General features: G+C 37.0%; 39 protein-coding genes and 7 pseudogenes across 50 annotated transcripts; 19 read left to right on the top strand and 27 right to left on the bottom strand.

The window, feature by feature from the left end:
- Positions 1-11217: 11217 nt before the first annotated feature.
- LOC110759281 (actin-depolymerizing factor 10) lies at positions 11218-13056 on the top strand. Its single transcript, XM_021961335.2, has 3 exons — positions 11218-11387; positions 12056-12321; positions 12747-13056. Exons 1-3 carry the CDS (start codon positions 11385-11387, stop codon positions 12895-12897), a joined length of 420 nt encoding a protein of 139 aa, XP_021817027.1. The 5' UTR covers positions 11218-11384; the 3' UTR covers positions 12898-13056.
- Positions 13057-13151: 95 nt separating this feature from the next.
- On the bottom strand, positions 13152-16197 carry LOC110759278 (uncharacterized). The gene is made up of 6 exons (XM_088248010.1): positions 15924-16197; positions 14826-15382; positions 14299-14491; positions 14146-14210; positions 13819-14029; positions 13152-13685 (listed from the first exon to the last, which is right to left on the bottom strand). The coding sequence occupies exons 1-6, from the start codon at positions 16104-16106 to the stop codon at positions 13323-13325; spliced, it is 1572 nt and encodes a 523-aa protein (XP_088104136.1). The 5' UTR covers positions 16107-16197; the 3' UTR covers positions 13152-13322.
- A 5969-nt stretch (positions 16198-22166) lies between these two features.
- Positions 22167-24221, bottom strand: LOC110759273 (uncharacterized). Its single transcript, XM_021961324.2, has 5 exons — positions 23666-24221; positions 23131-23323; positions 22978-23042; positions 22663-22873; positions 22167-22554 (listed from the first exon to the last, which is right to left on the bottom strand). The coding sequence occupies exons 1-5, from the start codon at positions 24217-24219 to the stop codon at positions 22192-22194; spliced, it is 1386 nt and encodes a 461-aa protein (XP_021817016.2). The 5' UTR covers positions 24220-24221; the 3' UTR covers positions 22167-22191.
- Positions 24222-25612: 1391 nt separating this feature from the next.
- Positions 25613-28125, bottom strand: LOC110759282 (tRNA-specific adenosine deaminase TAD1-like; annotated as a pseudogene).
- Positions 28126-28941: 816 nt separating this feature from the next.
- LOC148296913 (uncharacterized) lies at positions 28942-29464 on the bottom strand. Its single transcript, XM_088249331.1, has 2 exons — positions 29446-29464; positions 28942-29304 (listed from the first exon to the last, which is right to left on the bottom strand). Exon 2 carries the CDS (start codon positions 29251-29253, stop codon positions 28942-28944), a length of 312 nt encoding a protein of 103 aa, XP_088105457.1. The 5' UTR covers positions 29254-29304; positions 29446-29464.
- Positions 29465-30646: 1182 nt separating this feature from the next.
- Positions 30647-35618, bottom strand: LOC110759279 (uncharacterized; annotated as a pseudogene).
- Positions 35222-38697, bottom strand: LOC110759275 (tRNA-specific adenosine deaminase TAD1-like; annotated as a pseudogene). Its single transcript, XR_015833395.1, has 10 exons — positions 38451-38697; positions 38237-38357; positions 37801-37991; positions 37545-37667; positions 37240-37353; positions 36832-37001; positions 36680-36756; positions 36471-36590; positions 36298-36385; positions 35222-35851 (listed from the first exon to the last, which is right to left on the bottom strand). The product of XR_015833395.1 is annotated as a tRNA-specific adenosine deaminase TAD1-like (transcript).
- Positions 38698-46208: 7511 nt separating this feature from the next.
- On the bottom strand, positions 46209-51508 carry LOC110759274 (uncharacterized). The gene is made up of 6 exons (XM_021961325.2): positions 51266-51508; positions 50391-50947; positions 47354-47528; positions 47201-47265; positions 46886-47096; positions 46209-46777 (listed from the first exon to the last, which is right to left on the bottom strand). The coding sequence occupies exons 1-6, from the start codon at positions 51410-51412 to the stop codon at positions 46415-46417; spliced, it is 1518 nt and encodes a 505-aa protein (XP_021817017.1). The 5' UTR covers positions 51413-51508; the 3' UTR covers positions 46209-46414.
- A 1425-nt stretch (positions 51509-52933) lies between these two features.
- Positions 52934-54037, bottom strand: LOC110759309 (tRNA-specific adenosine deaminase TAD1-like; the record flags this gene model as incomplete). The annotated part of the gene is given in 5 exon segments (XM_088248669.1): positions 52934-53031; positions 53270-53354; positions 53356-53387; positions 53579-53701; positions 53797-54037. Coding segments are annotated over 5 exon segments (579 nt in total), but the record flags the coding sequence as incomplete, so codon positions are not given.
- An 819-nt stretch (positions 54038-54856) lies between these two features.
- Positions 54857-57626, bottom strand: LOC110759280 (uncharacterized). The gene is made up of 6 exons (XM_021961334.2): positions 57450-57626; positions 56353-56909; positions 55830-56022; positions 55677-55741; positions 55361-55571; positions 54857-55219 (listed from the first exon to the last, which is right to left on the bottom strand). The coding sequence occupies exons 1-6, from the start codon at positions 57624-57626 to the stop codon at positions 54857-54859; spliced, it is 1566 nt and encodes a 521-aa protein (XP_021817026.2).
- A 2687-nt stretch (positions 57627-60313) lies between these two features.
- LOC110759277 (tRNA-specific adenosine deaminase TAD1-like) lies at positions 60314-63756 on the bottom strand. 3 transcript variants are annotated; one of them, XM_021961327.2, is made up of 11 exons: positions 63486-63752; positions 63272-63392; positions 62887-63077; positions 62633-62755; positions 62328-62441; positions 61920-62089; positions 61768-61844; positions 61559-61678; positions 61389-61476; positions 60813-60956; positions 60314-60730 (listed from the first exon to the last, which is right to left on the bottom strand). In XM_021961327.2, the coding sequence occupies exons 1-10, from the start codon at positions 63667-63669 to the stop codon at positions 60846-60848; spliced, it is 1299 nt and encodes a 432-aa protein (XP_021817019.1). In that variant the 5' UTR covers positions 63670-63752; the 3' UTR covers positions 60314-60730; positions 60813-60845. The 3 variants fall into 3 exon arrangements, 2 of the variants coding, with proteins under 2 accessions (XP_021817019.1, XP_021817023.1); XR_002527082.2 differs by lacking the exon at positions 60314-60730 and having other exon boundaries at positions 60817-60956; positions 61389-61460; positions 63486-63756; XM_021961331.2 differs by lacking the exons at positions 60314-60730; positions 60813-60956 and having other exon boundaries at positions 61389-61460; positions 61547-61678; positions 63486-63756.
- A 2894-nt stretch (positions 63757-66650) lies between these two features.
- On the top strand, positions 66651-68207 carry LOC110759303 (remorin). Its single transcript, XM_021961358.2, has 5 exons — positions 66651-66885; positions 66994-67044; positions 67192-67279; positions 67473-67554; positions 67711-68207. Exons 1-5 carry the CDS (start codon positions 66708-66710, stop codon positions 67903-67905), a joined length of 594 nt encoding a protein of 197 aa, XP_021817050.1. The 5' UTR covers positions 66651-66707; the 3' UTR covers positions 67906-68207.
- A 390-nt stretch (positions 68208-68597) lies between these two features.
- MYB17 (myb domain protein 17) lies at positions 68598-71797 on the bottom strand. Its single transcript, XM_021961357.2, has 3 exons — positions 71170-71797; positions 70176-70305; positions 68598-69886 (listed from the first exon to the last, which is right to left on the bottom strand). The coding sequence occupies exons 1-3, from the start codon at positions 71303-71305 to the stop codon at positions 69025-69027; spliced, it is 1128 nt and encodes a 375-aa protein (XP_021817049.1). The 5' UTR covers positions 71306-71797; the 3' UTR covers positions 68598-69024.
- Positions 71798-74420: 2623 nt separating this feature from the next.
- On the bottom strand, positions 74421-76680 carry PLIM2B (GATA type zinc finger transcription factor family protein). Its single transcript, XM_021961343.2, has 5 exons — positions 76004-76680; positions 75577-75673; positions 75432-75463; positions 75089-75178; positions 74421-74974 (listed from the first exon to the last, which is right to left on the bottom strand). Exons 1-5 carry the CDS (start codon positions 76136-76138, stop codon positions 74675-74677), a joined length of 654 nt encoding a protein of 217 aa, XP_021817035.1. The 5' UTR covers positions 76139-76680; the 3' UTR covers positions 74421-74674.
- Positions 76681-76825: 145 nt separating this feature from the next.
- Positions 76826-82821, bottom strand: LOC110759332 (propionyl-CoA carboxylase). 2 transcript variants are annotated; one of them, XM_021961385.2, is made up of 14 exons: positions 82672-82821; positions 82076-82139; positions 81761-81962; positions 81478-81552; positions 81263-81364; positions 81040-81080; positions 80627-80740; positions 79618-79732; positions 79310-79500; positions 79107-79223; positions 78648-78728; positions 78253-78488; positions 77963-78002; positions 76826-77638 (listed from the first exon to the last, which is right to left on the bottom strand). In XM_021961385.2, the coding sequence occupies exons 2-14, from the start codon at positions 82127-82129 to the stop codon at positions 77054-77056; spliced, it is 1953 nt and encodes a 650-aa protein (XP_021817077.1). In that variant the 5' UTR covers positions 82130-82139; positions 82672-82821; the 3' UTR covers positions 76826-77053. The 2 variants fall into 2 exon arrangements, with proteins under 2 accessions (XP_021817077.1, XP_088104575.1); XM_088248449.1 differs by having other exon boundaries at positions 82677-82744.
- Positions 82822-83857: 1036 nt separating this feature from the next.
- LOC110759327 (acetyl-coenzyme A carboxylase carboxyl transferase subunit alpha, chloroplastic) lies at positions 83858-89349 on the top strand. Of its 2 annotated transcripts, XM_021961376.2 has the most exons (12): positions 83858-84073; positions 84215-84283; positions 84861-85306; positions 85608-85682; positions 86069-86176; positions 86285-86445; positions 86592-86706; positions 86838-86992; positions 87186-87237; positions 87317-87385; positions 87688-87765; positions 88251-89349. In XM_021961376.2, exons 3-12 carry the CDS (start codon positions 84926-84928, stop codon positions 89268-89270), a joined length of 2214 nt encoding a protein of 737 aa, XP_021817068.1. In that variant the 5' UTR covers positions 83858-84073; positions 84215-84283; positions 84861-84925; the 3' UTR covers positions 89271-89349. The 2 variants fall into 2 exon arrangements, with proteins under 2 accessions (XP_021817068.1, XP_021817069.1); XM_021961377.2 differs by lacking the exon at positions 84861-85306.
- A 2006-nt stretch (positions 89350-91355) lies between these two features.
- Positions 91356-97323, top strand: LOC110759294 (DEAD-box ATP-dependent RNA helicase 8). The gene is made up of 10 exons (XM_021961348.2): positions 91356-92086; positions 93400-93460; positions 93678-93912; positions 94187-94425; positions 94937-95188; positions 95284-95464; positions 95999-96087; positions 96193-96266; positions 96348-96461; positions 96943-97323. The coding sequence occupies exons 1-9, from the start codon at positions 91794-91796 to the stop codon at positions 96424-96426; spliced, it is 1503 nt and encodes a 500-aa protein (XP_021817040.1). The 5' UTR covers positions 91356-91793; the 3' UTR covers positions 96427-96461; positions 96943-97323.
- A 135-nt stretch (positions 97324-97458) lies between these two features.
- Positions 97459-101040, top strand: LOC110759360 (uncharacterized). The gene is made up of 4 exons (XM_021961408.2): positions 97459-98895; positions 99777-99938; positions 100195-100262; positions 100567-101040. The coding sequence occupies exons 1-4, from the start codon at positions 98541-98543 to the stop codon at positions 100807-100809; spliced, it is 828 nt and encodes a 275-aa protein (XP_021817100.1). The 5' UTR covers positions 97459-98540; the 3' UTR covers positions 100810-101040.
- A 2194-nt stretch (positions 101041-103234) lies between these two features.
- Positions 103235-105549, top strand: LOC110759354 (uncharacterized). Its single transcript, XM_088247783.1, has 4 exons — positions 103235-103648; positions 104680-104838; positions 105090-105157; positions 105275-105549. Exons 1-4 carry the CDS (start codon positions 103303-103305, stop codon positions 105467-105469), a joined length of 768 nt encoding a protein of 255 aa, XP_088103909.1. The 5' UTR covers positions 103235-103302; the 3' UTR covers positions 105470-105549.
- Positions 105550-108370: 2821 nt separating this feature from the next.
- LOC110759289 (DNA sliding clamp PCNA-like) lies at positions 108371-110406 on the top strand. Its single transcript, XM_021961342.2, has 4 exons — positions 108371-108716; positions 109089-109247; positions 109846-109916; positions 110209-110406. Exons 1-4 carry the CDS (start codon positions 108371-108373, stop codon positions 110404-110406), a joined length of 774 nt encoding a protein of 257 aa, XP_021817034.2.
- A 9971-nt stretch (positions 110407-120377) lies between these two features.
- On the top strand, positions 120378-122122 carry LOC110759285 (uncharacterized). The gene is made up of 4 exons (XM_088248668.1): positions 120378-120699; positions 121010-121168; positions 121601-121686; positions 121919-122122. Exons 1-4 carry the CDS (start codon positions 120378-120380, stop codon positions 122120-122122), a joined length of 771 nt encoding a protein of 256 aa, XP_088104794.1.
- Positions 122123-122943: 821 nt separating this feature from the next.
- Positions 122944-124925, top strand: LOC110759258 (DNA sliding clamp PCNA-like). The gene is made up of 4 exons (XM_021961307.2): positions 122944-123291; positions 123807-123965; positions 124310-124389; positions 124679-124925. Exons 1-4 carry the CDS (start codon positions 122970-122972, stop codon positions 124886-124888), a joined length of 771 nt encoding a protein of 256 aa, XP_021816999.1. The 5' UTR covers positions 122944-122969; the 3' UTR covers positions 124889-124925.
- Positions 124926-125764: 839 nt separating this feature from the next.
- On the top strand, positions 125765-127663 carry LOC110759356 (DNA sliding clamp PCNA-like). Its single transcript, XM_021961405.2, has 4 exons — positions 125765-126110; positions 126695-126859; positions 127112-127182; positions 127451-127663. Exons 1-4 carry the CDS (start codon positions 125765-125767, stop codon positions 127661-127663), a joined length of 795 nt encoding a protein of 264 aa, XP_021817097.1.
- A 780-nt stretch (positions 127664-128443) lies between these two features.
- LOC110759255 (DNA sliding clamp PCNA-like) lies at positions 128444-130809 on the top strand. Its single transcript, XM_021961306.2, has 4 exons — positions 128444-128774; positions 129209-129370; positions 130121-130191; positions 130508-130809. The coding sequence occupies exons 1-4, from the start codon at positions 128444-128446 to the stop codon at positions 130727-130729; spliced, it is 786 nt and encodes a 261-aa protein (XP_021816998.1). The 3' UTR covers positions 130730-130809.
- A 2440-nt stretch (positions 130810-133249) lies between these two features.
- LOC148296912 (secreted RxLR effector protein 161 pseudogene) lies at positions 133250-133972 on the bottom strand (annotated as a pseudogene).
- Positions 133973-134325: 353 nt separating this feature from the next.
- On the bottom strand, positions 134326-137402 carry LOC148296911 (uncharacterized; annotated as a pseudogene).
- A 1285-nt stretch (positions 137403-138687) lies between these two features.
- On the bottom strand, positions 138688-141099 carry LOC110759353 (uncharacterized). The gene is made up of 4 exons (XM_021961403.2): positions 140670-141099; positions 139613-139771; positions 139294-139361; positions 138688-139133 (listed from the first exon to the last, which is right to left on the bottom strand). The coding sequence occupies exons 1-4, from the start codon at positions 141013-141015 to the stop codon at positions 138939-138941; spliced, it is 768 nt and encodes a 255-aa protein (XP_021817095.1). The 5' UTR covers positions 141016-141099; the 3' UTR covers positions 138688-138938.
- A 4935-nt stretch (positions 141100-146034) lies between these two features.
- LOC110759363 (uncharacterized) lies at positions 146035-148569 on the bottom strand. Its single transcript, XM_021961414.2, has 4 exons — positions 148076-148569; positions 147020-147181; positions 146684-146751; positions 146035-146413 (listed from the first exon to the last, which is right to left on the bottom strand). Exons 1-4 carry the CDS (start codon positions 148428-148430, stop codon positions 146135-146137), a joined length of 864 nt encoding a protein of 287 aa, XP_021817106.1. The 5' UTR covers positions 148431-148569; the 3' UTR covers positions 146035-146134.
- A 5206-nt stretch (positions 148570-153775) lies between these two features.
- Positions 153776-164607, top strand: LOC110759286 (K(+) efflux antiporter 2, chloroplastic). Its single transcript, XM_021961339.2, has 21 exons — positions 153776-154030; positions 154400-156157; positions 156759-156930; positions 157007-157097; positions 157618-157754; positions 157888-157947; positions 158058-158177; positions 158911-158979; positions 159432-159497; positions 159772-159861; positions 160440-160544; positions 160614-160742; positions 161325-161534; positions 162074-162223; positions 162528-162581; positions 162692-162750; positions 163036-163102; positions 163180-163356; positions 163544-163600; positions 163845-163919; positions 164031-164607. The coding sequence occupies exons 2-21, from the start codon at positions 154497-154499 to the stop codon at positions 164151-164153; spliced, it is 3672 nt and encodes a 1223-aa protein (XP_021817031.1). The 5' UTR covers positions 153776-154030; positions 154400-154496; the 3' UTR covers positions 164154-164607.
- A 513-nt stretch (positions 164608-165120) lies between these two features.
- EMB3127 (Amino acid dehydrogenase family protein) lies at positions 165121-167943 on the top strand. Its single transcript, XM_021961406.2, has 5 exons — positions 165121-165466; positions 165828-166153; positions 166634-166870; positions 166946-167113; positions 167322-167943. Exons 1-5 carry the CDS (start codon positions 165286-165288, stop codon positions 167490-167492), a joined length of 1083 nt encoding a protein of 360 aa, XP_021817098.1. The 5' UTR covers positions 165121-165285; the 3' UTR covers positions 167493-167943.
- A 119-nt stretch (positions 167944-168062) lies between these two features.
- On the bottom strand, positions 168063-172128 carry LOC110759272 (N-terminal nucleophile aminohydrolases (Ntn hydrolases) superfamily protein). The gene is made up of 11 exons (XM_021961322.2): positions 171895-172128; positions 171604-171654; positions 170902-171022; positions 170723-170807; positions 170436-170517; positions 170145-170274; positions 169408-169547; positions 169135-169298; positions 168714-168837; positions 168496-168600; positions 168063-168363 (listed from the first exon to the last, which is right to left on the bottom strand). Exons 1-11 carry the CDS (start codon positions 172048-172050, stop codon positions 168271-168273), a joined length of 1251 nt encoding a protein of 416 aa, XP_021817014.1. The 5' UTR covers positions 172051-172128; the 3' UTR covers positions 168063-168270.
- A 623-nt stretch (positions 172129-172751) lies between these two features.
- On the bottom strand, positions 172752-176091 carry PMM (phosphomannomutase). The gene is made up of 12 exons (XM_021961407.2): positions 175938-176091; positions 175332-175422; positions 175099-175143; positions 174922-174988; positions 174418-174494; positions 174185-174220; positions 173978-174033; positions 173800-173899; positions 173593-173688; positions 173353-173442; positions 173145-173196; positions 172752-173036 (listed from the first exon to the last, which is right to left on the bottom strand). Exons 2-12 carry the CDS (start codon positions 175398-175400, stop codon positions 172981-172983), a joined length of 744 nt encoding a protein of 247 aa, XP_021817099.1. The 5' UTR covers positions 175401-175422; positions 175938-176091; the 3' UTR covers positions 172752-172980.
- Positions 176092-176817: 726 nt separating this feature from the next.
- On the bottom strand, positions 176818-179074 carry LOC110759265 ((+)-neomenthol dehydrogenase-like). 2 transcript variants are annotated; one of them, XM_021961315.2, is made up of 5 exons: positions 178897-179074; positions 178538-178784; positions 178367-178435; positions 177793-177972; positions 176818-177353 (listed from the first exon to the last, which is right to left on the bottom strand). In XM_021961315.2, the coding sequence occupies exons 1-5, from the start codon at positions 178914-178916 to the stop codon at positions 176976-176978; spliced, it is 894 nt and encodes a 297-aa protein (XP_021817007.1). In that variant the 5' UTR covers positions 178917-179074; the 3' UTR covers positions 176818-176975. The 2 variants fall into 2 exon arrangements, with proteins under 2 accessions (XP_021817007.1, XP_021817008.1); XM_021961316.2 differs by having other exon boundaries at positions 177793-177969.
- Positions 179075-181933: 2859 nt separating this feature from the next.
- Positions 181934-184130, bottom strand: LOC110759267 ((+)-neomenthol dehydrogenase-like). Its single transcript, XM_021961319.2, has 5 exons — positions 183964-184130; positions 183620-183866; positions 183363-183431; positions 182880-183059; positions 181934-182565 (listed from the first exon to the last, which is right to left on the bottom strand). Exons 1-5 carry the CDS (start codon positions 183981-183983, stop codon positions 182188-182190), a joined length of 894 nt encoding a protein of 297 aa, XP_021817011.1. The 5' UTR covers positions 183984-184130; the 3' UTR covers positions 181934-182187.
- Positions 184131-184501: 371 nt separating this feature from the next.
- Positions 184502-186552, bottom strand: LOC110759266 ((+)-neomenthol dehydrogenase-like). Its single transcript, XM_021961317.2, has 5 exons — positions 186491-186552; positions 186156-186402; positions 185913-185981; positions 185455-185634; positions 184502-185101 (listed from the first exon to the last, which is right to left on the bottom strand). Exons 1-5 carry the CDS (start codon positions 186508-186510, stop codon positions 184724-184726), a joined length of 894 nt encoding a protein of 297 aa, XP_021817009.1. The 5' UTR covers positions 186511-186552; the 3' UTR covers positions 184502-184723.
- Positions 186553-188293: 1741 nt separating this feature from the next.
- Positions 188294-196901, bottom strand: LOC148296910 (uncharacterized). The gene is made up of 2 exons (XM_088247906.1): positions 196297-196901; positions 188294-188553 (listed from the first exon to the last, which is right to left on the bottom strand). Exons 1-2 carry the CDS (start codon positions 196853-196855, stop codon positions 188294-188296), a joined length of 819 nt encoding a protein of 272 aa, XP_088104032.1. The 5' UTR covers positions 196856-196901.
- A 3094-nt stretch (positions 196902-199995) lies between these two features.
- LOC148296909 (B3 domain-containing protein At5g24050-like) lies at positions 199996-200794 on the top strand (annotated as a pseudogene).
- A 5162-nt stretch (positions 200795-205956) lies between these two features.
- Positions 205957-207593, bottom strand: LOC110759310 ((+)-neomenthol dehydrogenase-like). Its single transcript, XM_088249112.1, has 5 exons — positions 207517-207593; positions 207147-207393; positions 206949-207029; positions 206633-206809; positions 205957-206465 (listed from the first exon to the last, which is right to left on the bottom strand). The coding sequence occupies exons 1-5, from the start codon at positions 207534-207536 to the stop codon at positions 206088-206090; spliced, it is 903 nt and encodes a 300-aa protein (XP_088105238.1). The 5' UTR covers positions 207537-207593; the 3' UTR covers positions 205957-206087.
- Positions 207594-208650: 1057 nt separating this feature from the next.
- Positions 208651-210271, bottom strand: LOC148296908 ((+)-neomenthol dehydrogenase-like). Of its 4 annotated transcripts, none has more exons than XM_088249246.1 (4): positions 210083-210271; positions 209866-209947; positions 209150-209322; positions 208651-209028 (listed from the first exon to the last, which is right to left on the bottom strand). In XM_088249246.1, the coding sequence occupies exons 1-4, from the start codon at positions 210254-210256 to the stop codon at positions 208651-208653; spliced, it is 807 nt and encodes a 268-aa protein (XP_088105372.1). In that variant the 5' UTR covers positions 210257-210271. The 4 variants fall into 4 exon arrangements, with proteins under 4 accessions (XP_088105372.1, XP_088105374.1, XP_088105373.1 ...); XM_088249248.1 differs by having other exon boundaries at positions 209150-209314; positions 209870-209947; XM_088249247.1 differs by having other exon boundaries at positions 209875-209947.
- Positions 210272-211093: 822 nt separating this feature from the next.
- On the bottom strand, positions 211094-212678 carry LOC148296907 (uncharacterized; annotated as a pseudogene).
- Positions 212679-213072: 394 nt separating this feature from the next.
- Positions 213073-215361, bottom strand: LOC148296906 ((+)-neomenthol dehydrogenase-like). Of its 2 annotated transcripts, XM_088247903.1 has the most exons (5): positions 215204-215361; positions 214876-215122; positions 214383-214457; positions 213671-213758; positions 213073-213586 (listed from the first exon to the last, which is right to left on the bottom strand). In XM_088247903.1, the coding sequence occupies exons 1-5, from the start codon at positions 215221-215223 to the stop codon at positions 213201-213203; spliced, it is 816 nt and encodes a 271-aa protein (XP_088104029.1). In that variant the 5' UTR covers positions 215224-215361; the 3' UTR covers positions 213073-213200. The 2 variants fall into 2 exon arrangements, with proteins under 2 accessions (XP_088104029.1, XP_021817054.2); XM_021961362.2 differs by having other exon boundaries at positions 213073-213758.
- A 435-nt stretch (positions 215362-215796) lies between these two features.
- LOC110759311 ((+)-neomenthol dehydrogenase-like) lies at positions 215797-217771 on the top strand. Its single transcript, XM_021961363.2, has 4 exons — positions 215797-215950; positions 216022-216268; positions 216716-216790; positions 217003-217771. Exons 1-4 carry the CDS (start codon positions 215931-215933, stop codon positions 217555-217557), a joined length of 897 nt encoding a protein of 298 aa, XP_021817055.2. The 5' UTR covers positions 215797-215930; the 3' UTR covers positions 217558-217771.
- Positions 217772-218509: 738 nt separating this feature from the next.
- On the top strand, positions 218510-220347 carry LOC148296905 ((+)-neomenthol dehydrogenase-like). The gene is made up of 4 exons (XM_088247905.1): positions 218510-218580; positions 218706-218952; positions 219279-219353; positions 219576-220347. Exons 1-4 carry the CDS (start codon positions 218561-218563, stop codon positions 220128-220130), a joined length of 897 nt encoding a protein of 298 aa, XP_088104031.1. The 5' UTR covers positions 218510-218560; the 3' UTR covers positions 220131-220347.
- Positions 220348-220854: 507 nt separating this feature from the next.
- Positions 220855-223102, top strand: LOC148296904 ((+)-neomenthol dehydrogenase-like). Its single transcript, XM_088247904.1, has 4 exons — positions 220855-220999; positions 221094-221340; positions 221741-221815; positions 222428-223102. Exons 1-4 carry the CDS (start codon positions 220980-220982, stop codon positions 222980-222982), a joined length of 897 nt encoding a protein of 298 aa, XP_088104030.1. The 5' UTR covers positions 220855-220979; the 3' UTR covers positions 222983-223102.
- Positions 223103-225334: 2232 nt separating this feature from the next.
- On the top strand, positions 225335-227605 carry LOC110759263 ((+)-neomenthol dehydrogenase). Of its 2 annotated transcripts, XM_021961313.2 has the most exons (5): positions 225335-225456; positions 225538-225784; positions 226203-226277; positions 226899-226986; positions 227071-227605. In XM_021961313.2, the coding sequence occupies exons 1-5, from the start codon at positions 225437-225439 to the stop codon at positions 227451-227453; spliced, it is 813 nt and encodes a 270-aa protein (XP_021817005.1). In that variant the 5' UTR covers positions 225335-225436; the 3' UTR covers positions 227454-227605. The 2 variants fall into 2 exon arrangements, with proteins under 2 accessions (XP_021817005.1, XP_021817004.1); XM_021961312.2 differs by having other exon boundaries at positions 226899-227605.
- An 18344-nt stretch (positions 227606-245949) lies between these two features.
- LOC110759262 ((+)-neomenthol dehydrogenase-like) lies at positions 245950-247798 on the top strand. The gene is made up of 4 exons (XM_021961311.2): positions 245950-246053; positions 246150-246396; positions 246839-246913; positions 247126-247798. Exons 1-4 carry the CDS (start codon positions 246034-246036, stop codon positions 247678-247680), a joined length of 897 nt encoding a protein of 298 aa, XP_021817003.2. The 5' UTR covers positions 245950-246033; the 3' UTR covers positions 247681-247798.
- Positions 247799-248060: the final 262 nt, after the last annotated feature.

Below are 248060 nucleotides of genomic sequence, written 5' to 3'. Positions count from 1 at the left end.
TTGTTTATTTAATTTTGTTTTTAAGTTTAAATAAATCTTTGTCTCTTAATGATGCTATCTAGCTTGTTGGCTAAGTAGGCTTAAAGGTTTAATTAGGGATTTGGTTTGTTATTAACAAAGTTTAAGAGTTGGGTTTGGATATTTTATTTTATGATACCAACTAGTAGATATTCTTCAATCCTCTCTCTTTCTCTCTTGCTTCCTCAATTTTAATTGATTGAGAAAACATAAAATTATGCAAGAGCTTGTAGCTTAAGGCCTTGATGTCATTTCTAGTAGCATATTCAATGTTGAGAGCAATTGTATATACATTAAAATGAGGCCAAATTTGTATGAAATATTCATTATTAATAAAATTAAAGTATTTTTCAATTAACTCTTAATTTAGTAATTTATCTTTTTAACGTTGAAAGAAGTCCAATTTCAAATTCTACTCCATAATTTATTTAAAACAAAAACATGTTTCAATTGTTTTTAAAAAGACCGACTTAAACTTAGTATATATCTCTACAGTTAACCAATGAAAGTGCAGAATAACTTACGTTAAATAGGGATATCACTATTTCGTTATCTCTAACCAATCACAGCTTGCCATGTACAATATTTATCACACATGACATACTATGAGTAACCAATAATAACAAAATAGTGATATTCCCGTTTCACACAAATGCTCGCATGAAAGTGGACCAAAAAGAAACTGGCGTAGTTACCAACTAACGACAGACATTTGGGTCAATGACATGTACTGCACCAATGACACATGGACAAGTGGCTAATGCACAAAGATTTACATAAAGGCATGTTTGTAGAACTATTTAAATCATAATTTACATTACATTTATCAAGATATATAATCTTGTTCTTATTTTTCTCTAAATCACGGATATAAGAAAGGAGAACCCCAAAAGCTCTATTTTGCAAGAAAAATAAAATATCCACGATTAGACTTTTCAATTGTGTGCAAAAGAAGACAAATATGACCAAAATACCATCCTTAAATTGGTCGGTGAAATTATCCTTAAAATATTCACGTCAAGTCTACATGCAAGTCCAAAAAAAAAGGTCCACTGATAATCATTATCAGGAAAAACTTGAAAATCAATCAACAAACAATTGTTTTTGCTGCAAAATAAAGGATACAATTTTTGTCCCTAAATCAACTCCGATAAACAGATTAAAATTTACCTCATAGTGTGGTATTGAAAGACCGTAACATAATATAATTTGTTATCATGTTATAATATAAGTAGATATTTATTAATACTATATTTTAGAAGTGAGAAATATGAACCATATTATTTACTCGTGTTATAACAGGTGAACGAATTATACAACATAACCATGTTTCAGTACAATTTGAGCTCCCAAGTATACTTCTTCCTACATTATTATTTTTAAATATATCCATTGAATTTGGTGAGGGGAAAAAGAAAAGGCAATTCTTGTACATATTTTGCATATAATAGATGTGGCCATAACATGGGTAGGTAGGTAGAGCCTTCTCAAAGAAATGTAGGAGAAATTGCAACAGCTTGTTTCAAAGGACCATGAGGAGGTAATTTATAATCAAATTGTCCATCATTTTGAATTAAAAAAGAAACTAAAATTATTGAAGTATATGGAGCAAACAGCAAAATTTCGGATTTTACAATTAGATCCCCAATTGGACGTGCCAACAACACAAGATTTGTTATGTTGTCAAGTCATCCCTTGGCGTAATTCAACTACAATATTATAAGAGAACAACGAATTTTTTATGTGAAACATGTTCAAGAAAATTAAAACTTTGAAAAGTAAACGAAACAAAATTGGAAAAATATGTTGTCCGGAAAAAAGCGTTTGAGTAAATGAAACAATACCTCCTTAATTAACACAATACAACCCTCTTTCTATGTTTTCTACAAAATTTAAGCGTTACGTTTAAGAGTTCGAGTGCCTATCATCCTCCCTATGAACTTAAAATATTTAAGAAAGAGAATAGGTCTTTAGAAATGGATCTCTAATTACCATACATTAACAATTTTTCGATGACACGATTCAAACTTTTGGCAGTTGGTGTATGGATAATTGCTTTGTCACTCACTGGAGTTATAAACTCTTAAGTTAGGTGAAATAATTAATTAATGATGAGGACTTTCGGGGAACATTCCTTGGTAGCTGTATTCCTCCGAGGCATATCCAAATTACAAGCAGCTGATGCATAATTTGTAAAGGCTTGTTTGGTTCTCATGTTGTTGACTTGTAGCAGAAAATTTAGATTCTTCATAACAAAAACTAATTGGCCCTTAACTCTCTTTATCTGACATAAATGGGATGTTTAGGGTTCGACCAAAATTCATAAAATATCATAATCCCACTCTAATTTTTTGTTAAACATATCATAATCCCATCCTAATACAAAAATGCCATAGTCCCACTGTATTTCTCTATTACTGGAGAAAGGAAAAAAAAAAAAAAAAAAAAACTCCATTGGATTAGAAAACCTGTCTATCTTGGACAATGCATGTGGTTGAGAGGAAAGTGTCTTTTGCTTTCAAATATTCATCATGCTTCTTCTGCAGGTGGGGCATCCTTGTCAAGCTTTTGAAAGATTCCAACACAACAAGTACCAGGACCTACTATGGGATTTGCTCAAAGCTCACCGTTTCATCTTTTACAAATATTATTTCTAACTTATTTAAGTAATGTGGTTCAAAACTTCAGATACTGAAGTTTTATTTTAAGAGATTTCGGTGCAATTTATGTATCACCTGATATTTGATGTGAGACACACAAGTCCCACCAAGTATTTTCGTAATTTTAACGTAACAATTTGACAATAGTTCACCCAATTAATAGTCTTCAAGCCTGAATTCTGAATATAACCTATCGTCTTTTTCTCAAAAATAAAATAAAAAACAACAATAAAATTTATTAGAATGTGTGCATCTAACTCAAAATTATTAGCATAAAAAACTAATCAGCAATGAGTGAAGATGCCAAAAATCTTTTAAATTACGAATATACAAGACTTCCATTTCCAATGTGGAATAATAATCTCAAAACTAAACGAGGTTTTAAGCTGTCTTATATCCACTAAGGTATACATGAAACGTGCACGCAATAATTGTGAAGGCATATTTGGTTTCAGTCAATCAAGGTGGGTCTGCAGAAATATCACAGAAATCTTTCAAATGGTTCATCGTGCTTCTTGTTTTGATCAGAAAAGCATTGCAAATTCACCAGTACTCGTCTAGAAAATTATAATTCTTGAAATCAAATGAGCACATTATCCACAAGCAAAAGATGATAATATTTTATTATCATCTGCAGCAGTATTTGCAGGTTTTAGAATGATATTTCTGACTCAGATGACAGCATTAAGTATCATAAAATAAAATAGTTTAAAAGCCTAACAACTATATAATATGGATTATGCATAAATGGATTTAATAATTAAGAAGATAGGCATGCATCTTGTATTTATGTGTACAGAAAAGGTGGGTTCGCTATTATATTAATTACATGAAAAGTGACTTTAATTTTAAAAATGATCCCTGCCTGATAGCAACAAAGTGATAATCTTGCCTACCACAAGCTTCACGTTCTAAATTTGGTCATTTGCTAATGACACGGTAACGCTCATGTGGGCTTTCCTATTCGGATTCGGATTCTCTATTTAAATTTTCTCGGTTATGATCTGCTTGACTTTTCTTCTCCACACACCATGTCAGTAAAATTTAATCTAAGGGACTCTAACGTTGACACATCACACATAATAGAACACAAATGCCTCACAATTTTGTTTTGAAAAAAAAAAAAAAAAAAAACAATTTCCTAAGACACCATTATCTTCTCCACGTCTCTATCTTGGTCCTCTTCTACTACCATTCCGCTCATAGAACAACACAAAATTTTATTTAATATTTGGACAGTAAGACGAACATGATGATAATTTTCCAGTGAGAGACTAAAGCCTTTGAATATACAGAATGTCTGAAGTAGTTATTGGTGATGAAAGCTAAATCCAACCAAAGTTTTTTGTTATCGCATGACTTTAGTAATGGGTGGAGATTGGAGACAATAAGAGTAACATAAGGCTCATATTATATATATTCAGGTGGTTGTTTCCTTGCTTTGCTACAACTGTGGTGACAAAAGATTGATGAGCGATAACATTTTGGGGGTGAAAAAAAAAAAAACTCAACGAGAGGACAGAGGCGGATTCAGGATTCTTGGGTCATAGGGTCACAGTGTAAAAAGTGTCGAAGTTTTTTTAGGCTAAACTGTTGAGGTATTTTTAGGACAAATGAGTCATTTTCTATCCAATTATTTTAAAAAAAAAAAATTATTTATTTCACATTAAAAAAAAGAGTAATGCTATTTGGACACACAACATAGACACACTTAGTTGAGACCCGCTGATGTGTCAATGTATCATTCGCTGAACAGAAAACGAGGAGAAAAGAAAAGCAAATGATACATTGACACATCAGCGGGTGTCACTAAGTGTGTCAATGTTGTGTGTCCAAATAGCATTACTCTTAAAAAAAAAGAAAAAAAAGAAAACATGGGACTAAATTAATTTTAAATTTTTTTTAAAAAATAACAATTTTAAAGCTTAAAAGATTAATTTTCATAATGTTTTTGTAGATTAATTTCCTCTTGATAATTTCCATGAATTTTTCAGTAGAGGGACAATTTTAAAAGGCTAAAGACTTGAAAAAAAAATTTAGACAACTAAATATCCTTGAAATTTAAATAATATTAATGTCATTCATAATTAAAACAAATAAAAGTACATGTGATTTGGAGGTCACGAGATAAAAGATTAATTTTCCTAATGTTTTTTGTAGATTAATTTCATGTTCATAATTTCCATGAATTTTTCAGTAGAGGGACAATTTTAAAAGGCTAAAGACTTGAAAAATAAATATAGACAACTAAATACCCTTAAAATTTAAATAATATTAATATCATTCATAATTAAAATAAATAAAAGTACATGTGATTTGGAGGTCACTAGATAAAAATACACATGATTACAAGTTTGGGGTAGTTTTTGCTGAATTTTTCATAGCACATATGACTTTTTAATGAATTTATGAAGTTAGGCCAATTAAAAATAGACACGTGGCGACTTGCTAATGGATCATTTCAAAAAGGAATTAAAATGAGAAGTGCTGGATTATAACCCCAAACACGCTGAGTCTTTCTTCTTCGTCGAACATGCTCTGCAACTTCAATTCTAAAAGTTGTTAAAAACTTCTAAAATTCATAACTTTGGTTGTGGGGCTCCGATTGACGAACTGTTTTCTTCGTGAGATCGAGCCCAACAATCTAAAGTAATATTCAGGGTCTCACACAGCAGCAAACAAAACAACCTTTGTGGCCTTTCGTCGAGCACCTTGCTTGTATCTCTTGGGATCGTCGTTCTGCTCGCCATGGAGTCTGCTCAGGCCTCCACAGGCTGTCCATAGCCATTTTTAGGGCCAGTTCGTGGGGTCAAGCGACCCCTATTGTCCCTTAATCCGTCCGCCCCCTGGAGGCTAGAGTATCTTTCAAGTGTTGATGCTTGCAAAGATGTAAGATTTTTCAATCTGAAAACTGATAGTATGGGACGACAAGACTCTGCTTCAATTTGGGACATTTAAATAGCTATGAATTCTTTTCTTTTGCTTTAGATTCGAAAAATCGGCCTAGGCGGCGCCTAGGCGGGTCTAGGCGGTGGCTAGGCGGGTCTAGGCGGGTCAAGGCGGGTCTGGGCGCCTGGGGGCCAGGGTGGGTCCTTTTTGGTTTTTCTGACTTTAAAAACCTCACGATGTTGCTTCCTTCCCTCTCACGAGTCGATCACCACCACCAAGCCGAGACGACCCATTGCCCACACCCGCGACCCGCGATCCTCTCCGTAATGGAACTATGAACATCTACTAGAGAGAAGCGGCTTCAGGATTCTGTATCCACTTCCTGAATCCATGCTTTTTGATAGGATCATCAAGCACCCTTTAGGATTGAATTTAAAGAGACTGTCCATGGCCATGAATTCACTTTTGCCAAACTTGGTTGTTGGTGAAAACCATATCATGTAGAACTGAGCACTGCATCCATGGTTGAGGAACTCAAGTACTCGACCATGAAACTGCTCTGTTAAATTGTTTGAGTTGAGTATCTGCAATTCCGGGAGCTTCCCATTTTGTGACATTTTCTGGAGGAACCAGAGGATCAGGAACTTCCTCTGCAACTTCATCTATCTTTTCCTGCATGGAAAGCTGTGGCATGCTCTCAGCAGTCAAGGTTAATTCAGTTTTCTGTCGAGGTAATCGAGTGTTGTGATCTTGAAAAAGTTCATGGATTCTCAGGTCAACAGGATGCATGGGAAGGTTAAAGACAGTGTAGTCTGCATAGATGATGAAGAATATGATAGCAAATGGGATGGTGGAGAAGATAGTATATTTGGGGTGCGCCTAAGTAGCTAGCCTGTAATCAAACACTTTCTGAGACAATCGTTTCACCTTCAAAAGAGTAGGATAGGGTGATTATTTTTTTGGAGAAAGCATTGTTCTTGGTGAGGACCACTGCATGTCCTTAATTTGGCAAATTTTTTGGCATCTAGTGTATTCTAAATTTGGTATAAAAATGTTTGTTTCAATGATGAATCAATCTTTAAATGTCTGGACATAAATACCAATTACATCCTTGTATCGATTTAGAGGTTAATATAAGAATAGGCCACATTTCTAGCTACTTATTTCAACTTGTTTATATTAAAGAGGGGCATTCTCATCATCTCAGGAAATGAACTCCTATAATAATATTTATGAGTGAGAAATTCCATCTTTTCTCTCACCAATCTAATAGCTTTGTTTTTTGTTTTAATGACGAGAAATGAGGCATTCGAACTTGAAACATCTTTCAACATTGGTTTAACATTGTAATGTAGGAGAGAATCACTTACACGTATATGTATGAGAGAATATTTTAAGGATTTGTAAATGCACTTAAGGTTTTGATTAGCACACCCACCACATTTTGAAAACATTCCCAAAATTTCTCATTGTACCTATAAAATCTCTGGATACATATGATTCTAATTTATTGGTTGGAACTTAATTGGAAGGCGAAACCAATTTTCTTTCTGTTAATTGAAGACCCAACCTAAGCTCTATGCGTCTGCTCTGTTTTTTTTTTTTTTTTGTAAATAGTCTAGCTGTGCGGCTATACCTGATTTTTATTTTTTATTTTATTAAATAGTATAGCCGCCGGGCTATACCTTCTAAAATATAATGTGTTTTAAGTGTATAGCCGCTCGGCTTTATGGGGCTCTCTATTTTAAAATTTTTTAAAAAATAAATAACCGTTTCAGACATATAAAATGTAAATTCGTACCCCCGTGTCTTGCTCTCTCTTGTTCTTTAAATGAAGGTAACATGGGGATTCAATTTTTGCACTTCAACAGTTTTAAGTTTCTGGGATTGAGCTTGAAGTTTGATGCTTTTATGGTGATGGGTTATGCTCAAATCATCGTTTTTTTATTTATCAGGGACCATTCAGGCAAGCTATGTGCAGGTAAAGCTTGGACCTTTGTTACTGGTCTAGTTAGGGAGGCTCAATGGCAGATCCAGGATTCTTGGGTCATAGGGTCACGGTATAAAATGTGTCGAAGTTTTTTTAGGCAAACTGATGAGGTATTTTTAGGACAAATGAGTCATTTTCTATACAATTATTTAAAAATAATAATAATTATTATTTATTTCACATTAAAAAAAAAAAAACAAAGGAAACATGGAACTACATTAATTTTTAAAAATTTAAAAAAAAAATAACAATTTTAAAGCTTAAAAGATTAATTTTCATAATGTTTTTGTAGATTAATTTCCTCTTGATAATTTCCATGAATTTTTCAATGGAGGGACAATTTTAAAAGGCTAAAGACTTGAAAAAAAAAATTCAGACAACTAAATACCCTTCAGATTTAAATAATATTAATGTCATTCATAATTAAAACAAATAAAAGTACATGTGATTTGGAGGTCACGAGATAAAAGATTAATTTTCCTAATGTTTTTGTAGATTAATTTCATGTTCATAATTTCCATGAATTTTTCAGTAGAGGGACAATTTTAAAAGGCTAAAGACTTGAAAAATAAATATAGACAACTAAATACCCTTAAATTTTAAATAATATTAATGTCATTCATAATTAAAACAAATAAAAGTACATGTGATTTGGAGGTCATGAGATAAAAATACATGTGATTACAAGTTTTGGGTAATTTTCGATGAATTTTTCATAGCACATATGACTTTTTAATGAATTTATGAAGTTAGTCCAATTAAAAATAGACATGTTGCGCCTTGCTAATGAATCATTTCAAAAAGGAATTAAAATGTGAAGTGCTGGATTATAACCCCAAACACGCTGAGTCTTTCTTCTTCGTCGAACATGCTCTGCAACTTCAATTCTAAAAGTTGTTAAAAACTTCTAAAATTCATAACTTTGGTTGTGGGCAGTGGCGGACCCACAGAGGCGCAAGGAGGTGCAGTTGCACCTCACCTCGCCGGAAAACACTGTGGTGGTGGCGCACTTTGCCCCTCTGGTTTGCCCACCAACTGTTTGTGTTTTTGCCTGAGTGAAACTCCATTCTATTTGATGAGCTGCTGTGCCTTTGTTTTTGTTGCGCTGCTGTGTTGTGCGCACAGCGCGTGCTCTGTTTTTTTTTTTTTAAGTCCTAGCCCAAAACGACGTTGTTTTGGACTAGGCAAAAAAAAAAAGAAAAAAAAAAAAGAAACGTGCCCAAGGCCTTACCCAATACGGAATCAGTATAGCATATTATATAGAAACCCTATTAATAAAGAGCGGAGAGGAGCAATTCAATGCAAAACTATAAGCTCTGTTTGTTGAAGTCTCTCTTGCGGCAATCAGATTCAGACCCAATCCTTTTGCAAGGTTTGGGATTTTTTTGCTAATGTTGTTGTTCTCTTCTATTTTTTCTTTCCTATGTTTTTTTTCCTCTCTTTTTCTTTTTTATAATATGTTTTTTTTTTTTCATATATATATATTTTCTGATTTGGCTGTCTTTGTATTTGTATAATCATTAGCAAACTCGAGACAGAAGAAGAGGTTGCATAGTGCACAGCTTGAGGTATGATCAATTACAATTTGATTATCCAATTAATAAAGTAATATGCATTTTGTAATGTTATTTTTTTTCCATGAATTATTAATGACGTTAGTACTCTTTAAATTTGAAGGATATTTGATTCGCTAAATTTTGTTGTTGTTGAACTTTTAGCCTTTTAAAATTGCCCCTTCCTTGTAAAATTCCTGGATCTGCCACTGGTTGTGGGGCTCCGATTGACGAACTGTTTTCTTCGTGAGATCGAGCCCAACAATCTAAAGTAATATTCAGGGTCTCACACAGCAGCAAACAAAACAACCTCTGTGGCCTTTGGTCGAGCACCTTGCTTTGTATCTCTTGGGGTCGTCATTCTGCTTGCCATGGGGTCTGCTCAGGCCTCCACAGGCTGTCCATAGCCATTTTTCCGGCCAGTTCGTGGGGTCAAGCGACCCCTCTTGTCCCTTAATCCGACCGCCCCTGCGAGAGGAGCAGCCAACAATACTTAGGAGCAAAAAGGCATGCTGCTTGATTTGTATCTTCCAGACTGCTTGGTATTGTAAGTTTGGGCATTTTTTTCATTTTTATTTAGGAGTAAATTAGGTTTTAATTTTAAGGATGATTTGTCAAGGTTAAATCTCTTAGATTAAATTTTAATGATGTGGCGAGTGGAGCACAAAAATCAAGGAGATCATGACAGCAAATTAGAGCAGATGATCTGGATCCTTGGGGATATGTATATTGAATTTTGTAAATGACAGAAATTACAATGAAAAACGAATTCATGCTCAATAAAAATTTCAAAATGACGCCTCTTTTGGTGGAAATTAAACTTAGGAATCTTGATTCCCAATTTTCACAATTTTTTTCGACCGTCATTTAATAAGTTTCATGCTTAAGTTGTCAAACAATGAAAATATTTCTCCTCTTCACTTCCCGAGTTATTTTCCACCATCCAAACAAGGGGTCAAGTTTTCACTAAATTCTAAAAGTTGGTGGTATTTTTGTCAAATTCTACTTCACTCTTTATAATTTATGAGTAAAGCTTGGTATTTTAATACTTGTCAAATTCCAAAAAAAGAAAGTTAACAGAATTTCAGAAAAAGAAAAAGTTAAATGACCCTAGTTGCTTGGTATTCGGTCATTCTTTCCCTTTCGTCCTATAGATTTGGCAATTTGAGTCCATCGATTTGGAAACTTTTTAATTGTGAGAAGAAAATTTGCCGTGATCTACAAGAAAATGAGCACGTTGCCACATTAAATTTCTGTCAATAAAATTGGCGAGATTCGTAATCTGGATTAAAGTTAAGAAACAACATGTTTATAGTTTAATCCAGATTCGTAATCTGGATTAAATTAGCACTAGGGTCATTTAACTTTTTCTTTTTCTGAAATTCTTTTAACTTTATTTGTTTTTGAATTTGACAAGTACTAAAATACCAAGCTTTACTCATAAATTATAAAGAGTGAAGTAGAATTTGACGAAAATACCTCCAACCTTTAGAATTTAGTGAAAACTTGACCCTCAATTTGGATGGTGGAAAATAACTTGGGAATTAGCTAAAAGTCGAAAATTAAAGAGGAGAAATTGATATTTTTATTGTTTGGCAACTTAAACATGGACTTATTAAATGACGTGAGGGAAAAATTTGTGGAACTTGGGGATCAAGATTCCAGAGTTTAATTTCCGACAAAAGAGGCATCATTTTGCAATTTTTATTAAGCAGTTCCTTTGAGTTTATGATGCCATGAGAAATTTTTAATTATTATCAAAATTGTCAATTTAGATTGATAATTAAGTGAAAATATGTTTGTTTGGTTTTCACCTAGAAAATGACTATCATCAAGTCAACAAGTCATAGGTGCAGCTTCAAATCCAAGTTTGAACCCCAAATTGGCCTTCTCTAAACAGCATAACGGAATTGCGAAGTACATGGAAGACCAAGGTTTGAGAGATCTTAATATGGGAGATGAAATTAATCACATTAAATTTATTGGCCAAAAAGGCCTCCAAATACACCTCTAAACGTGGCAACATGATGAAAGTTGGTTGACGTGATCAGAGCCAAGCTAAATAAATTTAAAAAATCCCAAGAGAAAAATCCCAACCCCCATTTTCTCCCACAAAAATCTCTCCTCCCCTACCTTTCTTTTTCTCCCAAACTCAACTTTCTCTCATGCAGTTATCAAAATCAGAGATTTTTGCAGATCTGTCACACATCTCTCTCTTTTTTTCTGCATTTTCTTTTCTCAGAGCACAAGGTTCATCGTGTATAGAAGAACAAAATGGTAAGCTAATTCAACATGAAAATGCTTACGTGTGAAGAACTTTGACAGCTATCAATTAGAGTTACTAGAAGATCTGTGTTTGTCATTTTGTTTTCTTAATTTAATGATGATATCTCATGTTTGACATGGCTTGATGTATATATCTGATCGATTTATATTTACATTGTTGCTATGGAATTATATTAATGTGCAAAAAATTTAGGCCATGAAGACTTTCGTACGATTCAACATTTTTTTCTTTTGTCATCCGGCAATTACATGGGACATAGTTGCTTGAATAGTACTTATGGTCTAATACTTTTTCCCAAGGTTGATCTATATACAGTTATAATGACAATCTTTTGATCCTTAGACATGTTATGTTATTAGATTGTTCTTGGATCGCACGTTTAGAAATGGTTCTACTTTATCTATATTCATGATTAACAAGAATTAGTGTACAAAGTAGTTCACTTGCTTCTCCATTGTAATTTTATATGCATAGACTGGTGAAATTGATCGTGGTAGGCAAAGTTATTCTAGGCTGTCAGACATGTTATGCTATTAAATTGTTCGACTTTTGAATATAATTAACAAGGAGAAAAATGTAGAAAGTTGTCTTACTTTATTCTAAAGTTCTAATTTTATAAGCACGCTATACTTTCGGTGTGAAATTGATGATATGGTAGGCAAACTCGGCATCTGGAATGGCTGTGCATGATGATTGTAAGCTCAAGTTCTTGGAACTAAAAGCAAAGAGGAACCACCGATTTATTGTGTTCAAGATCGAGGAGAAGATACAGCAGGTGGTTGTGGAGAAGGTTGGAGGTCCTGATGAAAGCTACGACGATTTTGCTGCCTCCTTGCCTGCCGATGAGTGCCGCTATGCCGTCTATGATTATGATTTTACAACCAATGAGAACTGCCAGAAAAGCAAAATTTTCTTCATTGCATGGTTAGTATAATCACATACACTTACATACATCAAGGTAGCTTCAATTTACCTTCTGAACTACCATGATGCTTTAGGGGCCAAAATGACAGTTTACCCCTAATTACATGCCATGTGATGTTTGCATCATTCATCATGTGCATGTAGTGCATAATATGATGTGTGATGATATAAGAGACAACATGCATATACATGCCTATGTTTTGCTAAGAAGACTGACTTGACTGGTAAGTAAACATATGTAGTTAGAAATTAGGCATGCTATGTTTTCCAGTCTAAAGCCGGATCATTGCTAAAGTAGACTCTTGTTAGATTGTACCGTTCTGACTGACAGTATTTTTGTCTCGCGTAACGTGTCAGGTATATATCTGATAAGATAACATTATCCCGTATGTATTCAATTGTTCAATGGCTTCTGTTCTTTATAGGGCACCTGATACTTCAAGGGTGAGAAGTAAGATGCTTTATGCAAGCTCCAAGGACAGATTCAAGAGGGAGTTGGATGGGATTCAAGTGGAGTTGCAGGCAACAGACCCTAGTGAGATGAGCTTGGATATCATAAAAGGGCGGGCACTCTAAATATTCTTGTAGAGCATTATTGATCCATCACCTTGTCACATGATCTATCTTCAATTTTATTTTTTGTTAGTTGTGTGAGCTATTTTATGTTAATTACTTTATTTTCCAGATCAGATGTGGATTCAATTTTAAAACATTAATTGGTACATTTCTTTGCTATATATTGGTGTATTTCAGATTTTATTGTGTTATTTTTTTATCACTTATCTTTGAAAAATTCTTGATGTAAAACTTATGAAATACATTGATACAAACCATCAGAGTTGATATACATTGAAACAAACCATCAGAGTTGATATTTACCAGTAGAGAGCCATTGATTTTGTAGCAAGCTTTGAATGCTTGTGTTCAGATCTCTTCTTTCCAGTCTAGGACATATAAAATTATAAGTCATGGCCTATGAAACCCATGGTAAAAAAAAGTTCCTATTGCTTTTTTTCAAAACTTTGCCAATATTCATTTTCCCAAGCTTCCACTTGCCTAGTTGAGTTAGCCTTTCTCTCAAGAAAATCACGGAGAGCCAGAGGATCATATGGAGGAGGCAGAGTGCATGGGAGTTCATCACTTGGAGACTTCACCATAGACTCCACCATGAACTTCTTCCATGTACCAGTTGCAGGGCATGCCATTTTTTCTGAGCACAGTTCCACTGCATTGGGAGGTATAGTTGGTTTGAATTTCAAGAGCTTTGCATATTCATTTAGCACATGAAACATGTAATCATACACATAGTCCATCTTTAGATCTTCTTGTATGAAGTTGCTCGCAGCCTCCCCAATCGCCTTCGCCTATCATATTCACGAGATACCAAATGTAAATCATTTGAATGTGCAGTTGAAATTCACAGTTTAATAACAAAACATGTCACACTATTTAACACAAAATAAAAATAAAAAATCGTCATACGGCTAAAGTTCTAACCTTGTCTTTGTGATTATTGCCCCATTCCACAGCAAACTTGAGAGAAGTGCACTTGCTGTTGTCCCTAATAGGCCAAAAGTGCTGCAATGGCTCCATTCCTCTCATGAAGAAATCGTAATAACGAGGCCTTACATACAAGGTCATAGAATCACATGCCATGATGTATTTTTCACTTACAGACCATGCCCATCCTTCAATATAAATTTTGTACCTGTAAAAACCAAATCTCTATACATAAACAAAGAAAACAAAGGAAATTTTAAGTTTGTAAAAAAATTTGTAAAATGTAATTTCAAAAACAAAAACAAAAAAAATTGCAAAAACTACCTGTGCTTGCACTGGTTTTCTAGGTTTGAATCCTTGTACCCTTGTTTAGATTCTTGCTCCCAATTCTGGAAATAGAAGATCAAAACATCGGACAAATGAATACTTAAAAAGATTGCATTTTATACATAATAATACTTAGAGAAGTTAATGCACCTGAAGATATAGGCGTGTGTTCCAGTCATTTTTGTCCGAGACATTGCATTTGAGAAGGTCCTTTCTGGTTGGAGCCACAGTTGGGTTACCTTTCCAGTAAGCATAGGGCACCCTGTCTTCCCACTTTGTTCTTTTATTGCCTTCTTTTATGCTTGGCAATAGGCTTCTCCATGGTTTTATATTGGTCTCAGCCCTACCAAAATTAAAATTAGTCCATCTACAAATTTCATTAATAAAAATAATTTATCCTCTAAAATCTCTTCTTTCTTTTTATTGGGTCACCCAATTCAAATGTTTGGGCCAAAGTTGGTGGAGATGAAAAGGGTTTTGGGCCACACATCTTGTACAAACAATTTATGGGCCAGAGTTTTTAATTCTCTTCTTTTCAAATGGGCTAGAAATTGGGAATTGATAGAACCGTAATTAATATGTAACACATAGTTTCTAAAGTAAACAAGGAAACAAAAACAAAGGGCATTTCACATGCAAACATAACATGTATGAGTAAGACAGAAGCAAATATTTACCAGCCCCAAAAAGACCAATCTGGGAACACAATATCCAAGCTCCCCTCGTCCGCGCAGTATCGAAACAACGGTGGCGGGCCAGCATTTGGGCCCCGAAAGTCCTTTGATCGGACGACGGGCCGATCATCACAGTCAAACATGAGCTCCAAGTCAAGCAATCTACCAGGGTACACCCTTAGAAGCTGCAAAATGCCCCATAACGTAAACATATCCCTAGTTTGTATGGATTGTCTATACTTCTCTATGTAAGCCTTGCCGTCCACGATCAAGAGCCTAAAATGTGCAGTCCTGCAGGCCCGCTCTATCATGTCCCTCGTGATTCCAGTCTCTTTCCACGGCCGTAGATCTTCATGGATCCATCGGAAGTATGATGGGCATGTGAGATTGGATGGACGGCTAGGATTTGTGGGGTAGTGTGTGGTAGGGTAGGTTCTTGGACAACCTTGTGTCACATTAACTCCTTCGGTACACTGCAGTGGGAATTCAGGTCTCTTGGGTGTGCTTGTGTTTGTGGTTGTTGTGATTGATTTCTTAGAAAAAGCACCTAAAAATATAAACTAAGAGAGAAAAACATGAATTGTATATGTTAGTATCAAAGGAGAGATTTTGATACAAAGAACTTTTCTATGCAATGAAAAGCTATATATGACTTGTATTTCAATAAATTTTCTTTGTATTCCTTTTCTGATAACTAATATTTCGTTTCTTTGTAATATCAGTTTAGTATACACATTCTTAGGCAATTCTCACTTAATTAGTTGCTCACATACCCCATACTTGTTATGAAAATTTGACTCTCGCTCTCCCTCATATCTAATGCAGGCACGCTCTCCTTCAACCTAAAAGAAAACAATCTGACCAGCGATCTAATAGAGGTGGAACTAAGAGACATAAGTTTCACCCTAGTTGGAGAGATCGTGAACAAGGTGACTGGTAAACCCCATTCAAATATTTCTAGTTTTTGAAATCTTGGTCCTATTAGTTTTACTCTAAAAAAAACAAAACAAAACACACACACAAAAACACTATGACAGAAGATAGAATGCCTATGTTATATCTTTATATATAGCTAGCTCGATTGGAGTTCATGGAACTTACAGCATCGATCCAGCCTGAAGATACCAACGCAGCAACAAAGAAGATCAACAACAATAACAAGAAGATTAGAGTAGTTGTTGCAGTTCTCTTCTTCAATGGCCTCCAACTTGTTCCTGCAATATGCCTATGCAATCCTGTCCAATCCAAGAAATCACACAAATGCTTCGCATTGTTCCTTTTCATGTTTATGCTTCAAAGCTCTCTTCCAAGAGACCTTGAGATGAGATAGCCCTGCTGTCCTGTCCTGTAATGCTTTCTATGCTGTATACTCAGTCTATGTGGACTTCAACCAAACGTCCTTGGCTTGCTAGCTTCTTCTATATATAAATCCAAAAGGTAATCTTCTCTCATCTGATATCTGGATTTTATGTTGTCAAACTGTTAATTTAGATAATACATTTTCAATCACCTACAACCCTTTCCTTTAGTTTTCTATTTAAAATACCCAATTTTTTCAAATAATACCCGATGAATAGGATCCAACTAAGCAAGTTACCTAATATAACTTAAAATCTGATTTATTGTATTTTTTGGATTCCAAAACTACCCCTATTTATAAGTTAATGTGTTATGAGGGGGTGTAACTAATGACACACGTTGAATTTGGAAAGATATCCAAATAGTTGTAATGGATGTAGGAATTAATTTAGAAACTTATTTGAAATTAAATATTAAATTTCATATTAAAGTATTAGTAATCTATTTTACGACTAGTAATCTATTTTTGAATTAATATTGTTTTCCTTTTATGAATTACTACTAGCAATCTATTTAACTTATTAGTAATTTAAATTCAATATTAAATTTAGGAATTAATGTTGTTTTCCTTTTATGAATTATACGACTAGTATTCTATTTTATTATAGTTTTATGAATAATAGTGTCCATTCTAATATGTTGAAAAATAATTTGATAATCTATTTATTGTTTGTTTTTTGAAAAACATTTTTTTTAATGAACCTATTTTTTCTCTAAATAATGTACCTATTTTTTTTCTCTCTAAATAAAGTACCTATTACTTGTTTTATGAAAAATAATTTGATCATCTTTTTATTGTTTGGTTTATGAAAACAATTTTTTTTAAAACGAACCTATTTTTTCTCTCCAAATAATGTACCCTTTTTTTTTTCTCTAATAATGTACCTAGTAAAACAATTTACCTAGTATAATGAACCTACTTTTCTCTAATAATGTACCTTTTTTTTTTCTCTAATAATGTACCTAGTAAAACAATTTACCTAGTATAATGAACCTACTTTTTTGCTAAATTTTGTATCTATTTTTTTCTCTAAATAATGTACCTTTTTCTTTTTCTCTAATAATGTATACCTAGTAAAACAATTTACCTAGTATAATGAACTTATTTTTTTCTTCCAAATAATGTACCTATTTTTAATTTATAAAAAATGTGCATAAATTTCAATTATACAACATACCTATTTTCTATAAATTATTGTGTACCTATTTTTAATTTATGAAAAATGTACGGAAATTTCAATTACAAAGTAACTGACCTATTTTTGTTAATTTTTTTGGTAAATAATATACCTATAATTTTATACATATATATTTATATTTATATTTTTCATATGTACATTATAGGATATGTAATTTACATATATTTTTTTTTTGGTTTGCAATTTTAGGGGGCGATATGTTAGAGGGAATGGCAACCAAAAGAAATGGGTGATTGCTATGCTATTAATAGGGAGTTTTAATTACAATTATGGCAGTTAATGAAATGCTTAGAATAAATTATAAATAAAATATGAAGTCTGATGGCAAGGATGTAAAAATATAGGAATACTATGACCTATTATATCCTACTGGTCATTTATGTTTGAAATTGGGTTTTACACATAGATTTATAGAATGATGAGTATATGTCTAGGAAATAGAAATTGTAGGGACCTATATATCTGACAAGCCCTACATTCAAATACAAGTTGGCATCATTAAATGGTTCTCGTTAATGGTTTTATACCATAAAATGCAAGGGCGGTCCTACGCCTAGGGCAAGATAGGCTGCTGCCTACCCCAAAATTTTTAAAAATAAAAAATACCCATATATAATAGGCCAACTCATGTGAAACATACAAACCTATGCCCACCCAAAAAGCAACCCACATGTATTCATAACCTAAAATTTCCCTCTTCTTTAATTATCTCCTCTTTAATTATCTTCTCTTTAATTACCTAACCCCAAATTTTAAGATGTTGTATATGACAACATTGAATCTAATATATTTTAAATAGGTTAGAAGTTATGTGTTCTAATCTGTTCTAGTGTTTACTTAAGAATGAATTATAATTTGCTGACTTTGTTGAAATTAATAAGGTCTTTGATTTTTGAAATTTTGTTGAGATGTTTGATTTGATATTGCTATTGTTGAGATGTTTGATTTGTTGTTGATATGTTAATGTTTGATTAAAGCCATTGATGTTATTATGAGAATTTATTTGATTTTTTTGTTGGGATGTTGGATTAAATAGGTTATATTTTGTTATGTCGGATCACAATCCGAACCCCAAGAAAACAAATAATTTGTTGGAATTTTTTTTTTTTAGGAAAAAGAATAGTTTTATTTTTTGTTGCTAAAATTTTATTTATGTATAGAGATGCATTTGAGGGTAAGGCTCATTATGTCCTACTAGGAGTATATTTTTATATTTATTAATGAGATACACTCATAACGTTGAGTTTTTAATGTAAGTTTCGCCTAGCCGGATTTCAAATCCTGGATCCGCCACTGATAAAATGTTAGATTATTTAGCAAGAGAAAGATTTGTGCGTATATGTTGTGGGTGTGATATAATTAATCAAGCGGGTCTTTGAAGTTAGGCATTCGTGGAATGTGTGGTTTCTTACTTTGACAGGCTTTAGTTCACGTTTTTATGCCACCATATGCTCCATAATCGCATGAATGATTCCATAATGCAAGAAGAGAAAAAGTGTCCAAGTCTAGGTCTTGACCTAACAAGGAGCCAAATTGGCCAAGTGTTGCGTTTTTTGGACGAAACTGGTATAACATTCAATCAAAGCACTCAAGGCATTGCCAAATTACAACAGAGCAAGAGTCCAGTGAACCGGGGACTATACAAGCAGAAACTGATAAAAGTAAAAACATCAAACAGAAGAGGACTACAAAGTGGAATGTGAAAAAAACAAAAAAAAAAAGTTGCTTCAGAAAACCCATAGAGCGTCCAAAACATTCCAGCACTGCTCAAATGGAAGCTTGAGGTGGGACATGGAAGTCCATCTTTATCTAGGATGCCAACAATAGAGGATGGGGTTATGTCGACAAGGAGAAATGATAGAATGCTACGGTAATATGGTCACGTGTTATATCTTATACATGTGATATTATAATACGTGTACAAGATGTGCACATGACCATACTACCGTAATATTCTATAATTACTCGTCGACAAAGGTTGCGTGTTGCATCAAATATTGGAAATGACCCAAATGGGTACCTTTGTATATTGTAGACAAGTACAACAACTGAATGAAGGTAAATTTATCACAGTAGAGGGCATGTTTGTCTTTTTATTTATGTTATTAGAAAGAGTAATGTGCCCAAAAGTTATCTACCAATAAATATGGTAGGACCATATTCTTATATAAAAATATGTCCTACCTGTATTAAACTTAAAACAAATATAATTTTTCTAGCATTACTCAATGTCGCGTAATATTGACGAAATCGATCAATTTTTCTCCTCTAGATTTCCGATAGTCTTTTTAAACCAAGTGGAAGGATTAGGCACTAAGTAAGGCTGCTTTAGTTGACCTGCTTGGGCAGTTTGCACTAGTTTTGAGAGAGAGAGAGAGAGAGAGAGAGAGAGAGAGAGTTACAAGTATGATCAATTGAACATTGTAAAAAAAAAAAAAGGGTGACGGTTAAAGTGAATGTAACAGAGAAATGAGATTGAGTTGTAACGTGCATGCTTAAAGGGGAAGGGAAAACGATGTTATGAGCTGATGAGTTGCATGCATTCTTTGCTTCCTCAACTATTTATTTATTTTGGTAGGACAATACTGTAACGGTTGCTTGCTTCCATTCAAATAGTCAATCACTATGTTTATGCAATATGCTTGCTCTCTAACGTGAAATGAAGAAGATGAAGGAAGAACGTGAATTGGGTTTTACCCTTTTTAATGCGACTGTTTTACAGTTAGGCTTTCATGGTTCGTACAATCCCACTAAGGGCTCGTTTTGGAGTGATTAAAGTGATTATATGGAAAAGCACATGCGAGGTGCTCCCATAAACAGACTCGCCGGCATGTGGGACGCACAACTAGTAGTGGACCCCACATCACTTTTGTGAGTTATTGCTTTTTTTTTTTTTTTTTTTGGTCAATGTGAGTTATTGCTAATGGGTGAAACTTCTGTACAGTGTACAGTCTAGATAGGTTGTGGACGAAATTAGGCTCACGGCCACAACAATTGCCGTGTGGGACGGATTATCTGCTTAATAGTAAGTCAACGGATTATCAAAGTTAAACGACTTATGAAGTTCAGAGTAAATCGTACGTAACCTGCAAAATAATCCATTGAATTCAAAGCGAGTAAAGCATGTGGCCTGCTTGCCACAGATATTACGTTAATGCAGTGTGCAAAATTCCTTGCTTCCTCTGCTTGCCCCCATAGGAACTCATAATTGGAGACAAAGAACCAATCTTCTGGGTGCGAATTATTAGTCCCAGAATTCAGAATAATATATCATTAATCAATGTTAACAACCCAATGCAGGCAAAGAAAAATATATTTACTGATTCAAGCACTCCATAATATTCGTATCGTTCGTCTAACTTTTCTTGTATGTTCAAATAACCATTCTAGTAACACTTCCACTTGAAGTTTTCCTATCAACAACATGAGTTAAAACCAGAGGACCAAATCTTCATCCAGGGTGGCACTAAAAGTTTGCTCACGAAAAAAGCCGTGCAGCTGCTGCTAGTTAGCAAACTGAACCGAAACATTAACTGTGAATCTCCTACCAGCTTGTTTCATGAAGAGATGATATGCTGAAAGGTGCATTTTAAAGCATTGACAGCCGCGACAGGTGAAGCAATGCACGTTCCCCTGTTAGACCAACACAGACCATTTCCTTGAAGCTGGCAGAACTGTCCTTGTCGAACCACATTGATATGATATACTGAAAAGCTCTAAATAATTAGTGCAAAGTATTACTCGATTACCATATTAATTTCACAATGAAGATCATAACATGCACAGACCAGAGTATTCACTCTGACATTGCCAGCTCTCATGTAGTTGTATGATGAGGATCAAAGAACTTTCTGGTCTTGATCTCTGTATGCGGTAAAACTCATCATATCACACAATCCATTCTTAACATAAATTGCTATAAATTGCTTGTAAATAAATTGCTAGTATGGACGATAAACCCGCTCCACCCTTTAAATAAAAGTAAATGTGCGGTAAAATAAATTCATAAAGTAAATTGCTTGTTGTATGAACATTAATTCCACACCATACTTTAAATAAAAATAAATATGCGATAACATAAATGTACTTGTATGGGTATTAATTCTACAACATACTTTAAATAAAAGTAAATATGTGAAAAAATAAATGTGGGGATAAAACCACCACCTTTTATATATATATATATATATATATATCTGTGTGTGTGTTATAATATATGGTGTTATATATATCTGTGTGTATATAAGTACCCTAAACTATACATATAAATTTATAGCAATAAATATGTTTATGTTATATTGAATGATATATATAAGATGAAGATCCTGCATAAAAAGGTTAGGGAGATGTGATCTAATCAAACACTAAAAACAAAAATTTCTTTTATAGCATCCATATGTATTTTTACCTTCAACTTTGGAGAATCCTTGTGCAAATAAAGCATTAGCCATAAACTTCATAAAATAGCATATATGGATGTTAGTGAAACAAATGAATTGAAATTCAATAAGAATTATAAGGAAGAGATATACAAAGATTCGAACTCTCCAAGAACCTCAGTTGATGAGAAATTTGTGCTGATAATGTGTTGTAAAACTAAGGGAATTGAGAGAGGATTTAGGAGAGTATAAATATGGAGAAAGAGCCATAGCAATGTTCTTACGGTTTCTCCTTCATCTTCTTATTAATTCATATGCCTATTTATAGGCATAATAGTTCCTTACAATATTACAATGGTAAGTTGATACATATATCATTGATGAGTTATATATAACTATGGTGGGCATCCATTATTTGTATATTTATAACACCTATTGCTTTTTTTCAATACTTTGCCAATATTCGTTTTCCCAAGCTTCCACTTGCCTAGTTGAGTTAGCCTTTCTCTCAAGAAAATCGCGGAGAGCCAGAGGATCATACGGAGGAGGCAGAGTGCATGGGAGCTCATCACTTGGAGACTCCACCATAGACTCCACCATGAACTTCTTCCATGTACCTGTTGCAGGGCATGCCATTTTTTCTGAGCACAGTTCCACTACATTGGGAGGTATAGTTGGTTTGAATTTCAAGAGCTTTGCATATTCATTTAGCACATGAAACATGTAATCATACACATAGTCCATCTTTAGATCTTCTTGTATGAAGTTGCTCGCAGCCTCCCCAATCGCCTTCGCCTGTCATATTCACAAGATACCAAATGTTAATCATTTGAATGTGCAGTTGAAATTTACAGTCTAACACAAAATAAAAATAAAAAATCAGCACACGGCTAAAGTTCTAACCTTGTCTTTGTGATTATTGCCCCATTCCACAGCAAACTTGAGAGAAGTGCACTTGTTGTTGTCCCTAATAGGCCAAAAGTGCCGCAATGGCTCCATGCCTCTCGTGAAGAAATCGTAATAACGAGACCTTACATACAAGGTCATAGAATCACATGCCAGGATGTATTTTTCACTTACAGACCATGCCCGTCCTTCTATATAAATTTTGTACCTGTAAAAACCAAATCTCTATACATAAACAAAGAAAACAAAGGAAATTTTAAATTTGGAAAATGTAATTTAAAAAACAAAAACAAAAAAAATTGCAAAAACTACCTCTGCTTGCACTGGTTTTCTAGGTTTGAATCCTTGAACCCTTTTTTAGATTCTTTCTTCCAATTCTGGAAATAGAAGATCAAAACATTGCACAAATGAATACATAAAAAGATTGCATTTTATACATAATAATAGTTAGAGAAGTTGAGGCACCTGAACATATAGGCGTGTGTTCCAGTCATTTTTGTCCGAGACATTGCATTTGAGAAGGTCCTTTCTGGTTGGAGCCACATTTGGGTTACCTTTCCAGTAAGCATAGGGCACCCTGTCTTCCCACTTTGTTCTTTTATTGCCTTCTTTTATGCCTTGCAATAGACTTCTCCATGGTTTTATATTGATCTCAGCCCTACCAAAATTAAAATTAGCCCATCTACAAATTTCATTAATAAAATTAATTTATCCTCTCAAATCTCTTTTTTTTTCTTTTTTCTTTTTTTTTTGGGTTCACCCAATTCAAATGTTTGGGCCAAAGTTGGTGGAGATGAAAAGGGTTTTGGGTCACACATCTCATACAAACAATTTATGGGCCAGAGTTTTTACTTCTTTGCTTTTCAAATGGGCTAGAAATTAGAAATTAATAGAACCCAAATTCATATATAACACATGGTTCCTAAAGTAAACAAAAAACAAAAACAGAGGGCATTTCACATGCAAACATAACATGTATAAGACATAAGTAAATATTTACCAGCCCCAAAAAGACCAATCTGGGAACACAATATCCAAGCTCCCCTCATCCGCGCAATAATGAAACGATGGCGGCGGGCTAGCATTTGGGCCCCGAAAGTCCTTTGATGGGATGACAGGCATATCACCACAATTAAACATGAGCTCCAAGTCAGGCAATCTACCGGGGTACACCCTTAGAAGCTGCAAAATGCCCCATAATGTAAACATATCCCTAGTTTGAAAGGATTGTCTATACTTCTCTATGTAAGCCTTGCCGTCCACGATCAAGAGCCTAAAATCCGCAGTCATGCGGGCCCGCTCTGTCATGTCCCTCGTGATTCCCGTCTCTTTCCATGGCCGTAGATCTTCGTGGATCCATCGGAAGTATGATGGGCATGTGAGATTGGATGGACGGCTAGGATTTGCGGGGTCGTGTGTGGTAGGGTAGGTTCTTGGACAACCTTGTGTCACATTAATTCCTTCGGTACACTGCAGTGGGAATTCAGGTCTCTTGGGTGTGCTTGTGTTTGTGGTTGTTGTGATTGATTTCTTAGAATAAGCACCTGAAAACATAAACTAAGAGAGAAAAACATGAATTGTATGTTAGAACTTTATATATAGAGGTGGAACTAAGAGACCTAAGAGAAAATAATCTGACCACCAATCTAATAGAGGTGGAACTAATTAAGAGACCTAAGTTTCACCTTAGTTAGAGAGATCGTGTGAACCAGGTGACTGGTAAACCCCATTCAAATATTTCTAGTTGTTGAAATCTTGGTCCTATTAGTTTTACTCTAAAAAAACAAAAAAACACACACACAAAAACACTATGACAGAAGATAGAATGCCTATGTTAGAACTTTATATATAGCTAGCACGATTGGAGTTCATGGAACTTACAACATCGATCCAGCCTGCAGATACCAACGCAGCAACAAAGAAGATCAACAACAATAACAAGAAGATTAGAGTAGTTGTTACAGTTCTCTTCTTCAAAGGCCTCCAACTTGTTCCTGCAATATGCCTATGCAATCCTGTCACATCCAAGAAATCACACAAATGCTTCATGTTTATGCTTCAAAGCTCTCTTCCAAAGTTCCAAGAGACCTTGAGATGAGATAGCCCTGCTCTATACTCAGTCCTTGACTTGAATGTATTTAAAATAAAATATTTTTAAAAGAGGTCAAAATAAGGTTACTTTGATGACTTAGTGAGTCTCTGGCATGTGGAATCCACATCAGTTTTGGGAGTTATTGCTAACGGAATTTTTGTCTCGATAGGCGGATGACGGATTATGACTTACGAATTCAATGTGAGTAAAGCAAGTGGCAAGCAGCCCACAGATATTACGTTAATGCAGTGTGCAAAATTCGTTGCTTCCTTTGCTTGTCCCCAAAGGAACTCATAATAATATATCATTAATCTTCTGGGTGCGCATTATTAGTCCCAGAATTCAGAATAATATATCATTAATCAATGTTAACAACCCAATGCAGGCAAAGAAAAATATATTTACTGATTCAAGCTTTCCATAATATTCGTATCGTTCGTCTAACTTTTCTTGTATGTTCAAATAACCATCCCAGTAACACTTCCACTTGAAGTTTTCCTATCAACAACATGAGTTAAAACCTAGGGGACCAAACCTTCATCCAGGGTGGCACTAAAAGTTTGCTCAAGAAAAAAACCGTGCAGCTGCTGCTAGTTAGCAAACTGAATCTCCTACCAGCTTGTTTCATGAAGAGATGATATGCTGAAAGGTGCATTTAAAGCATTGACAGCCGACAGGTGAAGCAATGCACGTTCCCTTGTTAGACCAACACAGACCCTTCCCTTTATATTATATCCTTGAAGCTGGCGGAACTGTCCTTGTCGAACCACATTGATATACCGAAAAGCTCTAAATAATTAGTGCAAAGTATTACTCGATTACCATATAAATTTCACAATGAAGATCATAATATGCACAGACCAGAGTATTCACTCTGAGTATCCACTGGCCTCACTATATCATGGCAGATAATGCCTCAAAATGTGGGAGTTTCATAGGCCAATTACTAAAGCGAGGTCTTCTTTTTAGAATTTTTGAGGTTAAATTGAATTCCTGCGCCATTTCCTGCATAAGGGGTTGACACTAACTGTGAGTGAAAAATAAACAACAACTGGCAAGAAATAAAAAAGAACAAAAAACAACACCAACAAGAACACCAAGATTTATACTGGTTCGGCAATGCCTACATCCAGTTTGGAAACAACGGAGTATTCCACTATAATCAAGGAGAATATACAATAGTGTTTATCACTCAATTTCCCAAAGACCCAAATAACTCAAGCTCACACACTCACAATAGAAAGAGAAAACCAAAAATACAAAGCAAAGAAAAATTTGAGAATTTTCTTCTTTCTGCCAAATGGCTTCTTGCTATTTTCTCTCTTCCTCACTTTTGGTGCAGCTTCTTCTCCACTCTCTTGCTGCTGCCATGCTTCTCTATTTATAGAGAAGCCAACGGGTGAAGGCCAACTACTTCAGTTATGATGCCAGCTACTGAAGTCAAACCACTTAATTAGCCAACGTCCAACAATTAATGTTCCCATGCAATTTGTCTGCCAATCAACCAAGACAAATAGCCGAAAGCAACCAATCAACCAAATACCAAGGCAAACAGCCAACTATAACAATAACTAGCAGAAAGTTTCACCTTTTTGACTTCTTTGAGCCAATAATCAACATAAGGTAACCAGGTGAAATTAGCTAATAGATGAAAAGTCATATCCAGTTGACACCTTGCTACTAGTTAATTAAGAACCAGTAGTTACATAACTAATCCATAAATTTTGTACCAGCAGATATCGAGCAGAAGCTAAATCTACAGATATCTGATACTACACAAGACACTGATTGTACTAAAAAAAGCTTTCATTTACACATAAACCACAATCCCTACACATAGTTTTGAAGTACTTTTTGTCAATCAAAGCACAAAGACCTCTTATACTTCCCAAATACAAACCACTTGCACAACTTATTAGCTAGATAAATAGAATTTGACCAAAAGTTGTCCGCAAAATCAGTATCTATAATATTGACTACCTTGGTTTCTCGATACGAAATCTGATTGACTGGGATTTTGGCAGGGCATTCATGTCTTAGGGACAAGAAAATCTGCAACAGCCGCTTTCTGTCAAACAATAAAAACAATTTGACAAAATTGTAATAAAATGCATTTCTAAATAAAAGTTGTTGCATACTTATCAACCTTCTCTAATGCAATATCACAGAGTACACATTTCACAGACCTGGTTCACTTGAAAGGGACTCATTAGCTCATTTGACAATGGTAGAATGCGATCATGCAGCGCTTGTTTCAAGCGATCAACCACAAGAACCATTTCAGAGCCGTGAGGCGATTGTCCAACAGTAATGGAAGAAAGGTAAACAGGTTGCAGAAAGAATGAAAGCAGAGCTCCTGAAATAAGAATATGTACGACCTCACCAACTAACTTATAACTAGTAATGCCCACGTAACCAAGTACGGCCAATATAATCATGAAGATTAGTCAAACTGGCTCAGCCTAGGTACACCATCAAACATTCAAGGATGCCAGACCAAAAGAAGCCCTATCTTGGGTACATGATAGATCAGAGTTTCCATATCCAGGATTGACTGAATGAAGCCCTATCTTGGGTACATGATAGATCAAATGACAAACCTTGAACTCCAACTACATTCCAACAAGCCATCTTGTCAGAGTTGTATCACCATGACCAGGCTTTCTTTTAACCGAGCCAATTAGTTGTGAAGCATCACCTGAAAATAAGGTAACATACAGATACTACATGACTCAAATCTCATGTCAAGGGTAATGATTCTTTTCTCAAAAAGAAGCTGCCAACATTCACTAGAAAAATATTCAACCCACCACATTATGATGAAAAATGGAAACATAAATTTTTAGCAAAGATAGAACAAAGAAGAGGACAAGTACAAAATCCCATTACCATTAGTACTTGGCAGAGCCTCTTCATTTATTGAAACATTAAGCTCGTCCAATGATGAACCCCATTCTGTTGGTGAGATGTTTTTTGGGGGAGACAACAATGAACTTGGAGATGCAACCCCACCTGCAAGAAAGGAGACTAAGTATAATCGCAGTATTGGTTTGTCCTGATATAGATATAAAGATCTCTAAGTAGGGCAAAAACCGAAGAAAAAAGGACTCTCTTTTCTTGGATATGAACAAGAACTGACATGGTAGTTGTGATATGTACAAGTGTAATTGCAAACCCTCCCTCAGTTTGTATTTTCCTTGGCCATCACCATTAGGGTCCAATTCAAAAAGCAAGTTTTTGGCATCACCATTTTGGAATTGTGTGCTTCCATTGCTATCACTTTGCTTACTATAAACTTGAGTAAGACACTGAATCTGTGCGTAGAAGAACCTAGTGCCAGAGAAGCCAAGTATACCAATAAGCACCATACACTAAAAATATAAGGTAAAGATATAGTTAACAAATGCAAATTCCCCCCAAAAAAATTGGTACTTTTCAACTAAGCACACATAATTTGGATGCATTTCATGCCACGTGAAGCATAGCACTCGTAAATTAGCAACTTTTTATTTATTAAAATCTTGTATATATTTTCTAATGAAATGAATATATAACAACAAATATGACAGCTAGCCCTATTAAATTTAATTTTGATTATTAAATTACTTTGATGCCTAAGTGTTTTGGGTTTTTTTTATGAGGTTTTGGGGTTAGGCTTGTTTTAAGAAATTAATGGTAATTTTGTAATTTATAGGAAGTTCAAAGCCTCTTTGTTATGTTGTAAGCGGATTTTGGGTGTATTTCTAAAGTTCATTTTATGTATGATTTTTTTTTTAATTTGAGCCCTTATATTGAGTATAATAGTAAATTTTCCAACAAAAAAAAGGAAGAAAATGTAATTTATTAAAAATATATGCAAGCTCCAAGGACAGATTCAAGTGGAGTTGCAGGCAACAGACCCTAGTGAGATGAGCTTGGATGTCATAAAAGGGCGGGCACTCTAATTGATCCATCACTTTGTCACATGATCTATCTTCAATTTTATTTTTTGTTAGTTGTGTGAGCTATTTTATGTTAATTACTTTATTTTTCAGATCAGATGTGTATTCAAATTTAAAACATTGATTGGTACATTCCTTTGCTATATATTGGTGTGTGTCAGATTTTATTGTGTTATTTTTTATCACTTATCTAGGACATATTAAATTACAAGTCACGGCCTATGGAATACATGGAAAAAGCTTCTATTGCTTTTTATCAATACTTTGCCAATACTCATTTTCCCAAGCTTCCACTTGCCTAGTTGAGTTAGCCTTTCTCTCAAGTAAATCGCGGAGAGCCAGAGGATCATATGTTGGAGGCAGAGTGCATGGGAGCTCATCACTTGGAGACTCCACCATAGACTCCACCATGAACTTCTTCCATGTACCAGTTGCAGGGCATGCCATTGTTTCTGAGCATAGTTCCACTGCATTGGGAGGTATAGTTGGTTTGAATTTCAAGAGCTTTGCATATTCATTTAGCACATGAAACATGTAATCATACACATAGTCCATCTTTAGATCTTCTTGTATGAAGTTGCTCGCAGCCTCCCCAATCGCCTTCGCCTGCCATAGTTACAAAATACCAAATGTTAATCATTTGAATGTGCAGTTGAAATTCACAGTCTAACAACATAACATGTCACACAGTTACACTGTTCAACACAAAATAATAATAAAAAATCGGCATACAGCTAAAGTTCTAACCTTGTCTTTGTGATTATTGTCAAACAAAGTAGGGCAAATATTCAGTTATGCTATGATACGCTCATATTTTTATTCTTCTCCAATATGGAGGTATTTATACAAGTACAAAGATGTATTAACCCCAAATAAAATAGGAAATATATCTAAATTACAATAGGAAGTAAATCTCTATTACAATAGGACTAAATAATAATTGGTAAGCAACCAAAATTCTAATGAAATAATGAACCAAAATCCTAACTAAGTAAGGACTCGCCAACACTCCCCCTCAAGTTGGGCAAAGATATTTTGCACGCCCAACTTGACAAGCGAGTCACAGAACTCCATACTTGAGAAGCACCAATTGTAGAGAAGGTCTTTTCATCAACCACGAGTGAAACAAGTGACAAACTAAAGCAAAGTTCGCAGCGAAAACACAAGAGCAAACCCTAAAAAATAGGGCACATAGCAGAACACAGAAACCCTGTGAGCACGGCAACAGATAAGGCAGAACACAGAAACCCTGTGAGCAAGACAATAGATAAGGCAGAACACAGAAGCCCTGTGAGCACGGCAGAAGATAAGGCAAAAACCAAAACCTAAAAAATAGGGTAAGGCAAGGCAAACACACCAGCAAAGGCATGAGCAACAATACTGGCACCATAACAGGCAGGAGCAACAAGGCAGAGACATAACAAGCATCATCAAGAGCGACAATAGCGGCAACAGTAACATCAATTGTGGTAGTAGAGGCAACGGCAACGGCAACGGCAACAGCAACAATTCTTCCATATCAACTTTAGCTAATTCACGTAGACACAACTTCTCTTCACTCCTCCTCTCCCCCTGAAGAGAAGAGGTCGTCGGAGTCAAGAAATAAGCAACATCTTCATGGGAATATGTCAAGCTAATGGGGATACGTCAATAAACATATCGTTTTCACTCCCCCTCCCCCAGGGGGGGAGAGGAGAGCACTTAAATTGTAAGGAGAACGCAAACACAGGTCACAAGAAAACCTAGGCTCTTATACCATGTCAAACAAAGTAGGGCAAATATTCAGTTATGCTATGATACGCTCATATTTTTATTCTTCTCCAATATGGAGGTATTTATACAAGTACAAAGATGTATTAACCCCAAATAAAATAGGAAATATATCTAAATTACAATAGGAAGTAAATCTCTATTACAATAGGACTAAATAATAATTGGTAAGCAACCAAAATTCTAATGAAATAATGAACCAAAATCCTAACTAAGTAAGGACTCGCCAACAATTATTGCCCCATTCCACAGCAAACTTGAGAGAAGTGCACTTGCTGTTGTCCCTAATAGGCCAAAAGTGCTGCAATGGCTCCATGCCCCTTATGAAGAAATCGTAATAGCGAGCCCTTACATACAAGGTCATAGAATCACATGCCAGGATGTATTTTTCACTTACAGACCATGCATTTCCTTCTATATAAATTGTGTACCTGCAAAAAACCAAATCTCTATACATAAAAAAAACAAAGGAAATTTTAAATTTGTAAAATGTAATTTCAAAAACAAAACAATAAAAAAAAAATTGCAAAAATTACCTGTGCTTGCACTGGTTTTCTAGGTTTGAATCCTTGAACCCATGTTTAGATTCTTGCTTCCAATTCTGGAAATAGAAGATCAAAACATTGCACAAATGAATACATAAAAAGATTGCATTTTACACATAATAATAGTTAGAGAAGTTGATGCACCTAAATATATAGGTGTGTGTTCCAGTCATTTTTGTCCGAGACATTGCATTTGAGAAGGTCCCTTCTGGATGGAGCCACAGTCGGGTTACCTTTCCAGTAAGCATAGGGCACCCTGTCTTCCCACTTTGTTCTTTTATTGCCTTCTTTTATGCTTTGCAATAGACTTCTCCATGGTTTTATATTGATCTCAGCCCTACCAAAATTAAAATTAGCCCATCTATAAATTTCACTAATAAAATTAATTTATCCTCTCAAATCTCCTTTTTTTGGGGGGGGGGGGGGGTCACCCAATTCAAAAGTTTGGGCCAAAGTTGGTGGAGATGAAAAGGGTTTGGGGCCACACATCTCATACAAACAATTTATGGGCCAAAGTTTTTAATAGAACTTAGGAATTGATAGAACCCGAATTCACATCTAACACATGGTTCCTAAAGTAAACAAAAAAACAAAAACAAAGGGCATTTCACATGCAAACATAACATGTATAAGATAGAAGCAAATATTTACCAGCCCCAAAAAGACCAATCTGGGAATACAATAGCCAAGCTCCCCTCCTCTGCGCAGTATTGAAACAACGGTGGCGGGTCAGCATTCGGGCCCTGAAAGTCCTTTGATAGGATGACGGGCAGATCACCACAATTAAACATGAGCTCCAAGTCAGGCAATCTACCGGGGTACACCCTTAGAAGCTGCAAAATGCCCCATAACGTAAACATATCCCTAGTTTGATAGGATTTTCTATACTTCTCTATGTAAGCCTTGCCGTCCACGATCAAGAGCCTAAAATCCGCAGTCATGCGGGCCCGCTCTATCATGTCCCTCGTGATTCCAGTCTCTTTCCACGGCTGTAGATCTTCGTGGATCCATCGGAAGTATGATGGGCATGTGAGATTGGATGGATTGCTAGGATTTGTGGGGTCGTGTGTGGTAGGGTAGGTTCTTGGACAACCTTGTGTCACATTAATTCCTTCGGTACACTGCAGTGGGAATTCAGGTCTCTTGGGTGTGCTTGTGTTTGTGGTTGTTATGATTGATTTCTTAGAATAAGCACCTGAAAATATAAACTAAGAGAGAAAAATATGAATTGTATACGTTAGTATCAAAGGAGAGATTTTGATACAAAGAACTTTTCTATGCAATGCAAAGCTATATATGACTTGTACTTCAATAAATTTTCTTTGTATTTCTTTTCTGATAACTAATATTTCGTTTCTTAGTAATATCAGTTTAGTATACACATTCTTAGGCAATTCTCACTTAATTAGTTGCTCACATACCCCATACTTATCACGAAAATTTGACTCTCGCTCTCCCTCATATCTAATGCAGGCACGCTCTCCTTCAACCTAATAAAGAAAACAATCTCACAATCTAATAGAGGTGGAACTAAGAGACATAAGTTTCACCTTAGTTAGAGAGATCGTGAACAAGGTGACTGGTAAACCCCATTCAAATATTTCTAGTTTTTGAAATCTTGGTCCTATTAGTTTTACTCTAAAAAAAACAAAACAAAACAAAACACACACACAAAAACACTATGACAGAAGATAGAATGCCTATGTTATATCTTTATATATAGCTAGCTCGATTGGAGTTCATGGAACTTACAGCATCGATCCAGCCTGCAGATACCAACGCAGCAACAAAGAAGATCAACAACAATAACAAGAAGATTAGAGTAGTTGTTGCAGTTCTCTTCTTCAATGGCCTCCAACTTGTTCCTGCAATATGCCTATGCAATCTTGTCCCATCCAAGAAATCACACAAACGCTTCGCATTGTTCCTTTTCGTGTTTATGCTTCAAAGCTCTCTTCCAAGAGACCTTGAGATGAGATAGCCCTGCTGTCCTATCCTGTAATGCTTTCTATGCTGTATGTGGACTTCAACCAAACGTCCTTGGCTTGCTAGCTTCTTCTATATATAAATCCGAAAGGTAATCTTCTCTCATCCGATATTTGGATTTTATGTTGTCAAGCTGTTAATTTAGATAATACATTCAAATACAAGTTGGCATCATTAAATGGTTCTCGTTAATGGTTTTATACCATAAAATGTTAGATTATTTAGCAAGAGAAAGATTTGTGCGTATATGTTGATAAGGAGAAATGATAGAATGCTACGGTAATATGGCCACGTGTTATATCTTATACATGTGATATTATAATACGTGTACAAAATGTGCACATGACCATACTACCGTAATAATCTATAATTACTCGTCGACAAGGGTTGCGTGTTGCATCAAATATTGGAAATGGCCCAAATGGGATACCTTTGTATATTGTAGACAAGTACAACAACTGAATGAAGGTAAATTTATCACAGTAGAGGGCATGTTTGTCTTTTTATTTATGTTATTAGAGAGAGTAATGTGCCCAAAAGTTATCTACCAATAAATATGGTAGGACCATATTCTTATATAAAAATATGTCCTACCTGTATTAAACTTACAACAAAATAATTTTTCTAGCATTACTCAATGTCGCGTAATATTGACGAAAGCGATCAATTTTTCTCCTCTAGATTTCCAATAGTCTTTTTAAACCAAGTGGAAGGATTAGGCACTAAGTAAGGCTGCTTTAGTTGACCTGCTTGGATAATTTGCACTAGTTTTGAGTTTGGGGAGAAAGAAAGTCATTGATCATTTAAATACAAAATTGCCACGTCAATGGAAAATTTAATTCTTTTGACAAACTTAATCGTGTTCATATACTAGAATGTATTTAAAATAAAATATTTATAAATAAAAAAAGGGTCAAAATATGGTTACCATGACAAATTACTCGATTTACTCAAACATGTTGCAATGACTACAATTTGAAGTTTAAGTAGAAAACTAATTAATCACATCGTTTACTTTGACTTAGTGACTCTCTGGCTTTTACTTATTATACTTTCACTTTGTTGAAGAGCTCACAAGTCATACGGATGTTGAGAGAGAGAGAGAGAGAGAGAGAGAGAGAGAGAGTTACAAGTATGATCAATTGAACATTGTAAAAAAAAAATAGATTATTATAAATAAACCCAATCCTAGACATGTATTTATAAAAAAACCCACACACTATTTAAACATAGAAACACACCCAAAATCAACAATTGTATATTTTTTGGGTGTGTTTATAAATGGGTTTTGAGTGTGTGTAATGATGAGTTTTGGGTGTGTTTATAAAGTGTTTTAGGTGTTGGGTTTTTTTATAATTTCAGCCCCTATTTTGGGTGTTTTAGTGAAACTCCCAAAAAAAAAAGGGTGACGGTTAAAGTGAATGTTGCAGAGAAATGAGATTGAGTTGTAACGTGCATGCTTAAAGGGGAAGGGAAAACGATGTGATGAGCTGATGAGTTGCATGCTTTCTTTGCTTCCTAAACTATTTATTTATTTTGGTAGGACAATACTGTAACAGTTGCTTGCTTCCATTTAAATAATCGATCACTATGTTTATGCAATATGCTTGCTCTCTAACGTGAAATGAAGAAGATGAAGGAAGAATGTGAATTGGGTTTTACACTTTTTAATGCGACTTTTTTACAATTAGGCTTTCATGGTTCGTACAATCCGACTAATGGCTCGTTTTGGAGTGATTAAAGTGATTATATGAAAAAGCACATGCGAGGTGCTCCCATAAACAGACTCGCCGGCATGTGGGACGCAAAACTAGTAGTGGGCCCCACATCACTTTTGTGAGTTATTGCTAATGGGTGAAACTTCTGTACAGTGTACAGTCTAGATAGGTTGTGGACGAAATTAGGCTCACGGCCACAACAATTGCCGTGTGGGACGGATTATCTGCTTAATAGTAAGTCAACGGATTATCAAAGTTAAACGACTTATGAAGTTCAGAGTAAATCGTACGTAACCTGCAAAATAATCCATTGAATTCAAAGCGAGTAAAGCATGTGGCCTGCTTGCCACAGATATTACGTTAATGCAGTGTGCAAAATTCCTTGCTTCCTCTGCTTGCCCCCATAGGAACTCATAATTGGAGACAAAGAACCAATCTTCTGGGTGCGAATTATTAGTCCCAGAATTCAGAATAATATATCATTAATCAATGTTAACAACCCAATGCAGGCAAAGAAAAATATATTTACTGATTCAAGCACTCCATAATATTCGTATCGTTCGTCTAACTTTTCTTGTATGTTCAAATAACCATTCTAGTAACACTTCCACTTGAAGTTTTCCTATCAACAACATGAGTTAAAACCAGAGGACCAAATCTTCATCCAGGGTGGCACTAAAAGTTTGCTCACGAAAAAAGCCGTGCAGCTGCTGCTAGTTAGCAAACTGAACCGAAACATTAACTGTGAATCTCCTACCAGCTTGTTTCATGAAGAGATGATATGCAGAAAGGTGCATTTTAAAGCATTGACAGCCGACAGGTGAAGCAATGCACGTTCCCCTGTTAGACCAACACAGACCATTTCCTTGAAGCTGGCAAAACTGTCCTTGTCGAACCACATTGATATACTGAAAAGCTCTAAATAATTAGTGCAAAGTATTACTCGATTACCATATTAATTTCACAATGAAGATCATAACATGCACAGACCAGAGTATTCACTCTGAGTATCCACTGGCCTCACTATATCATGGCAGAGAATGCCTCAAAATGTGGGAGTTTCAGAGGCCAGTTACTAAAGGGAGGTCTTCTTTTTAGAATTTTTGAGGTTAAATTGAATTCCTGCGCCATTTCCTGCATAAGGTAACCAGTTGAAATTAGCTAATAGATGAAAAGTCATATCCAGTTGACACCTTGCCACTAGTTAATTAAGAAACAGTGGTTACATAACTAATCCATAAATTTTGTACCAGCAGATATTGAGCAGAAGCTAAATCTACAGATATCTGATACTACACAAGACACTGATTGTACTAAAAAAATGCAACGAAAAAGCTTTCATTTACACATAAACCACAATCCCTACACATACTTATGAAGTACTTTTTGTCAATCAAAGCACAAAGACCTCTTATACTTCCAAAATATAAACCACTTGCACAACTTAGCAGGTGCATAATTTACTGTCATGAACTCTAGTCATCACATTGTAAACTAAATCCCAAAATTACCTTATTAGCTAGATAAATAGAATTTGACAAAAAGTTGTCCGCAAAATCAGTATCTATAATATTGACTACCTTGATTTCTCGATATGAAATCTGATTCACTGGGATTTTGGCAGGGCATTCATGTCTTAGGGACAAGAAAATCTGCAACAGCCGCTTTCTGTCAAACAATAAAAACAATATGACAAAATTGTAATAAAATGCATTTCTAAATAAAAGTTGGAGCATACTTATTATCACCCTACTTGCATAAAGATGACTCAGTAGACGGATAATGTGCTCCTTTGGCAGCGGTGCCTTGCTTTCTTCCAGTGGTTCCAAGAATGACTTCATGCAAACCAGCCTTATTCCAACATATTGAATACCTGTGAATCAAAGCATTGAGGAATCAGTAGTAACCAAACAATACACGGTCACTTTATATGTAGAACTGTCAAAATTAAATAACAAGTACCCGCATGTTAAAGTGGTCAAAGCAGTCTCGGAATGCTGAAATTCCTTTGGTGGCATTGGAGCTGCCCATATTAGTGGCTGCCAGTGGCATTAGTATATGCATTTATAATAACCATCTCTAATGCAATATCACAGAGTACACACTTCACAGACCTGGTTCACTTGAAAGGGACTCATTAGCTCATTTGACAATGGTAGAATGCGATCATGCAGCGCTTGTTTCAAGCGATCAACCACAAGAACCATTTCAGAGCCATGAGGCGATTGTCCAACAGTAATGGAAGAAAGGTAAACAGGTTGCAGAAAGAATGAAAGCAGAGCTCCTGAAATAAGAATATGTATGACCTCACCAACTAACTTATAACTAGTAATGCCCATGTAACCAAGTACGGTCAATATAATCATGAAGATTAGTCAAACTGGCTCAGTCTAGGTACACCATCAAACATTCAAGGATGCCCAACCAAAAGAAGCCAGGTGTGTATTTAGACCAGAGTTTCAATATCCAAGATTGACTGAATGAAGCCCTATCTTGGGTACATGATAGATCAAATGACAAACCTTGAACTCCAACTACATTCCAACTAGCCATCTTGTCAGAGCAACTAACTGATAAAGTTGTATCACCACGACCAGGCTTTCTTTGAACCGAGCCAATTAGTTGTGAAGCATCACCTGAAAATAAGGTAACATACAGATGCTACATGACTCAAATCTCATGTCAAGAGTAATGATTCTTTTCTCAAAAAGAAGCTGCCAACATTCACTAGAAAAATATTCAACCCACCACATTATGGTGAAAAATGGAAACATAAATTTTTAGCAAATATAGAACAAAGATGAGGACAAGTACAAAATCCCATTACCATTAGCATTTGGCAGAGCCTCTTCATTTATTGAAACATTAATCTCGTCCAAAGATGAACTCCGTTCTGTTGGTGAGATGTTTTTTGGGGGAGACAACAGTGAACTCAGAGATGCAACCCCACCTGCAAGAAAGGAGAATAAGCATAATCGCAGTGTTGGTTTGTCTTTGTCCTGATATAGATATAAAGATCTCTAAGTAGGGCAAAAACCAAAGAAAAAAGGACTCTCTTTTCTTGGATATGAACAAGAACTGACATGGTAGTTGTGATATGTACAAGTGTAATTGCAAACCCTTCCTCAGTTTGTATTTCCTTGGCCATCACCATTAGGGTCCAATTCAAAAAGCAAGTTTTTGGCATCACCATTTTGCAATTGTGTGCTTCCATTGCTATCACTTTTGCTTACTATAAACTTCAGTAAGACACTGAATCTGTGCATAGAAGAACCTAGTGCCAGAGAAGCCAAATATACCAATAAGCACCATATACTGAAAATATAAGGTAGAGATATAGTTAACATATAAATTCCCCCCAAAAAATTGGTACTTTTCAACTAAGCACACATAATTTGGATGCATTTCATGCCACATGAAGCATAGCACTCGTAAATTAGCAACTTTTTATTTATTAAAATCTTGTATATAACAAATTAAATTTCCTAATGAAATGAATATATAACAACAAATTAAAACCTCAGTAAAGATCTTCGAGCTATAATCTCGGTGTGGGAATCATTGACGACATCACCGTTGGAGCTCAAGAGTGAACGCCCAAGACATTTGATCCCAGTTCCCAACGCGACAACTTCCAATTCTGAACAATTGAAAGTGTTAAGAACACTGTTTGCTTTCCAGGAAAGTGCAGGAGAATCAAATTTAGAGAAGAAAAAACGAAGGAAAGTAGGACCTTGAGAAGGAGAGGAAACGAGGAAAGCGGCCAAGACGGTGACTTCGCGACCCTGAGGCTTGCCTTTCTTGGGAAGAGAGTTGTAGAGTGAGAACACCTTGTCCGAGACCTTCTCGCCCCACTCTAGTTTTGAAGAAGAAGAAGGAGCAGACGACGGCGTTTCGAAGCAGGACGGCGACGCCATGCTGCAGAAAGTGATGGTAGGGGTGAGTGAGAGAAGAGAAGCTCCCGCCTCCGATTTCGGGTCATTCGGACCACTACGTGGTTGGATTTGGATTGGGTGGACTTCCAATTCATTTTTTGGGTCTAGAATTGGGCCAATCTTATGCACCCAAGAAGAAAAGAAAGAAGCCCAATTTCACCATTTTCCATAACAAGACTGACCCAAGCATAAAGATACCAACTACAAAATGATTGAAGGGAGATTTCAACTTAAGAGCTATTTTAATATTAAGAAATTCACTAGATTAGGAGAGTTGGTATTGAATATAGGCTCACTTGTAAGTGCTTATGCGAGAGCACCTCCACCCCAAAGGGCAAGGGCAAGGCAAAAAAAAGGCAAGGTTTGTCACTATTTATGTGAGCCCTTGCCTTTTTTGTTTCCACCCCAAAGGGCAATTACTATTCATTTTAATTTATTTTCTATTTTTTCTACTTAAATCCTTAATTTTTGTGTAGGAAGTGAAGAATATGATTAGGTATTTATTTAAACAAAAAATTCTGAAATTTTTGGTTTTTTTTCTTCTTTTTTTTCGTTGCTGACGTCATTAATAACATTTGCAAGCCCAGACAAGATTTGCATTTGGGCCTACCCAGGCTTGTGGAGCCCACCAGCTGCCCGGTCTTGCTGTTGCGCGCTGGAGCCAATTGTTGGGCCTAAGCCCCCTCCTGCCCGGGCAAAATAGGAGCGCTGGAGGTGCTCTGAGAAGCACTTTTACTCGTTAAGGGTTTTTTAGTTAGCTAAAAGAGCTTTTAGCCATTCTAAAAGCACTTCCAATTCTTATTAAGTGAAATATCATTTATCCTCCTACTTGAGCACTTCTCGATCCCCTCTTTAGTATGAATAATGCTATTTAAAGATCAATAATGCTATTTGTGTCACTTTTACTGACTTATATGGGACCCACATGTGTTAGAGAGGCGGTCAGCTAAGTAACCAGTAAAGATGGTACAAATAGCAGCACCCTTATGTAGGAACTCTTAGTCCAAATTCATAGAGGTTTTGTTCTTGTTTGTAGTGACATAAATAAACTCTACACTATTTAATTTCTATAAACAAACCCCAAAAAATGACAGCTGACCCTATTAAATTTAATTTTGATTGTTAAATTACTTTGATGCCTGAGTGTTTTATGTTTTTTTTATATGAGGTTTTGGAGTTAGGCTTGTTTTAATAAATTAATGGAAATTTTGTAATTTATAAGAAGTTCGAAGCCTCTTTGTTATGTTGTAAATGGGTTTTGGGTTTGTTTCTAAAGTCCATTTTATGTATGATTTTTTTTTTTTAATATGAGCCCTTATATTGAGTATAATAGTGAATTTCCAAAAAAAAAAAAAAGATGGAAGAAAATGTAATTTATTAAAAATATATGCAAGCTCCAAAGACAGATTCAAGAGGGAGTTGGATGGGATTCAAGTGGAGTTGCAAGCAACAGACCCTAGTGAGATGAGCTTGGATATCATAAAAGGGCGGGCACTCTAAATATTCTTGTAGAGCTTTGAAAAATTCTTGATGTAAAACTTAGAAATACATTGAAACAAACCATCAGAGTTTATATTTACCAGTAGAGAGCCATTGATTTTGTAGCAAGCTTTGAATGCTTGTGTTCAGATCTCTTCTTTCCAGTCTAGGACATATAAAATTATAGGTCATGGCCTATGGAACCCATGGTAAAAAAAAGCTTATATTGTTGTAAAACTAAGGGAATTGAGAGAGGATTTAGGAGAGTATGAATATGGAGAAAGAGCCATAGCAATGTTCTTACGGTTTCTCCTTCATCTTCTTATTAATTCATATGCCTATTTATAGGCATACTAGTTCCTTATAATATTACAATGGTAAGTTGATACATACATCATTGATGAGTTATATAGCACCAATAGTTAGGTATGGTGGGCATCCATTATTTGTATATTTATAACACTCCCCCTTGGATGTCCACCATGCATGGAATATGCCTCATTAAAAACCTTGCCAGTAAAACCCAGTGGAACAAAAACTGGTCAAAGGGAAAAAGAGTACATAACCATGTGTAGCATAAAACTTTGTCATGTGTATAATGAACACTCACTAGCGTGCGACACAGCCTCGTTAAAACCTTGCCAAGAAAAGCCCAGTGGGATAAAACTTGGACGAAGGAAAAAGAATACAGTGTGTGAAAATATTTATTGATAACACGCTACCCCTGATGCTCGACAAAATATCTTTAAACCTTAAGATAATCCATCTTTCTGAATGTTGTGGTTGCCACAACTTTGATACACCTTTAGTGAATAAATCTAACTTTCAATTTGATGGATGCTTCCCTTGAAGAATTACTTTCCTTTGATAACTTCATACTATGATGACCTATCACAAATGATATTGATATCACATTTGGACTTCAAGAAATGATCTTTGATAATGACTACATAAAACTTGTTGTTGCAGCATCATTGGAGGATCCATTTGTGTCGTCAATCATCTAATCCTTATTGAGGTCAGAGTAATACAAAAAAATATCTATGCTACTTTTGTAAGCCTTCACTTCATACAATGGCTTGATTTTCATATGCTACATATAAAAATAATAATAATAATGACCTCATATTTATAATGATAATAGCATTAAATATTTATCTGGTATAATCAGTCATTCATACATATCCTTGTATGTTTTGAGAATATTGCGTATGTTATTCCATAGGCTCTTCAGGAGTCTAAATATTTCTCATAACTTTAAACATTTGAATACGTTGCAACGTCTTTAAATTCGAATTCAATCAAAGTACTCTATGAGGCAATTTATACATATTGATATTGAGTACAAAATATGTGCTTCAGGCACATGTCCTTCAGAGATTTGCTTCATGCAATTTTAATCCTTCAAGGATTTTATTTAAAGGATTACACTTCATGACATATTATATAGCTTTATATCTAGCTATTTGTTCTGCTTGTACATTTTTTTAGGGAATTGTTTCTGGCGATATGTTCCATGTATTTAATAACCCTTAAAGATAACATGTTGATCTCCGTAAATGTGTAATAAAAAGGCATGATTGCATTTGTAAATATGGAGAACCTCAACATTCCTTGTTTCTACCAGAAACATTGTGTCATATAAAGTGAGTATATTCCTCTTTATTCTGAACACCTATATATAACCTGCAGGGTTAACATCTTTTTGGGGTTCGTACTATGGGTTTGTTCTTTCACATTTATTCTCTTCTGTAATGGAATTGCCTCTTTCCATTTTGGCCAATGATTTTGTCGACATTTAATAATAGAACGTGGCTTCAATCAACACAGCCCATTGATGATTTGAGTAGCTACTCCAAAACCAAAAATTGTCATTCATCAATTCGTGATCCCATCATTCTCATGTACATGCGCATTCATCAATTATAAGTATTTCTTTGCCTTCGGGTACCCAAGTCATTTCAGGGGCTTTTATTGTCTCTATCCAGACAGACACCTCTTATAAGATGAATTATGTGAGAATGTGGATCATAATCTCTAATGGAGAGTTATTTTATAATAGGGAGTGAATAATCTCAATTCAGGGAGTTGGAATATTTAGAACCCATATATCTGTCATGCTGCAAGCATGCCATAGATTAATACATACATGTCAATGAATTGTCCTTCTTGAACTTTAAACTATATAATTTGCTACGCATTAGGCGTGCACCATATTAATATTGACATGTTAATGAATTGTCTTTTTGGGACCTCAATCCATATCATTTGCTACACAATAAGTGTGCATCTCATTGATCACTGCTATGCTCATGTTTTGCTCTTCCGAGGCTTTAATTTATGCAGTGTATTATCAATGTATTCAACTTGCAATTTGTAAAATTTGCATTAATAATTCATGAAAACATATCAAGATCACATAAGCCATTCTTCTGGAATGGTCATAATACAAGTCATTCTTCTGGAACGATCCTTTGCATGGCATTCTTCTGGAACGGTCTTATCTTCCCATCTGGTTACCATTGAAGATGTTGTACAAAATATCAAAATAAGAGTACAAGCATGAAATAACACAAGTATTGCTTACATCCTTAGTGGGAGAAACTTTGCTCAAATATCATTCAAGCTCGTATCGGCTCAGCAAATATAATGGAACGCTTGATTATCTAGTTATATCCTGCAAGGCAAGAGCAAAAATCACAATTCTTTTCTTTGTCAAAACAAAATAACCCTCAGTGTTAGGTTCACTACATGGATTTGTTCTTCAAATAATGGTTCTAAAGAAACAAAAACCCTTACGAACAAAAAGTTATAAAAAGATAGAAAAGATACAAAGAATTGTGATATTGATTGCAAGGTAGGTAAGTAATCAGGGAAGGAAACTAGTGAGGTAACATACAACAAACTCTCATTTCTCCTAGCCTAGAAGAACTTCAAGAGATTAGAGCATGTGGTCGTCCTTACAATTCCCTGATCTAGCATAAACGTGATCAGGGATAGTCTCGCTTCCTGAATGGATGATCAGAGATAGTCTCGCTTCTCAAGCACGTCGAGTGCTCACTAATAGGAAAAACAAGTGGATATTGCATCACTAGATATGGAGAAAACTGGAGAAAACTGGATGTATTCTGCAAAAAAAATTTCTTTAGTAATATATTTATACACAAATTAGAGGAACAGTTTGATCCCGTGAATTTCAAATTAACTACAAAAATTTGTGAGGTGCTTGAGATGTTTTTGAAAAAAGTGACTCTATGAAATCTGTGAAAGCAAGATCGGCTTTGACAAAAATAGTCCTTGAACTCCCTAAAGTGCAAACAGACATCAATAGAGGCCACGTGAAGTTTTGAAATCTGGAAAAGAAAAAGAGAACATCGGGATCCTGGAAACATTGCCACATTTTCTTCTATAGATATTGCCTTTTTAAAGGCCTGATTGGAGTAACTGTGTTTCGACTTAAATTCCTTCCATTTTCTGAAAGTTCAGTTTTTCTAAGAACTTTCCTCGAAACTTTTTAAATGGCTTCTTCTTCTTCTCGCTCAAAACGTTTCGATTTAAATGTTGTTCCCAAAACAAGTCGTGATGCCAAAGTCTGGCGTCCATCCTTTGTATCCCAAAATCGTCATCTCACGGTCAATAACTCTGTGATGATGAATGATACAACTGCTATCATAGTAGCTAGTAATTTCCTTACTCCTATGAATGAAATACTATTAACAAGAAGGTCTGAGGAAGAAGCTATTGATGACTCAATGGCTTTTAGCATTCAGAGTGCTGCTTCTGTTTCTAACATGGCTGATCGTTTACGTGCCAGAGCAAACGAGATTCAGGAGGTGGACATTGAAAATTCATCTCTTCAGAGAATGCTTCATGAGGCTCATGGCTAAGCTTACGAGGCGCCGTCCTCTTTCTCTAGAGGCTTTCAAAACATAATGGAATTTTATAGATTTTAATAGAGCCTACTCTTTCCTTGCAGGTGAAAAAAATCTATTTGTTGTATGTTCTTTTCCTGTTATAATAATTGGGCAAATTCTTAAACTTGCATCTGTGGTTTGCATGTCTTTTCAAAATGACGGTTTGGAACCTTGTGCCATATAGGTTCAAATAACCACATAAAATCACTCAAATTATATATTTCAATACATGTGTGCCTGGAACTTCTGGCCCAGGTTAAACGCAACCTCATAATTTAACTGCCTTTTTCAAATTTGCATGAAATATGAATTGAGAAAAAGTCATAATATTGTAATATAGTAGTGAAGAGCATTAACTACCATATACCCAGAACTGCAAGTTCAAGATTTTTGATATATTGAGATCCATGGGGTTCCAACTCAGATCATATAAATAACAAAATATGTGGGGAACCTCAATTCATTATTTGAGGTTTTTCCTGATATTATTCATTTCACGGTGTATTCTTAACAACCGGAATTCACAAAATATATTTCTTACTTGAGGTGTCGATTGTGATAAAATCGAGCTTCATTTTTTTCTTATTACAAAGAAATATGTGGTATGCCCCAACTTGTAATAATACCTCAAGGGTTGTCCATTTAATTGTTGGAACTTCAGGTTCTCAACACTGTTAGATTTTTTACTTCAAACCGAAATCACATATTCTCATGGTATGAACATTCTTATAATTTCTTGTACATATTTCGGGACTTTAGGCCTTTACATAATTGTCCATGTTTTGAGGAACTTCTGGTATCTCATTTAATTGTTCATTCATGAGTTTAAGGTACTGCATGTTCCTTTTTGTATATAGTGACGGTTTACCCAAAATGGTTACTATTCATGCATACGTCACTTTTTGTAAGGTACTGCAGGTTCCTTTTTGTATATAGTGACGGTTTACCCAAAATGGTTACTATTTAGGCATACATCACTATTCATGTATACGGTACTATTCATCAATTCATGAATGTGATTTTTGTTCATACATACAGTACGTTTGCTAGTACAGATATCATTCATGTGTATGGCACCATTCACGTATACAGTACTATTCATAATACATTTGCCAATACATCTAATATTCATGTGTACGGCATTTTTCACGTATACAATACTGTTATATTATCAAGGAACTTCAGGTCCTTATTTACATATCAAGGATCAAGGATCTTTCAAGTCAATCACTTATTTCCAAATATAGTATCAAAGAGATTTCCAACTCTCATATCATTATCATCATCAAGGATCTTCAAGTCCTGATGTAGTTGTATGATGAGGATCAAAGAACTTTCTGGTCTTGATCTCTGTATGCTGTAAAACTCATCATATCACACAATCCTTTCATAACATAAATTGCTATAAATTGCTTGTAAATAAATTGCTAGTATGGACGATAAACCCGCTCCACCCTTTAAATAACAGTAAATGTGCGGTAAAATAAATTCATAAAGTAAATTGCTTGTTGTATGGACGTTAATTCCGCACCATACTTTAAATAAAAATAAATATGCGATAAAATAAATGTACTTGTATGGGTATTAATTCTACACCATACTTTAAATAGTAAAATAAATGTATGATAAAATAAATGTGCTTGTATGGGTATTAATTCTACACCATACTTTAAATAAAAGTAAATATGTGAAAAAATAAATGTGGGGGATAAAACCACCACCTAATATATATATATAGGTATATTATGTTACCATATACTATAACACACACATATGTGTGTGTGTGTATATAAGTACCCTAAACTATACATATAAATTTATAGCAATAGATATGTTTATGTTATATTGAATGATATATATAAGATGAAGATTCTGCATAAAAAGGTTAGGGATATGTGATCTAATCAAACACTAAAAACAAAAATTTCTTTTATAGCATCCATATGTATTTTTGCCTTCAACTTTGGAGAATCCTTGTGCAAAGAAGGCATTAGCCATAAACTTCATAAAATAGCATATATGGATGTTAGTGAAACAAATGAATTGAAATTCAATAAGAATTATAAGGAAGAGATATACAAAGATTGGAACTCTCCAAGAACCTCGGTTGATGAGAAATTCGTGCTGATAACGTGTTGTAAAACTAAGGGAATTGAGAGAGGATTTAGGAGAGTATGAATATGGAGAAAGAGCCATAGCAATGTTCTTATGGTTTCTCCTTCATCTTCTTATTAATTCATATGCCTATTTATAGGCATAATAGTTCCTGACAATATTACAATGGTAAGTTGATACATATATCATTGATGAGTTATATAGCACCAATAGTTAGGTATAGTGGGCATCCATTATTTGTATATTTATAACACCTATTGCTTTTTTCCAATACTTTGCCAATATTCATTTTCCCAAGCTTCCACTTGCCTAGTTGAGTTAGCCTTTCTCTCAAGAAAATCGCGGAGAGCCAGAGGATCATATGGAGGAGGCAGAGTGCATGGGAGTTCATCACTTGGAGACTTCACCATAGACTCCACCATGAACTTCTTCCATGTACCAGTTGCAGGGCATGCCATTTTTTCTGAGCACAGTTCCACTGCATTGAGAGGTATAGTTGGTTTGAATTTCAAGAGCTTTGCATATTCATTTAGCACATGAAACATGTAATCATACACATAGTCCATCTTTAGATCTTCTTGTATGAAGTTGCTCGCAGCCTCCCCAATCGCCTTCGCCTATCATATTCACGAGATACCAAATGTAAATCATTTGAATGTACAGTTGAAATTCACAGTCTAACACAAAATAAAAATAAAAAATCGGCACACGGCTAAAGTTCTAACCTTGTCTTTGTGATTATTGCCCCATTCCACAGCAAACTTGAGAGAAGTGCACTTGCTGTTGTCCCTAATAGGCCAAAAGTGCCGCAATGGCTCCATGCCTCTCGTGAAGAATTCGTAATAACGAGACCTTACATACAAGGTCATAGAATCACATGCCATGATGTATTTTTCACTTACAGACCATGCCCGTCCTTCTATATAAATTTTGTACCTGTAAAAACCAAATCTCTATGCATAAACAAAGAAAACAAAGGAAATTTTAAATTTGGAAAATGTAATTTCAAAAACAAAAACAAAAAAAAGTGCAAAAACTACCTGTGCTTGCACTGGTTTTCTAGGTTTGAATCCTTGAACCCTTGTTTAGATTCTTGCATCCAATTCTGGAAATAGAAGATCAAAACATTGCACAAATGAATACATAAAAAGATTGCATTTTATACATAATAATAGTTAGAGAAGTTGAGGCACCTGAACATATAGGCGTGTGCTCACATTGCATTTGAGAAGGTCCTGTCTGGTTGAAGCCACATTTGGGTTACCTTTCCAGTAAGCATAGGGCACCCTGTCTTCCCACTTTGTTCTTTTATTGCCTTCTTTTATGCCTTGCAATAGACTTCTCCATGGTTTTATATTGATCTCAGCCCTACCAAAATTAAAATTAGCCCATCTACAAATTTCATTAATAAAATTAGTTAAATACCCATTTCTAGACATAAAACTATAAAAATACCCTATACTATTTAATGTATATAAACACACCCAAAATAAACCCAAAAATCAACAGCTGTATATTCTTTAATTTAATTATGAAGATGAAATACCTTTATTACCCTTTTAACATAAAATTGGAATTCCTAATAAACACCAAATCAAAACCCACGTCCTCCAGTCTCTCATCTTCATCTTCAACCCCAATTTTCAGTTTTTGTTCTTCCACCTCAGTTTTGACGATGAAATCCTAAGCTCTGTTCTCATGAATATTCCCCTTCGAGAGAGAGAGAGAGAGAGAGAGAGAGAGAGAGAGAGAGAGAGAGGTGACGAGAAAGCAAGAGATCGACAGTTGGAGAGAGATTGAGCAACGAAAATGGCGACAGTTCAAATGCAGAGAGTTGCAGTATCGCCACAGGAGCAAGCCAATATTGACGCAACGAAGAAGAACAGAATTCAGGTTTCCAATACCAAGAAACCACTCTTCTTTTACATCAATCTTGCAAAGGTATGTTTCTGTAGGAAAATAATTTATTTATTTATTTATTTGACAAATGAAGGAAAGAAAAGGAAAAGGAAAAGGAAAATTAAATTTAGTATGCTGTGAGTATGCTGGATCTGTGAAAAATTTGGAGGATTTGCAACATGAGCAAATGGACAATGACTTGGCGGATTCATGGGATGAAATGGCTCAGTATAAAATTCTATTCGATTTGCGATCTTCAAGTTTGAGGTATTTGATTTTTTTAATGTGAATTCATATTCGATTTTATTGTAGTCTGATTTGGGTGATTTCATGTTCGATTAATTAAGTTGCTGGTTAAGTTTTCATAATTTTTGCAGTTTTGGAGTTTAAATTTGAAATGTAGATTCAATTCTTCTTTATTTTATATGTTTATTTTTGTTATTGCCGATTTGGAGATAAGCTATTGGATTTTCCGATTTCATTCTAATTTGTATTTAGATATTCGTTTGAGTTTTAAATTGTGATTTTAATTTCTTTTTGTTTATAATTTGGATTGATTTCAGATTCGGTTTGGTTGTGGATTTGCTTTTGTGTTTTGGTTTGAGCTGTGGTTACAAATTTGTGATATTTGATTCAGTTATCATATTAATTGAGGTATATTTTTTGAATTGAATCTGAGTATATTCGTGTTTTTTCTGTTTATGCACTATTGGTTTTTGAGTCGACTATAATTTGCTGTTAGGTAGCAGTGTTATTACCTTATATTGGAACTTTACAGACATGCATTAGAAATAGGATTTCATAGGAAACAAGCAATGTTATTACCTTATATTGGAACTTTACAGACATGCATTAGAAATAGGATTTTATATGAAACTAGCAGTGTTATTACCTTATACTGGAACTTTACAAGGGGTAGACATGCATTAGAAATAAGATTTTAGAGGAATCTAGCAGTGTTATTACCCTATACTGGAACTTTACAAGGATTAGACATCCATTAGAAATAGGATTTCAAAGGAATCTAGCAGTGTTATTACCCTATACTGGAACTTTACAAGGGGTAGACATGTATTAGAAATAGGATTTCAGAAGAATCTAGTAGTGTTATTACCCTATACTGGAACTTTACAATGGTAGACATGCATTAGAAATAGGATTTCATAGGAAACAAGCAGTGTTATTACCCTGTACTGAAACTTTATAGTGGTAGACATGCATTCAAAATAGGATTTCATTGGAAACAAGCAGTGTTATTACCCTATACTGGAACTTTACGGTGGTAGACATGCATTCAAAATAGGATTTCAGAGGAAACAAGCAGTGTTATTACCCCATACTGGAACTTTACAGTCATTAATCAACATGAAAGTAAACTAGCAGTGTTAAGAATGAGTATATGACTAAATATCTCTTTCTTTTTTGAGTTGCTGGAAATCGACTATTTTATAGTCCTATGCAATCAGTTCAATAATGAAAATCCAATATAGTTTCAAGATTTTGTCCTAGATTCGAATCTAAAATACTGTTATTACCCTATACTAGAACTTTACAGCAATTAATCAACATTATAGTAAAGGTTTGGTTTTTAAATGTCTTACTTTTGAAGCCTTTTCTTGTTGAAATTGTTCTCTGAAATTTAGTCTTTGTTTTGTAGGTGGAGGTCAGTATGTGGTGTTGGTTTTTGAAAGTAGATCAAGCTTCGTGCTCGGTTTGCATAAATGATGAAGATGATGAAATGAACAGACGTTTTGCAGAGATTGTTTAATGAAGATGCATGCTTGTAGTTACGGTTTTCAAGACACTTTTGTGTTGTAATAAAATATTTCGGCTTTTTTATAAAATTGGGTTTGGGCTTGTTTTGGGTGTTTTTTGAGTTTTTTTTTTCTATTAGGCATCAGTGGTAGTCTTGTAATTTATAGGAACTTTAACACTAATTTCTTATATAGTAAATGGATTTTGAGTGTGTTTCTAAAGTGCATTCTATGTGGGGTTTTTTTATAATTTCAGCCTCTATTTTGGGTATATTAGTGAAGCTCCCAATTAATTTATCCTCTCAAATCTCTCTTCTTCTTTTTTTGTTTTTTTGTGTTTTTGTTTGTTCACCTAATTCAAATGTTTGGGCCAAAGTTGGTGGAGATGAAAAGGGTTTTGGGCCACACATCTCATACAAACAATCTATGGGCCAGAGTTTTTAATTCTTTACTTTTCAAATGGGCTAGAAATTAGGAATTGATAGAACCCGAATTCATATGTAACACATGGTTCCTAAAGTAAACAAAGTATTTCACATGCAAACATAACATGTATAAGACATAAGCAAATATTTACCAGCCCCAAAAAGACCAATCTGGGAACACAATATCCAAGCTCCCCTCGTCCGCGCAATAATGAAACGATGGCGGTGGGCTAGCATTTGGGCCCCGAAAGTCCTTTGATGGGATGACAGGCATATCACCACAGTTAAACATGAGCTCCACGTCAGGCAATCTACCGGGGTACACCCTTAGAAGCTGCAAAATGCCCCATAATGTAAACATATCCCTAGTTTGAAAGGATTGTCTATACTTCTCTATGTAAGCCTTGCCGTCCACGATCAAGAGCCTAAAATCCGCAGTCATGCGGGCCCGCTCTATCATGTCCCTCGTGATTCCCGTCTCTTTCCATGGCCGTAGATCTTCGTGGATCCATCGGAAGTATGATGGGCATGTGAGATTGGATGGACGGCTAGGATTTGCGGGGTCGTGTGTGGTAGGGTAGGTTCTTGGACAACCTTGTGTCACATTAATTCCTTCGGTACACTGCAGTGGGAATTCAGGTCTCTTGGGTGTGCTTGTGTTTGTGGTTGTTGTGATTGATTTCTTAGAATAAGCACCTGAAAACATAAACTAAGAGAGAAAAACATGAATTGTATGTTAGAACTTTATATATAGAGGTGGAACTAAGAGACCTAAGAGAAAATAATCTGCCCACCAATCTAATAGAGGTGGAACTAAGAGACCTAAGTTTCACCTTAGTTAGAGAGATCGTGTGAACCAGGTGACTGGTAAACCCCATTCAAATATTTCTAGTTTTTGAAATCTTGGTCCTATTAGTTTTACTCTAAAAAAACAAAAAAACACACACAAAAACACTATGACAGAAGATAGTATGCCTATGTTAGAACTTTATATATAGCTAGCACGATTGGAGTTCATGGAACTTACCACATCGATCCAGCCTGCAGATACCAACGCAGCAACAAGGAAGATCAACAACAATAACAAGAAGATTAGAGTAATTGTTACAGTTCTCTTCTTCAAAGGCCTCCAACTTGTTCCTGTCACATCCAAGAAATCAAACAAATGCTTCATGTTTATGCTTCAAAGCTCTCTTCCAAAGTTCCAAGAGACCTTGAGATGAGATAGCCCTGCTGTATACTCAGTCTCTGTGGACTTCAACCACACGTCCTTGACTTGAATGTATTTAAAATACAATATTTTAAAAAGAGGTCAAAATATGGTTACCATGAAAAATTATTCGTTTAACTTTGACTTAGTGAGTCTCTGGCATGTGGAACCCACATCAGTTTTGTGAGTTATTGCTAACGGAATTTGTCTAGATAGGCGGGGACCGAGGATGAAATTAGGCTCACGGCCACAAAAATTGCCGTGTGGGACGGATTATGACTTACGAATTCAATGTGAGTAAAGCAATTGGCAAGCAGGCCACAGATATTACGTTAATGCAGTGTGCAAAATTCGTTGCTTCCTTTGACAAAGAACCCATAATTGGAGACAAAGAACCAATCTTCTGGGTAAGCATTATTAGTCCCAGAATTCAGAATAATATATCATTAATCAATATTAACAACCCAATGCAGGCAAAGAAAAATACATAGTAACACTTCCACTTGAAGTTTTCCCATCAACAGCATGGTGGCACAAAAAGTTTGCTCACGAAAAAAACCGTGCAGCTGCTGCGAATCTCCTACCAGCTTGTTTCATGAAGAGATGATATGCAGAAAGGTGCATTTTAAAGCATTGACAGCCGACAGGTGAAACAATGCACGTTCCCTTGTTAGACCAACACAGACCCTTCCCTTTATATTATATCCTTGCAGCTGGCGGAACTGTCCTTGTCGAACCACATTGATATACTGAAAAGCTCTAAATAAATTTCACAATGAAGATCATAATATGCACAGACCAGCGTATTCACTCTGAGTATCCACTGGCCTCACTATCTCATGGCAGATAATGCCTCAAAATGTGGGAGTTTCAGAGGCCAATTACTAAAGGGAGGTCTTTTTTTTAGAATTTTTGAGGTTAAATTGAATTCCTGCGCCATTTCCTGCATAAGGTAACCAGGTGAAATTAGCTAATAGATGAAAAGTCATATCCAGTTGACACCTTGCTACTAGTTAATTAAGAACCAGTAGTTACATAACTAATCCATAAATTTTGTACCCGCAGATATTGAGCAGAAGCTAAATCTACAGATATCTGATACTACACAAGACACTGCTTGTACTAAAAAAAGCTTTCATTTACACATAAACCACAATCCCTACACAAAGTTTTGAAGTACTTTTTGTCAATCAAAGCACAAAGACCTCTTATACTTCCCAAATACAAACCACTTGCACAACTTAGCGGGTGCATAATTTACTGTCTTGAACTCCAGTCATCACATTGTAAAGCAAATCCCAAAATTACCTTATTAGCTAGATAAATAGAATTTGACTAAAAGTTGTCCGCAAAATCAGTATCTATAATATTGACTACCTTGATTTCTCGATACGAAATCTGATTGACTGGGATTTTGGCAGGGCATTCATGTCTTAGGGACAAGAAAATCTGCAACAGCCGCTTTCTGTCAAACAATAAAAACAAGCGATCAACCACAAGAACCATTTCAGAGCCGTGAGGCGATTGTCCAACAGTAATGGAAGAAAGGTAAACAGGTTGCAGAAAGAATGAAAGCGGAGCTCCTGAAATAAGAATATGTATGACCTCTCCAACTAACTTATAACTAGTAATGCCCATGTAACCAAGTACGGCCAATATAATCATGAAGATTAGTCAAACTGGCTCAGTCTAGGTACACCATCAAACATTCAAGGATGCCCGACCAAAAGAAGCCAGGTGTATATTTAGACCACAGTTTCCATATCCAGGATTGACTGAATGAAGCCCTATCTTGGGTACATGATAGATCAAATGACAAACCTTGAACTCCAACTACATTCCAACGAGCCATCTTGTCTGAGCAACTAGCTGATAAAGTTGTATCACCATGAAAATAAGGTAATTAGTTGAACCGAGCCAATTAGTTGTGAAGCATCACCTGAAAATAAGGTAACATACAGATACTACATGACTCAAATCTCATGTCAAGGGTAATGATTCTTTTCTCAAAAAGAAGCTGCCAACATTCACTAGAAAAATATTCAACCCACCACATTATGATGAAAAATGGAAACATAAATTTTTAGCAAAGATAGAACAAAGAAGAGGACAAGTACAAAATCCCATTACCATTAATACTTGGCAGAGCCTCTTCATTTATTGAAACATTAAGCTCGTCCAATGATGAACCCCATTCTGTTGGTGAGATGTTTTTTGGGGGAGACAACAGTGAACTTGGAGATGCAACCCCACCTGCAAGAAAGGAGAATAAGTATAATCGCAGTATTGGTTTGTCCTGACATAGATATAAAGATCCTAAGTAGGGAAAAAACCAAAGAGAAAAGGACTCTCTTTTCTTGGTGGTAGTTGTGATATGTACAAGTGTAATTGCAAACCCTCCCTCAGTTTGTATTTTCCTTGGCCATCACCATTAGGGTCCAATTCAAAAAGCAAGTTTTTGGCATCACCATTTTGGAATTGTGTGCTTCCATTGCTATCACTTTGCTTACTATAAACTTGAGTAAGACACTGAATCTGTGCATAGAAGAACCTAGTGCCAGAGAAGCCAAGTATACCAATAAGCACCATACACGAAAAATATAAGGTAAAGATATAGTTAACAAATGCAAATTCCCCCCAAAAAAATTGGTACTTTTCAACTAAGCACGCATAATTTGGATGCATTTCATGCCACGTGAAGCATAGCACTCGTAGATTAGCAACTTTTTATTTATTAAAATCTTGTATATATTTGCTAATGAAATGAATATATAACAACAAATATGACAGCTAGCCCTATTAAATTTAATTTTGATTATTAAATTACTTTGATGCCTAAGTGTTTTGGGTTTTTTTTTTTTGAGGTTTTGGGGTTAGGCTTGTTTTAAGAAATTAATGGTAATTTTGTAATTTATAGGAAGTTCGAAGCCTCTTTGTTATGTTGTAAGCGGATTTTGGATGTATTTCTAAAGTTCATTTTATGTATGATTTTTTTTTTTAATTTGAGCCCTTATATTGAGTATAATAGTAAATTTTCCGGAAAAAAAAAGGAAGAAAATGTAATTTATTAAAAATATATGCAAGCTCCAAGGACAGATTCAAGTGGAGTTGCAGGCAACAGACCATAGTGAGATGAGCTTGGATGTCATAAAAGGGCGGGCACTCTAATTGATCCATCACTTTTTCACATGATCTATCTTCAATTTTATTTTTTGTTAGTTGTGTGAGCTATTTTATGTTAATTACTTTATTTTTCAGATCAGATGTGTATTCAAATTTAAAACATTGATTGGTACATTCCTTTGCTATATATTGGTGTGTGTCAGATTTTATTGTGTTATTTTTTATCACTTATCTAGGACATATTAAATTACAAGTCACGGCCTACGGAATACATGGAAAAAGCTTCTATTGCTTTTTATCAATACTTTGCCAATACTCATTTTCCCAAGCTTCCACTTGCCCAGTTGAGTTAGCCTTTCTCTCAAGTAAATCGTGGAGAGCCAGAGGATCATATGGAGGAGGCAGAGTGCATGGGAGCTCATCACTTGGAGACTCCACCATAGACTCCACCATGAACTTCTTCCATGTACCTGTTGCAGGGCATGCCATTGTTTCTGAGCATAGTTCCACTGCATTGGGAGGTATAGTTGGTTTGAATTTCAAGAGCTTTGCATATTCATTTAGCACATGAAACATGTAATCATACACATAGTCCATCTTTAGATCTTCTTGTATGAAGTTGCTCGCAGCCTCCCCAATCGCCTTCGCCTACCATAGTCACGAGATACCAAATGTTAATCATTTGAATGTGCAGTTGAAATTCACAGTCTAACAACATAACATGTCACACAGTCACACTATTCAACACAAAATAATAATAAAAAATCGGCATACAACTAAAGTTCTAACCTTGTCTTTGTGATTATTGCCCCATTCCACAGCAAACTTGAGAGAAGTGCACTTGCTGTTGTGCCTAATAGGCCAAAAGTGCTGCAATGGCTCCATGCCCCTTATGAAGAAATCGTAATAGCGAGCCCTTACGTACAAGGTCATAGAATCACATGCCAGGATGTATTTTTCACTTACAGACCATGCATTTCCTTCTATATAAATTTTGTACCTGCAAAAACCCAAATCTCTATACATAAAGAAAACAAAGGAAATTTTAAATTTGTAAAATGTAATTTCAAAAAACAAAACAATACAAAAAAATTGCAAAAATTACCTGTGCTTGCACTGGTTTTCTAGGTTTGAATCCTTGAACCCATGTTTAGATTCTTGCTTCCAATTCTGGAAATAGAAGATCAAAACATTGCACAAATGAATACATAAAAAGATTGCATTTTACACATAATAATAGTTAGAGAAGTTGATGCACCTGAATATATAGGTGTGTGTTCCAGTCATTTTTGTCCGAGACATTGCATTTGAGAAGGTCCCTTCTGGTTGGAGCCACAGTTGGGTTACCTTTCCAGTAAGCATAGGGCACCCTGTCTTCCCACTTTGTTCTTTTATTGCCTTCTTTTATGCTTTGCAATAGACTTCTCCATGGTTTTATATTGATCTCAGCCCTACCAAAATTAAAATTAGCCCATCTACAAATTTCATTAATAAAATTAATTTATCCTCTCAAATCTCCTTTTTTTTTGGGGGGGGTCACCCAATTCAAAAGCTTGGGCCAAAGTTGGTGGAGGTGAAAGGGGTTTTGGGCCACACATCTCATACAAACAATTTATGGGCCAGAGTTTTTAATTCTTTGCTTTTCAAATGGGCTAGAAATTAGGAATTGATAAAATCCAAATTCATATCTAACACATGGTTCCTAAAGTAAACAAAAAAACAAAAACAAAGGGCATTTCACATGCAAACATAACATGTATAAGACAGAAGCAAATATTTACCAGCCCCAAAAAGACCAATCTGGGAACACAATAGCCAAGCTCCCCTCGTCCGCGCAGTATTGAAACAACGGTGGCGGGTCAGCATTCGGGCCCCGAAAGTCCTTTGATAGGATGACGGGCAGATCACCACAATTAAACATGAGCTCCAAGTCAGGCAATCTACCGGGGTACACCCTTAGAAGCTGCAAAATGCCCCATAACGTAAACATATCCCTAGTTTGATAGGATTTTCTATACTTCTCTATGTAAGCCTTGCCATCCACGATGAAGAGCCTAAAATCCGCAGTCATGTGGGCCCGCTCTATCATGTCCCTCGTGATTCCCGTCTCTTTCCACGGCCGTAGATCTTCGTGGATCCATCGGAAGTATGATGGGCATGTGAGATTGGATGGATTGCTAGGATTTGTGGGGTCGTGTGTGGTAGGGTAGGTTCTTGGACAACCTTGTGTCACATTAATTCCTTCGGTACACCGCAGTGGGAATTCAGGTCTCTTGGGTGTGCTTGTGTTTGTGGTTGTTATGATTGATTTCTTAGAATAAGCACCTGAAAATATAAACTAAGAGAGAAAAATATGAATTGTATACGTTAGTATCAAAGGAGAGATTTTGATACAAAGAACTTTTCTATGCAATGCAAAGCTATATATGACTTGTACTTCAATAAATTTTCTTTGTATTTCTTTTCTGATAACTAATATTTCGTTTCTTAGTAATATCAGTTTAGTATACACATTCTTAGGCAATTCTCACTTAATTAGTTGCTCACATACCCCATACTTATCACGAAAATTTGACTCTCGCTCTCCCTCATATCTAATGCAGGCACGCTCTCCTTCAACCTAAAAGAAAACAATCTGACCACTGATCTAATAGAGGTGGAACTAAGAGACATAAGTTTCACCTTAGTTAGAGAGATCGTGAACTAGGTGACTGGTAAACCCCATTCAAATATTTCTAGTTTTTGAAATCTTGGTCCTATTAGTTTTACTCTAAAAAAACAAAACAAAACACACACACAAAAACACTATGACAGAAGATAAAATGCCAATGTTATAACTTTATATATAGCTAGCACGATTGGAGTTCATGGAACTTACAGCATCGAGCCAGCCTGCAGGTACTAACGCAGCAACAAAGAAGATCAACAACAATAACAAGAAGATTAGAGTAGTTGTTGCAGTTCTCAATGGCCTCCAACTTGTTCCTACAAAATGCCTATGCAATCCAGTCCCATCCAAGAAATCACACAAATGCTTCGCGTTGTTCCTTTTCATGTTTATGCTTCAAAGTTCTCTTCCAAGAGACCTTGAGATGAGATAGCCCTGCTGTCCTGTCCTGTAATGCTTTCTATGCTGTATACTCCGTCTATGTGGACTTCAACCAAACGTCCTTGGCTTGCTATATATAAGGGTCCTTGGCCTCCTAAAATTTCGACAAAAACAAAATCCCTGAAGTATTTTATCCCTACCCAAAAAAAAAAAGTTAATAAAGTTGACTAAATTTTGTTTTCTCAATTTTAGGGATTATATTTATGTTCCCATGATACAACTACAACAAAAACGCTATTTACAAAAAATATATACACTATTTTTTAAAAAGGTACATCATTTATTTTAAAAATAGGGATAATATTTTTAGCAATCATAATAGGTACCTAATATACAATGTATCTACATGTAAATAATGTACCTAATATACAATGTATCTACATGTAAATAATGTACCTTAATAAGTAATTTTTCGTTCATAAAAAATTAAATAATTAGGTACATTATATTGTCAAATCCATTAGTATGTTTAATAATAAAAAGTAAGTAGAAAATTTTCTTAAATAGCTAACATTGTTTTAATTAAAGAAAATAACATCCTGGTTCAATTCCAACTCCGGCCTCGACTCAAGCTCAGATCCCAATCCAGATTCCTACTAAACCTGTATCCTATGCATCTTCCGCTGCACAGATTATGACTTTCAGACTAACGACCCTGACACATGGACGAGATTGCACATATTGTGGTGATCCAAGACACACTTATGAGACTTGTTTTAAATTGCATGGCTACCCCGAATGGTGGGCTACTCTCAAAGATCGAACACAACATGATATGACGTAATGGTACTGGTTATGGATTCCATACTTCGGATAAAAGTGATTCTACGAGCTGGATAATTGATTTCGATGCAACTGATCATATGACGTTTGATCCTGGTGATTTTCTAAATACTATACAACCTCGATGAACATGTATTGCTAACGCCAATGGAATTACTTATCCTATTATAATTGTAATTTATTTACTTTAATTCCTGATTTCCTACTATAAATAGAAATATGAATTTATTATTTACTTCCCCATTAAAGTTCCGTTGTATTATAAATATGAACTCCTACAAGGAGAATAATACACAGAAAATTTTCACAAACAAATATTCTCATATTAAGTTTCATATTTTAGCATGCGATATAATTAATCAAATGGGTCTTTGAAGTTTTTTTTTGGACAAAGAAAATGGGTCTTTGAAGTTAGGCATTCGTGGAATGTGTGGTTTCTTACTTTGAAAGGCTTTAGTTCACGTTTTTTTCCACCATTTGCTCCATTTTCGCATGAATGATTCCATTATGCAAGAAGAGAGAAAGTCTCCAAGTCTAGGTCTTGACCTAACAAGGAGCCAAATTGGCCAAGTGTTGCGTTTTTTGGACGAAACTGGTATAACATTCAATCAGAGCACTCAAGGCAGTGCCAAATTACAACAGAGCAAGAGTCCAGTGAACAGGGGACTACAGCAGAAACTGATAAAAGTAAAAACATCAAACAGAACACGACTACAAAGTGGAATGTAAAAATAAAAAATAAGTTGCTTCAGAAATCCCATAAAAGCGTCCAGAACATTCCAGCATTGCTCAAATGGAAAATTTAATTCTTTTGACAAACTCAATCGTGTTCATATACTTGAATGTATTTAAAATAAAATATTTTTAAAAAAGGTCAAAATATGGTTACCATGACAAATTACTCGATTTACTCAAACATGTTGCAATGACTGCAATTTGAACTTTAAGTAGAAAACTAATTAATCACATCGTTTACTTTGTTGCAGAGCTCATAAGTCATAGGGATGTTGAGAGAGAGAGAGAGAGAGAGAGAGAGAGAGAGAGAGAGAGAGAGAGAGAGAGAGAGAGAGAGACAAGGATGATCAATTGAACACTGTAAAAGAGGGGACACGGTTAAAGTGAATGTTGCAGAGAAATAAGGTTGAGTTGTAACGTGCATGCTTAAAGGGGAAGGGAAAACGATGTGATGAGCTGATGAGTTGCCTGCAATCTTTGCTTCCTCCATTATTTATTTATTTTGGTAGGATAGTACTGTAACAGTTGCTTGCTTCCATTCAAATAATCGATCACCATGTTTAAGCAATATGCTTGCTTTCTAACGTGAATTAAAGAAGATGAAGGAAAAACGTGAATTGGGTTTTACCCTTTTTAATGTGACTCTTTTACGATTAAGCTTTCATGATTCACAATCTGACTAAGGGCTCGTTGTATAGTGATGAAAGTAATTATATGGAAAAGCACATGGGAAGTGCTCTCATAATTAGACTTTTGTGAGTTATTGCTAATAGGTAGGGACTGAGGATGAAATTAGACTCATGGCCACAATAATTGCCTTGTGGGACGGATTATTTGCTTAATAGTAAGTGAACGGATTGAGTTCTTATGACTTATGAAGTTCAGAGTAAGTAGTACGTAACCTGCAAAATGATCCATTGAATTCAATGTGAGTAAAGCATGTGGCAAGCAGGCCACAGATATTACGTTAATGCAGTGTGCATAATTCCTTGCTTCCTTTGCTTGCCCCACTAGGAACTCATAATTGGAGACTAAGAACCAATCTTCTTTCTGGGTGCGCATTATTAGTCCCAGAATTCAGAATAATATATCATTAATCAATATTAACAACCAAATGCAGGCAAAGAAAAATATATTTTCTGATTCAAGCTCTCCATAATATTCGTATCATTCGTCTAACTTCTCTTGTATGTTCAAATAACCATCCTAGTAACACTTCCACTTGAAGTTTTCCTATCAACAACATGAGTTAAAACCAGAGGATCAAACCTTCATCCACGGTGGCACTAAAAGTTTACTCACGAAAAAGTCGTGCAGCTGCTGCTAGTAAGCAAACTGAACCGAGACATTAACTGTGAATCTCCTACCAGCTTGTTTCATGAAGAGATGATATGCTGAAAGGTGCATTTTAAAGCATTGACAGCCGACAGGTGAAACAATGCACTTTCCCTTGTTATACCAACACAGACCCTTCCCTTTATATTATATTCTTGAAGCTGGCAGAACTGTCCTTGTCGAACCACACACATATACTGAAAAGCTCTAAATAATTAGTGCAAAGTATTACTCGATTACCATATTAATTTCACAATGAGGTTCATAATATGCACAGACCTGAGTATTCACTCTGAGTATCCACTGGCCTCACTATATCATGGCAGAGAATGCCTCAAAATGTGGGAGTTTCAGAGGCCAATTAATAAAGGGAGGTCTTCTTTTTAGAATTTTTGAGGTTAAATTGAATTCCTGCGCCATTTCCTGCATAAGGTAACCAGGTGAAATTAGCTAATAGATGAAAAGTCATATCCAGTTGACACCTTGCCACTAGTTAATTAAGAACCAGTAGTTACATAACTAATCCAAAAAATTTGTACCACCAGATAATGAACAGAAGCTAAATCTACAGATATCTGATACTACACAAGACACTAAAAAAATGCAACGAAAAAGCTTTCATTTACACATAAACCACAATCCCAACACATAGTTTGAAGTACTTTTTGTCTATCAAAGCACAAAGAGATACTTCCAAAATATAAACCACTTGCACAACTTTGCGGGTGCATAATTTACTGTCATGAACTCTAGTCATCACATTGTAAACCAAAATCCCAAAATTACCTTATTAGCTAGATATATAGAATTTGACCAAAAGTCGTCTACAAAATCAGTATCCATAATATTGACTACCTTGATTTCTCGATACGAAATCTGATTGACTGGGATATTGGCAGGGCATTCATGTCTTAGGGACAAGAAAATCTGCAACAGCCGCTTTCTGTCAAACAATAAAAACAATATGACAAAATTGTAATAAAATGCATTTCTAAATAAAAGTTGGAGCATACTTATCACCCTACTTGCATAAAGATGACTCAGTAGACGGATAATGTGCTCCTTTGGCAGCGGTGCCTTGCTTTCTTCCAGTGGTTCCAAGAATGACTTCATGCAAACCAGCCTTATTCCAACATATTGAATACCTGTGAATCAAAGCATTTAGGAATCAGTAGTAACCAAACAATACACGCTCACTTTATATGTAGAACTGTCAAAATTAAATAACAAGTACCCGCATGTTAAAGTGGTCAAAGCAGTCTTGGAATGCTGAAATTCCTTTGGTGGCATTGGAGCTGCCCATATTAGTGGCTGCCAGTAGCATTAGTATATGCATTTATAATAACCATCTCTAATGCAATATCACAGAGTACACACTTCACAGACCTGGTTCACTTGAAAGGGACTCATTAGCTCATTTGACAATGGTAGAATGCGATCATGCAGCGCTTGTTTCAAGCGATCAACCACAAGAACCATTTCAGAGCCGTGAGGCGATTGTCCAACAGTAATGGAAGAGAGGTAAACAGGTTGCAGAAAGAATGAAAGCAGAGCTCCTGAAATAAGAATATGTATGACCTCACCAACTAACTTATAACTAGTAATGCCCATGTAACCAAGTACGGCCAATATAATCATGAAGATTAGTCAAACTGGCTCAGTCTAGGTACACCATCAAACATTCAAGGATGCCCGACCAAAAGAGGCCAGGTATGCATTTAGACCAGAGTTTCTATATCCAGGATTGACTGAATGAAGCCCTATCTTGGGTACATGATAGAGCAAATGACAAACCTTGAACTCCAACTACATTCCAACGAGCCATCTTGTCAGAGCAACTAACTGATAAAGTTGTATCACCACGACCAGGCTTTCTTTGAACCGAGCCAATTAGTTGTGAAGCATCACCTGAAAATAAGGTAACATACAGATGCTACATGACTCAAATCTCATGTCAAGAGTAATGATTCTTTTCTCAAAAAGAAGCTGCCAACATTCACTAGAAAAATATTCAACCCACCGCATTATGGTGACAAATGGAAACATAAATTTTTAGCAAATATAGAACAAAGATGAGGACAAGTACAAAATCCCATTACCATTAGTATTTGGCAGAGCCTCTTCATTTATTGAAACATTAAGCTCGTCCAAAGATGAACCCCGTTCTGTTGGTGAGATGTTTTTTGGGGGAGACAACAGTGAACTCGGAGATGCAACCCCACCTGCAAGAAAGGAGAATAAGTATAATCGCAGTATTGGTTTGTCTTTGTCCTGATATAGATATAAAGATCTCTAAGTAGGGCAAAAACCGAAGAAAAAAGGACTCTTTTCTTGGATATGAACAATAACTGACATGGTAGTTGTGATATGTACAAGTGTAATTGCAAACCCTTCCTCAGTTTGTATTTTCCTTGGCCATCACCATTAGGGTCCAATTCAAAAAGCAAGTTTTTGGCATCACCATTTTGGAATTGTGTGCTTCCATTGCTATCACTTTGCTTACTATAAACTTGAGTAAGACACTGAATCTGTGCATAGAAGAACCTAGTGCCAGAGAAGCCAAGTATACCAATAAGCACCATAAACTAAAAATATAAGGTAGAGATATATTTAACAAATGCAAATTCCCCCCAAAAAAATTGGTACTTTTCAACTAAGCACACATAATTTGGATGCATTTCATGCCACGTGAAGCATAGCACTCGTAAATTAGCAACTTTTTATTAGAAACTAAAAACCTCAGTAAAGATCTTCGGGCTATAATCTCGGCGTGGGAATCATTGACGACATCACCGTTGGAGCTCAAGAGTGAACGCCCAAGACATTTGGTCCCAGTTCCCAACGCGACAACTTCCAATTCTGAACAATTGAAAGTGTTAAGAACACTGTTTGCTTTCCAGGAAAGTGCAGGAAAATCAAATTTAGAAAAGAAAAAACGAAGGAAAGTAGGACCTTGAGAAGGAGAGGAAACGAGGAAAGCGGCCAAGACGGTGACTTCGCGACCCTGAGGCTTGCCTTTCTTGGGAAGAGAGTTGTAGAGTGAGAACACCTTGTCCGAGACCTTCTCGCCCCACTCTATTTTTGAAGAGGAAGAAAGAGCAGAAGACGGCGTTTCGAAGCAGGACGGCGACGCCATGCTGCAGAAAGTGGTGGCAGGGGTGAGTGAGAGAAGAGAGGCTCCCGCCTCCGATTTCTGGTCATTCGGACTACGTGGTTGGATTTGGATTGGGTAGACTTCCAATTCATTTTTTGGGTCTAGAATTGGGCCAATCTTGTGCACCCAAGAAGAAAAGAAAGGAGCCCAATTTCACCATTTTCCATTACAAGACTGACCCAAACATAGAGATACCAACTACAAAATGATTGAAGGGAGATTTGAACTTAAGAGCTAATTTAATATTAAGAAATTATCACTAGATCAAGAGAATTGGTATTGAATATAGGCTCACTTGTAAGTGCTTATGTGAGAAGCACTTTTACTCATTAAAGTTAGCTGAAAGCACTTTCAGCCATTCTAAAAGCACTTTCAATTTCTTGTTAAGTGAAATATCATTTATCTTCCTACTTGAGAACTTCTCGATCCCCTCTTTAGTATGAATAATGCTATTTGGATATCAATAATGCTATTTGGGCCACTTTTACTTACTCATGTCGGATCCACCTATATTAGAGAGGTGGTCAATAAGGTGGTCAGTAAAAGTAGTACAAATAGCAGCACTCTTATGTAGGATCATCTCTTAGTCCAGATTCATAGCGGTTTTGTTCTTGTTTGTAGGGTTGGCAATCCTCTTGCAATTCAGAATTGTCTCATGAAGAAGTAGGCAAGTAGCAATAAGCTACTATCTACCAAAAATCAATAAAGGTTGGAAAGTGGAGAATACTATTTGCTTGTGCTTTTAACCTCTAATGGTGTTTCATTATCATATAAGATCTTGATTCTAGGTTAAATAGATTGATTGGTACTGGTAAAGGCTAATTTAAATTTAAATTAATAGAAAGTGAATTATGAGGTGTAAAGTCTCTCATACCTTGGGAATAAAGGCAACATGAAATGAAAGTCCCCCACATTATTATTGTTGATATCCATTAAATTAATAATAAAAACTGAGACTAAGAGACACCAGTTGAGATATTTAGCAAGATACCAACACAAAGCAATGCCCATTGCCCAACATCTCAATCTTTTACCGGGAATTTTGTCCCACAATTAAAAAAGAAAAATAGAAAAAATAAAGAGATATTTAGTTATATACCCATTTTTAGCACTAGTGACATAGATAAACCCGACACCATTTAATTTCTATAAATAAACCCAAAAAATAACTACCGACTCTATTGAATTTAATTTTAATTATTAAATTATTTTAATGCCCTATTAAGTGTTGTGAGTTTTTGAAAGAGGTTTTAGGGTTGAGCTTGTTTTAATAAATGAATGACAATTTTGTAATTTATAGGAAGTTCGAAGCCTCTTTATTATATTGTAAATAGGTTTTGGGTGTGTTTCTAAAGTACATTTTATATATGATTTTTTTTATAATTTGAGCTCTTATATTGGGTATAATAGTAATTCTCTAAAAATAAAGGAAGAAAATGTAATTTATTAAGATATATAAATATATATATATGAAAGGCCAATCAGTGTTCCAGTTGGTGAAGAGCAACATACTCCACATCACAGCGCTACTGCATGAACGGTGCAAACGGCCGAGATTGGCGGGGCCAAACCCACGTGGTGCGCCAAACTGCCAGCCAACATGCTTCAATCTGAGATGTCAAATGCTCAATTGTTTGCTTCTCCAGAGCGCGTGGAACTGTAGAGATTGTCCCTTTCTTTTTTTCCTTTTTTTTTTTTTTTTTTTGTCTTTTATCCCAAAAATACATAAGCTTATTACATATCTTTTTTATCCGAATAATACTAATTTACTTGTACAAGGGAAGTTTTTATCCCGTCTTTGTCGTTTGTACTCTTTTTTCATATTAAAAAAACTAATAAAAGAAAATGTGTAAAATGGGATGCACAGTAATAAATTTAATTTCGGATCAAATAATAACTCAGAGCCAATGTGAAATTAACTTGGCATAAGTTATTTTCTTTGCTTTAATTGATTAAGGACTTTAAATCTTCTTGATTTTGAGAGCTTAGACTACATAAAATGCTATTTTCGCAATACTTTACTTTTTTCTTTTATGGTTTCACTTAAATGACTTTTTGATTTCAAAAAAGTGAATTTATCGACTAATCTTTGGTCTAGTGATATTTGTTTGTAATTAATTGAAGGCAGGTTCGACTCACATAAATAACGATGACGATATATAATCATGATGAATTTGATACCTAACTATGATCTAATATTGACCCATTATAAATAAATGTTGTAAATATCAAATTGTTTGTAAAACAAAAACCAAAAAACTGAAGAAAGATTCCAAACCTTGGTTCAAATATTGTGAAAAAGAAAAAAGAAACTTTAACCAAATATTCAAAAAGGAAGGAAAAATAACCAAGGTGGTTGGTGTGAGTGGTTCGGCACTCTCATTCCTTAAGAGAGGTCAAAGGTTCGATCCTTGCTCTCGTACGGAGTCACCACTTTGGCCAACACTTTACCCCTTACGGGCCGACCCGGTGTGAGTGGGGATTAGTCTGGATTGTGGTTAAGGCTTAAAGGTGCCACCCATAATTGGGGCCCATCCAGGACCACCTCATGATTCAGACCAAAAAAAAAAGGAAGGAAAAAAAAGGAAAACAAAAAACAAAAACAAAAGAGAAAAAGGGAAAAGGAAACAGAATATGGGTGATTCCCGCGTTATCTACGCGCGTAGGAATGACCCACCGATTGTTTCACAATAAAGTAGCGCGCATCCGGTCAAAAAAAATCTTAAATACGGTCCCAGCAAACGGTGTCGTTTCATCTCACCACGCTTGCCGACATAATCATATCTCAACCGCGCCTACGTGGCATCACTGTAGCAGTTTAAGTACCTGTCGACATGGGATTAAAGCATTTACACGAAAAGCACACGCACCGTCAGATCCAACGGGCACAAAACATCAACGGCTAACATGGATTGTGGGCCCCGCACTCCCTCCCTCACGTATAAATGCGAAGAGACCGAAGGACGTGAAGTGTTGTCAGTGGAGAAGTCGAGAGTTATCCGTTGAGATTTTTGAGAAAAATGGGAGCAACAATGGAAGAGGAGCTGAAGAAGGCAGAACCCCAGCCTGCTTTACTGGCTGAGCCTCCTCTGGCCTCGGCCCCAAACGACGTCGCTGAGGAGAAGGCCGTGGTGCCTCCGCCGCGCGAGGTAGATGTGAAGGGAGATGATGACACAAAAGCCCTTGCCGTAGTTGAGAGTAAGTGAAAGCCTCCGCCTCTCTCTCTCACACAGTGAAACAGTAAAAAGATGAAAACTTTACAGAGTGTTTGTGGTAAATTTGGTTTCTTTTTGGTCTGTTTTACAGAGGCTCCAGAAGCAGTGGTGAAAAAGCCTTCTGGAGGATCAATTGATAGAGGTGATGAATTTAATTTAATTTAATTGATTTTAGTGAAATGATGAGAATGATAATTCCAAATTAGGTAGTAGTGGATGAGCAGAGAGATAACCCATGTGGTTGATTGTGGTGGTGTTGATGTTTTTTTTTTGTTTTTGTGTTTTTCAGATATAGCTCTTTCACATCTTGAAAAAGAAAAGAGTTTGTCTTTTATCAGGGCATGGGAAGAAAGTGAAAAGGCTAAGGCAGAGAACAAGTAAGGCTTGATTTTCGCTCAAATCAATTGTCCTTCGATTATTTTTATTGGGTTTTTTTCTTAAGAGTTCAAGATTTTGAGTCAATACTGCTCTGAAATAAGTGCTGTATTTTTGTGATGTGTTTTATATGTTGTAGTTTTATGAGTGATCCCCTTTTTCCAATGGCTTATGAAATGAAACTGTCAAACACAGGGCCCAAAAGAAACTTTCTGATATTACTGCATGGGAAAACAGCAGGAAAGCATCTGTGGAAGCCAAACTGAGAAGCATGGAGGTGACTTCCTTTTTCTTTTTGCTTCTGTTTTGATTGGAATTTGGAACCAACCTCAATTTAAGTTTGGAACTAATGGGATGAAGTTAACCAAATTAGTTAGAAACTTGGAATTCATTTCAGTTTAAATTCAAATTTAACACTTTCATTGGTTATCAGGAAAAATTGGAGAAGAAAAAAGCACAATATGCAGAAAAAATGAAAAACCAAGTTGCTCTTCTTCACAAACAAGCAGATGAGAAGAGAGCTTTGGCTATAGCCAATCGCGGGGAAGACTTCCTTAAGGCAGATGAGACCGCTGCTAAATACCGTGCAACTGGAAGTATTCCAAAGAAGTTCCTTGGCTGCTTTTGAAGTACTGCTTTGAGCCTGGTTTGAAAACAATCAATGTAACTTCTGGTTTTTTCATGTGTATATCTTTCCTGGTTTGTTCCTTTTTTTTTCTTCTTGGTCGGGTCCTGTTTGGTCTATGTTTTGTGTGAAAACTGACTAGACAATCAGCAAATGTTCGTCATCGTCCATAGTTGTATAGGAAGTGTATTTGATTTGTGAGGTCCAAGTTTGTTATTTGTTATATACATTTGAGATCAGATGTTGCTGTCCTTGAGGACTGAAGCTTTTTCTAGTAATGGGATAACTCTACACTATTCATCTTTCGTTCCTGCTTCATGTTGTGTTGAACTTTGTATTAGCTCTCTGCAATGCTGATGGTTTAACCATTTGTCATGCGCAGTAAATTAGTAGGAACTGTTATTGACACTTCATAGCGGTCATCTTGCACTCCTCCAAGTGCAATTTTCTCATCTCGTTTTATACGAGAGGAGTGCAGAATGACATTTTTGGAACGCCAACAGCAGTTCCCAGTCACTGAATGAGTTTTCAAATTTCAATATACTGTTGGGAAGCTATCTTCTGTGACTTGTAATCACCTGGAACTTGACAGTGGATTATAGCCTCTTGGGGTTTGCTCAGCTTTCAAAACAAAGCTTTCGAGAAACCGGAAAAAAAAAAACGACCAAACACTAAGCAGATAACAGGCAATAAGAGTCTCTCTGAACTGAACCAGAGCATGGCAATGACCAAGCCTGCTTTCTCTGTGTAGTAACAGCATCTGGCATTTCCTATGCAGGGGCACCAGTATATAGAATTTTAAATAGTTTTAAGCCGACCCCAAGCTGTGTTCTTGGAGCATCAAAATTATATATGTCATTAAGACAATAAGAGAGATATAACTAGTTAATTCATATCTGAAAGGATTGAGGAATATGTATCTACTATATATACTGAATCCTGAACAAACTAAGATTTGTTAACGAAAGCCTACTTAGTGGTAACAGCACTGCCACTTTTAAGCTAAAATGTATCAAAACAGGACCCTTACTCTTAGCTCTCTAACTAAATTGACAGCTTATAGAAGACAACCACCAAAAATTCGAGCAGCACCTCAAAAAAAAGGAAGCTCCCAAGCCTGCTTCAGAGGGGGCAAATGAAAGAATTGGGTGTCCACCTAGCAGGAGTTGTTGCATAGTCATCCACATTGTCTTCAAGGAAGCTCATGTCATTGTTAATGGGGAAATTCAGCAGCAGCTGCAATGCAGTGTCCGACGAGTCCTCTAAATCATTGGAACATGAGGAGTCCGACCCGGCCATCACATCTTCGGTGTTCAACTGCCAGGGCTTGTACTCCACATCTTCAGTGTTGGATTGGAAGATCTTGTATCCCATATCTTCAGTGTTGGTCTGGCAACTCTTGTATTCCAAATCTTCAGTGTTGGTCTGGCAAATCTTGTATCCCACATCTTCAGTGTTGGTCTGGCAAATATTGTGTCCCACATATTCAGTGTTGGTCTGGCAAATCTTGTCTTCCATATCCTCGTTTTGATCTCCGGCCATGGTTGATGACCCTGTTAAGGTGTTGCCAACTTCTGTTGTCACAGCTGACACTGATCCGCATTTCGTCGAAGAAGATGCCTGAGACATGGGGCTAGGGCATGCAGAGTTATCCACGGTAGTGAGGTTTCTGAATGCTTCTCCAACTTCAGAGTTCCATAAGCGTAGAAAATAGTCAGGCTCAGATTTCTCCGGAGGTTGGCTGAAGAGTGATGACTCCCTGGAAAGCCGAGCCTCAGCTTCAAGCCTAGCACTCTCCCATTGTGCCATGTGACGGGTGGCCAGGGAAGCAGGTGCTGTGCTAGTTAAACTGTTAGAGTCAACGGGCTTATGTGTTTGTGGATCAATCCCCATGAGGAGGAGACGTTTCTTCAGGTGTGTGTTCCATAAATTCTTGATCTCATTGTCAGTTCTTCCAGGCAACTGAGAAGCTATAGCAGCCCACCTGAAAATTGTTTTTGATACAAGCAAGAGAGTGAGAAACTGGACAAATTTTCTGCAACAGATTCAACTTAACACAATAGATTCAATCATATCATACCATGATATTCAGAATATGCTATAACTTTTCAAGTGTTTTTCATCACATAATATGAATGACAAGTTGGTCTTCACGTGGTCTTAATGTCTTGTGTTGTTCAATACACAGTTAATGAAAGGTAAATCAGTTCTAAATTTCCAAAAGATGGGCGTATCACAGTTTGAAAGCAAGCCAAGAATCGCAAATGTACTACCTGTTTCCGAGTATGCCATGAAGCTGTATGATAAGCTTCTCTTCATCCTTAGTGAAGGGGCCTCTTTTAATGTCTGGCCTAAGATAATTTGTCCACCTGAGCCGACAACTCTTCCCACAGCGTAGAAGACCTATAAAAATAGAAAACCACACTCAATATATGAACAAGACCAAGAATCTGAAACGAAAAATGAACAAATCAAGCACAATATTAATTATTTGGATTTACCCCCAACTTCCTATAATGTTTTAAACATAATATCCAAGAAAACTCAGAGAAAAGGGGAGCCGGACATGAAAAGAGTCAAAAGCAATTATACTTGTACAGAACCATACAAAATGTTAACAAAGGAGGCAGCAAAACAACCTTTTTAAAGAAATATCCTTCTGGTTTTGTCTGGTTTTCTTCAACACAAAATAAAGGTTGAGGAAATGATTAACCTAGACTAATGGTGAAAATTTCTCAAAGTAACTTTGGTTCAGCTCATTCATCCACACACACCAAAATGAAAAAGAAAGAGGAAAAGAATAAGGGGAAAGTAATAAACAGATTTGTTTGCAAACTGTAAATAAAAACACATACAGAAGGGGAAGGTAACTATAATTTAACTCATTCACCAAAGAAAAAGAGGAAAAGAACAAGGGGAAAGTAGTAAACAGATTTGATTTTACAAACAACTTATCAAAAAGAACATAATTTCAAGTAAGCCAAGAGGTTAATGGGGCCTCTGGGACCAGAGACTAAAACCCATCACTCCTAGTCCCTCAAAGTTCAAGCACAACCATCTGACTCAGTAGACATGAAGAAAAATTTGACACTGTTAAGTTAGCACTTTAAGATGTCCTTTACATCGCATGAAAGAGCTTTTCTTTGACATCAGAAAACAACAAACCAAAGCAGCAACTTTTGGGTGTCAAAAGGCAATATGGACCAAACTAAGACAGAAACCAAGTAACATACAGAAAGAAGGAAAGTAAGAAACACCCAAAGAAACCTGCAAGCTTGGGGAGAGAGCGCCAGCTGCCATGGCCATTATTCTTGTTGATATAGTTCAGAAGAGCCTCATCCTCTTCAGCTGACCATGGCCCTCTCTTCAATCCTCTGTTGTCACAACAAGGAGACCTTCCCATATCTCACACACCCTTTTAATTCCCAACACAGAGACAGAGAGAGACACACAACCACAACCACCACCTCCACCAATCCACCACTACCAAACACCAACAATAAAGATGCCAAGAAACCCAATTTAAAGCTCCACACACCCTTATCTTTATGAGAAGAAAAGAGGATTTGCAAATTAATGCTGGAGTTTGATCTCTATCTGGATGAATAAGGAGAAGGTGATATATATTTAATATATAGAATTATGTATGTGGGTTGTCTGAAAGGAAAGGAGGTACAAGTTCAGCTAGTTTCAAGCTGTCTTTTGCAATAAATGTTTGGGGTTTGGTGGTACGCAGAGAGAGAGAAAATTGTATCATCATTGAAAAGTTAAAGACTTGGCCCCAACAATGAAAGAGAGTTAATGGTGGGATTTCTTTTTTTGAGGTTTTCATTTACACTCAACTGGAAAGAGAGAGGCCAAATGCATGGAAGATGACAGTGACAACATTAATGGTGGATTCTCACACAGAAAGACAGAGTAATGTTTATTTAGAGAGAGAGAGAGAGAGAGAGAGAGAGAGAGAGAGAGAAGAACTTGGAAGGCATTAATGGCAAAGACAATGACCTGCAGAGTACGGACACGCCATGACATGAAATGACCATGCATTTCCATTTTCCTCTATGTTTCTTAATTTATAAGAAATTTTAGAAACTACCCATTAAATCTTGCTAAGCCAATTAGACCATGGTTGGTCACTCGGAAAGTGGAAGTGGAAAACTAATCAAGATCTTTTCTTCTCCATTTTTCATGCTTGCATGCAGAGCAACCCTCGTTCAATTGGTTCGAAACTTGAGGAAGTGGAGGAGAAGAAGAAATTAACTGTGGGTTTGCTCAGTTTTCTCTGTTGGCTCATTGCATGGATTTGAAAATATTTATTAGATTACAGGCTTTATTATAAATGCTCTGCCTCAATAGAAATAATGCTTTAACCAAATTTTATATATTTCATTGAATATTTTCACAATTATCATAATAATCAAGAGTTCATTTAATTTTTTTTCCCTGCAAGTGAATAATTTCTATGTTTGCTGTTTGAAATTGGATTGAGGAAGTTGAGGAGAGTCAGAGAGAAGTCAAAATTGGAAAAAGTGGGGCAAAGTCCAATTCAATCCCAATCTAATAAATGTGGTCAATTGAACTTTCAAAGTCAAGTTTCTGCAACCCCATGTTACTCTACTCCTTTGGTTCATGCTCATCTTTGCCATTTCCTTTTTCCTCTCTTTTATATATATATATATAAAAAAATTTCATGTGGACAGAAAAGTACAGAGAGTCATGTGACATGTTCATATATGACACATACAAAAAAACATCTACATGGTGCAGTGAAAATCTCCTATACCAACTTGTTCATCTGTGTCAGGATTAAATTACTGGTCTTGCAAACATTTATACCATGACATATAAATAGCTGAGACCTGATGAGATGGATGAAAATTTAAAAAAGATATTAGTCACCAAAGCCCAAAAGACCTCAACCAAAATGAATCTATTAAAAATTTGTAAAGGGTAAGAAAAATAAGTGGACAGGAAGCCAACAATTTTGCTTGTTTATCTAATATTTCTCTTTATTAGGCGGTGGAGCATTAGGTTTTGTAGGTTCCTAGGGATGAGTCTGTCTGTGAGAACTGTGGCTGGCTGGGGTCAAGCAATAAATATATATGGCAGAGAGACGAGAGACATGGAAGGAAGGTTGAGGTGGCCTGTTTTTCTTGTGTTGTCGGCTGCTGCTGCATGCTTGTACTATTCACAAATTAATTGAACGCATAAGGACTTTGTTTACCAAGGGCTCCTAAAGTATAAATCACTTGATCAAGTTTTTACAATAATTGATGAACATGTGATGCCAATTTGACACTTGAAAATGGATGGTAAGTATGTGTTTTGATTTGTGGTTTTTTGCACTTGAAAAGGAGTAAGAGGTTTGTTTAATTTTCATTTTGAGATGTCCGGCTCTTTACATGCGAGTTCAATTTTTTTTTTTTTGGTAGTGTAAATTAGATTTGATAATCACCTCGTCAAGCAAGCTTTTGCATTATGATTTCAAAAAGATAAAGTCTTGTTGGGGTTTTGGTCAACACATTTCCATTTCCAGCACTTTCAAATAGTAGTACTGAAATGTTGATTCCATAATTTCGATGTAGACGTTTAGTAAAATGACCACTAAGCATGAAAACCTATTAATTCCAGCTAGAATCATCATTGCGTTGCTTTCAAAATCAGCATTACTTTTTCCGTGGAGAGGGATGTTCAAACCACAATGCTTGCTGCCCAAGCAAGCAAAACCACTTCTATTTCCAACCAAGGTGCCCTCCCAAATGGTAGCTGCAGATTCTGTCAGGTAGCTACCCCTTGACCAAGAGCATAACAAAAACCAAGGAAATAGAAAGTTGTTTCTTTACTATTAAAAAATACAGAGTTGTTTCTGCAATCTGCATAGATTAAAAGGTTGTTTCTTGTCTAACAAGTAAGAAAAACAACTTATCTAAAAAGCACCAAAGGGTGTCGCAGACCCCAGTAGTACAAGGAAAAAAAATAGCTTTGAAAAAGTGATTCTAGTAGTAGATATGTACAAAAATCTAAAAAGTGGAACAAAAAATCAAAGGAAAAAAACAGTATGAGATCTCCTTTGGAAGCATTCAATAAAAGCTAGCTTTGAAAAAAGTGATTTTTACCACCAACGGGTATGTTTGTTTGTAATATTTGGGTATAGTTATTCTACAAGGTAAATTATGCCTTAGCTAGCAAGATCCTAGCATGTATCACAACTACACTTTGTTGGCAAGGTTAGATAATGATAGTTCATATAGACTCGAATTACAAACTTTGGCATGACATCAACTAATACTAATTTTGAAGTAGGTAGAATGGATTGATTGGAAAAAAGAAAATTAAGTCAAGACAATATGATTAAGTAAGTCAAGACAATATGATTAAGTTTTATGGGCCCTATTTATGGGCTTACATATGAAAAGCCCTAAAAGAAAACAACAAAAAGTGACAATAGGAGCACTGTTTTCTGATAATTACCCAATTTCATAAGAATCATGAACCCAATAAAAAATAACTTATTTGAATTGGTACAAATGTTAAATTTCCCACATTAATTTCTCAATAAAAATTGAAACAAAAAAAGAGGATACAACTAATATCCATGATGATTTTGTTTAAACACAACCCACCAAAAAATCAGCTTACAGTCTCAAAGTAATCTGTGAACAAGTTATACATATATTTGAACAAGATGGGATAGCTTGCTCCCAAAAGAAAGAAAGAAAAAGAAAAAGTTCAAGTAGCTCTGAAAGGCAAGGACGATGTGGCAAAATGCATCTTAAGATTCCTCTGGTGGTGGTTGGTCAGTCTGGTCCTCGGATTCTGGTTCTGTTGTTGGTTCTGGTTGTGGCTCAGGAGGGCCTTCTGCAGCAGCTGGCTCAGTAGCTAGTGCATTTTTCCTGTTTGCAGCAGCCTGGAGGACATGGCTATAATTTCCTTTCTCCAGGAAGAGCTGAGAAAAATGGTGCTTGCAGTAAAGAACTCCATCCAGAGCAGCATAGGATGAATGTGTAAGAGGGCAGCCCCCATGAGCACACCTGAAGCATGACTTGTGGTAACTTTCTCCCTCCAATGTCACCTGTTTAAATTAGAGCATCAGAGAAAATGAAAAATAATTAAATTTCTCAATCTATAAACCTCGCTAGTTTGTGTTTGCTTGCGGAAGAAGAAACTAAAATTTCCTTTGGATTACCTTCTCCAGTGGATAGACTGTCTTTGAGCAAGTTGCACACTTGTCTAGGGTTCCAGAGAACATGGAGGAGAGTTTGCTGGGGGCCCTATTCTGTAGAAAGTATCACAGTTCATATTAATACCTCTGCAATTTTAAGATCAATATATATACACATGTATATGTTTGGTCAAAATCCAATGGTTGACATTCATCCTAGGAAGCAAAATACTTTGTCTGGATTTAAACTAAGTTTGAATGCCAACCATTGGATTTGAAAATCTAATGGTTGGTGACCATGGTCAATGGACAATATGCTTTTTTCTTGGCATAGGATATAGATGTATGTGACAATGAAAATACAGACCAGTTGTTCATTTTGCTTCTCAGCAGACTTTGCTGCAACAAAATTCATAAAAAAACAACTAATGTTAGCAAACAGAGGATTATCTGTTAATGATGCATATTAGCTAAAAAAACTAAAAGAAGTAAAGATAAGGGAAAATTCTCACGTTGGAAATTCTTGCTGAAATTCCCAGATTCTTTGAAAAGCTGCTCAAAATGAGGTTTGCAGTAGAGGACTCCATCCATGGAGGAATAGGTGCTCATCTGTCAAAAATATATTTTTCTTAATCATTTTGCATATTTGGATGATATTCAACCAAAGGTTTATGATCTTTCAAATGAGTCAAGACTTGGTTATAAGTATCAAAAAATTAACTTTGCAAATGTCCATGTCTCAGTGCCATTAAATGCCTTGTAAACTCGTTCTACTCAACACGTGGATAATTGTGAACCGTTGACGTAAGTTTTACAAATCAATCAATGGTTGACAATTGTTCACGCCTAAGCCGAAGCAAAACTTTAAAAAAATACATACATACGTGTGTTGCAAAATTAAAACACAGGTAAAATGTGACGAGAGAGAAATATATGTACCGAGAGAAATCCTTTGCAGTGGCTGCATTTGAAGCAGGATTTATGATAAGGTAGTCCTTCAAGGGACAACATATCGACCACATAAACAGTCTTATCACAAGCCTTGCATTTATCCAGAGTTCCTGTAAATGCCATTGTTTTCTTTTTTCAAAGAGATCTAAAACCCCAAAATATTGTTGAAAATGGTTTCAACTCAGGTGCCAGAGGGATCAGAGAGAAGTTGATCACGGGAAGAAGCACCGTGCTTGCTACTGGCACCTCAGACAAATCCAAATGGGATTGAGCAAAGTCTCTGATTTGTCTAAACAAAACTTAATTTATATCAGATTATAATGGATTTTGAAATGCTAGTAAATAGAAGACAAGTGAATGGAGTAATTTATGCCCCTAATTGTGGAATTTATCCGACTGGATTGGAGTAAAACAAGGCTGGTGCTCTGACCTTTTCAAGAGAAAATAAGAAATTTATATTTGAGATGACAAAATGAGAGCCAACTATTTTGCTATTTGGTTGTTGGTAGTTATGTTTGTTAAAAATAGTATGCTTTTAATTGTCCAATGAGATGTGTGAATCACTCCAAACTGTTGAAATTGCAAATTTGCAAGGGCCAACCATCTGATTAGTAATGGCAAAAGATAGTGTTCAAGCCAATAGGTTATTTTATCTGGAGCCAGTGAATCCTTGCTATTTTTACTTCTCAAAGCCCAAAAAAAAAAATCATTCCATTGAAAGGTACGGAAAGGTATACAGATTGGAGTGCTATAAATATTATGGCTCGTGGGTTGATGCTAGATTTGCTTGTTTCTTCAGCAAAATCAAACTGACCAAACATAACTTTATTTTCATTTATCTGAAGTTCTGAACCAAACTATATCTTACAAATCATCATAACCAGGAATTTTGAGGATAAAATTATTTCACATTGAACTATACAAATTGAAGAAAAAAAGTTTGGCTATGTATATGCATGTTTAAAGAAAGGCAAATTGGGTATACCGGTATGAAAAAAGAAAAAAGTTTTATTGCAAAACTCACCCCAGTAGAGCAAATCATGCTATAAGAGTATTTGAACGACCCAACCATGGAGGCAATACAACTTGCTGGCATAGTATGAGATCTGAGATGGTCTTTCCGTGCCGGTCAATCCTTCTAGAGCAGTTCACACCGCCATCAAGAATGTCCCGAACCACAACGTTTAACGATCGGATTCCCTTAACTTCATAAATTTCCACTTTTACATTTTCATTGACCCATTTGTCTCTTTCATTGATAGCATCCATGTCCGGGAACGAAGAAGAATTTAGAAGGGCTGAGACTACTTTCTTTACCCACTGGGGTGTTATGATTGACTTTAACCTTACTATATCTGGAGGAAAATGTGGGATGATCGAAAAATTCAAGTCATTTCCTTTATCTCCAGCTCGGACATGTCCTACATCATAGAGTGGAATCTTGTGGCCAGATGGAGCAGGAGAGATTGCACTTCCAATAAATGGACTATCCGAATTTGTAGAAGAATGGACTTCATCTGCTTGTGTAATTGACAATGCAGACTCATGCGGAAGACAGATATTTGATGTTAACGCTGTGGTGTGCTTTACTGCAGTCCGCCAGAGTACATGTTCACGCTTGACCTGAAAGACCAAACAAATAAGTTTTTCTTCAGAATTTCTTAGCTTCTGCCACATTGTTATGTGTAACAAAAATCTGTCACCAGTTTGATAAAAAAAACTAATCTTATTAGTCGAAACTGCTAGAAGTTTGATTGGACCGGATTTGGAAGTCAACATCATGGGGTGCAATAAGAAGAAAAAATCAACAAGAAGAAAAGGGGAGCGGGGTAAAAACCCAATGAATATGCTACTTATGGTCAAAGTTTCAAGTTCAGCAAATAAGTTATTAGACCAAAAACCAAAAGGATTTATAACTGAAGAGGGAAGGAGAGAGCAAGTAAATACCAGATATTTTTCAAGGATGATCTCTTTCTTGTGTCCGGTGCTGCATTGAGTAACACAGAGAAACAGACAATTTAAAAGGCTGTCAATTAGTTAGTCCTACATCTACAAGGGTTTCAATTAGTTTCTATGATCTGCAACATCTGCTAACCCAAGGAATATTGAACAGTAGTTCAGTTTTCAGCAAAGGTCTCACTCATAGTTTATATAAACAGGGTCTCAGTGGGATTTGTTAAGCCACAAGCTGCTCATTTGGGAGGCAAAACTGACGCAAAAGCTGATAGGAGATTTACCTGATACCACCACCACCAGCTGGTCCATTTGTATATAAAGCAGTAAACTCTCTAACAAAATGGACTGCGTGTTCCTTCAGCTTGAATAACCCATCCATGCGTAGCCTAATATCGCTAACCGTCCGAGATGAAGCACTGTCACTAAGATTGGTTGCCTTCAGGCTATCAAGCCCAATTATATAAGAAACTACATGGCTGCTAACTCCAGGAATTACTTCTTCCATCCATGATCTAACCTAATATAATATGGAAACAAGAAATAGCTAAACTGATTGGAGTTTTTCAAGTAAAGCACAACCAATATAAAGGATGTCATTCAAAAGTCAAAACCAACTACCCAGTGATACATACAATGAACAGGAATAACACAGTACAAAGGTTTTAAGTTTATTTACCAGAAATTCAGCAGCTTCAGCACGTTTAACACATTCGTATCCTCCATAGGATATTTCTCCCCATCCTTTCCAACCGCAGTCCTGAAAACTAGGAAAATGGAGCGTTAGCCAAACAAGAAACCAGCCAATGACAGTATTAAAGTTCTCACATATAGAAAAAATTAACTAAATATTCGAAATTAAAACAAAATAGAGGAAGAGCTATCAATAACACATGGCAAGACTTACTTAAATTAGTGGCGGATAAGCACTATGTCATAAAAAGTGTTATGTTGGCTCTTGTAGCATTATATGAGGGAACAAAAACCCATAACAGATTTCTTACTGAAGAGCAAAGTACTTTTCCCTAAGGCGTGCAGCTAAGGACAATAAGGTTACATGGCCTAGATCACAAAGCCCGATAAAAGTGATATATTTTGTAAAATTAAGTTATTCAAAAAGGAACCATAAGAATGTTACCTTCGGTACCAACCGCAGGAGTTTATCAGGCACTGATACCGCAGATGGTTTTGCTCCAGCACAGAGAACCTTACAACTTGACATGGGGTAGAATGAAACATCCCGAATATCAATTATCTGCAGTAGAGAACATGATATTTTTTTTCTTCTTAATTCTGCCCTATGTTCCATAATAAATGCTTGAATATATTCATATAACTTACCACATCAGGAGTGATATAAGCACCCGGATCCCCAACCTCATACAGAAGTTGTTCAGCACAAGTACTGAAATTTAAAACCCCACCAGTACCCTCTGCCTTCGCTACAAATACTTTTCCATCAGAGCTTATTTCAGCATAAGGGAGTGACAAATCCAAGAGTTGAGAAAAAGACATATTTCGAGACTTGTCTCCTACAAGAATGAAAAGAAATGCATAAAGCAGTCATATAAACATGAAAACAAATTGCAATTTTACCGTAATAACCCCTTAGTGTGCTAGGATGAAGTTTAACTTAAACAAAATCTCACCTGGGTGCACGAAGTAGCCTCCTGTTAGTTGACAACCACACTCTAGAAGATGGCCAGCCAAAGACCCTTGCGCTAGCTGCTCCAAACTATCCCAGTTCCAACCGAGTTCATAGATCTATTCATACCCCAGTATAACCATTCAGCATTCCTTCTCAAAGGAAATAACTACATAAAAAAGTTAACAAAGCAAGAGGACTAAATTTTTTATAGTGTCATTAGTATTAAAATATACTTTCAGATAAAGATATAATTACCCCCAAGATATTAGGTCCACAATCCACTTACACGATGTTGTTATAAATAGTTAACTTGCATGATTTTACCAGAGAAAGAAAAACACGATGTTGCTCAATCACTGCAGTCATCTTTGATGTAAGATACCCTTCTTTACCTAAATAACTTCACCAACATTTCAGTTTTTATAATAAGTGGTACATATTTTAAAATCTTAATTTCATCTTCGAATTGAATTTCAATCTTGATGACTAAAACCAAGGAGAATGAAAATCTAAGGAAGGGCAAAACTAACATGAGTGGAAATTGTAATGAAATATAGTCTTGGGAAATTGAAGCGACCCATCCATATGATCACAAAGGATCAATAGATAGTATGACATTTTTTTTTAATCAACAGATAATATGACCTTGTATAGGTCATCATGGATGGACCAGAAAAGATTACATAGGTTTTATGGTTGAACTAGTTTAGTCAAATTTATAACCAAGACTACATTTCTTCACAGAAAATTGATGGCGTGGATGATATAGTATATTAAAAAAAAAGAACAGTAAAATATTTGCTTAACACCAAAACAAGCTTGAGTTACCAACCAAACCAGTTACACAAGTTATTATTTTTTCAAGAATAACCAACACCACCTGGTGTCGTGTGGTGGTAAGTGGGAGTCTCTCCCTTGCTCAATGCTTGGGTTCAAGTCACCACATCCTCAAACAAGGCTATGGGATTTTTCCTAGGAAAATAACATTCCTAAATGATCAAATTTCATACCATAGGTGCTAAAAATAAGGCAGCATCTGCAACCCTTGAAGTAATTATTACGTTTGGTTGATACTTTTCCAGACATTCAACAATTGGCGCTGCCCCCAGATACGTGCTAATACCCTTCACAAATTAGAACAAAAATATGAGATCCACCTTTCACAAGTACAATATAAAGGAAAAGAGAAGAGGAATCAATCACTATGGATCAAACTCACTCTTCATCTGATTTGAAAAAATATAGAATATTGACACTAGTTTGCATACTCCCATGATTGCAGGAGTGAAATATTCATGGAAAGGAAGGGTGTCCTTAAATTGTGTGACTAACATGTGATGCCAACAGGAAACGAAAAACAAACATTGCATCTACAATCTTCATTTAACAATGAAAGTTAAATGCAAGAGTACCAGATTCTTACACCTTCCATGATATATGACTTCTCATGAGAGGATCCTGAACCTACATAGACAATGGAAACATTTTTGTTACAATAAATAGAAGCCTTTTTTTTATATAACGAGGAAAGATATGTACATAATACAGTCCTGTAATAAGCCTCTGTTCAAAGGACTGTGTTATGCTGGTCTGCAGGAAATCCCTATAGATATATAGTCTACTTAGTACCTTTTACTATCGATTACCTGTGTTTGTAACAGAAATCTCATGAGCCACAGCAACAGAAACACTAAGCCCCAAGCTGCTTGCTATTTCTATAACCTTTTCCTCTGCCCCATGCGGATCCACTTGCCAGAAAAACAAAATATAATATTTAGACAAAGAAAAAGCTTCAGTAAGTAGAGTTTTGCATTCAGAAAAGAACTAGAACTTTGCAGACTGCATTTGTTTAGTTTCTCACTTGCACCCATGTTGGTGATTATGCAAGTTCCTCTCTCAACAGCCAAAGGTAAGAGCAAGCGCATCCAATCAGAAACTGCACTCATGGAAAAGTACGAGAATGACCAACTGAAGTGTCCAATGTTAGCAAAATTGAGAATTTATTGGGAAACTTCTGATGAACTGTACGTCAAATTCTCATTCAAGAAGATAATCACAATATCAAAGAGGTATAAAAAGACTTAACACGCAACCAATGAATAAATGAAGAATTTCATAGCCATTCATGAATCATAGACACGTACTCCTTGAGTCATAACCATCGCCACCTGACACCATAACTTGATACCGTTCAGCAAGGGTGCGCTCTGCTAGGCATTCAAGCACAATATAGTTCAGCTCTTTGACCCTCTGTAGCAATTTAAGAGCTGCAAAGGGCCTGTCACCTCCAAACCCAGCTCCACAGCCAATGTAAACCTTGTCCCTTCTTTTTGGAGAATTCTCCCTCTGCAGTTCAAACTCAACATAATCAATTCTCCGAATCTTTGATAAACCAGATAAAACTTTGAAGTTAAAATTACTCAAGGCAGACAAAAGGAAATAATAATAATAACACTAACCAACTTGATCACACAATTACGAATCTCATCTACTTCCTGAATTTCCATTGTCATCTGCAGTGTGCTGGAATTAACAGTAAGAAATGGTTTGTATTAATGAAATATGTATTGATGCTATTGGGTTAGGTTGCATTTTCTTATGACTTTCTATTTAATACCAGTATGCATCCCAACAATCAAATAAAGAATATAAAAAAAGGACGATACGTTAACACACTAATCTGCAAATTATCTATATTCATATAAGCCTACAAGAACAAGAACAATAGTCTTTGAGTAACATTTCCAGGATAAACACCATCAAAGTCAGTATATGCTCCAAATTCATTTCTAAAACATTTCAAAATCTTTTCACCAGAATCCCCACAAATGAAGCCCAGATGCTTCCTCAGCATCAATTATCAATTATGATCAGAACTAAAAGAATATGAGACATAAAAAATAAAACTCAAGTCAGCAATTATTCAACTGGGAACTTCCAACTCAAAAACGAACTGGGTTCTGTGTGCTTAAGAAAGTGATTCAAAAACAGGAAATTCGGATAAGTAAAAGCATGAAATCAATTTTGTTCTTGCTAAAGAGAAAGATGGTCTCACGTCACCGGGAAAGCCCGAAGTTGAAGGCAGAGCAAACTTAGGCAAAGATTCGGTCTGCGTTATAAGTGGGAAGTATTTATATTGGCCTTTTTTTTTTTTTTGATGAAATATTGGCCTTTTTGCTTGCTTTGCTTGCACTGTAGTTTTAGCATATGTTTTTTATTCCAAGGGTCCTACTCCATTATGCTTGTGCACTGTCCGCTTCTATTACAAAAGTCTATATTGATACGCTTAATTCCAAATCTTTTTCTTTCTTCTAGTAATGGTTATGGATTAGCTGTAATGTCTTCATAAAATGTGTCGATGGCGACTCTTGAGCTGGCATAGCTAGAAATTTTTGGTGATTCTATTTGTTTTTATCATAGATTATAATAAAATATTATAATACGAGTATCAATTCAATACCAATTGGTAATTGATGGTGATGCACAAGATCTTTTAAGTACTAATTTTAAGTTTCTATATATTTTTTTTCTTTTGACAAAGTGGGAAAAGAGGTCGAATTCGGACACAAGAGTGCATGAACGTATATCATGTGACAAAAGAGCATATGTAATCAGGTTCAAATTATGCTAGAACGTCATACAAAATCAATTCGTGATGGTTAGAGAGATCTAAGATGTTTTAAGCACTAAACCTCATCTTTCGTTATTTAATGTGAGATATACTCTGAACACAACCCACATTCATAAATCACCATTGATCTTAACAAAATTCTTCTTAAGTTCTAAACACTTTACCAATGGTATAATTTCTAAACACTTTACCAATGGTACAATTTTGAAATTATATTAGAGCTAGACCAATGACAAAGGTTTTATTTTTTTTATGAATGTAAGTATTTCTTTCCAATTTCTTTATGGACTTCAACAATTTGAAGTGCATAATCATCATTTTAGAAATTAGAATCTGAATTTAAAAGTCGTGTTTTGGGTGAGACAAAAAACAAGAAAGAAAAAGAAAAGAAGTACAAAAGAAGGAACGAACGTGTAGCGATGCTGGTGCACCGTATGACTTTGGTGGGTCCTTGGTGTTGGTGGGAGTTATCCTCATTTGAGCTGAGACGATGTGTCTATCTTCTCCACGTAGCACAACACACCCTATCCAATCCATCTTCAAAGCACGTGCTTTTCACCTTCCAATTATTTTCTCACACCTCACTCTAGACCTGCGCTCTGTTCATTTTAATGCCACTCTCCCAGTTTACTGGGATTTGCAAACCAACCAAAAACTAGAAACACAAAAACACAGTAACATTGCGATTTTGCTAATTTTTTCTCTAGTTTTTGGTTTTCTGAAAACTGTTTGCTACAAAACTTTATCTCAACTGTTGGTCCTCAAGAGTCAAGACCATTTCAGTTCTTGTTGCCCACCTTGGAAGGCCATAAGCTCTGTTTCTGAGGTACCCATATGCTTATTTGTTGTTTGGTCTCTGAGAAAACTGAGCAAAAACAAAAAGGAAGCAAATTGGATGGTTTTTGTTTGATCATTTTGCTTTCTTTGTTTGAATCCTGATCATGAGAGTCTGGCAATTGTGTTTCAGGTCAAAATGCTCAAGCTTTTGAAGCAGAAGTTCATCGTGCATGGGAGTTAAGTAGTATTGGATATTGAGGTAAGATCATGAACTTGAATTCTTTAATGTAGATGTGTTTTTTTTTTATTGGTGATGTGATGAGGTTTTAATTAATCACTTTTATATCCGAAGTTTGAAACTTTTTAAAGCCGTTTATCTAGAAAAACTGGGTGATGAATGTTGATTGTTTATTGCTTTTTAAACTTGGCTGTATCTGATTGCTGTATTAAAACTTTAAAACTGCCTGCTTTGCCAATTGTATCTGGTTGTAGCTCTTTCATTAAGGAATATTTGGCTCTGGTGACGTTTCAAGGTCCACTTTTGCTTAAGTTTCTGAAGGGCATTCTTGATTATGAAACAACTGAGCAATACTTTAAAAGTGCTCTAAAAGATTTCTTAGTTATCTTCAACTTTTATGTGCTTAGTTTGTGACTGTCAGTGGTTCCCCTTCGTTTAGCTAATAACTTGTAATGATGGAGCCGGTTGCCCTTATTAGTAGTAATAAATCGGAAGGAGGTGAATGGATATCAAAATTTTCCGATTTGCTAGTTTGTTCAATTTTAATTTCAACAGAAACTTGCCTTTTCTGAGTGTTTCATTGGGGTTCTAAATGCAGAGTGCAGCATGTGAAAAATTTGCTGGTGATGTATTGATTTAGAAGGTAGTGACTTGTTCATTGAGATGACCACCCTATCACTAATTTCTGGAAATTGTGGAGGAAGAAACGGAGGTGAAGATCATGGATCAGAATTACTCCATCGATTTTCAGGAAAGGACCTTTTTGCTAGTGACTTACTTAGAAGTTCATTTAGAAGGGGAGATGGAATCTGGTCCAAGGATTTGGAAGGACATAGGATTAGAAACAGGAACAAGTTTCGTGTTACTGCGAAAATTAAAAAGGGGAAGCAGTATGATTACCCATGGCCTCATGATATTGATCCAAACATCAGCAGTGGTCACTTGAGTTACCTGTCTCATTTCAAGCCTCTGACTGAGAAGCCAAAGCAAGTTACCCTACCATTTGAGAAACCACTTGTTGATCTTGAGAAAAAGATTACTGAGGTCTGTTGCTTTCATCATAGCAGATTTTTAACTTGTGTTGCTTTTCTTAGATGTTGGTTTTCAATAAGTTTGCTGAGAATTTGATGCCGAGTATTCAAGAAAGGCGATGGAGTTGTCAAACATCATGAATAAATCCTAATATTCCAACATAGAAATGAAGGCATTCTCTAAGGCAAAGTTCATAAAATTACCTTAGGATGCATTTTAGAGAGAAGCAGATATGAGGCATTTACAAGGCACAAGCGTTCTACCATAAGCTCCTTTTCAAATATTTGGAACTTAGTCAATCCTTCTCTTGCAGATACGTAGAATGGCTGATGAAACTGGTCTGGATTTCAGTGATCAAATTGCTGCATTGGAGAACAAGTATCAACAGGTAGAATATACAAGTCTGGCAATTCCTATTTTATGCCAAAGTTGCTTTTATAGAGTCACTTCACATGAGTATGCGATCATTTTATGTTGGTTAAAAAAAAGGTTTATTTTGTGGGCAAAATATTTGCTTATTGAATTGACCCTAATGCTGCAGTCTAGTTTAAAAGCAATAGTTCTAAGTGAAATTGCATGAGCTGTTTATGAGTAATTAAAGTTTTACTTCTTTCTTGAGTTGTTTGAAATGATTTCAAACTCGGCATGAGTGTTTGATCTAGTATTTGGCTTTGCTGAGAAGATTTTGACTAATTTAACTATTTCAATAATTCATTGAATTTATTGATATTATTTTAATAATGTAATTCAACTTCTTCTCTGCTTTAAGTTTAGGCCCTGAAAGATTTATACAAGCATTTGACACCAATCCAACGGCTATCTATCGCTCGACATCCCAACAGACCAACAGTTCTTGATCATATTTTGAATATTACAGAGAAGGTAGCGAACTACATCATATTATGGCTTCTATTTGTATGACTATATGATAATTAATAATCTAGCTTCTTCTCTTCCAAACCCCACCCCCCCCCAAAAAAAATGTTATAGTGGGTGGAACTCCATGGAGACCGTGCTGGCTATGATGATCCAGCTATTGTGACTGGTATTGGGAGCATGGATGAAAAGTCCTACATGTTCATAGGTCATCAGAAAGGTAGGAACACGAAGGAAAACATTGCTCGCAACTTTGCAATGCCAACTCCACATGGGTACGTTTCAAGGATACTTTGATCAGGTTAATAGCAAGAAGGTGCATAACAGTCAAAGCATTTAGAATATATTGTGCACCCAGTGTTTGGTTGTTTACAAAAACATGCAATGTAACCCTGTTCACTTAGAGTTACTTTGCAAGCAGCTATCGGAAGGCTCTGCGAATGATGAAATATGCCGATCATCATGGATTTCCCATTATTACATTTGTTGACACTCCTGGGGCCTTTGCTGATCTAAAATCTGAGGAACTTGGTCAAGTGAGTCTGAAACTTTTCTACTTCATTTGAAATTTCCCATCATTAATTCACCTTTTCTTTTTCAAGGATCTTTTATTTACTTTGTTCACATGTTACCATAGAATAAACTTTTTCACTTTTGCTTTATGCAGGGGGAAGCAATAGCACATAATTTGAGGACTATGTTTGGTCTGAAAGTGCCCGTTGTAACAGTTGTAACCGGAGAAGGCGGTTCAGGTGGAGCTCTAGCCATTGCTTGTTCCAATAAACTGTTTATGCTGGAGAACTCTGCTTTCTATGTTGCAAGGTGATGGCATTTCTTTTCCTTCTCCGTGTCCACTTCACCAATATTATTATTAAAAAAAGTACAAATTTACCGAACATTAGAATGGAGCCTGTTTAATTCATCAAAGTGCTTCGAGTTTTGATCTTCTTCCCTTTAGAGACTTCATGCCATGATTTCTGTAATATATTTCTTGTGCCTTTGTTTGTTGGAGCAGTCCTGAAGCATGTGCTGCAATATTGTGGAAATCTTCCCAAGCAGCTCCTAAGGTATTATAAATTTTGATGGATGAGCCTATTTGGGATGTAGGCCATTTTTTAATCATAATGTAGTTTCAAAATTGTACAGGCAGCTGAAAAACTAAGGATAACAGCTCAAGAGCATTACCGACTGAAGATCGCTGATGGGGTCATTCCTGTAAGTGCTTTTCCCTTCTGATTCATGCGTCTTCTTAATAATATGACAATATTATGTGAAAATATATTTTTATAACCACAATGGTACTTGAAAAGAAATGTACCACTAACTTTTATCAGTTCAAATTTCGTAGGAAAGTTATGCAGTTGGAAACAAATGCTTACCTTAATTATAAGATCTCAAACTTGGGATTCTGAGACCTTGTTTAGTTGTAATATGTCAATACTGATTGGAGAAAAACTAAGAAGCCAGTATATGGGGTTATATCGTGTTATTATTGATGCTGTGGCTGTTGTTTACAGGAGCCTCTTGGTGGCGCACATGTTGATCCTGCTTGGACTTCCCAACAAATTAAGATCACAATTACACAGGCAATAAAGGTAAATTAAATTCACAATCTTCTCATAGAGAGAGCATAAAATAAAAAGAAAAAACCTCCCTCTAAATAGTTTTGTATTAATTAGTTTGGCTTTTTGACTATCCTTTCTGTTCGCTTTTTCGGATTCCCCAACAAACTTCTTTTGTAAATAATTTCCTGTGTCCAGACATGTCAGTACTTATGCTTAGAATTAGGCCTTGATTTTCTTCGAAATAGTGCAAAATCATCAAGTTGTTGAGCAATTTTTGAATAAAATTAGACATGGTTGCTGTTTGCATAAATTATTTTTTATAAATATGGTTATTTCACAAATAAGATATATACTCAAGTATAGATTACACACAAAATAGACATGATATGTCCTTGTATCATGTGTTGCACTTGCACATCCCATGCCTTTGTCAGACACCACACTACTATTTGTGTCCTCAAATCGTAGGTGGTTTCCCTTCATTTATCCCTTACATCTATACTAAATGTACCTAGGAATTGGAAAACATGAACACAGAAGAATTGCTTCAGCATCGGAGGCTTAAATTCCGGTCAATTGGAGGTTTTCAAGAAGGCATTCCAGTGGAACCTAAACGGAAACGCAACATGAAACCATCTGAAGTTAACATGCCAAAGGCTGCTGACATAGAGTTGGAGATTGAGAATTTGAAAAAGAAGATCCTGGAAGCAAAGGGACCATCTGATCCGATTACAACCCAAGCAATTGAGAAGCTCAAGAAAGATGTAGACAAGGAGATGACCAATGCATTTATCTCAATGGGATTGCAAGAGAAACTCGAATCAGTGAAGTTGGAATTATCAAAAGCCTCAAAAGACACATCAAGTCAGCCCCTTAATCGTAATTTGAAGGAGAAAGTTGATAAAATAATGCAGGAGTTTAACCATAATCTGTCGCAGCCAGGGGCGTACCTTGGCTTAAAGCAGAAGCTTGAAAAGCTAAACTTGGTTAGCAGGCTTACCGAGATAGAGGAAAGAAAACAGAAACTTAAAGCTGAGATTAATCAGAAAGTTCCAGCTGAGCTAAAAGAGAAGATGGAACTTTTGAAGAATGCCGAAGAAAAGATATCCAAAGGAGAACCAGTGGATAAGGAGTTGATGGAAGAAGTAGAGGCAGTTAAGAAAGAGCTTGTGGAGGTCCTAAAGTCAGCTAACTTGGAGGTTGTTGGAGTGACCAAGAAAAATGTGGTCGCTGCACCTTCAGAGTTGAAGGAGAAAATAGAAAAGGTGAACACAGAGATTTATGAGGAAATTGAGAGAGTAATAAATGAAGCTGGTATTAGTGGAAGAATAGAGGAGTTGAAGGCTGGTATAGCAAAAGGCTCAAGTTCAGAAGACATAGAAAAAGCAGAAGCAAAGATAAAGGAGGAGATTCTTGCCACTTTGGATGTAGAGGCACTAAAAGAAAAGGTCAAGAGTTTGACAGTGGAGTTGGACCTTCCTGAGGAAACTGTTGCAGAAGGTAATATTTGTGCTGAAAACGGCAAATTTCAGTGAGAGAGGGGGTGCTTTGTAAATTTGTAATACAGTTTCATGATCTTCGATATATGATATTAAATTTTGGTCAAAAGAAAAATGAACTCTGTCAAATTTTGTGATATTAAAAAAACACCTATTAACCAAAAATAATAATAAATATATACACACACACACAAATGCCCAAAGAAGCACATATATTACATATGAATTTCTTGAACAGTACCATTTTGGCAAACAATCCATTTTGGGAGGAGTGATTTTGCATCTGGGGATTTCAAATATTTAATTTTTATTTAATATTTCTAATTAATTTTAACTGTGGTGTCAAAATTAAATCTTTTCTTTTAAATAATTTCCTATGAACCCCTTATACTGCTACTAACCGCAATAAAGCATAACAATAATGGTGTATTGATATTAAATTAACCCAACATGTCACTTTTGGAAAATCTCACTTTCTCATAATTCCTTCCAATTAGCCTAAACTTATGACTTTTGCATATTGTTTATGTTTGTTGCATCTTGCATGATTGCAGTTGCAGATGTATAAATGATTAAATTTCCCCTCATGACAAGGAGAAAGCAAAACTTGTGCTACTGTCCTAAACTATTATTGTCCAATCTCCCCACATATTATAAAAAGAAGAAAGGGGATTGATATTGCTGAACATATTTCCATATTTTTTTAGAAGAAAAAAAAAAAAACACTCATAGTGGAAATATGACACAGCATGAGTAATCATTGGATTTCTTTATCATTCAACTTTTCCTTTTGGGTTGAAGTTCTGAAAAAAAATGTAACTTCTTTTATTTTGGGGCTTGCCCTTCATTGTAGCAACATCACATGCATATCACATTTTTAATGTACCGATTTTCAACAAAAAAATTTGCAGATTTTTATATTCACAAGTACCATTTGACTATTTTTGTACTGATCACGAAACTATTTTAATATGTAAGATCGATCCGACCCGATGCTTTGATTACACAAACAAACTTAATGAGATTGAATATTTAGGTGCAATATTCTCATCAGTGCACGATTTGTAATTTCCTACATAAATTCATATCGGTGGTAGTTGGCAGTTATGTGTCATGTGTAAGTCCTTTCGGCTTGAGATTATGGATGTGCCCTAACGCTGATGGTGAGAGTAGCTAACTTTCCCTTAAACTTTCTAGAACCAATAAAAATAAAAATAAAAGCTATCTTTATATACTTAAGCTTTACTATCTTAAAAAAAAGTGGCATTATCAAATGGGTGTAGAAATGTGTTATTATTATCATCCACATCCTATTAAACTCGTCATTTAATGTTTTCCACTCATTGTAAAAAGTAAATAGATCTTACGACTTAAGCAATCCAGAAATATCCAAAACTTCCCCTAAACGCATTGCAACCGCCGTGGCTAGGTGCCCAATGAGCAGTGTTGTTGCCACCGGGGCTAGATGCAAAACCTACTACTAAATTATCATTCCTCTTAATATAAAAAAAAGTGCCATGCACGCTTTAAAATTATTTCTCATCAACTTCAAATTTTACACGTTATTTCTTAAAAATATTTATGAAGAAGCGAGAATAAGAGTTATATGAAGAAGTCGGTGGGGTATAACTTAGTTGTGTGAGCTCTTCCACCTCCCACTTATGTGGGTAGATGTTCGAAATCTCAGGCATCCAATGAATATTTGTGTAAATCCCGCTCCTCCAATTCCTTATACTAAGAAAAGGGGATTACAAATATTTTTTTGTAAGATATAATATTAATTAATTATATATTTTTTGTAAGAGAAAAATAGTAATTAATATGGATGGTGGGATGCATATAATGGTGAATGAGAATAGTGAAATTCTACGAAAATGGAATATTAGTGAAGAAAACATATGATTTTGAATTATTTACTTGGTTAAAAATGCGAGAGTAAAAGAGTGGTGAATTCATGACACTTTCTAAGAAATGGATAAGATTGAAAGAAACAAACAAAAACAAGCCTTCCAGAGAATTCATGTTACTTAAAAATAAGTTAAAAAAGTCTGGTCTGATGCAATATAAGAAAAATGTGGGGGCCATTGGGCAAATAAACATAAACATATATGACGCCCTAGCTTTAGCCAAATAGGACGGTTAGAGCAAGCAGTTTCGTCATCTCTCTCTTCTCTGGAGGTTTCACAAGACGACCATGGATTCCCAATCCAACAATTAGCTCTCAATACTCTCTCTCTCTTTCTCTGGAGATAAAATAACAAGCCCTTGAAATTTTCTCTCGCTCAGACACTCATTTACGCTCAAGATCCGTACAGAAACACCCCGATTTTCTCACAATTTACCAAAACCCTAGCTTTGATTTTATTTGTTATCTTCGTTTTTAGCAATTTTCCTCTCATTTCGTTATCAAGTGCAGAAAACCTTTTAAATTCGCGCTTGGTTTCGCCGATTTACGGTTACGATCTAGCGGCCCAGAGAAACCCTAGTTCCGTTCCTTTAATTGTTCATTTGTTTTAGATTTTGGAATTTTTTTAGGGTTTTAGGGTTTGAATCGTGGTGATGAACAGTAACAGAGGGAGGTACCCTCCGGGGATCGGAGCTGGGAGAGGTGGCGGCATGAATGCAAACCCTGCATTTCAGTCTCGACCACCGCATCAGCAACAGTATGTACAGAGGAACCTTTTGCCGAACCATCATCATCAGCAGTACTTTCAGCAACAGCAGCATCAACAGCAGCAGCAGCAACAACAACAACAGTGGCTCAGGAGAGGTCAGTTGGGTGGGAGTACCAGTGCTGATTCGGCCGTTGATGAGGTCGAGAAGACAGTGCAGTCGGAAGCTGTCGACCCGAGGTGTGTGTTTGCTTTCATATAATGTATGTTTTATGGTTGGTTTTTCGTCGCGGTGGGAAAAATGGGTTGCTTATGAATCTGTTTGTGTTACTGTGCCATTTGATGAAATGGGTTTGGTTGAAGACTTGGATGTAATGATAATTTTAGAGGAATCAGGATATTGTGCAGAAGAATTAGGACTTTTGAAGTTCCATGTTGAATAAGGTGTTTAGCAGTGTGATATGCGGACATGTGTAGCATAAGACATTTAGGAGTATGAGGAAACTTTCTGATATTGGAAATGTAGGTAAATTGCTTTCTCATCTAGTGTTAATAAGGTCTCGCTAATTTATAAGCTTTTGACCTCTCATGGATATTACGACACATGGAGGAACTTATCTGATTCCTGTTTGGATTCCACTTGTATTTCAAGAACCTTGGAAAAAAAAACCTCTTTTGTGCTTGTCTTTTGGCGTTTCACTGTATAAAGTTTCAAATATTAATGAGGCCCACATAAGACCGTGAGGTTAGTCCAGTGGTAGGACGGGTCATGATAAGTGCTTCAGGAAGCATTCGCCTCGTGTTCAATTCCCCACGGATGTGTACACTCCTGTGGGGCCACCTTCCATTGGTTGTCCTGTTCGTTCGGATTGGAGCCTCGACATGTGCCCTTGGGGATTTTAGTCGGGTTGAAGACCCACAAGCATTTTTCTTGTTCTATTGACAAAAATTGTGGTTATAGTAATAAGTAATAACTATTCAACTTACTATAGCTCGCAGGACGTGTTGATCTATATAGGCTAAAGATGGAAAGACGTGATTACAGTAAGGGGGAATTTCTTTTTTGGGTAAAACCGCTAAGACTATGCTTAAAAAAATAACCGCCAAAACTAGTATGACAATCATTTTTTAATTGAAAATTAGTTCTTCAGATGGGTTTCTTCGACCAAGATTCTTGCTGTTTTTTAAATCATTGTAGTTGATAGTGTTTAATATTTTTAAACTAGGGTTTGTTAATTCAGTATAATTGAAGGCTGATTCTACGTTGCATTTATTTAGGAGGACTGAGAAGTCTTATTGTCCGAATAAATTTCTAGTAATTTTTGACATTGGAGTAGTTTCCATGTAGCCCTTGATTTTATAAATTATAAAGGAGGTTGTAAATATCAAGTTAGATGTTTGGCTGTTGGTATTTATACCTGCTGGGGAAGCTTTTTTGGTAACATATTTTGTTAACATTTATACTTGTCTCTTATTTTTTTCCCATTATTTTTCAACATATTATGATTCATGCTTTACATGGTATCTTATTTTGTTTTACTTATCTTTTTCAGTTCGCATGATTGGAAGGCGAGGTTAAATATTCCAGCACCTGATACTCGTTTCAGAACAGAGGTTCGTTATGTATTATTTGTTATATAATTCTTTATCATGGGTACCAATATTGTTAATGTGATGCTTCTGTATAGATTTTGAAGGGTGCATCATTCAACTGTTATGTAGTTTATTAAGATCAAGTTGTTTTCACATCTATAAACACAATGAATGATTAATAGTTAAAAATAATAATGACTGGTGATTTCCTAATCTGGTTACAAATGATTTCCTTCAGGATGTAACTGCAACTAAAGGAAACGAGTTTGAGGACTATTTTCTGAAGCGTGAGCTGCTTATGGGAATTTATGAGAAGGGATTTGAAAGACCATCCCCTATTCAGGAAGAAAGTATCCCAATTGCTTTAACTGGTAGTGATATTCTTGCTAGAGCTAAAAACGGAACGGGGAAAACAGCTGCATTTTGCATCCCTGCTTTGGAGAAAATTGATCAAGATAACAATGTAATACAAGGTTTGTTCTCTACCATCGAGTTGCATCTTCTGGCATATCATTAGGCCCCATCAAAAGATAATGGCTATTGTGGCACTTTAGTTTTTTATGCTGCTCGAATGGCTATAGAAATCTTTACTACTTAAGTGCTCGAGACACACAGTTCTGGCATAAAAAAATGCTCCCAATCTGTTCTATATATAGGAGGCAGATGTAGGATTATATTTCTATGTAGAAACAGCTTATGATTTTGCATTATTGTCCTTTTTGTGTTGATATGTGTTTTCTTCTGCAGTTGTTATTCTTGTTCCAACTCGCGAGTTGGCTCTTCAAACATCACAAGTCTGTAAGGAGCTAGGGAAGCATTTGCAAATTCAAGTTATGGTTACAACCGGAGGTACCAGCTTAAAGGATGATATCATGCGTTTATATCAACCAGTTCACTTGCTTGTCGGAACTCCTGGAAGAATTTTAGATCTTGCAAAGAAAGGTGTTTGCATCTTGAAAGATTGTTCTATGCTTGTTATGGATGAGGTAAATACTTATCCCCAACTTCCATTAAATTTACGTATTAAAAGAATTTTGTCCAACAGTTGTTGGCTACATGTTGTCATCCTTATTTCTCTTTTTGTTTGCATTGGTTTTAGGTTTCCACTTTTAAGAACTATTTTTATAGTAGATGTTCTTGCAATTAGTTGGTTAAATAGTAAGTTGAATTTCCAATTAGTCAAGCCCTGATCCGCATTTGCAACCTGTTTCATTCTTATGTTAGTTGGTATCTTTATGCTCCTGGAATTTTTGGTTTACTAGTTAAAATTGACTTATTAGAAGTGTCTTAAAGTGTGGTGGCCAGGTCATATCCCAATCGGTATCTCCATGTCTCCTGTAAAAGGGAGATACCAAGATCAGATTCCCTCATCTTCATTCAAGTCTGTGTGCACGTGCATGTGTATCCGTGTATGCAGTGGAGGAGGTGAAAACGGTTGGTTGGTTTTAGCATCATGAGCTGCAATGATCTAATGATGTTTTTGTCAATGTCTGACAGGCCGATAAGCTTTTGTCCCCGGAGTTTCAACCTTCAGTAGAGCAGCTGATCCGCTTCTTACCTTCACATCGACAAATTTTGATGTTTTCAGCTACATTTCCTGTTACTGTCAAGGACTTCAAGGATAGATATCTGCAAAAACCTTATGTTATCAACCTTATGGATGAGCTTACTCTAAAGGGTATTACACAATTTTATGCCTTTGTCGAGGAGAGACAGAAAGTCCACTGCCTAAACACTCTTTTCTCTAAGGTTTGATGTGAACTGTAGTTTTTGTGTATTGATTTATTATTATTTTTTTGACTTCCTGCGGGGTTCATGGATGTGATGATGGATCTGTTTTTCAGCTTCAAATAAATCAGTCAATCATATTCTGTAATTCTGTGAATCGGGTAGAGTTGTTGGCAAAGAAAATTACAGAACTCGGCTATTCTTGTTTTTATATCCATGCAAAGATGCTGCAAGACCATCGTAACAGAGTATTTCATGACTTCCGTAATGGTGCATGCAGAAATCTTGTTTGTACTGGTACGTTTTTTATGTGATTTGTTCTCTTTCTTTCTCTATCTCCCTCCTTCCCTCCCATTTTGTGAACCATAAGTTTCTTTCAGCACCATCACCTGTACATTCCAGTGATTTCAAATTTTTATTCTAAGTTTTTAAATAAATGTATATTTTTTTAGGTGGATCCTTTAAAACATATATCTGGTCTTACTAGAATTCTGCGTTTCTTAGCATGTGGCTGATTATTTTAGTTATATGATGATAGTGCAATTACTTCTCTTAGATCATGAACTCATGTTGGGTTTGAAGTTTTAACTCTTTGCTGTAATGGTGGAGTAAAAAAATAGTGCATGTGATAAACTCTTTTATTACTCATGTTGTATGTGGTTTACTTGATCTTCATATATCATGCTCAGTTCAATTGTGTGTTTCTGAGTTGTTCATTTCATTTTAAGTTGTACGTAGTATGGACAGATTCCTGATGTGTGTAATGAAAAAAAATCGATTCTTGAGATTTTCTCTAACTTTTTCCTCTTTTTTTGGGGGGCATAACTGCAGATCTATTTACAAGAGGAATAGATATTCAAGCAGTCAATGTTGTCATTAACTTTGATTTTCCAAAGAACTCAGAGACATATCTGCACAGGGTGCGTAAGAAACAGTCTTTGCAGAAATAAATAGTAGAAAGCTGATGCAGTATTTACACGTTGAAGTTATCTCTGTGCTGTTTTATGTATTTATCTTACATGCAGGTTGGTCGATCTGGAAGGTTTGGACACCTTGGTTTAGCTGTGAATTTGATCACCTATGAAGACCGCTTCAACTTGTATGTGCTTTTCTCTTCCAAATCCAAATTTTCTGCAATATAATGGGGGCTCATTATTTATAATATATTCTGTTCCTGCAGGTATAGAATTGAGCAAGAACTAGGGACCGAGATAAAGCAAATTCCTCCCCATATTGATCAGGCAATTTATTGCCGGTGATTGGTGGTTGAAACTTTGCTGTGTCGTCAATGATGGTAAGGTTTGGGTACATGGTGCTAAAGAACTAGTTTTTTAACAGTGCATTTAAGCATGCCTGTCTTCTATCTCTAATTCTGTTATTTTCATGTTAGCATGTGCATTTTCATACTCTCCTATGGTATATGCAATGTATTGTTATATGTTGTGTGGAAAATAGGGGAAGGGGGTGGGGGCGAATGGTGGACCTAGTTCATGTTGACATTCCCGTCTATCAACTTCTCAGAGTATCAATTGGGAATTCTTAATGGAACTTGATCAACTTATGCTCTACTAAAGCTGCCATGTATTTTTTTCAAAAAAGGGAAGCATAAAATATGAATTTATAAAGATTCAAAAGGTTCTACTAAATTTGAATAATATGCTTTAAAACAGTTTGGAGTTCCGAGTTACCAAGTAATATATCTGTCTGAATTGACTGTTTAAAGTTTTGGGTGGATTTATGCAATGGATAATGTGTGTTTTCCTTTCTGCTTTTAGGGATGATGGACCCTTCTCCATACAAGAAGCTATAGCTCTGATGGGAGGAAATACTTTCTGATGCATCGTCCCTTGAAATGCTTCTGTTTTCGTAGTCCTGAAACTTTAATTGGACCTTGAGGGAGTTCTTAGGTTGGCCTATAGGTACCAGATAGATGCTGGGTCCAGTGCAGAACTGCCTTTGTTTTTATTAACAGACTGGTTTGTAATACTTGCTGTTTTTCGGGTTTAGCCACTGTTGAACTTCTGAAGGATAGCTTGTGCAAGCAGGGGAAATAAAACTCTGCTTTCTTTTTTTTTTGTTTATGTTTTTCCTTTTTAGCCTTGACCAGCTTGTTCCATGCTCTCAAATAGTTAATGTATTATCTGACTTTGGTTGAATTGTCATTCCCCTCTGCTCGCCCCTTCGATATCTTTGATTTGCCTTCTTGAAAGTTAATGATTTTGCATTGGAGCCATTATTATATGTGGCCGGGTGATTGACTGGTGGTAATGTGAGAAGCCATGGATGGGTGAACGGTATCAGTTGGTTTGGGGCGAGTTTCAGTTCTCTGCTAAAAGGGGAGGGCTGGAAGAGTCTATATAACTGTGAATGTTTAGGGTTTCCTAAAATACTTGCCGTTTTTAACTATGCAAGTAAACTACCAACAAAATTCTGTGAAAAGTTTCGACCAAAAATACACATTCTGCAAAAAGTGATGAAGGAGGGACTATGGTTGGGCCTTAAGGTCCGTGGATCAAATAATCTTTGGGGACCATGGGTTAGCCTCTGCTCAACTTTAAGATCAAGTAGCAAGGGTTTGTAGTTCAAGTAATTAAGAGATTTTACCTCACACTCGATGTCTTAGGTTCGATTCCTTCATCTTGCTTGTATGAAATTTATCTTGCTTGTATGAAAGAAAAAGGAAAAACTTGCATTGGGTAATAGGTCAAGAGTTCAAATCCCTTTTCCTTTTTTTTTTTAAAAAAAATTATACGAAAATCCCTTTCATTGTAAATTAAAAAAAAAACAAAAAACAAAAAAGGTAAAAAAGAAGGGTCAGAAAAAGAGTGAAAAGGTATAGCGAGCTTGACCAAGATTGACCAAATCTCACATTGCAACTAAAAGAACTTTAAGGGGGAGCATCTAAAATTCTTGAAATAAAAGGGTAGAAAGTGTAAATATAAAGATAAAGGAGCAGGCAGAGTGACTCCGTTTGAACTCTAGGCGCTAAGAATCCAAGGATTTGTGACTGATCTGATTTCAACAACTGCTCGAAATCTCAGATCAGTGCATGAGTGAGGGGGTTATGAAATACAAATAAAAGAATTTAATAGCAACAATCTGAAATTCTTCAAAGCCACTGGGAAGGAAGTGTAAAATCATAAACCCCAAACAGATTACAGAAGAGAAAATGAAATACCATACCAGTCAGCTAACTTGTAACGGATTTAACAGCCCAAGAAAAACTTTCCGCCAAGAAATTAGTTAAAAGCCTCTTCCTCTTCACCAGGTCTAGTCACAATGCCTTGAGCTCTCATCCCAAAAGAATCTCTCTCTCTCTCTCTCTGTGTTACTTTTCCCTCAAGAAACAGAAACTCTCTCTCTGTTCATCACCATGTTTCAGTTTAGCCTTGACCCATGTGCTTCCTATCTAAGGCACGCGCTTTCATGCTTCATGCTGCTGGGCCCTGACCACTATGTCGAGCTCTGCGTCACAGCAAACGACGTCACATTGGTAGGAGCCGTAGGTGACCCTGAGGAAGGATGCATGCCCGAAACCCCAAACGTCGTCTTAGCCCTGCAGTTGACACCTTCCAACTTCCACACTTTTAGCTGCACTGAGAACGTCCGCCTTGGCTTGCCCTGCGGTATGCTGTTCAGGGAACTCTTTGATGCCAAGGGTGGTGATTTTCTCAGTCTCTCTGGTGATATCAGCCGAGATAACATTGACTTTGAGCTCCTCAGTGTCGGTAAGTACATACCAATATTCTTAGTTTCTTTCAATTTTTATTTATTTCAAGATTTCAAGATTTGGGTCTTAATTGTTCCTTGGAAAATTCTTCTTTTTCAATATTTCTAGTCGGTTCTTGGAAATTTTGGAAATCGACCCATCACACTACTTCACCAATATTCTGGCATAAACTTCGAAGGTTTTTGGCGCTCTCTTCTTTTTCAAGTTTATGGGTTTTGTTTGAAATCTGTATAAATTTGATGAACTGTCTGCCTTTTTGCGTTCTAACAGCCACAACAATAGATTTGATGAAATTATCTGCATTGTTTGTCATTTGGTTCCAAAAATTAATCTCGTTTCTGGGTTTTTCAGTTTCTTGAGGATTTTTGTCAATACGCATTGTCTGATTTTTTAAATTTCAAGATTCTAAGATTTGGGTCTTTCTAGTTGGTTTTTGGAAATGTAGAAATTTGGAAATCGACCCATCACAGTACTTTACCAATATTCTGACACAAACCTGGAACTCCGTAGTCCGTTCGTTTTCAAGTTTATGGGTTTTCATTTGGTTTAAAAAATTATTCTTGTTGCTGGGTTGGTCAGTTTCTTGAGGATTTGTAAAATGTGTTTTAATTTGAGGAACTGTCTGCGTTTTCTGCGTTCTTATAGATAGACAATACATTTGGTGAAGTATCTGCATCGTTTGTTATTGGGGCTTTGTTCTTTATCAAGTTTATGGTCGTTTTAGCTTTTGTCATTTGGTTTGGAGATATGTTCTTTTTCAAGTTTTAACTTTAAATTTGTCATTTGGTTTATCAGTTTCTTCAGGATGTTTGTGTTCTAATATTCTCTCCTTATCTAATTTTTCTTGTCTCTTTTTGTTTACAATTTCAATAATGCTAGGAACTATGGAAATGAAGGTTGCTGAAATTCCATTGCTTTCAAGGAGGTCTGGTCAGATAACTTTACCTCAGCTCCAAAATGAACGTCTAGTGATCATTGGGATAGCTGCGGAGCTGTTTAGGGTTCTTATCCTCAGTTCGCGCGATCGATTTGGGAGTACAGGTACAATTTGTAACAAAAATTACTGTTTGAACATGTTGATCATTTTCTTAGAATTTCTCATTTCAGTGCTTGACAGCAGTGTCATGCTTCACAATCCTTTGTCATTTACTGTGATAATCTCTAATGAGTTCAGATTGTGATAATCTTTGTTTGTGATGTATGTATGGATGCTGATACACATTCACAAGGTTCACAAGATTTTATATATAATCTTGTATATGTTGCTCACTAGACTGGTTGGTACGTGTCATTGCAGTTACTGTATACGCAATAGGTAAGCAAGTTGTACTCCGTGGACAAGATAAGGCGGTTGTTCTCAGGAAGGTATTTTCTCAACCTTATGTGTGATTCGTAGTGTAGAACAACTTATCACAGCTTGCCAAATATGTTAGTTATGGTCTGTCAATCAATTTTCTGAAAACACAGTATTCATTAAGCAAATTCTGGTTCTGATTCTCATAGGAAAACGTCCATACTTCCGTGCCATGAAATAATACGACACCATCCTTCAATTTCATATATTTTTCTTTTTCACTGACTAAATTTGCTGTCATACACTTCACAAGAAGTTCAATTTCCTAATGACATAAATGATCAAAGTTTCCTTGTTTATTTTGTTGTGTATCAGGAGGATTGTGTTATTTGGAATCCTGTGGCGGATCGAGGTTTCTTGAAGTTCAGTACCGATAAGGCTAACGCACTGCTGAATGCTTCAATTCTGTCAAACATGGTGTGGTTGTCTGGCCAGTGCAATGGTCCATCTTGCATGCTGAATTTCCCTTTTGGTAGACTTGGAAGCCTCACGTTTTACTTTGATGAAGATAATGCGAGCTCAGAAGGTAATGCGGGCTCAGAAGATGATGTGGTTTGATCACAAAAGATGAAGAGAATGGTCTTACCATCTCTGAGTTCTTACTCAAATCAGATTTTAATGATTCAAATTCTTTTTCTCCATTTTCAAAATAATGTGATTTGATCTGTCTGTTGTACAAATGAGCAAACAAAAGATGATGTGAGTTGTGAGATACTTTGATTTGTCTGTTGTACTTGGTAAAGTCTGATCCTATTCATCATAATCCTTTGTAAACATTGCAGCTTTACATAATGGTTAGAATTTGGTTTGGAAGTTGAATTTTTTGTCTGCTTTTTCTTGCAATTTCCCCCTCTCTGTTGAGTTCCAAAACAACTCAAGAACTTAATTTTGTCAGTGGATCTGATTGTTGCTAGATGATAAGTGGCAGGAGTCTAATTGTTAAATAGGGGAAAACATTTCTGTTTACAACCTTAAGAACTTCTTTGCAAGTTTCTTGAGCCTTATCAATTGCGAGAGGGGGAAATTGAACATGACCTCGAGCCAGTGAGAGAAAATGTCAGGGTAAGTGAGGTATTTTTGCAATAAAAAAAACCTTCAATCGCAAGAATATGAAATTTTTGAAACAACAGAAAATGGAAATTTAACCGTCAGCTGGCTTGTAACGAATTTAACCGTCACAATTTTTGAGCTCATCCCAAAAGAAGTTTACTCTAAGTATGCAATATTGTTGACCAATTAAGAGTTCTATAAATTTGTTTAAGCCCAACTATAAAATAAGCTAAAAGGAAATGGGCCTCTATCTTTGAAAAGAAAATGGGCCTCTATCTTTTTAATTTCCAAACCCAATTTGCACGGAGCCTCCAAAATTAATAGACCAATCAAGGACTTCAAGTATAAATATCTACAAACACCTTAAATTATCAACCTTAAGGATGAGCTTACTCTAACTTAATTTTACACTCCCTAAACACTTTTTTTTTTTTCTTCCCTCTCTATGTAGGCTTGATGTATTGATTTATCACTTCTTGCCAGGTTTATGGGTGTGATGATGAATCTTCTGTTTTCAGCTTCAAATAATTCAGTCAAATCATATTTTGTAATTTTGTGAATCCATTCTATTTTTCAAATTGTCTCAGAAGGTAATGCGATCTCAGAAGATGATTTGTTTTGGTAAACTTGTCTGTTGTACTTGGTAATTCATCATAATCCTTTGTAAACAATGCAGCTTTACATAATGGTTAGAATTTGGTTTGGAAGTTGAATTTTTTGTCTCCTTTTTCTTGCAAGTTCCAAAACATAATGCTAGGAGAAAAGTTGGTGGTGAAGGATTGTGACTTTGTGAGGATGATTGTTGAGTTCCAAAACAACTCAAGAACTTAATTTTGAGAGTGGGTCTAATTGTTGCTAGATGATAAGTGGCAAGAGTCTAATTGTTGAATAGGGGAAAACATTTCTGTTTACAACCTTAAGAACTTCTTTGCAAGTTTCTTGAGCCTTGTCAATTGCGAGAGGGAGAAATTGAACATGACCTCGAGCCCGTGCGAGAAAATGTCAAGGTAATTGAGGGGTATTTTGCAATAAAAAAAAACTTCAATAGCAAGAATATGAAATTCTTGAAACAACAGAAAATGGAAATTTAACCGTCAGCTGGCTTGTAATGAATTTAACCGTCACAATTTTTGAGCTCATCCCAAAAGAAGTTTACTCAAAGCATGCAATATTGACCAGTTAAGAGTTAATAAAACAAATAAAGATTGAATTTATTGTTCCACAAATTTGTTTAAGCCCAACTATAAAATAAGCTAGAAGGAGCCCATTAGTGTATCCAAACTCCATTATCTGAAAAGAAAATGGGCATCTATCTTTTTAATTACCCAACCCAATTTGCATGGGGTCTCCAAAATTAATGGACCGATCAACGACTTCAGGCATAAATATTTACAAAAATCTTAAATTATCAACCTTATGCAATATTGACATAAGAGTTGTGTGTGTGTGAATTTCCTATCCCCTCTAATTTAAATTATTGCTTATACATGTATATATATACTTAGGGGCAGATTGGGAATGAAAAAGTAAAATATTTACTCATATTAATACATCCGACTACAAGTCAACACATAGCTGGTTGAATTTCACATGGTATAATCAACAAATGGGGCTTCCGTTGCAACTAAAAAGAACTTGGAGGGAATCATCTAAAATTCTTGAAATAACAGGGTAGAAACTGTAAATATAATAAGTATCCGATTTTAACAACTGTTGGAAATCTCGGCTCAGTGCATGAATTAGGGGGGTATGAATACAAATAAAAGAACTTGAATGGCAACAATCTGAAATTCTTCAAAACCACAGGGGAGGAAGTGTAAAATTATAAACCCCAAACAGAGCAGACCGTCCAAGCAGAACTTTCCCGCCAAGAAAGTAGTTAAAAACCTCTTATTCACACAATCCTTAGCTCTCTCTCTCTCTCTCTCTCTCTGCTACTTTCCCAGAAAGAAACCCAAACTCTCTCTCTCCCTCTCCCTCTCTTTCACTCTGTTCATCACCATGTATCAATTTAGCCTGGACCCAACTGGTTTTCTTCTAAGGCAGGCGGTGTCAACCGTCATGCAAGCGCAGAAGGGCCACCGCTATTGTGACCTCTGCATCTCACCAAACAGCGTCACATTTGGAATATCCGTAACAGATCCCAGTACCGGAATCCCAAACATTTACTTCACCCTGCCGATGGAACCTTCGAACTTCTACACATTTCGCTGCCGACGGATCCTCTATCTTAAAGTGGACATCCGTAAAATGCACGACCAACTCCTTAGGGCCACCGCTTATGATTTTCTCAGTCTCTCTGGTGATATCACCCTTAATCACATAGACTTTGAGCTCGTCGATGCCAGTAAGTACTTAGTTTCTTTAATTTTTTTATTTCATGATTTCAAGATTTGGGTCTTAATTGTTCCTTGGTTTTAATTGTTTCTGGCATAAACTTGGAAGGTTTTTGGCTCTCTTCTTTTTCAAGTTTATGTGTTTTGTTTCAAATCTGTTTAATTTTGATGAACTATCTGCCCTTTTGGGTTCTAATAGCCACATCAATAGATTTGATGAATTATCTGCATCGTTTGTCATTGGGCTCTGTTCTTTTTCAAGTTTATGTTCGTTTTAACTTTGTCATTTGGTTCCAAAAATTAATCTTGTTTCTGCGTTCGCATTATCTGAATTTGTATTTCAAGATTTTAAGATTTGGGTATTAATTGTAATCGTCTCTTGGGAATTTGTTCTCTTTCTAGTTGGTTCTTGCAAATGTAGAAATTTGGAAATCGACCCATCACAGTACTTTACCAATACTCTGACATAAACCTGGGAGGTTACTGGGACTCTGTCCATTTTCAAGTTTATGGTTTTTCATTTTATTCAAGTTTACGGTTTCTTGAGGATTTGTATTTAGTAATGTTTGTTGTAAAATGTGTTTAAATTTGAGGAATTATCTGCGTTTTTTGCGTTCTTATAGCTAGAACAATACATTTGGGGCTCTGTTAAATTTGAGGAAGTATCTGCATCGTTTGTTATTGGTGAAGTATCTGCCTTTTTGGGCTCTGTTCTTTTTCAAGTTTATGTTCGTTTGAACTTTGTCATTTTGTTCCAAAAATTAATCTTGTTTCTGGGTTTATCAGTTTCTTGAGGAATTTTGTCTTGGAAATGTGGAAATTTGGAAATCAACCTATCACAGTACTTTACCAATATTCTTCTTTTTCAAGTTTCTTGACGATTTGTATTTCCTAATGTTGTTGTAAAATGGGTTTAAATTTGAGGAATTGGCTGCACTTTTTGCGTTCTTATAGCTAGAACGATAAATTTGATGAATTACCTGCCTTTTTGCGTTATCTAATTTTTCTCGTCTATTTTTGTTTACAATTTCAATAATGCTAGGAACTAAGCAAATCAGGGCCACTGAAATTCCAGTGATTTCAAGCAATTATGGTCGGATAGCTATACCTCGGCTCTTTCGTGAATATCAAGTGATCGTGGGGATACCTGCGGAGATGTTTAGGATTATGATCCTCACTCTGCACTCTATCGGATTTGAAGGTACAATGTGTAACACAGAATTACTGTTTGAAATTCAGGGCATGCCCTTTTGAATTCTCATTTCAGTGCTTGACAGTTACTGTGACTTTGCATATAATCTCTAATGAGCTCAGATCGTGATAATCTTTGTCTATGCTGTATGTATGCATGCTGATACACCCTCATAAGGTTCACAAGATTTTAAGGCATTCCTTAACTCTTCATAATAATCTTGTATATGTTGCTCACTCGACTGGTACGTGTCATCGCAGCTTATGCAGAAGTAAGAGATACTGTTGTTTTTCTTGGAGTAGGCAACCAGGCGGTTGCTCTCCCGAAGGTATTTCCCCAACCTTTCGTGTGATTCATAGCAGAAAACGTCCATTCTTCTGTGCCATGAAATAATATTTTTCGTTTTCACTGACTAGATTTGCTGTTTTATTTTGTTGTGTATCAGGATGAAAAATGTATTATTGAGGGTGATGTGGGGATCTTGCTGTTCAGTATCGAAAATATTAAGGCACTGGTGAGCGCTTCAATTCTGTCGAAGATGGTGTGGTTGCTTGGCCAGTCCGGGGGTCCATTTGCCGCACTGAATTTCCCTTTTGGTAACCTTGGCAACATGTTGTTTTACTTTGGCCCTGTACTCTGAAGCCTGAAGGTGATGAGAATGGTCTTACCATCACTGAGTTCTTACTCAAAACAGATTTTAACGATGCAAATTCTTTTTCTCCATTTTCAAGATAATGCGGTTTGATCACAAGTGTAAATCACCAAACAAAAGATGATGTGAGAGTGAGATACTTTGAGTTGTCTGTTGTCACAAGTGTAAAGTCTGATTCTATTCATAATAATCCTTTTTGTAAACAATGCAGCTTTACATATAATGGTTAGAATTTGGTTTATCTGTCTGTTTTTTCTGTTACTTATTATTAAACTTCTTGCGAGTTCCAAAACTTCTAGGAGAAATGTTGTTGGTGGTGAAAGTATAAATTTCTGCAGATCAGAACTTCTGGGTTTTAAATTGAGAAGAATCCAAGTTTGGATAGTGGAGATGATCTTGGTGAAAAACAGAAACAAAAATAATGTAACTCGGAGGTTCTGTGGCATAGTCTAATTGTTTAATTGGTTCTGTAAGCATGCGTGGGAAGACAGATTCCACAAAACCTTGCTTTTTTTTTTTTCTTTTTCTTTTTTTCTGTAGCTTAATAACTTCTTTGCAAGTTTGATATGATTTCAGTGCTAGAAGAAAAGTTTTTGGTATTGAAGGGTCACTCTTGAGTCTTTTCAATTGCGAGAGGGAGAAATTGAACATGATCTCGAATACTCTTAAGCGCTTGAGCTATAAGCTCATTGTAGTTAGTTAGACACTGTTATATCATATATCGGTAATCCTTTGTAAACAATGCAGCTTTACATTATCTGTCTGCTTTTCTGTAACTTATTATTAAACTTCTTGCAAGTTCCAAAATATAATTGAAGGAGAAGGATCACTCTAATCAACACATGGATTGTCACTTTGTGGGGAAAGTGTAATTTCTGCTACTTAAGAAAATCCTGGATTTTGAGAACAGCTTCATTGTTGGTACTTGGTAATAAACAAGCACGCTATAAGAAGCATCCGAATTTTCATAGTGGTGATTTTGTTAAATAACTTCTGGAAGAAAAGTTTTCTTAATAACTGCTTTTCTGTAATTTTTTTGGGGAAAATTGGGGAAAAAAAGGGGACAATCCGCAGAGAGTGACGAAAGAATACATTAAAGGTATAGCCGTATGGCGATACTCCAAAATAAAATACTTCAAAAGGTCAAGCCGATTGGTTATACTATTTTTTTTGTATTTGAAAAAAAAAGGGTATAGCCGGTCGGCGATACTATTTTTGTCAAAAAAAATTTAAAAAAAATCAAATATAGCCGCACAGCTATACTATTAAAAAAAAATAAGAATAAACCGGGTATAGCCGCGCGGCTATACTAATTTTATAAAAAAGAGAAACGCCTTGCGATTAGGTGCCCACGTGCCAAAATCAGGAATTCAATTCCTAATTTTGTGTGGACCCACTTACTTTTTAATTCCTTCATGTGAAGTAAATACATGAATCCGCCATAGTTGGAATTCAATTCCTGATTAATAAACACGCCATGAGATAAATGGAGAAAACAATTGTAAAAGCCTTGGGAAATCAAAGGCCACTAATTGTATCACTTTTTTGAGATGTAGCCTAACGGCTCATGCTTTAAATTTTATGTTCACTGCAGCGTTTTTTTTTTCATTTATAAAATACGTATATACAAATTATTCATGAACAGTACATTTAAGTTTAATAATACGCGTATTTTTCACAAATGTACGGTAAATAGTAAATTTTTTTTTAAAAGTACACGTATTAACTAACTAGGATTCAAACTTAAATATAGAACAAAAACAACACAAAATCTAAGGCTATTACAGTCAATTATAATGAAATTTTCAAAATTTTAAGAAGTAGAGTTTCACATGTCCCAATATTATCTTAAGAAATTCAAATTGCTTTTTTTTTTAAAAAAATATTAAATGAATATGTAATAAATATATAAAATATTAAATGAATATATAATACAAATATTAAAAATTAATTGGGCCTCCCTAGACAATGGGCCGGGGCGATCACACCTCCTTTCTTTTTTCAAAGCCAGCACTGCATGGTAGCCCTCGTGCTAGTTCCGCCATTCCTTCCTCCTACCCTCCTATTTTGCGAACCATAAGTTTCTTTCAGCACTACATACACTGATTTTAAAATTTTTAAAAATAAATAAATATTTTGTAGGCGGATCGTTTGAAAAATATAGCTGATCGTACGAGAAATCTGTGTTTCTCACTTTTCTTAGATCATAATTTGTTGTGATGGCGGACAAAGAAGATGGATGGGCTGTGTTAGGTTGGGCCTCAAAGTCCTCAAAATCCATGTAACCGTACAATGTTGGACTGGACCTTTTAAGTTTTGATATGATAGCCGTTGTTCAAACTTAGGACCAAGGCCTCCAAGTAGAGAGGGTGGGTAGAGAAATGAGTTAGAATTAAGTTAGATTAAGCGTTCTATTTTCTTCGATTAATATTTAAAAAAATCCAACACGAGCGGCGTGGCCTTTCCGATAAGGTTGGTAAGAGTCGAACTCTTGTTATGAACGTGGAAAAAAAGTGCTATACCACTAGTCATAAACTTCCATTATCAGTAGAAGAAGTATCTTGATGAGTAATGTTATATATGTGCTTTATTTACTGATCACATCTTTTTTTACAAAGTTGAATCACACTTGTACGGTTTAATTTCACATGGAGAGGTACCGTAAGTTATAACCAATAAATGGGGTTTCGTTGCAAATAAAAGAACTTTAAGGGGATGCATCTGAATTTCTTGAAACAACAGGGGAGAAAGTGTAAATATAACACACACCAAAACAGAAAAATGTGAGTCACCTGCTTCCATTCCACTCATTCTTCAACCATCCAAACTCTGTTACTTTCCCGCCAAGAAACTCTCTCTCTCTCTCTCTCTCTCTCTCTGTTCATCACCATGTTTGGACTGAGGCTGGACCAAGGTGCTGTTCTTCTTCTAAGGAGGGCTGTGGAACCCTTCATTCTGATGCCTTGCTTCTATGGCAAAATGTACATCTCACCAGATGACCTCACAATTATAGCAGCCTCAACTCCCGACCCCATCCTCCATAACCCGAGCGTTGTCACAGCCTTGCGGTTGCGACCTTCCTTCTTCAACAACTTCTACTGCGATGAAAGCCTCTGTCTTGTCCTCAACCTCAACCGCTTGTACGTCATTCTCTGTCAAGCCAGAGATGACGATTTTCTTGGTATCTATGGTAATGGAACCCATGACCGGGTTTCTGTTGTGCTTCTCGGTTCCGGTGAGTATTAATTAACCCATTTTGATTGGTTTCAAGGTTTCACGAATTGGTTCTCAATTATTTAACGTTTCAAGAATTGGGTTTCTTCTGTTTCAAGTCTATGATAGTTTTAGTGGGTTCTTTGAAAAATGGAAATCGACCCATCACAGTAACTTGGAAGGTTATTGGGTTTCTGTTCTTTTTTATGCTCGTTTTAGCTTTGCCATTTGGTTTCAAGAATCAATCTTGTTGCTGGGTTTATCAGTGTCTTGAGGATTTTTGCCAATTTGTCCACAATCTTGTTTTGTTGTACTTGTATCATCTTGTTTTGTCTTGGGGATTTTTCCCTATCTGATTCTTTTCTATGTTTGTTTATGATTTCAAAAATTATAGCAACTCTGGAATTCCGTCATGCGAACATGGACTTGGTTTCAATTCACCAGGTTCAGATGAATGTACCTCAGTTCCAATATGAATATCAAGTGATCGTTGGGATACCTTCGATGCTGTTTAGAACTTCTATCGTGGAACTGAATCAATTTGGGGTGACAGGTACTTTGTCATTGTGTAATAGCTTGCTGAAAGTCTATCTTAATTTAATGAATATCAAGTGATCGTCGGGAAATTTACTGATTGAAATTCAGGACATATTAATCATTTCTAAGGAATTCTCATTTCAGTGCTTCACTGTGATAATGCTTCCCAATTCTTTCCCCAGCTTTGTCATTTATGGCCTACTTAGCATTTGTTTTACGCAGGGTGTAAATTTTAGAAGTGGGAATTTATAGGTCAAGATGAATTGCATCATAAGCTCTAGTTTGTAACAGATGGTGAAGTCTTGTTTGTGATGTATGCATGCTGATAGCATTCACAATCATGCAATATTGCAAATCTTAGAGACAAAAATTATGATACATTGTTTATTCATTGTGGTTTCCTAAAGCCAGAACTTACCTGGAATATTATAAGCATCATAGGTATTTACGTTAAGTGAACTGGGAAAACTTTGCAAACACCTTCAAGTAACATCTGTTCGTAATATTAAAGCTCACAAGATTTTATGGCATTTCACCAAATTTGTTTTTTCATCGAATTGATGCTTTTAATACCTAAATGTTCATATCTAACATCTTGTATATGTTACTCTCAGTTTTTGCAGAGGTGACAGATACTCGAGTTACGTTCTCTGTCGGAAATGCGGAGGTTGTTCTCAGCAAAGAGGTAATTCCCAACTTGATATGTGATTCTTTTTCTTATTAATTAGTAGAAGTCAATTTGGTGTTCAGCTTTATCACATCTTCGCTACAATGTTGTACTTATGGTTTACCATTCATCTGTACCGTGATGTGCCAAGCTTTGATCGATACTCTGATGAAATAGTGTATAAGCTGCAGTATATCCCTTAATTTTAGGATATGGTCCTTCAATTTTCTAATCTTCACCATCTAAATTTGCTGTCAAACACTAGAAAATGATAACATGATCAATATTTCCTTGTTTTAATGTTGTGCAGCTGGAGCAATGTATTATTGGGGGTGCCACGAACGAAGATCCGGTTTCCTTGGTGTTCCATCTCTGGTGCTTTCCGGCGATGGTGTATGCTTCAGCTGTGTCAGACATGGTGTGGTTGCTCGGCCAGTCCAACGGTTTACATGTCATGCTGAACTGCCCTGTTGGTGAACACGGCAACCGCATGTTTTACATTGGCTGAAGCCCGGAGGCAATGAACAAACTCCTGCAAATTCTTTTTCTCCATTACCTTCTAATCACAAATGTAAATTACCAACAAAGGATGATGTGAGATATATTGAGGTGTCTGTTTTACTAAGTTTGACAATGCAGCTTTACATAGTGAAATTGCAGTTAATGTTGAAATGTAAGGTCTCCAAATAGTGCTATTCATCATTACCCTCTGTAGACAATGCAGTTAAATTCATCGAACTTCGGTTACTTTTTTTTTTTTTTTTTCTGTAACTTCTTTGCCAGTTTCATACGATTTCAATGCTAGAAGAAAAGTTCTTGGTCTTGAAGGGTCACTCTTGAACTTGAGCCTTATCAATTGCGAGAGGAAGAAATTGAACATGACCTCGATAATCGAGATACATACTCACTTGAGCTATAAACTCATTGTTATATCATATATACCACATCTCTGTTACACTTCCATCCTGTAAGCGAAAATCTCAGGGTAAACGAGGGGTATCATTGCAATAAAAAGAACTTCAATGGCAAGAATCTGAAATTCTTGAAACAACAGGACAGAAAATTGAAAATTGAACAGAAAATTGAAATTCCAAACTAGTCAGCTGACTTTTAACGAATTTAACCGTCCAAGTTTATCAAAAACTTTCCCGCCAAGAACTAGTTGAGGCCTCTTTCTCTTCACCAAGTCTAGTCACAATCACGAAGAAGTTCAATTTCCTTAGCTCTGTTACTTTCCCATCAAGAAACTCAAACTCCCTCTCTCTCTCTCTCTCTCTCTCTCTCTCTCTCTCTCTCTCTTCACCACCATGTTTACATTTACCCTGAATCCAACTACTCTTTTTCTAAGGCAAGCCGTGGGAACCTTCGTTCAGATGGGTTTCAGAGAAGGCGTGATCTGTGTCGCACCTGACGACGTCACATTGGTGGCAGGGGTGGCAGGCGTGGGCGCCCCTGTCTTAGCCCTGAGGATGAAACCTTGTATGTTCAGCTCCTTTAGCTGCACTAAGAGCGTCTGCCTGGAATTTGACCTCATTCTCTTCTACCAAAAACTCTTTCAAGTCTTCAAGGGTGATTTATGTTGGGAAAATGGCTCACCTAAGGATACAAGGTTGGTTTTGGCGCTGAAAGGAAGATTTTGAATCTGCCTAAAAGCGACCGGTCGCTAGGCATTTGCGACCGGTCGTTTTGAAGCAGATTCGAAGTCTGGAGCAACATCAACGAGCGACCGGTCGCCAGTTCTTTGCGACCGGTCGCAGGAAGCTAGCGACCGGTCGCTTAGCATTTGCGACCGGTCGTTTAGAAGCAGATTCAAGGTCTGGAGGAAAAACCAAAAGCGACCGGTCGCCAGTTCCTGGCGACCGGTCGTCCCAGTCGTGCTGTGACGATTTCTTACGCGTTTTCAACAGTGTTTTCAATGGCTATCGCTTTCCACAAGATTTCAGAGGCTTAGTGGGTCACTTCTGAGTTAAATGAACGTTGACTACCTGCTGGATAGTTGGGAGAGCACTCATGGCTAATTGGTTATCTTATTTCAAAGATATCACTCTCCATTTTCTGGTGTAAGTGGGAGGTGGCTGAGTTGGATTCTATTTACCTACTTGATCTGACATTTAGTCTAAGTGGTGACTAAAGGGAAGAACGTGGAGGACAAGCTGATATCTTATCTCTTGTCTATTGGCTTGTGTAGGAAATGGGGTGAAGTAAGATAACACAAGAGGAGAAAACAAGTTGAATAATTGTAAGTGGAAGAAGCTGGTATTCCAAGTTGAGTTAGAGCTGAAGTTTTAGTTGTGTGTTCAGAAAAACTAAGGGGAGAGTAAGAGAGTTCTCTAAGTGTATCAAGGTGTTGAGCAAGGGTGTGAGAGAAACAGATTGTGAGGGTAGTGTTCTAAGGGGGTTTCCTTTGTAAACCAAAGTTGTAACCTATCTTCATTAGTGAAATTTCTCAAGGTGATCATCAAAGAGGATGTAGGCAATTTGCTGAACCTCTATAAACACTTGTGTCATTTGTGCTTGGTTAATTTCTGTGTGTGTGTGTAAGACTCATCCATCATTGAGTTCTTTGTCCAAAGTCCATCAACAACAAGATCTTAAAAGGGCAGTGAGTTAGTCATTAATTCTCAACAAGTGGTATCAGAGCTGTGTTTGGCAGCTGGAGCTAGTTCTTCTCTTGGAGTGCTAGTGTGTTGAAGATGGCAAGTGACATGGAAGCTGAGAGTGGTAGCAGTTCACAGCATATGAAGCCACCACAGGCAGCAAGTATGAAGGTGGAGTTAAAGCCTTTCACAGGGAAGGAGAACTTCACTCTTTGGCAACGAAGGATGAAGTCAGCTCTTACACAACAACAGCTCCATGTAGTGTTGGTTGGCAAGGAGAAGAAGCCAGCAAGCATGACGGATGATGAGTGGGGAGTTCTTGACGAGTTAGCCAGAGGAGCTATCGAAAACTATCTCTCCGATGAGGTGCTCATCAACGTGATAAAGGATACAGCGAAGCAAACATGGGAGAAGCTCGAAGAGATGTTTGCAGGGAAATCGTTGTCCAACAAACTCTTCCTCAAGGAAGAACTCCTGAATCTTAAGATGGAGGAGGGAGGAAATCTAATGGAACATCTAAGTAGTTTCAGTAGATGTGTTGCTGACTTGCAGAGAATGGATGTGAATTATAGTCCGGAGGATAAGGCTCTCATGTTGTTGACATCCTTACCTTCGTCCTATAAACACTTCCGAACCACTCTTATGTTCGGAAAGGTTACTCTTGATTTTGAGCCTGTGGTGCAAGACATCATGACACACCATAGGATGACTCAACGTTCGGGAGAAAACTCTCAAGGTGAAGGTCTAGTTGCAAAGACCGGAGAGAGAGGTCGTTCAAAGAGGCGTGAAGGCAAGAAAGGCAATAGAGGAAGGTCCAAATCCAAGGCGAAAGATGGTTGTTTCGAGTGTGGGTCAAAGGAGCATTGGAAAAAGAATTGCCCCATATGGAAGGAGAAGAAGAACAAAGGGAAGAATGCAGCAAACACAGCGGAGGATGTCACGGAAAGTGATGGTGAGCTTTTGTGTGTTAATAGCAATGTTAAAACAAATGCATTGGCTAATTATTCAAGGTGTTCCTCTTCCGATTGGATTTTGGATTCCGGATGCTCATATCATATGTGCTCAAACAAGGAGTGGTTTGACACGTATGAGAAAGAAGATAGCAGTGAAGTGATGATGGGGGATGGCTCAATGTGTAGAGTCAAAGGAACCGGTACAATCAAGGTAAAGATGCATGATGGGGCTGTTAGGACGCTTGGAATGGTAAGGCACATTCCAAAGTTGCGTAAGAATCTCATTTCCCTTGGAACTCTTGATAAGAATGGTTATTCATTCAAAGCAAATGGAGGGAAACTCATAGTCTCAAAAGGTTCACTTGTGATTATGAAGGGTGAGATTCAACCTAATTGTCTATATAGGTTGTGTGGTACAACAATCATAGGTGGAGCAGCTGTATCTACAAGCAAGGACTCGGAAGATGAAACTCAGCTTTGGCATTTGAGGCTAGGGCACATGAGTGAGAGGGGCATGCAGGAACTACACAACAGAAAATTGTTGAAAGGTGTTCAAAGTTGCAAGCTTGAGTTCTGCAGATTTTGTACCATGGGAAAGCAATCAAAAATAGCTTTCAAGCAGCGAAACAAAGAGGAAGAAAGCACGGGTGTGCTAGATTATATTCACACGGATGTATGGGGGCCATCACCGGTTAAATCGAAGGGTGGAGCTCGCTATTTTGTGACTTTCTTGGATGATTTTTCCAGGAAGGTTTGGGTCTACTTCATGAAGGAGAAATCTGAGGTCTTCACCAAATTCAAAGAGTGGAAGGCGGAAGTAGAGAACCTAACCGGAAGAAAGATCAAGATCCTAAAGAGTGACAATGGTGGTGAATATAAGGACAGCAAGTTCCTTGAGTTTTGCAAAAGTGAAGGCATTAAGAGGCACTTTACCGTGAAGAAGACACCCCAACAAAATGGAGCTGCGGAGAGGATGAACCGAACTCTCATGGAGCGTGAGAGATGTATGAGAATTCATGCAGGGTTGCCCGAATTTTTTTGGGCAGAAACGGTTAACCACGCTGCCTATTTGGTTAACCGATCGCCTTCAAGAAATCTTGAGTTCAAGTGTGCAGAGGAGGTATGGTCTAAAAGGTCAATCGATTATTCGAATCTTAAGGTGTTTGGGTGCAGTGCATATGCACTTATTCCTAGTGATGAAAGATCCAAGTTGAAGCCAAAGTCTCTTGAATGTATTTTCATTGGATTTGAGAGTGGTGTGAAGGGCTACAAGCTGTGGGATCCAGTGAACCACAAGAAGATACTCAGCAGAAATGTTGTGTTTGATGAGAAGACCATACCTATGAACAAAGTCAAGAATTCAGAGGCAAAGGAGGATGTTGTTGAGAAAGAAACAACCTTTGAAGTTCCACTCAAGAAGGTGTCAAGAAAGACTACTCAGAAACAGCCAACTGAAGACGTTCAGGAGGAGGTGGAGTCCGACATTGAAGAGGAAGAAGCTGGGCAGCATCAACAACACACTCAAGAAGAAGAAGAGGCTCAAGAACAGGTGGAGCCATCATCTATAGCTCGGTCCAGGCCCAAGAGAACCATCAAACCACCTCAAAGGTTTGGATGGGAGATGGATGCAGTTCACTATGCCCTAAATGCTAGTGAAGAAGAACCAACCACGTTCCAAGAAGCTGTTGAGAACAAGGAACGGGAAAGTTGGATGGAAGCTATGATGCAAGAGATGGAATCTCTACACCAAAACTCAGTTTGGGAGTTAGTTCCTAAACCCAAAGGTCGCAAGGTTATTGGCTGCAAATGGGTGTTTAGGAAGAAAGAAGAAATGCATGAGAAGGGTGCCACCTTATTCAAAGCTCGGTTGGTGGCAAAAGGATTCTTGCAAAAGGAGGGAGTTGATTATGATGAAATCTTCTCTCCGGTGGTGAAACATACTTCTATACGACTACTACTCTCCATAGTAGCACAAGAGGACATGGAGGTGGAGCAAATGGATGTGAAGACTGCTTTCCTTCATGGTGAATTGGAGGAAGACATCTACATGAGCCAACCTCAAGGGTTCATTGAAGCAGGGAAGGAAAATCTGGTTTGCAGGTTGAAGAAGTCTTTGTATGGACTGAAGCAATCTCCAAGGCAGTGGAACAAGTGCTTCGATTCTTACATGATGAAGATTGGGTATAGAAGATGTGAATCTGATTGTTGTGTGTACTCTCATGCATTCAAGGATGGTAACTTCATCCTTTTGCTTCTTTATGTTGATGACATGCTAATTGCATGTAAGGACATGTCAAAAATCCAGAATTTGAAGACATTACTTGGAAGGGAGTTTGACATGAAGGATCTTGGTGCTGCACAAAAGATCCTAGGAATGGAGATAAGGAGAGACAGAAAGGAAGGCAAGTTGTGGCTGTCACAAAGCAAGTATATTTCCAAGGTACTTGAAAGGTTTAATATGATGGATTGCAAACCGGTGTCTACTCCTTTGGCGGAGCATTTTAAGTTAAGTGCAAAAGAATGTCCTTCTATGAATGTGGAGAAGGAGGAAATGAGTAAAGTTCCATATGCAAGCTTGGTAGGGTGTCTCATGTATGCAATGGTGTGCACACGCCCCGACTTAGCCCAAGCCGTTAGTGTGGTGTCAAGGTATATGGCGAATCCTGGAAGGCAACATTGGACAGCAGCAAAATGGATTCTCAGGTACTTGAAGGGCACCAAAAGGCTTGGGATATTGTTTGAAAGACAACAAGGAAAGGCATGTGTGTCGGGGTATGTAGATTCTGATTATGCAGGAGATCTAGACAAGAGGAGATCCACCACAGGATATGTCTTCACTTGTGGTGGAGGACCGATTAGTTGGAGAGCAGTGTTACAATCGGTTAGTGCCTTGTCTACTACGGAAGCGGAGTATATGGCTTTAACGGAAGCTTCAAAAGAAGCGGTATGGCTGAAGAGATTGGCAAAGGAATTCGGGATAGCTCAAGACTTGGTGGTGATTCTAAGTGACAGTCAAAGTGCTATTTGCTTAGTGAAGAATCAAGTGTTCCATGGGAGGTCCAAACACATTGATGTGAGATACCACCGGATAAGGGATTGGGTGAATGATGGAGACATCACAATAATGAAGGTTCATACAAATGAGAACGCTTCAGATTGCCTAACAAAGCCAGTCACAACAGCTAAGTTCAAGCATTGTTTGAGCTTGCTCAATCTTGTTACATGCTAAAGATTGAGGTGGAGTTCTTGAGAGTTATTAGGACGATTCTCAAGACATTACAGATGTCCTAGAAGGCAATGATGTCCACAAGGAGTATTAGGCTCGCCATGGTGGAGATTGTTGGGAAAATGGCTCACCTAAGGATACAAGGTTGGTTTTGGCGCTGAAAGGAAGATTTTGAATCTGCCTAAAAGCGACCGGTCGCTAGGCATTTGCGACCGGTCGTTTTGAAGCAGATTCGAAGTCTGGAGCAACATCAACGAGCGACCGGTCGCCAGTTCTTTGCGACCGGTCGCAGGAAGCTAGCGACCGGTCGCTTAGCATTTGCGACCGGTCGTTTAGAAGCAGATTCAAGGTCTGGAGGAAAAACCAAAAGCGACCGGTCGCCAGTTCCTGGCGACCGGTCGTCCCAGTCGTGCTGTGACGATTTCTTACGCGTTTTCAACAGTGTTTTCAATGGCTATCGCTTTCCACAAGATTTCAGAGGCTTAGTGGGTCACTTCTGAGTTAAATGAACGTTGACTACCTGCTGGATAGTTGGGAGAGCACTCATGGCTAATTGGTTATCTTATTTCAAAGATATCACTCTCCATTTTCTGGTGTAAGTGGGAGGTGGCTGAGTTGGATTCTATTTACCTACTTGATCTGACATTTAGTCTAAGTGGTGACTAAAGGGAAGAACGTGGAGGACAAGCTGATATCTTATCTCTTGTCTATTGGCTTGTGTAGGAAATGGGGTGAAGTAAGATAACACAAGAGGAGAAAACAAGTTGAATAATTGTAAGTGGAAGAAGCTGGTATTCCAAGTTGAGTTAGAGCTGAAGTTTTAGTTGTGTGTTCAGAAAAACTAAGGGGAGAGTAAGAGAGTTCTCTAAGTGTATCAAGGTGTTGAGCAAGGGTGTGAGAGAAACAGATTGTGAGGGTAGTGTTCTAAGGGGGTTTCCTTTGTAAACCAAAGTTGTAACCTATCTTCATTAGTGAAATTTCTCAAGGTGATCATCAAAGAGGATGTAGGCAATTTGCTGAACCTCTATAAACACTTGTGTCATTTGTGCTTGGTTAATTTCTGTGTGTGTGTGTAAGACTCATCCATCATTGAGTTCTTTGTCCAAAGTCCATCAACAACAAGATCTTAAAAGGGCAGTGAGTTAGTCATTAATTCTCAACAATTTACTCCAGCTCTCTGGTAGTGCCACCGCTCTTTGCATTGACTTTGATCTCCTCAACTATACGGTTCAGTATATACCATCTGAGTTTCTTTAATTTTTTATTGGTCTCTAATTCTTTATTTCAAGATTTTAAGATTTGGGTATTAATTGTAAACGTATCTTGGGAATTTTTTGTTTTCAAGTTATGATCTTTCTAGCTGGGTTTTAGAAATGTAGAAATTTGGAAATTGAACCATCACAGTACTTTGCCAATATTCTGGCATAAACATGGTTTTTTGGGGCTCTGTTTTTGTTCAAGTTTAAAGTTCATTTCGTTAAATTAATTGTCTGAATCATTGATTTGTGTTTCCTAGTATTGTTTTGTTTAAAATCTGTTTAAATTTGATGACCTTTCTGCCATTTTGTGTTCTAATGGCTAGAACAATAAATTTGATGAATTATTGGGCTCTGTTCTTTTTCAAGTTTAACGTTGTCATTTGGTTCCAAAAATTGATCTTGTTTCTGGGTTTATCAGTTTCTTGAGGATTTTTGTCAATCTGTCTGCATTAATCTTGTTTTAGGGTCTATCAATTTCTTTGAGGACTTTTGTCAATCTGTTTAAACTTGATGAATTATCTGAATCTTTGCGTTCTAAAATCTCCTCCTTATCTAATTTTTCTCGTCTCTTTCTGTTTACAATTTCAGTAAAGCTAGAAACTAGGCAAGTCTTTGCATCTCAATTTCCCATGCTTTCAAGGTACATTGGTCAGATGAATGTACCTCAGCTCCGAAATAAATATCAAGTAGCCGTCGGGATACCTGCAGAGGACTTTAGGCTTCTTATCATGAAGCTGTGCCAGTTCGGGGTGCTAGGTACATTGTGTAATTGCTTGCAGAAAGTCGATCTTAGTCAAATGCATTGCTACAATTGCTGATTTAAATTCAGGACATGCCCTTTCTTTTTATTTTCTTAATTCTGATAAGAACATGTTGATCATTTTCTTAGAATGTCTCATTTCAGTGCTTGACAATGTCATGCTTCACAATCCTTTGTCATTTACTGTGACTTTGCATATAATCTCTAGTCGAGTGAGTTCAGAATCGTGATAAATATTCACAAGGTTCACATGATTTATGGCATTCCCTAACTCTTCATATATATAAACTTGTATATGTTGCTCACTAGACTCGTACGTGTCATTGCAGTTTATGCAAGCATAACAGCAACTGCAGTTAAGTTCTCTGTCGGAAATCAGGTGGTTATTTTCGAGCAGGTATTTTACCAACCTTACGTGTGATTCATAGTTTAGAACAACTTGATGTTGTACCTTATCACAGCTTGCCACAATATGGTAGTTATGGTCTGACAATCAATTTGATCAAAACACAGTATTCATTAAGCAAATTCTGGTTTCTGATTTCCGTCGGAAAACGTCCATTCTTCTGTGCCATGAAATATTATGAAACCGTCCTTCGATGTCATATTTTTTTGACTAACTAGATTTGCTGTCATATACTAGAACACGATAACATCACAAGAAGTTCCACTTTCTAAGCACATAAATGATCAATATTTCCTTGTTTTATTTTGTTGTGTAGGCTAAGCAGTGTACTATTAAGGGTGCTGTGGGGGAAGATCCAGTTGTCTTGGTGTTCAATCTGAGTCACTTTGGCGCAATCCTGAATGCTTCAATTCTGTCAAACATGGTGTTGTTGTTTGGCCAGACCCATGGTTTGTCTGTCGTGCTGAAATTCTCTTTTGGTAGACTTGGTAGCCTTGAGTATTACTTTCGCTGAAGCCTGAAGGTGATGAGAATGGTCTAACCATCTCTGAGTTCTTACTCAGAGTCAAATCAGATTTCAAATTATGCAAATTCTATTTTTCTCCATTTTCAAGATAATGTGGTTTGATCGCAAGTGTGAGATACTTTGAGTTGTCTGTTGTAATTGGTTTGAGGATTCTTGTTGCTGGATATATCAGTTTGACTTAGATATTGCTGAAATGTATAAAGTCTTCTCAATGAAAATGACTCTGATCCTATTCATCACATAATCCTTTGTAGACAATGAAGCTTTACATACAATATATAGTTAAATGTGTCTAACTACTTTCATAACTTATTTACAATATATAATTAAACATTACCTCGAAAAAGTAATAAATACCACTTGCGCTATAAGCCCATTGTAATTAGGCACTGTTATATCATATGCCACATCCCACATATATCCGTTACACTTCCAGACCGTGTCCAAAAATCTAAGGGTAAATGAGGGGTATCATTGCAATAAAAAGAACTTAGATGGAAAGAATGTGAAATTCTTGAAACAACAGGGAAGGAAGTGTAAAATAATAAACCCCATACATAACAGAAAATGGAAATACTGCCAAAACCGTCCAAGTTTATCAAAAACTCTCCCGCCAAGAAAGTAGTTAAAAACCTCTGTCGCTTCATCCCAAAAGAACCTCATTTTCCTTAGCTCTCTCTCACTCTCTCTATCTCTGTTACTTTTCCCTCAAGAAACACAAACTCTCTCTCTTTCTCTCTCTGTTCACCACCATGTTTGAAATTACCCTGAACCCATGTGCTCTTCTTCTAAGGCAGGCAGTGATACCCTTCAATCGGATGGGCACCTACCATGGCGAGCTCTACATCGCACCGAACGTTGTCACATTGAGAGCAGCCTCAGGTAGCGGTGTCTTATTCCTGCAGATGAAACCTTCGATGTTCCACACCTTTTCCTGCACTGAGAACCTCTGCCTTGGCTTCGACATCCGTCACTTGTACCGCTATCTCCTTCTCCTTCAAGCCAGGAATGATGCCTTTCTCCGTCTCACTGGCGATGAAAGTGGTCACATTGACTTTGTGCTCCTCGATATCAGTCAGTATATACCATCTTAGATCTTAATTTCTTATTTCAAGATTTTAAGTTAATTTCTTTTTCAAGTTCTATTTCAAGTGAAGTTAATATCTGAATCATTGATTTGTGTTCCCTAGTTAACTTTGTCTTTTGGTTCCAAAAATTAATCTTGTTTCTGGGTTTATCAGTTTCTTGAGGAATTTTGCCAATCTGTCTGCATCATTGGTTTTGTCTGAATTGTTTAAACTTGACGAATTTCTTGAGGATTTCTAAAATCTCCTCCTTATCTAATTTTCCTCGTCTCTTTTGTTTACAATTTCAATAATGCTAGGAACTCAGCGAACCATTCAACTTCACATTCCATTGCTTTCAAGGTCAAGTGCGGTGACGGCTGTACCTCAACTCCAATATCAATATCAAGTAAGGGTGGGGATACCTGTGCAGCAGTTTAGGGTTATTATCCTGACGCTGTCCCGGTTCGGGGCGACAGGTATAACATGTAATTGCTTGCAGAAATTAGATCTTAGTCAAATGCATTGCTGATTTAAATTACTGATTTAGATTCAAGGCACGCCTTTTTTTTTTCTCTTAATTCTGATAAGAACATGTTGATCATTCTTTAGAATTTATCATTTCAGTGTTTGACACAGAATTACTGATTTAAATTCAGAGTATACCCTTTTTATTATTTCTTAATTCTGATAAGAACATGTTGATCATTTTTAAGAATTTATCATTTCAGTGTTTGACAATGTCATGCTTCACAATCCTTTGTCATTTACTGTGACTTAGAATATTTTGATGATCTTTGCTTGTGCTGTATGCATGCTGATAAGCATTCACAAGGTTCACAGGATTTTATGGCATTCCCAAACTCTTCATATGTATATGTTGCTCACTAGACTCCTACGTGCCATTGCAGTTACTGCAACCGTAACAGATACTCAAGTTCAGTTCTTTGTAGGAAATGGAAATGGGGGGATGTTCACATTTCCTATTCTCAAGAAGGTATTTTTCCAACCTTGCTGTACCTTATCAAAGCATGCCACAATTTTCTGAAAACACAGTATACATTAAGCAAATTCTGGTTCTTATTTCCATCGGAAAACATGAAATAAGCATTTTCCCATAATATGAAACTGTCCTTCGATTTCGTACACTACAACATGATAATCACAAGAAGTTCAATTTCCTCAGAGCATAAATGATCAATATTTCCTTGTTTTATTTTGTTGTGTAGCCGGAGCAGTGTATTATTGAGGGTGATGTGGGGGCAAATCCAGTTTCCTTGGTGCTCGATCTCCGTCACGCTAGTGCAATCCTGCATGCTTCAGTCATGTCAAAGACGGTGTGGTTGTTTTGCCAGTCCCATGGTTCATCTGTCATGCTGAATTGCCCTTTTGATAGACTTGGTAACCTCTATTATTACTTTCCTGAAGCCTGAAGCCTGAAGGTGATGACAATGGTCTAACTCAAATCAGATTTTAATACGGTTTGATCACAAGTTTGAGATACTTTGAGTTGTGTGTTGTAAACAATAATCCTTTGTAAACAATGCAGCTTTTCATCATAATCCTCTGTAAACAATGCAGCTTTTCATCATAGAACTTCTGGGTTTTGGATTTTAAGAACAACTTAATTGTTGGATTAATTAAGAAATCACCCAAATTTTGACATCAGCAACTCATGTGTGAAACAAGCATCAGAATTTCTAACATACAAACTTGTGGGGTGTCATATTGCAATTAAAAGAACTGGTCTATCTGAAGTTCTTAAAACTACAGGGGTGAAAGTGTAATATGAACAGAAACAAATAGAATGCGAATGGGCCCCGCCTAACTCTGTATACACCACCAGTCAGCTTTTTTTTGGTCAAACACCAGTCACCTTGGTTGAATCATCTCAATTGGCTGTGAGATGCTAATGCACCCAATTTTTGAAATCTTGTGTGAATTAGCCACATGCCACATCCCACATCCCACATCCCACATATATAATCTAAGGGTAAATGAGGGGTATCGTTGCAATAAAAAGAACTTAAATGGAAATAATATGAAATTCTTGAAACAACGGGGAAGGAAGTGTAAAATAATAAACCTCATACATAACAGAAAATGGAAATACCAAACCGTCCAGGTTTATCAAAAAATTCCCGCCAAGAAAGTAGTTAAAAACCTCTTCACCTTAAGCTCATCCAAAAAGAATCTCAATTTCCTTAGCTCTCTCTCTTTCTCTCTCTGTTACTTTTCCCTCAAGAAACACAAACTCTCTCTCTCTCTCTGTTCATCACCATGTTTCAATTTACCCTGGACCCATGTGCTCTTCTTCTAAGGCAGGCAGTGACACCGTTCATTCAGGCGCAAGCCTACAATGGCGAGATCTACGTCTCACCGACCGTCGTCACATTGATAGCAGAAGCCTCAGGTAGCGTCGTCTTGGTCCTGCGGATGAAACCTGGGACGTTCAACTCCTTTACCTGCACCAAGAACCTCTCCCTTGGCTTAGACCTCCGTATCTTGTACCACAATCTCCTTCGAGCCAAGACTCATGCATTTCTCCGTCTCTCTGGCGATGAAACCAGTGGTCACATTGACTTTGGGCTCCTCGATACCAGTCAGTATATACCATCTTAGTTTCTTTAAGTTTTTTATTGCCCTCTAATTTCTTATTTCAAGATTTTGAGATTTGGGTGGGAATTTGTTCTTTTTCCAGTTATGATATTTCTAGTTGGTTTTTGGGGCTCTGTTTAAAGTTCATTTGGTTAAATTAATCGTGTTGCAGGGCACTGTCTGGATCATTGCTTTGTGTTTCCTAGTATTGTTTTGTTTAAATTTTATGAACTGTCTGCCTTTCTGTGTTCTAATAGCTAGAACAGTAAATTTGATGAACTGTTCCTTTTCAAGTTTATGTTCCAAAACTTAATCTTGTTTCCGGGTTTATCAGTTTCTTGAGGATTTTTGTCAATCTGTCTGCATTATTTTGTATACAAAAAGTAATAATTCTGTCGTAGGGTCTATCAATTTCTTGAGGACTATTGTCAATCTGTCTGCATCATTGGTTTTGTCTGAATCGTTTACACTTGACGAATTTTCCTGGTCTCTTTTTGTTTACAATTTCAATAATGCTAGGAACTCTGCAAGGCTATCGAACTCACATTCCATTGCTTTCAAGGTCAAATGAGATGTTGCCTGTACCTCATCTCCAATATCAATTTCAAGTAAGAGTGGCGATACCTGCGGAGCAGTTTAGGGTTATTATCATGAAGCTATCCCAGTTCGAGGTGGCAGGTATAATGTGTAATTGCTTGCAGAAAGTAGATCTTAGTCAAATGCATTGCTGATTTAGATTCAGAGCATGCCCTTTTTTTTATTTCTTAATTCTGATTAGAACATGTTCATCAGTTTCTTAGAATTTATCATTTCAGTGCTTGACAATGTCATGCTTCACAATCCTTTTTCATTTACTGTAAATTTGCATATAATCTCTGGTGAGTTCATATTTTGATGATCTTTGTTTGGGCTGTATGCATGCTGAACATTCACAAGGTTCACAGGATTTTAAGGCATTTCCCAACTGTTCATATATATAATCTTGTATATGTTGTTCACAAGACTCCTGCGTGCCATTGCAGTTTCTGCAAGCGTAACAGATACTCAAGTTAGGTTCTTAAATGGAAATGGGGTGGCTATACCATATCCTATTCTCAAGAAGGTATTTTTCCAACCTTATGTGTGATTCGTAGTTCAGAACAACTTGCTCTACCTTATCACAGCTTGCCACAATTTTCTGAAAACATCCATTCTTCTGTGCCTTGAAATAAGAATTTTCCCTAATTTTTGGATGTACATGAAATAATATGAAACCGTCCCTCGATTTCATTTGTTTTTTTTTTCACTCACTACATTTGCTGTCATACACTACAACATGATAACATCACAAGAAGTTAAATTTCCTAAGCTCATAAATGATCTATATTTCCTTGTTTTATTTTGTCTTGTAGCCAGAGCAGTGTATTATTGAGGGTGATGTGGGGGCAGATCCAGTTTCCTTGGTGCTCAATCTCCGTCACGCTAGAGCAATCATGAATGCTTCAGTCATGTCAAACATGGTGTGGTTGCTTGGCCAGTCTAATGGTTCATCTGTCATGCTGGATTGCCCTTTTGGTAAACTTGGTAACCTCAATTATTACTTTCCGAAGCCTGAAGCCTGAAGCCTGAAGCTTGAAGGTGATGAGAATGGTCAAGATAATGCGGTTTGATCACAAGTGTGAAATACTTTGAGTTGTCTGTTGTAAACAATGCAGCTTTTCATCATAATCCTTTGTAAACAATGCAGCTTTCATCATTTTGAGTTGTCTGTTGTAAACAATGCAGCTTTTCATCATTTTGAGTTGTCTGTTGTACTTGGTTTGACATGAATATTCAATTGCAGGTAAAGTCTGTAAACAATTAATGCAGCTTTACATAATGCAACTTGTTAGGTTTTGGTTGAATTATCTGTCTGCTTTTTTCTCTAACTTTTACTTCTTTGCAAGTTTCATATGATTTCAATTGTTGACAAAAATCATGCTGAACAAGAACACTTAACATGTTCTGTGGTGGTAACATACAACCATGGATTGGAAGAACTCAGAACTTCTGGGTTTTGGATTTTGAGAACTTAATTGGTAGCATACAGCCTTGAATAAGAAATCACCCAAATTTTGACATCCACAACTCATGTATGAAACAAGCATCAGAATTTCTAACATACAAACTTAAATAAGAACTCGGGGTGTAATATTGCAATTAAAAGAACTTTAGTGAGGTGCATCTGAAGTTCTTAAAACTACAGGGGGGAAAGTGTAAATAGAATGCGAATAGGCCCCACCTAACTCTGTATACACCACCAGTCAGCTGACTTGTAACGAATTTAACCGTCCACGTTTCTGAAAAACTTTCGCGCCAAGAAAGTAGTTAAAAAGCTCTGTCTCTTCACTCAATTTCCTGAAATTTCAAGCCATTCCTCAACCGTCTGAGCTCTGTTACTTTCTTCAAGAAACACAATCTCTCTCTCTCTCTCTCTCTCTCTCTCTTTGTTGACTACCATGCTGCTTGAACTTAGCCTAAACGAAGGTACTGTTCTTCTAAGGCAGGCAGTGAAACCCTTCACTCAGATGGGCTTCGACTGGGGCGAGATCTACGTCACACCAGACGAAGTCACATTGACACCCTTCGATCCCACGTCCTTAACCCCAACCGTTACTTTGGCCCTGTGGATGAAATCTTCGATGTTCGAAACCTGTATCAACCATCAGAATGTCTGGCTTGCCTTCGACGTCCATAGCTTGTACCACAACAATCTCTGTCAAGTCAGGGATGATGATGATTTTGTCGGTCTCTATGTGGATGATGAAAATGATGATTTTGGTGGATTTGAGCTCAGCAATTGCAGTCAGTACATACCATCTTCGCTTCTTTAATTTTGATCGGCCTCTGGCCTCTAATTATTTATTTCAACGTTTCAAGATTTCAAGATTCCATTACACTACTATTGCGACTCTGTTCTTTTTCAAGTTTATGGTCGTTTAAAGTTTCAATAATTAATCTTGCTGCCATTGTTTGTATGTCCTAACATTTGTTGTAAAATGTGTCTAAATTTGATGAACTGTCTACGTTTTTTGCTGCGTTCTTATAGCATCATCTGTTATTGGGGCTCTGTTCTTTATTAAGTTCATGGTCGTTTTAGCTTTGTCATTTGGTTTCAAAGATTAATCTTGTTGCTGGGTTTATCAGTTTGTTGAAGAGTTTGGTCAATCAGTCTGAATTATTTGGTTTCAAAAAATAATCTTGTTGCTGGGTCTATCCGTTTCTTGAGGATTTCTGTCAATCTGTTTGCATCAGTGGTTTGTGTTTCCCAATATTGTTTTGTCGTAAAATCTGCTTAAATTTGATGAATGATCTGCACTTTTTCTTTCTAGTATATCCTCCTTATCTAATTTTTCTGTCTCTTCTTGTTTACAATTTCAATAATCTAGGAACTCGGCGATTCATTGAAGGTGAAATCCCATTGATTTCTGTGCACCTTCGTGAGCTGGCTGCCCCTACACCTCAGTTCCAACATGAATATCATGTGATCGTCGGGATACATTCGAACGAGTTTAGGCGTCTTATCACTTATCTGGGCCATATCGGAGTGTTAGGTACTTTGTCAGTGTAATTGCTACAACGATCAAGTCAGAATATTGTGATGAGAATATGTTGATCATTTTCTCGTTTCAGTGCTTGACAGTGATCATGCTTCCTAATTCTTCATCATTTACTGGTGATTTTGCATCATGTTCTTTGTTTGTGGTGTATGCATGCTGATACACACATTCACAAGATTTTAACACTGATACTTGATTTTCGTTTCCTCATTGAGTTGCTCACTAGGCTCGTATGTGTCATCGCAGTTGCTGCACGTGTAACAGATACTGAAGTTAAGTTCTCTGTAGGAGATATAGAAGTTGTTTACAGTCAAGAGGTATTTCCCAACTTTTCGCGTGATTTGTAGTTTAGAACAACTTGATGCTCAACCTTATCACAGCTTGCTAATCAATTTTCTGAAAACACAGTGCTAATTAAGCAAATCCTGGTTCTGATTTCCATTGGAAAGCATCTATTCTTCTGTGCCATGAAATAATATGTATAAGCTGCAGTTAGGATCCAAAGAAAACCAATGCAGCCACTGTATAAGCTGCACAGTCTTTCCTTATCACATAAATGATCATGTTATTTTGTTATGCATGCAGCTGAGGCAGTGTATTATCGGGGGTGATGTGGGGGAGGAAGATCCAGTTTTCTTGTTGTTCAATCTCGAACACGCTCGCGCAATCGAGACTGCTGCAGAGCTGTCCCAGATGGTGTGGTTGCTGGGCCAGTCCAATGGTTTATATGTCGTGCTGCTTTGCCCTGTTACTCGACTTGTTAACCTCATGTTTTGCTTTGGTCCTCCTCAAGCCTGAAGCCTGAAGCCTGAAGGTGATGTGATGAGAGAAAGTGTTTCTGAGTTGTTAACTCAAATCAGATGTTAATGCATTGTCAGGAAAATGTCCAAAAACAAAAGATGATGTGAGTGTGTGAGATTTTGTCAAGAATATTGATCCTGTTCATCATAACTCTTTCTTTGTAAACAATTAATACAGCTTTACATATAATGCAACATGTTAGCTTGTTGAATATCTGCCTGCTTTTTCTGTAACTAATTATTACCATGTTCTGTGGTGGTATCATAAGCCATGTTTGTTCCAAAACATAATTGAAAAATGCTAGAAGATATGGGTTAGGCCAGTTGATTAAGACAGTGCGCCCGCTTCCTTTCACCCAAGTTCGAATTTCCTCCCCGTCTATACATTAGAGTAGTTTAGAATGTTGCCCTTTAAAAAAAAAATAATAATAATAATAATCAAGTATAATGTATGGACTAGCAGAAATCAAGTAAAGTCGGCCTCAATCTCTTGTTACCATATTTATTTTTAAATTTTTTATTATTAAGCATTTTTCACCATTTGGGGTGTCATTTCAATTAAAAGAACTTCATTGACAATGCAACTGAAGTTCTTATAACCAGAGGGGCGAAAGTGTAATATGAACAAAATTAAAACAGAATACGAATGGGCCCCACCTCACCCAGCTCTGTATACACCAGTCGGCTGAATTTCAACGCACACAACCGTCCATTACCTTTTTACTTTCCCGCCAAGTAAATCCCTCTCTCTGTCTCTCTGGTTTTCTCTCTGTCCACCATGTTCCAGCTCAGCCTAGACCAAGGCGCGGTTCTTCTGAAGCAGGCGGTGATGCCCTTGGTCGAAATGGTCCAGTTTGCCGACATTCGCATCTCACCGGAGGATTTAACGCTGGTGTCCGTGAGCAACTATCCGATGTTCCCACAGGTCTGCATTGCGCTGCGGATGCGAAGCTTGATGTTCGCTCAGTTCCGGTGCAACGAGACCCGTTGGATTTGCATCAACCTCCACCACTTGTTCTCCGCGCTGGCTCTCGCCCGCAGTGAAGAGTCGATCGCGATCCATGGTGATGAAGGCGAGGATGTGGTTGGCTTCTTGTTCAACAATCCCAGTCAGTACAAAAACATCTTCGTTCACTAATTATTTCTTATTTCTTCAATTTCGTGGGTTTGATTTCAAGTTTCTGTTGTAAGTTTGATTTCAAGTTTCCTGGAAATCAGTTTAATCGTTGTTAATTTGCCAATTTTTTGTTGATATAAACTCGAAAATTATTGAAGGGGATTTTTTATGTTTCAAGTTTATGATAGGTTTTAGTTGGTTCTTGGAAAAGGAATTCACTGAAAACTCAAAGTTTTCAGAATCTTTAAAGGTTTTCATTCCCATTTTCTTTAATTTGTGATCATTTTCATAACCTTCAACAGGAATATTGAAGATTTCTTGGGGGCACTCTTACCCATACTTGCTTTGTTGTTTGGTTTCAGTTTCTTGAGAATCTTTGTATGCATCTCTTTTTCTAATATGTTCTACTTGTGAATGGAATCACAGGAACTCGACGAGTCAGATACTCTGAAATGGCATTGATTAATGTTTACCCTGCTGATCAGATGCAGGCAGGTTTTGCAAATTTCAAATATCAAGTGATTGTTGGGATACCATCGGTGGAGTTTCAACGTCACATGATACATTTGCGCTGTTTTGGGGTGACAGGTACTTGCCATTGTGTAATTACTTTTTGAAATTAAATGCAGTGCTACAATGTTCAACATGGAAATTTACTGATTCAAGTTCAGACCAAGCCCCTTTCCATTTTCTTAATTCTTATGTGAAGATGTTCATTTTCTTAGAATTTCACCTTTCAGTAGCTGACTTTGATGATACTTCTTAGTTCTTAACCCTTTAAGATTCATTGTATATAACTTAGCATTGCCACCATGGCCAACTTCAACGGAGGGAATTTACAGGTCTGAGATGGACTATTTGTCTGCAACTTAGCATCATAAGTTGTAGTTTGAATCAGATTGTGATAATATTTTAGTAGTGAGAACTTAAGGGGAAGGGAGGGAGAGTAGCCCCTTTCCGTTCTAGTGTATCGCTGTTGTAGAAGTAGCACAGACAAGTCACACCATGACATTTACAGTTCATTTGGGTTATGGTTTTGAGAAGAAGTCCAGATGGATTATTGTCTGTGACTTTGCATCACTGTAGTGATCTTGTTTGTGTTACTGGCAGCATGCATTTTTGCATGGAATTCCTAGTTTGTTCGTCTTTTTTACAATCATCTATGACAGGTTTACAGTTGCTAAAACAAATGATCACACTTGCCATTTTGAATTATACTGTCCCTTTAAACTGGTTTTCTAAAGGCACAATTTATCTCGACTTATCTTATGCATGTACCACTGGTTCACATTAACACCTTCTATATGCTACTCATTGGTCTTCTATGTGCCATCTCAGTTTATGCACGCATAACCGATACTGAAGTTAGGCTCTCTGCAGCGAATGAGGAGGTTCTTCTGACAAACGAGGTAAAAAGAACACTCTCTGTGATATAAAAGCTTGTATACAATGGTTATATAACGAATAAGCTGCTGCAATTAAAATTAAGAGGAAACCAATACAACCAGTCCAGTTTTCTTCATTGGTGGATGTATAGGATTGTTTTCGTCCCTTAAGGAAAACCACAGCCTGCATTATTTTTTCTGGCTAACTAGAAAAGATGGAGGCACCGTCCTTCAACTTCATATAGTTTTACAGAGTTAAAATTTGACAACAATTTCCTTGGCCACATACATGAATGATCAAATATTTCCTTCCTTGGTTTAACTTAATGTGTTGCTGCAGAATTGCATTATTGGGGGTGATGTAAGTGAAGAAGATCCAGTTACTGCGGTGTTCAGCCTCCATTGCCTGAGCGCAATCATGAATGCGTCGCGTCTGACAAGCAGGGTGTGGTTGCTCCACTCCAATTCTTCACTTCCATTTTGCATGCTGAATTTCCCTGTTGGTGCACTGGGTAACCTCATGTTTCACTTTCCCTCACCTGAAGATGGTGATGAAACTTGACGTAGTAGTACTACTAGTCTAAAGTAGCCAACTCCGTTATGACTTCTGTTCTCAACTCAGATTTTAATGATAATGTGAGAATTAATCGCAAGTGTAAAAATCACCAACAAAAAGGATTTTGTCAGAGATCTTGAGATGTACTAAGTTTGATATGGATATGTAGTTGTGCTAAGCAGTGACGATTTCAGGATTCGAAAGTCGGATAGACAAAATTTACATAATGAACTCTCTCTCTCTCTCTCTCTCTCTCTCTCTCTCTCTCTCTCATACATATGACTCTAGGGTCTTGGGTTTAGGGAGCTGCATACATATTTTATTTTTCTGAAAATTTTCAAGTAGGCAGCTGCCTACCCATGGCTAGATCCGCCATTGGTGCTAAGTTTGACAAGAATATATAGACGGTTTCGATCATTAAAATACATTGTTGAATTATTCTAATAAAAGATGTGTGCACTTTTCATATCTTTAACGTAGAAAAAAGAAGATATTAATTAAGAAAAAAATAATCTTTAAAAATAACTACTAAATAAAGTTCTTAAGAAAGAGAAATCAAGATATATTACCCACATGCAGAGAGCATAACTTTAGTATCGGTTACCCATACAGAAACTGCGAGGACACATACCAGTTAGTTACAAAAAACAATGATATATTAAGAAGCACGATCATACTGTAAATGACGAACAAAGAATCGGGAATCTAATTCTCCTCAATCCAACTCCTACTCAATTCAATTCATCCTAAATCTAATTACGGATTAGTAAACATGCCATTATATTTTTTTTTTTTATTTTTTTTTTTGTGTGCGGGGAAAATAGGTTTTACAACTCCTTTCAAAAAGTTGTAAGCCTTCTTCTTTCCTTACCCAAAGAAAAACACTTTTCTTCACAAATCTTATTGTTGGTCGACATTAGTTATTTTCTAAATACATTAGATTAATGATTACAACAATTATTGTATTTACATTAGTTACTTTCTTCAATATTTGATATTTGAGATTTCAATACAAAATTGGACTAACAAAAGTAATTTATGTATCCGTATATTATATTCATATTTTTCCCTATAAATCGTATTATACACGTACATACTAAACATATTAATTTTCTGTTTCCATATTTTATGGCCGTATTTTTCATCGTTCTTTTTATAAAAATAGACCAAATCATACACATGCATTTTGTTTTATACGTATTTTGCCGTTCCCGTATATTACTAACTAGGTTTTGAATTGATATCATTTATTTATCTTGAATGATAATTTTTTAGTTCATTTGGACATGTTAATTCTTCATGTTTTTGCTTAAAAAAGAGAGTGAGTCTAACACATAAGTAAAAAAAAAAAAATTATGATACAAAAAACAATGAGCAACATATGAACAGTTAGTTACAAAAAACAATGATATATTAGGAAGCACGATCACTGTAAATGACGAACAAAGATTATGATGCAAAATCACCGTAAATGACAAAAGATGAAGAATTAGGAAGCATGATCACTGTCATGTACTGAAATGAGAAATTTTAAGAAAATAATCATGATCACTGTCAAAAAAAAAATTAGTATAGCCGAGCGGCTATACCCGGTTTATTCTTATTTTAAAAAAATAGTATAGCTGTGCGGCTATACGTTATTTTTTTAAATTTTTTTTGACAAAAATAGTATGGCCGACCGGCTATACCCATTTTTTTAAAATACAAAAAAATAGTATAACCAATCGGCTTGATCTTTGAATTATTTTATTTTGGAGTATCGCCGTACGGGTATACCTTTAAAGTATTCTTCCATCACTTTGTGTGGATTGTCCCCTTTTTTTCCCCCAATTTTCCCAAAAAAAATTACAGAAAGGCAGTTATTAAGAAAACTTTTCTTCTAGAAGTTATTTAACAAAATCACCACTATGAAAATTCGGATGCTTCTTATAGCGTGCTCGTTTATTACCCAACAATTAAGTGTTGAGCAAATTTAGAGTACACAACTCTAATGTAGAGACTTGTTGGAGACAAAACAAGTAAACAATTTACTTGTATTAGACTCACAAAATATTACAACAAGACAACTCTCAAAGGAAAGACAAATTCTTACAAGGACTCTTTCTCTCTTCACTCACACTTCTCACAAGAACTACTAACTCTCTAGCTCACTCTACTTATTCACACTCTTCTTGTTGACACACTTCTTGATTGATTACATTGACAAGCTTCATGCCTATTTATAGAGGTAGCAACCGACTTTGACAAAGGATCTTGTAGTTTCTAGGAATTTTTAGAAGGTTTGGTGTTGCTTACTTTGCTGGACTTCACTTGAGAATTCTAGATTGTTCTAGTTTCAATCTGCCAACTTGCTTACTCCACCGACTTGAGCATTTACTTCAGCTATTGTTTTCTCCTATGTATTATTCTAGATATTTCTAGTGGTATTATCACCTTGTTGTTTACACTTCTAGAACCTTGTAGAGATTGCTCCTCAAAATGGGTTGAGCTGGGGTTGATACTTTAACACTCCCCCTCAACACCAGCTCACATCCTTTGCATCACATTGAGCTGATGACGAAATCTTTCCAACTTGCTGGTACTCAGACCTTTTGTGAACAAGTCCGCAATTTGATCATCTGTATTGATATGTCTCATCTCAATCTCTTCTTGCAGAACCTTCTCTCTAATAAAATGGTAGTGTATCTCCACATGTTTGGTTCTTGCATGAAAGACTGGATTTTCCGCCAAACGAACTGCTGATTGATTATCACAATATAACGGGACTGAATAATCTACCAATTGATGTAGATCATTCATCAGCTGTGTCAGCCACGTGATCTCTTGAGCTTCCATTGCTGCTGCCCTGTACTCAGCTTCAGTGGTTGACAAAGATACTGTCGGCTGTCTCTTACTGCACCAAGAAATTGTTCCTGAACCAAGCTTAAATACATACCCGGTAGTTGATCGACGAGTGTCATGATCTCCCGCATAGTCAGCATCACAATAACCAACTAGCTTGCAATCTTCACCTTTCTTGTACAACAGACCATAGTCAATTGTACTTTTCACATACCTCAGTATTCGTCGTACTGCGTCCAAATGAGACTTCTTTGGATTTTGCATGTATCGACTCATCACACCAACTGCATACGAAATGTCAGGCCGAGTCAATGTCAAGTAGATTAGACTACCCACCAATTGTCGATACATCGTTGTGTCTTCCAAGTCTTTGCCTTCATATGCGCACAGCTTGACATTGGGCTCCATTGGCGTTGAGATTGGCTTGCATTCAAGCATCCCAAACTTTTGCAACAAATCTTTTGCATATTTCTGTTGACACAGAAATATCCCTTCTTGTGTGCGATCGACCTCTAGCCCAAGAAAGTGCTTGAGTTGTCCCAGTTCTTTCATCTGAAAACGAACTGACAAATTCTCCTTCGTCTGGTGAATTTCTTCCTCATCATCACCAGTGATGATTAGATCATCCACGTATACCAGCACAATAGCTAATTTTCCTCCATTAGCTTTGACAAATAAACTAGGATCTGCATGGGTCACTGAATAACCACTTCGAGAGAGAAATTCTGCAATCTTACCGTACCATGCTCTTGGTGCTTGCTTCAATCCGTAAAGTGCCTTTTTCAGCTTGCACACATACTCGGGATGGACTTCGTTCTCAAATCCCATTGGTTGAGTCATGTAGATTTCCCGATCTAACTCCCCATGCAGAAATGCATTCTTCACATCCATCTGGTACAGGTTCCAATCTTTGTTGGCCGCAAGTGCAAGTAGGACTCGTACGGTCACAAGCTTTGCCACTGGACTAAACGTTTCATCATAATCTAGTCCGTATTGCTGAGAGAAACCTCGAGCCACCAACCGAGCCTTGTACCTCTCGATCGACCCATCAGGACGACGCTTTATCTTATACACCCATTTGCAGGATATGGGTTTCACATCTCTTGGCTTTGGCACTAGATCCCAAGTCTGATTTTGCTCAAGCGCAGTGATTTCTTCTCCCATAGCTTTAACCCATTCGGAACTCTGTGATGCTTCTTCAAATGTTTCAGGTTCAACTATGTCTTCTGCTATGGCTGCGTTGGCGTATTTGGGATTTTGCTTCCGTACTCTTGTTGACCTTCTGGGTTGTGACTGTGGAGTCGGTATTTCTACTTCACTGGGTCTAACTTCTTCTAGTGCTTGTTGATGTACACCAGTTTGCCAAGGATTCTGAGTAACCTCTTGCTCGTCCTCGTCACCGTCAAGCGAATCTTCATGCTCATTTGGACTCGGTCGGATTGGAACAATTTGCTCCCCCAACTTCTGTTGCAGCTTATCTTCAATTTCTCTTGAGTCTGGTAACACCTCCTTTTCTGGGGACCACCAAGATGATGCTTCATCGAACACCACATCTCGTGATGTGTAGCACCTTCCATTTGTAGGGTCACAACACTTCCACCCTTTTCTCTGGCTGTCGTATCCCACAAAGATACATCTGATTGCCTTTTTATCAAACTTGCTACGTAGATGACTTGGAACAAATACGTAGCACACACAACCGAATACTCGAAAGTAACTGACTGTAGGTTTCATATCCCACAGTTTCTCGAATGGTGAAATAAATACTAACCTTGGTTGAGGAAGTTTGTTGATCACATGGGCTGCAGTTCTCATGGCTTCAGCCCAAAACCTTCCAGGCACATTCTTGGCATGCAGCATGCTTCGACATATCTCTGCAAGATGCCGGTTCTTTCTCTCTGCTACTCCATTCTGTTGTGGCGTGTTGGCACATGTGAATTGATGACGTATGCGAAACTCTCGTAGATACTGGCAGAATTCATTCGAGGTATATTCTCCTCCATTATCTGTGCGTAGACAAATAATCTTCTTTCCTACTTCTCCTTCAACTATTTCTCTAAACTCTTTAAACTTTGAAAATGTGTCGGATTTTTCTTTCATAAAGAAAACCCACACATACCTGGAGAAGTCATCAATGAACGTCACCATGTATCGCATCCCGCTAATCGATGGTTGCTTAACAGGCCCGAACACATCAGAATGGATTAACTCTAGCGGTGCTTTTGCTTTGAACTTGGATTCCTCATATGGTAGTTGATGCGCTTTACCATATTGACATCCTGCACAGACCGTATCTGTTCTCACATCAAGCTGAGGCAGACCCTTGAGCATTGACTTCTTCATCATCACGCTTAGCTTGTGATAGCTAACGTGGCCCAATCTCATGTGCCATAAATCTGCTGTCTCGTTCTTTCTTGTCTTGTCTACATATGCAGACTCTGCTGACATTACGTAGACTGACTCTAGTCGTCGTCCCTCCATTGTCGGCATCCCTGAGATCTTGAGGTCTCGATACACCTTCACATCTCTTGGACTGAATAGGACATAGTGGCCTGATGATGTCAATTGTGCTACTGAAAGCAGATTCTTCTTCATGCCTGGAACATGGTAGACATCTTGAAGCGGCACTTCATTAGAATTGTATCGTGGTGCTACTACTGTCTTACCGATGTGGGTTATCGGTAACCTTGAGTTGTTGGCAGTCACCACCACATGATTGCCTTTGTACTCAGTCAGGTTCTGCAGCTTCTCCTTATCACCTGTCATGTGATTTGAGCAGCCTGAGTCGATAATCCAATCATTCTTGTAGTCAATCCTTTCAGGTGACGTCACAGTGAGAGCTATCTCCTCTTCTTCTATAGCAAGAGATGCTTCCGCGTCCCAATCATCCTCACTTTTCTCCTTTGAGTTGGAAGTAGCAGTATTACTCTCAGCGGGCCTTTTGTTGGACCAACAATCTTTCGCCATGTGGCCCTTTTTTCCGCAGTTGTAGCATTTACCTTCGAATCTTTTAGTATTCTTGGATTGACCACGGTTGCCTTGAAACTTTGAAGCTCCCCCTGACTGAGAACTTCCTTCTCCTTGATGACTTTTCGCCTTGTCACCATCTCTTTTAGATCCATTACCAAAGTGCTGCTTGAAGTTGCCTTTACTTTTGTTGGTGTAGAGCGCTTCCTCCTCACCTTTTAACGAGACCCCTCCCATTTGCTTAGCCATAGCTTCTTGATCGGCAAGCAAATTTTCAAACTCAACAAGTGATGGTTGAGTAGGCCACCCTTGTACAGCGGCAACGAAGCCTCGGTATTCGGGTCTCAGACCATGGATAATTATCCTTTTTATCCTAGATTCCACAATAGCAGCAGTAGGATCTAAATCAGAAATTTCACGGCATATGTACTTTACTTTGTGGAAGTACTGAGCAATCGTCATGTCGTGTTGTGCAACGGATAGCAGCTCGTTCTCAAGAAGTTGTAGTCTTGTGTCATTCCTTTTTGAAAAGAGTGTTGCAAAGGTGTCCCATGCTTCCTTTGGTGTTTTGGCTTTCCTTATGTGCTCCAACATTTCTTCTTCAATTGTTGTCTTCAGGGCAAACATGGCTTTACCTGCTTTGATCTTCCACTTACGCAAAGCGTCGCTATTGTCTTCTCGTGGTTGTGCAACATCGTTGCCCCCGACGACATCCCAAAGATCTTGACCTTGCAGATAAGACTCCATGCATGTCGCCCACGTGTTGTAATTTTTGTTGTTGAGCTTCGTGATTCCTCCAACTACGTGAAGATCACCCATCGTGTCGGCAGAATTCCGGCAGTACCGAACAAGCTTGAACTAAATATGCAAACTTGTAGAGACAAACTCTTCACGACTCAAAGAAGCTCCCGCAGAATCAGTCACTGACCGTCCCGCTCTGATACCAATTGTTGAGCAAATTTAGAGTACACAACTCTAATGTAGAGACTTGTTGGAGACAAAACAAGTAAACAATTTACTTGTATTAGACTCACAAAATATTACAACAAGACAACTCTCAAAGGAAAGACAAATTCTTACAAGGACTCTTTCTCTCTTCACTCACACTTCTCACAAGAACTACTAACTCTCTAGCTCACTCTACTTATTCACACTCTTCTTGTTGACACACTTCTTGATTGATTACATTGACAAGCTTCATGCCTATTTATAGAGGTAGCAACCGACTTTGACAAAGGATCTTGTAGTTTCTAGGAATTTTTAGAAGGTTTGGTGTTGCTTACTTTGCTGGACTTCACTTGAGAATTCTAGATTGTTCTAGTTTCAATCTGCCAACTTGCTTACTCCACCGACTTGAGCATTTACTTCAGCTATTGTTTTCTCCTATGTATTATTCTAGATATTTCTAGTGGTATTATCACCTTGTTGTTTACACTTCTAGAACCTTGTAGAGATTGCTCCTCAAAATGGGTTGAGCTGGGGTTGATACTTTAACATTAAGTTGTTCTCAAAATCCAAAACCCAGATTTTCTTAAGTAGCAGAAATTATACTTTCCCCACAAAGTGACAATCCATGTTTGATTAGAGTGATCCTTCTTCTTCAATTGTATTTTGGAACTTGCAAGAAGTTTAATAATAAGTTACAGAAAAGCAGACAGATAATGTAAAGCAGCATTGTTTACAAAGGATTACCGATATATGATATAACAGTGTCTAACTAACTACAATGAGCTTATAGCTCAAGCGCTTAAGAGTATTCGAGATCATGTTCAATTTCTCCCTCTCGCAATTGAAAAGACTCAAGAGTGACCCTTCAATACCAAAAACTTTTCTTCTAGCACTGAAATCATATCAAACTTGCAAAGAAGTTATTAAGCTACCGAAAAAAAAAAAAAAAAAAAAAAAAAAAAAAAGCAAGGTTTTGTGGAATCTGTCTTACAGAACCAATTAGTGTTAAACAGCAACGTTTTCCCCTATTCAACAATTAGACTCTGCCACTTATCCAAACTTATATTCTTCTCAATTAAGTTCGAAAAATCTAAAACCCAGAAGTTCTGATTTGCAGAAATTTATACTTTCACCACCAACAACATTTCTCCTAGAAGTTTTGGAACTCGCAAGAAGTTTAATACTAAGTAACAGAAAAAACAGACAGATAAACCAAATTCTAACCATTATGTAAAGCTGCATTGTTTACAAAAAGGATTATTATGAATAGAATCAGACTTTACACTTGTGACAACAGACAACTCAAAGTATCTCACACTCACATCATCTTTTGTTTGGTGATTTACACTTGTGATCAAACCGCATTATCTTGAAAATGGAGAAAAAGAATTTGCATCATTAAAATCTGTTTTGAGTAAGAACTCAGTGATGGTAAGACCATTCTCATCACCTTCAGGCTTCAGAGTACAGGGCCAAAGTAAAACAACATGTTGCCAAGGTTACCAAAAGGGAAATTCAGTGCGGCAAATGGACCCCCGGACTGGCCAAGCAACCACACCATCTTCGACAGAATTGAAGCGCTCACCAGTGCCTTAATATTTTCGATACTGAACAGCAAGATCCCCACATCACCCTCAATAATACATTTTTCATCCTGATACACAACAAAATAAAACAGCAAATCTAGTCAGTGAAAACGAAAAATATTATTTCATGGCACAGAAGAATGGACGTTTTCTGCTATGAATACTGTATTTTTAGCAAATTGGTTGCGAGACCATAACTATGAATCACACCAAAGGTTGGGGAAATACCTTCGGGAGAGCAACCGCCTGGTTGCCTACTCCAAGAAAAACAACAGTATCTCTTACTTCTGCATAAGCTGCGATGACACGTACCAGTCGAGTGAGCAACATATACAAGATTATTATGAAGAGTTAAGGAATGCCTTAAAATCTTGTGAACCTTATGAGGGTGTATCAGCATGCATACATACAGCATAGACAAAGATTATCACGATCTGAGCTCATTAGAGATTATATGCAAAGTCACAGTAACTGTCAAGCACTGAAATGAGAATTCAAAAGGGCATGCCCTGAATTTCAAACAGTAATTCTGTGTTACACATTGTACCTTCAAATCCGATAGAGTGCAGAGTGAGGATCATAATCCTAAACATCTCCGCAGGTATCCCCACGATCACTTGATATTCACGAAAGAGCCGAGGTATAGCTATCCGACCATAATTGCTTGAAATCACTGGAATTTCAGTGGCCCTGATTTGCTTAGTTCCTAGCATTATTGAAATTGTAAACAAAAATAGACGAGAAAAATTAGATAACGCAAAAAGGCAGGTAATTCATCAAATTTATCGTTCTAGCTATAAGAACGCAAAAAGTGCAGCCAATTCCTCAAATTTAAACCCATTTTACAACAACATTAGGAAATACAAATCGTCAAGAAACTTGAAAAAGAAGAATATTGGTAAAGTACTGTGATAGGTTGATTTCCACATTTCCAAGACAAAATTCCTCAAGAAACTGATAAACCCAGAAACAAGATTAATTTTTGGAACAAAATGACAAAGTTCAAACGAACATAAACTTGAAAAAGAACAGAGCCCAAAAAGGCAGATACTTCACCAATAACAAACGATGCAGATACTTCCTCAAATTTAACAGAGCCCCAAATGTATTGTTCTAGCTATAAGAACGCAAAAAACGCAGATAATTCCTCAAATTTAAACACATTTTACAACAAACATTACTAAATACAAATCCTCAAGAAACCTCCCAGGTTTATGTCAGAATATTGGTAAAGTACTGTGATGGGTCGATTTCCAAATTCCAAGAACCAACTAGAAAGAGAACAAATTCCCAAGAGACGTTTACAATTAATACCCAAATCTTAAAATCTTGAAATAAAAATTCAGATAATGCGAACGCAGAAACAAGATTAATTTTTGGAACGATGCAGATAATTCATCAAATCTATTGCTGTGGCTATTAGAACGCAAAAGGGCAGATAGTTCATCAAATTTAAACAGATTAGAAACAAAACCCATATACTTGAAAAAGAAGAGAGCCAAAAACCTTCCAAGTTTATGCCAGAAACAATTAAAACCAAGGAACAATTAAGACCCAAATCTTGAAATCTTGAAATAAAAAAATGAAAGAAACTAAGTACTTACTGGCATCGACGAGCTCAAAGTCTATGTGATTAAGGGTGATATCACCAGAGAGACTGAGAAAATCATAAGCGGTCGCCCTAAGGAGTTGGTCGTGCATTTTACGGATGTCCACTTTAAGATAGAGGATCCGTCGGCAGCGAAATGTGTAGAAGTTCGAAGGTTCCATCGGCAGGGTGAAGTAAATGTTTGGGATTCCGGTACTGGGATCTGTTACGGATATTCCAAATGTGACGCTGTTTGGTGAGATGCAGAGGTCACAATAGCGGTGGCCCTTCTGCGCTTGCATGACGGTTGACACCGCCTGCCTTAGAAGAAAACCAGTTGGGTCCAGGCTAAATTGATACATGGTGATGAACAGAGTGAAAGAGAGGGAGAGGGAGAGAGAGAGTTTGGGTTTCTTTCTGGGAAAGTAGCAGAGAGAGAGAGGGAGAGAGAGAGAGCTAAGGATTGTGTGACTAAGACTTGGTAAACAGAGGTTTTTAACTTCTTTCTTGGCGGGAAAGTTCTTCTTGGACGTCTGTTCTGTTTGGGGTTTATAATTTTACACTTCCTCCCCTGTGGTTTTGAAGAATTTCAGATTGTTGCCATTCAAGTTCTTTTATTTGTATTCATACCCCCTAATTCATGCACTGAGCCGAGATTTCCAACAGTTGTTAAAATCAGATACTTATTATATTTACAGTTTCTACCCTGTTATTTCAAGAATTTTAGATGATTCCCTCAAAGTTCTTTTAGTTGCAACGGAAGCCCCATTTGTTGATTATACCATGTGAAATTCAACCAGCTATGTGTTGACTTGTAGTCAGATGTATTAATATGAGTAAATATTTTACTTTTTCATTCCCAATCTGCCCCTAAGTGTATATATATATATACAAGCAATAATTTAAATTAGAGGGGACAAGAATTTCACACACACTATGATGTCATTGGGGTTCGAACTTGAAACCTTTGGTATGCAAGTCAAGGCCTTTTCCACTGGGCCAGACCTTATTGGCAGTCTGCCTCTAAGTATATAAATGGTTAGAAACATGATTTTAAGTCAATACTTAATGATATTTAATGCTATTGGTTATTATGATTTGAATTTCTTTTCCTAAACGGCAACCTCAAATATAGAATAGAGTAATTTCCAATCTGCACCTACAAAATACATATTTATTTAAAAATTGTAGGGGTCTTTTTGTTCCAACAGCCTAACGAATGGACTTGGGCTGCTGTAAGAGGAAGACAAACAAAACTCCCCAATGTCGGAGTTCAAGAACCAGGCTCCCAAGAGAGTTTTAAAAGGCTTGCTAAAACCTTAGAAAACACTTTTAGGTTCTTTTCACCAATAACCAAATAAATGTGACAAATTGATAAGGGACTTGGCTTGAAGAGCTTGTGGCATGGGAGCTGAGCCTTCACAAGTTTAGCAATTTGAGAGAGAGAGAGACAAGAGTGTGGAATTCTTATAGAGAGAAAAGATTCAGAATGGGGAAGGAGGAAAATGAGGAGGATTGCTATCTCAGATAGGGAGAAAACGGTGGAAGTAGAAAAACAGGGTGTCTATAGTAAATTTCTAGTCGCTTGACAAAGCTTGGTCGCGCTCTGGGAGGTGATTTTCTGGGTAGAGGAAGCTCTTTTTTATAGGCGCTCAGAACTCTAATTCTATCAATCCTTCATTCCCACTTTTCCTTTGCTTCTTTCCATTCACTCTCTTTTGGTGAAATTTCTTCAACCAGAGCGCATGGGTCACAAGCTCTTTGGAGTTCCAAGGTCTTCTATGCGGCTGGACCTCCCCATGGGGGTGAGGCGCCACCTGCTTTCTGTCTTGGTTTTCAAATTAAAGCTTGCAGAGGAAAAGGGGAATGGATGGAGTCTTTTGTCCAACGGGTATTTCTTTTACACTTATGGATTTCCTCTGGTTCCTGCAATGGCTTCTCGTTGACTGTTATGGGGTTTTGGCAATAATGGAATATGGTGCTAGATTTTTTAACAAGGCGCTGGGCTAGGCTTTATGATTTCGGGTTATTACTGTAGTATTTTCAAAAAAAAATTCCAAAGTTCATTTGAATATTAAACATGCATTTAATCAAATTAATCGCAGCGGAAGTCTAAGGTGGTTGTTTAAATTCAAAAACAAAACTTCTTCCAAGTATCTTAAGCCATGAACATTGATATGTTTTTCATAAATGAAAATTCAAGAGAAAGGATAAGATCTAATTACCCTTGAAGCAATTATATGAACCAATTTGTGTTTGGTCTTCTCTTGATGATTTCCTCTTTGTTGATCTCCTCTTTGATCTTTGCTCCTTAATCTTTCTCCTCCATGTGAGCCACAAAAGTATATGGCCTCTAAGTCTCCACACCAATGGAACCTTGAGATGAGAAGAAGTATCTTGAGAATACATGGATGCTAGTGCAAGATTCTCAAGATTGGTTTCAATCTAAACCACTTTGAAAGATGAAAGTGTTTCACTCTTGAAAACTCTCTTTTTTCTCTCTTTGATCTTCCAAACCCATTTGGTTGATGTTGGATTGTGTTTGTGTGTTAATAACCTTATGGAAACAATTCCCATACATATTCACTTAAGCATTTTCGGCCAAAACCCATTGGGCTTCCAAAATTGGGCCTTATGACACTTAAACCATAATATTTAGGTGTCTTAAGCCCTTGGGCTTGATACCCAACCATTTGGGCTTTCCGTTAACTATTACTTAGCCCAAATACGTTTTTTTTACACGTAGTAAATCATCCACATCAAATCAATCAAATTGATTTCCTCATTCTCATTTGTATTACTCAAAGTTAACCATTTAAGGTGTGCGATCCATTAGGTTCTAATTAGCAAGGCAGTGGGAAAATATTAGAACTCTTTCTAACCAACTGGAATTAAAACCCCTTTTTAATTCTTCCTTTATTTGGATCGATCACAATCAATCCTAGGACTTCCACAAGCCAAGAGTGACATCTAGCAATATATCAAGGCTACCCAAGCTAACCAGAATAGATGAAGAACCTATTCAGTTGGAATTGCAATGCAATACGGTCCTTCTCTTATACAATGTTTCAAATCATATTATTAGGGTACGGATTGATTATGTCAAACCCCTAATATGATTTACAACCTCATGTGATTCAAAAGAACATGATTAAGAACAACTTTCTAAATCAAGCTCAAAATACTTTGGCCAAAGATTTACTGAATCACATCTTGAAACATTCTCCTTCTTTATCGAAAGTAGAGATTCCTTATTGTACATTCACATGCCCCTATGATGAATTAAGAGATCCCAACAACACTTAAGACAAATCTTTTACGGCTTGCCTTTAAGAGCTATCAAAGATCAATAACTCATCACAGGACAACCATGATGCCTCAGGTCTAAGGACTAATTTGCATTATTGCAACTATGAGTTCTCATTTGACATATAGATAAATACTCCATATGAGAACTACGGTTGATCGCGTTCAGTGTACTCATTCACTAATGAGCACCCACATACTTGTATTAGTGTCAACTACACAAATGGTTTGAGACTAACCATCCTCCTAATTGAGCATACATAATATGTGCTAATCTTGACGGTTTATCAATGCCCATTTGATAACATATGATTAGGAACATTTTGGGATGCTACAGTTAGAGATTAAAGGTCTCCCGAATCTAATCTTCTTTAGATTACTTTATCTCTTATTTAGCATACCCGGGACATTTGTTTCTTTACACGATGTAAAAGATAACAAATAAGTTTGCCCTTTATATATCATATACGAAATGTATTCTAAGGAGATTACATCAAATGTATTGGCTCTTAGGGCACATTTCTAACAATTACTACTCTCTTTCCAACGGCCTGTGTGTTTTCATGAAGCTGCTGGAAGTAACCTATTTGCTTTATTTTGGGCATTTTAACTAATTGTGAGATTGTCTAAGTGTTGCAGCAGATTAATAGATGTTCTCCTAAGGCATTGGGTCACTTTTTTTCCGCTCTCATGCTAACCCATGTGTTTGGGCCCGAGGAATGGGCTTGAGTTTTAATGCCCCCAAGTGGCCTAAAACTTTTATTCCTTAAACCCTCAATGGGCCTTATGAGTGCTCGTGCCCATCCACACCACAACCTTCTCAACAAGCCCCGGGTATTTACGTGGCTTGGGCCCACTTAAGCCTGTAGCATGGCTTGGCATTAGAATAGCAGTCCTTTTATTTGGCATTGCATGTTTATTCAGCATGTTCGTGCTTGAATTGTATTATGCTGTAATAGGCTATGACTGGGCCAAATAGCACTTGATAGGTCAGTAAGCATGAATTTATAGAGTGGGTGCATCTTGACCCTTTTGCGTGGCAGGTGCGTGTGTTGGCTTGGCGTGGCGTGTGGCCCATAATTCGTGCGGGCGCATCCAACAAGTTCCCATTGGCCCTAGTTGGGCTCCTTTTGCGGTTAAATATTTGTGCCGGGCTTGGAATAAGCTTGGGCTCAACCTTTGGATTTTTTGGGCCTCAACAAAAATTTAAAATAAAATTTGAAAAATAGAATGTGATTCACAAAGTTACAGAATATGATTTACTGATTTATTTGAAGCTGAAAACAGAAAATTCATCATCACATCCATAAACCTAGCAAGATGTGATAAATCAATACATCAAACCTACATAGAGAGGAAAAAAAAAAAGAGTGTTTAGGGAGTGTAAAATTAAGTTAGAGTAAGCTCATCAATAAGGTTGATAATTTAAGATGTTTGTAGATATTTACGCTTGAAGTCCTTGATCGGTCCATTAATTTTGGGGGCTCCGTGCAAATTGGGTTGGGTAATTAAAAAGATAGAGGCCCATTTTCTTTTTAAATAATGGAGTTTGGATGCACTAATGGGCTCCTTTTAGCTTATTTTATAGTTGGGCTTGAACAAATTTGTGGAACAATAAATTCAATCTTTATTTGTTTTATTAACTCTTAACTGGTCAATATTGCATGCTTAGAGTAAATTTCTTTTGGGATGAGCTCAAAATTGTGACGGTTAAATTTGTTACAAGCCAGCTGACGGTTAAATTTTCATTTTATGTTAATTCAAGAATTTCATATTCTTGCTATTGAAGTTTTTTTTATTGCAAAATACCCCTCAATTACCCTGACATTTTCTCGCACGGGCTCGAGGTCATGTTCAATTTCTCCCTCTCGCAATTGATAAGGCTCAAGAAACTTGCAAAGAAGTTCTTAAGGTTGTAAACAGAAATGTTTTCCCCTATTCAACAATTAGACTCTTGCCACTTGTCATCTAGCAACAATTAGACCCACTGTCAAAATTAAGTTCTTGAGTTGTTTTTTTTTAACTTTTCTCCTAGCATTATGTTTTGGAACTTGCAAGAAAAAGAAGACAAAAAATTCAACTTCCAAACCAAATTCTAACCATTATGTAAAGCTGCATTGTTTACAAAGGATTATGATGAATCGGATCAGACTTTACCAAGTACAACAGACAAGTTTACCAAAACAGATCATCATGAATAGGATCATATTCTGAGCCTGCATTACCTTCTGAGCCCGCATTACCTTCTGAGCCCGCATTATCTTCACCAAAGTAAAACGTGAGGCTTCCAAGTTTACCAAAAGGGAAATTCAGCATGCAAGATGGACCATTGCACTGGCCAAACAACCACACCACGTTTGACAGAATTGAAGCATTCAGCAGTGCGTTAGCCTTCTCGGTACTGAACTTCAAGAAAACTCGACCCGCCACAGGATTCCAAATAATACAATCCTCCTGATACACAACAAAATAAACAAGGAAACTTTGATCATTTATGACAGCAAATCTAGTCAGTGAAAAAGAAAAATATATGAAATTGAAGGATGGTGTCGTATTATTTCATGGCACGGAAGTATGGACGTTTTCTGATGAGAATCAGAACCAGAATTTGCTTAATGAATACTGTGTTTTCAGAAAATTGATTGACAGACCATAACTAACATATTTGGCAAGCTGTGATAAGTTGTTCTACACTACGAATCACACATAAGGTTGGGAAAATACCTCCCTGAGAACAACCGCCTTATCTTGTCCACGGAGTACAACTTGCTTACCTATTACGCTTACAGTAACTGCAATGACACGTACCATACCAGTCTAGTGAGCAACATATACAAGATTATATATATGAAGAGTTAGGGAATGCCATAAAATCTTGTGAACCTTGTGAATGTGTATCAGCATCCATACATACATCACAAACAAAGATGATCACAATCTGAACTCATTAGAGATTATATGAAAAGTCACAGTAAATGACACTGCTGTCAAGCACTGAAATGAGAAATTCTAAGAAAATGATCAACATGTTCAAACAGTAATTTTTGTTACACATTGTACCTGTACTCCCAAATCGATCGCGCGAACTGAGGATAAGAACCCTAAACAGCTCCGCAGCTATACCAATGATCACTGGACGTTCATTTTGGAGCTGAGGTAAAGTTATCTGACCAGACCTCCTTGAAAGCAATGGAATTTCAGCAACCTTCATTTCCATAGTTCCTAGCATTATTGAAATTGTAAACAAAAAGAGACAAGAAAATTAGATAAGGAGAGAATATTAGAACACAAACCAATGATGCAGACAGATTGACAAAAATCCTCAAGAAACTGATAAACCAAATGACAAATTTAAAGTTAAAACTTGAAAAAGAACATATCTCCAAACCAAATGACAAAAGCTAAAACGACCATAAACTTGATAAAGAACAAAGCCCCAATAACAAACGACGCAGATACTTCACCAAATGTATTGTCTATGTATAAGAACGCAAAAAACACAGACAGTTCCTCAAATTAAAACACATTTTACAACAAATATTAGGAAATACAAATCCTCAAGAAACTGACCAACCCAGCAACAAGAATAATTTTTTAAACCAAATGAAAACCCATAAACTTGAAAACGAACAGAGTTCCAGGTTTGTGTCAGAATATTGGTAAAGTACTGTGATGGGTCGATTTCCAATAACCAACTAGAAAGACCCAAATCTTAGAATCTTGAAATTAAAAAAATCATATAATGCGTATTGACAAAAATCCTCAAGAAACTGAAAAACCCAGAAACGAGATTAATTTTTGGAACCAAATGACAAACAATGCAGATAATTTCATCAAATCTATTGTTGTGGCTGTTAGAACGCAAAAAGGCAGATAGTTCATCAAATTTATACAGATTTCAAACAAAACCCATGAACTTGAAAAAGAAGAGAGCGCCAAAAACCTTCGAAGTTTATGCCAGAATATTGGTAAAGTAGTGTGATGGGTCGATTTCCAAAATTTCCAAGAACCGACTACAATTATTGAAAAAGAAGAATTTTCCAAGGAACAATTAAGACCTAAATCTTGAAATAAATAAAAAATTGAAAGAAACTAAGAATATTGGTATGTACTTACCGACATTGACGAGCTCAAAGTCAATGTTATCTCGGCTGATATCACCAGAGAGACTGAGAAAATCAACACCCTTGGCATGAAAGAGTTCCCTGAACAGCAAACGGCAGTGCAAGCCAAGGCGGACGTTCTCAGTGCAGCTAAAAGTGTGGAAGTTGGAAGGTGTCAACTGCAGGGCTAAGACGACGTTTGGGGTTTCGGGCATGCGTCCTTCCTCAGGGCCACCTACGGCTCCTACCAATGTGACGTCGTTTGCTGTGACGCAGAGCTCGACACAGTGGTCAGGGCCTAGCAGCATGAAGCATGAAAGCGCGTGCCTTAGATAGGAAGCACATGGGTCAAGGCTAAACTGAAACATGGTGATGAACAGAGAGAGATTCTGTTTCTTGAGGGAAAAGTAACACAGAGAGAGAGAGAGAGAGAGCTAAGGAAATTGAGATTCTTTTGGGATGAGAGCTCAAGGCATTGTGACTAGACTTGGTGAAGAGGAAGAGGCTTTTAACTAATTTCTTGGCGGAAAGTTTTTCTTGGGCGGTTAAATCCGTTACAAGTTAGCTGACTGGTTTGGTATTTCATTTTCTCTTCTGTAATCTGTTTGGGGTTTATGATTTTACACTTCCTTCCCAGTGGCTTTGAAGAATTTCAGATTGTTGCTATTAAATTCTTTTATTTGTATTTCATACCCCCCTCACTCATGCACTGATCTGAGATTTCGAGCAGTTGTTGAAATCAGATCAGTCACAAATGCTTGGATTCTTAGCGCCCAGAGTTCAAACGGAGTCACTCTGCCTGCTCCTTTATCTTTATATTTACACTTTCTACACTTTTATTTCAAGAATTTTAGATGCTTCCCCTTAAAGTTCTTTTAGTTGCAATGTGAGATTTAGTGTAAAATCACCAACAAAAAGGATTTTGTCAGAGATCTTGAGATGTACTAAGTTTGATATGGATATTTAGTTGTGCTAAGCAGTGACGATTTCAGGATTCGAAAGTCGGGTAGGCAAAATTTACATACTCTCTCTCTCTCTCTATCTCTCTCTCTCTCGTGCATATGCCTCTAGGGTCTTGGGTTTAGGGAGTTGCATACATATTTTATTTTTCTGAAATTTTTCAAGTAGGCAGCTGCCTACCCATGGCTAGATCCGCCAGTGGTGCTAAGTTTGACAAGAATATATAGACGGTTTTGATCATTAAAATACATTGTTGAATTATTATAATAAAAGATGCGTGCACTTTCATATCTTTAACATAGAAAAAAGACGATATTAATTAAGAAAAAATATCTTTAACGCGTAGAGGCAGCTCAATGTGGATGCTTGGAATGTTGATTTGAAACTTTTCTTAGTAATAGTAGTTCACTTTTTAAATTATTTTATTTTTATTTAATCAAATATTTAAATACTAATTATTCACTAAGTAAATAGTAATTAAAACATACCAACTAAAGAAAGTAATTAAGAAAGAGAAATCAAGATTATGCTATTCAAAGGGTATCGCACGGCGACTATACTTTTAAAATATTCCATTTAAGAGTACTGTTAAAATTCTATTTATAGAGTATAGCCACGCGGCTATACTACAGGCTATAGTTTGAAATATGCTTTTGGAATAATTTTGGAAGTTAGGGTTTTTGGTTTGAGACATGGATGTATCCAAACTAATTTTGTGAAAAGAAAAATTTTAAACAAAGTCCAAAAATAAATAAATAAATTACTATTTATTAAGTAATTTATGAAATGAGTAAAATATTTAAATATTCACTAAAGAAATAATAATTAAACATATCATCAATTAAAGTAATTAAAAAGGCTAAGATATTACTTAATTACATATATTAAATTAAACTAAAGAAGTTGGCCAAAAAATAAAAGTAAAGAAACTAATTTATATGTTTCAAATTAAAAAAAGAAGCCAGAAAACCTCTTCCGATGAAATTTCGTTAGTAGTGAATAATTAGTGTTAAATATTTTAATACAAATCCTAGAAATTTAGTTTTAGTACCCAAATATTTTAGTATTCCATAAAATGGATTTTAGCCTCAAAACTTAAATCCAAGTCACAACGTGATTCGATAATATCAGTTGCTTGTTGGAGTTTGATTGAAATACATGAAGTTGAGTCCCACATTGAAAAAGAAGAGAAAGTATTTCTCCTTTCAGTGGCTGACTTTGATGATACTTCCTTACTTCTTTACCCTCTGATAATTCGTTATGTATAACTATAGAATTTAAATAGCATATGTCTTCCACTGGAAAAGGACCGCCTTAACGTATCTTGGTTGGGTATGTGTGTGAGAAACACCTCCATCACTTGTAGTTTATACGATCGCTTGTACTGAGAAAAAACATCTTGTATATACTCACTAACAGGTATGTGTCATCACAGTTTATGGGTGCATAACAGATACTCAAGTTATGCTATCTACAACGAATACGGAAGTTTTTCTGACGAAAGAGGTACCAAATCAATTTGCAGATTAATTTAATAACACAGGTTGCATAGATCATTTGGCAATTGCTGGTTCTGATTTTTATTTGATTAAAAAAGGGGACTGTTCTTCTCACAAAACTGGTCCTATGAGATTGGCATGTGACCCTAAACCCTTTTTTTTTTTTTTTTTCCATGCATGCTGTGATTTCTTCTCCAATGAAGTAATATAATAAAGTATAAGATGCAGCTATAACATGACAAGGATTTGACTGAAATAATTCCTTTCCATGGCACATACATAAATGATGCACATTTCCTTGCTTCGTTTAATTTAGTTAAATGTGTTGTTGCAGAAATGCATCATTGGGGGTGCTGTTGGTTTTTGCAAGGTATTGCAAATATATGTTTGAGTTGAAATTAGTCCTACATTGGAAAACTATAGTTCCTTGAACGTCTTTATAAGACCTACTCTTGGAAATAAAATAGTTATGATTGGGTTTTGCAAGTGGCCCAATTGAGTGGCTTAGAGCATGTCCACCCATAAGGGCTAAGTCTAGGGCAAGGGCAAGCAAGGGCTGCCACTATTCACATGAATAGTGTCAGCCTTGCCATTTATGGTTCCACCCATGAGGGTTAAGTCTAGGGCAAGAATCCATCCCAAAAGATTAGGGCAAGGGCAAGAAAGGAAAAAAAGATTATGCAACAAAATATAAACAATTTAGAAAGTGAATAAAATTGTTATGTATTTATAGGGAAAGAATCTATAATTTTTTGGTATTTAAAAAAAAAATGAAAATTTTTTGGATTTTTTTTAAATTTTTTTGGATTTTTTAAAATATTTTTTTGCTCGCTGATGTCACAAAACTCGGGCTGAAGTCCAAGCGAAACCTGCCCTTGGGCTTGCCCGGGCTGGTGGGACCCACGTGAAACCAAGCTTGAGGCTGCAGCGCTGGAAGGTCAAACCTTGGCTTGGGGGGCCTTTTGCCCGGTTTTGTGGGCTGCGCTGGAGATGCTCTTATTGGGTTTGGCCCTTGGGGCTCTTGGGCTTTGTGATTTAAAATTAAATCCAATTAATTAAATTAATTAATTTTTAAAATTCAAATTTCAGATAAGTTTGTCTGATTAGGTTTGACCCATTTCATTCCAAGTCATATTCATGTAGCCTAAGAGCATCCACAGTGGGGGGTGTGTATGGGGGTGTATGTTAAATATACACCCCGAGTCATCGGAATCGTCTCCAATGGTGAGATGTAAATGTATGTAAATATACATCACCACCATGGGGATGTAAAATAAAATGTATATTTACATCCATTTTTACATCCCTTGCAGGCGGGACCCACTCGAGAAAAGAGAACAAAAATGAAGAAAAATCAACATAAAAGGCTGGGACCCACGGCTACACCCCCGAATTTACACCCCCCCATTGGAGCAAAAAATATATTTACACCTCCCGGAGGTGTAAAGAGGATGTAAAAGTGGCTTTATACCCCCGAATTTACACCCCCCACTGTGGATGCTCTAAGAAATAAACATACAGTTGCAAAGCCTTGAGTAGGGGCGAAATTATGCTAGGCCTCTATTTGAAAAACCAGTCAGTTTTATTTTACTGTGTTCGGCCTCCATTACCTTAGCTCAATCCTGAATGCATCACTTCTGTCAAGCAGGGTGTGGTTGCTCTACTCCAAATCTTCATCATTTTGCATGCTGAATTTCCCCCAAGCTGCTGGTGGTGATGAAACTTGACAACTACCAACTCTCTTATGACTTATTTTCTCAAATCGTATTTAATTGATAATAATGTGAGAATTAATCACAAGGGTAACACAAAAGGATGATGTGATGAGGAATCTTGAGGACGGTTGGAAACACATTGTCAGATAATTCTAACATAAAGGCGTGCAATTTTTTACGAAATCAAGATATTTTATTAACTTCACTCGGTCGATATTTCTCTGATAAAAAAAACGTAAGGAAACTCTCATGTTCAACTCAGAAGAATGCAAAATACTTACTGTGAGTTTGATTCCTAATTGTGGTTACCTCATTATTATGGCGTAACTTATTATCAGTAAATAACCTATTGTAAAAATATTTGTAAGTATTTATTTCTTAAAAATCAATTTATTTTCACTTTTTCTCTTCTAACAATTCAGCCCTCTTCCTATCTTAACTTCTATTATAAGTAAAATTGTTTTTCGTATTTTAAAAAGATTATTTTGCGTTTATGACGACAGAAAAGAGGATGTGTATTTAGCTTTGTTTTCCTATCATTTGCCTATCCTTTTAGGAAGTGCCGTGCACGTGATGCTTTTAAAAAGAGAAGAGAGTGACGGAAATGGCAAATGGCAAATGGCAGCATGCACCTGATTTGATTTCGATATCCACGTGGACCCCGCGTGAACCTGATAAAAAACTCAAAATCCCCTTCCCTCTCTCTCCTCCGTCGTTGAATATCTTTGCTGAGTTTGCAACTCTGCGTCCTTGTCTTTAAAAAGAATATCCTCAGGCATATATAGTGGCTAAAATACAAATATACAAATATAAACACTTTTCATTTATTTATTTTAAAAAATCCAAAATTAATATCACCACTTATTCAAACCTTCAAGGGGCATTTCAATAAAAGAAAGAAAATATTCACACACTAGAATTCGTTTTTCCCGTGTAAATGTAAGAAGAGAAAAAAAAGAAAAAAGAAAAAAAAAGGAAGCGTTGCATTATAAAAATTAAACTTTTATATAACCCCATATTCTTATTTTCCCCAATAATCTTTCAAAACATTTCTTTGATTCGGGTTACTTTTAAAAATTAAAACCAAAAAGGAAAATAAACATTGGTTGGTATCTCTTTTCTAAAACTTCAAAGATTGCATATTTGGATTAGGTTAATTAGCTAACGTGTAGTATGCTGGTCTCTGTATATCCGAGGTCGATGTATCTCATTCTTCGTTAAAGGAATTTTGTTAAATTCTTTCTTGATAAGATTTACTCTTTTTCATAATATTAATAATCTTATTGAAAGGGGGGATACAATTGTCATGTATGGAAATAAAAGAGTTTTGACAAATTTTAAGAATTTCTTTTTCGTTCCAACAGATTTTAAAATTTAGCGAGAGATGTGTTAGGTAGGTACGTGTGTGGATATAAGGAGACAAAATAGGGTGTATTTTCCTTGCCCGAAAAAAAAAGAAAAAAAGAGGGCGCTTTATAGAATCTTCCCATTTTTTAACAAAAAAAATTATTTATTTATTTATTTGGTTATTTTTAATTCGTCACGAGGACGGAGGCATGTTTACATTTTCCGACTTTCCAAACAGAGAGAAAGAGGAGGCAGTAGACTAGTAGAGAGAGAGAGAGAGAGAGAGTGTGTGTGGAGCTCAATTTCATTTCATTGCTTCTCTCAGACTGGGCCGAACTGCTGCTCACAAAACGACGACGTCGATTGGTTCTCAGTTCCGTCATTTTCCTTTCAAACTCCGCCTTTGGATTTCTCAGCTCTTTCCCCCAATTTGGCTCTTCGCGATCGGTTAGTCCGCCTCATGCACTCACTTGCATTTACATATACGTATTCGTATACACTGTATATGTGTGTTTGTCTGCTTCTATTTGTAGTTTTTGAAACTAATTTGTATTCTGATTATTCTCTCTCTTTCTCTCTGTGTGTGTTTCTGTGTTTAGGTATGCATACATCTGTGTATATGAGTTTGTATTGGATTTTGTTAATGGAAATGAACTTACATGTGTGTGAATTTATGCATGTTGTGCGCGTACGTGTCTACGGATGTGTTTGATGGGTTTTTTAGGGTTCGAGCTAGCTATTTGTTGTGAATCTACGATTGGATTAAGCGATGTTGATGTGTTTTTACTTATAGTATATTGAATTTATTTTTATCAGGTGTTTGTCTAAAAGTCAGTGAGAAATGAGAGTGTGCAATTTGATGCTGATTGCGATTATAGACATTTGAGTGGTTTGTGGAGGCTGTTCATCAAATATGGATCTTGCGTGTAGTTTTCGGCAGCCTAATGTGTTATGTGGCAGTCAAGGGGCAGGTTATAAAAATTTGAACCGCTTTGATTCACCCATTATCTTTAGGAGTAAAGATGTTAATTGTAACTTTCTGGGTAATTCGAGAATTGTTGTGAAAGCATGTTCTGGTAAGAGGGTGAAGAGAACTGTTTGTTTTAGTGGTTGTAGGATTTCACGTTTGGCCTACAGAGAAAAAACCGATGATCATCTGTGGAATTTGAATCTGAAAATGCCTTTATCTTGTAGCTTTGGTAATGTTGTTAAAGGGTCAAGAGCAGTTTGGTGGTCGCGGTGTCAGAGTAATGACTCGTTAGCATACGTTAATGGAAATGGTCGGAATGTAGAATATGTAGAAGGTCATGATGAGAGCTCAGGAGTTGGGTCTGTTCATGGTGCTGAGTTGAGTGGTTCCAAAGAAGAGGATGGACATGAAGAACAAAAGGAAGAGTCAGAGGCACCTATTTTGGATGAAATAAGGGAATTGCTGCAAAATGCCATGAAAGAATTGGAAGCTGCGCGACTTAATAGTACCATGTTTGAAGAAAAGGCTCAAAAAATATCAGAAGCTGCGATATCCCTGCAGGATGAAGCAGCAAATGCTTGGAATAATGTTAATTCAACCCTTGATACTATACAAGAGATCGTGAATGAAGAGTGTGTTGCGAAAGAAGGTGTTCAGAAAGCAACAATGGCTCTTTCATTAGCAGAGGCAAGGCTTCAGGTGGCATTAGAATCTTTAGAGGTTGCAAAAAGAGGGACCGATTCACCGGAAATTTTACAAGAAAGTGATGGGGAACATGATTGTAAAGCAGAAGAAAAGGCACTTTCGGTTGCCCAGGAAGATATTAAGGAATGCCAGGCAAATTTGGCCAACAGTGAGGCAGAGTTAAGGCGCTTACAAAGTAAAAAGGAGGAGTTGCAGAAGGAAGTGGACAGGTTGAATGAGGCTGCAGAGAAAGCACAGCTGAATGCTTTGAAAGCAGAGGAGGATGTAACGAACATAATGCTTTTGGCAGAGCAAGCTGTTGCTTTTGAACTTGAGGCTGCACAGCATGTGAACGATGCAGAAATTTCATTACAAAGAGCAGAGAAATCTATCTCCAATTCAATTGCTGATACCACAGAAAACAACCAAGGGCAGGTGTTGAGTGATGATGCTGCTCTTGAGGAAGAGGATAAGGTAGTCCAAGGAAGTTCTGCTGAGATTATTGTTGAAAGGGATAGAGATGTGGCAGTTGATGGTGATTTGTTGGCTGTCAAGCCTCTACCAGATAGCTCTTCTGACAAAATCAGCCTGAGTTTTGAAGACACGAATCAATCTGTTGATTTGAGTGATCATGAGAATGGAAAGTTAAATTTAGATTCTCTTAAAGAAGCTGAAGTAGAAGTTGACAAGTCAAAGAATGTGGTTCAAACTAAAAGGCAGGAAACTCAGAAGGATTTGCCTAGGGAGAGTTCACCGTCAAATGCTCCCAAGACAGTATTGAAGAAATCTTCTCGTTTCTTTTCTGCTTCTTTCTTCTCTTCTGCAGATGGGACTCCAACATCAGTTTTCCAGGGTCTGATGGAGTATGCAAGGAAGCAATGGCCCAAGCTGGTTGTCGGGATCTTCCTATTTGGAGTGGGGTATGTATTGTTGTTTATACTTGTTCTTTAATTTATTGTTGCCCCTTCTTTTCCTCCCCTTTAGTGTCAGAATTCTGCGCTGAAAGATTTATCAGGTATTTTCTGACTACATTTGAGTTTCTGCTCTATGTTAATCAATATTCTGGATGACATACCTGGATTTTCTGTGGAAATCTGGGGGAAAAATTGTACGCGTTTAGGAATCCTCTGCATCTACTGTGTTTCAGTAGATGCCAAAAGAACTATACCAGGACTGAGATAAACATGATAACCTGTTAAAATACAAATTATGAAGTTCCAAAACTTTCCCAGTAAAAGTTTTCCTTTGTTGGTTACAAATTGCCATGGGAACATGATTGTATAATGAGTCATTGATTAATAGCTTCTGAAAGTGTTCCCTTCCATTACAAATCATGAAAGCAGCTGCTACTTTGTCACCGGGATGCATCTTTTTATTTATTTATTTTTTAATACAGCTCTTCCTCCTTTGTTCTTTCAAAAGGGCTTTCTGTTAAACTTTTTCCTGCTCTTCTTATTAAATTGTTATTTCGGGTGTACGACTTGCCTTCCTTTGATCTCAAGATGCTGAAATTTATCACAGGCTCACCTTTTATACTAATCGAGCAGAAAGGGCCGCACAACTGATACAACAGCCAGAAGTCGTGACCACTAGTATTGAAGAAGTTTCCTCAAGTGCGAAGCCTCTAGTTCGAGAATTACAGAAACTTCCTAGAAGAATTAAAAAACTAATTGATATGCTTCCACATCAAGAGGTATGTTCCAACGTAATTTTGCTCCTGGTCTAACATGTATCTTTCTACTTTCTCATTTAATCTATCTTTTTCTCAGGTGAATGAGGAGGAAGCCTCTCTCTTTGACATGTTATGGTTATTGTTAGCAAGTGTGATATTTGTGCCTGTATTTCAAAGGATTCCTGGAGGTAACTGAATCTCTATACCTTTAATATCTATTTCATGCTTGGTTGTTTTGTTTTCCATTTCAAATGTACACAGGTGCATAGTATTTTCTGTCTTGGTTACAGAGTTGCATTGCTTTATAAGCTTTTAGAGTATGAACCATAATGTTCAGAGTTCCACAAAACACTAGACATTTACTAAATATACTAGCTATAGGTCTTTTACTGTTTCTTTTTTACTTGCTTTGCTTGTCCTATGTCCTTTCTAATTATGATCTAGACTTTCACTTATCCAATTTTTATACCACATCAATCTAAAATCCTTGGCCCTCATTACGCTTTCTTGAACTTAGCTAGAATAAGTTTCATTAAGAAAATAATTCTATGGATTTGATGAGAAGTTGACAAAATTTGTTGTGAATCCTTTCCACACCACACCATCATCTGTTCTATGGTTCTGAACTACCTGGGCCTAAATATTGTGTATCTGAGATTTATGATGCCATTTAACTGATGGGTGTCATCTGTATGCTGCTATCTTTAGGCAGTCCTGTTCTTGGGTACTTAGCTGCTGGCATCTTGATTGGGCCTTATGGCCTCTCTATTATTCGTCATGTACATGGGACAAAGGCAATTGCTGAATTTGGAGTTGTTTTCTTACTGTTCAACATTGGCCTCGAGGTGGACTCTATAAATTGGATATATTGCTATTCTACGTTTGCATTTCATCTTCAATTTGATGAAAGAATTATATGCTTATTCTGAATTACAATGAGGAAAATTAACAAGAAGACTTTGGCTTTGCATTTTTTAGCTTTCTGTTGAAAGGTTGAGTTCCATGAAGAAATATGTATTTGGATTGGGCTCTGCTCAGGTGATTTTCTCATATTCATTTCGTCCTGGCCATTAGTAAGATTTATTATTATTATATGTTATTAATAATTAAGTTTGCTATTGAATTCTTAATAAGCATAATGAATGCAGGTTTTGGTGACAGCTATTGTGATTGGTGTGGTTGCTCATTATGTTTGTGGGCTGCCTGGTCCTGCTGCAATTGTAATCGGCAATGGCCTGGCTTTGTCATCCACTGCAGTTGTTCTGCAGGTAATGGTTATGGGATGACTATGATACAAGCATCTGTAATTCTATTGATTACTCGTTCGAAAAGTAAATAAATAGGTAGATAGATGGTGAAATACAAGCCTCTTATATTTGAGTATCTGGATACCTTCAATACCTCCTTGGAGAAGGGGGTGTGGGGTGTGAATGTTCAATTTAAGGGAGCCTTCTTCATGTGAACAGCAGCTCACCATAACATTTTAATCGTTGATAATTTGTGGGTTAGAGGCGGAATATGGATGATAGGTATTATTTGTGTCGAGGGCAGCACAAAAGGTTGTTTACATTCTTCTGCATTGTTCAGTGGCTTCATAATATGGGGTTTTATCCTATCTTACTTTAGTATTTATCGGGATATACCTAGCTCAGTTTGTTTCATTGGGTTGGCATGCTCAGTTTGTTAAAAAAATTGAGTATGTAGGAAATTGTTCTTTATGTGTAAATTCTGGTGTGGTGGTCAGAGTTGTACAGAAGAGCAAGAAACATCCTAGGAAGAGTTACAGGAATCTTATTTAAGGATGTTGATTGAGTGGATGACAAAGATATTGGATTTTTCTTTTTCTTCTGCTCTAGATTTCTTGTTTTATCTGTGTTTTAATCTCTCCATGTTATATATGGGTTGTGTACATGCGTTGCATTTCGCATGTTTCTCCCAATTTGTTTTTTCTATAAGACTGCAAAAGCTTCTAATGGATATTCTTTTGAACTTATTTTTCAGGTCTTGCAAGAGCGGGGTGAGAGCACGTCACGCCATGGCCGTGCTACGTTTTCTGTCTTACTTTTCCAGGTCACTTTGAATTTTCAAAAATATATTAAGGCTCAATTGGTTTCAACAGAAATCATTTTCTGGAAATTGACATACATTTTAAGGTCAAACTAAGAGTCTGTGGTCATCTTGATTCAACTGAACATCTAGACTCATGCTGACACATAGATCCATGCTTTATGAGTCTTTGTGTTTGCATCTTTACAGTGGGCAATTATTGTAGGGTGATCAGCATCAGCTATGCATAATGCGTAGTTCCACCCATAAGCTCCTTCGATATTAGTGCCCTGCTACATACAGCAAATAAGTATCAGAGTTTTAAAGTTAACGCGTGGTTAAGTGAAGTTGATGGTTATGTGTGCTGATTCTTGATAATTAAATTGCAAGCTGTTCCATCATCCATATTATTTATTCCCGTTTTACAAATCTTGGACCTAAATTAGTTACACACCTTACTTTTGGTTATTTTTCAGGATTTGGCTGTTGTGGTTTTGCTAATACTTATACCTCTCATTTCACCAAATTCATCAAAAGGAGGGGTAACATTACTTTTGCTCTCACGAAACTCTTTCTATACATACATACATACATTTATATATATATATACATACATACATACATTTATATATATACATACATACATACATACATACATGCATTTATATATATACATACGTACATACATTTATTTATATATATATATATATATATTATATCTCCATAATTCAAACCTGACCTTTCGGTTTCTTTAAAAAATAGTGCAGTCTGTACTTATTTTTGTTGTACTAAGTAACTTCATCTGCTACCGTTCAGATTGGTTTTCAAGCCATTGCTGAAGCACTTGGACTTGCTGCTGTAAAGGCAGCAGTTGCAATCACAGCCATAATTGCTGGTGGACGATTGGTAAGTCTTTTTTACATCTATAGGTTTTCAGAATTATGTCAATGGGATGGTTGAATTCCTAGAACTTAAAAATACTTTTAGTTTTTGGCCAGAACTAAGAACTTGTTTAGTGTGAAGAACTAGTTGAGTACTTGACACAGTTTCATTTTTATAATATTTTATGTTTGGAATTCTTTCTCAAGCGTCAGTTACATTTCTTTTGTCTTATTTATTTATTTTTATTCATGGGAGGGGGAGCACATTTATCAAACTTTTGCCATGAGCATGGTGTAAAGTGCTCTGCCACTTGAGCTACAAGCCCCCACACATCTGTTTTGCCTATTAAGGTTGGGAAGTGACATATGGTTAAGTGTTTTAGATGGCATTACTAGTATAGAACTTTGATCAGAACCTTAATGCTAAACTATGTTCTCTTAGAATAAAGGGCCTGGAGGAGGCCAAAAATATTTTTCATATTGCTTGAGAAAACAATTTCGAAATGTTTTCATCTTTTTTACAAGCTCTCCTTTTGATCTCATCTTCTTTTAAGATTCAAGTTTGTGCCTTGAGCCTAATGTTTCTTTTTTGGGGTTTTGCAGCTGCTTCGACCAATTTATAGGCAAATTGCAGAAAATCAGAATGCAGAAATATTTTCTGCCAATACACTGCTTGTTATTCTAGGAACAAGTCTTCTAACTGCCAGGGTATATTCTGCATTATTTGTTTTTTTTTGTTGCCTTAGAGTTTGTAATATTTTTTCGTTTCTTGAACAGGCTGGACTATCCATGGCACTCGGAGCATTTTTGGCTGGTTTGCTTCTTGCAGAAACTGAATTTTCTTTACAGGTTGAGTCAGACATTGCTCCGTATCGTGGTCTTCTATTGGGCCTCTTTTTCATGACGGTATGTGCTTTATGATGTGTGTGTGTGAGAGAGAGAGAGAGAGAGAGAGAGAGAGAGAGAGAGAGAGAGAGAGAGGACCTGCACTATCTCAAAAATACTTTTTGTTATTGAAAAATAACCTCTTACAAACCCTTTGAGGACCTCCACTATCTCAAAAATACTTTTTGTTATTGAAAAATAACCCCTTACAAACCCTCCGAGAGTGCACACATGCCTTTAATTGACTGGGACGTCAATCCATGATTTTCCTAGCATTTCTTTCCATACCACCCTCAAGCAGTTTTAACAAAAATATATGTACCGTATAGTGAGTCTTAAATTGTTACACTCTTGATGCGATGTTTGATGATCTTCCAGCTCGTCAGCATCAGCTGCCTTATTTCTTCAAATGGCTTTTCTTGTGTATTTTCAATACAATATATATGATATTATCAATTAATAATTGTAGCATTGAGAAGGATGTTACTTGAGTTCTTGACTTGGACATTGTTTCTAATTTTAGTCAACTGATACTGTCAGCCTATTGATGTTAGAATGTTGCCCCTATATCTGCAATTTGTAACAACTATTTTGTGGTTTCAGGTTGGAATGTCTATTGATCCAAAGCTTCTTGTTTCAAACTTCCCGGTTATAGCTGGAACATTAGGACTCCTTATTGGTGGCAAATCCTTATTGGTTGTTTTAATTGGCAAAATTTTCGGAGTTTCAATAATATCTGCAATAAGAGTTGGTCTTCTTCTCGCTCCTGGCGGAGAATTTGCATTTGTTGCTTTTGGTGAAGCTGTTAATCAGGTTTACTTCATTTATCCATCCTTACTGTTTGTGAGATTTACTGGTTTGCATTTTAACAACTACAAGGCTTTACTAAATTTTATATGGTCTCCTTGGTGTTTATGCAAATGTAGTAGCGAATACCTTGCCTTCTATTAACGCATCTCATAGGTGTTAACCAATATTAAAAATCTAGTTTCCCAATGGTAAATTACTCGGGTAAAAGCATTGGTTTAACCGAATGTTGTTTTTATTAATTGATGACTAATTGTTTTAACTGAATAACTAAATAAAACACATTTCTCTTCATCTGCAAAGAATTCTCAATGTGAAAACACAGAGATAATAGGCTGATCTTTAAAAAGAAAAAATAGTGGATCCAGAGGGTCCCACATGAATTGGTTTATTTTAAAAAAGCCTTGTTATTTGGAAGCTCTTGGTTGTAATTGATACTAAAAATTAGTCAACTATTTTGCTAGTTGGTGTCATATTCTGCTTAATGTCTTAGCCATTCTGCAATGTTGCTTGTAGAAGTATCATGCTAATTGAGTAATCTGCAGGGAATAATGTCTCCTCAATTATCGTCTTTGCTCTTCCTTGTCGTGGGAATTTCAATGGCCATCACTCCATGGCTAGCTGCTGGCGGCCAGTTAATTGCATCTCGTTTTGAGGTGCATGACGTTCGAAGTTTACTACCTGTTGAGAGTGAGGTAAAACGCCTGATGAAGAATGTACTATTATGACTGATGCTCTGCCAAGACTAATTGCTGGAAAGTATTGTTGCCCACCCAGAAAATTCTTTTAATTAAGAAATTTCGGCAACAGTAATTTTCCTTATTTTATTAAAAACTCGGTTAGCACATCATAACTGCAGCTATCCATATGGTATCTGTTAATTTTTAACTTATAATATCCATGTTGTGTTAGAAATGATATCAAAATATTTTTTCATTTATCTTTTTGGTTAATGTTTACTGATAATCTTGGTATCTCTTGGCTGAATTATATTTCCAGACAGATGATTTACAAGGTCATATAATCATCTGTGGCTTTGGACGAGTTGGCCAGGTTGTAAAAGTTTTCAGCTTTTGTCATACAATTAGTTTGAAAATCTTAGCCAAGCCTGTGCATGTATTGTAACAGTTGTAATTTGGTTTTTCCTCTCCTTTTCTTCTCAGATAATTGCACAGCTTCTTTCAGAGAGACTAATTCCGTTTGTAGCTCTTGATGTGAGGAGGTAATCTTGAAGACATTTTATAATTTTTCATTGTAATTGATTTTTCTATTATTACTAGCGCTGGATGGCTGTACGTTAGTCTCATGTGTATTTTACAACTACATGTTAGTCTAGCTTGTATGTACATTTCAATGAATGGTTTTTGGAGTTTATTTGTGTTCTCTTAGTCAGCACTAAGGACATGATGACTATAAAAAAAGTAAACAACGAGGCCTGACAATCTTTGGAATGGTTTCTGAAGATTGCAATTCATAATATCTCATTAACATGTTCTTTGTTGTTCAGTGATAGAGTGGCAGTTGGACGTTCTCTAGATGTTCCAGTCTATTTTGGAGATGCTGGTAGTCGAGAGGTATGTATGATAAGTTGAAAGTATAGTTTTATCATATGCAGGTTTAGTGTATGAAATGCTTTCAACCCCTTGAATAGGTGCTCCACAAAATTGGTGCTGAACGAGCATGCGCTGCAGCCATCACTTTAGATTCTCCTGGTGCAAACTATAGAACTGTCTGGGCTCTAAGCAAGTATTTCCCAAACGTGAAAACTTTTGTTCGTGCTCATGACGTTGATCATGGCCTTAATTTGGAGAAGGCTGGGGCTACAGCGGTAATATTTTAATGCCTGTTCTTACTTTGCTCTCTGTTGACTGCACCTGTCAGAAGTAATCCCTATATTTAATGGAGTAGAATATCTAACGACTAATGAGTGGCTTAAAAATTGGAATGCTTGCGTATTATTTATCTCTTATAGATTGCATTCATGAGAATTTGACTCACTCTCAAGCAACTTACAGGTTGTCCCAGAGACCTTGGAACCGAGTCTGCAGTTGGCAGCTGCTGTTCTTGCTCAGGTGAATTACTTAATTGTCAATATCTTATCTCTTCATAAGATTGCCCGACCTTCGAGATTCTGTTTGTTGTATTGTGTTAAAACTTATTCAATAGCTTTGCACACATTCTTTTCTTGTTTTCAACTTGAGATTGCAGTTCTTATTGTTTTATTTATTTTTCTTCCAAAGATAATTGTGACATTGTTCTTGGTTGGAAGTCTCTAAGATTGTCGTCTCATCGTATTTATATCCTGTTCTTGTTCAGGCTAAACTACCCATGTCAGAGATTGCAGCAACCATCAATGAATATAGGTCCCGCCACCTTGCTGAGCTAACTGAGGTACTTGACATTCACCTTTATTTTATTTTTTAGCACAACATATTATTACAATTTCAGTTGTGGCTTTGCTCCTGATACTTAGGATCTTCAAATTTATGTTTTTCTCTGCAGTTATGTGAAACGAGCGGAAGTTCTCTTGGCTACGGATTCTCTCGAATGATGAGTAAACCCAAACCTCTGTCTTCCGATTCTACAGATGAGAACCAATTCACTGAAGGAACACTGGCTATATAAAAAATGCCCAATTGTAAACACAGCAAAAAGGAAAATGTAGAAACGGCGTAGGCACTGTATAGCTGATTACTTCTTCCATTTTGGTTGGACCCAAAAAGAAAAAGATTCATCTTCCATCTTCCATTGGGTATAAGTTGTACAGAAAATACACTGAAGAGGCAATCAATAGCAAACAGATGACTCTGACGACCCTTTTTGTTGGATAAACTTTGTTGAATCTTTTGTTCTTGATGCGTCTTTGTCTAAAGGCAGGCAGAAGACTCTAAGCCTATCACTTGTTTTGGGCTATGTTTGGGTCCATGGTGTAGGAAAAGATCATAAAATTTCAAATCTTCTCTCATGTTTTCCTTGTTTTTTGAATGGGTGAATTGGGAAAAGTATCTCCTATCTGACTTTTTGTTCATTGGAAATTTGGAATGAATCTTGGAATGGAATGGACGTTCTTTTAAAATCACCACTTAGTTGTTTGCTTCACATATAATCTAATTGGGCAGCGATTTACATATAATCTAATTGGGCAGCGATTTACATATAATCCCTACTTCGAACATTTGCACTATAAAACTGAATATTTTTACATTTCTGTACTAGAGGATTGTATGAGATTTGTTAAAAGAGGAGTGTTAAAATCACTATAAGATAACAAAAGAAATTCCCGTATTCATAATTTATTCTTAATTACTTGAATTATAAGTCTTGTATAACTTCGTAATATCTTTAACAAGAAATGTTAGATTGCTAACAGGATTCAGCCCAATTGAAAAGGCCTTGATTTGTAGACAATTGGTCTTAATTCGAACTCATATGGCACATTGACAGTGCGTGTATGATAATACCTCCATTATCCTTTGTATCAAAAAAATATTGTTATTATATTATTATTTTAATTTAATTAATGGTTTTTCATGCAAGAAAATAATTTACTTTTTGCGCCACCCTGTTATTCTACTGTCACTGCCCACCGCACACATGGCGTAATAGTTACTCGGCTACTTCCATTCCATCTTTTATCTCACAGCGACAGAGACAAGTAAAGCTAAACCCTAAAACCCCAAAAGGGTTTTGAAGTTTGAGCATAACGTACAGAAGGGGACTATCTTCTTCTTCTTGTCTGGTAAAATCTCAATACCAGATGGCGTCGATGATGTTCACGGACTGCTCGTCCTCCACCACCGCTCGGCTCCTCCCCTTCAGACACAACCCTCTCCTCCGTAGAAATAACGGCGTCGTTTCCCTTCGCCGCCTCATAAACCTTAGCTCTCCCAGAAGCCTACGCCTTCACTCCTCTTCTTCACTCTCTCCATCACCCATTGGTATGGTTCTCTTCCCTCTCATACATAGCAGCAAATTAGAGTTTTCTGATAAGAATGTAATGTAAAAGCTGGTTTAGAGTGTTCGTATCCCCTGCTACATTTATTCGAATATGTAGAAGCCCATGAATGAACCCTTAGCAAATGCTTTCTAGCATGCTCTGGTGTTTTTTGAATGACTGATTAGTGTCACAGACTAGGTTTGATTTTTGTTCTTGGGCAAATGGGAATTGTTTTATTGCATTAACTGTTTGGTGGTCACATTACAAATCCTTGATAGATTCCAACCTTACTCAACAATTTCTCTAATTTGTTTAATGAAATTTTCTATACTGTAGTTAATAGATATTGGTCGATTTTACAGCTTCATTGGCAACTGAAACACCGGCTAAAGTGATTGATGGAAAATCAGTTGCGAAGCAAATCAGAGATGAGATCAATGCTGAAGTGGCGAGAATGAAGGATGCAATTGGAATTGTTCCGGGTTTAGCAGTTATTCTTGTCGGGGACAGGAAGGACTCTGCCACTTATGTGCGCAACAAGAAAAAAGCTTGTGATTCTGTCGGGATTAATTCATTCGAAGTGCGTTTGCCGGAGGATTCCACAGAACAAGAAGTGCTCAAATTCATCTCGGGCTTCAATGATGACTCCTCAGTTCATGGCATCCTTGTTCAGTTACCTCTGCCTCCTGTATGCTTTTAAATTTGAATTTTGCTTTCCCTTTGTGAAATTATGTTGCAATGAGAATATAAAAAACAAGTTGTTTTGAAGGCATATCTTGCATAAGTCTTCAAGCTCTTCTGTTCATCCATTTTAGCCAATGCTCTCTTTTAGCAAATAGAGAACTGTTGGGTCATGTAGGTGCATGTTTTAGCTTCTGAAGAATGATTCACTCTATAGTTTGTTGTAGATGAATATTTGTTGTTTCTTGAAGAGTTCATTATATACATGCCTTAACGTACTTAGCTATGAATTAGGTAAGCGTACGTTTGGTTGCCCATGTATCTTTCATCCCTTAAACCTCAAGTTGTCAGTAAAACATGATCTATGGATCATTACGATCAAGACCATGTTCATGTATATGAATGTACATTTTATTAGATTTACAGTTGTTCTCCCATGATTTATTATGACTAAACAATTTAATTGTTTTCATGTGTATGTTACCAGCATATGAATGAGCAAAACATCTTAAATGCCGTTAGCATTGAGAAAGATGTGGATGGGTTTCACCCGCTAAATATTGGTCGTCTTGCCATGCGTGGAAGGGACCCCTTGTTTGTGCCTTGTACACCAAAAGGGTGCATAGAGTTGTTGCATAGGTATGGTGTACCTATCAAAGGAAAGAGAGCAGTTGTAATTGGACGGAGCAATATTGTTGGGATGCCAGCTGCTTTATTGCTGCAGGTGACATTCGTTTGCCCCAGTAGTAATTTACTTACTTGTGTTCATGAGTTAAACTTGATTTTTGAATGTTGGTAGAGGGAAGATGCTACAATCAGTATAGTCCATTCCCGAACCAAGAATCCTGAGGAGATCACAAGACAAGCAGATATCATAATTTCAGCTGTAGGTCAACCAAATATGGTGAGGGGTAGCTGGATTAAACCTGGTGCAGTGATTATTGATGTCGGAATAAATCCAGTTGAGGTGAGAAGGGCTCATAGTTTAACAATTCATTCCTTATTGAACCCCAACCCCCCCTCTTTTTTCTTTCACATTTGGTTGTCAGATGTGAACAGGAAATGAAATATCATTGTTAAAATAAAATTGGATGGTTTGATCATGGCATGTTGATGTTTGTATCTCATTCAAGGCTACAGGTTATTGGGCTAATGATGTGTGTATTTTTTGACAGGATGAAAAGAGCCCTCGAGGTTATCGGCTGGTTGGAGATGTCTGCTATGAGGAGGCCAGCCAGATTGCTTCAGCAATTACTCCAGTACCTGGGGGAGTGGGTCCAATGACAATAGCAATGCTTCTCTCTAATACTCTCGTATCAGCAAAAAGGGTACACAACTTCCAGTGAGATGTTCAGAGGTGCGGCTACTGGCAGAGATCTCCCCTCTAATTCAATTAAAGACGCCACCATCATATTCTTGATCCTGAGCTACCATTGGTTTTTTTATTGTGGGAACATTTCCTTCGTGTGCTTATCAGTTCTCACCACTAGAAATCGAGAGAGATTTTTCTAAGTGTTAAAAGGCAGTTTTTTTTTTTTTTTGGGGTCAAAAGAGTTGAAAGCATCTTTGTTTTAACCGTATGATGTATTTTCGGTAAGAGGGTTTATGTAGCAGGGGTTCCATGTTGACTAGGAACTCTGATATGTTATCTGATACAAAAATCTTGGAAGGCATCCTCTCTACACATAATAGAAATGGGGTTTGCAGACTTAATGTAATAAGTTAAATTTTGTACGTTTGGTATTAGATTGGAGATTCATCTCCAAAGAAAATGTAGATGAATTTGTTCATGGTTTAGTCCTTTTCTATCTCTTTAATAGAACTGGTGATGGATGATGCGAAATGGTACTCTGCCCAACTCACTGAAGAGACTTTTTCTTTTTTCCTGTTCTTTTGCAAGAAAGAAAGATCTCACATACCAGAGAAAAGAGCTAACATATCAGAAGCACTGTTGATGTAAAACATCCAAATGTAGTTCGACAAGGAAACAATAGGAGAAGAGTAGCCAATACTTTAAAACCTTTGGAATACAACTAGTAACCAATTGATAGACAGATGATCTTCTACGTCAAAGCATAAGTGGCCAAATCCAGAATATTAAACAAACAAGATTGCAGTTTGCAGTCATAGCAGCTTTCCACGAGTAAGGTCAATTCGCGCTTCGAAATGGTCCACACCAGTTTTGCTTTGCAATTTTGTACTCCTAAGAATTGAAACCTGAAAGATGGAAACAATTTAGTCCACAACTTCACAACGGATCCTACATTCTTGTTAGAAATCAATAGGTATTGACAGTATGAGGACGAAGAAAAGAAGAGAGATAAAAATGCAAAGATCAGACTATGATACCTTGGGCCGCTCCATAGAGCTTCCAAAGTATCCTATTCCAAAGGATAAGGAAGAGTAAGCAGCTGCAATCTCTACAGCTTTCAACTTTGAAGAACTTCCTGAAACCTGAAAAGCAACATATAAACATACAATTGCTTCAGACAACAATTCCTGTAGAACAAAAAAAAAAGGAATTCTTACAGACAACTAACACAAAAAGGTTCTAACTTGGAACTCACTGTTGTGGGATCATCAGCTTGCACAAGTAGAATTCCAGCACTTCTGTCAGTACAATTGTGAGCACTCTCTTGAACAACAGAGCGTAAAACTTTCATGCAAGCAGAGGCAGGACCTGCCTGTGAACTAAGCAATGAATATGAAAATCAAGTTTACATACTGGGCATTATCTGAACAAGAATAGACATGGTATATAAACTAAAAAATTCATAGACATTGTAGGTCATCCCAACGGATGTTCTACAGTGCTAACTATAACTTGGAAGAATCATGATCACTCCAACTTTGGCGGATCCAATATGCAAAAGCAGGATTCTTGGTGTGTGTGTGTGTCTGAGAGAGATACAGAAGCTATCTTGAATTTCAACCTTCACGTCAACGAAAATTGAAAAAAAATATTATATAGTAATAGGACAAACATACATTGACAAAGAGACGCAGCACTCCCGAGCTGCAAATCCTTTCATTAGATATTCTCCAGCACCACTTACACAACAACCAACTATACATGGCGCCCCAAAAAGACCTTTGGAAGATGCCCAACAACCTGAACCATGCATTGCTGCTAATCCAACTCGCCCACCAACCTTTTTTTTAAAAAAAAAACAAAACAAAAAACAAAAAACCTGTTAGATTATTAGTCACCACAAACAGGCGACAAACAAATGAGTGCAAATTATTAGAAGCATCTGTCACCTTCAGAGCAATACCCCCACTTGAGGCACCAGAAGCTATTTGTCCTTCAGCATCCACACAAATAACTCCAACAGTGTCCATGACGCAATCATCTTCAGCCCCATTACTCTTCAAAGAATCACATGGTTGACTTTCTAATTCTAAAACATAGATACAATGATCACTTATAAAGAAGTATAATTCTTTAGTTTTTTTTCTTAATAAGGTCATACGAACTACATAATAAAATTAAGCAAGATGCTAGCTAAAGCGGAGAACTGCAGACTAGAAGAACCAAGAAAAACATCGTCATAATAGGAACAGATCATCAATATATCTTTTCTGGAGAATATAATAAAACAACAGTTTTGTTGCTATGTCAACAGAGTATCAGATTATTTAAAAGGACAAAAAACTAGAAGAAAATTAAATGCATGCATAGAACAGACTTTGATATGAAGTGCAAGTGTATCATGCTGCAACGTACTTTTACAAATTTATAGAGAGCAATAGTTCAGAATTTGGCTTTGGCACCGTGATTTAAAACATATCCCTCAAATATTATGATGTGCCTCTTTAGCGCATGTTAGGGCAAGAATAGACACACAGATTACTATACAGTATGGACGAAGACGGTAAACAGAATGAAAGTGTCATTGCCAGGACAGGTACACATGTAGATGGTAAGACACACTATAAACAATATCAGCTTTGAATGACTGAATTGATCTGTTTAATATCAAAAGGTGATGAAATACCTGACATTCCAGCAGTCTCTTGAGGACAGCAAGAAAGTCCAAAAGCAGATTTTTCTGTCTTTCCTTTTGCATCATCTACCATTGCTTTGTACTTTTTCCATTGTGCTTTTGCCCTTTCTGTCACCAGCCACTGTTTTGAAATACACACATGATTAATTCATCCCTTCTAAGAAATAAATTTGCGGCTGAAATATCCGTGTCATTAAAATTCCAAAATTTGAACATAAGCATAAAAAAAAAAAAGATTAGTGATTGAGATGAAAATTAAATATAAACACTAAAACAAATTACCTCATCAGCAGCTGGCGTGCTTGATGTCAAAGCAATGCCCTTGGACTTTGCCCATATGCGGGCACCTTCACCAACCAGGAAGCTACACAGCAAAAAATCTGCTCCATTATTAAATTAAGTAAAAGAAAACAAGGGAAAGGAAAGAAGAACAGAGGATTAGGAAAAAAAGTCCATTACGGTTTACAAGTATTTAAGAGACAAAATAACAGAAAGAAAATACAGCTGAGTTAAACACAATGATTAGAATGAAAACTATAATTGTCTGATTAAGAGAGAATAATTAGTACATGGGAGGTATTCGGCCCAACAGAGAGGATCCCATCATTTGCTCCTTGGCCAATAAAGCAGCAACCTGGATGGGGTTTCTGACACCTGGTCTACAACATATGCAAGGGATATTAAGTAACATAAGGGAAAAAGTATAGTATATGTGAATAAAATATGTGATTTTCGGCTATGAGAAAACCTGGAATTGCTCCAACAGCTCCAAAAATTCCAGAACTTCCATCCATAATACTGGCATCACATTCTACATGACCATCTTCTGTCAAATTGGAGCCTCTACCCGCATTCGTGCTTGGGTCATCCTTTAGGCATCAAAACTGAGTTAATAAACAATACACGATATGGTAGGCATCAAATATTGCTCTCAAAGAAAGGAAAGAGGCTTCTACCAACAACCTCTCTACAATTCCATGTGAAGAAAGAGAGACAAATATCTAATCTTCTTTGGAACTTAAATCTTCCTCTTAGATTGTTCTACAAGCATGTTGGTGCTTTTATAAAGCACTCTGTTCTAGCTATTTAAACTTAATTGGACTAAAGCTATCTTCAAATTTAAACAACTCCAAAAGTACACTTCAAAGCAACAGAGTTAACCATGTAAAACCATGATTATTCATTAGAAGAATTAAACCCTTCTACACAAAACATGAGGCTAAACTCATCCATAAACTGCCTCGGACAATTCTTTCCACATACACACAGTCATACCTGTTGCATAAGAAGAAATAACAGATACAATCATGCATGTTTTCATAGCTAACACTTCGGATACGCAACAACAAACTATGAATTTCTACTTCCTAAGATGCATCAATAAAAGGAATTTTAAAAAGTAAATTAACAAGAAACTTAAAAAATAGATATCTACAAAGAGAAAATATACCTCCAAGACTTGAATAGCAGCCGTAACAGCATCTATGCATCTACCAGAACCCTGAAGCAAAAGAAACAAAAAACATTATAAACAAGCTTGTAGTGTAAAAGGCACTACTAGCGTTTTTATTAATTTATTTCCAACCATCACTTTCGTCCACATAAAATTCCTAAAAATGCCATTACCAATGTTTTCAAGTTTTAATCTTTCATTCTCTATTTCCCTCAGGTTTTCTAGGCAACCAAACAGGAGCTGGAACAGTATAAATTAAATATGCGCACGACAGAGAGAGAAAGAGACCTTGCGGAGAAGTGAAGCGGCAGCGAGACAAGCGCGTTTGATGGCGGACCTGAGGGCTTTCTCGTTGGAAGGCGCGTGGTATCCCGCGCCGACGTGAACCGCTACGAAGAAGGTGGCGTTTTCATCTTCTACTTGCATTTGGTTAGCGGCAGCCATGGATTGTTTGATGGAACTAAACACAGCGTTTCAGTGCTCTTCTTTACTTCAGTGCAAGACACAATTACAACACCTCATTTTTTAATTCAATTTTTTTTAATAAATATTTTCCTACGTCATAGAAATTTGTTAACTTTAACGGCAAAATGAAGCATTTGCTTGACTTGTAATGAGATGATTATTGGCACCATTTCTTTTATAAAAAAAATCCAAATTAGACAATCATGGAGGCTAAAAAAATGAGTAATTAAGAACTCGAGTTAGCTCAAATGGCAAGGGTGAGTGCAAAAATGGTTACGTTTAGGGTAGGTCAAAGCTCAATTCCTTTCCATTGGAACTAGAAAAAGGTGTGTAAAATAATAGACTTTTGCTACAATGATGGTGATTAGTTTATGAATTAATTCCACTTTAGTACCCTGTGATTACACTCTTAATACATGTTAATCTATATCTTCTCAATTTTTACAATAACATACCCCCGAATTTTTAAATTTGTTATAATGTGGTTCTGCCATTAGGGTTTCTGTCATATCTCCCCGTTAGTTGCCTATGTGGCACTGTGGGTTTCACATTTTTCAATTTTTGTTAATTTTAAATTGATTAAAATATTACAAACCAAAAAAACCAATTTTTTTTTTTAAACCTTCGCTATACAAATTATCGAACTGGGTCACATCTAGCAGAAGCAATGTGGAAAAAAGTGAACAATTCTTTTCAAGATATATTTAAATATATAGGACAAGTGGTACAAAAATACAATGCAAAAGATGCAATTTCTGAACCAATAGGTTTGCGTCTAATTATAATATTACACATTTCAGATTTCGGCTTTAACATTTATTCTCGAATACAGAATTACAAATGGCATATAACTTTTTCTTCTTGTTTGAAAAATGGCATATAATCCGAAACCAAAAAGTTGGAACGAAATCAGGGGCTCAGGAAGAGAGCTTTGCACTGCTTGATTGTATCTTCAGGGCTGGTAACTGCAAAAAGTGTAGAGCATCAGATAATCATGTTGGATATGTGCATTTAAGTGTGCTAAGCAATGATGAGACGGCTGGAAGTAACTTCGACCTGAAATTAGAGCTTACCTGTATGACCTACGGTTCGTTCAGATTCATAAATTTCATGGTCATTTCCTCCCTGCAGAAGATGAAACTCACAAGTCTTAAGGCCCAGATAAAGGACGTATAGAACAGAGGACTTGAAAAAAGAACTTATGAAATAACAGAAGGAAGCTGTCAAAATGGTAACATGTGTAACTAAGAAGAGGGTAGAGCCCTGAAATTACGGACTAACCTTGTAAGTTTTGTCACCAAAGAAATGGATTTCTTGAAACTTCTCTAGGTATCTCAAGCAGTATGTCTTGTCCCAACCTTGAGGGAAAACCTGTTACAAGCATCGAAAACCAGCCATGTTCAATTTCAAATGTCATCCCAACGACCTTTACTAGACTATTCCAAGAGAGGACAAGTAAAAATAAAAATGAATAAATAACCAGAAATCATCAAGCATGAATGAATATCAACTATTGCTTACATCAAAGCTTATCTGTCCTCCTATGGAAAATGTCAGGTTAAGGTGAGCAAACTTCTCGCGAAGGATGGATACCATTTTTGGGCGTATGTTCTGAACCTGCAGACCAAATATCATCTTTCAAGTTATATTCAAACGCAAAAGACAATTCATATCCTTTATAATGAAAAAAAAACTCACAATTTTAGTTTTTTAGTTTAAGTATCTAACCTTATCATATCTTTCAAATTCATCCCTTTCTTCTTGGCTACAGTTTCGCCCAATTGGTGATACATTAAGCATCCCACTTCGGAACTCTATAAATGTACCCCTACAGTTACAATTAGCAATGAAATTATAAGTTTACTACAGATAGGTTAAGAATTAACAAGGCTTTCCCTCCACTAACCTCTTTATAGGTATGTCCAAGTCTGCGATATAATGAAGTGTAAAACTGATAAATTCCTGCAGAATTGTATGCAAATCATTGCAAATAAATCTCAAGAACAATTTGATTAAGTTTCTAGGTTCTTTGTGCATGCTGTGTTTGACACCTTAGGTATCTTTCCAATAAGGAACTTGAGAGTCATAGCATACAACAGAGCATGGGTTTTACCTTCAGCTTCTCTTCTCCAAGAAATGTCTTCAAGCTCTAAAGAATCCAAAACGCAAAATCCATCAATTTGGAGTAATTACCAAATTAAGAAATATGTAGGAGAAAAGGAAAAAGAATGCAACACTGTCATGGATGTTAACTTCACAAAATCAACTTCAGAAAACATCACTTTAATAAGGACACCGTATGAATGTGATAACTTGTTTCTATTATCACATTAAGTTGTATAATACCTGGGTGCCAATCAGTCTCCTATCTTTGTGAGCCACAAGTCCATTCTCAGAAAATACATAATCATAGTCATCAATAACTGCAAAGACAAAGAGACAATTAATAGACATAGTTCAACAGATTTTGAAAATTAGTAAATTAGACAGCTAAGCTTGTGTCCATAATATCCCTCAAGAACTAACACTAAAGGATATCTTAGAGTTGAAGGAAAAAAGAACAAAGCACTAAACTTTAGCATGTACTTTACTAAGACAATTTAAAGGCCAACAATAGATGCAACCAAACAATTTGAATAGCATCTTATGCACAAAAGTAATTAAGCTGAGCTTAAATATTTTTTCTTTTGGCAGAAATCTAAAACCTTCAAACTCCTTGGTTGTCAAGATCCCAAATAAACAAATTGATTTTGAGAGGTGTATATGCATATATATTGCATCCATAATGAGTAAATATCTAGACTCAAATGTCTTTTGGAGTTATATTTTCTACAAGAAAAAAGTACACACCTGTCCACCCAAGCTGCTCTGTTATCTTAGAAAGGTCAGATCCTCCAACTATTCCCACTGTAACAGCCTGCACTTCAACAAGGCTTTTGATCATGCACAAAAAACTAACACATACCCCCACCCACCACCAAAAAGAAAAAAACAGAGCCGACACTTTGATGTTAATGGGTGATGTACCTTCCTAAGTTCTCGAATGAACCCCAACATTTCTGGAGTAGCCGCCTAGTATTCAAGTGAACGGTACTGAATTAGTGATGTTTTCAACAACAGATATACATGCATAAACTGATTCGGAAAAATGCAGAAAATTTTATTTCAAATTGATAAGCCCATGTAATAAATTGGTTGATAAGATGCTAATTTAAAAAGAATAAACAATTAAGAGGACTATAACAATCAGAGATCTATACCTTTCTAGGAGCTGTGAGAGTCCCATCAACATCAAACAAGGCAATCACACCAGGCTTCCTGACAGCCATTTACACTTGAAATCTAATTTTCCTGTCACCAAATCCACAATACCACAGTTCTCAATTAACAATTTGATCTTTTAATTTCAACAGTTGCGTATGGAAGGTTGTCAAAATGGACAATTGGGTTGGGGACTGGAATTCCAAATTGCAAAAGAATATAAAAAGTATCAGGTAAGAAGCAGCGTCCAGTAAATCAAGCAAGCTTGTAGGAAAGAGCAAAACAGATACTCCCCAGACGCTAAAAAGCATTAAGATCCAGAACCCAATACTTTTCTACTTAAAGTACATTGCTTTGACAATGCATTTGACTGAATGAGGCCTAGATTGCAAACTAAAAGTACCCAAAAAACCAACAAGGATTAATAACTGAAAAACAAAAGAAACCCAAATTTAAATGCACCCAAATGAGGGGAAAAAGAAGAAGAAAACTTTAAGATTCAGGCTCTGAATGAGGTTTAAAGATTATGAGCATTCGCTAATGGGAAATTGTAAACAAATTAGTGAATGAATAATTGATAATAAGAATAAGAAAGAGTATTGTACCTTGTAATTGGGTTATCGCGAGAGAGAAGAAAGTGCAGGTTGAATGAGAGCTCCGAAATGGAAGTTTGACCAGTACAGAGAAAATGAACAGATCTTTTTCAGTGGCGCAATTTGGGCAGTTATTGGGATATATAAAGAAATTTATAATATTATTTATTATTATTTTTCAATATGACAGTTGAGAAATGAGGGTTTTTTATTTTATTTTATTTCTGATTTGAGAATATATGTGCAAAAACTGCAGAGTGATAGAGAAATTTTTTACCTGGTATTTTAGAGAGGAATATGCTATAGAACTCATATGGGATCATTCTACATAAGTTTCACTTTCTCATAAGTAAGTGGTTCCAATCTATTCATTTTTGTACATACCAAACATAGAATTGGTTTGAAATAATTGAAATCATACTATTTTTCCTATTCCTACATCAAAATATGGAGTTCAAATTCCAATTGTTTGACCAGAATTGGTAAGAAAAAATTAAAATTTTAAAAAGAAAAGAAAAAAGGAAGGTTCTTAATCATATTCCTTGCCTAAAATTCACTGCTTCTGAGCCTGTTCCAATCCATTCTACCTTCCAAAATTGAGTGGTTGTCCTCCGAAGTGAACCCACCTGGCACTAATGAGAGTGAAGATTGTTTAACATTCATTTTCAGTACCTTTTGTTTTCATTTTGGTAGGAAACTTCTTTCTTTGGTTTTATTATCATTATGAACTTGTTAATGGTAATGCTGTACATTTTGTTTGTGCATTTGGGAGGTAACTTCTCACCAACTTGAGGCCTGTCCTTGACTGCTTTTGGTTCATTGTGGCCTTGCCTTTTAGCTATTTCCACCAGAATGCTTTTCTTTCAAAACTTGGGCAGTGACACATAAACCGTGTTAACAACTAGTGGAAACTTGATTTCCTTATGAGTATGCCAAAAAAGAAACAAAAAATTTCAAGTCATTCAACTTCATATGTTACATTGTACATAAGCTATTGATGATCATTCTTCATGAAACATATGAAGGGCCTCTGTTATCATCTATGAAATTTCAAAAAAGAGTCACTTCTTTTCGGCTAAAGTAATGGCCGGTAGGACCACCATTGGGGAGCAGCGCCAACCTGACGAGGCTTTCAGCACCTTCGTCGATGGTTAAGATGCCGGTATTGAAGCTCAAATCTGTTTTGACAAATCCAGGGCTGACAGCATTGATGTAGAAACTTGGATACTTGTTGGCCAGAATCCTAGTGTACGCATTCACGGCTGCTTTTGAGACTGAATAGGGTGGAAAGATAGGAGGCCAGCTTTTGGAATCTAGAGAGCCTTGTTTAAAGTCTTCCAAAAACCCACTAACCACAGCATCTATTCTGTCTTCTGTAAGGCTCTCAGCATCACTTAGTACCTCCTTAGCCCATGCATTTGGAAAATTCTGAAGCAAAATGAAAACAGGAGGGTTTTAAGTTGATTTGAAAACAGAAACATTGCATCTACATGTAAATAAAAAGATGGATTTCTAATAATTAAACCTTCACTACCACTGTTCAGATAAAATTTGAAACCTTAGCATCACTAAAAAAGTGGTTTGTTCTGGAATTTAATTAATCTTCCAACGTATAATCCCAGAGTTCCAATAGAGTTCATTCAGAAAAGAAAATCCTGCATAAGGGTTAATACATATCAATCTGGCCCGTTTATTTAAGAAGAAACGAAAAATAGATTAAAGACAGAGAATTCTCCACACCATTTGTAAGGCAACTAAATTGACTGAAATATTTAGTTCAACTTATCAACCATATGAACAACCAGTGGAAACTTGATCTTCTTAGGAGAATGCCAAAAAAGAAACATCTTTTTGAATTTGGTCATACCGTTAGCTTAGAAAGTACTGAAGAAACATTAACGATTCTTGGTGAATCGGATAGCCCGAGGAGGGGCAAAAGTGCTGCAGTCACACTTTTTGTACCATAGTAGTTTGTTTTCAAGCATTCCTCTGCTAACTCGTAGTTTGGTGTTGTCGGTATTGCACTCCAATCGATTTCTTCAGCCTTCTGCATCCAGGAGAAGAAAAAGTTAATCCTTTTGGAAGTTTCGGTCATTGCTTTCCTAACTTATAAGATAACTAAAATTGTACAAGGATTGTTTTCACAGAGAATTGCATTGCCTAAGTCCCTAACCTCACCTCAAACGAGGAAATTTTTTTTGTATCTAACAAAATTTGGCATAGTTTTCTTATTAGAAGCACAGAAACAAATCAACAAAAAGAAGCATTTCGACCAAAAAAAAACAACAAGAAGAAGCAGCGTCCAATTTGGCTTGATAGTAATGCATATATAAGGTTATTAACATTATAAGGTCACTCTTCTCAATTAGTGTTGCATTTAATTCCAAAATCATCTTTACTTACTGATGAAGATATATATGATATATAATAGAAAGCCTTACCTTACCACTTGCAGCTGATTTAAAAGCTTCAGCCGTTACTGTGCTTCCATTAATTGCTGCATTGTTTACCTACACAGTACAGAAAGGACCAAATGTTGCATCTTTGTTATGTTTTTTTGCTCTCTATTGCTTCAAGCAGTAAAAAAATCAACTTAAAATTTCAAGATATACCAAGATATCAAGTTTCCCGAATTGGGTTTTGACAAAATCTGCAAAGGAAGCAATGCTAATGGAGTCTGCTACATCAAGCTGATGAAACACCACGAGGTCGGAGAGGCCAAACTCTTTTAACTTTTCAACGGCTTCAAGACCCCTCTTCTCATCTCTAGCAGCTAACACCACAGTGACCCCATTTGAAGCCAACTGCTTAACTGTGCCAAATCCAACCCCTTTATTAGCCCCTGTGACAACTGCATACCTGAGCCAAAAAAGAAACACAATGAAAGATAAGAAATGGGTGTTATTTATGTGGGCAAGAAGATTTGATTGGAAAGTCCAAACACCAAAGCATAAGAGGAACTTATTATTACCTCTTTGTTGCTTCTGCCATTGTTACGAACTTTGCTTACTTCTGGCTTGTTTCTAGTAGTTCTCAGATTAACTTCTCACCCTCATTCTTTCCCAGCACACCTACGATCATGTATATTGAGATTGAGACTATGCAATGAGGTCATACTTCAAACAATGTTGTGTATGCAATGAGGTCATACAAACAATGTTGTGTATGCAATGAGGTCACGTCTCACCAAAACCAGTTATATATTATTCGTGTCGGTTTAGTTTTCTTTCCTTTTTCTGGGCCTTTGGACCTCCTTTTAGAGTAACAGATGAGTTTTGGGCCTTTGACTTTTTTCTTCTATGTTTGTTTGGGCTTTAAGCCCTCCTCATTACCCTTCATCTATTTTTTTTGGGACAAATCCTTACCGTTCATCTCAATCAGAATTATCTAATGTTGCAAAACCAATCAGCCAATCTTCATCATTTCATCTTCGAGCATTTACATTTGGGATTGGACCAAAGATAAGTCTTCCAGAAATTTAGCTCCGATACCGTATTGGTAATGTATATAAGAAATGGTTTTATTTGTTTAAGCAAGAAGAAAAAGGTAAGACACAGGAGAGAACTAAGGCAATTGTCAATCATTTACCAAAAGACAGAAAACTAGAGCATTGCATTGTATTTGGTGCAATTTGGATCACATCAAATTGTATGATTAATTTGCCGGAGGCAGGCTGCATAATGTGAATAATTGTATGATTGTTTAGAGATCACATCAAATGCAATTGATTAAGATATGAGGGGCAAGAAACTTATCTCAACTTGTGCCCGACGGTCTTTGTGTCTAAATTATAAATGCAATCTATTGTCTTTATTTCAACTTATTATTTTTTTTAATTAACTGTTTATCTCGTGAATCTCCTACACAAGCCCATCAAACATTTAGATTTAGTAGAGCATAATTAAATTAAGGAGCCATAATCAAGTTGAATCATATTCATGATATTGATTTTGGTCAGATCAATTTTGTACGTGAACTATTGATGATCATTTCTTCGTTAATTATAAAAAGGGTAAGATGAGAGGGTTGCACAAACTTTTTCCTTCTGATAATGAGAAACAGTGCTCCAGACACTGTGTTCTGATATCTTGCATTAGACCTTGGGGTTGCTTTGCTTGTAACAATGGCATCAACATGCTCAGACCACATTTCTTGCATGAAATCCATATCATCATCAACGGTCCACGCATATACTTACTTCTAATATTAAAGCATGAAATCTCATAACATGCATATACGCTAGGTACCACAATGTTTACGAATCAAGTCAAAGTCATGCCCATATGTAGAATTCTCACAACTGACTCATCAATCAATGGGTGGTATACACCAACAACGACAGCACCTTTCATCCTCAGTAAGTTGGTTCTGGCCCCCTGGTAGACGGATCGATCATAACAATGTACCCGACCTGCATCATCATATGTCATCCGTAACTCAAATTAATAATTTTTTTTTGGTCTGAACCACGAGGTGGTCCTGAATGGACCCCAACTATGGGTGGCACCTTTAAGCCTTAACCACAACCCAGACTAATCCCCGCTCACACCGGGTCGGCCCGTAAGGGGTAAAGTGCTAGCCAAAGTGGTGACTCCATACGAGAGAAGGGATCGAACCCCTGACCTCTCTTAAGGAATGAGAGTGCCGAACCACTCACACCAACCACCTTGGTTAAATTAATATTTCTTCACTGACAGTTAATATCATATAGTGCGAACTCAAATTTCTTCACCTAACCCCTATGATCTATGATCAGTGGTGGATCCAGGATTCCAAACTTGGGTAGGCAAAAACTTACATACAAAGCTTGACAAGAGGTTTTTTTTGGGTCAATAACTTGACAAGAGCTTATAATAATTCACTATGCCAAATTTTGCCTTTAGCAACGGATAATATCCATTGCCAAATCACCCTTCCTACCGTGGTATTACTCACCCTTGCCTATAACATTACCTTTATATATTTACAACATCAGTTCTATAATAAACACCGATGCTAAAGTTCCTTATGTGTGCCAAAAAAAGTTGACCCCCGATGCCTAAACATGCAACGGCATCGGTAGTTTTAATAATCCTGATACTAAATACAGTTTACAGTATAAGAATTTTATACTACACTAATGCATTTTCTGACTTACAACATCACAAAAACCAATAGTGTTGATGCTACTTCTAGTTATATGCATTAGTTGTCTGATGAGTGATGTTGTTTTAAATTTTGACTTTAGTTATTTGTGCAAAATTGAGGTTGTTATGAACAATATCATGCTGTGTTGCCCATTGCACATCAAAAAACATATAATTTAAATATATCCAACACTACAATTTTTCCAACCCCACATTTGACAACAAATTTTGAAATTTACATATAACAACAAATTTCTTCATTTATCAACCTTGAAATTTGAGTACAAAAGATAAATATAGTCTAACAAACCAAATAAATATAAATTAAAATAAGTAACCCTCTATTAAAACTATCATAATAAATTCCAACCAAATACAAGAGGGAGTCTCAAAATATTTGCGAGGGAGCGTGGAAAATATTTTTTAGGAATTAGGACTGCAGTAAAGAAACCAGATAGGAATATGAATAAACATTTCATATTAGATATGTATTGCTATTTTATGACATGACAAATTGTGAAGGCATGTTGAATTTGAATCATGTGGGCACCTGAGAAGCTTTTTGGGAGCTGAAGCTCATGCCTACCTTGCCTACCTAGTGCCTAGTGCCTATGTTGCCCTTGGCGTAGGACCGCCACTGTCTATGATCGTACAGTTCCAATGTTGGACGAATGAAATCAGTAACGTACATAATGTGTTAATTTTCATGAACAATATTGTTGATGTCCAAAATTGGATTCAACTTAGATAGAAGAAATGTGGAGTTTTCAACAGAACTAGGGGGTTGTGGACCTTGAGAAAGAGGGATCTTCGGTCACAAAATCATACACTTCGAAGTTTATCATCATTACTTTCCTAACTTATAGGAGAATGAAAATTGTACCAGGATTTCATCTGCAGAAACCACAAATTGTAGCATTGACATTGACTTATAAATTATAATGGACAAAGAAGAAATCCACCAAATACGAATTACTTTTACTGCATAATCATCATATAGAATCTCTAGGGAAGGTGATCACTCACATACCTCTAACATAAGTCTCTCAACATCATTTGTTACATTATTGTAGATGAACTCTCGATGACCCTTATTCATGAAACATATGAAAAACCTCTGTGATCATCATAAATATTCAAAACGGGGTTGCTTCTTTGCGTAAAAAGAAGTGGCCAGTAGGACCGCCATTGGGGAGTAGCGCCAACCTGACAAGGCTTTCAGCACCTTCTTCGATGGTTAAGGTGCCAGTATTGAAGGTTATATCTGTGTTGACAAATCCAGGGCACACACAATTGATGTAGAAGTTGGGGTACTTCTTGGCCAGAATTCTAGTGTATGCATTCACAGCTGCTTTTGAGACTGTATAGGGTGGAAAGATAGTTGGCCAGCTTTTGTTTTCTACCGAACCTTGTTTAAAGTCTTCTAAAAGCTCAGCCAACACTGCATCTATTCTCTCTTCTGTAAGGCTTTCGGCATCACTTAGCACCTCTTTAGCCCATCCATTTGGAAAAATCTAAAGCAACATGAAAAACATGAGAGTTTTGATTTGATTGAATACAGAAACATTAAACATTAAACCAGTAGACTTCATTAAACCAGTAGAAAACACTGATTAAGAGTTAACGCATTTCAAGTAGGCCCATTTATGAAAGAACTAAAGAAGAAGAACAGATTAGGAACAAAGAATTCTACAAATATCTTTTCTAAAGGCAAATAAGTTGACTGAAATATTAAGTTTCGTCAACCGTATTGACAGCTAAATAAGTGGAAACATGATCTTGTTAGGAGAATGTAAAAAGAGAAACATAAATTTGAAGTTTCTCATACCTCAAGCTTAGAAACAGTGGAAGAAACATTAACGATTCTTGGTGAATCAGATAGCTGGAGTAGGGGCAAAAGTGCTTCAGTCACTCTTTTGGTACCATAGTAGTTTGTTTTCAGGCCTTGTTCTGCTAACTTGTAGTTCGGTGTCGTCGGTATTTCACTCCAACGGATTTCTTCAGACTTCTGCATCCAGTAGAAAAAAGTTAATCCTCATGGAAGTTTTGCATCATTACTTTCCTAACTTATAAGAGAATGAAATTTGTACAAGGATTGTGTTCCCAGAAAATTTCATTGCCTAAGCCCCTAACCTCACCTCAAACAAGGAAATTGTTTTGCATCTAATAGAATTTGGCATAGTTTTCATTGATTCATAATCGGATAGCTAAGAACAATTATAGTTTTCTTATTAGAAGCACAGTCACGAATTGCAAAACATGAACAACAAGAAGCAGTATCCAATTTGACTTATGATGAAGATATCCTTACCTTACCACTTGCAGCTGATCTAAAATCTTCAGGATTTATTTGGTTTCCAATCATTCCTGCATTGTTTACCTACACAACACAGTACAGCAGTTGCAAATATTTCATCTTTTTATGTTTATTTCAACGTAAAATGCAAATCAAAGTAAGTAACATCAGTAGATAATTAGAGATTATATATAATAAAAAATTGTAATAAATATTATGCTTTATTGTAATAAACAGTAAAAAAAAAAATCAACTTGAATTTCAAGATATACCAAGATATCAAGTTTCCCAAATTGGGTTTTGACAAAATCTGCCAAGGAAGTAATGCTAGAAGGATCTGTAACATCAAGCTGATGAAAAACCGCAAGGTCAGAGAGGCCAAACTCTTTCAATTTATCAACAGCTTCAAGACCCCTCTTCTCATCTCTAGCAGTTAACACCACAGTGACCCCATTTGAAGCCAACTGCTTAACTGTGCCAAATCCAATCCCTTTATTAGCCCCTGTGACAACTGCATTCCTGAAAAAAGAAAAAGAAAAAACAGAAACCCAGTTTTGAAAGATAATAAGAAATGTCCAAGAAAATATGTATGCAGCTTATTTGAACCAGGCACTACCTCTTTGTTGCTTCTGCCATTGTTAATTGGCCTTCAGCTATCAGCTTATTTGTGGCTTATTTATAGGCCTCATACAGTTGACCATTATTATTTTTTTTTGGACGAACAAGTTCACCATTATTTATACACTCAAAGTCATATAGATATTTCAAATAACATTGTGTCTGCCATTGTTAATTGGCCTTCAGCTATCAGCTTATTTGTGGCTTATTTATAGGCCTCATACAGTTGACCTTTTTTTTTTTTTTGGACGAACAAGTTGACCATTATTTATACACTCAAAGTCATATAGATATTTCAAATAACATTGTGTATGCAATGAGGTCATATATAACATTGTGTATGCAATGAGGTCATATGTTTTGCTTTTGTTTCAACCAACCATTCTTTTTGGTTTAGTTTTCAACCACACGCTACAATATTGGGGCCTTTGAGCGTCTTTGTTAATCGATAACTTCATCTAGGCTAGGCATTAATTTTATAAGGGATACAGAGTACAGAACTTCCAATCTTTCCATATATCAACTTGAAATAAAAATAAAAACTCAAGCAAAATGTGTTCTCTATTTCATGAATTTAAGAAATTGCAGCAATGCCAAAATTTATTTTATACTGCAGAATCATCATATGAAATCTCTAGGGAAGGTGATCTTCACATGCCCCTCCCCATCTATAACTCCCCCAATTTTTTATGTCACATTGTACATAAACTTTGGACGATCATTATTCCCATGTTACATTGTACATATATTATAAATATTCAAAAAGGTGTCACTTCTTGACGGAGAAAATAGAGGCCGGTAGGACCGCCATTGGGGAGAAGCGCCAACCTGACAAGGCTTTTGGCACCTTCGTCGACGGTTAAGATGCCAGTATTGTAGCTTATATCAGTTTTGACAAATCCAGGACTCACACAGTTGATGTAGAAATTTGGATACTTATTGGCCAAGATCCTAGTGTACGCGTTCAAGGCTGCTTTTGAGACTGAATAGGGTGGAAAGAGAGGAGGCCAGCTTTTGGTTTCTGCTAAACCTTGTTTAATGTCTTCCAAAAACACACTAAGCACATCATCTATTCTCTCTTCTGTAAGGCTTTCAGCCTCACTTAGCACCTCTTTAGCCCATCCATTTGGAAAATTCTGAAGCAATATGAAAAAAAGAAGAGTTTTAATTTGGTTAGGAAACAGAAAACGTTGCATCTAAATATAATTGATAGATTGCTTACATTACAATTTAACCTTTCACTACTAATGTTTAGCATCATAATAAGAATGGTTATTACTATCTCGAATTTTAAACAACCTAATTGAACTTCCTAAAAAAAAGAAAAATTAGAATCAGGTCGATTAGTGAAAGAATTAACTAAAGAAGAGCAGATTAAGGACAAAGAATTCTCTAACATCTTTTGTACAGAAACTTCATCAACGATATTAACAACTAGTTGAAACTTGAGAATACTAAGAAAGAAACACATTTTTGAAGTTGATCGTACCATCAGCTTAGCGAAACGGGAAGAAACATTAACGATTCTTGGTGAATCAGATAGCTGGAGGATAGGCAAAAGTGCTTCAGTCACTCTTTTGGTCCCATAGTAGTTTGTTTCCAGGCATTCTTCTGCTAACTCGTAGTTTAGTGTGGTTGATACTTCACTCCAATCGATTTCTTCAGCCTTCTGCATTCAGGAAAAGACATGTAAAACCCTCTTGCAAGTTTTGCATTATTACTTTACACTATAAGATACAAAAAAATTGTAGAAGGGTTGTGTTCCCAGAAAGCCTAAGCCTCTAAGCTCCCCTCAAAGAAGGAAATTGTTTTGAATGCAGCTAATAAAATTTGGTATTCATAATAAGGTAAGGTCCAACGAACCATATATGACCCAGAAGCAATGTCGCATCCAATTTCAAAAACCCCAATTACTTTTAAGATCACATATTATATGCAGAACCTTACCTTACCACTTGCAGCTGATCTAAAAGCTTCAGGGTTCAGTTGGCTTCCAATAATTCCTGCATTGTTTACCTACACAGTACAGAAGTTAAAACATTTTGGATCTTTGTTATGTATATTTCAACTAAAAATATAAATTAAAGCAAAGCATGAATTTCAGTAGGTAATCAGAGATCATCACAATTGCAATATTTTGCTCTCTATTTCTTTAAGCTGCAAAACTGAACTTAAAATTCCGAAACTTACCAAGATATCAAGTTTCCCAAACTGGGTATTGACAAAATCTGCCAAGGAAGCAATGCTAACAGGGTCTGTTACATCAAGCTGATGAAAGACCACCAGGTCAGAGAGGCCAAGCTCTTTTAATTGTTCAACAGCTTCAAGACCCCTCTTTTCATCTCTAGCAGTTAACACCACTGTGACCCCATTTGAAGCCAGTTGCCTAACCGTGCCAAATCCAATCCCTTTATTTGCCCCTGTGACAACTGCGTACCTGAGAAAAACGATAGCCCCAAGAACCAAGAAAGATAATAAGAAATGGAGAAGTACAAAGCATATATAGAAGAACCAGACAACACTACCTCTTTGTTGCTTCTGCCATTGCTAATTAGCTTTCAGCTCACTCTTGGCATCTTTCTAGTTTTCGCACCATTATTTATAGTTGCATTTATAGCTGCACCATTATATTGTGTATGCAATGAGGTCATATCTCAAAAATAAAAATGTTGTGCATGCAATGATGTCATATCTCACTATATCTCACCAAACCCAGTTATTAACTTATTATTACTTTCATGACCCAAAAAAAAAGAAGAAGTTACTTTTACGTTTTTCTTATTTTGCTATACCACTTTTTTCTCAATAACGGCAAAATTGTAATTTCCTAAATCCAAACTAACAAAGGCCATAATGGCTTACTCATTGACTAAAAACTAACAAAAATATAAAATCACTTGAGCAAGAACCAAAAGTATATAAGCTCTTTAGAAGATGCGGTTTTCACATGTAAGCCCATAAATAGGGCTCGGAATATAAAAGAATTCTACAATACCCAAATCTTAGGAAAAACTCCATTTGCCTTTCGGAATTAAAATAAGGAACTAAATTCCTATTATGGACACTCCTATGCATGTTTACTTCATATGGAGGACTGAAAATGCGAGTGACACCACACAAAAGCAGTAATTCAACTCTTGATTTTGAAGTAATTGGACTCTTTGGTGGGAGGTGGTATTCTAATTCGTGGAGAACTAACACATTAGCAATTTAACTTTTTTTATCCATTATATCCTCACACAATTTTTAAAATTCCAAATTTACCATCTACTTTAACCCAATAATGAGGGCATTTTAGTAGTCAATTTGGTTTCAATTCTAATTCATGTGAATTTAACTTGTAAGGAATAATACCACTCCCACCCCAATTCCATATGGTTTAGCAAACAACTTCAATAGGAATTCGGAATCTAACTCTCCTCAATCCAACTCCTTCTCAATTCAATTTCTCCTAATCCGATTATGGCTTAGTAAGCATGCCATAAATATACCATACAACCCTTGAAAAGCCTAAAAATTACAACAATGCTATTAGTGTTTTTTTTTCTTTCCTAAAAATCATAATTCAAGGACAATAATGGTATTACACATATAATTCAAATTAAAAATATTACAGTTCAGTTGGTCCTTTTTCTTCAATTTATAAGGTTTAGGGTGTATATATAAATTCAATGCAAGAAATGAATTTTATTATACATTTCTCTAAATTTTTTAGAATGCCCTACTAATCAAGCCCCATGAGCCTCAGTGTTTAGTTTCGCTTCTCTAGGCTTGGTTCCCCCATTGCAACAAAAAAAAAAGAAAAAGAGTTGCACTGTGGCACCTAATTCTTTTTCTAATAACTAGCCTCTCTGCACGCGCTTCCGTGCCTGCAAGAGGCTTTTTTTAATAAAAAATTTAAATTTATTTTAGAATTAAAAAAGATAATGGGTAGTTGTGTTCCATAAAAATAGGATCTATTATCTGATTTTTCTTTTAATTTTAATTTTTTTAAATATGAAAAAGTGTGAATTTACCATATTATCCTCATTTAATTAATAATTTCAATTCTTAATGTTTGCATTAACCAAGGGCATTTTCTGGTATTTTGAATGTTTCACCATTCTCTGCCTTTTGCTTTATATATATAGATAAATTATATTTTTCTTTCTGGGTTACCTGGAACAAGGAATTAAAATTTCAGATCAGTGATAAAGAACACACAAAAATATTAAAATATTCAAATAATATGGCATTAATAATAGCATTCCGATATTTTAGCCACTAAACAATTAATGAATGAACTGAATAAACTAAAGAATAAGATCACGTGCTTGCTCTCCAGGAAATCAGAAGGCTCGGCACTTCCTGGAACTGGTCAACAACTTGTTCTTGTTCAAAACCCGACCTCGTTGCGGCTTTAGCTTTGGTGAAGGAATAGGCAAGTTCTTGATGTCGATAACTTGAATTTTCTTTCGCTTGTTTTGGAACTCTCGATAGCCTTGGTGAAGCTTTCGAACACTAGTCTCCAACTTCTCTTCATCATCCCAATCTTGCCGATGATGAAGATCATGATCAGTAGACTTTGTGGGCCCCTTAGGGTTTTGTTTGTAAGTTCTATATCGCACGTAATCTATAAGCACTAACCTTGAGAAGCCATTAGAGCAAGCACAGCAACAGCAGCAAAACCCACGAACTAGCCTTAGTCTTCCTCTCTCTATGCACTCTGATTCTCTCCTGTATGGGTAGGAATGTGAGTCTGTTTTCAGTGCATAAGAGTGGGGACCGAAGCCTTAGTTTTATATGGTGAGTGCCTTGAGGTTCCTAGCCCATAAAGGATTCCTCAAGGCTTATCCTTATCACCTTAAGAGTCCATAGCCTAATATAATAGATATTCCACAAGTGAGATAGAGCTCCAACTCTATCAAACTTATCCGTGTATATCCAGCTTATCTCTCCCTTGTATCCCTGATCAAGTTGGATTCCTAAACGGATGTGAACTCAAATAGAGTTCTTACATTCTCCCACTTGAGTGAACATCCATTTAAAACTCTTCTTTAAAGATCAAGGATCATAACCTTATGTGCACAATTTGGAAAGACAGCTTGATAACAATATCTATATCAAACTCACTGTCAAATATTACCAACTCAAAGGACTATAGACACGATAACCATTTCATGGTATCATCCACCTATAATCACAGCAAGCAGTAACATATACATAGAGTACCAACAAGCTATGTTCAACATCACATGATGAATAATCAAAACTTTGAAGTTATTCATTCATCATACGAATGGTCCTCTTTATGATCAATATGTTTATACATATGATCTTACCTGTAGCTTAAATAATTTTACAACTTGAACTGTAAACTATAATCATATTGCAAAATCAATGAAATTGAATCAATATTCATTTAAGAATCTAAAATGTTCCAGAATAATTTAACTAGAAGTCAAGACAAAACACTAGCTCAAACAATAAACAGAAAACTTAAACAAAAAGCTGAAATGAGAACAAGCCATCAACTCCCACTAGACCAAAGAATCTTCAAAACTGGACAGCAATCCCATATTGGTCACATGCCTATAAAAAGCATTGTTTGGAATTGCTTTATTTAAGGGATCTGCTATCATTTCTGTAGTGTTGATATAATCAACAGTGGTGAAGCCTTCTCGAACCTTCTCTCTTACTAGCAAATACTTCACTTTCATATGCTTGAGTCCAGTAGACCTTTTATTGTTCTTGCAAAAGAACACCGCTCCTTTATTGTCACAAAACAACTGAATAGGCTTCTCTATAGAGTCAACTACTTTTAGGTCTTTTATGAAAATTTTCAACCACATAGCATGTGAAGTAGCTTCATAACAAGCCAAGTACTCAGCAAACATAGTAGATGTAGCTATAGATGGTTGTTTTGCACTCTTCCAAGCTACTGCACCTCCTCCCATCATGAACACAAAACTGGAAGTTGATTGACAAGTGTCTTTGCATCCTGCAAAATCTGAATCTGTGTAACCAACCAACTCCAAGCTATCTGTTCTTTTGTAGACTAACATATGTCCTTTTGTTCTTTGCATATATCTCAACGCTTTCTTTGCAGCCTTCCAATGTGCAATGCCCGGATCAGATTGATACCTGCCTAATACACTAATGGAAAATGCTAGATCAGGTCGTGTGCACACCTGTGCGTACATGATACTTCCTACTACAGAAGCATATGGTTTGTCCTTCATTTCTGCCCTTTCTACGTCATTCCTTGGACAATCATCTTTGCTTAGTTTGTCTCCCTTTGAAACTGGAACCTCAGCTCCATTACTTTGAAGCATGTTAAATTTCTTCAACACCTTCTCAATATAAGCCTTTTGAGACAAACCTAGCAGCCCCTTTTCTCTATCTCTGTGGATTTCGATTCCTAATACATATGATGCTTCTCCAAGGTCCTTCATCTCAAAACTTATGGAAAGAAAACTCTTAGTCTCATGTAAAAGACTTTCATCACTACTAGCCAGCAAGATGTCATCTACATAAAGGACTAGAAAAATAAATTTACTCCCACTGAATTTTAAGTATATGCACTCATCTAATCTGTTTTCGACAAAACCATTTGAAGTAATGATCTTGTCAAACTTGAGATACCATTGTCTAGAGGCTTGCTTCAAACCATAAATTGATTTCTTCAATTTACATACCAAATACTCACTGCCTTCTTCTATAAAACCCTCAGGTTGCTGCATGAAAATGTCTTCACTCAAATCTCCATTTAGAAAGGCTGTTTTCACATCCATTTGATGTAAAAACAAATCAAAATGAGCCACAAGTGCCATTATGATCCTAAAAGCATCCTTGGTTGAAACTGGTGAGAAAGTTTCATTGTAGTCTACTCCTTCTTGTTGTGTGAAACCCTTGGCCACTAACCTTGCTTTGTGTCTCTCAATGTTGCCCTTAGAGTCTTTCTTGGTTTTGAACACCCACTTGCAACCAATAGGTTTAATTCCTTGTCTCGGCTCAACTAGCTGTTGTGTAGATACAGCTGCACCAAAATGGATTCAGTTGCATCCTCAACTTGTGATACTCGCAAGTGCACGAGCCGTTCGGTAGTATAGCGTATGTAAGTGCGAGGTCGATCCCACGAGGATTGGTGATTGAATGATCCAATTCATTTTCCCTACACAAAGCAGAAATGAAAAAGAAAGGAAATAAATAAAACAAGGAAGAAAGAAAATAACTAACTCAAGTAGATAAGTTCCCAAGTTCAATTAGATTAATGGATTGATTCTAGCTAAAGTATGATTAAGCCATGGTGTGTGGTCATAACCTTGTGTTCCTAATTCCCTAATTTGATCATTTGTTGTCTAACCTAAAATTAAGCATTAGGAACCCATTAAGCATAGAAGAACAATTTAAACAACCAAGCATGTATCTAATCCCTGTTGTCGAATGTCCATACATACTCTTCCTATTCATAGTTCAATTCGAATTAAAGCATGGTGTATACTCTTAATTCAAACCAAGATAGCTAACATGCAAGCCTAAATGGTGATCAATCATTCAAACTAGCATATTAACTTATAAGCATAATGAATAAGAACAAAAATAATAATTGAAACTTGGAAACTAATCAAACTTGAAACTAAAGAAAAGAATTTACATAACAATGAAAATTAAGTAGAACTTGGAAAAACTTAAGGAGAATTTCAGCACAAATATTTCATTACTACAATTGAAAACTAGAAAATGAAACTAAGAGAATTTGAGGGAGAGAAGGGAAGGGAGCTCTAGAGAAGTGTTTGAGAGCTCCCCCCCTTGGGGTGTGTTTACAAGCTTGGGAAACCTCACTATATATAGGCCTAAGGAAGCTGAAAATCTGAATTAAGTATGGCTAATGCATACAACACTTGTTTTATAAAATCTGAAATGGTTGATGCACTTCACTAATGCATACAACACTTCCATTATAAAATCTGAAATGGTTGATGCACTTCACTAATAAATCCCACCAGCAGCCCTAGCTCATCTTCATGTCACCATGACCAAGCTTCCAACCAGAAATAATAGCTCATCCTGAGGTCAGCATGACCAGCAACTTCAAGGGCTTACAAATTGGGCTTCCCTTAAGCAAATTAAGACTTTAAGCACTCAAACGTGAAGTTCAGAATGTCTTCTTTCCAGCCATATATCATTTGGGCCAATCCAAGGTCGGAGGAGGAAGTTAAGGCCAAAACAAATTGCTAACTCATTTTGCGCGCTGATAAAATCCATCCTGAGCATGGCTCTGTGTTTGCTAGGTAACAGACTCCATATTTATCCAATGGGGCTGAATTTTGGATATGTTATATTACACACCCATTGGAACAACTTTCATGAAGAATGTGGCCTCATCCGAGCTATGTAGGTTGCTGAAACAAAGCTTGCAATATGACCTACGAAACTGAGCTGGCAGGGGACTGTAGCCAAAATTGAGTTTGTCTTTAAGCTCTTCATCCATTCATCCAAATTAGGCCCTAACATGCATGGATTGCATCATTTACTATCCAAAGCCCTCATTATTACCTAAAGCTCAATGAACTGAAAGATAAACACAAAAAGGATTAAAAGCACAAGTTTAACTCAAAAACATAACCAAATCATAAGCTAGAAGGGTACAAAATGATATACAATTATGAACTGATCACTAGCTCCCACACATTGTTACTTTGCATGGATTCCAACTCAGATTGCATAGCCTCAAACCACTTCACAGAGTATTCACTAGACATAGCATGTTTATAATTTGAAGGGTCCTCAAATTCAACACCATCAAAATCAGCTTCATTCAAATATACAAAATCTGGCAGCACAGTTGGTCTTCTATCCCTTGTAGATCTTCTCACCTCTTGTTGTGGCACCTGTTGATTCTCAACTGCCTCAGGTTCATTCTCTTCCCCATTCAAAACCTCCATATCTTGATCATGAATCACAGGTTCAGTTGGTGCATTAATCTGAGAAAACATCTGATTTAATGGTAAAGGCAACACTTGATCTGTGACACTTAAATGTTCAGTTCCTATCTTTCCTTCTTCTTCAAAGACAAAGTCTTTATCCTTCATTGTCATCATGCTCTATAAACCTTGCCTTGCCTGTCTCCACAATTCTATTCACATAATTAGGACAGTAGAATCGAAAACCTTTTGATCTATCAGCATATCCAATAAATCTGCAGCTCACTGTTTTTGGATCAAGTTTAGCAAGTTCAGGATTATAGACTTTGGCTTCAGCTCTACAACCCCAAACATGTAAGTGATTAAGGCTAGGTTTTCTCTTATTCCACAACTCGAAAGGAGTCTTAGGAACTGACTTGCTTGGACATCTATTTAGAATGTAGTTTGCAGTCTTGATTGCATCACCCCACAAAAATTTTGGAAGATCAGTGTTGCAAATCATGCTTCTCACCATGTCCTTTAAAGTTCTATTTCTTCTCTCTGAAACTCCATTCTCTTGAGGTGTTCCAGGGTTTGTGTATTGAGCAATAATTCCACAATCTTGTAAAAATCGTGCCAATGGTGAAGGATGTCTGCCTTGCTCATCATACTTGCCATAATACTCTCCACCCCTATCTGACCTTAAAACTTTAATCTTTAAAACTAATTGATTTTCTACTTCAGTTTTAAAGATTTTAAAAACCTCAAAGGCACTAGACTTGTTCTGGATTAGATAGATGTAACAAAACCTAGAGAAATCATCAATGAAGGTGATGAAATACTTATGGCCTTCTATGGTTGGGACTGGGAATGGGCCACAGATATCAGTATGAATAATCTCAAGAAGGTTTTGACTTCGAGTGGAACCTAATTTTCTTGAGTTAGTCATTTTTCCTTTAATGCATTCAATGCACTCTTCAAAATCTGAAAAATCTAAGGGAGGAAGGATTTGTTCTTTCACAAGGTATTGCATTCTTTTCTTAGACACATGGCCTAGCATTTTATGCCATAGCCTTGCTGAATTTTCATTGTTTTGAGATCGTTTTTGACCTATGGAATCAATGGCAAAAACATTGTTTGAACTGGAACAGTTTAACTTAAAGAGACCATCAACTAAAACACCATTGCCAACTTCACTTTTATTAAAATTCAAATTGAATCCTACCTCAGAAAAAACAAAAATAAATTTCTCCCTAACCAATCTAGAAACTGAAATCAAATTCCTTCTCATGGAAGGTACATAAGCAACATCTTTTAAAACTAAAGAAAATCCTGAAACTAGTTGAAGTTGGACTGATCCTACAGCAAGAACTGCCACCTTCTTGCCATTTCCTACGAAGACATGGTCATGATCTCTACTTGGTTTGCTCTGGCTTATAAAGTCCTGCAAAGAATTGGCAATGTGGATTGATGAACCAGTATCAATCCACCAAGAATTAGAAGGTATATTGACAGAACTAGACTCAAAACAAACTGAAACAGAATTTGATTTACCTTTAGCCTTCTTTTTCTCTACCCAACGCTTATACTTATGACATTCCCTCTTAAGGTGACCTGCCCTTTCACAGAAATAGCACTTAAAAACATTGGTTTTGTTAACAGCTAGAGCATTGGAACCTTTGGGTGGAGAGTTGGCCTTATTGGCAGCAGCAGATGAGTTTGGCTTAGGATGGTGCCTTTTTGGAGCATTGGTTGTGAGATGGACTGTGTTCACTTCTTTCTCCTTCTTCATTCTTTCCTCCTCTTGAACACAAATTGAAATCAATTCATTTAGGCTCCATTTGTCCTTTTGAGCATTGTAGATCACTTTTAGTTGGGCAAACTGAGAGGGAAGTGAGTTTAGTGCAAGGTGAACTAGAAAAGGGTCAGCTATAGGGATCTCAAGAGCTTTCAGCTTGCTTGCAACCTCTATCATGCTTAAAAGATAAATCCTCATGTCTACGACACCATCATACTTCATGGTTGCAAGTTTGGTCATCAAGGTACCAGTTTCTGCCTTCTCGGATTCTTTAAACTTCAGTCCTATAGCCTCTAAAAACTCCTTAGCATTCTCAGATTCAGTGATGCCTCCACAAATAGTTTCTGTCATGGATTTCTTCATGACAAGTAGGCATATCCTATTTGCCTTCTCCCACTTCTCGAGTTTCTGCTTCTGTTCAGCATTGCTATCGGCAGTGACCTCAGGTTTCTCTTCTCTCAGTGCTAAGTCGTGATCTAGAAGACCTAGAACTATCTCTAAGTCTCTTTTCCACTTCTTAAAATTGCTACCAGTCAGTGGTTCAATTGAATTGAAAGCAGAGGGATTCACACTGAAAACATAGAATTTTGCAATACAATTAATCTTTACCCCAAAAACTTTATGCACATATGACACACATCTGTGGACAGTATATCAAAATGCCTTTAATTTCCTTCACAAGTCCAGCAACATGAACTGTGTGATTTTCCTTTATCAAAACAATTTACTGTCTGTGGACAGTAATGCTTGATCGATCACAACAGCTAATGAACCCTCTTGTTCTATCATAGAGCAAAAACAATTGGAATTCACACTTGTAAGCAGAGAAAAACAATTGTTGTACCCTATGACACAATTTCGCCATTGGTATTTTGAGATTATATAACAATCAATTAATACTCATCTGTGGATTAAGCAATAACAAATTGTTCTCTATCAAAACATGGCAACACTTTATGGGATGTTATTCTTTATGCGGAATCATAACATATTTTATTAAGAAAAACCAAATCTGATCTCTTTTATCCTAAGCCTACTGCTATCAAAATTTTGAAACAACAAACAACACAATCATAGTCCAGGATCTTGAAACAAAAGTAAGATTGATTTATTAATATGCAAGCCTGAAACAATTTAAATCAACACAGAACACATATGCATGCGTCTCAATTTTACTTCTCAATTTAATCCCCTTTTAGACCTATAGATGCATATGACTGCTCTGATACCACATGTAAGTTCTATATCACACGTAATCTATAAGCACTAACCTTGAGAAGCCATTAGAGCAAGCACAACAACAGCAGCAAAACCCACGAACTAGCCTTGGTCTTCCTCTCTCTATGCACTCTGATTCTCTCCTGTATGGGTAGGAATGTGAGTCTGTTTTCAGTGCATAAGAGTGGGGACCGAAGCCTTAGTTTTATATGGTGAGTGCCTTGAGGTTCCTAGCCCATAAAGGATTCCTCAAGGCTTATCCTTATCACCTTAAGAGTCCATAGCCTAATATAATAGATATTCCACAAGTGAGATAGAGCTCCAACTCTATCAAACTTATCCGTGTATATCCAGCTTATCTCTCCCTTGTATCCCTGATCAAGTTGGATTCCTAAACGGATGTGAACTCAAATAGAGTTCTTACATTGTTGGCTCTCCAAAAAATCAGAGAAGGCTCCGCACTTCGTCGAACTGGTCAACGGCTTGTTCTTGCTCAAAACCTGGCCTCGCTGCGGCTTAGACGGCAAAGGCAAGTTGTTGATGTCAAGAAGTTGAATTTTCTTTCTCTTGTTTTGGAACTCTTGATAGCCTTGGTGAAGCTTTTGCTTGCTATTCTCCAACTTCTCTTCATCATCCCAGTCTTGCCGTTGATGGTGAGCATCAGATTTTGTTGGGCCCGTAGGGTTTTGTTGACAAGAAGATGGAGGTGGTGCGCATAGCATCAAGCGGAGGGTCTCCAAATTCTTCCCTTTGCCTTGGGATGGTGGTTTCTTGGGCTTCTCTTGAATTGCCATGTCGTGGTCATCAAGTTTGACGCCGTCGAACAAGTTGGAGGGATCGAAAGTCGTGGTTTCACTTTCAAGGATGAAGACAGCTTCGAGGTCGTCGAGGGGAGGGCAAGCGAGTCCAGCGAAGTCGTCATCGTCAACGCCAACGCCAACAGGAGGGGAGGGCTCTCGCTCACATCGCTGTTCCTTCAAAGCCTTCATCTTGTCTGAAAGAGAAAGTAGCTAGTGAAGTGAAGGGTCTCGATCGTTTGAAAGAGAAAAGATTATGGTGAATTTTGGAAACCCTAAATCACAGTAGCTAGTGTTTACAAAAGCCTCACGCTACATATGTATTTATAGTTTCCTGTTTCCTAATCTCAATAGGAAAACAAATATTTTATTCAAATTAATTATAATGTACTTTTACGTTCTGCCAACTCACGTTTGGATCTACTTATCGTGCTGTGAAAATATTAAAATATTCGAAGCAATATGGCAAGAATTAAATACCCAAGTTTTCTGTTGGAGTTGGACTGAAATTAGCTTGGCTTCCAAGTTTTTTGTTTTCTTGATTTATTTTCCTGATAGGACAAGAATTAAATACCCTAATCGGACAAGGACTGTATGAGAGATTATATAAGGATAGCAAACCCATCTCACTTTTCCTTACTTTGTTTTTGTTGATCACTTTCACTTCACAGTTCACTTCATTCAATTTCTCATCAACTAGAACAAAGATTTCCCTTTTCGGTTCTCTGCCAATTTGTTTTGTTGATCATGGCTTCTTCTTCACTTGGTTCTTTCAATCTCTCAAGTAGGAGCAAAAGAGAAGGAGACGAAGCAGAAGACAAAGGGAAGATGGGGTATTTGACAATGGAAGATTTTAAAGGCATGAATTTTGATTCTTTGTGTCCTTATGATCAACTGACATTGGTTGCTGTTCGGTTCATTTTTACACATGATTTATCATGTTATTCACCCATTATTTTGAGTTAGTTCTTGAGATTTTATAGCTTTTTATTTCTTTTTTTGTGTTTTCATAGGTTTTACCTTGGTTAGAATGAAAATGAGCTAAAAGTGCATTATTGGTTATAAATTCTGATTTTGTTCATTTTCGTAGGTCAACTTCTTGGCCTTGGATCAGCATGCTCTGGTGCTCGGATGAGGTGAAGATCTTCATGAAACTTGTTCCAATGGATGTTAACTACAACATATCCGAATTTGAGCTTCATTAGACAAGTGTAGCCTATCCAACTGATCTAACAATTGATGTTGGCTCTGGAAATCTGTTTTGGGCCAATTTTACTTTCACTTGGTGTTACCTCATTTCTACTTGTTACCATGCCTTTTGGTAACAAGAAATTACTTTGGTTAAGAGATATTTTCTGAAGCAATGAGCATCTTTGTGAAGACAAGAGCAAAAGAAACCCATCATGGCAAGGGGACAAAGGCAAAGGCTTTAACAAAAACAAGACTTTTATATTAAAAGTATGAGTTGGAAATGATGGGCAAGGGAGTGCAATCTGAAATGAAAGGGCTATTGAACGTGGGGGAAGAAATGCATTCTATCATTCCAAACTTTGCAGAGATTTTGGGAGCTAGAGAGCAAGAAGGAGGAGAGCAAGGAGCAACCAAGGGGAGGGGAGAATGGCATAACAATTAGAGAGAACCTTGGGGAGCCTTGAGGCAAGGATCCAAGGGGTTGAAGATGCATTCTCTTTCTCCTCTTTGTTCTTAGTTTCTTTCATTTTATTTGTTTCTTGTAATTTCTTAGTTTCAATGTAACTTCTTATTTAGCTAGGGCTTAGGTTGAAGCCCTAAACATGATTACTCTATTGTTTTGATGCTTGAGTGTATGAATTTCTAGATTTTGTTGATGAATTTCAATTCACTAAAATAATCTATCCTTGATGTATGTTCTTCTTTGATTGATCACCTTTGAAAGCATGCTTCTTGAGGTTGTTGGGATTGTGTGTATCTTCATATTTTCCTAAGCAACAAATGGATGGAGTAAGAACCATCCATGTGAATTGGTTTCTTGAATACCTAATGTAAACACCATGCTATTAGGATTCTTGTGATGTTCATATTCTCTTTGAACTTAATGGGTTTTTCTTGTAATTGAATCGAAGTACGAACCATACTTAGGTTCGGTTATGGGGAGGGCACAAGTATTGTAGCACGAACCATGCACTTTACGTATATTAGAGAGAATCAATGCATCTTGAGCCACGACCCATGGTCTTGATTGCGAACATCTTCATCAACACGTTTAGAGTTCATCACTTGAGTATCCATGAACATGGGTAGAATTGTTTAGGGTGGATTCCGAAACCCTAGTGTTTGTTACTTGGTACTTTCACATTTTGATAATTCATCTCTGCCATTCTCATTTAAATTCAAAGTTCATTTACTTTCATGCATTAGAAATAGGTCACTTGAACCAAACCAAACCTCCCCCCCCCCCAAGTGTTGTGTGTGTGTGTGTGTTTGAAACATGGTGTGTTTTGTCATCGCTTTTTGTCTGCTTTTGTATTTGGTTTTGGATTTTTATCCGCTCTGTGTTCTTCGTTTTTCTGTGCTGAATCCAACTGTATTAAGAACGTGAAATTTGGATAAACAGTTGGAAAGTTATAGGCAAAACACTAGACAGAGGTCGAAACTGGAAAAACAGAGAAACGAATCTGCCAACAAACGACCGGTCGTTACTGTTCAGGCGACTGGTCTCCCATGAATCTGTTCAAAAACGACCGGTCGTCACTGTTTACGACCGATCGCTACTGTTCATTTTCACTATTCACTCACTGTTCACAGGTGATAAATAGGTGATACAGTGGTGATAAAAGAGTGATAGAAAGTGCTGTTTTTGTTTTTCTTTGGTTTCTTGTTTTGTTTCTTTTCTTTTACATTTCTTTACTCATTTTTAGTTTTCAATTTGCATTTGTGCATTTGTGGTGTGTTAAATAAGTGTTCTTTATGTACTCAAATTAGAACTTATAGGAAGCCGACAAGTTCTTCGTGGGATCAACCCCGTACTTACATAATCTATACCTCAATAGATTCGTGCACTTGCGGGTATTTTTAATTGGTTGTTTGCACATTAATTTGTGTCCTTTTAGGAATACAACAGTTGCCACTATTCTTGTTGAAAAAACTGAGCAAGAGAAGAAACACTTGAAGAATGAGGAGCACCAGATACAGAGCACTCCTCATCACCACAAGTTTCTTCTTTTTCTCCAAATGCATCACCCCATTTTCATCCCTTGGTCTCTGGCTTGGTTCAAGGCAAATATGTCAATTGGGTGCAGCAGGGATACCCTAAGAAACCAAGGTCTGCTCCTAATTTTGGGCAAAAGTCAACAATGAAGACCAGCCCCCCTGCTACTGTTGTTGCTGCTGCTACTCTTGATGATCATATTCAGGGGCACAGAAGAAGTAATAATTATGGGTTGAAAAGAAAATCCAATGATGATCATGATGATAAAGATAAAGATTGGGCTGCTCCCAAGAAGAAGAAGGAGAAGAAGGTGTACATCAAGAACAACAAGGGTCCTACGCTTGACCATCGTCCTGATTTGCCTGAAAATTTCAAGAAAATGATCATAGGCCATAGAGCTGAGATGTCTCATACAGAAGGAATTGTTCAAAAGTGATGTAAACGGCAGTCTAAACATGTTTTCATTGCCTCCAAACCAAGTCTTATGCAACGATTTCCTCACACCTAATGAGATTGAAGCTCTTAAAGAAAGGAAAGAGAAGAAAAATCATGATCAGGGTTCCTTAAAAAGTCCGTCACCTTCCCTCAAAGTTCCATTTATAGATCCAAGTCTTTAGCTTAAAGATAAAGAAGGGATAAACTTGACTATGTGGACGCTGTCAAACTTAGAAACAAAAACCTATGTGTTGAGAACTACTTGGGGTAAGGTTGTTAGGGAAAACAAGCTGGTTCCTAGTGATGTAATCCAAGTTTGGTCTTTCTGGGCTAGCAACAATCAGCTTCACTTGGCTATTGTTGTGGTAAAAAGAGCTGGGAAAATTGGTACCAACCAGAGTGAAAGGAGTTCTAGTAAGAGTGGCAGTGTTGTTGATACTGGTGATGAATGTGGTGGCCAAGGAAGTAGAGGAGTGGAAGGTAGCAGTGATGTACAGGAGCGCACATAAGATTCATTTGTCAGATAAACACGAAGATGAAGACTTTTAAAGCTATAATTATGATTTATATATTCTTTTTTGTAAAGTTTTTTTGATGAGCTTTACATAGATCAGGTTTCAGTTAATGTATAAGCATTGAGCTAATTGGTAGTTAGAATAAGTAAGCCCTGTTTTAATTGGATGTAATCAGTTTGTCCTAGAAGATGACAAGTGTAAGGCTGAGATGTTGTGTGTGAGTGTACAGCTAAGGCCTAATGGTCAAGAGCACAGTGCTTGTTGCGTGTTCAATATACTGAAATATACAAAAAAGCCTCTCTCTGACTTAGAGAGCTGAGCAGAGCAATTTTGCAGATTCCTTCTCTGCCTATTCTTCTTCATTTTCTTAGTCTGATAACACTATCTATTCTAACATGGCCTCAGAGCCAGGTTTGATCAATTGATTTGGGCGTTTTCTTAGATCTGTGGAATCAAGCTAATCGGTGCTCACTCAAGTTTGTGGAGATCGATTGAAGCTCGTTTTGACATCTGAAACAAATCGGGGTTTGGTTATCTGAGATTAGCAATGTCTGGGTCAGGAGGTTCAGAGGTAAGAACTCCGATCTTCTCCGGTGAGAACTATGAGTAGTTCTGGAGAATCAAGATGATAACCATCTTCAAGTCATATGGGCTGTGGACTCTGGTGGAGAAAGGAATTCTGATTCCAGAATCGAAGAAGAAGGCGGATGAGAAGGAAATATCTACAGAGGAAGATGATGAGAAGATTGCTGTAATTCTTATGAAGGATGCAAAAGCTCTGGGCATTATTCAGAACTCTGTTTCTGACCAGATCTTCCCTCGAATTGCTACTGCCGATTCAGCTAGGATGGCATGGAATTTGCTACATGGAGAGTATCATGGTGGTGACCATGTCCGATCGGTAAAACTTCAAAACCTTAGACGTGAATTTGAGTATACTAGGATGCATGAAAATGAATCTTTGTCTGCATATCTTACTCGATTGAATGAGCTAATTAATCAAATGAAAACTTATGGTGAGTCTCTGTCCAATGAAAGGCTTGTTCAGAAGGTTCTAATCAGTTTAAATAAGGTGTATGATCCTATTTGTCTGGTGATTGAGAATACAAAGAGTCTGGAAACAGTTGATTTGCAGGAGGTTATTGCTATTTTAAAGAGTCAAGAGCAACGGTTTGGGTTACATAATGTTGATACGGTTGAGAAGGCATTTGCCTCATTCTCGGTTAACTCTAAAGGTCAGAACAAGGGCGGTTCTTCTTCTGGACAACCAAAGTCTCAAAAAAACTGGAATGGGAAAGGAAAGAAGTGGGAGACAAGGCAGAATCCTGCACAGAATGCACAGACTCAAACAGGAACAAAACCACAGTGTAAGACATGTTCCAAGTTTCACTTTGGTGAGTGTAGATATAAGGGGCAATCCAAATGCTATAATTGTGATAGGTTTGGACATTGGGCAAGAGAATGCACAGCAGGTAAGGGAATTCAGAAGGCAAACTGTGCCAACCAAGCTGAAGTATCTGGAAATTTGTTTTTTGCAAATAGTGCCATTTCTGATACAAAAGTGAATGGAAACTGGTATATTGACAGTGGGTGTAGTAACCACATGACTGGAAGTGCTGACTTGCTTGTTGATACAAGGACAAATGTGTGTGGAAAGGTGCAAATGCCTACTGGAAATCTGGTGGATGTTGGAGGTATAGGCTCTTTAGAAATTGGCACTAGTGCTGGCAAGAAATACATTAGGGAGGTTATGTTTTTACCTGGATTAAAAGAAAATCTGCTGAGTGTTGGTCAAATGGATGAACATGGGTATCATTTGTTGTTTGGTGGGGGTATGTGCTGCATTTATGATAGTTCCTCCCTTGATAAGTTGGTTCTCAAGGTCAAGATGAAACCTAATAGATGCTATCCCCTATCGTTAATGAAATCTGATCAGTTTGCATTAAGGGCTAGTGTGACTGAATGTACTTGGATTTGGCACAAGAGACTCGGTCATCTCAATCTTAGGAGTCTTAGACAGCTTAGAGAGAAAGAGATGGTGCATGGTCTACCACATCTTGAAGAGGTTAATGGTGTGTGTGAATGATGCCAATTGGGAAAACAACATAGAGATCGATTTCCTAAAGAGAAAGCCTGGAGAGCAAGCCATCCATTGGAGCTAATACACACTGATTTGTGTGGCCCTATGCAAAATGAATCGGTTGCAGGTAATAAGTACTTTATGCTGCTAATTGATGATCATACAAGAATGACATGGGTTTATTTTCTAAGACAGAAATTTGAGGCTCTATCCTGTTTTAGAAAATTCCAAGCGATGGTAGAATTACAATGTGATTTCAAAGTGAAATGTCTAAGGAGTGATAGAGGTGGGGAATTTCTCTCAACCGATTTCAACAAGTTCTTGGAGTCTAAAGGCATACAAAGACAGCTAACTATTTCCTATACTCCACAGCAAAATGGAGTAGTAGAGAGGAAAAACAGAACCGTGATAGAAATGGCTAAAACTATGCTTCATGACAAGGGCATGCCATATTTTCTATGGGCAGAGGCGGTACAAACAGCTGTGTATATTCTAAATCGATCACCTACCAAAGCTCTTGACAATCTAACCCCATTTGAGGCCTATAGTGGCAGAAAACCTGGTCTTGGTCACTTAAAGGTGTTCGGGTCAGTTTGTTATGTGCATATACCAGCTGCAATGCGACAGAAGTTGGATGCAAAGAGTGTCATTGGAGTGTTTGTTGGTTATGCAACATGTGAGAAAGGATATAGGGTGTTTGATCCAAGCACCAAGAAGCTGGTTTTGTCAAGGGTTGTGGTTTTTGATGAAAACAAAGCCTGGAATTGGAAGGAAGCTTCAGGACATTCTGTTGCTGTGACTTGTGTTCCAAACCAATCGGAAAATGGTAGTGAAGTGTCCTCCCAGGGGCAGATTGCAGCAAAACCAAGTCCAGCCAGCCCCTGCACTTCATCTCAAGCTGAAGAACAAGAAAATATCACTCATGAGTCTGCAGAAATCTCTCAGCCTTATGATCATACTCCAGTCAAATGGAGAAATATCAGTGACATACTAGCACAATGCAATCTCTGCATTGTGGAACTCGAGAGATATGAAGAAGATGCCCAAGACCGGGCATGGATAAAAGCTATGGAAGATGAGCTATCCATGATTGAAAAAAATGGGACTTGGGAACTTGTGAATCAGCCAAGCGATAAGCAAGTCATTGGAGTGAAATGGGTGTTCAAAACCAAACTGAATCTGGATGGTTCAGTGCAAAAGAATAAAGCACGATTGGTTGCTAAGGGATATGTGCAGAAACCAGGAATCGATTATAACGAGACTTTTGCTCCGGTTGCTAGATTGGACACAATCCGAACCTTAATAGCTCTTGCTGCACAAAAGGGTTGGAAGCTATTCCAACTAGATGTCAAGTCAGCATTCTTAAATGGAAGGCTGCAAGAAGAAGTGTATGTTGAGCAACCTGAGGGATTTGTGGTTCAAGGCAAAGAAGACAGAGTCTATAGGCTGCACAAGGCTCTCTAAGGGTTAAAACAGGCACCTAGGGCCTGGTATGGAGAAATAGACAGCTACTTTGCAGAATGTGGGTTTGAGAAAAGCTTGAGTGAAGCTACTCTCTATACCAAGAAAAGGGGAGAAAATAATATACTAATCGTATCCATCTATGTGGATGATATAGTATACACAGGAGACAATCAAGAGATGTTAGATGAATTCAAGAAAGATATGAAAGAGAAGTATGAGATGACAGACTTGGGCCTACTTCACCACTTTCTTGGAATGGGAGTGATCCAAACCGAAACTAGCATCTTTATTCATCAAAGGAAGTATGCCTCTTCCTTGTTGGATAAGTTTGGATTGAAAGAATGCAAATCGGTTTCCATTCCACTTGTGGCTACTGAGAAGCTAAGCAAGGAGGATGGGAGTGGAGCAGCTAGTGAAGAACAATATAGAAAAATTGTGGGCAGTTTGCTATATCTAATTGCTACCAGACCAGATGTGATGTATGCTGCTAGCCTGCTAGCTAGATATATGCACAATCCCACAAACAAGCACTATGGAACAGCTAAGAGGGTGCTTAGATACATTAAAGGGACATTAGACTATGGTTTGATGTATGAGAAGGGTAAGAGGGCTGTTTTAATTGGGTATTGTGACAGTGATTGGGGAGGTTCACTTGAAGATAGCAAAAGCACATCCGGCTATGCTTTTTCTTTTGGCAGTGGAGTTTTTTCATGGGCTTCTGTTAAGCAGAATTGTGTTGCACTCTCAACTGCTGAAGCTGAATATGTAAGTGCATCTGAAGCCACAACTCAAGCTATATGGCTCAGATTTGTTTTGGAAGATTTTGGTGAGCTACAAACAGAAGCAACTACCCTAAACTGTGATAACACTTCTGCTATTTCAATCACAAAGAATCCGGTGTTTCATCAGAGGACAAAACACATTGACAGGAGATATCACTTCATCAAGGATGCTCTGCAGCAGGGTGTTATTGATCTGGTATATTGTCCAACCAAAGATCAAGTGGCAGACATATTTACCAAAGCTGTGCCCAAGGACAGATTCAACTATCTCAGAGATAAGCTTGGAGTTATATCAGCTCAAAGCTTAAAGGGGAGTGTTAATGTATAAGCATTGAGCTAATTGGTAGTTAGAATAAGTAAGCCCTGTTTTAATTGGATGTAATCAGTTTGTCCTAGAAGATGACAAGTGTAAGGCTGAGATGTTGTGTGTGAGTGTACAGCTAAGGCCTAATGGTCAAGAGCACAGTGCTTGTTGCGTGTTCAATATACTGAAATATACAAAAAAGCATCTCTCTGACTTAGAGAGCTGAGCTGAGCAATTTTGCAGATTCCTTCTCTGCCTATTCTTCTTCATTTTCTTAGTCTGATAACACTATCTATTCTAACAAGTTGCAATGTAAATAACTGATTAATCAATGCAGATACTAGCAAATGCTAATATGTGCATGCATACATGTTTAAATTTTCAGGAAGTAATATTTGTATGGACTATCAGATTTATAAATATATATTTCATTGATCTTTAATTTTCTTCACTCTTATCATAAGTTTTCTAAGCTTTAAATTTTGGATGGAATCAGTCGATTAGAACAGATTAATGGCAAAGTTTTGTCCAATATCTGGATATAAGCACAGAGACACAAGAGTTTGAGAAATTGTTGTTACACCACACGAAGATAAATATGGCAATTTAAAAAGAAGATGATCATTATTTCATGAAATTGAAAAGGGTTTGTTATGCTCAAAAGGGTGAGACTTGTTGTAAATAGAAGTAGAGGCCAGAAGGGCTGCCATTTGGAACCATAGCTAACCTCACAACACTCTCAGCACCTTCATCAATGGTTAACATGCCAGTATTGAAGTTGATATCTGTTTTGACAAATCCAGGGTCTACACTATTGATGCAGATGTTTGGGTATTTCTTGGCCATCATTCTAGTGAACGCGTTCACGGCTGCTTTCGAGAGTATATAGGCAGAGATGGAAGTAGGCCAGCCGTTGGTTTCCAGAATATCTTCTTTGAAGTCTTTGAGAAACTCATTCAAAACAACATCTATTCTCTCTTCTGTAAGTTTCTCAGCATCACTTAACATCCCTTTGGCCCATTCATTTGGTATATGCTGAAACAAACATGCATATGAAAAACATTTTGATTTGAAGACAGAAACTTCTTGTTAGCCCATAACTACAAATAGGACTCAAATACAACAAAGAAACAAAGGGCTCAAGTGGTGAAAATTGAAACAACAACCTGACGAGATGCCAAAAATATGAAAACTCTTCTTACCTTTAACGATCCCATGCTGGAAGAAAGACTGACAACTCTTGGTGAATCAGATAGCTGGAGGAGAGGAAGGAGTGCTTTGGTCATTTTCTTGGCACCATAGTAGTTTGTTTTCACACATACTTCAGCTAACTCATACGTTTGAGTCATTATTTCACTCCAATTTACTCCTACACCATCCTGCATCAAAGAAAAGAAAGATTGCATTTAACTAGTCCATTTTTGAAATTAAAGATTTGTATTTGAAATTTATATATGAAAAGTTTTAATCAAATCCACATATAATTTGGACTATTTAAGATGCTGAAGGAAAACTTACCTTACCAATAATACCTGCAGCTGCAGCAGCTCTCATAGCTTCAGGGTCTGTAATGGTTCCACTAACCCCTGCATTATTTACCTATAGATTAAGTTATAGCGGAAAGTCAATGTACTTTTCATAGTTATATGAATTTTTTTAAACATGAGCATGAACAGAGAGATAGAGAAGTTGATCATATATGGTTTCTTATCATACCAAGATATCTAGTTTCCCAAATTGGGTTTTGACAAAATCTGCAAGGGAAGCAATGCTAGCAGTGTTTGTTACATCAAGTTGATGAAAAACCACCAGGTCAGAGAGGCCACACTCTTTCAATTTTTCAATAGCTTCGAGACCCATTTTCTCATCTAAAGCAGTTAACACCACCATGATCCCATTTGAAGCCAACTTTCTAACTGTTCCAAATCCAATCCCCTGATTTGAACCTGTAACAACTGCATACCTGAAATAAAAAGAAAAGAGAAAAGGAAAAATGGTATTAAAATTTAATGAAATATGGGTTGTGGTGGCCAAGGAGCCTGATAGAAGTGAAGCTTAAAAACATCATGGAAGCAGCAGGTAGTACTTCTTTGCTACTTCTGCCATTGTTGATGGGATTCCAGATTCGCTTTCTGATTTCTGCTTGACTTTATAACATGGGCTTTGTTTCTGTAGTAATTTTTATTCTTATCATTTCTTTTAAAATATTTCAAGCTCTGGTCTTTGATTACTCTGTCTTGTTTGTTGACAGATTCTTTTGTACTCTTGTTTTTTGACTAAACAAATCAAGGTCGTTGATCCAACAAATGAAACAAATTAGTAAAGAATAGTCGGCTCATTGCTGTCTATTATTTCTGTTAAAATAATCAACTTTTGGTCTTTGGTTGCTTTTTTTTTTTTTTTTTTTTTTGTTCTGAACCACGACGTGGTTCTGGATGGGCCCCAACTATGGATGGCACCTTTAAGCCTTAACCACAACCCAGACTAATTCCCGCTCACACTGGGTCGGCCCGTAAAGGGTAAAGTGCTGGCCAAAGTGGTGACTCCGTACAAGAGCAGGGATCGAACCCCTAACCTCTCTTAAGGAATGAGAGTGCCGAACCACTCACACCAACCACCTTGGTTGCTTTCTCTTGTTTTGCTTGTGTAGATTATACATTAAAAAATAATCAAATGTCAAATTGGAAGTAGGCCCTTTTTAAAAAATATAAATAAATTTTACAAAAATATCATAAGTGAAAGAACACACAATCAACCGATGCTTCAACTCTTGATTCATCCTACCAGGGACCCACAAGGAAATATGTAATTTCTTCATCTTTTGGATGCAATGGGGGCCCCAAGGCCCAGAGAAATAAAACTAAGCACTAACGCTTCTGGGCCTAGAGTCCATGGATAGTGGTTTAGTGGGCTTTCTGGAATATGAATTTTTGTTTACTGGGTCTAAATTGTCTCGGACAACTGAAGGGTTAATGGGTTTTTTTTGAACCGATCTGCAATGTATCAAATGGTTCCAACTTCCAAGATATCAAGTCTCCCAAACTGGGTTTTAATGAAACTTGCCATACAAGCAATAATTTCTCCAGGGCCAGCCACTCAACTCACCACAGCAAAAGAAAAACAAAGGAACTCATATAACATACAATGTATGGAATTATTCATCAATACAACATATAGAACAGCAGCTAGCTATGGCTTTCATTATTTTAGTTAATTACACTCAAAAGGGTGTGACTTCTTGAGAAAAGAAGAAGAGGCCAGAAGGAATGCCACTTGGAAATACTGCTAAGCGCACAACATTTTCAGCAGCTTCGTCAACGGTAAAGATGCCAGCATTGAAGGTCATGTCTGTTTTGACAAATCCAGGGCAGATGCAATTGACACAAAAATTTGGGTACTTCTTGGCCACAATTCTAGTGTATGCATTCAAGGCTGCTTTTGAGAGTATATACGCAGAGAGGGCTGGAGGCCAGCATTTGTTTTCCAGCATATCTTCTTTGAAATCTCTTAGAAACTCATTCAAAACCTCTTCTATTCTCTCTTCTGTAAGTTTCTCAGCATCATTCAACACCCCTTTGGCCCATTCATTTGGTATAAGCTGAAGAAACATGCATCATAGGAGAATTTCAGTTGGCTCATTATGCAAAATAGGAATTTTATTTTAAGGGATTAAGTGGTAAAATATAATGAGGATGAAAAAATATGAGAACTCTTCGTACCTTTAACCTCCCCCGGCCAGAAGAAATATTGACAACTCTTGGTGACTCGGATAGCTGGAGGAGAGGAACAAATGCTTTGGTCATTTTCTTGGTACCATAGTAGTTTGTTTTAATGCATTCTTCAGCTAACTCATATGTCTGAGCCAACATTTCACTCCAGTTGACCTCCACATCTTTCCGCATCAAGAAGAAGAAATTTTATATATTTTCTTGGTAATAATTATTGATTACCGTCCAATAATCCTCTAATATCAGACATAGCCTTACTTAAGGTTCAATTAATTTATATTTGATTGCTAATATAGCAACAATTTATCAGTACTCTAAGAACTCTGTAATTTATCAGTACTCTAAGAACTCTGTAACATGTACTAACCAACTAATCAAGCAGCTAAGGTCCATAATCTCACTTCATAGGCTTGGAGGAACTCTATTATGGAGTGCATATCATACGAAAGGAGTCATTAGCGTCATGTAACGGAGGCTAGAATGGTATGACACAGATTTTATTCTTATGTAGAAATTAAAAAGAAAAAAAGGCATATAATTTAATTAGACTAGTCCACTGGATAAAAATATCTCCCCCTTAGTTAATTCTATAAGATCAATCACATCCTAGAACAATTACAAACCATGTAAAGCAGAAAATTAAACCATGACTATGCTGACTAAGTGCTGCATTCCTAACCCCCACTTGCATTTTCTTACAGATCAGCTTACCTTACCAAGTCCTACAGCTGCAGCAGCTCTGAGAGCTTCAGGGTCCATAATGGTTCCATTAACCCCTGCATTGTTTACCTATGGAAGTTCCACACTTCTCATCTTTGTTAAATCCTTGTCAACTATAGTCATAAATGCATTGAAGAAAAAAATTTATCGATAATTTTCGAAATGAGCATAAAAAATGAGAAAGAGAAGCTGGATTATACATACCAAGATGTCTAGTTTCCCAAACTGGGTTGTGACAAAATCTGCCAGGGAAGCAATGCTAGAAGGGTCTGTGACATCAAGCAGATGAAAAACCACAAGGTCTGAGAGGCCACACTCTTTTAATTTTTCAACAGCTTCAATACCCTTCTTCTCATCTCTAGCGGTTAACACTGTCATGACCCCATTTGAAGCCAGCTGCCTAACTATTCCAAATCCAACTCCCTTATTTGAACCTCTAACAACTGCATACCTGAAAAAAAGAAAAAAAAGAAAAGAAATTCACACTACAAATTAATGAAATAAGGGTGTTAATGTGAACAAGAGCTTGAGATATTTATGAATTATGAAGCTTAAATCCATCAGGGTAAGCAATAGGTATGGTACCTCTTTCCTGCTTCTGCCATTGTTGATGGGAATTCAGCTTTCTTTTTCTTATTCTTGCATTACTATATATAATTAACCTGGAGTTGTCTCCTACTATCATTTTATATTCGTATAATTTGTTTTAAAATATTCAACTTTTGGTGTTGGGTTGCTTCCTTTCAAGTACAGATTCCTTATTTGTAGATTCTGCATTAGTTTTAAGTTTTAGCTTAGCAAAGCAAGAGTGCTAGTTTGTAATGCAATGGCCAATTAGACCATATAACACAAAGCAAAGCAACACTAGTCTTCTGGATGTTAACCTTCTAAACGTTGACTTTTGAGTGTATGAGCATTGCCCACCAACCATAAGTGATGCCTCAATTCTTAATTCCTGGGAACCAATAAAGAAAATCATAATTTCTTATTAAAAAAGGAATTAAGTACCGCTGCTCCTTTTTATTCTTTTGGGTAACTTATGCTGATTTAGATTAGTAGGATTTCTGAAATATGTATAAAAATTTGATATTTCATCCCAAAAAAAATACTTGCACAGTGTTTACTTATATATGGATGCAATGTATTAGCATCTGAATTGATTAACTCATCAGCAACAAAAACAAAAGCTAATTAATCAGTTAATTACACTGCAAATGAAACCTGATCAATGAAAACCTGATCAGAAAATCTTTACAAAAAGAACATGACGTAAATCACAATTAGGGCCTTAAAAGTCTTCATCTCCCTGCTTCTCTAAGAAATGAATCTAGTGTGGTCCTGTCCATAACTTCACTGCTACCTTCCACTCCTCTACTTCCTTGGCCACCACATTCATCACCAATATCAACAACATTGCCACTCTTACTAGAACTCCCTTCACTCTGGTTGGTACCAATTTTCCCAGCTCTTTTTACCACAACAATAGCCAAGTGAAGCTGATTGTTGTTAGCCCGGAACGACCAAACTTGGATTACATCACCAGCAACCAGCTTGTTTTTCAAAACAACCTTACCCCAAGTAGTTCTCAACACATAGGTTTTTGTTTCTGAGTTTGACAGCGTCCACATAGTCAAGTTTATCCCTTCTTTATCTTCAAGCTTAAGACTCGGATCTATAAATGGAACTTTGAGGGAAGGCGATGGACTTTTTAGGGAAACCTGATCATGATTTTTCTTCTCTTTCCTCTGTTTAAGAGCTTCAATCTCATCAGGCGTGAGGAAATCGTTGGATAAGACTTGGTTTGGAGGCAATGAAAACCTATTTAGATCGGGGTTTACATCACTGGGGAACAATTTCTTCTGTATGAGACATGTCAGCTCTGTGCCATTCATCTGGCCTATTATCATTTTCTTGAAATCTTCAGGCAAATCAGGACGATGGTGAAGAGTAGGACCCTTGTTGTTCTTGATGTACATCTTCTTCTTCTTCTCCTTTTTCTCCTTCTTCTTCTTGGGAGCAGCCCAATCTTTATCTCTATCATCATGATCATCATTGGATTTTCTTTTCAACCCATAATTATTACTCCTTCTATGCCCATGATCTGATCATCATGAGTAGCAGCAGTAGCAGGGGGGCTGGTCTTCATTGTTGACTTTTGCCCAAAATTAGAAGCAGACCTTGGTTTCTTAGGGTATCCCTGTTGCACCCAATTGACATATTTGCCTTGAACCAAGCCAGGGATCAAGGGATGAAAATGGGGTGATGTATTTGGAGAAGAAGAAGAAGAAGAAGCAACTTGTGGTGCTGAGGAGGGTCTGCTCTGTATCTGGTGCTCCTCATTCTTCAATTGTTTCTTCTCTTGCTCAGTTTTTTCAACAAGAACGGTGGCAACCAATGTCAGTTGATCATAAGGACACAAAGAATCAAAATTCATGCCTTTAAAATCTTCCATTGTCAAATACCCCATCTTCCCTTTGTCTTCTGCTTTGTCTCCTTCTCTTTTGCTCCTACTTGAGAGATTGAAAGAACCCAATGAAGAAGAAGCCATGATCAACAAAACAAATTGGCAGAGAACCGAAAAGGGAAATCTTTGTTCTAGTTGATGAGAAATTGAATGAACTGAACTGTGAATTGAAAGTGATCAACAAAAACAAAGTAACGAAAAGTGAGATGGGTTTGCTATCCTTATATAATCTCTCATACAGTCCTTGTCCGATTAGGGTATTTAATTCTTGTCCTATCAGGAAAATAAATCAAGAAAACATAAAACTTGGGAGCCAAGCTAATTTCAGTCCCAACTCCAACGGTAACTAAATCAGATGAATATCTCGATGGAGAGAGTATGAAAGTAAAGTATAGTGAACACGGCAAAATAGAAACTCTGTTATTCAGATCAATGTGTAATTGACGCATTAAAAACATTAGTGGCTAAAATATCGGGATGCTATTATTAATTCCATATTGTTTCGAATATTTTAATATTTCACAACAACAAACTAAATAAATAAATAACCTACAAGTTTGATTGATGGAGAATTTTTTTTTTTGGTGGGTTCTTTATTTTTTTAATGGTGAAATAAGAATTACAAAAATTTGAATAAAAAAAAATTTAAGGAGATTATTGGTCAAATTTGGAGAACAATAAACCAATCTAGGAAATATTTCTAAGATAGAAATTAATGAGCATGCATCCATTTCAGTTAACAAACAAACTTTCACATCACTGATTTACATAAATTTTAACAACATACTTTGTTACATTGAAAATCCAAGATGCTGCCCCAACAAATGACATGTATTAGCACAAATTGATCATCTTCTATCATGCACATGATACTTCAGACCGAACAAAGAAGAGGCCAGAAGGGCCATCACTGGGCAGCAATGCTAACTTCAGAACACTTGCAGCACCTTCTGCAACGGACAAGATGCCGGTATTGAAGTTTATATCTGTCTTGACATAGCCGGGGCAGACAGAATTGATGCGGAAGTTGGGGTATTTCTTGGCTAGAATCCTTGTATATGCATTTATTGCCGCTTTTGAGACTCTATATGCAGGAAAAACAGACCAGCCCTTGCTTTCAATGGAACCCTCCTTGAAGTCTTTTAGTAGCTGTGTCAATACCTCATCTACTCTCTCTTCTGTTAGGTATTCAGAATCACTAAAAACGCCTTTAACCCAATCACTTGGTATGTTCGCTAACTTCCCTGAGGAGGAAGAAACGTTAACAATTCTTGGTGAATCGGATAACTGGAGGAGTGGAATAAGTGCTTCAGCTGTTCTTGTAGTACCATAGTAATTTATTTGCAAGCATTCTTCTGTTAACGGGTACGTTTCAGTCAGAAATTTAGTCCAAGTCCAATCAATGTTTGCTCCTTCCTGTATCAGTACGGAGAAAATTATTCTTTGGCCCTGTTCTTATAAACCCACCTCAAACAAGAAAGTAGGGTGATTAAAAGTTACACATGCGCATCACAGTGAAAATACTATTCAGATCGAAGGAGTAAATGGGGAACTTTTATCTAGATTTTCTTTCAGAAAAAAAAAAGCTATCAAAGTTTCTGAATGTGCAAACTTTTACCAGGCAAGAAAAGTGAATCCATATAAGATAAGCAACATATTGGTTAACTCTAACTTAATTCATATCTGTTCTAGGAAGCATCAGAATCTCAGATATATGAGCATTAGAGTATTGAAGTATCTTAAGGAATTCTGGAATGGCACAACACAGATCATTTTCCCCTTGGAAAAAAGGCATGGCATTAACCCCAACGTTGCAAACAGACGCTTGGCCAAACCACACATCAAGTTTAACTTTTCATATTAGCACATTGAAGATTAACTTTTTGATATAGCTAGTGATAAGGTATTGTGTTAATAATATCAAGATGAAGTCTAAACAGAATCAAACAGCAACATATATAGCCGACATTAGAAGCTTTCCTCCTCACACATCACCTTTAGTGTGTGGTGGAACAACAAAAAACGAAATGCAAGACTTACCCCACCACCAGAATTTTCCGAAGCTTTAAAAGCATCAGCATCTAGTATGACTCCACCAATCCCTGCATTGTTCACCTGTAGATAATCTAACTGTATAAAAAGCAAACAAGACAAATCTAGAAAAGAAAAAGAAAAAAGAAAGTTGAGAGATCCTTTGATTACTATGTGCAAGGCCTTTAAACGGCTTAGCTTTGGAGACCAAATATGCTAGTGTGCCAAACCCACTAATGCCAGCCACTAATCTTTCTGGGGTAACTTATAAATTGTACAGAGGGATCAAATCAATATGGGAGAAGAACTCATAGACCGAGTGACGAACATAATTCGACTCTCACAATTGAAAGTGGTGACAATAAGATGATGGGTTTGTGCCAACCACTCAATTTTACAGTCTCAACATCAACTCATCTATGCTTATATTCAAAGGGAAATTGGATTTGACGAATTAAATTGAAAAGACAGAAGCTTTTCAGGAAATGAGCTTTGATCTTACCAAGATATCGAGTTTCCCAAACTGGGTTTTGATGAAATCTGCCAAAGAAGCAACGCTTGCAGGGTCAGCCACATCAAGTTGATGAAAAACCACTTCACCAGAGAGGCCAGACTCTTTGAGTTTATCAAAAGCTTCAAGACCCCTCTTTTCATCTCTAGCAGTTAAGACTACAGTGATTCCGTTTGAGGCCAATTGCCTGACAGTTTCTAACCCAATCCCTTTGTTTGCTCCTGTAACAACTGCATATCTGAAAGAACAGAAGAAGAAAGCAACAAAAAATTCAGGGAAGAAAGTGAAACAAAAGAGAGAAATTTTCGTATGGATATACCTCTTTGTTGCTTCGGCCATTGATGAATTGATGTAGGATCTCTGTGAGTACTGGGAACAATTTCAGAGCCTTCGCAATTTCGAAGCTTTCGACTTGTATATTCAGCCTCTTTGCTATATTGTAAATGAGATTTGGGTGTGTTTCTAAAGTCCATTTCATATATGGGTTTTTTTATTTTATAATTTGGACTCTTATATTGGGTATAATAGTGAATCTCCCTAAAAAATAAGGTTAGGAAAAGACAGAAAGGAAGTGTGTAAGATCAGTCATTATGAGATCCATGTTTCAACATGATATTATTATTTACATCACTAGTCAATCAGAAATTTTCTGTGCAACTTGAAAAACGGATTTTATAATTTTGTCATGGAGATGTTATATAAGAAAAAAGACGTAATTGGTTTTTACTTGTCGATTTCACCAGTCTTGCATGCGAAACTGCTTACGACTTGGCATTTATACAATTAGTTGATGGTTGAGTTGAGTTAAGCACTTGCGTCACCACTCCCATTCTTTTCCTTCTAGAAAACGTTATAGAAGCATCCTTAATCCAGTAATTATATAGGAACAAACGAATCAAAAAATTTCTTCTTCTCATTATTATTTATTTGAATATAGACCACAAAATTCAAAGGCTTTCCAAGAATTACACTATAAAAGAAAGGAAGGCTCCTTCTGTTTAATACACATCTCAATTCTCACAGACCGTGCCATTTCTAATATATCAATGGCAGAAGCAACAAAGAGGTAGCACTTTAAAGTCCTTTATGCTTTGAACTACTTTTTGTGTTATGAATTTGGTGTTTGTGTTTTCTCAGGTATGCAGTTGTTACTGGAGCAAACAAAGGCATAGGATTGGAAACTGTGAGGCAATTGGCCTCAAATGGATTCACTGTAGTCTTAACTGCCAGAGATGAGAAAAGGGGTCTTGAAGCTGTTGAGAAACTCAAAGAATCTGGCCTCTCAGGTCAAGTGGTTTTTCATCAACTTGATGTGGCTAACCCTACTACTGTTGCTTCCTTGGCAGAGTACATCAAAACCCAGTTTGGAAAACTCGATATCTTGGTATGTGTATGATCATAGCTGCAGGTTTCTTGAAAAAGTTTCTGTCTTTTGAAATAATTATAAATCTTAGGCTTACAAAATATCCACACAGGTGGAGGTTATATTAGAGACTGTAAAATTGAGTGGCTGATCGAAATCCAACTCTATGTCTTTCCATTGTTTTTCGTTTTTTTTTTGGGTGGAATTCTTTCCATATATATATATGCTATATGATCCCTCTCTGTACAATTTAAAAGCACCCTAGAAAGATCAGTGGCTGGAGTTAAGGGGTTCGGGAAAAGCATAATTATTGGCCTTTATGGTTGGTTTGGTTGTAACAACAAAAGAGATTTATCCAAGTAATCAGGGGATCTACCTACTTCCAATTAATTTCATTTTCTAGGAAAAATTTCAGTTCTTTTCTTTGCTAAAAGAAAGCAAATAGTGAAACAGTTGGACTCTGCACAGGTGAACAATGCAGGGATTACTGGAAGCCAAGTAGACGGTGATGCTCTTAAAGCTGTAGCAGACACTGGTGCCGTGGTAAGTCTTTTGCATAATTTTTATCAATAGCTATCAAAAACAAAAAGCGTCAATGTATGTGCTTAATATGAATATAAGTTCTCTTGCTGTCTTCCTCTGTCATATTTTCATTGTGATGTGCATGTCAAACTTTGATCACCATTTTTCTTGTTTGGGGTGGGTGTAAGCAGTTGGCTATAGCCACCATAATAAGTTTGTTCTTACTGATGCAGGAAAGAGGAGAAGTTGATTGGAGTAAATTAACGACAGAAACTTATGAGTTGGCAGAAGAATGCTTGCAAATAAACTACTATGGTGCTAAAAGAACAGCTGAAGCACTTATCCCACTCCTCCAGTTATCTGACTCACCGAGAATTGTTAATGTTTCCGCTTCCTTGGGGAAGTTAAAGAACATACCAAGTGATTGGGCTAAAGGAGTTTTTACTGATGCTGATAACCTAACAGAAGAGGGAGTAGGTGAGGTATTGACTGAGCTTCTAAAAGCCTTCAAGGAGGGTTCACTTGAAAGTAAAGGCTGGCCTTCTTCTTTGTCTGCCTATATAGTCTCAAAAGCTGCACTGAATGCATATACAAGGATTCTAGCAGAGAAGTACCCCGATATTCGTATCAATTCGGTATGCCCTGGCTTTGTCAAAACCGATCTAAACTCCAATGCCGGCGTCTTGCCTGTCGAAGAAGGTGGTGCCAGGGTTGTGAGGACAGCATTGCTGCCCAATGATGGCCCTTCTGGCTCCTTCTTTGTTCAGTATGAAGTGTCAGATCTTTGATTGAAGATCATCCATTTGTGCAAATTTAATACATGTCAATTGTTGGGCAGCATCTTGAACTTGGATGTAATTTAAGTATATTTGGAACCAGCAGCAGATCCTTTTTAAGTTCTTTCTACATTCAATAAGAGGATGGCATATATGATGCTTATTGTTGTAGCCATATTCAGTTGTGCAACATTCTCTATCTAATAGTCCTCCACGATTGCATCTCTGTTTAATGATCTCCCACATCTGGAATTGATTGAAGGATCTAGTGCATTGTTTGTTTACATTTCTACTATTCATCTGGCTCTTGAACTCATTATCATTTACGTTGTTATTCAGTCAGAAATTCTATGTGATTGATGTCCATCCTTTGATCAATATTATCGATAGTATATCGATAACATTTCGGTATATTTTGTTAGACATATGTCAGAGACAATAATATTGACACCTTATTGACAATCCGTCATTTAATTAAGAACTAAGTGTAGAGAAGAATTTATTATTCAATATTATGCAACTTAAATTGTAGTAGCACAATAGCAAACTTCTGCAGTCAATTGTTTAAAAAACTAAAAAGACAACATAGGTGTCGTTAAAAATTATGTAATTTTGGAGCAGTTAAATTCACCAATCTTGCCGGCGAAACTGCTTCAGACTTGGCATGTGGTTGATGGTTGAGTTAAGCTCTCTCTGCTCTGCCACCACCAAAATGCTTAAACAGTGGGAGCACTTGCGTCACCACCCCCATTCTTTTCCTTAATTCTTAAAAGAAAAATCCAAACAAATGTTGTTTTCCCATCAGATTACTTCTAGGAAACATTCGAAGCAAGCATCCTCCCTCCAGTATAGGAACAAACGAGTCTTAACAATTTTCTTGCTCTTATTATTATTTATTTGAATATAAAACTTGAAATGCAAAGGTTTTCCAATAACATTATATTACAACCCAAAAGAAGGCTCCTTCTGTTATTCTCATTTCTCACAGAAAGACGATCCCATAAACGAATCAGCAATGGCAGAAGCAATAAAGAGGTGGCACCTTAGAGTCCATACCTTTTGATTATTACTTCTATAACAATTTCTCACTCTTGTTTTTGTTTCCCTTTTGCTTTCCTATTTTTGTTATGAAATTGGTGTTTTTTCTTTTGTTTTTCCAGGTATGCAGTTGTTACTGGGGCAAACAAAGGCATAGGATTGGAAACTGTCAGGCAGTTGGCCTCAAAAGGATTCACTGTAGTCTTAACTGCCAGAGATGAGAAGAGGGGTCTTGAAGCTGTTGAGAAACTCAAAGAGTCTGGCCTCTCAGGTCAAGTGGTTTTTCATCAACTTGATGTGGCTAACCCTGCCAGTCTTGCTCCTTTGGCAGACTTCATCAAAACCCAGTTTGGGAAACTCGATATCTTGGTATGTATGATCATAGCTACAGGGTTAATGTAAAATTGAGTGATCTATCATGCTTATTGTGTCCACTTCCAGTTGTGGAAGATTTTACTTTGAAGTCTAAATCTAACTCTAACTATATGAGAGATCAGTGGCTGGAATTAAGGGGTTTGACGAAGTAGCATACTTATTGGCCTTCTTTGAAGGGCATTGGTTGGTTATAGCAGATAGTTTATCCAAGTTAATCAAAGCATCTAGCAACTTTCTTTTAATTCCATCTTCTAGATGTTTTTTCTTTTCTTTTGTTTGCAAAAGTAAAACAAATAGTGAAACAGTTGGACTCTGCACAGGTGAACAATGCAGGGATTGGTGGAAGCACAGCAGATCCTGATGCCTTTAGAGCTGTAGTAGAGTCTGGTGCCTTTGTAAGTCTTTCAGATAATTCTTATCAATAGCTTCCAAAAACTTAAAGCTTTAATGTATGTGCTTAATGTGAAAATTTAAATTGATCTGTGGTTTGGCTTAATGCTATGGCAATTAGTAGGGGAAATGATCTTCTGTGTAACATCTCCAGTCTGGTATGATTCGGGTGGGTGTGTAAGTAGTTGGCAATAGCCACCATAATAAGTTTTTTCTTACTGATGCAGGGAAGAGGAGAAGTTGATTGGAGTAAACTAAATACTGAAACTTATGAGTTGGCAGAAGAATGCTTGCAAATAAACTATTATGGTGCTAAAAGAACAGCTGAAGCACTTATCCCACTCCTCCAGTCATCCGATTCACCGAGAATTGTTAATGTTTCGTCTTTCATGGGGAAGTTAAACAACATACCGAGCGGTTGGGCTAAAGGAGTTTTTACTGATGCAGAAAACCTAACAGAAGAGAGACTAGATGAGGTACTGACTGAGCTTTTAAAAGACTTCAAGGAGGGTTCACTTGAAAGTAAGGGCTTTCCTTCTTCTTTGTCAGCCTATATAGTCTCAAAAGCTGCACTGAACGCATATACAAGGATTCTAGCAAAGAAGTACCCCACTTTTCGTATCAATTCGGTCTGCCCTGGCTTTGTCAAAACAGATATAAACTACAATATCGGTGTCCTACCTGTCGAAGAAGGCTCTGCAAGGGTTGTGAAGTTAGCATTGGTGCCCAATGATGGCCCTTCTGGCTCCTTCTTTGTTCAGTATGAAGTGTCAGATTTTTAATTGAAGATAGATGATCCATTTATGCAAATTAAATACATGTCATTTATTTGGGCAGGATCTTGTATATTTGGACCCAGCACCAGATCCTTTTTAAGTTCTTTCTACATTCAATATGACTCGAGGACGATATACAATAGTCCTGTATGATCGCATCTCTGTGAAATTATCTTCCACATCTGGAATTGATTGAAGGATCTAATACATTGCTTGTTTACATTTCTACTTATCAACTGGCTCTTGAACCCATATTATCATTTACATTATTATTCAACCAAAAATTCTATGTGATTGATATCCTTCCTTTGATCGATACTATCAATAACATTTCGCTGTATTTTGTTATGGATATGTTGACAACAATTATACTAACACTTTATCGACAATCTGTCATTAATTAAGAAATGACGTAGGTGTATAGAATTGATTATCCAACAATCCGTCAATCCGTCAATATTATTGTATCAATTGTTTAATAAAGAAAAAGACAATTGGCATGTTCAACGCAAAACTACTTAAGACTTTTCATGTTATGCCTTTTTTGCCTATATACTCCAACGGTGGTTGAGCCCCTTGGCCCCCATTGGGGAAGCCCTTGTGAACATGTTGAAAGGTCTCTCTGGTCTGTCAACGTGTGCACTTGCGTCACTACCTTCATCCTTTTCCTTAATATTCCAAACAAAAATCCAAGCAAATCCATCTTTCCCATTCAATGACTTCTAGAAAACATTGCAAACATTCTTTCTCCAGTATAGGAACAAACCGCTTTTCAGGAACATTTCACTATAAAACAAAAGAAGCCTCCTTCTGTTTAGTCTCATTTCTCACAGACCGTCCCATATCGAATCATCAATGGCAGAAGCAACAAAGAGGTAGCACTTTGGAGTCCTTGTCACATCTCCATTGCCTCTCATTGTTTCTGCTTATCATTTTCGTGTTATGCATTTGGTGTTTTTGTTTTTCCAGGTATGCAGTTGTTACTGGGGCAAACAAAGGCATAGGATTGGAAACTGTGAGGCAATTGGCCTCAAATGGATTCACTGTAGTCTTAACTGCCAGAGATGAGAAAAGGGGTCTTGAAGCTGCTGAGAAACTCAAAGAGTCTGGCCTCTCAGGTCAAGTGGTTTTTCATCAACTTGATGTGGCTAACCCTGCTACTGTTGCTTCCTTGGCAGAGTTCATCAAAACCCAGTTTGGGAAACTCGATATCTTGGTATGTATATGATCATAGCTGCAGGTTTCTTGAAAAAGTTTTGGTCTTTTGAAATAATTAGAATTTTCAGGCTTACACAATATCCACACAGGTGAAGGTTACATTAGAGACTGTAAAATTGATCATATCATGCTTGCTTATTGTGTCCGCTTCCAGTTGTGGAAGATTTTACTTTCAAGTCTAACTATATGATATGAACCCTCTGTACAATTTACAAGTACCCTAGAAAGATCAGTGGCTGGAGTTAAGGGATTTGGCAACGCCTTGATGGTTGGTTATAGAACCAAATAGATTATCTTAGTAACCCGAGGATCTACCAACTTTCTTTTAATTGCATTTTCTACATTTTTCTTTTCTTCGCTAAATTAAAATAGATAGTGAGACAGTTGGCTCTGCACAGGTGAACAATGCAGGGATTGGTGGAGCCATAGGAGATGCTGATGCCTATATAGCTTTAGTAAAGTCTTTGGAAATGGTAAGCCTTTCGAATTAATTTTTTCAATTGCTATCAAAACCTAAAAGTTTCAATGTATGGCTATAATGTGGATTTGGGAGTGTGCTATTTTGCCTCTGCGCGCCTATCTGGATTAGCTCCTTCTTGATTGATGATATGTTAGGGGTTGTTAAGACCAGTTTAGTTTGTGCTGACAGTTTGTAGTCTGTTTGTTTTGGGGTTTTGATCCCCCCTAGTTCATAAAATAAAAAAAATAAAAAAAAGGTTTCAATGTATGTGCTACTGTGAAATTTTCAATTGATCCCTGGTTTGGACAAAGATCTGTTTCGCTTAATCCGTTTTAAGTAGGAGAGATGATCTGATTAATTGATTTAGGAGTTTTCCAATAAGCTGCTACCTTCTGGATTTACTTATCTCACCTGATAAATCTTTCTGCACTCTATCCATAATTTTTTTAAAGCCCTTTGCTATAATTAAAATAAATTATGCACATAAGTTGTCATGCTTTCTTCCTCTCTAGCTGGAAAAATTTTCATTCTGATGTTCATGTCAAACTTTGGTCAATATTTTTCTTGTTTGTGGTGGGTGTGGGCTATAGAGACCATAATAATAAGTCTGTTCTTACTGATACAGGGGAGAAGAGAAGTTGATTTGAGTAAACTAATGACTGAAACTTATGAGTTAACAGAAGAATGCTTGCAAATAAACTATTATGGTGCTAAAAGAACAGCTGAAGCACTTATCCCACTCCTCCAGTTATCTGACTCACCGAGAATTGTTAATGTTTCGTCTGGTGCGGGGAAGTTAAACAACATACCAAGTGATTGGACTAAAGGAGTTTTTACTGATGCCGAAAACCTAACAGAAGAGAGAGTAGATGAGTTACTGACTGAGTTTCTAAAAGATTTCAAGGAGGGTTCACTTGAAAGTAAGGGCTGGCCTTCTTCTATGCCTGCCTATATAGTCTCAAAAGCAGCGTTGAACGCATATACAAGGATTCTAGCAAAGAAGTACCTCAATTTTCGTATCAATTCGGTCTGCCCTGGCTTTGTCAAAACAGATATAAACTGCAATGCCGGTGTCCTTCCTGTCGAAGAAGGTGGTGCCAGGATTGTGAAGTTAGCATTGCTGCCCAATGATGGCCCTTCTGGCTCCTTCTTTGTTCAGTATGAAGTGTCAGATTTTTAATTGAAGATGATCCATTTATGCAAATTAAATAAATGCCATTTATTTGGCAGGATCTTGAACTTTTAATATAACAAAGTATATTTGGACCCTGCAACAAATCCTTTTTAAGTTCTTTCTACATTCAATATGACTTGAGGATGGGATAAAATCGAAAGTCCTGTATGATTGCATCTCTATGAAATGATCCTCCACATCTGGAATTGATTGAAGGATCTAATACATTGCTTGTTTACATTTCTACTTATCAACTGGCTCTTGAACTCATATTATCATTTACATTATTATTCATCAGAAATTCTATGTGGTTGATGTCCATCCTTTGTTCGAAATTATCGATATCATTTCGGTATATACTTCTTATGGACATGTTGACAACAATTATATTAACACCTTATCAACAATCCGTTATTAATTCAGAAATGACGTAGGTGTACAGAAGAATTGAACATTCAATTGTTTAATAAAGAAAAAGACAACATGGGTCTCTTTGACAATCATGTTATTGGATTGGAGCAGCCAAATTCACCAATGTTAAATGCAAAACTATACTTGAGACTTGGCATGTTATGAACAACGTGCGTCACTAGCCCCTTCTTTCTCATTCAATGACTTCTAGAAAACATAGGAACAAACGAATCGATTTGAATATAATAATACTCAAAATACAAAGGCTTTCCAACATCTTTACGTTATAAAAGAAAAGAAGGCTCCTTCTGTTTAGTCTCATTTTTTACCCTTGCTTTTTCCTAGAAAGATACATTTAGGCTTTTACCATCTTCTTATTCATTCATATTGTGTATGCAATGAGGTCATATCTCAAAAATAAAAATGTTGTGCATGCAATGATGTCATATCTCACTATATCTCACCAAACCCAGTTATTAACTTATTATTACTTTCATGACCAAAAAAAATAAAGTTACTTTTACGTTTTTCTTTTTTGGCTATACCACTTTTTTGTCAACAAGGGAAAAATTGTACTTTCCTAAATCCAAACTAACAAAGGCCATAATGGGCTTACTCATTGACAAAAATTAACAAAAATATAAAATCACCTGAGCATGATCCAAAAGCATATAGGCTCTTTAGAAGATCTTAATTAGTTCTTTTTTCACATGCCCATAAATAGGGCCCAAAATAGAGAAGAATTCTACAATACATCTTAGGAAAAACTCCATTTGCCTTTCAGAATTAAAATATGGAGTTAAATTCCTATTATTGATACTCCTATGTTGACTTCACATGGAGGAATGAAAATGCGAGTGGCACCCACAAAAAGTAGGAATTCAACTCTTGATTTTGAAGGAATTGGACTCTTGGATGAGAGGTGGTATTGTAATTCCTGAAGAACTAACCCATTGGAAATTCAACTTTTTTATCCATTATATCATCGCACAATTTTTAAAATTCCAAATTTGCCATCTACTTTAGCCCAACAACGAGGGCATTTTAGTAATCAATTTGGTTTCAATTCCAATTCAAGTGAATTTAACTTGTAATAAGGAATTAGTCGTGAATTTAACCCTAAATTAGTACCACTTCCATATGATTTAGTAACAACTTAAATAGGAATTCGGAATCTAACCTCCTCAATCCAACTCCTCCTCTATTCAATTCCCCCTAATCCAATTATGGATTAGTAAGCATGCCATAAATGTACCATACCACCCTTGAAAAACCTAAAAATTACAATGCTATTAGTGTTTTTTTCCCTTTCCTAAAAATCATAATCCAAGGACAATAATGGTATTACCCATATAACTCAAATTAAAATATTACAATTCAGTTGGTCCTTTTTCTTCAATTTATAAGGTTTAGGGGTGTATATATAAATTCAATACAAGAAATGAATTTTATTATAAATTTCTCTAAATTTTTTAGAATGCCCACTGATCAAGGAGTGGCATCAATGTTTAGTTTCACTTCTCTGGGCTTGGTTCCCCCATTGCACCCAAAAAAAAAGAAAAAGAGTGGCACTGTGGCTCCTAATTCTTTTTCTAATAAGAAATTATAAAAATTTCTTTCTGAGTTACCCGGAACAAGGAATTAAGAAGTGAGGCATCAATGTGACAAAGTATTCTAGGGGTATATGTAAGTCAGTATAGTCCTGCTGCAGACCAAGAGGCTTGACTGTAATTGCAAAATCAAGTGCAATGGGATATGAACACGTGGTGCATTAGGGAGACTACAAGAGTACAATGGGGCCTACCTAAAAGTTCTCTTTTCTATTTATTTATTTATTTTTATTCTTTATATCAACAAGCTCATCATTGAGAATGGGCCCTACTTTAATCATCTGTTGCTCAGTTGGGGCCCACTTAAAAGTGTCTACTTTCTTCTATATACTGTTCAAAATTATTGAAAGTTGTTTGAAAATACAAGTCGAAAGCTTCGAAATTGCAAAGGCTATCAAATTGTTCCCAGTACTCACAGACATCCTACATCAAATCATCAATGGCCGAAGCAAAAAAGAGGTATATCCATACGAAAATTTCTCCCTTTTGTTTAACTTTCTTCCCTGAATTTGTTGTTGCTTTCTTCTTCTGTTCTTTCAGATATGCAGTTGTTACAGGAGCAAACAAAGGGATTGGGTTAGAAACTGTCAGGCAATTGGCCTCAAACGGAATCACTGTAGTCTTAACTGCTAGAGATGAAAAGAGGGGTCTTGAAGCTTTTGATAAACTCAAAGAGTCTGGCCTCTCTGGTGAAGTGGTTTTTCATCAACTTGATGTGGCTGACCCTGCAAGCGTTGCTTCTTTGGCAGATTTCATCAAAACCCAGTTTGGGAAACTCGATATCTTGGTAAGATCAAAGCTCGTTTCCTGAAAAGTTTCTGTCTTTTCAATTTAATTCGTCAAATCCAATTTCCCTTTGAATATAAGCATAGATGAGTTGATGTTGAGACTGTAAAATTGAGTGGTTGGCACAAACCCATCATCTTATTGTCACCACTTTCAATTGTGAGAGTCGAATTATGTTCGTCACTCGGTCTATGAGTTCTTCTCCCATATTGATTTGATCCCTCTGTACAATTTATAAGTTACCCCAGAAAGATTAGTGGCTGGCATTAGTGGGTTTGGCACACTAGCGTATTTGGTCTCCAAAGCTAAGCCGTTTAAAGGCCTTGCACATAGTAATCAAAGGATCTCTCAACTTTCTTTTTTCTTTTTCTTTTCTAGATTTGTTTTGTTTGCTTTTTATACAGTTAGATTATCTACAGGTGAACAATGCAGGGATTGGTGGAGTCATACTAGATGCTGATGCTTTTAAAGCTTCGGAAAATTCTGGTGGTGGGGTAAGTCTTGCATTTCGTTTTTTGTTGTTCCACCACACACTAAAGGTGATGTGTGAGGAGGAAAGCTTCTAATGTCGGCTATATATGTTGCTGTTTGATTCTGGTTAGACTTCATCTTGATATTATTAACACAATACCTTATCACTAGCTATATCAAAAAGTTAATCTTCAATGTGCTAATATGAAAAGTTAACTTGATGTGTGGTTTGGCCAAGCGTCTGTTTGCAACGTTGGGGTTAATGCCATGCCTTTTTAACAAGGGGAAAATGATCTGTGTTGTGCCATTCCAGAATTCCTTAAGATACTTCAATACTCTAATGCTCATATATCTGAGATTCTGATGCTTCCTAGAACAGATATGAATTAAGTTAGAGTTAACCAATATGTTGCTTATCTTATATGGATTCACTTTTCTTGCCTGGTAAAAGTTTCCACATTCAGAAACTTTGATAGCTTTTTTTTCTGAAAGAAAATCTAGATAAAAGTTCCCCATTTACTCCTTCGATCTGAATAGTATTTTCACTGTGATGCGCATGTGCAACTTTTAATCACCCTACTTTCTTGTTTGAGGTGGGTTTATAAGAACAGGGCCAAAGAATAATTTTCTGCGTACTGATGCAGGAAGGAGCAAACATTGATTGGACTTGGACTAAATTTCTGACTGAAACGTACCCGTTAACAGAAGAATGCTTGCAAATAAATTACTATGGTACTACAAGAACAGCTGAAGCACTTATTCCACTCCTCCAGTTATCCGATTCACCAAGAATTGTTAACGTTTCTTCCTCCTCAGGGAAGTTAGCGAACATACCAAGTGATTGGGTTAAAGGCGTTTTTAGTGATTCTGAATACCTAACAGAAGAGAGAGTAGATGAGGTATTGACACAGCTACTAAAAGACTTCAAGGAGGGTTCCATTGAAAGCAAGGGCTGGCCTGTTTTTCCTGCATATAGAGTCTCAAAAGCGGCAATAAATGCATATACAAGGATTCTAGCCAAGAAATACCCCAACTTCCGCATCAATTCTGTCTGCCCCGGCTATGTCAAGACAGATATAAACTTCAATACCGGCATCTTGTCCGTTGCAGTAGGTGCTGCAAGTGTTCTGAAGTTAGCATTGCTGCCCAGTGATGGCCCTTCTGGCCTCTTTGTTCGTTCTGAAGTATCATGTGCATGATAGAAGATGATCAATTTGTGCTAATACATGTCATTTGTTGGGGCAGCATCTTGGATTTTCAATGTAACAAAGTATGTTGTTAAAATTTATGTAAATCAGTGATGTGAAAGTTTGTTTGTTAACTAAAATGGATGCATGCTCATTAATTTCTATCTTAGAAATCTTCCCTAGATTGGTTTATTGTTCTCCAAATTTGACCAATAATCTCCTTAAATTTTTTTTTAATTAAATTTTTTGTAATTCTTATTTCACCATTAAAAAAATAAAGAACCCACCAAAAAAAAAAAATTCCAATCTGAAGCGTTGAAATCATCCCACAGTCAAAAACAGAAATCCGTAACCAGTCCGCATCTTCTGAGTTCGCAATGGAGAAGTTCCCATAAAAGAAAAGAAGGCTCCTTCTGTTTAGTCTCATTTCTTACCCTTGCTTTTTCCTAGAAAGATACATTTAGGCTTTTACCATCTTCTTATTCATTCATATTGTGTATGCAATGAGGTCATATCTCAAAAATAAATATGTTGTGCGCCGCAATGATGTCATATCTCACTATATCTCACCAAACCCAGTTATTAACTTATTATTACTTTCATGACCGAAAAAAAAAGAAGAAGTTACTTTTACGTTTTTCTTTTTTTGCGATACCACTTTTTTGTCAATAAGGGCAAAATTGTACTTTCCTAAATCCAACCTAACAAAGGCCATAATGGGCTTACTCATTGACTAAAAAATTACAAAAATATAAAATCACTTGAGCAGGATCCAAAAGAATATAGGCTTTTTAGAAGATCTTAATTAGTGCGTTTTTCACATGTAAGCCCATAAAGAGGGCCCGAAATAGAGAAGAATTTTACAATACATCTTAGGAAAAACTCCTTTGCCTTTCGGAATCAAAATAAGGAGTTAAATTCCTATTACGGATGCTCCTATATTTACTTTACATGAAGGAATGAAAATGCGAGTGGTACCCACAAAAAAGTAGGAATTCAACTCTTGAGTGAATTCAACTCTTGAGTGAATTTAACTCTTGAATGAAAAGAAGGAATTGGACTCTTGGGTGAGATATGGTATTGTAATTCTTGAAGAACTAACCCATTGGGAATTCAACTTTTTTATCCATTATATCATCGCACAATTTTTAAAATTCCAAATTTGCCATCTACTTTAGCCCAACAACGAGGGCATTTTAGTAATCAATTTAGTTTCAATTCCAATTCAAGTGAATTTAACTTGTAATAAGGAATTAGTAGTGAATTTAACTTTAAATTAGTACCACTTCCATTCGGAATCTAACTCTCCTCAATCCAACTCCTCCTCTATTCAATTCCCCTTATTCCAATTATGGATTAATAAACATGCCATAAATGTACCATACCACCCTTGAAAAACCTAAAAATTAAAACAATGCTATTAGTGTTTTTTTTCCTTTCCTAAAATTCATAATCCAAGGACAATAATGGTATTACACATATAATTCAAATTAAAAATATTACAGTTCAGTTGGTCCTTTTTCTTCAATTTATTAGGTTTATTATAAATTTCTCTAAATTTTTTAGAATGCCCACTAATCAAGGAGTGGCATCAGTGTTTAGTTTCACTTCTCTAGGCTTGGTTCCCCCACTGCACCCAAAGGAAAAAAAAAACAAAAAAAAAGAGAGTGGCACTGTGGCACCCAATTCTTTTTCTAATAAGAAATCATAAAATTTTCTTTCTGGGTTACCTGGAACAAAGAATTAAGAAGTGAGGCATCAATGTGACAAGGTATTCTAGGGGTATATGTAATTAATCAGTGATGTAACATTTATGCAAATCTAATGGTAAACATTTACGCAAATCTAGCACCAATCTAAGTCAGTCCTGCTGCATCCCAAGAGGCTTGACTGTAATTGCAAAATCAAGTGCAATGGGGTATGAACACGTGGTGCATTATGGAGACTACAAGAGTACAATGGGGCCTACTTAAAAGTTCTCTTTTCCATTTATTTATTTATTTTAATTCTTTATATCAACAAGCTCATCATTGAGAACGGGGCCTACTTTAAGCATCTGTTACTCAGTTGCGGCCCACTTAAAAGTGTCAACTCTCTTCTAAATACTGTTCAAAATAAAAGTGGAAGGCTTCGAAATTGCAAGGGCTCTCAAATTGTTCCTAGTACTCACAGAGATCCCACATCAAATCATCAATGGCCGAAGCAACAAAAAGGTATATCCATACGAAAATTTCTCTCTTTTGTTTAACTTTCTTCCCTGAATTTGTTCTTGCTTTCTTCTTCTGTTCTTTCAGATATGCAGTTGTTACAGGAGCAAACAAAGGAATTGGGTTAGAAACTGTCAGGCAATTGGCCTCAAATGGAATCACTGTAGTCTCCTCCATATCCCTCCAAGACTGAGTTTTCTTTAAGTCTATCTGAAGCTTCACTCTATATGCCCAAGTGAGAATTTAATAAGTTTGTTTTTGCTGATACCGGAAAGAGGAGAAGTTGATTTGAGTAAACTAGTGACTGAAACTTATGAGTGTCTGCCGCGCAAATCTCACGGCCTGGAGTTCCGGGCCGAGGGGATATGCGTTGACACGCGGTTTCCTGCTTTTGGGTGCGGTGCGGTTGTGCGCGGGCGTGCCAGCACGGTCTACCGTGCGTCTAGGTGTTGATGAGTGTTGGATGGATAAGTGGTGCGCCCGTTTATTCGGCCTGTTGAAGAGGCCGTGAGGGCGGCCCTGACGAATGCAGATTGGGACCATCTTCCCCCCAAAGGCAGCAAAGTGAAGAAGGTATCAGCTGGGCCGCCTCGACCAAGTGCCCCGGCCGTGGCCGTCCCCAGGGTGACGGCCCCTCCCCTGGCAGGATCAGCGGCCGTGGCTTCCACCGCGGCCCCATCTTCGACTGCGGCCCTAGCTCCCAGGGCGACGCCTGTGATGGGGGCACGAAAAATGCTGGCACAAAGAACCGTGCCAGTCTCCCCAACGCCTCGACCATCCACTGCTGCTGGTAGGCTTTGCTCATTTTTATTATTATTACTATGTATTTCTTTATTCTTTGTCGGCCTCTCAAAGCTACTTGGTCCTTGGTTATCTCATCTCTCCTTTTCTTTGCATACAGTCCCGGGTCGTAAGAGGAGCCGTGAAGCGCCAAGCACTGAGGCCGCAACGGTTAAGGCTGCGCCGGCCAGAGCCACCGTGGTAGAGACGGCGGCGGTAGAGCGACCGAAGAAGATGATCCTCTTCACTTTTCCGGAGGACGGAAGTGGGGAGGAAGTCCCTCCTGTGATCGTAAGGGAAGCTCCCCCTGTGGCCGTAAGTATTTCCCCTTGGCCTCCGTTTTTTTTCTTTCTTCACTTTGCAGGTTACCCCCTTCCCCTTTTCTATGCATTTTGGTAATCTGGTTCCTCCCTCAGGATGTGGTGATAGTGGAGGAGGAGGCTGCGGCTGAGATGCCGCATGTAGAGGAAGCGGCCGCCGTGCAGATGGTGGTCGAGGAGGAGGTCATGGCCGAGGAGCCAGTCGAGGAGGTGGTCGAGATGTTGGTCGTCGAGATTGCGTCCGCAGAGGTGCCGCCTGCTGAGGAGACTGCCGAGGAGGCCATTAAAGAAGCTGCCGATGAAGGCGCCCAGGAGACCGTCGAAGAGGCCGCCGAGGACGCTACCGAAGAGGCCGCCGAAGAGTTTACTGAAGAGGCCGTCGAAGAAGGCGCTGCGGCCGTGCCTCATGAGCCTTCGCTGTCCGCTCCTCGTCGTCCAAGCGGCATTGCCTTCCGTCCGGTAAAAGTCTGCTTTCCTTCTGCCTGACCTAACTGCTTTCTTTTTAGAGTTTTACAGTCTTTCTGACCGAATTTTTCGCTTCCAGCCTTCCCAGCTGTTGATGCCGTCGTCCACGGTTGTTGCGACCATCCCCCCTGTGCAGTCGTCCCAGGACTCAATGGTCGTGTCTGAGCCGGCGGTACCTGGGGCCACAGTCGCGAGTGTGCCGAGCCTCCTGCGGACCACCTCGGCTGTCATGACCGACCTTTTGCTCGCCTTGAGTATTTAGTCTTTTTCTTCGTCATTCTTTTATGTCCTAGCTAATCGTTTCTTACCCAAACTCTTTCTTATGTCTAGGAGGCCACCTCCTCTGATGATCTCGAGGAGTTATACGCCAGCCTTCATGAGGAAGGAGGTAGCTCGGCCTCGGCTCCCCTAGACGAGGATTCCAAGATCATCGTTGAGCGGCTCCGAGAGTTCCTTCTCCTTGATGTTCGACAAATGACCGCTGCTAGGGCGATTACGGAGTTTAGGTCCTGCTTGGATACGGCCATGGCGCTCGGTCTGCTCGACTCGGCTCAACTGGATGAACTGCAAGCCCGTCTGGCCGAAGGCGAGGAGATGATCGGCCGGTATGCTGAAGCTGTCACGCGGATGGCCGAGGGGAGCTCGCTCAAGCAGGATCTGGAGGTGATTAAAGAACAAGTTCAACCTGCAATGACCCGATTGAAAGAAAATGACCTCGTCGTCCAACGAGAGAATGAAGAGCTTGCGCAGGTTGAGGCCTAGATTACCGAGCTCCAGGCTCGCTGAGATCTCATCCTCCAACGCCGAGATGGCTCGGTCGCAGCCGGGAGCGAGCTGAAATCCTCGGCCAAGCGAATCCTCAAAGCAGCAACTGAGACGAAGAAGGCCCTGGCCGAGCGGAAGCTGATTCGAGCGAGGTGGCAGGCGAACATCAACGGTGGGGACATTGCTTGGAGAAGGATCACCTGCCTGATCTGGGGAATGTTCAGCGAAGGGGTCTAGGCGGGCGAAGAGCGGCCATTTTAACTATTTTTCCTTCTCTTTTCTGGGATGTAATAAAAATTCACATACATTTTAAAATTATCTACCCATATAGTTTATCTTTTGTTTTATGACTTCACACAGACAGATATATATATATATATATATATATATATTATTTCGGCCGTGACTGGCCGTTCTTTTTCGTAAGTAATGCCCCTTTTTATCTAAACGTAAGGCAAGGGCCTTCTTTTCTGAAAAACTAAATGTATACTTCCCTCTCTGTATGTTGGCCGTGCCCTTTGTTCGGCCTGTCTGCCTACTTCCTTTTTTTTCTTTTTCTTGACTTTTTTGTCGTAGGTTCTCGGCGCCATTTTCTTTTGAACTTGCGCCGAGTCGTAGGCGTCGAGTTTCACCTGTCCTGAATTCTCTGAACTCCTGGGCACTATCTGCGAGCAGTTCTTCCTTCGACTATGTTGCTTGACATCCTGAAGAATTTGAACCACTGTTTTTAATAGTTTATCAGTGTCACGGCCGTTGGCCGAGACAAAAGGAGATGTGTCCACGGCCGAGCTTTTTGAGGCGCGGCGAGCCCAAAAAACCTTACAGAATAAACTGCGCCAAACTGTTCGGTTCATTTTTACACATGATTTTTCATGTTATTCACCCACTATTTTGAGTTAGTTCTTGACATTTTATAGCTTTTTACTTCCTTTTTGTGTTTTCTTAGATTTTACCTTGGTTGGAATGAAAATGAGCTAAAAGTGCATTATTGGTTATAAACTTTGTTTTTGTTCATTTTCGTAGGTCAACTTCTTGGCCTGGGATCAACATGCTCTGGTGCTCGGATGAGGTCATGATCTTCATGAGACTTGTTCCAATGGATGTTAACTACAACATATCCAAATTTGAGCTCCATTGGGCAAGTATTGCCTATCCAACCAATCCAGCATGTTACCACAGCTCTGGAAATCCGGAATTGGCCAGCTTTTACCTCCATTGTGTCATCTTGATTATTCTTGTTACCATAACACTTGGTAACAAGAATTTACCTTAGTAGATGAGATATTTTCTGAAGCATTTGGCATCTTTGTGAGGACAAGGCTTCATCATTTGCAAGGGGACAAGAAGACAATGGGTGAAGACTTTGCATTAGAATACTAAAAGTAAAAGCTGGAAAGGAGGAGAGAGGGAAGCAAAAGGGAATTGCAATCTGAAGTTGGGGAGGCTTTTCAACGTGGGAAAGGAATCCATTACAGCATTCTACAGATTGAGGAGCAGATTGGAGAGCTGGGAGCTAGGAGAAAGCCAAGGTGCAGCCAAGCAAAGTGGAGAAGAAAGCTTCCACCATTGATGACCTTGAAGCTTTCATCATTTTCTCAAAACCCTTGAGCCACTCGTACTGGTCTTGATTGCGAACATCTTCAACAACACGTTTAGAGTTCATCACTTGAGTATCCATGAACATTGGTAGAATTGTTTAGGGTGGATTCCGAAACCCTAGTGTTTGTTACATTTTAATTCCACTCTTTGATACTTCATCCCTGCTATTCTCATTTAAATTCAAAGTTCATTTACTTTCATGCAATAGAAATAGGTCACTTGAACCAAACCAAACCCCCCCCCCCCCCCAATGTGTGTGTGAGTTGTGTGTTCGACACGTTATGTGTCTTTGTTACTGAATTGCATTTGTTTCTGTAATTGTTTTGGACTTTTGGTCTGCGCTGTGTTCTTGCATTTTCTGTTCTGAATCCAACCGTATAAATAACGTGAAATTTGGATAAACGGTTGGAAAGTTATAGGCAAAACACTGGACAGAGGTCGAAACTGGAAAAACAGAGAAACGAATCTGCCCAAAAACGACCGGTCGTCACTGTTCACGACCGGTCGTCACTGTTCATTGTACTGTTCATGGCACTGTTCACAGGTGATAAATAGGTGATAAAAGGGTGATAGAAAGTGCTGTTTCTGTTTTTCTTTAGTTTTCTTGTGTTGTTTCATTTCTTTTACATTTCTTTACTCATTTTCAGTTTCCAATTTGCATTTGTGCATTTGTGGTGTGTTAAATTAGTGTTCTTTACGTACTCAAACTAGAACTTATAGGAAGCCGACAAGTTCTTCGTGGGATCGACCCCGTACTTACATAATCTATACTTCGTTAGATTCGTGCACTTGCGGGTATTTTTAATTGGTTGTTTGCACATTAATTTGTGTCCTCTTAGGAATGCAACACAAACCATGGGCTTGCTTGATAGATACGGCTTTGTGCACCTTGGTGCCCCCGGTTTTGAACCGTTCTTCATGATAAATCGGATGTCTCTGGACTGAAACTCGTGAAAAGGCCTGCCCCCTTGCGCATCGTTTTGCGGCCTTTCCTGCTGGGTCGTTTGCGCGAAAGGTTCGACCGCTGCGACCGAGTCGGGTAGCTTCAGAAGAACACCGTGGGTTTGGCCGGGATGAGCTCGGTCTGCTGGGCACCGAGGAATGGTCACCTGGTTCTGCTGATCTGTATCATAATGGGAACCTAGATGCGTTTTCGTCGTTGGAATGGCAGGATCGTGTATTTTCCATGGTAGTGCAGCGGTCGAGCCATTCCGATCGCATGGTTGTGGCGACTCTTCAGTCACTTCGTTTTGGTCGGACTGTGCCTGATCGGTCGAGGTATGGGTTGGGCCGAACTTCTTGGCCGTAGACACCGCAGGGCTACGCCGTCCTAATGCTTTGGCTAAAGCGCGGAGTGGGCCACGTGATGTCTTTGCCGAGTAGGTTGGTCCAGAATTCGCCCACGTGGGTTGGGATTGCCCCCAGCTGTTTGTCGGTGGCAAAGAATGCTGGCCGTAGCCTGATGCTTGGGTGTGGGCCGAGATGCCGAGGCTGCTGCTTTCGTCGTAAGGCTCGATTCTCTCGCGCTCTTGGCTCCTAGGTCCGGCTCTGGGAGGTGTCGCGGGCGAGGCTACCGGCATCCTCTCCTGAAAGAGCGTTCGCAGTTCTGAGGAGAACCTGTCCATCGCGGCCATGAAGGATGTTTCTATCCTGTAGGCATGCTTGGACATCAGTTCCTCCACTATTGCCTGTTCCTGCATGGACTCGGCCGTGCGATCCGTCGTTACTGGAACGCTGGCCGAGATCCTGACCGCACGTTTGGTCTCGGTAGTTGTGATTGGTGAGGCGGACTCAGGAGTCTCAGAAGTCATTTCGACTGCTTTGTTTTTTAGCTTTGCCTGTGCCCTAGTTTCCACCATAAATTTTTGACAAGTATCCCACCGGGCGTGCCAAAAGTGTCTGCCGCGCAAATCTCACGGCCTGGAGTTCCGGGCCGAGAGGATATGCGTTGACACGCGGTTTCCTGCTTTTGGGTGCGGTGCGGTTGTGCGCGGGCGTGCCAGCACGGTCTACCGTGCGTCGAGGTGTTGATGAGTGTTGGATGGATAAGTGGTGCGCCTGTTTGAACTCGTCTTCTTAATCAAACGATTGTAGCCGAGAGAGGAACTGGTCTCGGCTGTTAGGTTCACGGCCTGAACTACAAGGCCGTTGAGTGATGGTGTTGGTGGTGGGTTTTGGGCGGTGCTCCGGCGCGCTGCTCAGGGAGCGACGGTCGTGTGATATATGGGGTGAGTGAACGAACAACAAGGATGGTGCTCCGGCGCCTTGAAAATCAAGGGTCGTATGATATATTGATGAATGGATTTTCCTTACAGTCTAACACTACTCATAGGAAAGCAAGTAAAGATATTGAAAGTGCATTACAGGAAAAAATAAGTTGCTCCGTGGGAGGCTTTGTTTTGGTGTTGAACCTCTTGAATGTAGCTCGAGCCTTGTATTTATAGGAAGAGTTCCTGGAGGAGTAATCGAGGCTGAAAATCTGCATGGTGGAGCCTGATTAGAGCAAGTGGGCAGTCCAATCGACATTTGGGATCGTGAAGTATGGTGGTGTGACCCCAGAAATCCTGGTGAATCTCGGCCGCCGCTCTTGATCGTGGGATCTGAGCTTCTGGCCGTGGAGACGCATTTATGGCCTGGATAGCTGGTGAACAAATATCTCAAGCTGTCAGAATTCTTGTGAGAATGTCGACGTCTAATCACTCTGATCCTCATCACCAAATCCTGACTTCAGTCACTTCCCACCTTCCCTCATGCATTAAATGCTTCTTTGTGGCCAGTGGGTTTGCTGCATTTAAACAGGCACTACTTCATTAAATGAAGCCTGGGACCCTGTTGTCACGTGATGATTTGCCTTTAATGCTTTGGCCGTGATTTTGTTCGGCCTCGGCCTCGGCCTGCGCTTGAGGCCGAGGTGATCATGCCTTAGCATTTCTTCTTCTGTCTTTAGGAAGGCGAAGCACCCTGGTGAAACGCTGCGTTTCAGTTTTACGAACAAGTGCCAGGGCCGAGAAAATGGGCTCCTTCGGTCAGCTTATGGTCGTGCTTTATTAGGTACAAACAATGAGTTAACAGAAGAATGCTTGCAAATAAACTATTATGGTGCTAAAAGAATAGCTGAAGCACTTATCCCACTCCTCCAGTTATCTGACTCACCGAGAATTGTTAATGTTTCGTCTGGCTTGGGGAAGTTAAACAACATACCAAGCGATTGGGCTAGAGGAGTTTTTATTGATGCCGAAAACCTAACAGAAGAGAGAGTAGATGAGGTACTGACTGAGCTTCTAAGAGATTTCAAGGAGGGTTCACTTGAAAGTAAGGGCTAGCCTTCTTCTATGCCTGCCAATATAGTCTCAAAAGCAGCACTGAAAGCATATACAAGGATTCTAGCAAAGAAGTACCCCAATTTTCGTATCAATTCAGTCTGCCCTGGCTTTGTCAAAACAGATATAAACTTCAACGCCGGCGTCTTGCCTGTCGAAGAAGGTGATGCCAGGGTTGTGAAGTTAGCATTGCTGCCCAATGATGGCCCTACTGGCTCCTTCTTTATTCGGAATGAAGTGTCGGATCTTTGATTGAAGATGATCTATTTATGCAAATTTAATACATGTCACTTATTGCCAAGATCTTGTACTATAATGTAATTTTATGTATTTTGGGCACCAACAGATCCTTTTTAGGTTCTTTCTACATTCAATACGAGGATGGAATGTATATGATGCTTTTTATCTAGGTAAAATTTCACCAAAGCATAATGCTTTTTAGGTCTTTCTGGCCTCACAGGAAGCTCTCAGCTGACTTGACTTTCCCCTTTGGTTTTTGGGGGAAGACTTAGCTGTCCTAGGCTGACTACTCCTTGTTCCTTCCTATAGAATCTTGTGACGTATGCAAGTTTCTTGCGTTTTGAGAAGAGGGACAACACTCCCAAATAAAGGCCGAAAGAGTCACATTTAGGGGGTCCCACCCTTTTTTTAGTGTGCGACCGATGCAGCGGTCCTATTTACCTTTTTTTTTTCCTATCACAAGGTTGTGGCAAGTAAATTAATATATATTTTTAAAAGTCTAGTTGTGTTATAAAGGCATGAGTTGGTGGATGACCACCATACCTCTTAGCATTCACCCTTTCTAATTTTATGTAACCTATACACTAAATACTATAGTTATGGGCTTGTAACTTATGAGTTGCTAATATCTTCTTAACATTGTAAGCCTATAAATAAGAGGTCTTATCAAGATGAGGGACACAAGTTCATAGAACAAATTCTCTGTATTTCTCTTCCTCTTATTGCTCTCTACAATTCCTCCTAGTTTTATAACACGTTATCAGCACGACATTGTTCTTGGTATGTTTTCTTTCTCTGAATTTTCTTTCTTCTTATATGAGCTAGAGTCATCACATGGTATAGAGTTTCTTTGTACTCACCATCAAACTTCATCATGCTCGTTTAAAAAAAAAATCTTATTCTTATTACACAAGAATATAATGCCATTATTATTTTTTATTTGTTTGTTTATTTAATTTATGTGTATGATCTTAATTATTATGATGAGTTTGTATTATACAAAAGATCAGGGCCCGAAGTTCCTCGATCCTCATCATATAACTAGATTAAGACCTAGAGTCCTTTTGATTGAATCAGAACCAAAAGTTCTTTGATTCCAAATAATTGAGGGCGTGAAGTTCTGTGAATTTAAAGAGCACATAAGGACATGAAACTCCTTGATTTTGTATTAATCAAAATCAGAATTCCATGAGGCCTACATATGTCAAGAACCCAAACCAGAAGTTTCGAGTGCATATACATCGATTTGAGTATAAAGTTCAAAGCACAACTATTAATTTAATTTATTTAGATCTACGTATTCGAACCTGAAGTTTTGAATATATGTTGATATGAACCTAAAGTTCATAGTTTTTCATGGATCTTAATACTATACATGAACATGAAGTTCATTCTTATTTGTGCCTATATGAACCTGAATTGGTTGGAAATCCAATTCTTAAACTTGTAGTTTTATCTACATATTGAATCCACATTAATATTGGATTATCTTGGAATTTCATAGTCTTTAATTTATTTATTTTATTCCTCGTTTATACCACTTTACTCATTTTATTTTATTTTATTTTATTTATGTTGGGTTATTAGTTAATTTCGTTTTACAATGGTAATGTCTTGTATTACCGCCCCAATATTGAGAGCCAGAGGCGTCCATTGGAGAAACTTCCTACTTTCTTTTGTGGGTAGGAAGTTTATGATGTCATGAACCAGAAGTTCATTGATCGGATAACTTTTATGTTGTGGCATGACTATCTTGGCAATCCATGTTCTACAATGATACATAAGATTTTTATAAATTTGTAAGGACGTCGTTTAAAGACTCAAACTATTGTCTTGTCCAACAAATATCATTACAAAGAATGCTCACAAATAAAAGCTGTTATAAGATCATCTCAGTCAAAAATTGACTTTGAGCCCTCTTCCCTTAAATCATTCAAGGGGATATTTGTGAGCCTATACAACTTTTAATTATGGATCATTTCACCAGTTTTATTGAATGTGCCTACTAAAATGGTCACATATTTGTCTCTGACAAGATGCTTATGAGCACAACTCCCACATTATCCAATCCAGTCAATTTGACTTGATAATGATGATGAGTTTATTTTCCTAAATTTTGAGACAATACACCATCAGAATATCACATACCACAATCACCACCATAAACTAATTCTCTCCTTTTCTACTTTTATATTTATTCTATACTTTATATTATTATTTTGGCAATTGTTCTGTGACTTGGATACCCATATCCGTCTATGAACGTGCTCATAGCGGATCTTGAGTTTGTGTATAAGGGGTCGTATCTTGGAGTCTTGTAGACCGTCAGTACCTGTACGTAGGGAGGCTGCAAAGGCTTTAGGACAGCGTCTTTGACGTGGTTCACCGTACCAAACTCCCCTTCTTACTTATTATTTATTTTCCTTTTACTTACCTATTATTTTATTTTCTTCAATTTCATTATACCTTAAAAGCTTTCCTATTTATTTATTTATATGTTATTTATAATATAATGTTTTTGTGTTTGGCTTTACGGAAAAGGAAAACTATATTTTGTATATTTTTTTTATAACAATATGTGCCTATTGCACCACCGCAATGTACTAAGATGGGCCCTCAACACAGATTGGGAATTTATGTTGATTTTGATTCACCATCTATCATCAGATATCTGGAGCCCCTGACGGGTGATATCTTTACTGCACGGTTTGCGGATTGTCATTTTGATGAGACAATTTTCTCACTATTAGGGGGAGAAAAATTTGTTCCTAAAGAACAACAAGGCAAACTCGTTCCTGAAGAACGACGTGAATTATCGTGGGATGTACCCACTTTGTCTCATCTCGATCCTCGTATTGCTTAATGCGAAAACGAAGTGAGAAGGATCGTTCACCTCCAAAGTATTGCAAATCAGATGCCAGATGCATTTAATGATGCAACAAAGATGATGAAATCACATATCCCAGCTGCAAATGCACATGCAAGGATTGATGTTCATAATGGACAAAGCAATGTGCCAGCAAATGGCTCATCTATTGCACGCCTGAAGCGTGGCAGACCACTAGGCTCAAAGGACTCAGTTCCTCGAAAGAGGAAGTTGATGGCCAAAATGAATCCAAATGAAATAAATGGAGAGCCCACAATTCATGATTCAAATGCCCCCCAAGAGGGATAGGTACTTCCTGAAAAGGAAAATGTCCTTGGTGAGACAAGTGGCCCTGAAGTGGCAGCTGTACCTGAAAGTCAGGAAATATCCATAAAGTATACATCCACCAATGAATTGTGGAATAGAAACGAGATGATCATTGATGATATATTTGCATTCTCAGTGGCTATTGAGATCATAAAAGATGATGATATTGAGCCGTGCTCTATTGATGAATGCACACAGAGGCAAGATTGGCCTAAGTGGAAAGATGCAATCCAGGCAAAATTAAATTCTTTGGAAAAAAATGAGTGTTTTTGGACCTATTGTTCCAACTCCACCCAATGTGAACCCTGTAGGTTACAAGTGGGTATTTACAAGAAAGCGCAATGAGAAAAATGAGATCACAAGGTATAAAGCGCGACTTGTTGAGCAAGATTTTTCACAAAGGCCTGGAATTGATTATGTGGAAACATACTCTCCAGTAATGGACACAGTTACGTTCCGTTACTTGATAAGCTTGGCGGTTTCAGAAAAACTTGAAATGAAACTTATGGATGTCATTACCGCATATTTGTATAGAGAATTGGATACATACATATACATAAAAGTCCCAGAAGGACTTAAGCTGCCTGAAGTAGCCAGGAATAAACCACGGGGCATGTTCTCAATTAAATTGAAAAGATCATTTTATAAGCTAAAACAATATGGGTGAATGTGGTACAATTGTCTCAGCAAGTATTTACTAAAGGAAGGATACCCAAATGATCCTATTTGCCCATGTGTGTTTATTAAGAAATCAGAGTCTGGATTTGCGATAATGGCAGTTCCTGAAGAACGTCGTGAAATAGTGTTGAATCGGTCCGCTTTTGTCTCATCAAAGGATAATGCATATATAAGTTATACATATGCTAACATGGATTGATATTCTCATATCACAATCCATTAACATAGTGACTATATATATAATGCATCCCTAGAGAATGACAGAAATATAGGTTCTAAAGACTTAACTCTCGGAAGTGGAGAATATTGGAAAAATTCATGCCCTATATAAAATAATAATAATAATAATAATAATAATAATAATAATAATAATAATAATCATAATAATAACGCTCTATAAGAGGTTATGATCCACATATTCTAAATAATTCATCATAGAAGAGATGTTTGTCCCATAAGTGACAACATAAGCCCTTGAGGAGGCATTGGTACCCCAAAGCAATGAGATGCTTATAAATTATGTATGCGCATACACATGAGAATTGTGGGATTGCGAATCGATGATACATTTGGTTTATTAGTAGCTACTACAATCGTCAAGGGCTATGATTATATTAAATCTCGCCTTATGAATGTTGACAAGTTAAGTGATTGGCCTAAAATGGAAATAGGCAATTCCATTTATCACTAAATATGAAAGGTTGGATATTGAGCCTATAACTCAAACACCAAATTACAAATGTTAAGTATGAAGGTTATGGATTGGTGTTTGTGAATTGAAATAAGATCACTAATATGACATAAGGTTTCCTGGTAGAGACATGGTTTTAGTCTCGTATCTCATCGTAGATGCATCCACATTTCTATAAGTACATTTGTTATTTAACGCGAAACTTGTAGCATATGTTAAATGCTTATTTATTAAGACTGTATGGTACATGGAGATCCTCAAAGCTCATGAAATATTTGAGATATATCACATGAAGCAACCCTTTGAAGGATATAAAGTACCACAATATTCTTGATTAAGAGTTAACACTAAGAGTTTGAGTATTTTGAATTCAAATTTGATATTGTTGTAACATATTCTAACTATTAGATTAGTTGTTGATGCTACTAAAGAGTTCAATCATTTGAAAAGTGAATCACAGGTCGAATACTGTGATAAACGATCAGGTATGAAGACAATGTTGCTTGTATTACTCAAATCAGAGAAGGGTTCATCAATGGTGACAGTTCAGAAAAAAGTCAAGAGATTGGAGTCAAACAAATTTGTTCACAAGATAATATGGCGAACCTTTTTACCCAAACTTTTTTCTAAAGCCTGAATTCCAGAAGTTAATGAAAATCAGGGGGAGATATTAATCAGGGGGAGATATCAATCAAGGGGAGCATCCCAATTCTACTACATACATGACATATGCGTGTTGTACTCTTTTTCCCTTCGATTAGGTTTTTTGTCCCACTGGATTTTTCCTAGCAAGGTTTTAACGAGGCAAAATAAGCGTGTCTAACACCATATCAATGATCTAGAAGAAAGTTGCACTCTTTTTCCCTTATCTTCGGTTTTGTCCCACTGGGTTTTCCAAGCAAGGTTTTTAATGAGGCAACGATGTCATTGTATGGTGAACATCCAAGGGGGAGTGTTATAAATGCATGAGTTGGTGGATGACCACCATACCTCTTAGCATTCACCCTTTCTAATTCTATGTAACCTATACACTAAATACCATAGTTATGGGCTTGTAGCTTATGAGTTGTTAATGTCTTCTTACTATTGTAAGCCTATAAATAAGAGGTCTTATCAAGATTAGGGACACAAGTTCATAGAACAAATTCTCTGTATTTCTCTTCCTCTTATTGCTCTCTACAATTCCTCCTAGTTTTATAACTGGGATTTTTAAAAAAAGAAGAGATATTTAGTCATATACCCATTCTTAGCACTAATAATATATATAAATCCTACACCATTTAATTTCTATAAACAAACCCAAAAAAAAAACCAAAAAAATGACAGCTGGCCCTATTTAATTTAATTTTGATTATTAAATTACTTTGATGCCCTATTGAGTGTTTTCGGTATTTTTATGGGGTTTTGGGGTTGGGCTTGTTTTAAGAAATTAATGGCAGTTTTGTAATTTATAAGAAGTTAAAAGCCTCTTAGCTATACTGTAAATGAGATTTGGGTTTGTTTCTAAAGTCCACTTCATATATGGGTTTTTTTATTTATAATTTGGGCTCCTATATTGGGTATAATAGTGAATCTCCTAAAAAATATGGTTAGGAAAAGACAGAAAGGAAGTGTGTAAGATCAGTCATTATGAGATCCATGTTTCAACATGTATTTATAAATAAAAAAAAGGCTTAATTGCTACAGTGCACCTTGAAACATTGGTCAATTCTCACTTTACCCCCTGAAAGTTAAAGTGACCCACTTTGCCCCCTTGACCAAGGTTTGATGTTCCACTTTACCCTCTACCGTCAATTCCGTCCAAAAGTCTGTTAAGTTTGATGACGTGGCAAGGGTGTTTTAGTAATTTTGTGCACCTAAGTTTTTTATTCACAAATTTGAGTGGGTAATGTGGCAAAGTGGAGCCCACCTCCATCATGGATAAAAAAAATTAATAAAAAATTAAAATACAAACATAAAATTTAAAACTTTAAAAAATTGATCTCTCTCTCTCTCATCTCTTCGTTTGTTGTTGTTTTGAGAGGCATGAAACTTCAAAGCTAATTAATGGGTATTGGGGCTGGGGTTATGTGGGAGTGGGGTAGAAAAAACCAGATGGAGGGTTGTTGTTTTGATTTTTGGGACAAGAGGCATGAAACTTGAAAGCTAATTAATGGGTATGCAAGGACGAATGCAGCTAATGTGCTGTATGGGCTATAGCCCATGCCAAAAAAATTTTGATTTTAAAATGTGATGTAGTCTTAGCCCCCCCAAAAAAATATTTATAGCTAAATAGAAGGGATAGCCCACTTCGTACCTACATTCACAGTAAACAGAGTCAAAACTACTTGAGTGGGATAGAAAGCGTCAATTCATTAGGGTGAAAACGGAAAGAAGCCAAGACATTTCTTGGGGGTCTCATTCTAGTTCTATCAAAAGTTTGATTTATTTATTTGGTGCAACCAAGACACTTCTTGATGAAATAGGTCGTAATGGACTTACATCACAATTTCATGGGGAAGCTGAGAGTATTTATATTGCCATGATGTCGTTTGCATTTGTTTTTTCCTTATTTTTGTTGTAAAAAACTATGGGATTGCATGTTTATTTAGTGATCTCAACTCTTTCAAGCCTAGAAGGGTGCAACTCAAATAGTTGTATTATGTATTTGCATTGCATGTTTATTCTATATTGTCTTTTTTTATTAGTTTATATCTTATGTACTATATGCATTTTGAGGGTATGGCTCAATATGTCCCCCCTGATTAGGTATATAATTTTTGTTATCAATGAAATTCACTCGTACCGTCGAGTTTGTTTATAAGGGAAATCCAGCCCAGTGTATTTCGAAATCCTGGATTCGTCCCTGTGGGTATGGGGGCTGGGGTTCTGTGGGAGTGGGCTAGAAAAAACCAGAGGGAGGGGGCGATGGGTCTCGATGGGGAAAGGGGGGAGTAGAGAAGAAATTGGGGGAGGTGTAAGAAATCAGTGGGGGGTAGGGGGCAGTAGGTTTTTGGTTTTTGCCCAGGGAGAGTGGGTTGCTGGAGGAGGGGGGGCAATGGGTTTCTGGGTTTTTCGTAATGAACATCAGCGGAAAAAAAAAATTTGAATGCTTGTCCATATCAATAATGGCAGTCTCTGAGCAATGTGATAATAAAATTGATATTTTATTTAAGGAAAAATATTTTAATCAATAATTGGATGAGATTGAAGAGTGACGAAACACTCTTCCTTCTTTAAACAGACTTTCAAAGGAACCAAACCCAACTTGAAAAGCCGTGTTCTTTACTTCCCAAAAACAAAGATAAGCCAGCCGTGTTCTTTGCAGGGAGGGGTGGGTTGCAGGTGGGGGGGCTATGGCTTTCCGGGTTCTGCACAGGGAGAAGGGTGGGTTGTGGGTTGCGGGTGGGGAGGAGCGATGGGTTTCTGGTGGGTGGGGGATTACAGGGACAGAGAAGGAAGGGGTGGATTTGGTGCGATTGGGGAAGAAGGGATGGGTAGGGTTTTTTTTTTTCTTTTCTAAAATCTATTTTATTTTTAATTTTATGTTTGTATTTTAATTTTTTAAAGTAATTAAAAAACCTAGGTGCACAAAATTACTAAAACACCCCTGCCACGTCATCAAACTTAATGGACTTTTGAATGGAGTTAACGGTAGGGGCAATGTGGAACATCAAACCTTGGTCAAGGGGGCAAAGTGGGTCACTTTAACTTTCAGGGGGTAAAGTGAGAATTGACCAATGTTTCAGGGGGCACTGTAGCACTTAAGCCTAAAAAAAAACCCACACACTATTTAAACATAGAAATACACCCAAAATCAACCCCAAAATCAACAATTGTATATTTTTTGGGTGTGTTTATAAATGGGTTTTGAGTGTGTAATGATGGGTTTTTGGTGTGTTTATAAAGTGTTTTGGGTGTTGGGTTTTTTTATAATTTCAGCCCCCATTTTGGGTGTTTTAGTGAAACTCCATATTATTATTTACATTACTGTCAATCAGAAATTTTCTGTGCAACTTGAAAAATGGATTTTATAATTTTGTCATGGAGATTTTGTATAAGAAAAAAGATGCAATTGGTTTTTAGTTGTCGAATTCACCAGTCTTGCATGCGAAACTGCTTACGACTTGGCATGTATATACAATCAGTCGATGGTTGAGTTGAGGTAAGCACTTGCGTCACCACTCCCATTCTTTTCCTTCTAGAAAACGCTAGAAGCATCCTTAATCCAGTATTTATTTGACCTCAAAATTCAAAGGCTTTCCAAGAACATTACACTATAAAAGAAAAGAAGGCTCCTTCCTTCATTTTAATTAATCTCAATTCTCACAGACCGTCCCGTTTCGAATATATCAATGGCAGAAGCAACAAAGAGGTAGCACTTTAAAGTCCTTTATGCTTTGAAGTACTGCTTTCATAACAATTTCTCACTATTTTTTGTGTTATAAATTTTGTGTTTGTGTTTTTTCAGGTATGCAGTCGTTACTGGAGCAAACAAAGGCATAGGATTGGAAACTGTGAGGCAATTGGCCTCAAATGGATTCACTGTAGTCTTAACTGCCAGAGATGAGAAAAGGGGTCTTGAAGCTGTTGAGAAACTCAAAGAATCTGGCCTCTCAGGTCAAGTGGTTTTTCATCAACTTGATGTGGCTAACCCTGCTACTGTTGCTTCCTTGGCAGAGTACATCAAAACCCAGTTTGGAAAACTCGATATCTTGGTATGTGTATGATCATAGCTGCAGGTTTCTTGAAAAAGTTTCTGTCTTTTGAAATAATTATAAGTCTTAGGCTTACACAATATCCACACAGGTGGAGGTTATATTAGAGACTGTAAAATTGAGTGGCTGATCCAAATCCAACTCTATGTCTTTCCATTGTTTTTCGTTTTTTTTTGGGTGGAATTCTTTCCATATATATGCTATATGATCCCTCTCTGTACAATTTAAAAGCACCCTAGAAAGATCAGTGGCTGGAGTTAAGGGGTTCGGGAAAAGCATAATTATTGGCCTTTATGGTTGGTTTGGTTGTAACAACAAAAGAGATTTATCCAAGTAATCAGAGGATCTACCTACTTCCAATTAATTTCATTTTCTAGAAAAAATTTCAGTTCTTTTCTTTGCTAAAAGAAAGCAAATAGTGAAACAGTTGGACTCTGCACAGGTGAACAATGCAGGGATTACTGGAAGCCAAGTAGACGGTGATGCTCTTAAAGCTGTAGTAGCCACTGGTGCCATGGTAAGTCTTTTGCATAATTTTTATCAATAGCTATCAAAAACTAAAATCTTCAATGTATTTGCTTAATATGAATATAAGTTCTCTTGCTGTCTTCCTCTGTCATATTTTCATTGTGATGTGCATGTCAAACTTTGATCACCATTTTTCTTGTTGGGGGTGGGTGTAAGTAGTTTGCAATAGCCACCATAATAAGTTTGTTCTTACTGATGCAGGAAAGAGGAGAAGTTGATTGGAGTAAATTAACGACAGAAACTTATGAGTTGGAAGAAGAATGCTTGCAAATAAACTACTATGGTGCTAAAAGAACAGCTGAAGCACTTATCCCACTCCTCCAGTTATCTGACTCACCGAGAATTGTTAATGTTTCAGCTGGCATGGGGAAGTTAAACAACATACCAAGCGATTGGGCTAAAGGAGTTTTTACTGATGCTGATAACCTAACAGAAGAGGGAGTAGATGAGGTACTGACTGAGCTTCTAAAAGCCTTCAAGGAGGGTTCACTTGAAAGTAAGGGCTGGCCTTCTTCTTTTTCTGCCTATATAGTCTCAAAAGCTGCACTGAACGCATATACAAGGATTCTAGCAAAGAAGTACCCCGATATTCGTATCAATTCGGTATGCCCTGGCTTTGTCAAAACCGATCTAAACTCCAATGCCGGCGTCTTGCCTGTCAAAGAAGGTGGTGCTAGAGTTATGAAGTTAGCATTGCTGCCCAATGACGGCCCTTCTGGCTCCTTCTTTGTTCAGTATGAAGTGTCAGATTTTTAATTGAAGATGATCCATTTATGCAAATTAAATAAATGTCATTTATTTGGCAGGATCTTGAACTTTTAATGTAACAAAGTATATTTGGACCCTGCAACAAATCCTTTTTAAGTTCTTTCTACATTCAATATGACTTGAGGATGGGATAAAATCGAAAGTCCTGTATGATTGCATCTCTGTGAAATGATCTTCCACGTCTGGAATTGATTGAAGGATCTAATACATTGCTTGTTTACATTTCTACTTATCAACTGGCTCTTGAACCCATATTATCATTTACATTATTATAATCAGAAATTCTATGCAATTGATGTCCATCCTTTGATCAAAATTATCGATATCATTTCGATATATATATACTTCTTATGGACATGTGGACAACA

The sequence above is a fragment of the Prunus avium genome, chromosome 2, assembly GCF_965620075.1.
Source record: "Prunus avium chromosome 2, drPruAviu1.hap1.1, whole genome shotgun sequence".
Classification (NCBI taxonomy): Eukaryota; Viridiplantae; Streptophyta; class Magnoliopsida; order Rosales; family Rosaceae; genus Prunus; species Prunus avium.
This window is presented reverse-complemented; position numbering and strand designations above follow the sequence as displayed.

Coding starts and splice junctions, on each gene's coding strand:
- LOC110759281 (XM_021961335.2), top strand. Junction 12,322..12,746: donor AAAATTTTCTTCATTGCATG/GTTAGTATAATC, acceptor TGTTCTTTATAG/GGCACCTGATACTTCAAGGG.
- LOC110759278 (XM_088248010.1), bottom strand. CDS start 16,106: ATGAAAAGGAACAATGCGAAGCATTTGTGTGATTTCTTGGATTGGACA. Junction 14,211..14,298: donor ACACACGCCTATATCTTCAG/GTGCATTAACTT, acceptor TTCTATTTCCAG/AATTGGGAGCAAGAATCTAA. Junction 14,030..14,145: donor GAAAACCAGTGCAAGCACAG/GTAGTTTTTGCA, acceptor TGGTTTTTACAG/GTACAAAATTTATATTGAAG.
- LOC110759273 (XM_021961324.2), bottom strand. CDS start 24,219: ATGTTTTCAGGTGCTTATTCTAAGAAATCAATCACAACAACCACAAAC. Junction 23,324..23,665: donor GATTGGTCTTTTTGGGGCTG/GTAAATATTTAC, acceptor TAATTTTGGTAG/GGCTGAGATCAATATAAAAC. Junction 22,555..22,662: donor GCAATAATCACAAAGACAAG/GTTAGAACTTTA, acceptor TGAATATGACAG/GCGAAGGCGATTGGGGAGGC.
- LOC148296913 (XM_088249331.1), bottom strand. CDS start 29,253: ATGGACTATGTGTATGATTACATGTTTCATGTGCTAAATGAATATGCA.
- LOC110759274 (XM_021961325.2), bottom strand. CDS start 51,412: ATGAAGCATTTGTTTGATTTCTTGGATGTGACAGGAACAAGTTGGAGG. Junction 50,948..51,265: donor CTGCAGGCTGGATCGATGTG/GTAAGTTCCATG, acceptor TTTCTCTCTTAG/TTTATGTTTTCAGGTGCTTA. Junction 46,778..46,885: donor GCAATAATCACAAAGACAAG/GTTAGAACTTTA, acceptor TGAATATGATAG/GCGAAGGCGATTGGGGAGGC.
- LOC110759280 (XM_021961334.2), bottom strand. CDS start 57,626: ATGAAAAGGAACAACGCGAAGCATTTGTGTGATTTCTTGGATGGGACT. Junction 56,910..57,449: donor CTGCAGGCTGGCTCGATGCT/GTAAGTTCCATG, acceptor TTTCTCTCTTAG/TTTATATTTTCAGGTGCTTA. Junction 55,572..55,676: donor GAAAACCAGTGCAAGCACAG/GTAATTTTTGCA, acceptor GGGTTTTTGCAG/GTACAAAATTTATATAGAAG.
- LOC110759277 (XM_021961327.2), bottom strand. CDS start 63,669: ATGGCGTCGCCGTCCTGCTTCGAAACGCCGTCTTCTGCTCTTTCTTCC. Junction 61,845..61,919: donor GTCCCTTTCAAGTGAACCAG/GTCTGTGAAGTG, acceptor TGCTACTGGCAG/CCACTAATATGGGCAGCTCC. Junction 60,957..61,388: donor TTTCGTATCGAGAAATCAAG/GTAGTCAATATT, acceptor TACCTTATGCAG/GAAATGGCGCAGGAATTCAA.
- LOC110759303 (XM_021961358.2), top strand. CDS start 66,708: ATGGGAGCAACAATGGAAGAGGAGCTGAAGAAGGCAGAACCCCAGCCT. Junction 67,045..67,191: donor TGGAGGATCAATTGATAGAG/GTGATGAATTTA, acceptor TGTGTTTTTCAG/ATATAGCTCTTTCACATCTT. Junction 67,555..67,710: donor CCAAACTGAGAAGCATGGAG/GTGACTTCCTTT, acceptor ATTGGTTATCAG/GAAAAATTGGAGAAGAAAAA.
- MYB17 (XM_021961357.2), bottom strand. CDS start 71,305: ATGGGAAGGTCTCCTTGTTGTGACAACAGAGGATTGAAGAGAGGGCCA. Junction 70,306..71,169: donor CTCTCTCCCCAAGCTTGCAG/GTTTCTTTGGGT, acceptor CTATTTTTATAG/GTCTTCTACGCTGTGGGAAG. Junction 69,887..70,175: donor CATGGCATACTCGGAAACAG/GTAGTACATTTG, acceptor AACAATTTTCAG/GTGGGCTGCTATAGCTTCTC.
- PLIM2B (XM_021961343.2), bottom strand. CDS start 76,138: ATGGCATTTACAGGAACTCTGGATAAATGCAAGGCTTGTGATAAGACT. Junction 75,674..76,003: donor ACTGCAAAGGATTTCTCTCG/GTACATATATTT, acceptor TATTTTTGACAG/ATGAGCACCTATTCCTCCAT. Junction 74,975..75,088: donor CAGTCTATCCACTGGAGAAG/GTAATCCAAAGG, acceptor TAATTTAAACAG/GTGACATTGGAGGGAGAAAG.
- LOC110759332 (XM_021961385.2), bottom strand. CDS start 82,129: ATGACAATGGAAATTCAGGAAGTAGATGAGATTCGTAATTGTGTGATC. Junction 78,489..78,647: donor CTGAAGCTGCTGAATTTCTG/GTAAATAAACTT, acceptor ATATTATATTAG/GTTAGATCATGGATGGAAGA. Junction 78,003..78,252: donor GCTGGTGGTGGTGGTATCAG/GTAAATCTCCTA, acceptor TACTCAATGCAG/CACCGGACACAAGAAAGAGA.
- LOC110759327 (XM_021961376.2), top strand. CDS start 84,926: ATGACCACCCTATCACTAATTTCTGGAAATTGTGGAGGAAGAAACGGA. Junction 86,177..86,284: donor TTTTGAATATTACAGAGAAG/GTAGCGAACTAC, acceptor AAAATGTTATAG/TGGGTGGAACTCCATGGAGA. Junction 86,446..86,591: donor GCAATGCCAACTCCACATGG/GTACGTTTCAAG, acceptor CTTTGCAAGCAG/CTATCGGAAGGCTCTGCGAA.
- LOC110759294 (XM_021961348.2), top strand. CDS start 91,794: ATGAACAGTAACAGAGGGAGGTACCCTCCGGGGATCGGAGCTGGGAGA. Junction 92,087..93,399: donor TCGGAAGCTGTCGACCCGAG/GTGTGTGTTTGC, acceptor TATCTTTTTCAG/TTCGCATGATTGGAAGGCGA. Junction 95,189..95,283: donor TAAACACTCTTTTCTCTAAG/GTTTGATGTGAA, acceptor TCTGTTTTTCAG/CTTCAAATAAATCAGTCAAT.
- LOC110759360 (XM_021961408.2), top strand. CDS start 98,541: ATGTTTCAGTTTAGCCTTGACCCATGTGCTTCCTATCTAAGGCACGCG. Junction 99,939..100,194: donor CGATCGATTTGGGAGTACAG/GTACAATTTGTA, acceptor GTGTCATTGCAG/TTACTGTATACGCAATAGGT. Junction 100,263..100,566: donor AGGCGGTTGTTCTCAGGAAG/GTATTTTCTCAA, acceptor GTTGTGTATCAG/GAGGATTGTGTTATTTGGAA.
- LOC110759354 (XM_088247783.1), top strand. CDS start 103,303: ATGTATCAATTTAGCCTGGACCCAACTGGTTTTCTTCTAAGGCAGGCG. Junction 104,839..105,089: donor GCACTCTATCGGATTTGAAG/GTACAATGTGTA, acceptor GTGTCATCGCAG/CTTATGCAGAAGTAAGAGAT. Junction 105,158..105,274: donor AGGCGGTTGCTCTCCCGAAG/GTATTTCCCCAA, acceptor GTTGTGTATCAG/GATGAAAAATGTATTATTGA.
- LOC110759289 (XM_021961342.2), top strand. CDS start 108,371: ATGTTTGGACTGAGGCTGGACCAAGGTGCTGTTCTTCTTCTAAGGAGG. Junction 108,717..109,088: donor TGTTGTGCTTCTCGGTTCCG/GTGAGTATTAAT, acceptor CAAAAATTATAG/CAACTCTGGAATTCCGTCAT. Junction 109,917..110,208: donor AGGTTGTTCTCAGCAAAGAG/GTAATTCCCAAC, acceptor AATGTTGTGCAG/CTGGAGCAATGTATTATTGG.
- LOC110759285 (XM_088248668.1), top strand. CDS start 120,378: ATGTTTGAAATTACCCTGAACCCATGTGCTCTTCTTCTAAGGCAGGCA. Junction 121,169..121,600: donor GTCCCGGTTCGGGGCGACAG/GTATAACATGTA, acceptor GTGCCATTGCAG/TTACTGCAACCGTAACAGAT. Junction 121,687..121,918: donor CATTTCCTATTCTCAAGAAG/GTATTTTTCCAA, acceptor TTTGTTGTGTAG/CCGGAGCAGTGTATTATTGA.
- LOC110759258 (XM_021961307.2), top strand. CDS start 122,970: ATGTTTCAATTTACCCTGGACCCATGTGCTCTTCTTCTAAGGCAGGCA. Junction 123,292..123,806: donor CTTTGGGCTCCTCGATACCA/GTCAGTATATAC, acceptor CAATAATGCTAG/GAACTCTGCAAGGCTATCGA. Junction 123,966..124,309: donor ATCCCAGTTCGAGGTGGCAG/GTATAATGTGTA, acceptor GTGCCATTGCAG/TTTCTGCAAGCGTAACAGAT.
- LOC110759356 (XM_021961405.2), top strand. CDS start 125,765: ATGCTGCTTGAACTTAGCCTAAACGAAGGTACTGTTCTTCTAAGGCAG. Junction 126,860..127,111: donor GGGCCATATCGGAGTGTTAG/GTACTTTGTCAG, acceptor GTGTCATCGCAG/TTGCTGCACGTGTAACAGAT. Junction 127,183..127,450: donor AAGTTGTTTACAGTCAAGAG/GTATTTCCCAAC, acceptor TTATGCATGCAG/CTGAGGCAGTGTATTATCGG.
- LOC110759255 (XM_021961306.2), top strand. CDS start 128,444: ATGTTCCAGCTCAGCCTAGACCAAGGCGCGGTTCTTCTGAAGCAGGCG. Junction 128,775..129,208: donor CTTCTTGTTCAACAATCCCA/GTCAGTACAAAA, acceptor ATGGAATCACAG/GAACTCGACGAGTCAGATAC. Junction 130,192..130,507: donor AGGTTCTTCTGACAAACGAG/GTAAAAAGAACA, acceptor GTGTTGCTGCAG/AATTGCATTATTGGGGGTGA.
- LOC110759353 (XM_021961403.2), bottom strand. CDS start 141,015: ATGTATCAATTTAGCCTGGACCCAACTGGTTTTCTTCTAAGGCAGGCG. Junction 139,772..140,669: donor CTTTGAGCTCGTCGATGCCA/GTAAGTACTTAG, acceptor CAATAATGCTAG/GAACTAAGCAAATCAGGGCC. Junction 139,362..139,612: donor GCACTCTATCGGATTTGAAG/GTACAATGTGTA, acceptor GTGTCATCGCAG/CTTATGCAGAAGTAAGAGAT.
- LOC110759363 (XM_021961414.2), bottom strand. CDS start 148,430: ATGTTTCAGTTTAGCCTTGACCCATGTGCTTCCTATCTAAGGCACGCG. Junction 147,182..148,075: donor CTTTGAGCTCGTCAATGTCG/GTAAGTACATAC, acceptor CAATAATGCTAG/GAACTATGGAAATGAAGGTT. Junction 146,752..147,019: donor CGATCGATTTGGGAGTACAG/GTACAATGTGTA, acceptor GTGTCATTGCAG/TTACTGTAAGCGTAATAGGT.
- LOC110759286 (XM_021961339.2), top strand. CDS start 154,497: ATGGATCTTGCGTGTAGTTTTCGGCAGCCTAATGTGTTATGTGGCAGT. Junction 158,178..158,910: donor CCACTGCAGTTGTTCTGCAG/GTAATGGTTATG, acceptor CTTATTTTTCAG/GTCTTGCAAGAGCGGGGTGA. Junction 160,743..161,324: donor TGGGCCTCTTTTTCATGACG/GTATGTGCTTTA, acceptor TTGTGGTTTCAG/GTTGGAATGTCTATTGATCC.
- EMB3127 (XM_021961406.2), top strand. CDS start 165,286: ATGGCGTCGATGATGTTCACGGACTGCTCGTCCTCCACCACCGCTCGG. Junction 166,871..166,945: donor CAGCTGCTTTATTGCTGCAG/GTGACATTCGTT, acceptor GAATGTTGGTAG/AGGGAAGATGCTACAATCAG. Junction 167,114..167,321: donor TCGGAATAAATCCAGTTGAG/GTGAGAAGGGCT, acceptor ATTTTTTGACAG/GATGAAAAGAGCCCTCGAGG.
- LOC110759272 (XM_021961322.2), bottom strand. CDS start 172,050: ATGGCTGCCGCTAACCAAATGCAAGTAGAAGATGAAAACGCCACCTTC. Junction 171,655..171,894: donor CCGCTTCACTTCTCCGCAAG/GTCTCTTTCTCT, acceptor CTTTTGCTTCAG/GGTTCTGGTAGATGCATAGA. Junction 170,808..170,901: donor AGCTGTTGGAGCAATTCCAG/GTTTTCTCATAG, acceptor GTTGTAGACCAG/GTGTCAGAAACCCCATCCAG.
- PMM (XM_021961407.2), bottom strand. CDS start 175,400: ATGGCTGTCAGGAAGCCTGGTGTGATTGCCTTGTTTGATGTTGATGGG. Junction 175,144..175,331: donor CTCTCACAGCTCCTAGAAAG/GTATAGATCTCT, acceptor CTTGAATACTAG/GCGGCTACTCCAGAAATGTT. Junction 173,689..173,799: donor AATTTGAAAGATATGATAAG/GTTAGATACTTA, acceptor TTTGGTCTGCAG/GTTCAGAACATACGCCCAAA.
- LOC110759265 (XM_021961315.2), bottom strand. CDS start 178,916: ATGGCAGAAGCAACAAAGAG. Junction 177,973..178,366: donor AATCAGCTGCAAGTGGTAAG/GTAAGGCTTTCT, acceptor TCCTGGATGCAG/AAGGCTGAAGAAATCGATTG. Junction 177,354..177,792: donor CAGTACTTTCTAAGCTAACG/GTATGACCAAAT, acceptor ATTTTGCTTCAG/AATTTTCCAAATGCATGGGC.
- LOC110759267 (XM_021961319.2), bottom strand. CDS start 183,983: ATGGCAGAAGCAACAAAGAG. Junction 183,432..183,619: donor TTGGGAAACTTGATATCTTG/GTATATCTTGAA, acceptor TGTGTTGTGTAG/GTAAACAATGCAGGAATGAT. Junction 183,060..183,362: donor GATCAGCTGCAAGTGGTAAG/GTAAGGATATCT, acceptor TACTGGATGCAG/AAGTCTGAAGAAATCCGTTG.
- LOC110759266 (XM_021961317.2), bottom strand. CDS start 186,510: ATGGCAGAAGCAACAAAGAG. Junction 186,403..186,490: donor ATGGCAGAAGCAACAAAGAG/GTAGTGTTGTCT, acceptor CGTTTTTCTCAG/GTACGCAGTTGTCACAGGGG. Junction 185,102..185,454: donor CCCGTTTCGCTAAGCTGATG/GTACGATCAACT, acceptor ATATTGCTTCAG/AATTTTCCAAATGGATGGGC.
- LOC148296910 (XM_088247906.1), bottom strand. CDS start 196,855: ATGAAGGCTTTGAAGGAACAGCGATGTGAGCGAGAGCCCTCCCCTCCT. Junction 188,554..196,296: donor CTCTGATTTTTTGGAGAGCC/AACAATGTAAGA, acceptor ATAGAACTTACA/AACAAAACCCTAAGGGGCCC.
- LOC110759310 (XM_088249112.1), bottom strand. CDS start 207,536: ATGGCAGAAGTAGCAAAGAA. Junction 207,030..207,146: donor TTGGGAAACTAGATATCTTG/GTATGATAAGAA, acceptor CTTAATCTATAG/GTAAATAATGCAGGGGTTAG. Junction 206,466..206,632: donor CCAGCATGGGATCGTTAAAG/GTAAGAAGAGTT, acceptor TGTTTGTTTCAG/CATATACCAAATGAATGGGC.
- LOC148296908 (XM_088249246.1), bottom strand. CDS start 210,256: ATGACAGTGTTAACCGCTAGAGATGAGAAGAAGGGTATTGAAGCTGTT. Junction 209,323..209,865: donor TGTAGGACTTGGTAAGGTAA/GCTGATCTGTAA, acceptor TGATGCGGAAAG/ATGTGGAGGTCAACTGGAGT. Junction 209,029..209,149: donor CTGGCCGGGGGAGGTTAAAG/GTACGAAGAGTT, acceptor ATGTTTCTTCAG/CTTATACCAAATGAATGGGC.
- LOC148296906 (XM_021961362.2), bottom strand. CDS start 215,223: ATGGCCGAAGCAACAAAGAG. Junction 214,458..214,875: donor TTGGGAAACTCGATATCTTG/GTAAGATCAAAG, acceptor GATTATCTACAG/GTGAACAATGCAGGGATTGG. Junction 213,759..214,382: donor CGGAAAATTCTGGTGGTGGG/GTAAGTCTTGCA, acceptor GTACTGATACAG/GAAGGAGCAAACATTGATTG.
- LOC110759311 (XM_021961363.2), top strand. CDS start 215,931: ATGGCAGAAGCAACAAAGAG. Junction 215,951..216,021: donor ATGGCAGAAGCAACAAAGAG/GTAGCACTTTAA, acceptor GTGTTTTCTCAG/GTATGCAGTTGTTACTGGAG. Junction 216,791..217,002: donor TAGCAGACACTGGTGCCGTG/GTAAGTCTTTTG, acceptor TTACTGATGCAG/GAAAGAGGAGAAGTTGATTG.
- LOC148296905 (XM_088247905.1), top strand. CDS start 218,561: ATGGCAGAAGCAATAAAGAG. Junction 218,953..219,278: donor TTGGGAAACTCGATATCTTG/GTATGTATGATC, acceptor GACTCTGCACAG/GTGAACAATGCAGGGATTGG. Junction 219,354..219,575: donor TAGTAGAGTCTGGTGCCTTT/GTAAGTCTTTCA, acceptor TTACTGATGCAG/GGAAGAGGAGAAGTTGATTG.
- LOC148296904 (XM_088247904.1), top strand. CDS start 220,980: ATGGCAGAAGCAACAAAGAG. Junction 221,000..221,093: donor ATGGCAGAAGCAACAAAGAG/GTAGCACTTTGG, acceptor TTGTTTTTCCAG/GTATGCAGTTGTTACTGGGG. Junction 221,341..221,740: donor TTGGGAAACTCGATATCTTG/GTATGTATATGA, acceptor GGCTCTGCACAG/GTGAACAATGCAGGGATTGG.
- LOC110759263 (XM_021961312.2), top strand. CDS start 225,437: ATGGCCGAAGCAAAAAAGAG. Junction 225,457..225,537: donor ATGGCCGAAGCAAAAAAGAG/GTATATCCATAC, acceptor CTGTTCTTTCAG/ATATGCAGTTGTTACAGGAG. Junction 225,785..226,202: donor TTGGGAAACTCGATATCTTG/GTAAGATCAAAG, acceptor GATTATCTACAG/GTGAACAATGCAGGGATTGG.
- LOC110759262 (XM_021961311.2), top strand. CDS start 246,034: ATGGCAGAAGCAACAAAGAG. Junction 246,054..246,149: donor ATGGCAGAAGCAACAAAGAG/GTAGCACTTTAA, acceptor GTGTTTTTTCAG/GTATGCAGTCGTTACTGGAG. Junction 246,914..247,125: donor TAGTAGCCACTGGTGCCATG/GTAAGTCTTTTG, acceptor TTACTGATGCAG/GAAAGAGGAGAAGTTGATTG.